The 268,824-nt window shown below is 46.5% G+C and overlaps 1 protein-coding gene across 2 annotated transcripts; it reads right to left on the minus strand.

Moving 5' to 3' along the window:
• Positions 1-15,825: 15,825 nt before the first annotated feature.
• Positions 15,826-224,256, minus strand: unc5b (unc-5 netrin receptor B). Of its 2 annotated transcripts, XM_033012685.1 has the most exons (17): positions 223,516-224,256; positions 80,232-80,453; positions 71,340-71,483; positions 66,341-66,444; positions 60,065-60,245; positions 53,735-53,902; positions 52,547-52,711; positions 48,674-48,706; positions 43,895-44,089; positions 41,723-42,109; positions 34,140-34,227; positions 23,397-23,565; positions 20,120-20,353; positions 19,460-19,609; positions 18,865-19,029; positions 16,886-17,064; positions 15,827-16,549 (listed from the first exon to the last, which is right to left on the minus strand). In XM_033012685.1, the coding sequence occupies exons 1-17, from the start codon at positions 223,586-223,588 to the stop codon at positions 16,387-16,389; spliced, it is 2,820 nt and encodes a 939-aa protein (XP_032868576.1). In that variant the 5' UTR covers positions 223,589-224,256; the 3' UTR covers positions 15,827-16,386. The 2 variants fall into 2 exon arrangements, with proteins under 2 accessions (XP_032868577.1, XP_032868576.1); XM_033012686.1 differs by lacking the exon at positions 48,674-48,706 and having other exon boundaries at positions 15,826-16,549.
• Positions 224,257-268,824: the final 44,568 nt, after the last annotated feature.

A 268,824-nucleotide genomic window follows, 5' to 3' on the forward strand; every position in this document is an offset into this window, starting at 1 on the left:
ACACGTGTTATTCAACCTCTTCAGGCTCAATTCTACTTCTTCTCCTCAGCAATCTGAAGTATGTTTTAATGAAAGGTCGATGACCGAAAACAACAGCCACCAGCCGTGCCTTGAAAATATCCAATTCACATTTTGCCAGTGCCACAACTATTTGTAGTCACTGCCCCAATGAAACCGACAACAGTCTGGGGATTTCGAGATGTGCCTTTCAAACCAGAAAATGTCCACGTTTACACCCATTATTTCAGTGCAATTCCCTTGACTGGAAGAAGTTGAACTGACAAGGACTCAAGGTACTTATTAACTAGTTCCGGTGTAAAACACCCTGAAGATCTTATGTTTAGATAGCCCCATCATATTAATTCTGAATGGTGTTTGTTAGTAAATCAAGGAACCATTTATAAAAATTTAAAAAATTTAGTTATCCTTATAACTGTCTGGAGAAGGGTCTCGACAGCAGGTATTTTTGCTTGAGCAGACAAAAATGCTGAGTAGACAAAAATCAGTGGGTGAGGGAGCATCTATGGAGTGAAGGCAGCATGTATTCCTTCGCTCCATAGATGCTGCCTCACCTGCTGAGTTTCTCCAGCATTTTTGTCTACCTTTGATTTTCCAGCATCTGCAGTTCCTTCTTAAACATTGTTGTTTTAGTGTTGACTAGAGATTCTGGGCCTAATTTAGTAGTAAACATCAATCCTAAACAGCAGTAAATGTTTCAGGTCAATGAATTTATCAGCAGCAAATACTTCATTGCCTAGTTAATATTTCCACCATATAGTGTAGACACAAAATGCTGGAGTAACTCAGTGGGTGAGGCAGCATCTCTGGAGAGCAGGAATGGGCAACATTTCGGGTTGAGACCCTTCTTCAGACTGATGCCAGGGGAGAGGGCGGGACAACGATAATATGTAGTCGGAGACAGTAAGACGAGTGGGAGAACTGGGAAAGGGGAGGGGATGGGGAGAGAGGGAAAGCAAGGGCTATCTGAAGTTAGAGAAGTCAATGTTCACAAACTACCCAAGCGAAATATGAGGTGCTGTTCCTCCAATTTGTGCTAGGCCTCACTCTGACAATGGAGGAGGCCCAGGACAGAAAGGCCAGATTGGGAATGGGAGGGGGAGTTGAAATGCTGAGCAACTGGGAGATAAGGTTAGGTTTAGATGGACTGAGCAGAGGAGTTCAACGAAACGATCGCCGAGCCTGTGCTTGGCCTCGCCGATGTAGAAATGTTGACACTTCTCAGGGATATCAGATACAGTAGATGAGGTTGGAGGAGGTGGAAGTGAACCTCTGCCTCATCTAGAAAGACTGTTTGGGTCCTTGAATGGAGTCACGGAGAGACCTTCTCACCTCGTGTGCGCTTCGCCACCTCTCTCTTACCAGCCGTTCCTCTTCGATTCTCGGTCTTCGATTCCTGGTACCTTCAGGAGACGAGCCTCAGACCCACTCCAGCCGGCTCCTCCAGACCCACGGTGAGTAAACCAGACCTGTGGCCCAGGAGAGGCTTCTACCCCACATGACCCATCAGGAGCTTACTGCCAAGTTACTCCAGCATCTTGTGTGTTACTCAAGATTCCAACATCTGAATTGGCAACATCGCACTTTGAAAACATCCTGAATTTGAGAAGGGCGTTATACAAAGGCAAGCCTTCCTTCCACGTTACACAGCCCCCATCATTAAGATTTCATCCATGGCCAAATGTGATCTCTCTCAGCGTTTTTCCTCCTCGATGCCTTTTGAAATGGAGAAGGCTGTCATTTGTACCTTGTGCAAGCGTCTGGCAGTATCCAATGCTCACCATCCACCGCAAAATTAAAATCTTCTCAATTGGCCACTTAGAGAATCAGCCCTGCTGCTTTTGAATCTAATGGTTTCCTGTGCAAATGCATAATTTATCAGCGCTCTTTGATATTCACAACCTGGCGCAAAAACCTATCAGTCTGTAGATGGGACTGATTAACCATGTCAGTCTTCATTTGAACTTCAACTTTACTTTTCGTAACACCAAAAACGTTAATATTTTTGCCTCACATCTACCTATCTCCAGGTAGCAACTATCTACCTCTTTGTTGACGTTCAAACTATCCTTTACGAAAGAACTGCAGATGCTGGAAAAATCGAAGGTAGTCAAAAATGCTGGAGAAACTCAGCGGGTGAGGCAGTGCACAGTGGATATGGAACTGGAGCGGTGCAATATTGCAAACTATATTCTGCACTCAGTATATTCCCCATTGCTCTATCTAGTGCACTCGAGTTTGATGATAACGTATGTCTAATCTGTCGGAATAGCATGCAAAATAAAGCTTTGCATGTACCTTAGTACACATGACAGTAATAGACTTAAACCTTAAAAGGGAGAAAGGGGCAAGAACAGAGAAGAAGGATAGGGCAGATTGGGAAGCAGGATCATACTGGGAGCAGAGATAATGGGTATCTCCAGGGTGGGAACATGACAAGGAACATGGTCGTAAGGTCAGAAGTGATAGGAGCAGAATTAGGCCATTCGGCCCATCAAGTCTACTCCACCATTCAATCAGGGCTGATCGACCTCTCCCTCCTCAAGGGCCTGTCCCACTTTCACAAGGTAATTCACAAATTCTCCCAAGTTTCCTCCTTGATTCAAACTCGCAGAATGTTCGTGACGAGTCCGTAGGAGTTCGTAGATATATCGTAGCAGCTCGTTATGCCAGTCGTAGGTACAGCGTGGCATCGGGTAAGTCGGGGCGTTTTTTCCAGCCTGATAAAAAATGTCCACGAGTAAAAAAATGGTCGGGATGAAAGAATTTTAGTCGTGAAAGTGGGACAGGCCCTTAACCCCATTCTCCAGCCTTCTCCCCATAACCCCCAACACCCGTACTAATCAAGAATCTGTCTATCTCGGCCTTAAAAGTATCCATTGACTTGCCCTCCACAGCCTTCTGTGGCAAAGAATTCCACAGATTCACCACCCTCTGATTAAAGAAATCCTTCCTCAACTCTTCAACAAAAGAACATCCTTTAATTCTGAGGCCATGACCTCTAGTCCTAGACTCTCCCACTACATGGTGAAGTGATGGGCAAATGATCGCACGTCTCCTCAGTTTTAAATAAAAGCTCCGCAGTGGGAACTATGCATTGAGACACTGACAATCACAAATATTGAAAGCCATTCAGAGAACCACTTTGAAAACTTAATGCCCTGATGTCTAAATAGCTACTTGCTAATTGAGGTAGCAACAATTCAAGGCTATGTTAAGCAAGACTGCGTTCCCACATTAGCACTTATGGACCAACCTGCTTTCTAAAGCCTCCTGCATATGTCAAAGGTTCAATTTAATGAGTGGCTACAAATCTCTGGTGTGCAATCACTCCAGCTCTCCTGTCAGTGAATGTCTAAAAAGCTTTAACAGCACTGGGGCAGAAATAGCCCACTGATCCTTTGGCATGCTGCCCGGCAAAGTGTGTTGTCTGCAATCATTTATCAAAGGGACCGTCAGCTTAGCTCCAAGGTAGACACAAAAAAGCTGGAGTATCTCGGCGGGGCAGGCAGCATCTCTGGAGGGAAGGAATGGGTGACGTTTCGGGTCGAGACATTTCTTCAGACTCTGGGTGACGTTTCAGGTCAAGACCCTTCTTCAGACTTAGCTTTGCTGATAGGTCACCAGAGTCTGGACCGGGTGTCTCCAATTCTGATCAAGAGCAGAATCAGGGTGTGAGGGCAGAGAATACACAAGTTCTCTCTAGTCCAGCACACCTCAGGTCGCCATTCCCCTCTCTCCTCTCAGATAACAAGATCGTCCGAAACTCCAGACTTAATCCTGACTTGCACCAAACTGGGGCGGCACAGTGGTAGAGATGCTGCCGTACAGAGCCAGAGACCTGGGTTCCATTCCGACTACGGGTGCTGTCTTTACAGAGTTTGTATGCTCACCCAAAGACCTTATAGAATTAAACCAGCATCCGCAGCTCTCTCCTACACTAAAGAATGTGTGTCTGTCGTAACCATTGGGTTAGGCAGAATATGCCGATGGCAATGCTGAACAAACTAATAACCACATAACGCTCTGCACTCTTTACAACTTTGAGAGCGACTCCACAGAGACGCTATGGTGCGGGGTGATCTTATAGTGGTGCATATACAAGATCATGAAGAGAATAGATGGTGTAAATGCACAGTCTTTTGGCCCGAGTTGGGGAATCAAGAACTTCTTACAATTAAACCGTGCAAATTTTCACTCAGATACTCTGCAACGATGCATGTGCAATTGAATAGTCTTTCTCCCCCAATTAACATGTGAAGCCTGTTCAATATTTTTTGGTATGACTGCATGGCAAACCAAATTCCTCATACGTTTGGAAACATACTTGGCTAATACACTATAATTATGATATTATACCACATCTTGGAACTCATGCACTCTAGAACTTATCAATAAAAAATAAAAAATCACCACATCACTCCCACCGTCAATGTAATGCACCTTCCAAGAAGCAGAACGATTTGCAGATCAATATCTCTGACGGCACAGCATCCTTGCAGATCGCACTTCAGCCTGGACCCTTTGCATTGAGAGCCTTGTGCCCAGAGCTTTAAGCTTGGAGACTGGTTTGCAACCCTTTGGACCATAGCTCCATAAAGGTATTGATTTGCACCTCAAGTGTGCGGCCTGTCTTTGATTTAATGTGGAGCCCCTGTCATGTTTCGATCGAATAGAGAGGCCAGAGAACACAGAACTCAGTGATGTTGCAAGCTGACAGTGTGCAGAGCACAACATGTGAATCCCAGAATAGCTTCACTACACACCAGCTTTCTTTCCATTGTCACAGTTGCTGTTTTACTAGCGAGGGATGAACATAGGAAACAGGAAGGATTTGGAGAGCAAAGCATTTAAATTATCCTGCAACTGACAGATCATAAAACCGTGGAGTCATAGAGGCAGGAAACAGGCCCTTCGGCCCAACTTTCTCACACCAACCAACATGTCCCATCTACACTAGTCCCACCTGCCTGCATTTGGCCAACCTGTCCTATCAATGTACCTGTCCAAATGTTTGTTAACATTGCAATAATACCTGCCTCATCTACCTCCTCTGGCAGCTCAATCCATACACTCACCACCCTTTGTGTAAAATAAATGTCACCCCTCAGGTTCCTATTAAATCTATCCCCCCTCATCTTAAACCTATGTCCTCTGGTTCTCAATTCCCCTACTCTGGGTGAGAGACTCTGTGCATCGACCTGATCTATTCCTCTCATGATTTTGTACACTCTATGAGATCACCCCTCATCTTACTGTGCTCAAATAAATAGTCCTATCCTGCTCAACCTCTCCCTGTAGCTCAGGCTCTTCAGACCTGGCAACATCCGCGCAAGTCTTCTCTGCCCCCGTTCCAGCTCAACAGCATCTTTCCTATAACATGGTGCCTACAACAGGACGCGATACTCTAAATGTATGTCTATATCTCGTCGATGTCTTATACAACTACAACATGACCTCCCAACATCTAGACTCAAATATCTGCATGTCTTCTCTCCTACATTCTCTGTAAAATGGCTGTCAAATAAATATGGCTGATGCTTGTGAAACAGTTTATAATTGACTAGGTGAGGCCTAAAATCCTTTGGGGAGAGAAACTATTTAAAAAAAAAAAAATCAGATTGTTATTACTGTTGTAATGCTACATTTCACATGTATTCTCTGGAGCTCAGAAAAAAAAAATCAGGTGACTGCACTGAAATTAGAGTCATAGAGTCGTATAGCTCAACTCATCCACATCAACCAAGCTCGCCCCATTTATACGTGTTTGGCCTATATCTATCTAAACCTCTCCTTTAGATTTACAGACAGATTGTGTGGAAACAGACCCTTCAGCCCACCGAGTCCACACCAACCAGCGTTCACCTCGTACACTACCCAACACACACTAGGGACAATTTACAATCTTTACTGAAGCCAATTAACCCACAAACCTACATGTCTTAGGGGTACAATTGGGGACTAAAGAGTTGATAGAAAATATGAAGGTAGAAATGTGGAAAGTATTCTTAAGCTGGCCTTGGGAGAGAGGGACAGGGCCAACATTGGAGGAGGCCTGTGGAATATTCAATAGGATAAGCTTAGTAAAGGAGCAGGAATTAAGAAAATTCAATTCACAGATTCACATGAAAAATATCCCAGGCTGTTAACAAGAGTCACAGCACAGAAAACACATATTTTTGCTCAGCATGCCCACTCCTCTCATTGTACTGATCCAAACTAATCCCATTTACCTGCAGTAGGTCTGCAGCTATGTTTTGGAGATTCAATTACTTGTCCAGAGGAAGCAAGGAGAAAATTGGAGAGGCTCTGACCACCATTCTTGCACAGTGTCTGGCAACAGGAGAGGTGCTGGAAGATGTGACAACTGCTGATGCTGCACTGTTATTGAAACAAGAAGGGATGGGCTGAACAATTATAGACCACTAAGTGGTGGCAACGAGTTCCAGATTCTTCATTGATTGTTCTATAACAAGGCATCTGTCACAGGTTGAGCTTAAATAGGAATATAGTGATGGAAAAGGAAATGGATAAGAAAACAAAATCAGGAATTTGTAGGGCAGTATTTTAGTGAAATCATAGTATTTAATTAAATAAAATGGATTCATTGTCTGGTTTTCGAGAACCAGATATGAGTTTAAAGTGAGGGGGGAAAGAATTAATAGGAACCTGAGGGGGAACATTTTTACACATAGGGTGGTAGGAATATAGAACGGGTTGCTGGAGGAGGTAGTTGACGAAAGTACTATCACAATGTTTAAGAACCATTTGGACAGATACATGGATAGGAAAGGTTTTGAGGGGATGTGGGCCAAATGCAGGCAGGTTGGACTAGTGTAGGTGGGGCATGTTGGTTGACGTGGGCAAGTTGGGCTGAGGGGGCCTGTAATTACCTATAACCCTCTACGTCTTTGGAGTATTGAAAGAAACTAAAGATCATGATGAAAACCCACGTGGTCACAGGGAGAACATACAAACTCCATACAGACAGCGCCCGTAGTCGGGATCAAACCCGGGTCTGCGCTGCAAGGCAGCAACTCTACCGCTGCACCACCACGCGCATCAATTCTTTATGGAGTGCAATGTAATTGTGACCATTTCCAAGTCATATCCAGGCATATAATTGTGCTTCTCCAATGTCAGGCAAAACTCTATTGGAAAGAAAGCAAACTTTTGAGTCTGAAGAAAGTTCGCAACCCAGAATGTTGTCTGTCCATCCCCTCCACAGATGCTGTCTGACTCGCTGAGTTCCTGCAGCACTTTGTGCTGTGCTCACGGATCGGGCAACTGTGGAAGGAAGCAACATTCAATGATTTGGATCGGTTCCTTGTGTCTCGATATGAGGAGGAGTTAGGTCTGGTATCAGAATCCCTAGCTTTGGGTCTGATTTGTGTTAGCCGCAGATAGACACAAAGTGCTGAAGTAACTCAGCGGGTCAGGCAACATCTCTGGAGAAAATAATAGGTGAGGTTTCTTGTTTCCTTTGACCTGAAACGTCACCTATTGGAGTCTGAAGAAGGGTCACAGTTTAAAATGTCACCTATCCCTTTTCTCCAGAGATGCTGCCTGACCCACTGAGTTTTGTCCTGCGATTTGTGTTTATCTTTGGTATAAACCAGCATCTACAGTCCACATTGTGCGGGCACAGTTAGGTCAGAATCCAGGTGGTTTTGAAGTTTTATACCTGAGCATATTTCTACTAACAACGTAAGCTACAAGAATCAGCTAGTTATCAATGCATTGTCAGATAAGTTTTCTGTTCAATTCTTCTTCCACAAGTGTCCAAGAATACACAGTCGCTGGTGACTTTTGCTGTAATCTGTTTTTGTGTGAAAATGGGACACGCTGTCACGAGGCAAGATTAACCATCCTTCAGTACACATTCTCATCTTCCATACTTCATTTGTCATGTCAAAAAAGCACAAATATATTTAATTTCCTCAGGGCAATATTTTGGGTCTGCTGTTCCATTCGTTGATGTAAACTTCCGTTTGTGCTATATTAAAGCTGCCATTAACCTATTTAAAACTGGAGGCTTCAGCTTTCGGGTGCAACTCGGACTTTTTTTTATGCAGGAAGATATCATTTGAGGATTGAGGCTGGGGATGAGGTGGGGAGAAAGGGCGAAGGGTGAGAGATCCTAGTGTGGCCTTAGAGGGTTGTTGTGGGCGGGGAGCTGGGCCAATGTGGTCATTGGAGGACCAAGGCACGGTAGGGTGATCTGGTTGACCGGTGTGTGACTGGGTCCATCAGGGAACAGATCTTCTGGGAGACCTAGACCCTCAGGGTTCGCAGAGTGGGGGCTTGGTTGGAATCTCAGGGTTTCGGGTGTGCAATGGTATCGGCTGGGCTGTAGCAAGGTGGAGTGGAGTTCAAAGTACAGAAGGAATTATCTTTAATGGTCTTCCCCCTTTGGGATGGTATGAAGACTAGAATACAGAAACAGGGATGTTATGCTGAGGCTCGATAGAGCGCTGGTCAGGCCACAATTTGGAGTGTTGCGAGGAGTTTTGGGCCCCATATCTGAGGAAGGATGTGCTGGCTCTGGAGAGGGCCCAGAGGAGGTTTACATGAATGATCCCAGGAATGAGCTGATGAGCGTTTGGGCCTCTACTCGCTGGAGTTTAAAAGGATGAGGGGGACCTAATTGAAACTTACTGAATAATGAATGGCCTAGATAGGGTGGACGTGGCGGATGTTTCCACTAGTGAGAGAGTCTGGAACCAGAGTTCACAGCCTCAGAATTAAAGGACGTTTCGTTAGGAAGATAAGGAGGAATTTCTTTAGTCAGAGGCTGGTGAATCTGTGGAATTAATTGCCACAGAAGGCTGTGGAGGTTGTCAACAGATATTTTTAAGATAGAGATAAATAGATTCTTGATTAGTACGGGTGTCAGGGATTATAGGGAGAAGGCAGGAGAATGGGGTTAGGAGGCAGAGAGATAGATCAGCCATGGATTAATGGCGGAGTAAATGGTCTAATTCTGCTCCCATCACTTATGAACTTATGAATAAGGCTGGCGTGGAGTATCGACCAATGATCACTCCTGCAACAGTGGTGAAGGGGGAAATATTTAATAGGAACCAGTGGGGTAACTTTTTCACACAAGGAGTGGTGGGTGTATGGAACAAGCTGCCAGAGGAAGTGGTTGAGGCAGGGACTATCGCAAAACTTCATAAACAATTAGACAGGTACATGGATAGGACAGGTTTAGAGGGATATGGACCAAACGCAGGCAGGTGGGACTAGTATAGATGGGGCATGTTGCTCAGCGGGGGCAAGTTGGGCCGAGGGATCCGTTTCCAATGCTGTATGACTCCATTGCTCTCGGCCCAAGGGAATAACTTCAATTGATACGAGTCTGTTACTAATTGATGCATGGGAAATGATCAGTCGAATTTCAGAATTATATGAACTGATTTTAGTTTAGTTTAGAGATACAGCGGGGAAACAGACCCTTCGGCCCACCGAGTCCGCACCGACCAGCGATCCCCGCACACTAACACTATCCTACGCACACCAGGGCCAATTTTTACATTCACTGCCAATTCACCTACATACCTGTATGTCTTTGGAGTGTGGGAGGAAACCAAAGACTTCGGAGAAAACCCACGCGGTCACGGGGAGAACGTTCAAACTCCGTATGGACGGCACCCGTAGTGGGGATCGAACCCATGTCTCCGATGCTGTGAGCACTGTAAGGCAGCAACTCTACCACAGCGCCACCTTGACCGCCCATGTTGACATGTGTTACTCCAGCTAAAGTCCAATGTCATTGCATGTTCACTGGAGTAACTAATGCTGCACGACCAAATTACATGGTCTCCAAAAGTCATATAGGTCTTCTACAAAACATTGGATGCCTTTTTAAATGTCCACAGATATAAACGATTTTTCGCCATTGTCGGAGATGCAGGCTGTTGTTCTCCCACCATCTGTTTAACAAAGAAGCATGGAGTGTTTGATGAGAAAATGCCATGGAAATAACAATTTGGGAGTTGAGGAGATGTGGACAAGAGGAGGGTACCCCACTGTGTTTAGGCACTGCACGTTGGTGCAGATAGTGCACATCAGGCCTCAGGGAGAAGACAGCAATACGTTCAGAGCTGGTGAGCTTTTTAAATCTATATTAATGCATTGCATCTAGATGACTATCAAAACCTCCACATCCAGTCACATAAACAGTTGCCTCTCACGAGCGGTAGCTCTATTTAACAGCCGCACCAAACCACTACATTCTGGTCTGTAAGCCAAACAATTATGTACTCCCCAAATGCACTTTAGATATCCACATGTGCAACATATAACAAATCTGCCCCTTTTTACTCTTGCACTTTATTTTTACATTTTTTAATTATATTTTTTTAATTGTCCACTGCATATTTGTTTTTACCATGTACGAGCAAGGCACCAAGTATAATGGGGTGAAGGAAAGAGGGTTCACGTCGCGGCCCTGTTTCCAACAATCTTTCCACCACCACGCACAAGAAGCACTAGAAGTGACAAGACAGACACCATTCTATGCAGATGCTGTAAAGTGTGTGCTCAGCTCTGGCTGAACAACCTCTAATCTTGTGTGTGGACTCGTTAAGAAGAAGAACCAAGTAAAATTCCTTGCATGTGTACATACTTGGCCAATGAATTGATTCTGAATTCTGAATAATAACAATTCGAAAGGTAATCTCCCAATCTCTGTACACAAGATACAAAATAGATTTTTTTTTCCTTTGCAAATAGATAAGCAGAAGTAAAATTGGAGATTATTGGATTCTAAGCGCTTTTCAATAAAGGCCAGACCGTAACTATTAATTTGCCGTTGAATGCGTGTTTGGCTGCAGATAAGTTGATGAGACAATTCTGTAGAATTCTTCGAGTCAACTCATAGGCTCGATGCGGAGATAGAGCAGAGGAACCTCCAGTTTCCTCCCCTCCACTTTCATCCTGAAGAAAGGCTTCCGACCCGAAACGTCACCCATTCTTTTTCTCCAGAAATGCTGCCTGACCCGCTGAGTTACTCCAGCACTTTGTCTCTATCTTTGGTGTAAACCCACATCTGCGGTACTTTTTTTTTTTTCACACAGAGTAGAGGCTTATTTTGCAAGGGGCTGGTTATTGCACCAGTACGTCCAAGAGCAAGAAAATCCAAAGCAAAAAAAAAGAGAAAATGCTGGATGCACCAACTGGGTCAAATAGAAAATAGGGGGAAGAAAAGCCCTTCACCAGTACTGGAAACTGTGAGAAAGCAAATGTTTTTTATGTTGCAAAGAAGGCAGGGTGGATCAAACTGTGAGAATGTGGAAAAGGGATGGGACTCTTCCCTAGACACCATAGTGTATCATTGACAATGGTTACATTTCATGTTTAAGAAAACTGCAGATGCTGTAAAAATCGAAGGTGGACAAAAATGCTGGAGAAACTCAGCGGGTGAGGCAGCATCTATGGAGCGAAGGAATAGGTGACGTTTCGGGTCTCGACCTATTCCTTCGCTCCATAGATGCTGCCTCACCCGCTGAGTTTCTTCAGCATTTTTGTCTACCTATGGCATAATTTAAAGCAGGTTTGTAATTGAGAAGGTGGAGTGTTTTATTCATGGATTGCAGTTTGCGCGGTGAAGTAGCGGTCACAGCTTGTGAAGGCTGGGATAGAATCGAATGTTTTGCCGGACAATTTCAGAGCCAACCTCATTGTTGAGGATCTGCAGTTGGCCAGATATGGATAGCAGATTTTATCCCCTAAACAGATCACTGGGTTTTTATAACAATCCATTACTACTGGCAGCTGTTTAATTCATTTCATTTAAGTTCCTCATCTTGTGCAAATTAAAATTACACCTCCATTAGTCAAGCTCTCTGGATTATTAGCTTAGTTATTATCAAGGAATGATTGCATGATGCAGAAGGAGGTCATGCAGTCCAAATCATCTCTGAGCTGATGCAGCAACACTCTGGTTTCATAGCCTTTCACCGCTATATATTTATCCAATGCCCTACTGAAGGCAACAATGGAATTTACCTCCAACAACATCTGTATAAATGTCTCCCTAATTCCAACTGGACTGGACTTTGGACATTAATATTTTTATTCCCTTTATCACGTATCTGTACACTGTGGATGGCTGGTTTTATCATCATGTGTTGTCTTTCCACTGACTGGATAGTAAGCAACAAAAGCTTTATGCCCCACTTAGGAAACCTGAACGGAAACCCCTGGAGACTTTGTGCCCCACCCAAGGTTTCCGTGCGGTTCCCGGAGGTTTTTGTCAGTCTCCCTACCCGCTTCCACTACCTGCAACCTCCGGCAACCACCTGCAACCTCCGGGAACCGCACGGAAACCTTGGGTGGGGCGCAAAGTCTCCAGAGGTTTCCATTCAGGTTTCCTAAGTGGGACAGGGGCATTACACTGTACCTCTCTACACGTGACAATAAACTAAATTTAAACTCAAACCCAAATGCTTAAACCAAACCCAAACCCAAACTCAAATCCAAACCAAAAGGTTTTTCCTCCAGTCATTCTTTGTCTTCTTCATCCTGATTTCACACCTGGGCAGCACGTGGCACAGCGGTAGAGTTGCTGCCTCACAGCGCCAGAGACCCGGGTTCGATCCTAACTACGGGTGCTGTCTGTACGGAGTTTGTACGTTCTCTCCATGACCTGCGTGGGTTTTCTCCGAGATCTTCAGTTTCCTCCCACACTCCAAAGACGTACAGGTTTGTAGGCCAATTGGCTTAGTATAAATGTAAATTGTCAATAGTGTGTGCAGAGTCGTGTTCCTGTTTGGGGATCGCTGGTCGGCACGGACTCAGTGGGCTGAAGGGTCTGTTTCCGCGCTGTATCTCTAAACTAAACTCAACTAACAACTAAACCTAGCCCTTGAGCTGTCTGCCAAAGAGCTTTCTGCTATCCAGTTTGCCCAAACCTTTATCTACATCTACCAAATCTCCCTCAGACTTCTCCTCCCTTTAGATTACTGGGACATGAGTTGAGATAGCATCGAGAAGATGCAGAACATGTTCATGTGACATGAGGAATTACAATTCAGTTTCCAAAAAAGTGCAATGTTTGATTCATTAAACTAGGAAATATAATTTATTGCATAAAAATTAATTTTGTTACAATAGGAATGCTAAACTTATTTACAATCGATAGTTTACAGAATGAACAAATAAATGAAAAGGGACAGAGCAATAGATTCCAGCAATTTCTATACATATAAATATGAAAGATTGCATATGTATGAAGCATTGTGATATGTCTGCAAATGAATTAATTCTATAAACTTGCATAGCACTTGGAGTGAACGAAAGATATGAAAGCACTATTTCACTAACCGGTTGGTATAATGGTACCCCTTATATGGGAAAATAGAGAGGATAACTTCGCGAAAACACCTTCAGCCGTTCTTAATCATTGAATACTGAAAAGAAATATTGCTGGCCACAGCATTCTGAAAGTTAGTGCCAACCTTCTCCATCAGAGGTAAGTGGATTTACATCAATCCAAGTCTACGTTACACCTCTGCGTACATGGACTGCAGGATTTGTCGCAAGTGGCTCAAGAATAATTTTGTAAAAACTATATGGAGTCATCTAAAACAACCCTTGCCTATTTTCTTTTCAAAGATCACCCCAGAGTACTGATATCAAGTAGCTGAAGCATCAAAAGGAGTGTGTGATTTTGCTGGTTTTTGGGTCACATTTTTGATGTTGGGTGGAGGCCAAGTCTTTCCAAGGTTCTTCTGAATGTAAGCTGCCAACTCTTGCTGGGCCTGTCCTTGGAGTTTTCATGACCTTCCATCTGTCCTGCATTGCCAACAGCTTTTCCCACCACCCCCCACCTCTGATATATTTTTCATCAGTAGAAAAGATATTCAAGGAAGATTAAAAAAAACATACTTCAGATATAAATTCATCCTCCATCGCTTGAATGAGCAATGTGGTGTCAGTTCCATCTTGTACGCTGCTTCTGAACTTTGCTTCCACTGAAGTCAGTAGACCAGTTTATTTTGGAGGCTGAGTGTTTCGGGCAAGCAACCAAGTGTGACATTGAACAATGATTTAAAATGCCCCAGTGATTTTTCTCAGGGGACTGCTTGCAGCAACGTTCAGGAGTCCAGTCACCAACTCTTCAAGATGCAAGCATATTTCCTGATGATCTTGCCTTCCAATCTGCTCAGACATCGAGCAGGAAGATCACTGCCACAGAAACGTTGACCGTTTGTGCCCGATAACTAACTTCCTGAAGTAATCATTTAAAAACAACATCACACAATGATGTATTTAAAATGCATTTGTCTAAAACATCTTGGAAATAAATAGGTCAATATGCAGATTCTACAAATAGCCTAATTTTTATAGATGCACCCTTGGAGAATTCACAATCTCGTTGACACCAATACAGCACCAAGAATGCATCACACACTCCCTTGTTCATCTGATATATCTTTTGGTTGGCTCAATATTTTAGTCAACTGAAGATGTTTCAAAACCATATTGGAAATGACAATGCTACAAGTCTCTGTGAATGTCTTTCATGACATGACATCAAACGTGACCATAAGTATTTTGTTAAAGGCATGTTTGGAGTAAGACATCATTGGATAGTGGCCCTAACCGGGTGGTTGACTTGGGAAAGAAATCGTGGAGACTTTGTCATCTGGCGATTTCTGGAAAGGTAAGTCGAACTTGGGCAATCGGTGTCGTACCACCAGCAACTTATTTCCTTCGGACTGTGCACACAAAGAACGACGAACTTCTAACCAAGTCGGTCCAACGCTAGCTCGAGATGCAGATCTCAGCTACCCTAAAATGGCTTGAAGGATTCTTCCAATGTTCAGTGTTCATGTTCGCTACAATTCATGTTCCACAAACTCCAGGCTCTCCCTGGTTTCATCTGTGAGATTGGTTTGGTTTTGAGGCAATCTATGGTTCAGTAAAATGGTCGGAGATGGATCGGAGATGGATTGGAGAAATTAGGACATCACCTACTATAAATTCCCTCATTAAAAGATCTAGGAAGTGACCCGTGGTGACAGTGTCTGGGTTAGAGCAGAAAGGCTTCAAATTCCACACTGGCCTGGGATAACATTCATTATGCAGATTAAAATTAAAATTAAAAGCTGATTTGCAGAGAGAAAAAGTTATGTTGACTGTGCCTTAAGATGATCAAAAACATGATACGATGTTAAGAATATGAAGCCCATATTCATTCAAACTAAGGTCCTGAATCACACTGAGTTAGAGTCCAGTTGCTATACGTGCGTTGGGCAATTTACTTTATCAGTACATTGCAACTTTTGTATGGGAAGCAATTCTGGTGATGGCGGGCTGCTTCAATGAATGGCTATTGCTTGGCTTCAGTCTTCAGCATCTCTTAATGCATGGGCTTGCATGAAGACTGTCTTATGATCTACTCGTTCAATGGAGAGGAGGCTGGAAGGGTAGGCACACCTGCACTGAACCCATCAAAATCTTCACCTTAATCAGAAGTGATGGGCTTTAGCACAGAGGTGACTGCTTTTAACTTTAGCAGATACTGTACCTCCACATGTCCTCCTACCATGTTCATTATCCTACATTTTGTCAGGCAGGCAATGCAGTACAAAGTGGCCATTGTTGCCATGACTTCCGTCAGTGGGAATGTCTGAGTTCTTTTATTAGGGAGATAGGAGGAGGAGAGGAGGAGAGGGGGGGGGGGGGGAGAAGGGGGGAGAGGGGGGAGATAGAGATGGAGAGATAGAGATGGAGAGATAGAGATGGAGAGGGAGAGAGGGAGGGAGGGAGGGAGGGAGGGGGAGAAAGAGAGAGGGAGAGGAGGGGGGGAGATAGAGAGGGAGAGAGAAGGGGAGAGGGAGAGGGAGAGAGAGAGTTAGAGAGTTAGAGAGAGATAGAGGGAGAGGGAGAGGGAGAGGGAGAGAGGGAGAAAAGCTTTGAGCAATGAATTGAGCGCAGATGAGATGGCCCTGCGTGATCTTACTACTTACTGCCTGCATCTGACTCATTCTCTTCCTGTGATAGTCCAGCTGGGTTTCTCTTCAACAGCATTTGAGTGACGTCTACAACTGCCATGTATGTAAACAACTCCTTGGGTTCTCACAAAGTTTCAATATAGGAGCGAACGAAAAAGCATCCAAAGATATGGATAATAAATTAAATGCGTTTCCTAAGAAACTGTTAACCTTTTACAAACTGCCCAAAGCTTTGGATCAGAGAGAGGCTTCATCTAGATTGAACGTGACAATACCACTCTCTTCTGTAAAAATACTACTTTCCTAATTTGCCGGATGCTCAGTTGAGCAGCAAACTGATTTCTATAACATGTTGCCATAGATGCTCGGGTTTCATCACTCAGTTGCCAAGGTTATTCGTGTTTCAGCATTCTTCTGTTGTAATGACTACCATCACGTCACTCTTGCCCATCTCCTCCAGGGCACTGGCAAGGGAATTGATGTCCCCATCGTCTTGGTGCTGCGCTTCCCACAAGTCCAAGATGACCCCGGTCGGGCTAGGTTTGGTCGCAAAGTAGGTGAGAAATCTAAGCAAGGGAGAGGAGAAAGGGGGAAAAAAAACACAGGAATAACAGGAGTTACAAGGACGCTCAGGAACTTTCGTCAGCTGTGCAACATACTATTGCTTCAAACTCAAAAAATAACTTATTTGTTCGTAGGTTAGAGCAGCAGAATTAGGCCATTCGGCCCATCAAGTCTACTCTTCCATTCACTCATGGCTGATCCAAATTTCTCTCAACCCTATTCTCTTGCCTTCTCCCCATAACCCTTGGCCTCCGCAGCCTTCTGTGGCAAAGAGTTCCACAGATTCACCACCCTCTGACTAAAGAATGAATGATGTTTTAAGGTGAATCTTGTCTTACCTGTCCACTCCAAGCTTCTGAGCCAGCAACCTCCAGTCATTGCCCCGAGTATTTGGTGCGTCCAGGTTTGTGCAGATCTTCTGCCTGATGGAGTATGGAATCTTAAAGGCGTAAGGGCCTACCTGGGTGGTCACATTGGCACTGACATGTGTGTGGAGTGGGCTGACACATTTGGCATTCTGTCAAGAGAGATTAGGTTTTAGTTTAGTCACTTATTGTCACGTGGGCCGAGGTACAGTAAAACGCTTTTGTTGGTGCGCTGTCCAAAGAAAACACTACACATGATTACAATCACACCGTCGACGGTGTAGAATTAAAGGATAAGGATGCTTGTGTGTGACTTTATTTAACGTGGGGAGACTGGTACACAGACAGCCACCCCACGGTCCCTGATAGATGTGGGTCAGGATCCAGTGGCATGGAGTCCAACACGACTGGAGAAAAAGGATAAAGTGTACAATTTTTAGTTCAAGATAAAATCTGATTCAAAGATAGTTCAGAATCAGAATCTTTTATTATCATTTTAACATAAGTTCGAACAAAATTATGTTTCTGCAGTTATAACACACAAAAAAAAACGAAAGCACACAATTACACACAAACATCCATCACAGTGAGGATGTGTTTGGGGATTCACTGTGATGGATGTTAGTGTGGAATTGTGGAATTGTGTGTTTTAGTTTTTTTTGTTTGTGTTATAACTGCAGAAACATAATTTCGTAAAATCTGTAAAATCTGATATAAAGATAGTACAGATGTCTCCAATGTGGTAGCTGGGAGGTCAAGACCACACTCTAGCTGATGTGAGGACCATTCGGTTGCCTGATAACAGCTGGTATTGTGTTGATGTTACGTGTTACACATTCAGAGTTCAACATCACAACGCAAACTAAATGAAAATGCAAATGATTACAAGTGAACGTCTTTTATTAAAACAATGGAGAGAAGGAATAGGTGACGTTTGGGGTTAAGACCATTCTTCAGACTGATTGGGTCTATCTTCGGCCTTCTTAAAAGTTTCTGTTGCAAGGTTACAAACGTGAAATGTTAACTATTTCTCTATCTACAGATGCTGCCTGACCTGTTGAATATTTTCTGTATTTTTTGGGGGTTTTACAGATTTCCAGTATTTGGTATTTTTTGGTTTTCTTCAATCTGTAGAATTTCATGCTTCAGACTGAGGCTCCGAGGTGTGCAGGATGGATGGGGAAGTAGTAGAACATAGAACTGGTGTGAACGGGTGTTCAATGGTCGCTGTGGGCCCAGTTGGCCAAAACGGCTTGTTTCCAAGCAGTAACTCTAAACTAAGCTCTAAATTTATTCAGAGTTTAGGCTCCACATCAGATTTACATTTTAACAGTGGTTTCTATGGGGTCACTCTGCAAGCCCTGTCTTGGTGGAATGAGAGGAATAGGTCACAGGGAGAACATACAAGCTGAATACAGACTGCCCCTGACGTCAGGATCAAACCCATTCTCTGGCGCTGTAAGGCAGCAACTCTATCGCTGCGCCATCGTGCCCCCCCCCCTTCCTCTACTCTTTGCCTGAGTCACTTCCGGGCAGAGCACCAAGGCAAATTCCTTGTATGTGAATACTTGGCCAATAAACTTATTCATTAATTCATTCATTCATTCATTGGGGTGGGAGATTGCAACCTTCATGTGGTCCGCCCTGTTTCAAGGAATGCAATCAACCTGGCGTGCACAATCAAATAAGATCCAACTTTGGGCTGTGCATGCCATACACAAGAAGAGGAGATTCATTCATTCATTCATTCATTCATTCATTCATTCATTCATTCATTCAATCATTCATTCATTCATTCATTCATTCATTCATTCATTCATTCATTCATTCATTCAGAACACCTCATATTCCCAGCCACCATTTCAATTGATGCTTCCTGGACAATTGCATGCGGAGTGTTGGAAGTTTGTGACTGTACCTGCCTGCCAGACTTCCCAGCCGTTTGCTCTTACCTCTTCGATGACAATGTGCAACTGGAATATTTGTCCTTCTCCTTCCACTTGTCGGACACAGATTTTGCATGAGAATTCAGTGGATGCCACGCTGTACCTCTCCAGGGAGAAGGTGCAATGCAACGCTCTCTGAGTTCCACTCCAGATGTGGTAAAATGGAATCTCCTGAAAAGGCGCAAGAAAGAGGGAGGGCTGATTATTTCTGACCACATGGTTTAGATATACAGCGTGGAAACAGGCCCTTCGGCCCACTGAGTCCGCGCCGACCAGCGACCCCCGCACACTAACACTACCCTACACACACTAGGGATAATTTATAATTACACCAAGTGAATTAACCAACAAACCCGTACATCTTTGTGGTGGGGGAGGAAACCCACGCAGGTCACGGGGAGAACGTACAAACTCCGCGCAGACAGCACCCGTAGTCGGGATCGAACCCGGGTCTCTGGCGCTGTAAGGCAGTAGCTCTGCCGTTGCGCTGCCGTGCTGAGTTTAACATGGACGGTCGTTGGGAAACTCCGTCAACCAGAAGCAACACAAATTAAAACATTCCCCAGGCCACGCTGCCGATGGTGCGCCAATCATCTCTCACCTGGTACTTGGCAAGTAGTTTGCTTCTCCAGAGGGAGTGGGGAATGTCATGGATGGAAAGCCGGAGGTTGTGGTAACTATCTTTGAACAGCAGACTCTTGGGTTCCTCCAGTAAATAGCTGCCCAACGTCCTCTCCAGTTCCAGCACCTCCTGCAGTGAGACATAAACATTAGTAATGAATCACCTCCTCAGCCACCAGGAATACTCAGACAACAAACTCACCCCACTACAGATTCTAGTTTAATTTAGTCTAGTTATACAGCGCAGAAACAGGCCCTTGGGCTCACCCAGTCCGCGCCAACCAGCGATCCACGCACACAAACACTATCCTACACACTGCACTGCTCTCTAGTTGTGGTAGGATGGCTCAGTTGCCCGATAACAGCTGGAAAGAAACAGTCCCTGAATCTGGAGGTGTGCGTTTTCACGCTTCAATACCCGTTGCCTGATGGGAGAGGGGAGATGAGGGAGTGGCCAGGGTGCGACTCGCCTTTGATTATGCTGCCCGCCTTGCCGAGGCAGTGTGAGGTGCAAATGGAGTCAATGGGAGGGACGGTCTGGGCTGCGTCCACAATTCGCTCCTCTCTCCCATCAGGCAAAGGGGATGGAAGTTTCTTGTGGTTTTGGACGGAGCTGTTCTCGAACCAAGCTGTACCGTACCTTGAGAGCATCCGGAGTATCCTCCACACAGTATACTTTAAGGCAGTACTCGAGGGATGTACATGACGTGGGTGCAAAGATGGCCAGCTGGAGTCTTTTAATGGCCGCGCGGGAGTTGGATTCCCCAACGAGTGCATAGGTTCCAAGTTGGTCCAGGAGGACATGGCAGGATTGGGAGTCCAGCTGACAGTAGCATGGTGTGTTTAAATTCTCCTCCTCCAACGTCACCACCTCCTGCAGGCACAGAGAAACATTCATGGTAAGAGGCCCTTCGCCCCACTGAGTCTGCACCGACCACACAGCGCCCATTTACACTAATCCTACGTTAATCCCATTTTAATACTCCCAACAGTCCCATCAACCAGAGATAGACACAAAGTGCTGGAGTAACTCGGCAGGTCAGGCAGCATCTCTGGAGTAAAAAGGATGGCTGGTATGACCCACTCACCAATCCCTACACTCATTTACCAACAAACCATCCTTTACCCAAATCCAAATGCCATTCACACCACAGGGACTTTGGGAGCTTTGTTTTTCAATGGAATTAATGAATGGAATTCATTGTCATGGAAGTCTGTGGAGTCAATGGATATTTTTAAGGCAGAGATGAACAGATTCTTGATTAGTACGGGTGTCAGGGGTTATGGGGAGAAGGCAGGAGAATGGGGTGGAGAGGAAAGGATAGATCAGCCATGATTAAATGGCGGAGTAGACTCGATGGGCCAAATGGCCTAATTCTGCTCCTATCACTTACGAACTTCCGAGAGAGAGCAATACAGGCTGTTCAGCCCATCACCCCCATTGTGAGCTTTGTCTTTTCTATGCAACATAACACAGCACCTGATTTATGGAGATTGTTTGGAAACAGTTTGAAGTATTTTGTAACAGAAACATAGAAAAATAGGTGCAGGAGTCGGCCATTCGGTCCTTCGAGTCAGCACCGCCATTCAATATAATCATGGCTGATCATTCAAAATCAGGTCCCCGTTCCTGCCTTCTCCCCATATCCCTTGATTCCATTAGCAGCAAGAGCTCTATCTGACTCTGTCTTTAATACGTTTGCCTCTATTTGCAGGGGAAGGGCGACGCCATCACTTTTACTTCAGGAAACGCGAGCTGAAACACTGTCAGCTCAGCGCGACCTCTCTTCACCCATCCTTCCCCAGCTTGCTGCCTCGAAACACTCTCTCTCTCTCGACACCCTACCAATTCCACTGCCTGACTTGCCATCAGATTTGTGCTTCTGCTTCTAGCGAAGCATATCTTACCATTAACGATGATCTGCAAATGGCAGAAGCAATCAACACTGCATCATCTAAAGCAATCAATCAGAGAGCAATCACATCTCTGCATAAGTAATAACTCTGAGATGATTACCTGATGCCTATAATCTGGTGTCAGGCTGATGATGACAGAATGTAAAACATCTTCAACGGCTAGATTGCATTTCACTTTGATATTGGCCTAATTTGAAGATTCTGCTATGTGACCAAACTAAATCATTCTTCCTGCATAAGCCTCAATATTAGTTTAGTTAAGCTTATTATTGTCATGTGTCCGGAGGTACAGTGAATAGATTTTGTTTGCATGCAGGTCCAGTCAAAATAAAAGACTGTATGTGAATACCATCAAACCATCCACAGTGCAAAGATAAGGGGGAAAGGTCACAACATTAGTTTAGTTTAGAGATACAGCGTGGAAACAGGCCTTTCGGCCCACCGAGTCCGTGCCGACCATCGATAGCTGCACGCTAGCACAGTCCTACACACACACTAGGGGCAATTTACATTTACACTAAGCCAATTAACCTACTAACCTGAACGTCTTTGGAGTGGGGGGGGGGAAACCGGAGATCCCGGAGAAAACCCTCGCAGGTCACTTGGGAGAAGGTACAAACAGCGTTCGTACAGACAGCACCCGTAGTCGGGATCGAACCCGGGTCTCTGGCACTGTAAGCGCCTCAAGGCAGCAACTCTGACGTGCAGCCCATTTAATGCAAAGATATAACATTGAAGTCTGATTGAAGATAGATCATAGGTCGCCAATGAGGTAGATGGGAGGTTATTTACGAGTTGATTGTCAATGTTGAGTTCTGACTGCCAAGAAAGGGGAGATTCCTGCTTGCCAGGCCTTATTGTCCAAAGCATGGTTCCAGATACATGACCTTTTGCTACACAAGGATAGAATGGGAATGAAACATAGAAACATAGAAACATAGAAATTAGGTGCAGGAGTAGGCCATTTGGCCCTTCGAGCCTGCACCGCCATTCAATATGATCATGGCTGATCATCCAACTCAGTATCCCATACCTGCCTTCTCTCCATACCCTCTGATCCCCTTAGCCACAAGGGCCACATCTAACTCCCTCTTAAATATAGCCAATGAACTGGCCTCGACTACCCTCTGTGGCAGGGAGTTCCAGAGATTCACCACTCTCTGTGTGAAAAAAGTTGTTCTCATCTCGGTTTTAAAGGATTTCCCCCTTATCCTTAAGCTGTGACCCCTTGTCCTGGACTTCCCCAACATCGGGAGCAATCTTCCTGCATCTAGCCTGTCCAACCCCTTAAGAATTTTGTAAGTTTCTATAAGATCCCCTCTCAATCTTCTAAATTATAGAGAGTATAAACCAAGTCTATCCAGTCTTTCTTCATAAGACAGTCCTGACATCCCAGGAATCAGTCTGGTGAACCTACTCTGCACTCCCTCTATGGCAATAATGTCCTTCCTCAGATTTGGAGACCAAAACTGTACGCAATACTCCAGGTGTGGTCTCACCAAGACCCTGTACAACTGCAGTAGAACCTCCCTGCTCCTATACTCAAATCCTTTTGCTATGAAAGCTAACATACCATTCGCTTTCTTCACTGCCTGCTGCACCTGCATGCCCACTTTCAATGACTGGTGTACCATGACACCCAGGTCTCGCTGCATCTCCCCTTTTCCTAGTCGGCCACCATTTAGATAATAGGGGATAATAGGGAAATTCCAGGGGTATCCATGCTGGACTAGTGGCCTGATGGTGAGACCACACTCACGGATCTTTAAGAGCCCTATCCAGCTCTCTCTTGAAAGCATCCAGTGAACCTGCCTCCACCGCCCTCTGAGGCAGAGATTTCCACCCACTCCCAATTCTCTGTGAGAAAAATTATTAAATCTTCCCCCTCTCACCTTAAACCTACGTCCTCTGGTTCTTGATTCACCTACTCTGGTGGTGGTAGGGGGGGGGGAAACCCCCGTGCATTCACCCAACCCATTCTCCTCGTGATATGTCCTTACCTCCCAGGCAGCCTGGTGAGTTTGTGTCTTGAGCTTAATGGTCCAGTCTGGTCCACAGACGTCAGCACAGTGGGGGATGCTGAGTACAACGGGCCGACACAACAGCATCCCCGTGGGTCCGCAGGTCACCATGGGGCTCAGCACCGTCTGGGAGCCTTCCGACGGCGGTCTGCAGAGAAGAACAACACCACACTAGCATTTGTTTCAAGAGGACCAGAATATAAAAACAGGGATGTAACGCTGAGGCTTTATAAGGCGCCAGTCAGAACACATTTGGAGTATTGTGAGCAGCTTTGGGCCCCATCTCTGAGGAAATATGTGCTGGTGCTGGAGAGAGTCCAGAGGAGGTTCACAAGAATGATCCCAAGGATGATTGGGTTAACGTATGATCAGCGTTTGATGGCACTGGGCCTATACTCGCTGGAGTTTAGAAGAATGAGCGGGGGCGTTATTAAAACTTACCAAATAGTGCAAGGCCTGTATCGCGTGGATGTGGAGAGGATGTTTCCACTAGTGGGAGAGTCTAGAACCAGAGGTCATAGCCTCCGAATTAAAGGACGTTCCTTTAGAAAGGAGATGAGGAGAAATTTCTTTAGTCAGAGGCTGGTGAATCTGTGGGATTCATTGCCACAGAAGGCAGTGGAGGTCAAGTCAATGGATATTTTCAAGGCAAAGGTAGATAGATTCTTGATAAGAATGGGTGTCAGGGGTTATGGGGAAAAGGCAGGAGAATGGGGATAGGAGGTAGATTGGGAGGTAAGCCATGATTGAATGGTGAAGTAGACTTGAAGGGCTGAATGGCCAAATTCTGCCCCCATCTCTTATGAACTTAGCAGGCCTGGCAACATCTGTGGAGGGAAATGAACAATGTTTTGGGTTGGGACCCTACTTCACACCAAATGTTGTCTGTCCATTTCCCCTCCGTAGAAGCTGCCTGGTCCACTGAGTTCCACCAGCCGTTTGTTTCTCGATCAAGATTCCAGCATTTGCAATCTGGTGTTCCTCTTCTAACCAGAAACTGGGCCCTGTGTTTTGTCATCGATGCCACCAGGAGGGGGCAGCAATGATCTTCCCCAGAATATCAACCTTTACAACATTTATGACAAAATCTATCAAATCCTTCCTCAGGTCCCTATCCAAATGAAACACGTATGCCGAGCCTCTGCTTGAAGCAGGCGCAATTCACCATGGTATTGAGCAGTTCAATGAGGGACTGAGTGTGTGTTTTAACAATCTTTAAAACGCACACACATAGATTTTTCTCACACAAACACACAGGCATTACAATCTGGCGTACACACACATGTAAATGATCCACACACATTATAATTAGGCATACTCACGCACATGGATGTTTCTGATACACACCCACACAGCTATTACAGTGTCACACGCACATAAGGATGTTACACACACCCGTTATAATCTGGCATACATATGTACATGGATGCTACAATCTGGAAGGCATCATTGTCGTGAAACTTGCAAAACAAAATTGGTTTTGTAAGCAAAAAGTGTTCAATTGTAAGATTCTGGCTTGGAGTGCAGAACTTGGGAGAAAACTGGACAACTCTTTCATGGGAGAGTGATGCAACTAATGGAGTTGCTACCTCACACCGCCCGTGGCTAGGTTCAATCCTGACCGCTGTTGTGCCAGATTGCAAGTCCTCTCTGTGCCCTGCCGTTCTGTAGTCTTCCCACATCCCAATTTTAGATGAGCTTAGAGATACAGGATAGAAACGGGCCCATTGGTCGAGTCCACGCCGCTGAGATGTGTCGGAAGGAACTGCAGATGCTGGTTTAACCCGAATATAGACGCACAATGCTGGAGTAACTTAGTGGGAAAGGCAGCATCTCTGGAGAGAAGAAATGGGAGACGTTTCGAGTTGAGGCCATTTTGCAGACTGGAGAAGGATCTCGACCCAAGATGTCTCCCATTCCTTCTCTCCAGAGATGCTGCCTGAACAGATCGCTGAGATATCCCAGCATTGTGTGTCTATCTTCGAGTCCACACTGACCTAAGATCACCTGTTCTATGTTAACCCACTTTCTCAATGACGTGCAAGTTGGTGGGTTAATTGATCACTGTACACCTGTGTAGGTGAGGAGTAGAATTGATGGGATTGCAAGGAACATCAAATGCCATTTGTGTCGGATTAATGGGTGATTATGGTCCAAGGTGGACTATGTGGGCTGGGGTTTCACCTGTGCTCTTTCACTCAATGAATGAAATATTACTTTCTACAATAGTTTGCAGAAGACCTGTCAACTTAGTTTAGTTAAAGGGCCTGTTCCACTGCAGCGACCTAATTGGCGAGTTTAGAAGAGTTTGCCCTCGACTCATACTCGTAGCATGGTCAACACGAGGTCCTAGGAGGTCTTTGTAACTCTCCTTCACGCTCGAGAGTAGTCTCCGCATACTCGAGGCCTCAGCTAGGTCGCGGTGTATTTTTTCAACATGCTGAAAAATACCCCTGAGTAAAAAAAGGTCGCCATGGAAAAAAATCGATATTTTTTTTTTACTCGTAGGTTTAGTCGAGGTAGGTCGTAATGCTATCGTAGGTAATCGAAGGCAATCAAAGCTACTCGAAGGTAGTCGAAGGTCAAGCTCGTTGAGAAAAAAAACCGACCAGTAATGTTAAATGCCCGCTAAACTTTATTAAAAGTTCAGTCTGAAGAAGGGTTTCGGCCCGAAACGTTGCCTATTTCCTTCGCTCCATAGATGCTGCTGCACCCGCTGAGTTTCTCCAGCTTTTTTGTGTACCTTTTATTAAAAGTTGTCTGGCTTCTTAAAAGTGTCTCCACTCCTTCTCCCCCCTTCTCTCCACCTCCTCCCCGCCTCCGCGCTCGTTATAGGACTTACCGTAACTGTGCCAGCCGTCTTTTACCTTCCTGTTCATCGCGGGTGTGAATTTCAGACAGCGTTCCCCCGCTTTCCCTGGCCCCTGCCTTTGCGATGTGTGTGTGTGTGTGCGTGTGAGTGTGCGTGCGTGTGTGTGTGCAAACGGTCGATCCGGCTCGCGGTTTCATCGCTGACTGTCGATCCAGCTTGAAAAAGGGAAGTCGCCTTTTTCAGTCGTGTGCCCGCGAGCTTGAAGGTCGAAGACAGTCACTGAAAAGCCACGTTAGAGGAACAGACCGTTTGGTTTTGTGCAGTTTAGTTTATTGTCACGTGCAGCGTGGTGCAGTGAAAAGCTTTTGCCGTGTGCTATCCAGTCAGCTGAAAGATGATACACGATTACACTAGAGCCATTTACAGTGTTTAGATACATGATAAGGGAATAACGTTTAGTGCAAGGAAAAGCCAGCAGAATCCAATCCTGCCAGGCAGATACAGTCACAAAAATATTTCCCATATCAGATTTTTTTTCACGTATCAGATTCCAATGATGATGACTGGGGAGGTTAAAACCAGAGCCACAGAATATTTGCTTTGGCCACAAGGTCATGCAACAAAGATCACGGGTCACTCAATTCAAATACAATCATCTTCCCTGGACCTCTTTTTATGTGTGTGTGTGTGTGTGACTGACAGCTCTGCTTTAATTTACCAGTGTTATCCACAGCACTGTTGCACTTCAGGGAGTTTGTCTCAGTGTGTTTTCTTCCAATTGAGTTACTGCAGAGATGCAGGCTGGAGATTGCACAGTGAATCACAGCCCCCTGCAAGTGAGTGAGGCCCAGCGCAGGTTGGAGGCGCAGGACCTCATATTTCGCTTGGGCAGCTTGCACCCCAGCGGTATGAACATTGACTTCTCTAACTTCAAGTAACCCCTGCTTTCCCTCTCTCACCCTCCATCTCTCCGCCTTTCCCGACCAGTCTCTCTCCCTGATTACATTTTATCTCTGTTTGCTTCGTTGTCACCTTCTCCTAGCTAACAAGGATCTATTCTACGGTTTCCTTGAGCCTCGTCTCTTTTGATGTCTCATTTTCACACCTTACCCTTCCTTATCTCTGTGTCTCCCTCTGCCCTGACTCAGTCTGAAGAAGGGCCTCAACCCAAAATGTTACCCATTCCTTCTCTCCTGAGATGCTGCCTGTCCCGCTGTTACTCCAGCATTTTGTGTCGAATTGTGTTGAATTTTCCAAATTTAGTTAACCCTCCCCTCTGGTGTGTTCTCCCCTTCTCCTTCCAATCCTCCCTTTCTTTGTCCACTTTCCCATACCCCCCCCCCCCACCCCTGCCATCACCCCCCAAATCCCCATTTTATCTCTCCCTCCTAACTCTTCCCATCCATTCACTTTACAGGTCTCCCATGGGATAGATGAGAGGTCAGGACCGCACTCAAGCTAATCAGAGAATGGTTCAGACGCCTGATGACAGCTGGGAAGTAGCATCTGAAGAAGGGTCTCGACCCGAAACGTCACCCATTCCTTCTCTCCAGAGATGCTGCCCGTCCCGCTGAGTTACTCCAGCATTATTGTGTCTATCTATGTGATGAAACTGTCCCTGAATCTGGAGGTTGTGCGTTTTCAAACTTCTGTACCTCTTGGCTGATGTAGGGTAGAAGAGGGGGTAGAAGAGGGTGTGACGGGGGGGTGAGACTGGTCCATGATTATGCTGCCGGCCTTGCCGAGGCAGCATGAAGTGCAGATGGAGTCAATGGAAGGGAGGACGGTTTACGTGAATGCCTGGGCTACACCCACAACATAAAAGACATTACAGCAAGTTTTATTTTCTGATATGCTGGGAGGGTGAGAGAGTTCTTGCCTGGCTCTGAAGGAGCCGTAGAACAAGTTCCACGGGTGATAGTTAAAGCTTCTGATTCATCCTTGTCTCAAAATTAAAGGTTACTTATATGAAACCACATACCTTAAATACCAGGGCTGCCACAACTGGAGAAAGTGATGTGCTAATAAAGGCCTAATTCAGTGCTCGGTGCGTTAACCCTGAGAGAAGTCCGGTCACAATATGTTCATTCTCTTGGTGATAGGCAGCCGAGGACAGCTTAGGAATTATTTGCGGGCATTAATAAATTTGCCGTCCTATTTCTGCCAGACAGGAATTCAGAATAATTCCTCTCCGATGTCTTCCTATCAGCCCTCTCACTACCCTGCACTTAACGCGATGGAGGCTGCCTGTCTGTTGTTGCAGGCAAGTTAAAACAACTCCAGGCACTGTGCCATTTTCCACTGTGAGGTGCAATCAAGTCAGACTTCGAAATTGCTCAGCTTTCCGGTTTCTCGGAAAATCGGAGCTGAGAGCAGCACAGCGCCTTGGCCAGTGGAGCCGCTGCTACAGTGCACTCAGTTACATTGTGACCTCCGCTGCTGCCTGTGTGGAGTTTGCACCTTGTCCCTGTGACTGTGTGGGTTTCGTCCAGGTGCTCCGGTTTCCTCCCACGATCTAGAGATGTGCGGATTGGTAGGTTAATTGGCAACTGTAAGTTGTCCCACGTTGGTACCCAGGTGCTGAACTACCATCCACCTCTTTGGTGACCCTTGGACTTTCCCTGATCGGACTTTGCTGGCTTGACCTTGCACTAAACGTTATTCCCATGTACTGTAAAGGTATTGTCATACACTGAAAGTACACTATGTGGCTCAATGTTTCAGAAAGAACTGCAGATGCTGGAAAAGTCGAAGGACTTTGGAGTGTGGGGGGGAAACCGGAGCTTCCCGGAGAAAACCCACGCAGGTCACGGGGAGAATGTACAAACTCTGTACAGACAGCACCCGTAGTCAGGATCGAACCCGGGTCTCTGGCGCTATAAGTCAGCAACTCTACCGCTGCGCCACCGTGCCACTATTGGTCAGGACAACAGCAACACGATGAACCAAATAGATTCCCAGAGCAGTTTGAGGATGATGGACGATGCGTACGTCCAGATTAGATCCCCCTGACACATCTATCAGAACGCTCCTTGTGGCTCTGCGTGCTGCTGCTGCTGAAGATACTGTATGTTGAGTGAGCATCAAGGCAGCAAATTAATTGGCTCTGCTTCATTGATTCTCAGTAATTCTTTGGCACCAGCAGGGGATCTGACGGAAAGCGTCTACCTTGGATAGGAAGTCGGGATCCACCATCCTGTCTATAAACTCGAAAGAAGCTAATAATAATCAACACCAATAAAAGTTACAATGATTGGCCATTTCCTTTGAGGACTGTAGATAAGGGAACCCTCAACTTGTTTACAGCGCTGGTTGTGACTCAATGGACAGACCGCTCTCATCTCAGAATACAAGACTTTGTTGGTTTGAGTACTGTATCAAGTCTTGAGTAGGAAGGAACTGCAGCTGCTGGTTTATACCGAATATAGACACAAAATGCTGGAGTAACTCAGCGGGTGAGGCGGCATCTATGGAGAGAAGGAAACGGTAATGATTTTGGGTCAGACTGAAAATTCAGTCCAAGACGACCGGAGACCCAGATCTGTCAAGGACCGAAGGTAGACAAAAATGCTGGAGAAACTCAGCGGGTGAGGCAGCATCTATGGAGCGAAGGAAATAGGCAACGTTTCGTGTTGAAACCTTTCTTCAGACTGATGTGAGGTTGGGGGGGAAGAAGAAAGGAAGAGATGGATCCAGTGGGCTGAGGGAGAGCTGGGAAGGGGAGGAGAAAGTAGGGACTACCAGAAATTAGAGAAGTCAATGTTCATACTGCTGGGGTATAGACTGCCCAAGCGAAATACGAGGTGCTGCTCCTCCAATTTACGGTGGTCCTCACTCTGGCCGTGGAGGAGGCCCAGGACAGAAAGGTCGGATTCGGAATGGGAGGGGGAGTTGAAGTGCTGAGCCCAGTTATCTGTGCACCAGTCTCCCCACGTCACGCACAGGCGTCCTCCATATAGGGAATAGCACACTGAAGACACCCGTGGTCAGCCATTACCGAAGGGGGCCTAAGAACTCTGGAATAGTCTCTGTGCCTCTACTCATCTCATAACCTCCATAAGATCAGCGTTCATCCTCCTGCGCTCCACGGAATAAGGTCCTAGCTGCTCAACCTCTCCCTATGTCATGCCCTTAAGTCCTGGCAATATCCTCGCAAATCTTCTCTGCGCCCGTTCCATCTTGAAAACATCTTTCCCATAACATGGTGCCCAGAACCGAACACAATACTCTGAATGCGGCCTCACCAACATCTTCTATCACTGCGACACGCTGCTCACAGACTACAAGTGCTTTAGTCACCATCAGCTGGTTAACAACATATAACACTGCATGAAGAAGTGTCTATGCACGGGTACACAGGTTTACATGACAGATTGCTACCGGCAAACTCAATCTTTTCACTGTCAAACAAGTAGCGCAGTGTTCAGTGAGCCTGCTTTGTGGCTATTTGCGTACGGGAATTGCATGGCCCACATAGAGAAGATTTAGATAGCTGTGCGAATGGATCACAGTACTAGGGTAATTTTTCAAACCTCTCAGGCTGTCAGGATCACGAGCTGGAACACCTCAAACCTGTTGCGTACAGTTTCTGTGCATTAATTTTAACCGATGGCGACGATTCATGACTAACTATCTGCATGCTCCCAAGAGCAAGTCAACCTCAGGAAGCAACTCTTCTGGAGGCACAAGGAACTACAGATGCCAAAATCTTGAGCAAAACACAAAGTGCTGGAAGAACTCGGCAGGTCAGGCAGCATCTCTGGGCGGTGAATGGAATCTTTGTTTTGAGAAAAATCTGGTTTTGTGATCCAAAATATGGAATTGCCACATAAACTATGGGCGAAGATATGGAATCACTAATTAGCCGAGCCCAGCACATTCAGCTATCATGTACAATGCAGGGATACAAAACGTGCAACACTCGTAATCCCCTGGCACCCAAAACAGATCCTTACTGTAAAATATCGCGTAAGCTACAGGAACCTGAAAACATACATTGATTCCATGTGGACAAAGGACATCAAGAACACATAACCTTCCTAAAAGACTGAAAAAAAGCTCCAGAGTGGCGCATTGGTGCAGCACCAGAGAACAGGTTCATTCCTGACTACGGGAGCTGTTTGTATGGAATCCATACGTTCTCTCTGTCACCCGTTTGGAGGTGCAGGTTTGGAGGTTAATTGGCTTCTGCACAATTGTAAGTTCTCCCTACTGTGTTGCCAGTGCTCCTAGTGTACGGGGTGATCACTGATTGGTATGGACTCGGTGGGCCGAAAGGCCTGTATGCATGCTGCAAGTCTAAAGTCTGTCTGAGTTCATTCGGTAAAGTCAAAGTTCTGTTGTGTAGTGGTAGAACTCTGAAGGTTACAGTGACATTATCAACTTTGACTTGTTTAAAAGATGAACTCAACTTAACGTTGGCATCTAGCATGAGTTGTGCAGGAAGGTGAGTGTAAAGATGCATGAATGAACACTGGTGCTAATCAGTTTATTCTTTTGTGGTTTAAGTAATTAAATAATGTAAAGGGCCTGTCCCACTTTCACAACCTAATTCACGACCTCTGCCAAGTTTGCCCTTGACTCATACTCGCAGCATGGTCGTCACGAGGTTGTAGGAGGTCGTGGGAGGCCGTGATGCTAGTTGTAGGTACTCGTGGCATCAAGTAGGCCGGGGCGTTTTTCTAGCCTGATGAAAAATGTCCACGAGTAAAAAACGTCATGAATTAGGTCGTGAAAGTGGGACAGGCCCTTAACCCAGCTAAATAACTGTGTTCTCTCAAGGACTGAGTAAGGAGCACAGGCCAGTTCCCACACCGATTTGTCACCATGAGGAGACATTTTTAGAATTATATTTTTTGTCTCCCTGCCCTTCAAGAACCAGAGGACATAGGTTAAAGGTGAGGTGAGGGGAGATTTAATAGGAACCTGAGGGGCAACTTTTTTACACCAAGGTTGATAGGTACTGTATATGGAATGAGCTGCCGGAGGAGGTAGTTGAAGCAGGGACTATCACAATGCTCAAGAAATATTTGGTTAGGTAAATGGATGTTAAAAGGGATATGGGCCAAATGCAGGCAGGTGGGACTGGTGTCGATGGCGCATGTTGGTCAGCATAGGCAAGTCGGGCCGAAGGGCCTGTTTCAGCGCTGTTTTTTTTGGCAACATTTAAACCTAAAGCCCATTCTTGCAAGCTTGTGATACAGAAGGGTCAGAAGGTGGGATGAACGTCAACAACTGCATTACAACAAGAGTGTATTTTGAGAAATCCCTCCTCAGATACAAGGGCGTTCGAATCTCTTAGATAGACACAAAATGCTGGAGCAACTCAGCAGGACAGGCAGTATCTCTGGAGGGAAGGAATTAGTAACGTTTCGGGTCGAGATCCTTCTTCAGACCTTCAGTATGGTGGTGCAGCGGTAGAGTTGCTCCCTTACAGTGAATTCAGCGCCGGAGACCCGGGTTCGATCCTGATTATGGGTGCTGTCTGTACGGAGTTTGCACGTTCTCCCCGTGGCCTGCGTGGGTTTTCTCCGAGATCTTCGGTTTCCTCCCACACTCCAATGACGTACAGGTTTGTAGGTTAATTGGCTTGGCAAATGTAAAAATTGTCCCTAGTGTGTGTAGGATAGTGTTGGTGTGCGGGGATCACTGGTCGGTGCGGACCTGGTGGGCCGAAGGGCCTGTTTCCGCACTGTATCTCTAAACTAAACCTCTTACCGGTGACTAAACAGCAAGGACCGAGGTTGACAGGATGCAGTTGAGAGGGAGATACTGTCAGAGTTGCAGTATTTTAGGTGCGATGGAGGCCACATCTCCTTTCTCAGCTGTATTAGAGAGTCCAGGGCACAACTTTGAAACAGAGCAGGGGAGACGTCTGCCGGGGGAAACACAAGGAACTGCAGATGCAGGAATCTTGAACAAAACACAAAATGCTGGGGAAACTCAAAGGGTCAGGCAACATCTGTGGAGGGAATGGACAGGAGCTGTTTCGGGTCGGGATCCTTCTTCAGATCTCTGGCGTGTTCTGAACCCAATGTATCCCCACATTTAACACCACAAAAATAACATGATCTTGTCATCATCACACTGCAGTTCATAAGAACCTGTTGGAGGCAAATCAGCCGCTGAGTTCCGTACGTCATAACATTGACTGTCTTACGGAGGTTATGAATTGCTTCGGGATATGGTGACAAGCTGCATATAAATCTACGTCTTCCTCGTGAAGTATAAATAATTCTTTTCGCCTAAGAATCATCCAAAGTTCATCTTTAATACAACTGAATTAGAAGGTCAGCATTTCTGTCTCGAATGCAATTTAGTCTAAAGAGCATTGTTGGAATGAGAAGGAAAATTTCAAATTACTTTGAAATATTTGGCAAGATTCAGTCCGAATATTCTTACCAGCAACTTCATGTTTTTTAAATTGTGTATAAAATTGTATCGACCCTGTCCCACTTAGGAGACCTAAACTGCAACCTCCGCCCGCCACCCAAAAAAAAAATCAAGGTCGAGGTGACCTGCAACCTCCTACCACCTCCCACGCATATGTTGAAAACCTTCCTCGACTATGAAGAAAACCGGCTTCAACTAGACCTGCGACTAAAAAATGATCGATTTTTAAAACGGCAACCTAGTTTAGTCGAGGTTTCAATCATGATGAAAAAATAGCAGCAACCCAGATGAAGCCTCGACCACGCAGAAACCACTTTCGACCATTAGGGAGAGTGACCAAAACCTCCGGTGACCTCATGGAAACCTTGGGTGGCGGGCAAGGTCACCAGAGGTTGCTGTTTAGGTCTCCTAAGTGGGACAGGGGCTTTATATGATTCAATGATATCGGCAGAAAAGCTAAGTCCAGAGCCACACTGGGTACAAGTAGTCGCAATGCTTTTGTAAAATTTGCCACTTACAGTGTATTTTCTCTCTTGTTGATGATGAGGTACATCTCGTAAAACTTGCCCTGCGGAATTGCACCTTGAGGCACCAGAAGGCAGACTCCTGTTTGGAATAAGAAGAGAAAAATGTAGCTGAAGTGAAGTTGAAATAGCTGTCTAGAACATTATGTCTGCCTCTTGGGGTGGGGTGTCAGACCTGTAGGTTTAAGTCTTCACCACCTCTTTAAAAATATTTCAGAGGAACATCAATTGCTGAGGCAAAGGTTGGACTGCAAATGTTGGAATCTGAATCAAATGAAACACGGAAAATCTCAGTGAGTCAAGCAGCATCTGAGGTGGCAGACGGTGCTTGTTGATGCCGTCCAGAGTCATGAGTGTTTTATTGTCATGTATCTCACTTGCAGCAGCACAACAGAATATGTACACAGGTAGACAAAAATGCTGGAGAAACTCAGTGGGTGAGGCAGCGACTGTGGAGCGAAGGAAATAGGCAACGTTTTGGGTCGAGACCCTTCTTCAGACTCTACAGTATATGTACACATATAACTCTGTAAACAATATAATAAATGAGAAAAAATAGTTTATACACATACATATATGTGAACACATGTACACACATACACACACATATATATATACATATACACACATAGACTGGCAGACACACACGCATATGTATACATATATGTATGTATATGTCCGAAGAAGGGACTCAACCCAAAACATCACCCATTCCTCTCCAGAGATGCTGCCTGGTTTACTCTGGCATTTTGTATCTACATATATGTATACATATATAAACACATATACACTACATACATATATACATACACACATATATGTTGCGAGCGAGGCTGGACACAGACTGGGCCCGGAGCCGCGCTCCCCCCACCCCCTCCCGCTGGGCTCCCGCGGCTCCAGTTGGGGGAACAAGGCCCAACGGGTCCCACTTGGGGTAGGGAGGGGAGAGGGGTTATGGAGGGAGGAAGGGAGGGAGTGACTGAGGGTAGGGGAAAGGAGAGGGAGGGAGAGGTGATGGAGGGAGTGGGGGAGGGGAGGAGGAGAGGGGAAAGAAGAGGGAGGGTGAAGAGGGGGAGGGAGTGCTGGGGAATGAGTCACGCCTGCACAGTTGGGAGCTATGGGTGAGTGTTGGAATATTGAGTTGTGGGGATGCGTTGCATTGGGGGAACCGGTGAGTGGTGGAATATTGCGTTGGGGGAACAGGTTGTGTTGGAGGACTAGGTCTTCTGTGTGACAGGGACCCAACGGGTCCCACTCGGTCTAGTATACATATATAGAGAGAGACAAAGACAAAACCAATGCCTCCAAGTCTACTTAGTTCAGAGCTTATTTGGAGGTTGTAGTGGTTAATAAACTGATGGCTGTTGGGTCGAGACCCTGCATCAGGACGGAGAGAGATGAGGAATGAATGCTAGTGTAAGGGGTGGGACATAAAATAAATTACTCAGGTCTAAATCAACCAAGACATGGGTGGCATTGTGAGAATAAACTGGGTTAGGATAAGACTAATGCAAACAATACAGGGCAGATGGTTGGTGTGAACTTTGCGGGCCAAAGGGCCTGTCTCCATGACTTTGAACAAGTCCCAGGTTAGGCTGACACACCAGAGCAGTAATGGGGGATGCTACGCTGTCAGAGATGCTATTGTTTAAGAAATGATGTTTCAAATGAGGTTGCGTCTGCATTCCAAGTGTTTGGAAAAGAACGCAGATCAGTGTTCTGGCCAACACTGTTCCCTCAGTCAATGTCACTGTCTCTGTAACACTGGCTCTGCCGTTTCCTACACTACAACAGGAACTGTAATATGGTTTTGTTTAGTTTAGAGATACAGCTCTGAAACAGGCCCTTCAGCCCACCGAGTCCGTGCCTACCAGCCATGATCAGCCATGATCATATTGAATGGCGGTGCAGGCTTGAAGGGCCGAATGGACTACTCCTGCACCTATTTTCTATGTTTCTATGACCAGTGATCCCCGTACACGATCACTATCCTACACACACTATGGACAATTTACAATTTTACCAAGCCAATTAGCCTATAAACCAGTACGTCTTTGGAGTGTGGGAGGAAACTGGAGCACCCGGGGAAAGCCCACGCAGGTCACGGGGAGATCGTACAAACTCTGTACAGACAGCGCTCGTAGTCAGGATCGAACCAGGGTGTCTCTGGTACCGTCAGGCAGCGCCAACGTGCTTCCCTGATGCAGCGTGTATCCAATTGGCTGCAAAACCCCGATGGATGTTCTCAAAGACACAACAGAAATGAAAGTTCTTTCTCAAAACGAGCTTCAACTATTCTTGCTGAGTGTATCTTTATCTGCCAGTGTCAGACTTTTGAGTTGCAGCTGGAACTTGCGATTCAAAGACTGGGAGATAAAGAAAAAATTGGACGGTGCAATTATTTTCAATGGATAGTTTGCAATAACTTAAATGGATATTTTCATTTCTCAGTGATATCCAGTGACAAGGTCAACCAAGTCTTTAAGAATACTTTCTCGCTAATAAATTCGAGTGGCTTACTGCAGAATTATATATGAATGTGCTTCAAACAGTGGAGGGCATTTGTAATCTTTCGTAATCTTGACATTAAGGGATTGCTGGTGCCAAGAGTAATGAGGCTTGTTTGACAGTGAGACTGCAATGGGAGGCTGATTTCCTGTTAATGTGGATGGCAGATGACATTTATCATATATATAACTTTTGCAGGATTTTCTCCGCTGAGATTTTTCAAAAGTTTTTTTTTTTCAGATTACGTTAATTATACATCCTCCTCTTCTTCTGCTCAGGCAACCTCTCGGGACTGAGGATGACTTGGTTCCCCTGTGGTTATGTGGGTTCTGAGGTGATTGATGAGGACAAGGCGGGAACCGTGGATGAGGCAGTGGGGAGGCTCTGAGATGGTGCGCTCACACCTTTTACTCACAGTAATGCCCCTGTCCCACTTGGGAAGCCTGAACGGAAACCTCTGGAGACTTTGCGCCCCACCCAAGGTTTCCGTGCGGTTCCCGGAGGTTTTTGTCAGTCTCCCTACCTGCTTCCACTACCTGCAACCTCCGACAACCACCTGCAACCTCCGGGAACCGCACGGAAACCTTGGGTGGGGCGCAAAGTCTCGAGAGGTTTCCGTTCAGGTTTCCTAAGTGGGACAGGGGCATAACTGTGCACTTCCAGTCTGGAACAAGGTCCTTTTAGTTCTATACCTAATCCTGAATGTCCCTTCAACACCTTGTGTGATCACTGGCCAGGGCATTCCCAGGAGATGGTGGGGATATTGCATTTTATTTCAAGAATTGAGCCCATCCTTGAACTTTTCCTTCCATCTTTTCCCATGACAGATATTGGAATAAAGTGCTTGCCTCAGGATTCTGGTGTTGGTCATGCATACGGAGTCAACGAGAGATGTGGGATCAGACCAGACAGGTCCTCAATGGGTGGGTTGGACAAAATAAGTCAACTGGCCACTTTGATTTGCTTATGAATAGATGGGCAACACACTCTGCCCTGTCAACAGGAAATGGTAGCAAACCGGAAAAAATGTAACGTTGAAGCCAAGAGTTGGCCTTGGACCACAGCCAACTGGTTACTGGTCCGACTACAGACAGGGCTGCTTACAAAGTGAATTCCCATTTACAAAACAATAGAGAGACTTGTTAAAGAGCCTGCCCCACTATATGAGTTTACCCAAGAGCTCTCCCGAAAATCAAACGCGTAGAATGTAAGTAGCGGGTACGTCGGAGCTCGGGACGTCTCTTTGCGGCTCGTAACGCTAACGGCAGGTACTCGGGAAACGCGCTAAGCTCGTGAAGTTTTGTCAACATCTTGAAAAATGTCCACGAGAGCCCCGAGTACCTACGAGAGGCTCTTACCGTAATTCTCCGAGTTCGAATCAGGGGAAACTCGGGAGAACTCTTGAATTAGCTCATACAGTGGGACAGGCCCTTAACTTGAAATTAGCAAGACTGGGGAGTTTCTGTCATTACCAAGCCATCCCATTGTTATCCGCACCTCACTGCACGAACAAATATTTGGGTGACATGTCTAACGTGAGCGCATCATGTTACTAATGAACACTTTTTTGTTGCTAAGCTTTGAGTCACATTTTTAAATCTACCCCCTCGAGTCGAAGGAAAGTCATGTATTTCTATAGCACCTTTAACATCTCTTTGAGGATGTTAAAGGGAGTTGTGGTCGAGGTAGTTATAATAGTGACTTTTAGATAGGCACATAGATATACAGGGAATGGACAGTTATGGATCACAGAGATTAGTTTAATTTGGCATCAGGGTCAGCACGGATATTGTGGGCTGAAGGGCCTCTCCCTTTGCTGCACTGTTCTATGTTTCAGTACGTCTGACAATATAGTAACGGTAATAAACTAGGGTACCCCAAAAAGTATTTTAATAATCCAGTTGACTTCTTTTAGCAATATGGGTTGATGGATATATATATATATATACATCAGTGCATTAAAGACATCCTCCCTTCTCACCATCAAAATAATGTTTAGAGTTACAGCACGGAAACAGGCCCTTCGGCTGCTGAGTCCACGCTGACCATCGATCACCTGTTCACATTAGTTTGATCTTATTCCACTTTCACTTTAGGGGCAATTTTACAAAGGTGGATTGATTACAAACCCGTACATCATTGAGATGTGGGAGGAAACCGGAGCACCCAGTGTTATCTCACGCGGTCACATGCAAACTCCACACAAAGAGCACCCGAGTTCGGGATCGAACCCGGGCCCGGGTCTCTGGTGGTGTGGTTCTTCTAGTGGTGCTAGGCAGGGACAGGCAGGTAGCTTCAAGGTGACCCCACAATTGAAAAGCACAACCTGTGGAACACCAGCCGATATTTGTTGCACCAGTGCCCAGAGCAAGACTTGAACTGACAACCTTCTGAATCAAAGACAAGGCTGCTATCCATTGAGCCATGGCAGTCAGAGATGATCAGGGCTAGATTTGCACCTGCTAGGCATGGCCTGCAGCTGAAAGGGATTCGCAGGAACAAGGCTAGTCAGCATTTACAGAGGACATCATTTCCCACATGCTTGCTCACACTGGCTTTATCTTACACAGTGGAGTTTGGAGCTGCAGGATAGCTGACTGTGTGGCACACAATCCAGCAATGCGGAGGCTGATGCTCAGATTATAGAATTATCATTCAGCCTCTAAATTGGTCTCAGTTTTAAGCCTGTCGAATTTCAGTTGAGGGGGCGCGTCAGTGGGTATGAGAGATGGGCAGTACGGATTCTAAAGCTTAACAGGGGACATAAAATTATTTAGTGTCAGTTTATCTCCCGTTGTGAAGTCAAATAAATAGAAATTTGCAGGAACAAAAAACCGCAGATGCTGGTTTATACCAAAGATAGACACAGTTGCTGCCTTACAGCGCTGGACTCCCGGGTTTGATCCTGACTACGGGTGCTGTCCCTACGGAGTTTGCACGTGCTCCCCATGACCTGAGTGGGTTTTTTTCCGGGATCTCCGGTTTCCTCCCACACTCCAAAGACGTGCAGGTTTGTAGGTTAATTGGCTTGGCATGATTGTAAATTGTCCCTAGTGTGTAGGATAGTGTTAGTGTGCGGGGATCGCTGGTCGGCGTGGACTCGAGGGACCTGCTTCTCTAAGCTAAACCAAACAAAGTGCAATTCAAGGGGTCACGCAGCATCTCTGGAGTAAACGGATAGGTGACGTTTCGGGTCAGGTCCCTTTGTCTGATTTGTCCCTGTCTTATAGCAAGATGCGCACTGTATATCCGGCCGGGTTTTGTTCTCTGAAGCCAATGGAGTGAAGGTTTCATGCACATTGCGCTGGCAATAACATCACGTGTTCAGCCCCAATGATGAACCTTCGAGGCAAGTAAGTCCCTCCAACTTCTCCACCCACCGCCCCCTGATTTATACGGATGGATATTAATAATTGCATATCTGGAAAAATATGAGTGCCTCGCCACCAGCAATTACTCATTCTTAAACCGATTAACGGCGAACCGTCCCATTCCGATGGCTTATTTTTCAACAGAACCACTGCGGGCGACAGCTCCCAGCAGAGCTGGAAGAGGCAGAACAATGGCACAGGTTATTGTTGGGGATCGCAGTGGATTCAGTTACTAACTCCATAATGGGACTGACTGTTCTTATCAGTGGCATTCACAAACACAGTGGGCTGTAAATCCATCTGAGTCTCAATGAAAGCTGAGGTGGAATTTGGCAACGCCCAGTGATGGGGATTTATCTGCGCTATGCTTTGCCAAGCATTCCTCTGTACAACATTTTTTAAGAGCAGACAACAGCCTACTGGCTTTAAGTGCAGGAAGACATTTAGATCAGCCACACAAAACAATTTTATGCTATTTCGGTGATAAGGAATGTTCCGGAATAGAAATATGCCCCTAGATCGGTAGCACGGTGGTGCAGTGGTAATGTCGCTGCCTCACAGCGCCAGAGCATCAGGTTCCATCCTGACCACGGGTGCTGACTGTACGGAGTTTGTACATTCTCCCCGTGACCTGTGTTGGTTTTTGCACCGGGATCTCCGGTTTCCTCCCACACTACAAGGCCTTACAATTTGCAGGCTAATTGGCTTGGTATAAGTGCAAATCATCCGTCAGGGGCTGTCCCACTTGGGCGACCTAATCTGCAAGTTTAGAAGGGTGCATTCGACCTTCAAACTCACCGCATGGTCGACACGTGGTCCTATGAGGTCGCTGGAACTCTCCTTCATGCTCGAGGGAAGTTCCCGAATACTCATGGCCTCTGCTAGGTCATGGAAAAAATTTTCACGAGTAAAATTTGGTCGGCATGGCTCTTTTTAACTCGTAGTGTAGTGGAGTGGGGTCGCTATTTAGTTACAGGCAGTCGAGGGCAGCCGTAGGCAATTTCCTTCGCTGACTTGATTTGCTCATTGGAGTTTTCAGGACCAAGGAAGACCGACCGGTAGGTAAAATGCCCGCTAAATTTTATTATACTTCTTAAAAGTGTCTCCACTTCTTCTCTCCCCCCCCCCCCCCCCCCCCCCCCCCCTCCGCGCTCTCTAAAGGACCTACCGTTACTGTGGCAGCTGTTTACCTTTCACTTAATCGCGGGTGTGAATTTCAGACAGCGCTCCCCGCATTCCCTGGCCCCTGCCTTCGCGATGTGTGCGTGTGTGTGTGCGTGTGTGTGTGCGCGTGTGTGTGTGCGTGTGCGTGTTTGCGTGTGTGTGTATTCGGTCGATGCAGCCTGCGGTTTCAGCTTGAGGCTTTCCAGGCGAGTGCCGTCGAGTTTGAATGTCAAAGACACTCTTCTTAACTCGCGGATTAGGTCGCCCAAGTGGGATAGCCCCTTTATTGCATGTAGATAGCCTTAATGTACGGGGATCGCTGGTCGGCGCGGACATGGTGTGCCGAAGGGCCTGTTTCCGTGCTGTATCTCTAAACTAAACTAATCCAGTCTGACGTGTATATGACTCCAAATCCCAACAGATGTGGTTGACTTAACGGATCGAGTTACTGAGTTCATAGATATCAGAAATGAGGAATAAACACTGCTTTGCCAGCAATATCCAATCATTGAATGTAATCAACACGTCACAAACCTGAATTAGGCACCGTTAGTCGTCCACCCAGGCAGCCGAAGGTCCCACTGGCACCGTACCCTGGATCTCGGGGCATGGTGCCAACATGCTGTGAGCTGAGAACCTTGTTCCTCATGTTCATGACCACATTGTTGTCCCTGCTGTTGCTCCCTAGATATATCCCCGGCGCTGCGCCCCCTGCTGGCTCCATCCCACCCACCAGCATGGAGGAGGCCAGGGAAGAATTGTACACCTTGATCTTCAAGCTGGGCAGGGCGTCCAGGAGCGGCGAGTTGGTCATGGGTATCTTGTCAGCCGTGTCCTGCAGAGTGTACATCGGCCCTCGGTATGAGCCAGCGTTGGCTGTCAGGTCGGGTTGGATCGATGAGCCCAGCAGCTGGGAATTGTCTGGAACAGGAGGGAAAAACAAATGTGGTGAGATTCCCAAGGCCCAAGATTCAACCTTCTCCTGCTCGTGCATCTCATTCCATTAGTACATCCCCAACTTCATGTGATCATTCTGCTTCACCTTGGTCAGAAATTCTCCTCAACACACCCCAAGGCTTTCTGCTGTACAGACAATAGACAATAGGTGCAGGAGTTGGCCATTCGGCCCTTCGAGCCAGCACCGCCATTCAACGTGATCATGGCTGATCATCCACAATCAGTACCCCGTTCCTGCCTTCTCCCCATATCCCCTGACTCCGCTATCTTTAAGAGCCCTATCTAGCTCTCTCTTGAAAGTATCCAGAGAACCAGCCTCCACCGCCCTCTGAGGCAGAGAATTCCATAGACTCACAACTCTCTGTGTGAAAAAGTGTTTCCTCATCTCTGTTCTAAAAAATGTGTTTCCTCATCTCAGTTCACTGATTCTAGAAATATTGGGTGAAGACCCACCTGAGGTATTGGAATATTCAAGGGTGGTGCTGTTTTATAGCGCCAGAAACCCGGGTTCGATCCTGACTACGGGTGCTGTCTGTACGGGGTTTGCATGATCTCATGGGTTTTTTTCCCGGGTGCTCTGGTTTCGTCCCACACACCAAAGACGTGTAGGTGTGTAGGTTTGTTGGTCAACAGGCTTCTGTAAATTGCCCTGAGTGTGTGGGACAGAACAAAAATGGACTCGGTGTGCCGAAGGGCCTGTCTCCACGCTGTATCTCCAAGCTAAACTAAACTAAACAAATCTTTGACCTAACCAAAGTCTTACAGTCAACAGAGCCGTCATGGAAAATATCAAACGATTTTCATCTCCTGCTTCTACACTCGATGAAACTGAAAATCAATCCGTTTAACAAACAGTTGCGGCTCCAACCATTGTACGGCATTGCATTTCTATTGGCATCTAATCAACACAGCTAAATAGACCAGCCACGCAGTCAATGCCGCCAATGTCAGTGTCAGCTGTCACACAGATAAGCCTTTGCAATGACTGTCGCTTTCATTAAAACAGGGTGATAGCAATGACGTGGCCATGGATCGTGTGTCTTGCTTTAATCATTGAGCAAAGAAAGGGTTTGTGCCAGCAGTGACAGTGGGCGGTGCACTCACCTCTATATCCAAGAGCTCTGGGCTTCCATCCCTAATGCAGAGACTGGAGCACAAAGTCCCTGCTAGTTCACCAAGGGCAGCAGTGAGGACATCTTCACTAAGGTGGGTCTTCACCCAATATATCTAGAATCAGGAACTGTACAGCAAAAGATCCCAGAAAGATGAGAGAAGTTTTCGTCCCCCCCTCCACACCCCCCCTTCTTGATTAGCAAAGGGGGGGGGGGGTCAAAGATTACGGGGAAAGGGCTGGAGAATGGGGTTGAGAGGGAAAGATAGACCAGCCATGATTGAATGGCAGAGTAGACTCGATGGGCTCAATGGCCTAATTCTGCACCTTGAACTTTTGAACTGATGAAGAACAGACTCGATGGGCTGAATGGCCTAATTCTGCTCCTGTCTTATCTAAGATGCTGAGGTTGTGAAAGGCTCCTTCAGGAACACAGATCTTTCCTTCCTCCCAGCTGGGAAGAACCATGGTATATCTGGCAGCTGAATAAGTGTGAAGAAGGGTCTCGACCCGAAACGTCAGCCATTCATTCTCTTCAGAGATGCTGCCTGTCCTGCTGAGTTACGCCAGCATTCTGTGTCTACGGGGGTTGAACATAACAGTAGCCGTGGGCAAGGCGCTCGCTGCCTTTCACTTACCCTGCCGGGCCGTCTTGAAGTTGACGGGCTGGAAGCCCCCGGTGAGAGCAGCCGAGGAGTCGGTGATGTCGGTGTCGAAGTCTCGGCAGCTCCGCTTGTACACGATGATGCCGAGCACCAGCATGATGACCACGAAGATGAAGACGGCAACAATCAGACCCGCGTACAGAGCCACGTCGCCGGCCGAGTCCGCGGCTATTGAGATCAAGGGAAGAGTCAAGAACGTTCAATCATCTGATGTACCAGGAGCGCAACAATGAAACAAGACCATTAACCCAATCACAATACGCAAACATGCAATAAATTCATCATCTTCCCAGCCGTTATCAGGCAACTGAACCATCCTATCGCATCCAGAGAGTGGCCCTGAACTACCATCTATCTCATCGGGGACCCTCGGACTATTTTTGATCGGACTTTGCTGGCTTTAACTTGCATTAGTCAAGTCAAGTCAATTTTATTTCTATAGCACATTTAAAAACAACTCTAGTTGACCAAAGTGCTTCACATTGGTGCAGGTACTAACATGCTACATACAGTGGTACATAGATCAACAATACATACATAGATACATACATACAGTGCTCCCTCAGAGGACCTCAAGAAAGGCTTGAGAGTAAAGATGAGTTTTCAGTCTAGACTTAAAAGAGTCGATGGAGGGGGCAGTTCTGATAAAGAGGGATGCTGTTCCATAGTCTAGGAGCTGCAACCGCAAAAGCGTGGTCGCCCCTGAGCCTATGCCTAGACCGCGGGATGGTCAGTAACCCCAGGTCGGCCGATCTGAGGGACCTGGAGGTGGTGTGGTGGGTAAGCAGATTTTTGATGTAGGTGGGGGCAAGCCCGTTAAGGGCTTTGTAAACATAAAGAAGGATCTTGAAATTGATTCGGAAACCCCACAGGGAGCGAGTGAGGAGAGGCCAGAATTGGGGTGATGAGGGTATTAAACGTAATTCCCTCATCATGTATCTGTACACTGTGAATGGCTCGATTGTAATCATGTCTTGTCTCTCGCTGGCTGGTTTAGCGTGCAACGAAAGCCTTTCACTGTACCTCGGTACGCGTGACAATAAACTAAACTGAGTCATACTAGGTGACCAGACCATCATAGTGCAAAACCAATGCACTCTGTGCAACGAATAACAAAGTAGACCGTTGTGGCAGCAGGGTTGTGGTTTTGGTTGTTCAGGAGCCCAATGGTGGAAGGTGAAGAAGCTATTCTTGAACCTGCTGGTCGCAGTTCTTAACCTCCAAAATCATCTTCCCCAAGGTAGCAGCGAGATGAGAGCATGGCCAGTGAGGTGCGGGGTGACTTGATGATATTAGCTGCCTATTTGAGGCACGGCATCCTGTAGATTCTTTCAGGATGAAGAGGTGACGGATGTTTTAATTGTCATTGAACGAGAAGTGCAGCTTGATGAGGAGCCACTCAAAGAGACCTTTAGCTGATCTTTAGCTGAAGAAAGAACTGCAGATGCTGGAAAAATCGAAGGTGGACAAAAATGCTGGAGAAACTCAGCGGGTGAGGCAGCATCTATGGAGCGAAGGAATAGGTGACGTTTCGGGTCGAGACCTATTCCTTCGCTCCATAGATGCTGCCTCACCCGCTGAGTTTCTCCAGCATTTTTGTCCACCTGATCTTTAGCTTAGTGCCCTTTCACTAAATGTACTTGACAAGGCTTCTTCTGCACAACCTTCCCAATATGCGACTCGCTCTAGCTATAATGATGAGGGCAGTCAGTTCACAGATGCTTGGACAGTAAGCATTCAATCCGGAGAGACTGCTGCAGCATGTCAAAATGGGAGCTTCAGATTCAAGGACATGCAGTAAACAAGAGTCTAAAAATTATTGCAACCACTATTTGCTCGAAATTCACACCCCGGTTTTAGTGGACTCCCTTTGGCAACGGCCATGCATCAAGATTCAGCGACATTTCTTTTATTTCCTGAATCTTTCAAAAGTCCCCAAGCATTGGACCAGAACACAGAATGCTGACGGCACAAAATCAAATCATTCATCCAGTCACAAGGACACAAAATGCTGGAGTGACTCAGCGGGTCAGGCGGCATGTCTGGAGAACATGGACAAGCAAACATTTCAGGTCAGGACCCTTCTGAAATGTCACCTTTCCAGGTTCTCCAGAGACGCTGCCCAACCTGCTGAGTTACTCCAGTACTTAGTGTCCTTTTATGTCAACCAGCATCTGCAGTTCCTTATTACTGCGTTCATCCCAGCAGGTCCATTCTGATGCTTTTGCTCCAAACAGGTCCCCTCTCATCACACTGCAACGAAAACCCATTAATATATCCCTTTGTCTCTTTCCTCTTCACAGGGACTGACTGACCTTCCCACTCTCGAAGGGATCTACCTGCAGGTGGCACTGCCTCAAGAAGTCAGTACTAGGCAGTCCTTCCTACTCAAGTAGGCAGCTAAAGTCTTCAATGACCGGGGGTGGGAGATTGCAACCTTCACGTGGTCTGCCCTGTTTAGACGAATGCAATCAACCTGGCGTGCACATTCAAGTAAGATCAAATAGAACAAGTTGTCCTACAACTTTAGGCTGTGCATGCCATACGCAAGAAGAAGAAGAAGTCTTCAAAGACCCACATCACCAGTGCTCTTCTCACTGCCACCATCAAGAAGGTGGTACCGAAGCCTGAGAACTGCAACCTCCAGGTACCAGAACAGCTGCCTCCCATCCATCCTGACTCTGGGTGCTGTCTGTACGGAGTTTGTACGTTCCCCCCGTGACCTGCATGGGTTTTCTCCGGGAGCCCGTTTCCTACCATGCTCCAAAGACATACAGTTTTGTGGGTTAATTGGCTTGCTAGAATAATAAGTTGTCCCAGGTGTGTATTGGATAGTTTTCGAGTGTGGGGATCGCTGGTCGGCGCAGACTCGGTGGGCCGAAGGGCCTGTTTCCACGCTGTATCTCTACATTAAACAAAGCCACAACCCACAACCCTATCAGCACCAAACCACTCCATATTTTGCACCATCACGGTCTAAGTTCCCTGGTAAAACTCGACATTTATTGTACATTTATTTGTAGTTATTGATGTCCCAGTGAAGCTGCAGTGAAGCTTTCGTTGTTCCTGTTCATACACAGCGCATTTGATAAACACGCTTGCAAAGCCATAACATCCAAGGCTGCAGACCAAGAACTAGAAAGTGCAACCAGTTGGGGAGCTGTTCCACAACAGGGACAGGCAATGTGGGCTGAATGGTCAACTGTGGGGCATAAATATCCAATGCCAATAAAGAATATGTGATGTGCATAATTTGGTGTAGATCAAGGGATCCACAGCAATTGGAATTCAGCCCTGAAATTCTAGCCCAAGTAGAGCAGTACGTCGATATGTAGGAAGGAACAGCAGATGCTGGTTTACACTGTAGATCGACACAAAAAGCTGGAGAGAAGGGCCTGTCCCACTTTCACGACCTAATTCACGACCTCTGCTGAGTTTGCCCTTGATTCATACTCGCAGCATGGTCGTCACAAGGCCGTAGGAGGTCGTGGGTAGGTCGTAACAGGCCGTGACGCTAGTCCTAGATACTCGTGACATCAAGTAGGTCGGGGCGTTTTTCTAGCCCGATGAAAAATCTCCACGAGTAAAAAAGGTCGTGAATTAGGTCGTGAAAGTGGGACAGGCCCTTAACTCAACGGGTCAGACAGCATCTCAGGAGAAAAGGATCCCAGTCAGGAGAAGGGTCTCAACCTGAAACGTCACCTATTCCTTTTCTCCAGGGATGTTGTCTGACCTGCTGAGTTACTCCAGCCTTTTGTGCCTAACACCAATAAAAGATTGTTTCAATTTGTTTGCTCCTTTAACGTATTAGATCTGCAAGGTTGCATGAAAGAAAAGTAATTTGTTAATGTCTTTGCTTTAGCATGTATCGCTAATTTCATGTACATCGGTCCTTGGGGAGTTCGACTAACATGGCAATCAGTGTTACACACGTTTTAGCATTGATTGGTCACCAACAGGCAGGGATCAAAGAGGCTTAGATTTAATTTAGTTCAGTTCAGAGATGCAGCACAGAAACAGTCTCTTCGGCCCATCGAGTCTGTGCCGACCAGCGATCCCCGCACACTAACACCATCTTACACACACTAGGGACAATTTACCCATACACTAAGCCAATTAACCTACAAACCTGTACGTCTTTGGAGTGTGGGGGAAACCGAAGATCTTGGAGAAAACCCACGGGAGAACGTACAAACTCTGTACAGACAGCGCCCAAGTATGTATAGGATAGTGTTAGCGTGCGGGGATCGCTGGTCAGCGCAGATCGCTGGTCGGGATCGAACCCGGGTCTCCGGCGCTGCAAGCGCTGTAAGGTGACAAATCTACCGCTGCGCCACCGTGCCGAACCTTGCGTTCGTTACAACAAGGCGCTTAGCTCTCTCACTCCCTCGCCTTCCTTCCCTCCCTCAGTCACTCTCTCTCTCTATTTCCCCTCTCTTCTGCTCATTCACACCATTTGCCCACATTCACGCTCTCGCCCCTTCACTTCCCCCCCCTCTCGTTTACCTTCATATCTCAGGGGTGGGTTAACAAACAGGAGGCAAATCTTGCGCCAGTCCCAATCTCTCTCTCTCTCTCTCACACACACACACACACACACACACACACACACACACACACACACACACACACACACACACACACACACACACACACACACACACACACACACACACACGCACACACACCGCTATCATAAATGGCCAAAAGAAACAGAAATAATGACTTTGAAATAATGAAATGGAAACTTACTAGAGTTTCTGGGTTCATTTAATAGCTTTTTATCTGTTAAAAAGAAAACGAAAATAAAATCAACGTGGGGAAAAAAAAATGAAACTGAATAAATTGACAAAAAATGAAATACCTGTAAATTAAACAAAAAACACAGTTCTGTAAGTATCCAGGGAAAAGCTGACAAGACATGCAAGAACCAATTTGGGGATTCGATTCGGAAAATTAAACGGAAAATTTGATGGTGAAGTCTGTGAATTTTACTCCTGTAAACTGACCCCCAAGACGTGTCTTAACAGTCACAAATAAAGGGCCTGTCCCACTTACGTGTCCTTGGCACGCAAATTACGCGACCTCGTGGTCGCGTAATTTGCGTGCCAAGGACACGTAAGTGGGACAGGCCCTTAACTCTCTTCACCGATGCAACTAAGGAGTGCCAACCTCTATGCAGGGAAAACAGACACACCTTTGTGTAAAAAGACTCAAAGCAGAGAAGGAAAGATATGCTCCTTTGCCTTCCTACAAGGCGATATCTATTTTTTTTCTGCTATATTAATTGAAAGTTTTCACGGCGCTCTGGAGAAACAGAACAGCAAGAGGGGTCACGGATCTGGGTCTCAATGAACCACTAGTGTAAAACCACTTGATTCAGATTCAGATTCAAACTTTATTGTCATTGTGCAGTGTACAGTACAGAGACAACGAAATGCAGTTAGCATCTCCCTAGAAGAGCGAACATAGAATATGAGCAATAAATATATATACGTACATACAGTCATCGTAGTGCAATTTTTTTTGGAGGGAAGGAGTGTCCGGGGGGGTGACTGGCAGTCACCGCGGTACAGAGTTAAGTAATGTAACAGCCGCAGTGAAGAAGCTGTTCCTGGACCTGCTGGTCCGGCAACGGAGAGACCTGTAGCGCCTCCCGGATGGTAGGAGGGTAAACAGTCCGTGGTTGGGGTGAGAGCAGTCCTTGACGATGCTGAGAGCCCTTCGCAGACATCGCTTGCTTTGGACAGACTCAATGGAGGGGAGCGAGGAACCGGTGATGCGTTGGGCAATTTTCACCACCCTCTGCAGTGCTTTCCGGTCGGAGACAGAGCAGTTGCCATACCATACTGTGATACAGTTGGTAAGGATGCTCTCGATGGTGCAGCGGTAGACGTTCACCAGAATCCAATAATCCAAACATGCTGCCCATTAATCACTGCGGGCGCCTGGCTGTGGAACAACGGACTCTCAAGTGAAGAAAACCATAGCAGAGTCTCTGAACTGCGAGTTCGGGAAATTTGAACGAATCATTATCAATGGATTGGGGGAAGGAAACGCAAATGCTGGTTTACACCGTAGACACAAAATACTGGAGTAACTCAGCGGGACAGGCAGCGTCTATGGAGAGAAGGAATGGGTGACGTTTCGGGTCGAGACCCGACTTCAGACTCGAGTCAGGGGAAAGGCAAACTAGAGGTGGATGGATCATTGGCATGTACGCCAAATGGGAAGTCGGGAAACCAGATCGTCCACTGATCCGGTCAAGAATTCCCACTTAGTTCTGAGTCATGATTCTTGATCCAAACAATCATTGGGAATACACCTGGAGGGGCTCTCACTGTCTGGCGGGCGATAGCAAGAGATGATTTGTTCTAACAAGCACATAGTGATGGACAGTCTCTTATTCACAGATGTGGAGAGGATGTTTCCACTGGTGGGAGAGTCTAGCACTAGAGGCCATAGCCGCAGAATTAAAGGACGTTCTTTTCGGAAGGAGACGAGGAGACATTTCTTTAGTCAGAGGGTGGTGAATCTGTGGAATTCTTTGCCACAGAAGGCTGTGGAGGGAGAGAGGGAGAGAGGGGAGGGGGGGGGGAGAGGGAGAGAGAGGGAGAAAGAGAAGGAGAGGGAGAGGGAGAGGGAGAGGGAGACAGATGTTGGAAGCTGAGTACACACAGATCCACCATGGGTGTGTGGCCTACACCTGTGTTGGGGGAACAGGTTCACTGGGTCCTTCGCCGCGTGAGCTTCCGTCCACGTATCCCCGAGTTTCATATCGAGCTGACACAAGGCTGTGTTTTATTTCTGGAAGCAGCGCTGGTTAAGAAGGTCCTGGGCCATATATATATGTGTGCGTGTGTGTGTGTGTGTGTGCAGGCAAGGTGGGGATTGCCTGTTTAATCAGCAGGCAGTCCGAGCTGCGAGAATGTCAAATAACTCTGAATCCATACATGAGTGTAAGTTGTTTATTAAGAAAGCACACAGAGTTCAAATACATAGGTGTTGTAAGCTCAAGCTCTACCACGAATCTCCCTAGAGGCTGGACAAGTGGGCTAGATAATATATGAGTCTCTAAACCAGGTAGCTATTTGTGTGTGCAGTGGTATGCAGTAAAGCATGACATGGATCAGGTCAACTAGTACGGACTGATCTACATCCTCCTTCTTAAGTATAATAAATCATACAACTAAATAAGCGTACAACTAAAACTTCCAATGTACAATAGGAAGATATAAATCGCGACTCAACCGTGAAGGATATGAATAAGGAGGAATACAATGTGGCCTTGGTAATGGGAACCTGTAATCAGTATTTAATACAGTCTTTGTGTTTAGGGTTAGGCTGCCAAACCCGTCCTATAGACGTGCGGTACAGTCCCTCTGTTAGAGGGGCGGGTGACATCATATCAGGTGGTGGTTCAACAGTCTTTGTAGGAGACTTCACGGATGACATCAGCAGCGGTCTCTTGACCTCGTGCATCCAGTATTGCAGGGGGCGTACACGGACAGTTTTGCCCGACGCACAGCATCATGTCCCGCCAGATTGAGAAATATAGACGCTTGGGGGTGGACAGACTTGCCTCGGTGCCCCGCCGCCATGTGGATATCGTAGTCCTCCTCGAAAACTCCCCATCGCTCGTCGATATATCCCCATCAAAGACGAGTGGTTCTGGCTCGCGGCAGTCATGGCAAAGACTGTGAAAGGTCGGCAAAATCAGTGAAGACGTTGATCCGAGGCGTTCCCATAACTTCTGACACCATGTGAGAATGTCGAATAACTCACAATCCATACATGAGTATAAGTTGTTTATTAGGAAAGCACACAGAGATCAAATACATAGGTGTTGTAAGCTCAAGCTCTACCACGAATCTCCCTAGAGGCTGGACTAGCGGCTAGATAATGTGTGAGACTCTCAACCAGGTAGGTGTTTGAGTGTGCAGTGGTATGCAGTAAAACGTGACATGGATCAGGTCAACTAGTACTGACTGATCTGCACAAGCGCACACATTGCAAGCTCAGCATCTGTCTGATGTGCCCAGCTCTCACCTGCTGCTTGTACCCATACCCCTGCAGAGAAATCCATCTAATTGCAAGCTGTGTGTGTGTGCGTGTGTGTGTGTGTGTGGGTGTGTGTGTGTGTGTATGCGTATGTGTGTATGTGTGTGTGTGTGTATGCGTATGCGTGTGTGTGTGCGCGCGCGTATGTGTGTGTGTATGTGTGTGTGCGTGTGTGTGTACGCGCGCGTGTGTGTGTGTGTACGCGTGCGTGTGTGTGCGTGTGTGTGCGTGTGTGTACGCGCGTGTGTGTGTGTGCGCGCGTGTGTGTGTGCGTGTGTGTGTGTGTATGTACGCGTGTGTGTGTGTGTGTGCGTGTGTGTGTGTGTGTGTGTGTGTGCGTGTGTGTGTGTACGTGTGTGTGCGTGTGTGTGTGTGCGCGCGTGTGTGTGTGCGTGTGTGTGTGTGTATGTACGCGTGTGTGTGTGTGTGTGTGTGCGTGTGTGTGTGTACGTGTGTGTGTGTGTGTGCGTGTGTGTGTGCGTGTGTGTGTGTGTGTGTGTGCGTGTGTGTGTACGCGTGTGTGTGTGTGCGTGCGTGCGTGTGTGTGTTTTTCTTTCTACTTACTCCGCAAGCAGCGCCCATCTGTGCAGTTTTTAGACTCCAGGACCAGCCCGATGCAGTCCTTGCCCCCGTTTTTGGGTGACGGGTCCGTGCACTCGCGGCTCCTCCAGTGCGTGCAATCGGTATTGCAGGCGGACCACTTGCTCCAACCCGTCCAACCCCCATCAACTGCGGGACAAAACAGGAGTTAAAACCGCGGGGCCGCAGATACAACTGGACCCGGCGTGAACCGCAGGCCAGCAAGTCTGAAGAAGGGTCCCGACCCGAATCATCACCCACTCCTTCTCTCCAGAGATGTTGCCTGTCCCACTGAGTCACCGCAGCTTATTGGGTCCATCTTCTGCGTGAAGCACTGTTTAGTTTAGTTTAGAGATACAGGTGCAGAAACAGGCCCTTCGGCCCACCGAGTCCACACCGACCAACAATCTAGCACAATCCTACACACACTAGGGACAATTTAAATTTATACCAAAGCCAATTACCTACAAACCTGTACGTCTTTGGTTTATGGGAGGAAACCAGAGTTCCCGGAGAAAACCCACGCAGTTCCCGGTGTACAGACAACACCCATAGTCATAGCGGCGAGGCAGCAACTCTACCGCTGCCCAACCGTGCCACCCTCACAGTTACGCATGTGGAATGAGCCAGACCAAGTTCACATCAACTAACCATCAATCAGCCGTTCATCCCAGTTCCATGGCACCCCATTTTCTCATCCACTCCCCAGGGACAATTTACAGAGGCTAATTGGTCTGCAAACCTGAGGGGTACCTTTTTCACACAAAGGGCGGTGGGTGTATGGAACAAGCTGCCAGAGGAGGTGGTTGAGGCTGGGACGTTTAAGAAACGGTTAGACAGGTACATGGATAGGACAGGTTTGGAGGGATATGGACCAAACGTGGGCAGGTGGGACTAGTGTAGCTGGGATATGTTGGCCGGTGTGGGCAAGTTGGGCCGAAGGGCCTGTTTCCACGCTGGATCACTCTATGACTCTATGAAAGGGAATATATAAAGCCATCTTCATCATCCTTGCACCCCTGTGATTCATGTCCATTCATTGACTAACGAAGGTGGATTAGAATTGCAAATGTTGAATTGCAAATGGTGCTGATGAGCTAATACTACCACAGGGATGGTTAGAGTGTGGACTGTTGGTCCGGACATGAAGCACCGCTGCTTCCGACACCTCACCTGGGCACATGGTGGTGCATCCGATCTTTTGAAAGGTCTGCCCATCGCAGAAGGTCCCGCCGTTGAGAGGCGCTGGGTTGGTGCAGGACCTGGTCCGCTTCTGCCAGCCTCGCCCACAGCGATTGTTACACGATGACCACTCTGTCCAGGTCGACCAGCCTCCGTTCACTGTTGCCAGGGCAAGGGAGGACGGGAAGAGGGAAAATAAACAATCAGAGATATGAGTAGGAAGAAACTGCGGATGCTGGTTTACTCCCGACAATTGGTTTAAACCGAAGATAGAAACAAAATGCTGGAGTAACTCAGCGGGACAGGCGGCATCTCTGGAGAGAAGGAATCGGTGACGTTTCAGCTCGAGACCCTTCTACATACTGGTATGAATCAGAGATTCATATCAGAGATATGATATCCAATCAAAGGATATTGGGTAAAAACAAGGAACTGCAGATGCTGGTTTGCATAAAAAGACACAAAGTGCTGGAGTAATGCATGGATCAGCCAGCATCCTGTTTAGTAGGTTTACTTGATTCATATGGGGGTGTCAGGGGTTATAGGCCAAAGGCAGGAGAATGGGGTTGAGAGAGAAAGATAGATCAGCCATGATTGAATGGCGGAGTAGACTCGATGGGCTGAATGGCCTAATCCTGCTCCTAGAACCTATGTACTATCCCTAGAGAACATGGATAGGTGATGTTTCAGGTCGGGACCCTTCGTCACTCCAGGACTTTGTGTCTTTTTATTGGGTAGGAAGGTTGTCCACCTGCAGAAAAGCACAAATATATACGCACTAGTGGTCTCCCACCTTGTATGTTAAAACCAGTCAAGAGCAAATTATCAATGTCAGGATCCTGTGGAAGATGCGGATTCAGCCATTTCCGACATTTATTGCAAATTTTACTTTAGTTTAGAGATACAGCGCAGCCCACCGAGCCCGCACCGACCAGCGATCCACACACATGTACACTACCCTGCACACACTAGGGACAATTTGCATTTACAATACAATACAATACAATACAATACAATACAATACAATACAATTTATTGTCATTTGAGCCTCAGTGAGGCTCAAACAAAATTCTGTTTCCACAGCCATACAAAGACAATTCCTAGACGTACACACAATTTAATTCACACAAACATCCATCACAGTGGACCCACTGTGATGGAAGGCAAAGTATTTTCTCTCCCCTGTTCTCCATGTCTCTCCCGATGTCCAAGCCCCAGGCGGGCGATGCTAAGTCCCACGGCCATTTTAGGCCGTGCCGGGCGATTTACGGCCCCACTCCCAGTCTAAAAGTCTCGAAGTTGGAGCCCCCGGCGGGCGCTGTAATGTCCCACGGCCATGAAGCCGCACCGGGCGATGTACGTCCCCGCTCCGGGTCGTTGCAACCCCGCGACACGGGCTGGAGAAGTCGCGTTGCGGGAGCTCCGGGAAGCGGTCTCTCTCTCCCCCCGGACCAGCAAGCTCCCGATGTCCCGACAGTCCACCGGACCTGCGGCTGCGTTGCTGGAGCCCCCGAGCACCAGGAGTCGAGTCGCAGCAGCGAGTCACCACCGCTCCCCACGCTCCGAGGCCGGCCAGCCCCATGATGGTGAGTAGTCCGCAGCTCCGCAGTCTCCCGAGCCCCCGGGTCGTTCAGGCTGGAGGCCGCTCCACGGTGCTAGGCCCCAACGACAACGGAGACCCGACAGGGAAAAGGTCGGGTCTCCCAGACAGGGAAGAGATTTCAAACAGTTTCCCCCTGCCCCGCCCCCCACATATACACATTTAAAACCAGTATTAAAAAACACCAATACTACATTTAACTAGACAAAAAATAAAAAAAAAGACAGACAGGCTGTAGGGGCCCTAATTTACACCAAGCCAATTAACCTACAAACCTGTACATCTTTGCAGTGTGGGAGGAAACCGAAGATCACGGGGAGAAGGTAAAACTCCGTTTGACACAGACAGCACCCATAGTCGGGATCAAACCTGCATCACTGGTGCCGAAAGCACTGTGAGGCAGCACCTCTACCTCTGTGCCTCCATGCACCCCTAATAGGAACCCTCATTAGGGTGCCCTAATAAGATATCCAACACCTGCAGGTTTTGCCTGTTGTTCCAGAGAAAATGGATTCAACTGATACCTGGAACAATGGGAACAGCAAGAAGCAATTCAATCCTCAAGCCTGTCCTGCACTCGCGTATATCACAGCTGTGGTATTGCCTTCATTGGTTGTGGTGTTGAGTATGAGTCAGGATGTCTTGATGAAGCTTTATCGGGCTTTGGTTCGCCAGCATTTGGAGTTTTGCTTGCCGTTCCAGCTAGCCACCCCATTACAGGAAGGAGAATGGTGGGGATCTTACAGAGGTGTATAAAATCACGAGGGGGAATAGCTAAGGTGAATGCGTGGAGTATTTTACCCAGGGTAGGGGAATCAAAAACTAGAGGACGTAAGTTTAAGATGAAAGGCTTGAAGACATAGTTTTAATATGCCCCTGAGCGGCAACTCTTTCACTCAGTGTATTGAACGTTGCCAGAGGAGGCAGAGACTTGTAATGCCCCTGTCCCACTTAGGAAAACTGAACGGAAACCACTGGAGACTGTGCGCCCCACCCAAGGTTTCCGTGCGGTTCCCGGAGGTTTTTGTCAGTCTCCCTACCTGCTTCCACTACCTGCAACCTCCGGCAACCACCTGCAACCTCCGGGAACCGCACGGAAACCTTGGGTGGGGCGCAAAGTCTCCAGAGGTTTCCGTTCAGGTTTCCTAAGTGGGACACAGGGGCTTAACAGTATAAAGACACTTGGACAGGTATATCGATAGGAATAGGATAGGGACCAAACATGGGCTAATGGGACTAACTTTGATGGGGCATCTTCAACAGCATGGACGGGTGGGGCCGAAGGGCCTGTGTCGGGGAAGTACGACTGTGACTAAATATTTCATACCCATTCTATCATAAATAGGAGCAGTATCTGCCCAAGAAGACTAATCAAAGCTAGTTGGCTTTTACAAGGGAAGGTAGGAACCAGCATTGGTGAGAGCAGTGGATGGCTGGGGATGTAGTGAGAGGCTGAGTGCAGTGTTAATATTAACATCGCTTGCTGTGATCAATTATCAATGACCCATCTGCCGACATCTGTTAGTCTTCCTCAGACAATTAATCACGCATCACTCTCGACATGCTGTGTGTAACCACAAGGTAGACTTGGGATGCTGGATGGTAGGAAATGTGCCTGGATCAATCAATCCAGCAATCACATTAAAATTGTATCAGATCCTTTTGGCAATTCCTTTTACAAAAGGCACGAGGCCTCCATGAATTATTCCATACTATTTATTTCCGACTGTGTATATTTAAAGGATCTGCTGCAGGAGCTGGTGCATTCTCTCCTGCATCCTGCACGGGTAACAGGAAGGTGAGTTAGGGGAGAAACAGGGCACAAGGTACATTTGCCCACCTTACCCAGCTGGCAGTGTAGGAAGGAACTGCAGGTGCTGCTTTAAATCGAAGATAGACACAAAGTGCTGGAGTAACCAGCGCTGGGTCAGACAGCATCTCAGTCTGAAGAAATGTCCCGACCCGAAACGTCACCTATTCCTTTTCTCCAGAGATGCTGCCTGACCCATAGAGTTACTCCAGCTTTTTGTGTCTATCTTAGCCAGCTGGGTGTGCTTCTTGGAGCTGTGATATGAACCCGAACAGTGGCAGAACAGGTCCGCTGGGCAAGGGAGAGCTCGAACCCAGCTCCCTGGCCACGAGGGAAGGGGAGAGATTACAACATTGCTTGGTAACATTCGGTAAGATCTCTCCCCGAGTTTTATTCCACTGAAATGGAATCAGTGACATGTTACACAGAATTACCAAGGAAGTTAATTGATACATCCTATGGGGCGCTCCTTGAATTAAAAAGTGTGTACAGTAAAATAAGAGTAACATCCAAATAGTCAGAGGGTGGTGAATCTGTGGAGGTCTTTGCCACAGAAGGCTGTGGAGGCCAAGTCAGTGGATATTTTAAAAGCAGAAATAGATAGGTTCTTGATTAGTGCGGGAGTCAGAGGTTATGGGGAGAAGGCAGGAGAATGGGGTTTGGAGGGAGAGAATGATCAGCCATGATTGAATGGTGGAGGAGACTCGATGGGCCGAATGGGCTAATTCTACTCCGATTCCTTGTGACCTTTAACCAAGTTACACATTCAATGTCCTCACTTCCTTGGTCCTCTCTGTAACTGCTACGTAGTCTTGTTGATGGCAGGCTCGGTCAGCTGTGGTCGGTTTAGCCACCCCTTCAGCAGAAGCATCGACTACCCATTTCCTCTGTGGCACCTAACCGCAAAATGAGCCCAACCTCTGTGCTGCATTGTATCATCTCGCCCCCCCTCTCCGTCACCCCTTGCCCTCGACTTAAACTGCACTATTCCCTGGACCGACTCCTAACGCAGGCTTAAATTTAGCAGAGTCATGAGAAAATGCAGATAAAAACCTTTAAACTAAAAGCAAATCGCAGGTTAAGCACTTGGGCATTTAAGGAACATAGCACAACTGTAATGGACTCATTAAATTTATAAGCCTGGAAATTGCCGTGTATAAAATTATAGTAACAACGTTTTAATGCAATGATGGTGCCCAATCTTCGGGGAGATGTTATTCCGTTTTATGTGGGGAAGACAGGCCAAGCAAAGGTTCAGAACGGGAGGGGGTGGGGATGAGAGGTGAAGGGAAGGGCAGACAAAATGGAGGCAGCCCAACTAATGGACTGTGCTAACAAAGGTCAATCTTAAGGTCATAAATGATAGGAGCAGAATAGAAACATAGAAACATAGAAATTAGGTGCAGGAGTAGGCCATTCGGCCCTTCGAGCCTGCACCGCCATTCAATATGATCATGGCTGATCATCCAACTTAGTATCCTGTACCTGCCTTCTCTCCATACCCCCTGATCCCTTTAGCCACAAGGGCCACATCTAACTCCCTCTTAAATATAGCCAATGAACTGGCCTCAACTACCCTCTGTGGCAGAGAATTCCAGAGATTCACCACTCTCTGTGTGAAAAATGTTTTCCTCATCTCGGTCCTAAAAGATTTCCCCTTTATCCTTAAACTGTGACCCCTTGTTCTGGACTTCCCCAACATCGGGAACAATCTTCCTGCATCTAGCCTGTCCAACCCCTTAAGAATTTTGTACGTTTCTATAAGATCCCCCCTCAATCTTCTAAATTCTAGCGAGTACAAACCGAGTCTATCCAGTCTTTCTTCATATGAAAGTCCTGGCATCCCAGGAATCAGTCTGGTGAACCTTCTCTGTACTCCCTCTATGGCAACAATGTCTTTCCTCTGTAGCACCTAACCGCAAAATGAGGCCATTCAGCCCTTCAAGTCTATTCTACCATTCAATCATGGCTGATCTATCTTCTAATCCCATTCTCCTGCCTTCTCCCCGACACCCATACTCATCAAGAATCTATCTATCCCTGCCTTAAAAATATCCATTGACGGCCTCCACAGCCTTCTGTGGCAAAGAATTACGTATCCGCATGCATCTCGACTCGAGAAAGATAATCATTGAAGATGATTGGGCCTAGAGTAGGGTTGCCAACTGTCCCGCATTAGCCAGGACATCCCGCATTTTGGGCCAAATTGGTTTGTCCTGTACGGGACTGCCATTGTCCATATTTGACTGCTACTTCTCTGGTCAAGGGGACTGTCGGGTCGGAGTGCCGCGTCCGGCCCCAACTCACCCGTCCCCACGTAGTGCAGCAGCAGCGCCTCGCCCATGGCCCCGTCAACCCTCCTTCTCATTGCCGATCCTCAGCTCCTCAGCTGGCCAACTCCTCAGCTGGCCCACCGGCCGGGCTTTGTGTGCAGTCCAGCACCCGGGCCAACTCATCATTCACCCAGCCCCGGCTGAGTCGGTCAACGAATTGCCGTTGGGAATTTGTCCTGTATTTTGACCCTTATTTGGGAGCGAGAAAGTTGGCAACTCTACCTAGGAGGATCCTGCCCAGAGCAAGTCCTGCAGTTATACCCTAAAGGGCCTGTCCCACTTTGGTGTTATTTGCGTGTCATTTACGCGACATCATTTATGGCACGCATAACGCGCGTGGTGAGACATGGTGGCGTAGGCAGTGATGCACGGTAGCGCGCGGCGCCCCAGGATTTGGGGATTCTGAAAATCCTCGCACGCCACCTACGTGACGCGCAAATGACGCCCAAGTGGGACAGACCCTTAAGGACGTCACCACTCCGAGTCTGGTGATATCTCCCTCATTGATGCCGTATTCACGCAGGACATGCTGAAAAGAGGCAAATATACTGAGACAATTAACAAACATCAAGACTTACCATATACAACCACTGTAGCAGTGGTACTGCGTCGCTTGGCAACAATGTTCTTGGCCACACAGGTATAGTTGGCTGTGTCGGACAGGCGGGCTTGTTTGATGATCAGGTTGTGGTCAATGGTGATGAGGAAGTTGGTGTCTTGGATCGGATTGATAATGTCATCATTCTTCAGCCATTCCACCTGGGTCAGATCAATGGACAGCAGGTTAGTGGCAGTGTTCCTTCAGAATCAACATGATGGCCAAACGATTACATTGGTCGCCCAGTTTACAAACACTTCTGTCTTTGAGTCAGTAGATGGTGCGTTCAGGTTCCACAACGGTGCAGAGGGGACTTAGCCAGGACTCGAGGGGCTGAGCTACAGTGAGAGGATGAGCAGGCTCGGACTTTATTCCTTGGATTGCAGCAGCATAAGGGGTGATCTTATAGGGTGTATAAAATCATGAGGGGACTTGATAAGGCAAATGCACAGTATTTTACCCAGAATAGGGGAATCAAGAACCAAGGGACAGAGGCTTAAGGTGAGTGGGAAAAGTTTTATGGAACGTTAAACATAATGAGTTTATGGAACGAGCTGACGGAGAAGGTAGTTGAGGCAGTGTTCTCTGGAAAGAACACTTCCACCTGACCCTAATGCCCCTGTCCCACTTAGGAAACCTGAACGGAAACCTCTGGAGACTTTGCGCCCCACCCAAGGTTTCCGTGCGGTTCCCGGAGGTTGCAGGTGGTTGCCGGAGGTTGCAGGTAGTGGAAGCAGGTAGGGAGACTGACAAATACCTCCGGGAACCGCACGGAAACCTTGGGTGGGGCGCAAAGTATCCAGAGGTTTCCGTTCAGGTTTCCTAAGTGGGACAGGGGCATAGCTCTGTTTTCGTCTCCATGCCACAGCCTGTCGCAAAAGTCGAGTACAACACACAAGTGCTAGTAATTATGTTTTTAGTTCTGGAGATACAGCGCGGAACCTGGCCCTTCGGCCCACCGAGCCCATGCCGTCCATCGATCCCTGCGTATTAACACTATCCTACACCCACTAGAGACAATTTACATTTACACCAAGCCAATTAACCTACAAACCTGTACGTCTTTGGAGTTTGAGAGGAAGCCAAAGATGTCGGACAAAACCCACACAGGTCACGGGGAGAACGTCCAAACCCCGTACAGACAGCACCCGTAGTCTCTGGCGCTGCAAGGCAGCAACTCTGCCACTGCACCACCATGCCGCCCCTTTATGTACACTCTATGCACGCAGGGGATACATTTCCACTGCGCTTATTCAGTGACCACTTATTTGTTATCTCATGTCAAGCTCGATCCAAATCAATGCCAATGCCTCGAGGTCACATTCCTCCCAGATACCATTAAGATGTAACAAATGGCCAGCACCGTCGACTAGATTTATCTCAATTGCCCTTTGTCTCATCTCCACTCTTCCATCGCCCGTTATTTAATCGATAGAATTAAAGATATCAATTCTTTTATCAAATGATGATAGTTGCAGGTTGCCTGGCCTTCAGCTCCCAGAGAAACTCACTCGAGCGTGCAATTTAATCTGTTCTGGGGAAAGAATCATTTGATCCCGAAATGGAGCTCAGTAAGCAAGATTCTATTTTCATTAGGTTTTAATGCATTTCTAATTAATTTGTTTCCATTCACACAGTTACAAGTGTTCACTGATTAATTGGCCTGACCACAATGTTTTTTAGCCCTTTAATCTTCCCTCACTACATTGACTTATTAAAATGAGTGGCAGTAAATTGGGAGCCATTCAATATACTCCCTTGCATGTTCCTAGTGAGCGTATCTGCGAGATGATGCAGTGCCTTGATATTTTGAGTCCTGCAGTGCCCACTGTGATGGCCTTTGAGAAACTCTTGCAGCAGCAGTTTATGCAGTCCCTGCATTAGAGATGGGGCCTCGATCAATGCAATATCAGAACAGAACTAAGGAGGGCCTACGATGAAGTATAAAGGCAATTTTATTTTAAGTGCGTGCATCTTTCAGAAACCTGTAAATGTCAGCAGTCTTTGTTCTAAGTTGCAATTAAAATTTGTATTTACATAGCATCTTTCACATCTCTTATGCACGCGGATCAGTGCACCTCCAAGAACTATCGAGATGTTCGATACAATCAAGGACACGTCGGATAGCTTGACTGAAACCTTCACTATTACCCAGAGCATTCAATTTCTCCCGCACCAGTGTACATGGGACCATCCACGAAAAGCCAACGCAACCAAAGACTTGTCCCAACCCCGGTCATTCCTTCTTCTCCCCACTCCTGTCGGGATGAAGATAGAGAATGTGGAATCATGCATGACGATCCCGAACTTCAGCTGACTTACACACTTCATGGAAGATCTTCCTGGTGGAAAGATCATCCCAGGTACATTGTTAGCTAGTCGTGTTAACACGGCAGAGATATCCCATGTAGATGCTGAGGTTGCAGTGACAATCTCTTCAGGTCTGACATGTGGCACATTTATCAGCGCACTTATGCTTCTGCTGAGGCTGGCTAATTTGTCCCGATCATCCAGTAAATTAATCAGATGGACACGCTGCTCCTTCAAATGCCATTTCACACACTATTTGGCATCTTCGAATTGTGATGGCAGAATAATCCTAGCGTTGCAGGATGCCAAAGCAGATGAACGAACAGTCACACAGAGTGCCCTACCTTGCCGGCGTTTTAACATTCACAACGGCTGATGGAAATATTTACAAAACACCCCTGGAGCTGTGGAGACAGGGGACTGGAACGCACTCAAGGTGTTTAGTCTCTTTGCTGAAGCTGGTGACTGCTTTCTCAGTTTTAACACCATTGACATTTGTCAGGGTGACATCCTAAGTGTGATAGGTGTAAACTAGACACAAGGGGGGGGGGGGGGGGAGAGAATTCCCCTCCATCTAGATGCTCCATAAAAAGCATTTTATTACGATGCATCCCAGCACGGTTTGGGAACAGCTCCATGCAAGACCGCAAGAAATTGCAGCGAATTGTGGACGCAGCCCAGACCATCACACAAACCAACCTCCCTTCCATTGACTCCATTTATCCTCGGCAAGGCCAGCAGCATAATCAAGGATAAGTTGCACCCTGGCCACTCCCTCTTCTCCCCTCTCCTATCAGGCAAAAGTTACAAAAGTGTGAAAACGCACACCTCCAGATTCAGGGACAGTTTCTTCCCAGCTGTTATCAGGCAACTGAATCATCCTACCACAACCAGAGAGCAGCCCTGAACTACGATCTACCTCAATGGTGACCCTCAGACTATCCATGATCGGACTTTGCTGGCTTTACCTTGCACTAAACGTTATTCCCTTTATTATGTATCTGTACACTGTAAATGACTTAATTATAATCATTAATTGTCGTTCCGCTGACTGGTCGGCACGCGACAAAAGCTTTTCACACCACCTTGGTGCACATGGCAATAAACTAAACAAATACACATTGCAGCAGCTACACATTTGATGCAACTCACAAAATTCAGCTCAGTTGTAACATGGCCCAATTTTTGAGGCACCGGGTGGGACCACGTTGAGGTACCTCTACTTTGAATGTTTCACTCCAGTGGCTGACACCATCTTCTATCCCTGACTTTCTTACATTGGATACAATAGTGACTTTGATTGTGGCAAGTTGGTGACCCATTCATAAAGAATCTTAAATATATAAGGTAGCAACTTGCATTAGTAGGAACAGCACCTCATATTTCGCTTGGGCAGCTTACAACCCAGCGGTATTAATATTGAAGGTACACAAAATTGCTGGAGAAACTCAGCGGGTGCAGCAGCATCTATGGAGCGAAGGAAATAGGCGACGTTTCGGGCCGAAACCCTTCTTCAGACAATTAATGATTAATATTGATCTCTCTAACTTCAAGTAATCCCTGCATTCCCTCTCAATCCACCCCTCCCCCACCCTAGTCATCCTGCCAGTTTCACTGTTCGCATCCATGTTATCACCTCTTCCAAGGCCAACAATGGACCATTGTGGGCTCCACCTTGGTTATCGGTGCCAGCTCTGATTTGTTTTGAACCTTTTTATACCTCTAGTTTCCCACCCACCCCCCCCCCCCAACCCAAAACATCACCTATTCCTTTTGCTGCCTGACCCGCTGAGTTGCTCCAGCATTTTGTGTCTATATTCGGTGTGAGGCAGCATCTGCAGTTCCTTCCTACACAACCTGCATTGCTTACTCAGTTTACTTTAAACGACCTTTCCTCATTAAACTTAACAGGAGGGACAGGGAGTAATAAGTCTACAATGACTGGTGATAAATCTTGCAAGGGTTTTGGCCACTGATTGTACTCCAGTCTGAACTTCCATCATAGAGTTACAGAGACATACGACATGGACACAGGCCCTTCAGACCTTTAACCATCAAGCGCCCATTTACACTAATTCTAATCAATCCCTTTTTAAAAAAAAATTCTTCCTCACATTCTCATCAACTTCACCCAGATTCTACCCTCACCTTTTGAGGCAGACAAATTCTTGATTAGAACAGGAGTCAAGGGTTATGGGGAGAAGGCAGGAAAATTGGATTAGGCAGAGATCAGCCATGATTGAATGGTGGAGTAGGCTCGAAGGGCCGAATGGCCTAATTCTACTCCTATAAATTGTGAACTCACCCACCCACCATTGGCAATTTACAGCCACCGATTAACCTACCAACCCACACGTCTTTGAGGTGCGAGAGGAAGCAGAGCACCCACCACCACAGTGGGACCGGGTATAGGGGGCTGAGCATATCCAACAACAACCAAAAGTGAATAACTTTCAAAATGTCTTCCTTCTCGTTTATGTCCATTTATTATCGTAAAAAAGGAGCTTAAATGTCCTGAATTCATTTTTCAACCAGACCATGACCTCCCCTCATTTTGTGGCAACCTGCTCCCTGATGGTGGACACTGGAGCTCAAGACAATAACCTTTCACCATCTCATGTAAGTCAACTGTCTAGTTTGATATTTGCAAGATGCACAACAGTGGTTTTATTGGGCATCTTGGAACCTCTGTGCTTCAATCATCTTTTTCCTGGCTTAACTTAAGTGACTCATTGTTATGTTCTTGTCGGGGACCCTAATAAATGTCTGGCTTCAGTGTCTATGACTGCACATAACTTAGTTGCAACTCAATGAGCAAGGCATTTATTTATTCACAGTGGCTCTCAATGGGTATTATGTTCGATAAAAGTGTGCAAGTCTCCAACTATTCTTCTCTCTAGCCATCCTCCGACCTATTTCTTTCTCCCTCACATGTTTATCCCTTTTCCACTTGAATTATTATATTATAATTTGTATTTGTATTATTATATGTGTGTGTGTGTGTGTGTGTGTGTGTGTGTGTGTGTGCATTGTTTGCTGTGTGTGTGTGTGTGTGTGTGTGTGTGTGTGTGTGTGTGTGTGTGCGCATTGTTTGTCTGTGTGTGTGTGTGTGTGTGTGTGTGTGTGTGTGTGTGCGCATTGTGTGTCTGTGTGTGTGTGTGTGTGTGTGTGTGTGTGTGTGTGTGTGTGTGTGTGTGTGTGTGTGTGTGTGTGTGTGTGTGTGTGTGTGTGTGTGTGTGTGTGTGTGTGTGTGCGCATTGTTTGTCTGTGTGTGTGTGTGTGTGTGTGTGTGTGTGTGTGTGTGTGTGTGTGTGTGTGTGTGCGTGTGTAAGTAAACCATTTTTGGTTACTTATTATGGTGTTTACAGTGTACTATGTTTACACATCTGCCGTGCTGCGGCAAGTAAGAATTTCCTAGTTGCCTTTTGGGACATATAACAATAAAACCCTCTTGACTCTCTTGAATCTTGACCGGACTCTTGAATACATATTTATAGTCATTCATCTCAACCCACTCCCTATGCGAGCAAGTAAACATTCTTAGTACTGAGTAAAGAAATTTCTCCCAAATTCAACACTTGATTTTTTGAGGATCATTTTATAGAAGACTAGAGAAGAGATTTTCACTCGAGAGAGACTTCAGGCTAAAAAACCTGACCTGAAAGACTAACTTAAAATCTCCCTCAAGTGGATATGTCTTCTCCACTGGCACTGAACAACACTTTTCATTATTTTTGAGAATTAAAAAAAAAAAATTTATGAGAAGGGATCTTTAGCTTGTGCATTCTTTCCCGATAAACTATCTCCCCTGCCTTATATTATTTATTTTTTATGAATCTTTTCTCGCAGCTAATACAAGCTCGGACCAAAATTAGGATTACAAATACAAGTCTAACCAAACCGGACTGCTCATGGGACAAAATGAACTCCAAAGTGTGGTGTGTACCTCTGCTGGTGGGATGCCCTCTGGTGGACGACACTGCAGGAGGACCTCGTGTTCTAGCGTCACGTCCGTTCCCAATGGCTCTTGATCGAAGTTCTTCCTCAGGTCTGCAGAGAACGGGGCAAAGTCAAGTTGAAATTGTGCTGCATTGGATCTTCCCACAAATCTCTCAACTTCACCATATGAAAAAGATTATGCTTTAGCTCCTTGTTACCCAATGTCTACCACATAGGATTCTGCACCACCAACTGTGTGGGCGGGGGGGCTACAACTCAGCCGCATATTGGGGAAGACAAAGATTCGGGGGAAAACTGAGTTACAAATTACCCTTGAGCTTCATGGCAAGAAACTCTGATCATCTTTTGACCCGTACCACTCATTATCCTGCTCAGCTAATACCCTTGATCTGCTTTAATGGTATTTAGTTGAGTTTAGTTTAGAGATACAGCGAGGAAACAGGCCCTTCGGCCCATCGAGTCCACACTGACCAGTGATCCCCGCACACTAACGCCATCCTACACACACTAGGGACAATATACATCTATACCAAACCGATTAACCTACAAACGCATATGGCGCGCAAAGATTTTGTACATCACAAAATCCTGGGACACTGCGAGCGTCACTGCCTATGTCATCACGCATCATGCGTGCGTAATGTGCACCATGCGCGCATAATGCGCACATCACGCGCGCGACATGTGTCGTGACGCATAAATTATGGCACGTAAATTAGGCGCAAATAACGGCCAAGTGGGACAGGCCCTTAACTCTGTTATGTAGCACCTTATCAAATGCCTTCAGGCAAACCAAAAACAAGCACATCCATCTGTTCTCTTTCATCCACCCTGCTTGTTACATCCTTAAAGAAACATTAATAGAGCTATCAAACACAATTTACCTTGCATGAAACCACATTAGTAATAACACACTTCGGTAGAACCACTGTTTACTGAATAATCGACCAGTATTTTTTCTAATGAAGGATGTTCGGCAAACTGGCCTCTCTCACTTTCTCTCCCTCTCCACTATATAGTAGTGCTCCACTGTCTGAAGAAGGGTCTCGACCCGAAACATCACCCATTCCTTCTCTCCTGAGATGCTGCCTGTCCCGCTGAGTTACTCCAGCATTTTGTGTCTCTCTGTCGTGCTGCATTTGTGGCTTTCAATCAGATTATAATTTTGAATGGGACCAACTAATGTGTGCATTATCTCGGCAATGAATTATTTTAGGCTTAGTCATCGGCAACGGAATCAGGGGATTGATCAGTTATTAACGTCATCGGTTCAGTTTAGTTTATTGTCACGTGTACCGAGGTACAGTGAAAAGCTTTTGTTGCGTGCCGACCAATTAGCTTGCCCGTCACGTTTTTTTCCTCAAAGTGGGATAACGAGTTTTGACAATCTTGCAGGGACTGAATGGGACAGTGGCAAAGTGAAGGCAGAAATGGGGGTGAGTGGATTTGCACTGGGATCTGCTAAAAGGATGAGGTTGAGAAGAAGCGAAATGGTGGAACATAGTCTTTGAGAACTGCGGGAGAGAAGAGGGGATGAGCAGTAAAAGAAGTAAGATGCTTGTGTCTGTGAACAAGTATACAATGGGAGATATTCCAAACAAATCTTTCATCCAGATACTCATCAGAGAAGGCATGTGCTGTCTCAAACCACAATATAATCAATGACTTTGTTATAAATCCCTTCCAGGCTAATCAATCTAACTCCCCAGGGCAGAGAAACGGAGTTAATGTTTCATCTCGATGACCTTTGTCAGTTCCGATGAAAGGTCATTGACATGGAAGATCATTGATGTGAAATGTTAACTCTTTCTTCAGCTCCAGGTGCTACCTGGCCCGCTGAGTTGGCCCAGCAATTTATTGAGCATCAGCAGTATGTTGCTCATCAAAATCTTCCAAAGAGCAGGAGCTATTTATTTCAGGAGAGGGATTAGTGGAGCATAAAATGTTGGAGTAACTCAGCGGGCCAGGCAGCATCTCCGGAGGACGTAGATAGTGAAATCACAGAGGGGGCGCAGTGAGAGGGGGTGCAGTGAGAAGGGGTCTCACAGAACTCCTGTTGGAGAGAGGAGGAGAACGTCTTCTTGAGGAGATTTCGCAGGAGTTCCATACTGTAAACACAAATAACTCTAGATGCAGAAATCATGTGCAGAAGACCAAGTGCCGACGTAACTCAGCAGATCAGGCACCTGACTCGTTGAGTTACTCCAGCACTTTGCGTTCTACACCAGATTCCAGCATCAGTAGTTCCTTGTGTTATAGAGTCATAGAGTATGGAAACAGGCCCAACTTGCTCTGTCCCACCTGCCTGCGTTTGGCCCATATCCCTCTAAACCTAACCTATCCATATCCATAGATGCTGCTGCACCCGCTGAGTTTGTCCAGTGTACCTACTATCCATGTACCTGTCTGAATGTCTCTTCAATGTTGTGATGGTACCTGCCTCAACAACCTCCTCCGGCAGCTCGTTCCAAACACCCGTTACCCTTTGTGTAAAAAAGTTAACCCTCAGGTCCCCCCCCCCCCCCCCCCCCCCCTCACCTTGAACTATGTCCCCTGGTTCTCGATTCGTCTACTCTGGGCAAGAGACTCGGTGCATTTACCCAATCTATTCCACTCATGATGTTGTACACTTCTGTAAGACCACCCCTCATCCTCCTGCCTCCTACCTGCCAAGGAATACAGTCCTAGCCTGCTCAACCTTTCCCTGTGGCTCAGGCTCTCGAATCCAGGCAACATTCTCGTAAATCTTCTCCGCGCCCTTTCCGGTTTGGCAACAAATTGCCTATAACATGGTGCCCAGAACTGATCACAATACTCTAAATTGTGCCTCTATTAACAGATCTTGATGGATATTCAGGGCTATTGGACAAAGTGCGATGTTGCACCCATTTTCAATAGGGGGCAGCAGCATGGGGGTGGCACAGCTGGTAGAGTAGCCAAGACCCCAGGTTCGATCCTGACCTCGGGTGCTGTCTGTGTGGAGTTTACACGTTCTCCTCCAGGTGCTCCGCTTTCATTGCACACCGCCAAGACGTGCAGGTTTGTAGGTAAATTGGCCCTCTGTGGATTGCCCATAGTGAGTGGATGCAAAAGTGGGATAACATAGAACCAGTATGAATGGGTTATCGATGGTTGACGTGGACTCGATGGGCCAAAGGGCCTGTTTCCATGCTGTCAAAACTGTTGAATCCACTATGGAATGCATTTATAGAACAACACTGGTTTGGTGGGAACAGGAAACACCTCAGGCAATGCTTCAGGCTGACATAACTCCAGTTGCAATCACAACCCTCTGCTTGAGAAACCTTTCCAATAGACAGACTGCAACTATGTAAGTTACACTGGCGTCTACGAAAAACATAATCATCACGACTTCACTCCAAAGCCCTACATCCCTCCCATAAGTTCTCATAGGCTTACCCTCAGTCCGCCTTGGCCTAGGCCATCTCCTGGTTGTCAAACACTTAAATGCCCCGCCCCCTCCCATTCCCACACTGACCTTTCTGTCCTGCACCTCCTCCATTGTCAGAGTGAGGCCACATGTAAATTGGAGGAGTAACACATCATATTTCACTTGGGCAGCTTACAACCCAGTGGTATGAATGTTGATTTCTCATATTCCAAGTAACTTCCGCATTCTCCCCCCCGTCTCTCCACCACAACCCCACCCTGGCCATCCTACTAGTTCCACTGTTTGTATCCTTGTATCCCTTTGTTCACACATCTACCTCAGCTAACAGCAGGCCATTATGGACTTCACCCTTCCTGAGGTCATCTATTATAGAGTCATGCAGTGTGGAAACATGCCCTTCGGCCCAACTTGCCCACATCGACCAACATGTCTTCTTCTTCTTGCATGTGGCGTGCGTGATTGCATTCGTCGAAACAGGGCGGACCACATGAAGGTTGCAATCTCCCACCCCCGACCAACATGTCCTGTCTATACTAGTCCCACCTGCCTGCATTTGGCCTGTCCCCCTCTAAACTTGTCCTATCCATGTACCTCACTATTTGCTTCTTAATCTGTTGTTGGCCCTATTTTGTTCTGGCCTTCTCTATCTTTCAGTCTGAAAATGAGTTCTGACCAAAAAGGTCACCTATTCCTTTTCTCCAGAGATGCTGCCTGACCCGCTGAGTTACTCCAGCACTATGTGCCTATCTGGGTTTACTAGTCACGGGCTTATTTCAGTGATGGCAGTGGAGGTCCGCTCACCTATCCTAGTGTTGTGCAGACCATTTAATTCCCACCAGACGGTGCAAATACAAGTAGAACATGAAGCAAGGGCGACGGCAGGCGTAGAATGAGAGTTCCCATTGCTCTCTCACCCTGATTGGGAATGAATGGTTGCAATGTAACCAAACCACTACCTGAAGACCAGCCATATTGAAACATCACCTATGATCATATTCTCCTTTGCATAAACCACTGAGGTTTACCTTGCACTAAACGTTATTCCCTTATAGACAATAGACAAAGACAATAGATGCAGGAGTAGGCCATTTTGCCCTTTGAGCCAGCAGCGCCATTCAATGTGACCATGATCAGTGCCCCGTTCCTGCCTTCTCCCCATATCTCCCGACTCTGCTATCTTTAAGAGTCCTATCAAGCTCTCTCTTGAAAGTATCAAGAGAACCTGCCTCCACCGCCCTCCATTCTCCACAGAGAATTCCACAGCCTCATAACTCTCTGAAAGTGTTTCCTCATCTCCATTCTAAATGGCTTACCCTTATTCTTATCATGTACCTGCACACTGTAAATGGCTCAATTGTAATCATGAGTTGTCTTTCAGCTGGTTGGGTAGCACGCAACAAAAAGATTTTCACTCTACCTCAGTACACATGACAATAAACTAAACTGAAACGGGGGCACTAACATTAGCACGAAATAACGTCAAAAGGGACATTGAATGAAAATGTTCTAGACATGTTTGTAGATCAAGATGAGTGCCCGGACCACGAGGTGTAGAGGACAGGCGTATACGTACAGGCAATACGGACGTAAGCTCTTCTGCTCTTGGTCGTACCCGAGGCGCTCCAGGCAACGCACTGGCACCAGAAGTCTTCCAGACCGAACAGCTCCTCCACCTGTTGCCGGGACACCTCAATGTGAACCTCCCGAACGACCAGCCCTGTGCAACAGAAGAGATCAGTTAGTTAGTAAGTGGAGTAGTCTAGGAAGGAACCGCAGGTGCTGGATTATACCGAAGGTAGACACAAAGTGCTGGAGTAACCCGGCAGGTCAGGCGGGAGAAAATGGATGGGTGACGTTTCGGGTCGGTACCCTTCTTCCCACCCGAAACATCACGCATCTTTTCTCTCCGGAGATGCTGCTTGACTCGCACTTACTCTGTTACTCTGATACTTTGGGTATGCCTCTCCCTTGAGGAAGTGGAGACATGCACGGCACAACGGTGGCTTTTCTGCGCAGGCTGCAGCAATTATTATTAACATTATACTTTTGGACGCCTACCAAAGACTCTCAAGGACGCCTTACAAAATGTAACAAGCAGATGACAAAACATATAAGCAGAATAAAACAAAAAACAAAAAAAATAGTAGGGACATCAACAACACACGATTCAAAGAGAGAGCAGCGGCACCTTAGCGCGCCAGCGTTCACTCTCCCTTCCGGAAGCCATCTTGGAGACAAAATAATCAAAACACCTTTTAACATTGAACATCCACCACAGTGACTCCTACACACTCCTCACTGTGGTGGAAGGTTCAAGTCTTTCCCCTTGCTCTTCCGCGATCGTGGGCTCCAATAGATCGAGGCTCTCGCTATGGTGCGGGGCTGAGACAGTGCCACACTGTCAGAGGTCCCACTCTCTGGTGGATGCAACTCTTCATGTGTTCCTGCTTTGAAGAAGAGCACAAGAGCTACCCCGTCCGTGATCTGGTCAATATTTATCCCCCTCAGCAATGCATCACCAACACATTGCTGTCATGGAAGCTTCCAGTGAACATGTTGACCACCATTTTCACACAATAGAGCAGTGACTGGATTTCAAATGGTCCTTGGCTCTAAAACACTGGAACCACATAAAGTAGTGACACAGAAACACAATACTTTTTTTCCTTTTCCTTCCTGAAGAATGGTCTCATCCTGAAATGTTATCCATCCCCTCCTCTCCAGAGATGCTGCCTGCCCTGCAGAGTTAACCCCAACCATTTACTGTCTAAATTCATTTTTTTTCCCTTTTACTGTTTTCCAAACTACCTTTACTTTGCAAAGCCATGTTTAACGTTTGGGACCTGATCCTTGAACTCTGATTCTCTTTCCCTACCTGCCGATCACTTCCAGCATTCACGTTTTGAATTTGAGATTTCCAGCATCTGTTGTATTGTTATTTTCACCCCATAGTCGGTTTCGATAGCAAACCACCACCAGTCTCTGGTACGACTGCAATCCTGCCCACCATTTCTTGTCTGCCTCCATTAAGAATCCTTGACGTATTACCTAAAAATGCTTTAGAGTCGTTTGTGAAATTTCTTTGTGGGTAAAATGCTGCATCCATTCTCTGTACTACATCATCCTTCAATGAGAAGAAAAACTGATGGCTTTATCTTTGTTAGCAGCTACCTGGAGGAATAATAAACGACGGCTAAAACAATGAGTAAATACTTTCCCTTGGCTGAAATTACGCTCACTCCCATGGGAATGTCATAAAGAATCCTTGTTATAAATGTGTTTACATTCATATTAATGCAGATCTTCTCCTCAGTAAATCGGATGGTGCCTTAAGGACATCTGCACTACACCCTCAACCACCAAACGGATGTGCTCAAATGGAGCCAAGTCCATTCAGGCCCAATGTTTGCTCACAGTTTAACTGGTGCAGGATCAAGGAACACACAGGAATACATCATGGACATGCTGGGCCGAAGGACCTGGTTCCAAGCTCCTTGACTTGAATTGATAGACTGGTAGCCAGTTGCCACTTTAAAATTGTTTGTTATCTGTAATAACATCAGATATGTGGAGGATTGTGTCTGCAGTTAAGTTTAATTCATGCTGTTCACTGAGTTATGAGGAATATTGATGCCAATCTGTTACAAGGGAAGAAATATTGCAGAATCATATCAACTGAATGCGATGTGATACCTGACATGAATCCCGCGGATTTCAACAGCAATCATTACTCAACATGTTCTTCAGAGACAGGGTTTGGATGGTCAGATTGTGGAACAATAACCATGCTGCATCTTTGCAATTCGAATAGATAGCCTGCCTTTGGTTGAGCCAGGGTGGCACGGTGGCGCTGCGGTAGAGTTGCTGCCTCACAGCGCCAGAGACGCGGGTTCGATCCTGACTACGGGTGCGGTCTGTACGGAGTTTGTGCATTCCCCTTGTGACCGCGTGGGTTTTCTCTCGGTGCTCCGGTTTCCTCCCACATTCCGAAGGCATGCAGGTTTGTAAATTGCCCCTTGGGTGTAGGATGTGGATGAGAAAATGGGATAACATAGAACTAGGGTGATCGATGGTCGAACTGACGGGGTCAATGGGCCTGTTTCATGCTGTGTCTATCAATTCAATTCAAGTTTCTGATTAATTCTATTTTAATTGATGGCCTTGACCCTACTTCACCAAATCCGGCATATACAGTATATGGCTTCACAGGCAGTGACGTGGTTTGAATACAGCCACTCTTATAAAGGAGGAAACACTATGTCACCACTGGTAAATGGGGATTAGGGTAGATGGATATCTGATGGTCAACATGGGCATCACGGGCCTTAGGACCTATTTCCACCTTACGAGATACTATGGGTTGAAAGCTACTGGAGAAACACAACATCACTGTGATGCACACACACACATACGCCAACACACACACACACACACACGCCAACACACACACACACACACACACACACACACACACACACACACACACACACACACACACACACACACACACACACACTAACACACACACACGCCAACACACACACACACACACATCAATACACATGCCAGCACACAACACACACAAACACACACACACACACATGCCAACACATACACTGCAACTCACACATACCAATACAGACAAACACACACTAACACACACATACACCGACGCACACACACAAGCACACACACACACACACACATGCCAACACACACATGCCAACACACACACACCAACTCACACACATACCAATACACACACACACACACACACACCAACATGCACATACACACCGAAAACACTCAAACACACACACACACACACACACACACACACACACACACACACACACACACACACACACACACACACACACACACACACACACACACACACACACACAGGATTTATACAGTGCTTATGGTGAAACATCTACAGGTGCATGAGCCAGTCAAAATCTGGCTCAGTTGGTCAAAGAGATGGGCTTCAACGAGAGTCTCTGAGGGCAACGAGGAGAACTGCAGCACTGGTGGTTAAACCAGCCACAGACACACATACAATAGATTGCTGCTCACTGCTATTCTAACAAAATCATTAAATGCTGGGAGAATTTGTGAGGCCTTTGCCGAATGTTTGTACCAATGAGGCAATTTCTGAACCTTAATTGAAAGTAGATCTGCTTGAGGGAAGGGCTTCAATGGCAGAAACAAAGCTGGTTATTTATGCTGGTACTGACCTATTGAGACCGGATACATTAGAGTAAATCTAAAGTACATTAGAGACGGTTAGCTTTGGGAAATGTTTCTGGGTCGCTGCTCTGAGTAAATAAAGAGCTGGTTATTTGATATGTCTGACATTTTCCATTGAAACTGTACACCAGAGAACTGCTGCACTTTACTGGTCCCTCACCAGCCTGCCCACCTCTGCCGCTAGTTAACTTATCTTGCAATTACATTGTCGTCACGCACGGATTTTGCAGATTGCGTTCAGTGGAAAGGAATAGACTGGGGACAAATTCTGCTCCTATCAGTTATTGGGGTTTAGTCAATTCTTACTTGGCCCAAGAGTTCAAGTAATTAAACCTTTTAGTTCAGTCTCAGTTTAGTTTATTGTCACGTGCATCGAGATACAATGAAAAGCTTTTTGTTGCGCGCTAACCAGTCAGCGGAAACGCAATACATGATTACAATCAGTCCATTTACAGTGTATAGATACACGATAAGGGAATGACGTTTAGTGCAAGGTAAAGCCAGCAAAGCCCAATTTCGGCCCGAAACGTCGCCTATTTCCTTCGCTCCATAGATGCTGCTGCACCCGCTGAGTTTCCCCAGCAATTTTGTGTACCTTTAAAGCCCAATCAAGGATAGTCCGAGGGTCATCTAATTGGTAGATAGTAGTTCAGCACTGCTCCCTGGTTGAGGTAGGATGATTCAGTTGCCTGATAACAGCTGGGAAGAAACTGTCCCCGAATCTGGAGGTGTGCGTGTTCACACTTCTATACCTTTTGCTCGATGGGAGAGGGGAGAAGAGAGAGTGGCCAGGGTGCGACCTATATTCTCTTTCGCTTGGAAAAATAGGTATTGATCTTTTTGAACCATACGAGTTACAGAACAGCATAGAGGGGTGGGGTGGGGAAGCTCGGCAGGGTAGAAACAGATCTGTTTCCGCGCTGTATCTCTAAAATAAAACAGCGAGAGGTGAATCTCCTGAATTCTCTACCAAATGTCTTGTGCAGGCTGTATCATGAGAGGTATTTAAAGTGGAGATAGATTTTTGTTGTTGTTGAAAGATCAGGTAATTGATGGCTATGGGGAATTGGCACAGAAGAGGCATTGAGGCGAGCGTAGATCAGTCGTGATCATATGGAATGGGGAGACAAACCTGAAAGGCCAGGTGGCCTCACCCCTGCTCCCTATTTGTTGTGTTCTTGCGTTACATAACCTAAGGAGCAGTTCGAATTGTTGTTCACCATTTCAAAGAATGATCCAACCCCACAGAGGGGTTCACTTGATCCGTGCCGTGTGCCGATAGATTCTGGATAGAGCAGCTTTGATTGCCTGTTGCATTCAGTCCATGGATGGCACATTCTTTTAGTTTAGTTGAGTTCAGTTAAAAAGATACAGCATGGAAACAGGCCCTTCGGCCCACCGAGTCCGTGCTGACCAGCGATCCCCCTTACAGCGTACACTAGTTCTATCATACATACCGGGGGGGGCAATTTACAGGGGGCCTATTAACCGACAAACCGCACGTCTTTGGCATGTGGGAGGAAACCGGAGCGCCTGGAGGAAACCCACGTGGTCACAAGGTAATCCCCGCAGACAGCGCCCGAGGTCGGGATCGAACCCGGGACTCTGGCACTACGAGGCAGTGGCTCGACCAGCTGAGCCTCCGTGGAAATGGTATTGACAGGAATGCTGTCCTTGGAGCTGGCATAGACTTGATGGGTGAAAAGCCTCCTCCTGCACCGTTGAAATCTGTGCAAGAAGCCGGGAAAGGGGATCTGGCAACTCCAACTCAGAAGCTGGAACATGAAGGGTTAAGGGCCTGTCCCACTTGCCGATTTTTTCGGTGACAGCCGGCATCATTGACTGACATATCAGGTCACCGAAAATTCGCGCCGTGAAGCGGCAGGATGACATAACACGTGCGGTGTTTTTTCAAGTGTCGCAACGGAGGGTCGAGGTCCCGACCACAGGGGAAAATGGAGGAGGACTGGCCAAATGTTGTGCCTTCCACCACAGCATTCATCACTGTTTGTATTAACTTTGAATTGTGTTTTAGTGTGTTCTTTCTCATTGTACCGCTGCTGGCAAATTCATTTTGAAATGTTCACACACTTTTGGCGAAACACTGATATGACGCCAGCAGTCGCTGAAAAAAATCACTAAGTGGGACAGGCCCTTTAGGTGACCTCCTGTGCTTTAGTCCCTGCTGTTAAATACAGGGAGGCAGTTTTCGGTATCTGTTATGGTTGGAAAGAAGAAAGTTAATTAGCAACGGGGAGATAAGTGCTTCTTATAAAGACTACATTTTTCTGTCTTGTTAAGCAAACAGGAAGCAGAGATTAAATGAAAACATATGTACTTAATATGTGCAAGGGAAGAAATATTGCATCTCAGCAGAATCACGCTAGCAGCTCCATTCAAGAACAGACATTGTGGAGACAGCATGCTGAATGCATAATTATAGACCTGTTCAAAGGCTGCCGAGCTCTGCAAGTAACATAAACACACATAAGCATTTAGCTTTGGTTTAAGCAGTCGCCCATTTGTTCTCTGCCCACCGATTAGCTCCGTCTGCAAACTAGGGTGTGTAAAATTAAATGTGGTCTGAGCAAAATATCCACTGTGACGCCCGAGGGCTGGGGGGTGAAAAAACAGCCGGTTCCCTCCACTCGCCCGAGAGGGGCGTGAGTTCGCTGCACCCGGCCAGTGCAGGAATGTTGGGTGTCGAGGCGAGGAGGCTGACCGGCGCACGGATAATGTGGAGGAAAGAACCGCAGATGCTGGTTTGCACTGAAAATAAACACAAAATGCTGGAGTAACTCAGCAGGACAGGTAGCACGTCTGGAGATAATGAATGGGTGACGTTTCGGGTCGAGACCCTTCTTCAGACTGATGTTTCGAAGAAGGGTGTCAACCCGAAACGTCACCCATTCCTTCTCTCCAGAGATGCTGCCTGTCCCGCTGAGTTACTCCAGCTTTTTATAGCTATCTTTGCACAGAGTTAGTCCTGGCGGAGTTCAAGGTTAGACTCAAGGTTAGGAGGCTCTGGTTAATATCCCCACTGCCCCTAGCGACGAGGAGATGGAACCAAATGATGGACATAGTTCAGTTTAGTTTGGAGATGGTGCATGGAAACAAACAGGCCATTTGGCCCATCGACTCTATGCCAAACATCAATCACCTGTTCACACTACTTCAGTGTTATCCCACTCTCTCATCCACTCCCTACACAAAAGGGGCAATTTCCAATTTACAATGACTTGAAGTTAAATTCCCAGTTGCCGTAATGAAACATGAACTCATGTCTTTGAATCAATGACTCAGAACCACGGCGTCTTGGGCAATTACTCAACCACTGTGAGTACTTGCCTCATCGAGTCTTCCACAGGAAGAACATTAAAGGGCCTGTCCCCACTTGCCGATTTTTGCCGCGACTGCCGGCATCATATCGGTATCGCCAAAAGACACCGGTGACAAAAAAAGTTGCGACGCTTGGAACAAACACCGGGTGTCATACGCCTTCACGCCCTGATACGTCAGTCAATGATGCCGGCAATCGCTGAAAAAATCGCCTTGGGACAGGCCCTTAAATCACCAAAGATAGACACAAAGTGCTGGAGTAACTCTGAATTGCTCTTCTGTTTAAACCAGCATCTGCAGGTCTTTGTAACTCTCCTTCGTGCTGGAGAGTGGTCCCCGCATATCCGGGGCCTCAGCTGGTCGCGGCGTATTTTTCAACATGTTGAAAAATGCCCGGGAGTAAAAAAGGTCGCCATGGAAAAAAATCGATACTTTTTTTACACGTAGGTTTAGGCGAAGTAGGTTGTAGTAGGTCGGCATGTTAGTCGTAGGTAATCGAGGGTAGTCGAAGGTAATCAAAGGTAGTCGTAGATAGTATTCAACTTAGTCGAAGGGAGGTCGAAGGTGATCGAAGGAGGTCGTCTTCGCTCTCAACTATTCGGTCCAATTTTCCCGAAGCTAGTTGAAGCTAGTCTTCAACATAGTCGAAGGAGGTCTTCAACATGACATTTTTTCAAACTCTCCTGAACTCTTCTAAACTCACCAATTAGGTTGCCGCAGTGGGACAGCCCCTTAATTTTTCACACAAAGTGGTGGGTGTATGGAACAAGCTGTCAGAGGAGGTAGTTGAGGCAGGGACTATCCCAACATTTAAGAAACAGTTATAGACGCCCATGGATAGGACAGGTTTGGAGGGATATGGACCAAATGCGCGCAGGTGGGGCTGGTGTAGGTGGGACATGTTGGCTGGTGTGGGCAAGTAATGCCAAAGGGCCTGTATCACTGTATGAATCTAAGACTCTAACTGCAACACGGCACGGTGATGCAGTGGTAGAGCTGCTGCCTGACAGCGCTTTTAGCGCCAGAAACCCGGGTTCGATCATGACTACTGGTGCTGTCTGTACAGAGTTTGTACCTTCTCCACTGCCTTCTGTGGCACACAGAGAATTACACAGATTTACAACTCTCCGGGTGAAAATGTTTTTCCTCATCTCAGTCCTAAATGGCCTATCCCTTATTCTTAAACTGTGCGACCCCTGGTTCTGGACTCCCCCAACATCAGGAACATTTTTCCTGCATCTCGCCTGTCCAATTCCTTAATATTTTTATTAGTTTCTATGAGATCCCATCTCATCCTACGAAATTCCAGTGGATGTAATCCCAGTCGATCCATTCTTTCATCATATGTCGCTCTCCCCGCTCCATCTTCGGAGCGGGGAGAGCTGTGGTGGCGCGCGGCTGCAGCCCGACTTCGGAGCTTCGGAGGCTCCAGCCACAGGAACATCGGGAGCTCCAGATCCCTGTTGGGAGACCACTTTTCGGAGCTGTCGCAACGGCAACTTCTCTCGCTGGAATCGCGGGGTTTAAAGGACTCGGAGTCCGGCGCGGCTTAAACAACCAACGGGACTTCCCATCGTCCGCCGGGGGCTTTAACATCGGATCCCCAGTTCACCTCGATGCTACAGTTGGACTGCTGGACCGCGGGAGAAGAACAAAGAGAAGAGACAAGATGCCTTCCAGCACAGTGAGGAGGTGTTGGAGACTCACTGTGATGGATGTTTATGAAAACTGTGTTAAGTGTGTGTCTTGTTTTTTTTTGTAATGTTAAGACTGTAGAAAATGCATTTCGTTCAAACCAAGTTGTTTGAATGACAATAAAAGGCATTCCATTCCCGCCATCCCGCCAACCTGCGTTGCACTCCCAAAACCTTACCTGTGACTTCATCCACGTTCTCCTCAGTGACATGGTCCTTCTGATGCACCCAGTCGCCGTTGCACTTGAAGTAGATCTGTGTGGCTGGGGTGGCCGTACATGCCATCACCACCGGTTTGTTCTTTACGATGTAGGCATCGCTTGGCTCGACCAGGAACCGCGGCAGAGGCTCGGCAGCTGATGATGGAAAGGACTCGGGCAGCATATCTCCATAGTCTGTCCCTGTGGGGTTACAAGGAGAGGGATGGAGATTACCAGAGAGTATCTCACCATAGTTTAACTGAGCGGCATTTAATATACATTACAGGAGATGAGTCACAAGGGCCATCCATTATTCTGAGATAGAGGTAGAAGTTACAGAGAGTTCCAGCATTTAATCAATCAAGTCTGGTGTCATAACAAGTGCACAGCATATTTTCTCCAGCCTAATGTGTTTACAGTGTCTTTCAGTTCCGATAATGGAAAAAAATGGTTTCGTTTAGCTCTCTGCCAACGAGGGCCAAATGCCCTTTCCTACTCCCGGTATTCGCAGTCAGTCATCCCCCACCTCAGCTGACACAGGCTTCAAGATGGATTATTTCTGCACCTTGGAGGCTGCCAAACTGAGGAAAATTAACCATCCCGAGAGTTGTCACGTCAACCATATGCGCTGCCCTCCCGGCCTGCTCTCATGTTTCCTCTCACTCCCTCCTTCCACCCCAAAGGCGGTCACAGTGTGTCATTACCTGCACCGTCGACAGTAGCTGCACGCCTGTCAGCTAAAGCGTGCTTGCTTGTCAACAGCGCTGTTTGTCTTTCCACTACAGCTCGGCCCGTGTGAAACACTGTCTCCTATCATTCTTTCCCGAGATTCAGATAGAGCTGTGGCAGCAATGAGAGCAGATTAACTGCAGGTCTCTCTCTCTCTCTCTCTCTCTCCGCACAGCTTTCAAATTGCACAAATAAGATGCCTTTTCAATCCTCTCAGTAATGTTCCTTACCCCTGTTTCTCTGAAGTGGGCACATCTTCATGGTATGAGAAATGCACACACACACGTGGATACATGCACACACACACACGTGGATACATGCACACACACACACGTGGATGCACACCTACGCACACACACACATGTGGATGCACACATACACACTGCATACACCCACATGCATATGCATACACACACACTGCAAACACACACATATGCATACACACACTGCATACACACACATGTGCACACACACACACTGCACACACACATGTGCACACACACACACTGCATACACGCACATGTGCGTGCACACAGCATACACACACATAGCATACACACACATGTGCACACACACTGCGTACATACACGTGCATATGCATACACACACATGTGCACACACACACACTGCATAAACACACATGTGCACACCACACACACACACACACACACACACACACACACACACACACACACACACACACACACACACACACAGCCACTCACCAACTGAAAAGAATGATGGAATAAAAAAGAACTGCAGATGCTGGTTTACACCGAAGATGGAAACAAAATGCTGGAATAACTCAGCGGGTCAGGCAGCATCTCTGGTGAAAATGGATCCGTGACGTCTCGGGTCGGGACTCTTCTTCAGACTGAAAAGTCTAACGAAGGTTCTCAATCCGAAACGTCACACTTGGTAGTAAAAGTTCATCGTATGCAAAGCATACTTAATCAATATCCCTCTCATAACTAAAATGAAAAAATGATTGGGATAGGGGTGGGAGGCAGAAACAGTACTCCAGCATTTAGTGTCTCTATCTGAGAAGACCATCTAGCTAACATTGAAGTTCAAATCGAGAGAACACTGCTCCGTCGTATGACCCCATTGGTGCAGGGGGGAGGCCATGAATCAGTCATTTAGTCTTTTTTCCACTTTATTTGCCCTCTTCACCATGGAGTTTGGTTGCCTTGATGTGTTGGTTTTAGCCGGCGTGGACCCGGTGGGCTAAAGGGCCAGTTTCTGAGCTGTATCTCTAACCTAATGTCCACTTAGTGCTTGCCTCTGTTCCACCATTCAACAAGATCACGAAACCCCTCAATGTACCGAAAAGCCACCCATCACTGTTTATCTGCAAAGTGCTCTCGAAAGAGCATTGATGTCAAGAATGAAATCAGGACTATCCAATTCCTTGTCGGCCTCCCGCCCCTACTGTGATCAGTTTTTCATTTTAGTTATGAGAGGGACATTGATTAATCATGTTTTCGACATGATGATCTTTTACTACAAAGAGCAGCCAACTCCAAATGCCAAGACAATGGCCTAACATTAAATGTAATTATTCAGAACCTGATTTTCATTGAAAGAAATTATTATGAGGGTCATACTATTTTCATACCATGTTACTGCATTCATCATTTCACTGGTGGACCCAATGGTGGGAAATCTTCTCTGTGTGATGGACTGGGCTATATCTACAACTCTGCAATTTCTTACAATCTTGGGCAGTGGATTCCCAAAGCAAGCTGTAGGAGTTTGTTAGAGTCATTGGAGACATGCCAAATTTCCTCAGTCTCCTCAGGAAGGAGAGGCATCGGTGTGTTTTCTTGTCTGTCCCATCTAAACGAATGGTCCTCAAAAGATCACTGCTAAGATTAACGCCAAGAACTCAAAGCTTTGCGCTAATCTAACCAGCAATCTGACAGCCAATTCAGGTGCAACTTAATCCGAAGAAGCTTCCCAATCTGAAATGTCCACTTGCTTCCACAGATGCTACTGGACTCGCCGAGTTCTTCCAGCACTTTGTTCCTTTAACTCAAGATTCCTGCATCTGCAGTCTCTTGTGGATACAGAACTCAGCTCTGAATACTACTGTAATACCTAAGGTGCTGGACCATGCATCTGGCAAACACTGGCCTGCAAGGAAAACCAAGGTTTCAAACATAAACACGAAGCAGTAATTCTCTCCTACAGCCAGATGCCTTGGATATTGGTAAAGAAATGTTGCTCCAACTGTTTGAAAGCTTGGCTCCTTACCAAGGTGAACAAAGATAAATAAAGAGGTTGTGTTGGTCTGTGGAATAAAACACACGCATACAAACTAAAGTTAATTTTCCATAGCTAGAGCTGAACAGAAATTGACTAGTTGGCTATGAACAATAAAACAAAAAATGACTGTGGCATTATATGCCCTTTAACTTTTGTTCTGCTTGCGTTTAGTGTGTGATTCATCTCATCGAGAGGTTTCACAGTACAGGTTGAACATTGATTCTCACTGTACCTCGGTACACATGAAAAGAATAAACACAAATATGAACCATAACCAAAACCATTTCCAATGATGGCAGGTTTCAGTGTCCAGCGAGGAAACTGGAGCACCCGGAGAAAACCCACGCGGTCCCGGGGAGAACGTACAAACCCGCAGTCAGGATCGAATCTGGATCTGTGGTGAGGGGGAGGGAGAGGGGAGAGGGGTTGAGGGGGGTGGGTGTGAGGGAGGGAATGTGGAGGGTGAAATGATAGGGAGGGAGGGAGGGGGAGTGAGTGAATGAGGGAGGTAGAGGAGGGAGAGAGAGGTGCAAATGTAGGGGGGAGTGCGGAGGTGAGTGAGAGAGGGAGAAAAGGAGAGATAAAGAAGCTGAGGGAAGGAGGGGGGGAGTGAGTGAATGAGGGAGGTAGAGGAGGGAGAGAGAGGTGCAAATGTAGGGGGGAGTGCGGAGGTGAGTGAGAGAGGGAGAAAAGGAGAGATAAAGAAGCTGAGGGAAGGAGGGGGAGAGGGAGTGAATGAAGGGAGGGGGAAAATAGAGGGGGTTGAAACCAGGGGTGTAAATATGAGGGGGGGGTGAATGAGGAAGGTGGAGGGGGTTGGTGTGAGGGAGGGGGAAGGGAGAGAGAGAGTGGCAGTAACTCTACCGATGTGCCACAGTGCCGCACAGATCTGTAATTAGATCTGTAGGTGACCTTGACCTTCTGGCCTTGGGATCTCTGTGATCGATCTACAGGGAGGATGAAGGAACAGGGAGTTGTCCAACTACATACTGGAACACAGTTGAACAGCTTCACTGGGGCAGCAGTTGCCCAGCTTTGACTTGGCACAAGCAGAAAAAGCCTCAACGTGTTCACAGGAACACAACAACGTGCCAGGACAATCTGCATGTGTAAGAAAGGGAGCATTTATTACATGGCGCGGGGCCTTCGTAATAAACATCTACCACGTTCCCAACTCGTAAATCAGGAACGGAAAGATGTCAGGGCATTCCCCAGAGCTCTGACACAGAAGAGGCAGTGTAACGCTGCGCGGAGAAATCGCACTCTTGCTGGGAGGGAGTCCACGTGCGAGATGTGTGGTGCGTTCGGCAGGACGTTTCACACAGGCACTTGTGTACGGGTGGTCCGTGGAGCCTGGATTTTTCGCAGGGAGGAAAGGCTCGACAAGCAGGCTTAGGGGTGGTTGGGAGCGGAAGTTATAAAAGTGCATCTGTCTTGAAGGAAGGCGAGTAAGTCCTTGCAGACAAGAACAAGCTACCGAGTGAAACCCAATAGGTTGCTGCAGTCGGATTATGACGACAGAGGGGCAGTTTGGAAAAACGAAACCTCGTTCATTACTAGGCAAAAATGCTGGAGAAACTCAGCGGGTGAGGCAACATCTTTGGGGCGAAGGAACGCCTCGTTCAATACTGATCACTTCCCAACACACACATACCACACGTACACACGCGACACCCATACAGACATTCATATGTACCCAATGAACACTCACATACATGCACATACACACAACGCACTCACACACACTGTTAAACACACACACACCCAAGATAGACACTAAAAGCTGGAGTAAACGGCCTGTCCCATTTGGGTGTCATTTGCAAGTCACGCAGGTGGCGCAGAGATTGTGTGAATCCCAAAATCCTGGGGCGCCGTGCATGACCGCACGTCACTGCTTACGTCACCACGCACCATGCGCACGTAATGCACGCCATGCGCGTGTCATGCGTCATGACGCTTTAATGATGTCGTGTAAATGGCGCGTAAATGACGCCCAAGTGGGATAGGCCCTTAACTCAGCGGGACAGGCAGCATCTCTGGAGAGAAGGAATGGATGACGTTCCGGGTTGAGGCCCTTCTTCCGACGTGAAACGCCACCTATTCTTTCTCCCCAGAGATGCTGCCCGTCCCGCTGAGTTACTCCAGCTTTTAGTGTCTATCTTCGGTTTAAACCAGCATCTGCAGTTCCTTCTTGTACACACACGCGCACTCACCTACAGACCCATTACATACCAGAATGCCCACACTCAATACACACACACACCGAACACTCACCCACATATCAACACACACCTACCAACTCCACACGATTACACATGCTCATAGACAAACTATCCAGCACCCACCCACATACAAACACACATACATATGCTACTTCCCAACAGACACAACCGGTCAGATTTATAAAGATACAACTGAAGACAATTGAACACAATTCAGTCGCTGGTACCTGTCGCTGGTTCACGTTGGTTGTCGCCAATGGAATTTACCGAAGTCAGCGCCCGGCGACAACCAACGTCACCTGGCGTATTCCTGGCGACAACCTACGACAACATACGATAACCCACGTCGGGAGAAGACAGGCAACGTCAAGCCCACTGTCGCCGAAAGGTTTTGAACATTTCAAAATCCAGCAGCAACAAGAAAAATGTCCCGGCACTTGAGGAGACAACAAACGGCAATACAGGTGTCACCCCGCGACCATGTGGCCACAGCCTCATTTCCGCCTGTCGCCGAAAAAAATCGCCTAAGTGGGACAGGCCCTTTAAGATGACAGAATCAGGCAGGAGAGAAGGACAAATGTTGTTACATAGTCAGTTATCACGAGTTGAAATACACTGTGGCAAACCTAGATTCGATAAAAGAGGAAGGAAACAGATTCAACAACTTTCAAATGGGAATTGGATAAGAATTTTTTTAAATATATTTTCATAATACATTTTATGTACAACTTCTTTTTTTTTTTGTTACATTGAAAAAAGATTAGAATAAGAAAAAGAAGTTAGATAGTAAAGGATAGAAAGGATAAGAATTTTAAGGGGAAAAAAAGTTGTATGGGAAATAAACAACGATCGTGAATCCAATTGGATATCTCCTTGCTAGATGGGCTAATCGGCCTGTTTTCCTCTCTCATTTCATGTGATAGGAGCAGAATTAGGCCATTCGGCCCATCGTCCACTCCCCCCGTTCAATCATGGCTGATCTAACTCTCCCCCTCAACCCCATTCTCCTGCCTTCCCCCCATAACCCCTGACACTCACTCTAATCACAAATCTAATCTATCTCTGCATTAAAAATATCCACTGACTTGGCCTCCGCAGCCTTCAGTGGCAAAGAATTCCACAAATTCACCACCCTCTGACTGAAGGAATCCCTCCTCATCTCCTTCCTGAAGGAACATCCTTTTATTCTCCTTCTATTGCAATGCACATAGAACCCATGGTTAATGTCACAGGCCCCACCAGTGAATGGAGAGTCTAATGAGCCAGATGCCATTTCAATGTGTTCAAGAAGGAACTGCAGATGCTGGAAGATCGAAGGTACACAAAAATGCTGGAGAAACTCAGCGGGTGCAGCAGCATCTATGGAGAGAAGGAAATAGGCGACGTTTCGGGCCGAACCCCTTCTTCAGACTGATGGGGGGTGGGGGGGAGAAGGAAGGAAAAGGGGAGGAGGAGGAGGAGCCCGAGGGCGGGCAGATGGGAGGGTGGGAGGAGACAGATAGAGGGTTAAGGAAGGGGAGGAGACAGCAAGGGCTAGCAAAATTGGGAGAATTCAATGTTAATGCCATCCGGACGCAAGGTCCCCAGACGGAATATGAGGTGCTGTTCCTCCAATTTCCGCTGTTGCTCACTCTGGCAATGGAGGAGACCCAGGACAGAGAGGTCGGATTGGGAATGGGAGGGGGAGTTGAAGTGCTGAGCCACCAGGAGTTCAGGTAGGTTATTGCGGACTGAGCGGAGGTGTTCGGCGAAACGATCGCCCAACCTCCGTTTAGTCTCACCGACATAGATCAGCTGACATCTAGAGCAGCGGATGCAGTAGATGAGGTTGGAGGAGATACAGGTGAACCTTTGTCGCACCTGGAGCGACTGCTTGGGTCCTTGAATGGAGTCGAGAGGGGAGGTGAAGGGACAGGTGTTGCATTTCTTGCGGTTGCAACGGAAAGTGCCCGGGGAGGGGGTGGTGCGGGAGGGAAGGGAAGAATTGACGAGGGAGTTGCGGAGGGAGCGGTCTTTGCGGAAGGCAGACATGGGGGGAGATGGGAAGATGTGGCGAGTGGTGGGGTCACGTTGGAGGTGGCGGAAATGGCGGAGGATTATGTGTGGGTGAAAGGTGAGGACCAGAGGGACTCTGCCCTTGTTGCGAGTGCGGGGATGGGGAGAGAGAGCAGTGTTACGGGGTATGGATGAGACCCTGGTGTGAGCTTCATCTATGGTGGCGGAGGGGAATCCCCGTTCCCTGAAGAACGAGGACATTTCCGATGCCCTGGTATGGAATGTCTCATCCTGGATGAACACATTGAAATGTCATCTGGCTCATTAGAATCTCCAGCAATTTTGTGTACCTTCGATCTTCCAGCACTTCAACTCCCCCTCCCATTCCCAATCCGACCTCTCTGTCCTGGGTCTCCTCCATTGCCAGAGTGAGCAACAGCGGAAATTGGAGGAACAGCACCTCATATTCCGTCTGGGGACCTTGCGTCCGGATGGCATTAACATTGAATTCTCCCAATTTTGCTAGCCCTTGCTGTCTCCTCCCCTTCCTTAACCCTCTAGCTGTCTCCTCCCACCCTCCCATCCGCCCGCCCTCGGGCTCCTCCTCCTCCTCCCCTTTTCCTTCCTTCTCCCCCCCACTCCCCATCAGTCTGAAGAAGGGTTTCGGCCCGAAACGTCGCCTATTTCCTTCGCTCCATAGATGCTGCTGCACCCGCTGAGTTTCTGCAGCAATTTTGTGTACCTGCCATTTCAATGTGACTTGTTACTGGGCCTTGGTTACAGGAAGTCAATTAATTGCCAGGTTCTTTGTCAATTGGATTAGAGCTCATGAATAAATGAAGGAACGATCGATCATCCATCCTATTTAAGTGGCAGGAGAGGTTCTGCTAACAAGTCTCAGAATATTGACAGGTGATGAGGTTCAGGACATCAGAATTGTGTCCTGGAGCAGACAACCTCTCGAGTAACACCTCTCCTCATTCACTTGCTCATTAGGAGATGCTGGAAATGCTCCTCAGTGGGAAGAGAAACAGGGCTAACGTTCTCTAACTCTTTCCATTCACTCATACATTCATAAGTGATAGGAGCAGAATTGGGCTGGGTGGGAGATTGCAACCTTCATGTGGTCCGCCCTGTTTCGACGAATGCAATCAACCTGGCGTGCACAATCAAACGAGATCAAATAGGACAAGTTGTTCCACAACTTTAGACTGTGCACGCCATACGCAAGAAGAAGGAGCAGAATTAGGCCATTCGGCCCATCAAGTCTACTCTGCCATTCAATCATGGATGATCTATCTTTCCCTCTTAACCCCATTCTCCAGCCTTCTCCTCATAACCCCTGACACCCGTACTAATTAAGAATCTATCTATCCTTGCCTTAAAAATATCCACTGATTTGTCCTCCACAGCCTTCTGTGGCAAAGAATTCCACAGATTCGCCACATGACTAAATCAATTCCTCCTTATCTCCTTCCGAAAGGGACATCTTCATTCTGAGGCTAATGGGCTCTGGCCCTCGACTCTCCCACTAGTGGAAACATCCTCTCCACATCCACTCTATCCAGACCTTTCGATATTCGGGAAGTTTCAATGACCAGATAACCTGGTTTGCAGCTTGTCCTCATGGTCACCCTGGTTTCAGCCCATCTGTATAATCCCCCTCACCTCCTCCCCCTCACCTCCACCCCACCCCTCACTGCCTCCCCCACCCTCCCTGCAGCTTTTCAACCCTTTGTTCTCTCTTGATGTTGATGAAGGGTCTCCAGCCTGAAACATTGATTCTGATTCTTTTCCCACATTTTTGCTGACCTGTTGTGTATTTCCAGCATGTGCTGTATTTTTGCTTCAGATTCCCAGCATGTGCAGTTCTTTTGATTTTCCCAGGCTTCACACTGGTGTTATTTCATACAGCGTCTGGTGATCACATTAAGTTACAATTCCTCTGTTGCTTTATACTAACAACCTGTTTTCATCCAACTAGCTTTCGCTGTTTTCTTAGGAATGCCAGTCGTTGAGGGGAGACGAGAGAATTATCAGAGGCATAGATAGGGTAGACAGTCTGAACCTAGTTCCCAGGATGGATATGCCAAAGATTGGAGGGCAGAGTTTAGAGGTGAGTGGGACTAAGTTTAAAGGAGATATACGCTACACATTTTGTTTTAAACATAGATGAAGTTGTGTGGCCAGAACGAGCTGCCAATGGTAGTGGTGGAGGCAGATACACTGCCTCTATCCTGCTCTTGCATACAGGGTGGCACGGTGGCGCAGCAGTAGAGTTGCTGCTTTATAGCCCCAGAGACGCAGGTTCGATCCCGACTACGGGTGCTGTCTGTACGGAGTTTGAACGTTCTCCCTGTGACCTGCGTGGGTTTTCACCGGGTGCTCCAGTTCCCTCCCACACTCCAAAGACATACAGGTTTGTCGGTTAACTGGTTTGGTAAAATTGTAAATTGTCCCTTGTGCATGTGGGATAGTGTTAGTGTGCGGTGATCGCTGATTGGCGCGGATGTGGACCGAAGGGCCTGTTACTGCACTGTATCTCCAAATTAAACTAAACAATGGTGGTGATTAAGAGGCTTTTAGGCAGGCACATAGTTCTGCAGAGAATTGAGGATGCACATGCAGGATTAGTTCATCTTGGCATCATGTTCGGCACCGACATTGAGGGCCAAACGGCCTGTTCCTGTGTTGTGCTGTTCGATGTCTATGTTTATGTCTACTGTATCTACCCAGTTTCCATGTAACATTTCCAGAGTGCATCTCAGTCAGAAACTGATTCCAAGTTGACCTTGTCGGGGCAGAACCAATTCAGGCTGGTTTACAGTAATCTTTCCTGACTGTGATAATATCAAGGTTATTGTTCGGTCAATGTCAGAATCAATTCAAATCTATCACAACCTGAACATGGAAAAGGAACTAACATCCAAGTAAAGAGGAATGCATTACTTATTCACACACCCCTGAACTACTGCATCTCTCTATTTCAATGAACCTTGGACTGAGCACGGAAATGGACAGCCGCTCTGTTTAAATGGTTTATGCCGGTGTTTACATCCTACTTTAATTCACCCTATCAGCTCAACCATTCCCATGAGAGCGGTCGACATTATCTGAATAACAATGTTGCTCCTGAAATGCTTTTCAAATTTAGCAGTGGCTATTTTATGGAGACTTAAGGGGCTGTCCCACTTGGGCGACCTAATTGGCAAGTTTAGAAGAGTTTGAAAAAATGACATGTAGAAGACATCCTTCGACTATGTAGAAGACTAGCTATGATTAGCTACGATTAACTTCGCAAAAATTGGACACCGAATAGTGGAGAGTGAAGCCGATCTCCTTCGACCTCCCTTCGACTATGATGAAGACTGTCTACGACTACCTTCGACTACCCTCGATTAGCTACGACTAACATGCCAACCTACTACAACTAAACCTACGAGTAAAAAAAGTATCTATTTTTTCCATAGCAACCTTTTTTTACTCGCAGGCATATTTTAAAGATATTGAAAAAAACGCCGCGACCTAGCTGAGGCCTCAAGTACGCGGAGACCACTCTCAAGCATGAAGGAGAGTTTCGAAGACCTCCTGTGTCTTTTCTTGTAGACCAGCATCTGCAGTTCCTTGTATTCACAATACCCAGGAATAGCTCCCTTTGTCCCTTCATCTGCAATCACTGAATTAATGCATCATATCCTCAGTGAAATGACATCTTCCAATCACATTCCCCCTCTATCTTCACTTAGTTTTGCCTTGTTCATTCATCCTTTGCTCATTGGCTTCAGAATGGAGTGAGGGACTGAAAGGTAGACACAAAATACTGGAGTAGCTCAGCGGGACAGGCACCATCGCTGGAGAGAAGCAATGGATGACGTTTCGGGTCGAGACCCTTCTTCAAACTGCAAGGTTGGTTGGAACATTGTATTCAAGAAACTACATTACCTAATGTTTCCTGAGAGGCTCAGACTGAAATTGAAAAGGTTTGAAGAAGCGACCAACAGCATTGAATTTTTCCCTTCTGATCTGTGAAGAACCTTCTGTGCTGAAGTGATTTGAATAATTGACACTTACACGAGCTTGCTTTCTTCTCCTCCCCTTGTTCTGTCAAAAGAAACCCCAAATTGCAGAACTTGTTTGCTCTTGTGCAGATAGCAATTACTGATCTGGAACACAGAGGCTAAACACCAAGATTTAAACACCCTACCACACCCTGAACCTGATTTAAACACACTACCACACCCTGAGCCTGAATCACCATGAGACAACAGGGTTTAAGTGTTATATGCTGCACCAAGTCTTGTTGAGTCTCATTGTCGGGAACTCGTTTTCACCTAATCTGTTTCCTGTTGTCTTTATCAATGTTACTTTTTTTGCATATCTTTCAATCATTTGTGCTACATCACCATCTATATCTCTCGTTTCCCTTTCCCCTGTCTCTCGGTCTGAAGAAGGGTCTTCACCCGAAACGTCACCTATTCCTTTTCTCCAGAGATGCTGTCTGACCCGCTGACTTAAGGGTCTGTCCAAGTTGGGCGTCATTTTCGCGCTACGCAATCTCAATGTCCTGGGGCGCCGCGCGACCACACGTCACTGCCTATGTCACCACGCACCATGCGCGCGTAATGAACGCCATGCGCGCATCACGTGCGCGTCGCGACACGTGCATCATGACGCTTAAATTATGTTGCGTAAATGACGCCCAAGTGGAACAGGCCCTTGTTTTCCAGCTTTCGGTGTCTATCTATGGATAGGTGAAGTTTTGGGTCGAGACCCTTCTTCAGAAAAGTAAGGCATTGCCCGCTTGTCTTGGTGGGTTCAAGTGGATTCGTGGAAGAGTTGAGCAATTGAGCTTCTATGTCCTGGATAAGAACGATCACAATCAGAGCATATCTGTTGCTATCACTACTATTTATATTGTCACGCTGTGTGCAACTTGGCTGCAGTATTTCACTTCAGCAAAGTCCCCTGGAATGCACAGAGATCCTGACTAACGTGATATTAATACAATATTTTCTTTCAGAAGAACCCCCACAAAAAATGTCCTACTTCGCTGAAATGCTACACCACAGAATCTATTCAAAGTGGAACATGGCCAAAAACTGTGGCTACAGATACCAGCAGTGATATATATCCAACATTATATTGAGAAGTGTCCAACTTGCTTGCTGTAAATTATTCCTATTTATCTTAGATTTCCATGGCTTCCTGTGTATTCTCAGGGCTGTCGTTGTTAAGTTAGACCCTTGTTTACATTGCAAGTTGAACAAAATTAGACTGGATGGTGGAACCAGGCTGTCTGGCTCTGGCGTGTTTATGTCCATATCACATTTATAACATAACTCAATGTCCTTCAGTACACGGTGCAATGTGAGGCCAGTATCACATCAATGAACAGTTTATGCAGGGTGCTCCAGCTCATAAATATTTGATTCCCTCACTGCCAAAGCATGTGCCAAGCTTGAGAACCATTCAGAGGACATGTCAGCTTGGAGCTTGAGAGAACTGGAGTGACCAGGAGTATCTCAGACCCCACGCCCCCCTCCCTGCTGTTCCCTTCACCCCACAAGCAATGGTGGGAGGTGTAGAAAGAAAACCGGGCGACAACAAGCTTTTAGTTTAGTTCAGAGATACAAATGCGGAAACAGGCCCTTCGGCCCACCGAGTCCGCACCGACCAGCGCACTAACACTGCCCTACACACAATTAGGGGAAATTGGCATTGATACCAAGACAATTAACCTACAAACCTGCAGGTCTTTGGAGTCTGGGAGGAAACCGCAGATCTTGGGGAAAAACCCCACGCAGGTCACGGGGAGAGCGTACAAACTCTGTACGGACAGCACCCCGTAGTCAGGATCGAACCCGGGACTCTGGCGCTGTTAGGCAGCAACTTCATCGCTGAGCTTCAGAGAATTTAAAGTAAATATTCAGGGAATGTGCCAGCGCTAAGTATCTATTCCTGGTTACCTCCAGATTGAGCAGATATTAGAGTCAATGACATTAAGACTCTGGAGGTCATTTGGTTTTGTCAGCAGTCAGTGAAGCTGAATGAATTTTAACACAATCTAGTTGTTTCATAGCTGACATTACCAGCTCGAGTTTTCTATTTTAAATTCCAAATGTTGTTAATCACTTGAATTTAAATTCCATAGTTGTAATGGTAGGATTGGAACTTGTGTCTCTTGGTCAATGATCCAGAACTCTGTTGCTAGTCTAGTTAGTAAACCACATCGCACACCACAGCAGGGGCCAATATAGGATCATGAATTAAAAAAAGACACAGAGTGCTGGAATAACTCAGTGGGGCGAGCAGCATCTCTGGAAAGCATGGATAGCTGCCATCTTGGGTTGGGACCCTTGTTACGACTGATTGTGCGGGGGGGGGCAGGTAAAGGGAGGGTGGAGGGAGCCCTGGTGTTGACCTTCAGTCTTCAACCTGTACTTCACAAGGTGAACTGACCTTGGAGTGCTTAGGCTGCAGTGATTTTTGCAAATATGATGGCTATCTTGGGCCAGCCGTGTCCCTACAAGGCTTACAATGCAGACTGAAGCCTCACCAACATGGCTTGGTTTAAACGCATCTGCCTTTTGGGTGAGATGTCAGACAGTGGGGGGGGGGGGGTCTAGAAGAGAGGATAGTGCGAGTGTATGGAGATCGCTGGTCGGCACGGACTCGATGGGATGAAAGGTCTGTTTCCACGCTGTATCTCTAAACTAAACTAAATTGAGAATACTAGTTGGAGAGGGCCCTTATTCCATTATTCTGAAGGGGGTGAGAATGGGTTGGAGCCACCAATCACACTTGATATTGATCTGCACACCAAGTTTCTGAATTATTAAACTTATATGTAGATATTCATCTATTGCCAAAGGGCCTGTTTCTGTGCTGTATGAATCGATGACTCTAAGACTAGTTTATTTTTCTCGTACTTTCTCACGACATAAAAGGAAACTATTCAGCCTACCCTGTCTATACCAGCTCTCAGAGTAGACCCATTCAAGAGATGTGGGCTTTGCAGGCTGATTGCCCATTCCTAGTTATCCTTGAGAAGGGGAGGGGGAAGGAGAGAAGGAGAGAAAGCGAAATAAACAGAGAGAGAGAGGGAGAGAAAGTGAGCGCTATGTGTATATGTGTCTATATGTGTTTTTGTTTCATGTTTAAAGATGCAGCATTGAAACATTAACCATCCATTCACACTGGTTCTTTGTTACGCCACTTTCTCATCCACGCTCTACATACTAGGGACATTTTTCAGAGGGCAGTTGATCTACAAACCTGTACGTCTTTGTGGTGTTGGAGGAGACCGGAACACCTGGAGTAAACCCACACAGTCACAGGGAGAATGTGCAAACTTCACACAAACTGCTCCCGAGGTCAGGATTGAACCTGGGTCTCCGGTGCTGTGAGGCAGCATGTTCTACCAGCTGCGCCACTGTGCTTCCCTGTGGTGTGTGGGTCTCACGGTACGCATCGTGAATACGTAACCAGAGGCATCGGTGTGATTTAGTTTTGTTTACTTTAGTTTCCAGGTACAGGTCGGAAACAGGCCCTTTTAGCCAAACCGAGCCCGTGCCGACCAGCGATCCCCGCACACTAACACTATCCTACACACACCAGTGCCAATTTACAATTATACTCAGCCAATTAACCTACATACCTGCATGTCTTTGGAGTGTGGGAGGGAACCGGAGCACCCGGGGAAAACCCACGCAGGTCACGGGGAGAATGTGCAAACTCCGTACAGACAGCGCCCGTAGTCAGGATCGAACCTGGGTCTCTGGCACTATAAGGCAGCAACTCTACTGCTGCGCCATCATGCTGCCAAGTGTACCCTCAAGTGTATATGCATTTGAGGTGAGTGTGTGTGTGTGTGTAAATGAGATAAAGTATCTAAAACTGTTTAAAAAAAGAACTGCAAATGCTGGAAAAATCGAAGGTAGACAAAAATGCTGGAGAAACTCAACAGGTGAGGCAGCATCTATGGAGCGATGGAATAGGTGACGTGACGTCACCTATTCCTTCGCTCCATAGATGCTGCCTCACCCGCTGAGTTTCTCCGGCATTTTTGTCTACCTAAGACTATTTAAATCTGCTTCTTCCTCAGATCCAGGCTCCGCCATGCATCATCTTCAGAATATATTTTTATTTTTTGTATTATTCAAGATGATCAGATTTACACCAACGTCTGGAGATGGCATTATGCAAATTCATCGATGATACTGTCAAACCCAACAACACGGGGCCATGTGTATGATTTGTTCCAGAAGGTGCTGGAGGCTGGAATCTTTCACCATTGTCTAGACCAGGGGTGGGGAACCTTTTCATGGTGCAAGGCCGCATTAAGTTAGCTGTAATCTAATAAGGCTTCATCCAAGAGACTTCAATCAGATATGCTTCAAAATGTGCATTATTTGGTTAAAATAGCCCTCATGACTTACTAAAGTTTTAATTGTGGCCGTCAGCGGGGAGGATTATTTCGTTGAATCTTCTTTTACTCTTTGGTATTTTAAATACGTTCATTTTAAGATTAAAATAAAAATAATAAGACGAACAAAAACATATTAATAAAAATAAAAGGATTTGTTCTACAAAATTTGGATTCATGCAAAAGGCCGCACTTAAGGGCCTAGAAGGCCGCGTGAGGCCTTAAGGCCACAGGTTCCCCACCCCTGGTCTAGGTGGATAATATCGTCACAGCCACAATTCTCATCCGACTTGCATCTCTGCAGCTGGGAGCAGCTTTGGGCTTGCCGAGCGTGGGCAAGGTGCTGCAGAAATGATACATTTCCGCTCAGCACGTGAGGCCTGGAAGCGAGTCACCAAGACCCTCTTATTCCATTCACATTCATCGCATCAAGTCACATATTTATGTCGTGTGATTTAATAGCGCAATTTGAAACCTCAGAGATGAAGATGTTGCTGATCCTGGAATACAATCGATTAAAGGTGGAAAGTATTGACCTTGTTTTGTATTTTTCTACTAACGCACGGCCTCTGTGCCCTTCTATCACAGATGTGTCTTTGTGTTTGTGTGTGTGTGTGTATGAGAGAGAGAGGCAGAGAGGCAGAGAGAGAGAGAGACAAGAGGGAGAGAGACAGAGAGAGACAGGCAGAGGCAGAGAGGGACAGAGAGAGACAGAGAGAGACAGAGAGAGGCAGAGAGAGTCAGAAAAAGAGAGAGAGAGAGACAGAGAGAGACAGAGAGAGACATAGAGAGACACAGAGAGAGGCAGAGAGAGACACAGAGAGACAGAGAGAGAGACAGAGAGCGGCAGATACGCAGAGGGAGACAGAGAGAGGCAGAGAGAGAAACGGAGAGAGACAGAGGGACAGAGAGAGACAGAGGGAGACAGAGAGAGAGAGAGAGGGAGATTATGAGTGTGAGAGAGTTTGTGTGAGATTATGTTTGCAAGAGATAGTGTGTGTGTGTGTGTGTGTGTGTGTGTGTGTGTGTGTGTGTGTGTGTGTGTGTGTGTGTGTGTGTGTGTGTGTGTGTGTGTGTGTGTGTGTGTGTGTGTGTGTGTGTGTGTGTGTGTGTGTGTGGTGTGTGTGTGTGTGTGTGTGTGTTGGAGAGTGAGAGTGTGTGTGTGTCCGTGAGGCTATCCCCGTGAGTGTATAGGGAGACACATACTGCATGTGTGTGAATGGGAGAGAACATGCAAGTCAGAGTTGAATGCAATGGGTGCAGGAGTGGTGCACTTTCCTGAGAGTGACTGCACGGTAGAGTGGTCACTTGTGGCCAGCCCACCAAGTCCACACACAGCATCAATCACCTGTTTACACCAGTTCTACGTTATCCCACTTTCTCATCTACTCCCTACACTCCCTGGGACATTTATAGAGGCCAGTTAACCTATAAACCCGCACGGTTTGGGACAAGGGAGGAGGCCGGAACGCCTGGAGGAAACTCACGCAGGGAGAACGTGCAAACTCCTCACAGACAGCAATCGATGTCAGGATCAAACCCGGGTCTCTGGCGCTGTGAGGCAGCAGCTCTACCAGCTGCGGCACTATCCTGCACTGAGTGTGACTGTCTGTAAAAGCTCTTAAGTGATAGGAGCAGAATTAGGCCATTGGGCCCATCAAGTCTACTCCACCATTCAATCATGGCTGATCTATCTCTCCCTCCTAACCCCATTCTCCTTCCTTCTCCCCATTACCCCTGACACCTGTACTAATCAAAAACCTATCTACCTCTGTCTTCAATATATCCACTGACTTGGCCTCCACAGCCTTCTTTGGCAATGCATTCGACAGATTCACCACCCACTGACTAAAACAGCACTTCAGTTTGCATGTAAGGTGTGCTTGCGTGCGTGCGTGCGTGCGTGCGTGCCAAATAATGCTATCACTGCAGAAAACAAGTGCATTGCTACTCAGCAAGGAATATTTTATGAGTCAGCATCCACTGAATTCTCCAGACACCACGGTCCATTTACTCAGCCTGTGATGCACAGCGATATGATGAGCCCACTGGTCCCTTGAGCAACCCCCCCCCCCCCCCCCCCCCACCCCACCAGTATAACCATGAACTCAAGTTCAGAACGAAGCATGCTAAAAATGAAATTTAAACTTAAGAACAGCAGTCTGTTTTTGGTGAATGTATTCTGCACAGGAAGGTAGGATTTTTACTTTAGTTTAGAGATACAGCGCGGAAACAGGCCCCTTCGGCCCACCGAGCCCGCACCGACCAGCCATCCCCGCACACTAACACTACCCGACACACACTAGGGACAATTTTACATTTACAACAAGTCAATTAACCTACAAGCCCTGTATGTCTTTGGAATGTTTTGTAAGTGGGGGAAAAGGAGAATGCGCTACATCTCTCTAGGAGTGAGTAGCGTTCTCAAGGGGTATGGCCAAGCAACCCAAGGGGAACAACACATGACTGTGTGATAGCAAAGTGGCTCGGATAGTCAATGCCCCTGATCTGCACAGTCCTGGCTCCTTATGGATCTGCCAAGTCTGTTATTTGTCCAGTTGAAGAGGAGGGAAGGTTTGTTTTCAATGCCCCTGGTTGGTGATGCATTGGGGGGGCGGGGGGTAGAAAAGCACCAGATCTCCCAGCACCTGCAGGGAATGAGTTTTATTCAGTGCAGCCTCCCTTCAGCTCACTGAACAACCATGAGCAGAAACGATGAGGAGTATTAGTAAACGATTCCAGCTGTTCCCCTTCCAAAGTTGCGGAGGCCTTGTTTCGCTGGAGGCCTCAAATTCAATTTGCGTTCACTCTATTATGAAGTACTTTTCCTCCCCCCTCCCGCCCCCCCCCACCCACTGCCACAAAAAGGTCACTGTGCATTGGGGGATGGGGAGAGGACTGCTCCGACCATGAGTCTGTGTATTTACACAATGAGCTTTGAGTGTGGGTGGTGTATGAGCACAGAAATGTGATGTGTAAATTGTATGCCTGCATGCATGTGGCATTGTATGCAGTGATTGTACATACGTACAGTGTACATTGGTGTGCAAGTCCATATGTGATCATGTGTGTACCTTGTGTTACATGCTGAACTGCAGTTCTGCCCTGCAAGCATGTATGTATGTATGTATGTATGTATGTATGTATGTATGTATGTATGTATGTATGTATGTATGTACTGTGCAGTATGTTCTGTGCCTATACACAAGCATATTACATGAGCACAGACACAGAATGCTGGAGTAACTCAGCAGGTCAGGCGGCATCTCTGAAGAAAAGGAATAGGTGACGTTTTGGGTCAAGACCCTTCTTCAGACTGAGGCTCCACTCGAAACATCACCTGTTCCTTTTCTCCAGAGATGCTGCCTGACCCGCTGATCTACTACGACTTTCTGTGTCTGTTTTCGGTTTAAGCCAGCATCTGCAGTTCCTCCGAATGCATATAAAGTGAGCATGCGTGTATGTTCAGCATGTGTGTGTAAATGCATGCACAAGTGAGTAACGTTTGTGTGCACATACCTATCACGTGCAAGTTTGGAGTAAGTGTATGCATGTGGCATATGAGTACACATTAAATGGTAGTATGGTTCTTGAGCAGTTGTGTGGTGCAGGTGTGTGTGTGTGTAATGTACATGAGGTTGGAAACGTGTCTGTGTTTGAAAGGTCAAGTTTATATTGGATGTAATTCAGAGGTTTACTAGACAGTGAGCTGAAATGGACAGTTATGTTACGAAGATGGGATAGACAGATTAGGTTTGTATCTGCTGGTGTTCAGAGGAGTGAGAAGGGATTTGATTGAAACATGTAAGATTCCAAAGGCGTGGACTGAATGGATGTGGAGAAGAAGTTTTCTCTTGAAGGAGAATCTAGAACTAGGGGTCAAAATAAGGATTTTCCAATTTAATTCCAAAATGAAATGAAATATATTTCTCGCTGAGCTGAGAGTCTTTAGTTAGACACAAAGTGCTGGAGCAACTCAGCGATCAGGCTGTATTTCTGGAGGAAATGGATGGGTGACGTTTCATGTTGGGACCCTTCTTCAGACTTTTGGAATGTGGGGGGGAAAACCGGAGCACCCAGCGAAAACCCGCTCGGTCACAGGGAGAACGTGCAAACTCCGCACCGACAGCACCCAAGGTCAGGATTGAACCTGGTCCCTGGTGCCGTGAGGCAGCAGCACTACTGCTGTGCCTCCTTGCCACATTGCCATAATGCAGGGGAGTTTTAGTGACGGAGACATGCAGATGATGGAATGATGAGTTAAACCCGAAGTGCTGGAGTAACTCAGTGGGTCAGACCGCATCCGCGGAAGGAATGGATAGACAACGTTTTGGGCTGGGACCCTCTTTTGGAGATACAAGGCCCACCCACTCTATGCCGACCATCGATCATAATAGTTCCATGTTATTCCAGTTTCACATCCACTGCCGACACAGGAGGGACAATTAGCCTATAAACCTGCATGTCTTTGGGATGTGGGAAGAAACCGGAGCACCCGGAGGAACCCCTCACTGCCATCGGAGGATACATGCAAACTCCACAAAGACAGCACCCATTTTTAGTGACGTTGAATGAGTGGTGAGAAGACCCTTTCCCCCAACATTTTCTGGGGTTCAAGAGAGACTACCACTGGTGCCTTGGTGTTGTTGAGGTGCCACAGGGTGTCCTGATCATTGCAGACCACTTTAGTATTGCAGATTCCGTACAGTATTTCTGAAACGTACATCCATCAGGCCACACTAAGAAGCCCAACACCCTCCAAAAACAATTACTCGTTGGTGTGGGGACAATTTATAGCCCTTTCGTGATGTCAGATAAACAATATCTCCAACACTACAAGCTGTGTTTATGAGCATTATAAATGGCCTCAATACCTCACACACACACGCACATGAAAGCACGTTACAGCACTCCAGAGCTCAGACCTCTCGGATGGTCTATATTTTAAATGAGCTGACCTTCAGTTCAAGTCAGGTGGGCCTTAAAGACAGGGAGCATCTCTCTGATTTTATTGATGGTCTTCCTTTAGTTGCTGGGTCGCTGAGAGATTGATTTGCTCCCTCCGTGGGCGGCACGTTGGTAGAGTTGCTGCCTCACAGCGCCAGAGACCCGGGTTCAATCCTGACTACGGGTGCTGTCTGTACGGAGTTTGCACATTCTCCCCGTGACCTGCATGGGTTGTCTCCGGGATCCCCTGTTTCCTCCCACACTCCAAAGACATACAGGTCTGTAGGCTAATTGGCTTGGTAAAAATTGCAAGTTGTCTTTCGTGTGTGCAGGATAGTGTTAGTGAGCAGGGGTTGCTATTCAGTGTGAGCTCGATGGGCCGAAGAGCCTGTTTCTAAAACCGTATCTAAACTAAACTAAACTATGTCCAATTGTTCTATTTTGAAGTTAGAGTGTTGGCACAATTCCCGTGCGATTTCGGAGTCCATTCAGCCTCTCATCCCTTTCCCATAATTCAAATAGATTTAGGTTCATTATTGTCTCATGATCCGAGGTACAACAAAATGCTTTGTTTAGACACAAAGTATTGGATTAACTCAGCGGGTCAGGCAGCATCTCTGGAGAAAATGGATTGGTGATGTTTCGGGTTGGGACCCTTCTGAAGATGAATCTCATATTCAGTTTCTCCAGAGATGGTGTTGGACACGCTGAGTTACTTCAGTACTTTGTGTCTATCTTTGATATAACCAAGCATCTGCAGTTCCTTCTTATTACATAAAAGCTTTGCTTTGCATGCTAGAGAATAAGGGGTAAGCCACTTAGAACGGAGACGAGAAAACACTTCTTCACACAGAGAGTTGTGAGTCTGTGGAATTCTCTGCCTCAGAGGGTGGTGGAGGCCGGTTCTCTGGATACTTTCAAGAGAGAGTTCTTAAAGATAGGGCTCTTAAAGACAGCGGAGTCAGGGGATATGGGGAGAAAGCAGGAACGGGGTACTGAATAGGGATTGAATGGCGGTGCTGGCTCGAAGGGCCGCATGGCCTACTCCTGCACCTATTGTCTATTGTCTATCCAAACAGACCTGATAATACTATACAATCAAGTCCAAACTAACATCTAATTGGTATATTATGGTGGACCTGCATCTTAATCCAACCCCCCACCTTTATTATCTGGTTATATTATGACAGTTTAGTGGTCTGAGAAACGACTACTGGAGTTTTCAACAGATCTTTATTCAAAAGTTCAAGTTGCAGCATACAGGTTTATCAGACACGTCTGGCCACAACAGTGGTCAGCGCTGAACTAATGCTCGCAAGGGTAAAACCGCGCGAAAACACGTGACCGCGGGTTCGGTATCTGCGTGCGCTCGCAGGCGCCTCTACAACAGCACCTTTTACATCCCTTCAGTGGCTCTCAATACCAATAATGTACAGGCACGATTGTACAGCAAGAAAGCCAGCAAGCAATTTGTGTTCAGGGAGCATTGACAAAGGATGTGATCATAACTAAATGATCAGTGATAATCTCACAATTAAACAGGAACACATCAACTGTGCAGCATTTGGCAGCAAACCTTGCTTTGCCTCAGCTTTTGTGGGTCTGTATTCAGATTAAATGACAAAGCTGCCACATTTTGAGAAGACCTTGCATCTACACACTGCTTCCACACAGGCTCGTGTTATAATTGGGAAACCAGAAACTAGGCACAGTGGCGCAGCGGTAGAGTTGCTGCCTCACAGCGCCAGAGATCACAGGTGCAGTCTCTGCACGGAGTTTGTACGTTCTCCCCGCGACCTGCATGGGTTTTCTCCAGATGCTGCGGTTTCCTCCCACACTCCAAAGATGTACAAGTTTGTAGGTTAATTGGCTTGGTATAAATGTAAATTGTCCCCAGTGTGTGTAGGATAGTGTTAGTGTGCAGGGATCGCTGGTTGGTGCGGACTCGGTGGGCCGAAGGGCCTGTTTCCATGCTGTATTTCTAAACTAAACTACAGTGCACAGTAAATGACTGTACTTATACCCAGGTTGGAGAATGAGGGAAAATGTCAGGACCATGGGCATCCCCTTCAATAATACAAAGCGCAAAGGTGCCCGTGTGAAAATGTCAAGAACTAGAGGGCACAGCTTTAAGGTAAGAGAGGCAACGTTTAAAGGTGAAGTTTAAAGGCAATTTTTATTTACCAAGAGGATAATGAATGTCTAGAATGCGCTGCTCAGGGTGGTGGAGACAGATATGATAGTGGTGTTTAAGTGGTTTTAGGATAGGCAGAGCGAGAATTCCACAGATTTACCACCAACTGACTGAAGAAATTCCTCCTCATCTCTATTCTAAAGGGCCTGTCCCAATTGGGCATCATTTGCACGTCATTTACGCGACATCCTAAAAATTGGTTGACACGTCGTGACACGCGCATGGCGTGGTAGTGTATGCTGTGATGCGCGATAACGCGCCCCAGGATTTTGCAGTACTCAAAATCCTCGCGCACCACTTGCGTGACGTATCCCTTGCACACGCTGACGTACTGATGGCGCACGCTGAAGAACTGACGGCACACGTGTAGTGCGTGGTGATGCATGGTTACGCACGAACATTGCCTATGCTGTTATTATGCGTCACCCTGCGTCAACGTCCGTAACCATGCGCCGCCCATACGCTGTCGGCGCGCCATTTGCGCGCCATACCACGTGACCATCCGGGTATAATGCTCAAATAATTTTGATACATTTTCACCATAGTATCTTTGATTTTCACTGGGAAAATCCTTGCCACGGAGATCGGACTAAGTACGAACAACAACTCAAATGGCTCCCAAAAGAAGCAGGGCCCTCAAGAGCATTTGGCGCACGACTGTCGTACTGCTAGACGATTTTCGCGCTACAGTCTCTACTGGCCTGTCGCGCAAATGACGCCCGTGGGACAGGCCCTGAAAGGTACACCCTTTTATTCTGAAGCTGTGCCCTCTGGTTCTGGATTATCCCATTTCTGGGAGATGACTCTCCCAATACATATATTGGTTCCCTTTTGAACACATATATATATATTGTTTTAATTTTTTTTTGTTAGAAGTACAATAATGTGGTCCCACAGTACCTAATACTTGTTGACATATTACATTTCATTTACAACTTCTTATTATATATATATATATATATATATATATATATATATATATATTTTAAACTACTGGAAGCACCTGTTCCATGATCACTTTGTTTGGGCCTTTTATTATTCGGTAGGTTTGAATGAGATCCCATCCTTCGAAACCCCAGTGAGTACAGGCCCAGAGCCATCAAATGCTCCTCAAACGTTAACCCAATCAGTCTGCAGATCATTCTCATAAATCTCCCTTGGACCCTGTCCAAAGTCAGCACATCCTCAGATACAGGGCCCAAAATGGCTCACAATATTCCAAATGAGGCCTCACTAGTGCCTTATAAAGCTTCAGCTTTATATGTTGCAAAGAAAATAATTGAGACTTAATTTTGTTGACGTGGACCAAGAGGAAGTCCTAATCAGACAAGTACATCAGCAAGGCTTTATTGTGGAATGGATATTAACATTGGCTCCATTTCAACTTGCTTGATTCATAACCCTCCTCTTCGAAATTAAATTTAGCAGGCTAGTCAATAGCCCTTAGTGCATCTTCTGAAACAATCAATAAAAGAGTTGAACTGGTAATGCAAATAAGATCAATTTGAATCACCTTCACACAGTAACTTTGAGGATTGAGTTACCAAAAATATTTATATATAGGTCGACACTCAGGCAGAGGTGGATTAAGAGATGGCAGCATAAATCCAGCCCATTGAACGAACATTATACACAGTTAAAAACAGGCAACAGATCCGGAAATAAACCAAGCAGGTTTTGATGAAAGTCCAGGGCAGCACGATGGCACAGCGGTAGAGTTGCTGCCTTGTTGTACAGCACCAGAGACCCTGGTTCGATACGTGGAGTTCCACAGAGATGTGTGGGAGGGAACTGCAGATGCTGGTTTACACTGAAGATAGACACAAATTCTGCAGTAACTCAGCGAGTCTGGCAGCATCTCTGGAGAAAGGGAATCGGTGTTGTTCTGGGTCTGGAGAAGGGTTCCGAGCTAAAATTCCTTTTCCCCTGAGATGCTGCCAGACCAGCTGAATTACTCTGGTTCCTTGTGTATATCTTCAGTTGTACAGAGATAGTCACAGTAACATGCCCCAGCAAACAGATGTTAAATTGAGCATGTATGAGATTATTTGACTACAAAGCCATCGGAGTCTGATCCTGTCCATACGTATGTGGGGAGTGTGGTTACTGATCAGTAACGGACCCATCCCTGTCCTTATATTCCAGCCCTGATCCAGAACCCAACTAGACCAGGCTAAAATTCCTTTTCTAAAGATGTCTGCTCTTTGCGCCTCGTACAGAAACCTCCTAAAGCAGGTCTTGCTTTACATTCATTATCAAAATCCTTCAAGCTCTGAGAAAGCTGCATTGACCTGTCAGCCGGGACTTAGGAGAAGCCATCAAAAGAAAATGTCAAAGGGTGGGGTAAAGAAAGAAGAATGTCATTTGCAAATGGCAGAGAATGATTGCTTTTGCTAATTAATAAAACCTGCATTAAAACAATAATAAGCGTGGATTACGATCCTTGGTAATTAAGAGCTTTTCCTTCCCGCCCGTCCCTCTCCCAGAAGATCACGGCTCAATCAATACTCTTTGCTCAAAATTAAGTTATTAACTCTTTGTATGAGTCCGTGGCAGACTGCATCCACACATCTCCTGCCTGGTGCAGCAAGGAGCAGCTTTCTACAGGTTAACACGAGGGGGCTGCCTGCCGGCCTGCTTTAATTAAATGAACATTCATAATAACTTCAATCTCTTCATAACCTTTCGCAGCACTGCTTGTACTCTGCATATTCTAGCTGAATCTCCAGGGCAGCGATGGCCACTGAAGCAGCTTCACAGAAACCTGCTTTATGTATTTCCCAGAAACTTCTTCGTAGACGGCACAGAGGTAGAGTTGCTGCCTTGCAGCACCAGAGAGCCTGGTCGCGGGTGCTGTCTGAGGCAGTTTGTACATTCTTCCCGCCACTGCATGGGTTTCCTCCGGGCGCTCCGCTTCCCCCCCACCCCCACTCCCCTTTCCACATGTCGAAGGCATGAGCGGGTTTGCAGGTTAATTGTCCTCTGTAACTTTGCCCCTTGTGTGCAGAGAGTTGAAGCAAAAAGTAAGTAAGTAAGTTTATTGGCCAAGTATTCACATACAAGGAATTTGCCTTGGTGCTCCGCCCACAAGTAACAACATGACATACAGTGACAGTTACGAATGACTCAGAAAACACTAAACCTTAATAATAATAAAACATTAATGACAAAACACCATTGATCGAGCCAACAAAATACCAGATCAAGGGAGGCTACAGATTTTTGGGTGTTGAGTAGAGCAGCTACTACTGTTTTTATGTCTGGCTGTGGCAGCTTTGACCGTCCGGAGTCGCCTTCCAGAGGGAAGTGATTCAAAGAGTTTGTGGCCGGCGTGAGAGGGGTCAGAGATGATCTTGCCCGCTCGCTTCCTGGCCCTTGCAGTGTACAGTTCGTCAATGGTGGGAAGGTTGCAGCCAACAACCTTCTCTGCTGGGATAACATGGAACCAGTGAGAGCAGGTGATCAATGCTTGGTGTGGTCTCAGTAGGCCAAATGGGCCCGTTTCCACGCTGTATCTTTCACTCAATCAATTTAAGAAATCGATTCACCAAGGTCTCTCTGAAGGCCAGAGGGACTGAGCAACTTGTTCCAAAATTGCTATGTGTCTGTAATGCTGGGGGGGATGTATCGCAAATAAAGATCGCCTCTCCGTTTCCCAGTCAACCGTGTGAGCACAGCATTGATCACACCTCGCTCTGTTGACTCCTCATCTCACGAGTGTTCCCGCTGGCATGGCGAGCCCCTCACTTGAGGCAAAGACAATACTCCAACTGAGCCACCATTGCAGAGAACACATCGCCACCCCTCCCCGACACTGTATGTAAAAATCCACCAAACATTCCCTCTAAGCACAAGTTGGTGAAACAGGGTTGGAGAAAACAAATATTATGGATTCTTTATGCAGTAATAATGAGGGGAAGAAAACCAGGGAGATGTTAAAATTAGAGGCTGCCAGATTTGATAACATCTGGAACATCTGATGCTCTTGTGGGCAAAACATTGAGATCTTAATTAAAAGGCTCTTTTAACTTTAATTGGATGTTGAAAGCACACACATGAATAGCTTGAAGATAAAGACTCGAGATTTATTCAGTCACACCCTGCTTTAGTACTGAACGGATCGACAATCCTACTTCTTAATGTTTAATCGAGGAGACTCCACTTTCAGGGAGCGATGGCCTGGTGGGTTTATAACAAAAGGCAGCAGAATAACACAGATCTGCTGCTGCCTCACCGCTCCAGCAACCCGGGTTCGATCCTGACCTCGGGTGCTGTCTGTGTGGAGTTTGCTCGTTCTCCGGCCAGATGCTGGCAGACGTGCAGGTGATAAGTGATGACAAAGGGAGGTAAAGGGCAATGAAGACACAAGGAACTGCAGATACGGGAATCTTGCGTAGATCTCAAAGTGCTGGAGTAACTCAGCGGGTCAGTCCTTGTGGGACATGGACAGGTGACGTTTCGGGTCTGAAGAAAGGTCAGGACCTGAAATGTCGCCCCTCCATGTCCTCCAGAGATGTGGCTTGACCCTGGGAGTTACTCCAGCATTCGGTGTTCGTGGTAAAGGACTACATGGCTCAACTTGGGGAGAGAGAGAGAAGGCAGTGGGTGGAAGAGTTAATGAACAGGCAAGCCCAGTGCAGGCTCTGCTAATCCACCATTCACCGCATCCATCCTTTTAAGAGTGCGTTTGAACCCAATAACTGGTGCTAAATGGTGGGGGAGTGAGATCTGATTCTGGCTGCAATACCACAGTGGCGCAGCAGCAGAGTTGCTGCCTTACAACGCGTGCAGCGCCGGAGACACAGGTTCGATCCCGACCACGGGCGCTAAATGTACGGGGTTTGTACATTCTCCTCGTGACCGCGTGGGTTTTCTCCGAGACCTTCGGCTTCCTCCCACACCCCAAAGACGTACAGGATTGCAGGTTAATTGGCTTGGTGTCAATGTAAATTGGCCCTCGGTAGACAAAAGTGCTGGAGAAACTCAGCGGGTGCAGCAGCATCTATGGAGCGAAGGTAAAGGTGACGTTTCAGGTCTATAGATGCTGCTGCACCCGCTGAGTTTCTCCAGCACTTTTGTCTACCTTCGATTTTCCAGCATCTGCAGTTCCTTCTTAAATAAATTGTCCCTAGTGTGTTGGATAGTGTTAGTGTGGGGGGATCGCTGGTCGGGGAGGTCTCGGTTGCCCAAAGGGCTCGTTTCCGCGCTGTGTCTCTAAACTAAACTAAACTGAACTACATTGTTCCTCCTTCCAGACAGTTCCGAGCAAAAGCTAAGGGGAGAGGAGTGGGTTTTGAACGCGATGGGGGAAGTAACACAGAGCCGGCCCCCTCGGCAACGCCTCCATGTGCTTTCGCGGGCGGCCTCAGGCAAAGGGAACCGGTGTCATCACCCAAGCTGCAGATTAAATCTCGGACCTGGAACCAGGGTAACAGGATCCTGGTCGGTAATCAAACCCAGTGGAGGGAAGAATGGGGCCCTTGTTGGCTTGCTCCGTGCTCTTTCACTGTGATGTCTGAGACGCCGCTTGCAAAACGAGGCGCGCAGAAGCCACGCGGGGTTTAATTTACATCCCGCAGACCTCCTTTGTACCCAACATCTGAAACTAATAAAGTTTGCAGAAAATGCTACAATGCTGTTACTTCTCTAACCAGAACTGCAGGGAGTTTGGGGAGGGGGGGGGGGGGGGGGGGGGGGGGGGGGGGGAATGCGTGGGCCAAGAGTGGATGTTTAAGCTTTATTCAAAGCATTTCAACAAAGCTAATAGTTGTATTCATGGACAGGTCCCTGGGGGACAATCAGATTCACAGTAAATCTGCTTCCAGGGTGAGGATTAGGAGCACAGGAGCATCAACATTGAATGATATCTCCTAGACTTCCACGATACCCCTTGAAATATATCTTTTGTTTGAGTTTGAATTTACCGAAGCAGTCATTCGGCCCAAGATAGACACAAAATGCTGGAGTAACTCAGCGGGACGGGCAGCATCTCTGGAGAGAAGGAATGGGTGGCGTTTCGGGTCGAGAGCCTTCCTCAGTCATTCGGCCCATCCAATCCCCCCATTACTACTGGCTATCCTATCCAGATTTACCCTGATGTAAATCAAGGTTTTACTCCACATTCTGGTGCAGTATTCGTAGAACATCGAACAGTACAGCACGAGAACAGGCCCTTTGGCCCGCAATGCCCATACACCCCAATCATCTCTTATCTACCTGCGCATCACCCAGATCCTTGCAGACCCTGCATATCCATGTACCTATCCACAAGCCTCTTAAATGCCACTATCATACCTGCCTCAACCAGGAACCCTGGCAGCGCGTTCCAGGCACTGTGTAAAAAAAACCTGCCCTAAGTCCTCTTGTTCTGTGGGCATGTTTAACAGCCGAGAGAAAAGGTGAGTGGCCGTTATCTCATCTGAACTAGTATAAAGCTCATTTAATACTTTAGTTTGTTGAGGGAAAACTTTGGTAGACTGAAGTTTTGTGATGCCGTCATAACGAGCGATTCTCTGCTGCTGTGGGTAGTGGAACCTCGATCATTAGAAGTATTTAGAGGTGAATAACAAATATTTGATAGATTGGGAGCTGGAGGTGTAAGGTTACACTCATATAGTACGATGAGCGCTTGTTTGACAGCACTGGGCCTCTACTCGCTGGAGTTTAGAAGGTTGAGGGGAGACCTCATTGAAACTTACAGAATAATGAAATGCACAGAATGGATGTGGAAAGGATGTTTCCACTGGTGGGAGAGTCTAGGACCAGAGGCCATAGCCTCAGAAATAAAGGGTGCTCTTTTAGAAAGGTGAGGAGGAATTTCTTTAGTCAGAGGGTAGTTAATCTGTGGGACTCAAGTCACAGAGGGCTGTGGAGGCCAAGTCAGTGGATATTTTTTAAGGCAGAGACAGACACATTCTTGATTAGAACGGGTGTCAAGGGTTATGGGGGGTAGGCAGGAGAATGGGTGTAGGAGGCAGAGATCAGCCATGATTGAATGGCGGAATAGACTCGATGGCCTAATTCTACTCCTGTAACTTGTGAACGTGAGAAATAGGACGAAAGAGGAGTCGATCGGCTGTGATCATATTAAAGGGTGGGGCAGGCTTGAAGGCACAGTGACACGCTCCTGCTCCCATCTTGTCCTTAGGTGTAGAAAAGGCCATTCTACCATCAGAAAAGGGCCATGTAAACGGAGAGTACTGTCAAGATCAAGTCCTTTGAGGAAGTAGAATCTCACCCAAGTACAATAGCACAAAATTGTATAAAAGGCATTTCAACAACAATAGGTCCCCTCACCTCCTTTTCTGTAAATTCCATTATGAACACTAGTTTCTTCTACTGAAGGCAAAATTATGCAACTTGATACATTGCTCTCCCACAATCTTAATGTGAAATCTTAAAAGCACCTGAACACTGGGTCAGAATAACCTCTTTAACTGTATCTTTCTTGTGGAAGATTATTTTATATGGTGAGAGTGAAATGCATACAATGCAGTCCCCAGCAAGGTCATCCAACTGGTAGATAGGCAGGGAGGATTATACATTGTTGTGGAGCGTCAGTAATACTGGTCTCAGAGAAGGTTTGATTACACCTTTGCCAGTCTGTACTGGGTCTGGCCTGTCTTCTGGCTGTGCTGAATCTGCTCACTGCCCCCGAGGCAACCGCCCTTTGTTAACAAGCTTAAACGAGAGTTCCTGTGGAAATATCTTTAATAAATAAATGATCACATCAAAGAGGCTTAGTGCTGACAACTGTACATCTAGAATGACAGGTACCCAGGGGGGAGGTTTATGAGGCTGTAATTCAACCGAGGGGGCTCTGGAGCCTAAGTGGTTCGAGCTTGCTGAGCTGCAGATGTCCTATAATCCCCTTCCATTTAGCTGTGCTTCTGTGAACCGTATACCTTTCACATGTCTCGTGACGGGGTATGGGATGGCGGGACTGTCATGTGTGGATAGAATGGAACGACTGGGCATGTATATTCTGGAATTTAGAAGGATGAGAGGGTCTCTTATTGAAACGTATAATATTATTACCATCCCTTGGAGCAGATGCATTAAGACACTGTGTGACGAGGGTGGCCAACTTTCTCACTCCCAAATAAGGGACAAAAGGTCAAAATAAGGGACAAATTCCCGACGGCAATTCGTTGACCGACTCGGCCGTGGCTGGGTGAATGATGAGTTGGCCCAGGTGCTGGACTGCACACAAAGCCCAGCCGGCGGGCCAGCCGAGGAGTTTTTGCCCCGGGCGTGACATCGCGCGCAAAGTCCGGCGCCCGGGCCAAAACTCCTCAGCTGGCCCGCCGGCTGGCTTTGTGTTCTGCTGCACGCAAAGTCCAGCACCCCATCCAACTCATGAACCGATGATCGGCCATGGGAAGGAGGGGTGGTGGTGTCGGCGGTAAGCTAAGGTCCAAAGGTCGGGCAGCTGCTGACCACAGGCGAGGTGCTGCTGCTGCACTCCATGGGCTGCACTACGTCGGAAAGAGTGAGGCAGGGCCGGATGAGGCGCTCTGACCCGACAGTCCCCTCGACCCGAGTAGTAGCAGTCAAATATGGGACAAGGGCAGTCCCATATTGGACAAATCAATTTAGCCCAATATACGGGATGTCCCGGCTAATACGGGACACTTGGCAACCCTAACTGTGACCCACAAACAACACAGAGGGACGGTGAGATTGAGAAGTGAGATGAAAATTGCAGGTAATAATACAATGTGTAGGAAGGAACTGCAGATGCTGGTTCAAACTGACGATGGACACAAAGAGCTGGAGAAACTCTGCGGGGCAGGCAACATCTCAGGAGAGAGGGAATGGGTGATGTTTCCGGTCTGACGAAGGGTCTCGACCCAAAACGTCACCCATTCCTTCTCTCCAGAGATGCTGCCTGCCCCGCTGAGTTACTCCAGCTTGTTGTTTCTATCTTCAGTAATAATACAATGCTTTGTGGACTGCTAATGGATCAAACACAGAGCTGGGAGATACTACATTGTGCAGTGATAGACCAATAAGGGAAGTGCCACTTTAAAGAGAGAGGACTATAAAAAAGGAGAATTGTCGATAGTAAATTCTTTACAGAAGAAGAATCTGCTAGTTAATCTAATACAACAGCACAGACCTAATAAAGGAAAGTTAAACAAACCTAATTGTCATTGCATAGAACATAGAAAATGGAGCAGAGAACTGTACAGCACATAACAGGGTTAGTGTTCTTTCCAAACATAATGGCAAGTTTTACTAATCTCCTCATCTCAGCACATGAAAGACTTGGATAGAGTGGATGTGGAGTGGATGTGGAGAGGATGGCAGTCTCGCACCAGAGGTCATCTTTGCCACAGAAGGCAGTGGAGGCCAAGTCAGTGGATATTTTTAAGGCAGGGATAGATAGATTCTTGATTAGTACGGGTGTCAGGGGTTGTGGGGAGAAGGCAGGAGAATGGTGTTGGGAGGGAGAGATAGATCAGCCATGATTGAATGGCGGAGCAGACTTGATGGGCCAAATGGCCTAATTCTGCTCCTATCACTTAAGAACTTAAGATCCATATTGTTCTATTCCCTGTACATGCTTATCCAAAGCCTCAAATGCCGTATCGTATCTGCCTCCGCCACCTCTGTCGCCCGTGGCAGTGGGACCCAGGCTTCCTCCACCCTGTGTAATCATTGCCGGCTTGGATTCTTCCAAACCTTTTCATACCTCTAGTGTCCCTCTCCCCTGACTCTCAGTCTGAAGAAGGGTCTCGACCCAAAACCCTCACCAGTTCCTCTCTTCCAGAGATGCTACCTGACCCATTGAGTTGCTGCAGTATTTTGTGCCTATGCTCTGTTTAAAAATCTTGCCCCGCACATCTCCTTTAAACCTTGCCCCTCTCACCTTCAAGCCATGCCCTCTCGTCCTTGACATTTGACTGCATTTTTTTGACTCTTTCCCTCCATTATATTTATTCCTCTCATTCCCATCTCTGCCTGAGGTGCCGTGTCATCTGATGGAGACTACATACAAGTGTACGCGCATCCTGCAGGCCATAGGGACACAGGCAGCCATCTAATCCCTCTCACTGCAGAATTATTTATGGATGTCTGATTTAGCCCAGTGAGTTAAAATCAAGGGCAGATGTCCCTGGCAATGCTGAGTAATGGCACACAGGCCAGGGTCAAAGGATAGGGATGGGTTGTCTCTCTGACATCTGTAAGCCCTCTCCCTCTTCCTCCATTGCTATGCATATATTGATTGATTGACTTTAGTGTGAGTTACCAGCATGGAAACAGATCGTTCAGCCCACTGAGTCTACACTGCCCAACGCTCACCGTTCACACTAGATCTACCATATTTTGGTGGTCGCAAGAACGGCAACTAAGTTTTGTAACTTATTTTATTCTCAAAATAGCTTCTTAGCTCACAGGTTCTTACAACATCTGGCCACAACGGTGGCCAGCACTCAACTGCCGCGCAAAAGCGAAACCGCGCGAAAACTAGCAGCCCCTCCCGAGTCATGTGACCGCGGCTTCCGAACGCCGGGTTCGATACCTGCGTGTACCAGCAGGCGCCGCTACAATATACCACTTTCACATCCACTCCCTGCACACAGCTAAGGGCAGTTTACAGAGGCTATTCAATCTGTAAACCCGCATGTCTTTGGGATGTGGAGCAGCAGTGGAGTTGCTGCCTCACAGTGCCAGAGGCTACGGGTGCTGTTTGTACAGAGTTTGTACGTTCTCCGTGTGACCGCGTGGGTTTTCTCTGGGTGCTCCACTTTCCACCCACACTCCAAAGACATGCAGGTTTGTAGGTTAATTGGCTTTGGTAAAATTATAAACCATCCCTAGTGTGCAGGATAGTGTTAGAGTACGGGGTGACCAGTGGTCGGTGCGGACCTGGTGAGCCGAAGGGCCTGTTCCCATGCTGTATCTCTAACGTCTAAAGTTCAACAGCAGTATAATAAGCACAGGCAAGTTTTTGAACTACTTCTCCTGGGCAATCCAATAACTTTGTCCCTTCATGTTGAAAGCACACATCAAATTCCTTTGTGGTACTTGTATATTTAATATATTACTGCAAAGAAGTGACGCTTGTTGAGTTATTAAGCAAATCCAATGGATGTTCAGAAGGGAATTGATTAAACATTTAAAAAGAAATAAGCATTTAAAAATAAATAACTTGGGGATGTCTGGGGAGAATATTGGAAGTAACTAGATTGCTCTTGCATTGAGCCAGCATACACTCAAGGGACTAATAGGCCTCAGAGTCATATAGCACAGAATCAGGAACCTTTTGGTCTACCATGTTCAAATCCATCATTATCCCCAAGATAGACACAAAATGCTGGAGTAACTCAGTGGGACAGGCAGCATCTCTGGAGAGAAGGGACGGGTGACATTTCGGGTTGAGACCCTTCTTCATTTGATCATTATACCTATCAATAACCATCGGCACCAGACTGTTCCCATCTACGCCAATCATTGACCCTGGCTCCTCCCATGCTGCAACCTTTGTGTGATCCTGTGAACACATGGAGTTGGGCCAGTCCCCCGAGCAGTGTTTTACAAATGATTTAATGGGGCTTCCAGTTAGTCAGGGCTTTTTTTAGTTTAGAGATACAGCACGGGAACAGGCCCTTCGACCCACCGAGTCCGCACCGACCACCAATCCACGCACACTAACACGCTAGGGACAATTTACAATTTTACCGAAGCCAATTAACCTACAAACCTGTATGTCTTTGTAAAAAAATGTCAGACAAGGAACCGAAGGCTTTCACTAGGAGGAAAGATAGCCAAATTTGTATTGTTTTTTCTCTCACTGCAGGGAAGGTAATTGTGGGGCTAATAATAGGATTTTCAAAAGACAAATAGGTTTTGAGGGGATAAATTGTTAGTAATATTTCAACGGCCTAGTGAATTAACAACAGGTAATAAAATCGGACATTCTGAATTATTGTGTACAAAGATTTCTTCCCTACACAGAGAATCATTAGTACAAAGACTGTTTCACCACAAGTGACTCATATGCAGAGACCAGCCTGTCGTTTAAAGGGATAAAGGAATAAAACAGAATTAGTATTGGAAATTTCAGAATTGATACATCTAAGAAGAGTTTAGATGACTACAATTAATCTTTCAATTTTGCTTGCTCTGAAAGTATGAGTGTCTCCAGCAAAGCTAAAATCATTTCCCCATCTATTGTTACTTAGAAAAGATAGTCTTCCTCACCGCCTCATAATAGTTTGGAACAACCATTAAGAGTCAACCACAAGGGTTGGAAGTCACATAGAAGATGGATCAGATAAGGATGATAGATTTCCTTTACCAAAGAATAGCAGCAAAATCGATGAAAAATAGTACTTGCGAGGCCACCATTAGTGCGAGTAGCTTTTTAATTCCAAGTTTACTTAACTGCCTGGATTTTAATACCTTTGGAGGATTTTTAATCCCTATCTCCAGGTCATTAGTTCAGGTTACTGGATTACTAAACCAGCAAACATATCCACAACACTAACTCTCACTTCATTAATGAGCTCGAATTGGAGATGATGCGGAAATTCTGAAGATTTGTAAATAAATATGCGTTTGCGCCAAGTTTTCAAATGTCTCAGTCATAGAATTATACACATGGAAACAGGCCCTTCAGCCCAACTTACCAACATGTCCCATCTACGCCAGTTCCCACCTGCCTGGGTTTGGTCCACATCCTCTCCATGTACCTGTCTAAATGTCTAAACATGAGTTGGATGATCAGCCATGATCATATTGAATGGCGAATGGTGCAGGCTCGAAGGGCCGAATGGCCTACTCCTGCACCTATTTTCTATGTTTCTATATTAAACGATCTCCATCGCCAGGAAGCCAAGGAAGATCTAAAGTTCCACAGGGAACATCCTGGAAACATGGTGCCTGCTGTAATCACCACACACTTCCAAACACTGACACACCCCCAAGAAACCACAGGTGAAGAATGACTCAATCCCAGCGATCCACTGTAAATAATGACAATTTCAGGAATTGTTCGACTGGTGAGAAACTCATCAAGAAATGGCATTGAACTTAGAACATGGTACAGCCAGGAACAGGCCCTTCATCCCAAAATGTCCATGCTGAACATAATGTGAAGAAAAATTCTTATCTGCCCGTGCATAATCCATATACCTCCTTTCCCTGAATATCCATCATTGCTAAAGTTTATTGATTATTATTTGTACCAGCACTTTGTGTCCTTTTGTGCACAAACCAGCATCTGCAGTTCCTCGTTTCTACATGATGGTTTGCTTTCGTGTTTTATTTAAGAGATCAGGGTCAGTGCAGGAAGATGGTTCTGAGGTGGAAGATGAGCCAGGATCTCAATCAATGGTGGAGCAGGCTGGAAGGTCACACAGGCCCCCTCCTGCTCCAATCTGTACTTGGGAGACCAAGCGTAGGTTGGGCGATCATTTCGCCGAACACCTCCGCTCAGTCCGCAATAACCTACCTGAACTCCCGGTGGCTCAGCACTTCAACTCCCCCTCCCATTCCCAATCCGACCTCTCTGTCCTGGGTCTCCTCCATTGCCAGAGTGAGCAACAGCAGAAATTGGAGGAACAACACCTCATATTCCGTCTGGGGACCTTGCGTCCTTATGGCATTAACATTGAATTCTCCCAATTTTGCTAGCCCTTGCTGTCTCCTCCCCTTCCTTAACCCTCTAGCTGTCTCCTCCCACCCTCCCATCCGCCCGCCCTCGGGCTCCTCCTCCTCCTCCCCTTTTCCTTCTTTCTTCCCCCCCCCCACCCCCCATCAGTCTGAAGAAGGGTTTCGGCCCGAAACGTCGCCTATTTCCTTCATTCCATAGATGCTGCTGCACCCGCTGAGTTTCCCCAGCAATTTTGTGTACCTTTGTACTTGGAAGCTGTTGCATTGCCTCACCTGACACAGGTTTGGGTGTGTTTTCACAAAGATTTTCGGGATGCTAAATGGCGAGTTGGGAAATGTATTGAATGTCCGTGATGGTGAAGTTTGGGATCTTGATCGTGTGAATAATCTCTGAACAGAGCTTTATCACGACAAACATGTGAATGCGTAATATTGGCCAGCACCTGCTATCATTGCATTGGTGTGCGTTTCAGGATGGAGAATTGCATTGGAATGTACATAAAAATGCGGGTTTTGCCAGCCTTTGAGAACAGAATATCCTCCAAAGCAACGCAGGAGGGGTTCCTTCTTGTTTTACAAGTGGAAGATTAATGGTTAAAAATATCAAAGTTGCCAGTCAAGATCTCAGCTCAATGTTGACTGTCGAAGCGGGTGAGCTATTTCGCAGCAGGCAGCTTGATTTAGTGGGACAGCTGTCACAATAGCTACCCTTACAGTCCTCATTACACTCTGCCAACATGTTGCTGTGTATCTTTGTCAACAAGACAACATCCCACAGCAAAATGCTGCACCTCCTCTACTTGGCTACAAATGGAGCCAAGGGGGAAGCCAGCAGGAAGGTATGCAACAAAAAACTCACTAGAAAGTACCCGGGAGCTCCTGAATTAAAGTTCATAGCACAGAAACAGGCCCTTCGGCCCACTGAGTGTATGCTGATCACCAGCCATCTATTGTGATATTGTATATCCTTGATGAAAATGATGGAAGGGAAGTCATCCAGCATTGTCTTAATAAAATGTCAGAGAAGCACCAGTTTGCACTGATTAGTTTAGTTTAGTTCAGAGATACAGCGCGGAAACAGGCCCTTCGGCCCACTGAGACCATGCCGACCATCGATCACCCCGCACATTAACACTACCCTACACACACACACACACACAAGGGAACATTTACACATACACCAAGCCAATTAACCTACAAACCTGTAGGTCTTTGGAGTGTGGGAGGAAACCGAAGATCTCGGAGAAAACCCACACAGTCACGGTAAGAACATACAAACCCCGTACAGACAGCGCCCGTAGTCGGGATCGAAGCCGGGTCTCTGGCGCTGCAAGCGCTGTGAAGGCAGCAACTCTACCGCTGCACCATCGTGCCGCCCTTAATACAGTGGGTTATTGCCTAAGAGTGACTTAAATAAGGAGGATATGTGAAGCTTCAGGGTGAATAATAGGATGAGGAATCTAGGGCAAGTTTGTAGAGAAAGAACAAAGTGGGGAGGTATCTTTACTTTGAAAGATTCACCATACTCAACTTTAAAAAAATTTTTTTTTTAAGAGTCCAAAAGAAAAATTATTTAATCCAAAAATATCAGATCATTAACACATGGTGATTTTGAGACATTGTTCTCTGTATGGATTGTCCAATTATTGTGACCAGGGAGTTATAAAAACTGTCCTTTAAGGGCCGGTCCCACAGGCAATTCTTTAGGCGACTGCCAGAGACTAGTTTTAATGGAATTCAACTATGACACCTGGTGACAACCTACGACAGCACCTACGACAGAACCTACGTCAACCTACGACAGAACCTACGTCAACCTACGACAGCAGAAATTGTCGCCACTGTCGCCAAAGAATTTTCAACATGTTGAAAATTTTGCGGCAGTCGCCTGTAGTGGCCCAAAAAATCGCCCAAGTGGAACAGGCCCTTAAGTTTCCCAGCTGACTGCCAAAGCATGACAAATACCACAACACTGCAACCAATGTATATGTTCACAGACACACACATGAACAGGTATATTGTAGCGGCGCCTGCTGGCGCACGCAGATATCGAACCCGGCGTTCGGAAGCCGCGGTCACGTGACGCGGGAGGGGCTGCTGTTTTGCGCGGTTTTGCTTTCGCGCCACAGTTGTTGTGCTGAACACCATTGTGATCAGACGCGTTTTGCAGAGGCCCGTTTGCCAAGGAGCGATTGTGCAAATAAAAGGTTCAGAAAACTTGGTTGTCGTTTCCGCATCCGCTAAAATATAAAGCACTTACCTTCAGAGAGGATGCCTGGGTCTTAAACACTGCGACATTGACGGAGGAAATCGTTTGTTGACAAACTTCACAATTGCTGCCTAGAATTGTTCAAATAGGTATATACACATATTGCAGATCAGATGATCGATAAGAGATCGCAGATCAGGTTATTATTCTGGCAAAGTGGTCATCTATTTCACTGTGTGGATGTTTGCTGTCAAATTTGCGCAGTATTCTGTGCTTAGTCATAATGTTCTTTTGGAATTAATATTTAATAATGCAGAATTTCCTTCAGCAGGATTTCCTTATGGAAATTATATTGCCATGGCTTTTGTCGATTTGTCTTTATTTTTATAAAGGTATTGACTCTACCCATAACATTCCCATTACCTAGAAGGCCAAATACAGCAGGTGAATGAATGAATGAATGAATGGGGCAGCACCAATGTTGCCTCCATCTTGCACATGTAAATCAAAGCAGGAACCTCCTCGGGCTGTAACCAAGAGGGTGCTACACTATCGGACATTTTGCAGAGATCTCCTCTACCCTCGCTGCTCAGTACAAATGATTGGACAGCATTGCAATGAAGAGCAGTGGGGGAGTTAGTCCGAACAATATTTATGGCTCAATGAGCATAACCAAAGCATAAGCCATCGTCACATTGCTGTTTACACTGTGCCCAGTGTCAACATTGTCAACATTTCCTCCCGTGCAAATGCCACCACATTACATGTCACGGATTATGCCAAGCTCGGGCCGGTCCAAAAAAGACTGTCAGCAAATCAGAGAGAGATACAGCACGGAAACAGGGACCTTTGGCCCATCGTTCACACCAACTATCAACCACCCAATTACAGCAATCTACATTAATGCCAGAGATAGACACAAACGAGCTGCAGTAGCTCAGAAGGACAGGCAGCATCTCTGGAGAGATGGAATAGGAGACGTTTTCGGGTCGAGACCCTTCTTCAGGGTGTCCCACTGAGTTACTCCAGTTTTTTGTGTCTATCTTTGGTTTAAACCCGCATCTGCTGGTTCCTTCCTACACATTAATGCCAAGTTTTATTCTACCCACATCCTCACAAACTGCACCTACCTACACGTCTCCCCCCCTTTCAAGGATAGGGCGTACACGTCGCGGCCCTGTTTCCACCAATCTTTCCACCACCACGCACAAGAAGCGCAAGAAACGACACCATCGTATGCAGATGCCGAGTAGCTCTGGCTGAACTATTTCTAATCTTTTGTGTGCGTGGATTCGATACGAAGAAAACCCTGTGGAAACATAACACTTGCGCCCAATTAAGAATTTAGAAAGCATTAACTAACTTTCCTGCTTGGGTCAGGGCTTGCTTTGGCCCCTGGACATTGCTGCAGCTATTTCTCTCTACTCCAGTTACACCTGGAGGGTCAGAGAGCGGTCTCTGCTCAGCTTCAGCTCCTCAGTGAATGGTTTGCCTGTCAGACAATAACCAGATGCCGGGAGGTTTTCCTCCGTATCACATTGATCCCGGGTCACGAGTGGTCCTGAAGCCGGGAGTGGTTGTTTTGATAACTGCGACAGAACGCAGCCCTGCTCCAGGTGATCCCACATGCCAATGCCGACAGACACCACCGTGATTTCCCAACACAGGGGTCTGGAAAGCAACAACCGATCCCAGAACATCGAATCCATCACAGACTGACAGGTTTGATTAGCCAAAATATAATCCATCTTCCACAGGCTCAATTCCCTTCCTGTGGAAACAAAAGCCCGTGGGCTAGTGGAATCAGCCTGGAGCATGCCCACTCAAACCGACTCCTGCCTCTCTCCATTTTAATCCTGATATTCCCACCCATTGGCATCGTGGCAGTACCTTCACCAGAGGTGTTGCAGTGGCTTAAAGCACATCACCCTCCCCTCTCATGCCACCCGTCAGGCTGACAAATCACTCATGCTAACCCCCTCACACCCCCCTCACTATGCCCACACCCCCCCTCACTCTGCCCACCCACCCCCCCTCACTCTGCCCACCCCCTCACTCTGCCCACCCACCCCCCCCCCTCACAATGCCCACCCCACCCCCCCCTCACAATGCCCACCCCCTCACTCTGCCCACCCCACCCCCCCTCACAATGCCCCCCCTCACTCTGCCCACCCCACCCCCCCCTCACAATGCCCACCCCCTCACTCTGCCCACCCCCCTCACTCACTTTGCCCAACCCCCCTAACACCACCACCCCCCCCTCACTCTGCCCACCCCCCCCCATTCTGCCCACCCCCCCTCACTATGCCCACCCCCCCCATTCTGCCCACCCCCCACTCACTTTGCCCAACCCCCCACTCACTCTGCCCACCCCCCACCCCACTCACTCCGAGATCTTCAGTTTGCTCCCACACTCCAAAGACGTACAGGTTTGTAGGTTAATTGGCTTGCTATAAAATGTAAAGCTATCCCTAGTGTGTGTAAGGTTGTGTCAATGTGTGGGAATCGCTGGCTGGTGCGGATTCAGTGTATCTCTAAACTAAATTTGCCCCCAGAAAGTGGTAAAATTTGAGGGGAATTAATGGGAATGTGGGGGGAACATATCACAGGGAAAATCAGCGAGGGAGATGGGATTGCTCCACGAGTTAGTATAGACTTGATGGGCCAAATGGTATCCTTCAGCATACACAAGGCAATATGGCAACACTTCTGAGAAGCAGCTTGCATTTTCAGATGGGAGTTGTCACCTGCAGCCGCACCAGCTTCTGACAGCTGGTTTTTATTCTAGAATCGCACTTGCTTCTCTGTGTGCGCGCAATCCGTCTCTCAGGCCATATGCTGCTCTGCAAAATCACCGATTATTAATTACCTCCTTACAGATGCTAAGGTCAGCACATTATCATGAGCAAGGCTGCTGTGGCAGAAGAAACAAAAACACAGTTGAGGGATGACTTGTATGTTTTATTTAAAGTGTGTGCGCGCTCAGCGTTGTGGAGGCGGGTTTGGGGGAGGAGGGTCGGGGGGGGGGGGCTGGTGAAGATACATTGATTGTGTGACTTTAACCTTGAGAGGAAACAGATTGTTGGGGTGGAGAGTGTTGGTAAACCAGCATGCCATTTGAAACTCGCCAAATCGCACCTGCTGACTGCTTGTTCGACCAAAGATAGTTTGTTTAAGTGTTTGAGATACAGCTCAGTAACAGGCCCTTCGGCCCACCGAGCCTGTGCCAACCAGCGATCAACCATTCACTAGTTCTATCCTACACACCAGGGACAAATTTACACAAGCTGCGTCACGGTGGCAGTTGTATTACAAAACTAAACATTTTATTCATTAAAAAAAAAATGCAAGAATGTTATCTCTTTTTTTTTTACACAACTCACGCTCTCCAACATATGCATTCATACTGTGTAGAAATGAACTGCTGGTTTAAACCTCGTTTCTATTATCCCCAACCAGTCTGAAGAAGGGGCTCGACCTGAAACGTCTCCCATTCCTTCTCTTCAGAGATGCTGCCAGTCCCAGTGAGTTACACCAACTTTTTGTGCCTATACATTCGTCGTGATGTCAAGTCAAGACCGTGATTGTGTTATCAAGTTACTTCATTCTGTATACAAAGCACCAACACCGCCCGTGATTATTCTCTATCCAAAATCATCTGCCATTCACAACCCTGACTCAACTTCCATCTACACATCGTATCTCATAAGGTCATAAGCGAGAGGAGTAGAATTAGACCATTCGGCCCATCAAGTCTACTCCGCCATTCGATCATAGCTGATCTATCTCTCCCTCCTAACCCCATTCTCCTGCCTTCTCCCCAATAACCCGACACCCGTACTAATCAAGTAAGTAATGCCCCTGGCCCACTTAGGAAACCTGAATGGAAACCTCTGAAGACTTTGCGCCCCACCCAAGGTTTCCGTGCGGTTCCTGGAGGTTGCAGGTGGTTGCGGGTAGTGGAAGCAGGTCGGGAGTGCACACAGAAGAGATTTGTTGGAATAGTTCCGGGGAGGAGGGATTTTGAATGAGTAATCGGCAAGAATGGAGATGTTGAGAATGTTGATCTTGGAGCAAGGAGGGTTGGAAGAACATTTAACAAGGGTTGAGAGAATACTGAATCGAGGTGTTATGTACAAGATCATGACTAGCTCGGACAGGGTAATAGAAGGGAAGTTGTCCCTGTTAGCAGATTGTTCCATGGCTGGAGGATTAGAGTTTAAGGCAAAGGTTCCAAGGGAAAATGTGTCACTTAAGTCAATACTTATAAACTGGAATTCCCGACCAATAAGGGTGGTGATCTCTAAAGGAAACTGGGTTGACATTTAGAATGAATAGATTGCAAGGCTATGAGAAAATGTTATGATAAATTCAGTCCATGAAAATCTGCAGATTATTTATTGGTGGAGTTTATTCGGAAATTGAAGGAAATAAAACATCTGGGGCCTCTTATTTTAGCTCGTAGCAAGCTATTATCTTTTAAGCCTTATCTATCACTAGACTTGCACCCAAGTACAAAAACCTCCAATGACAATCTTAAATCAGTAAACAAATTTCTTGTAGGAAGGAAACTGCAGATGGGTTTAAAGTCCATAGATGGGAGGAAAGATGAGGGCCTGGAAAACAGAAGTCATTGTTGAGTCTGAAGAAGAGTCTTGACCCAAAACGTCACCCAATCCTTCTCTCCTGAGATGTTGCCTGTCCCGCTGAGTTACTCCAAGTTACTTTTGGGTCCGTCTACCATATTTCTTATCACCCTTGTGAAGCATGTATTAGTTATGGGACTCCTTGCACTGTTTGTAAAGTCTTGCTGAATTGGTGGAAAGTGTTGTGACGGTACTGAATGGAAACGATTCCTGCATCGCTGTGCATAGTGATTAGCACTGCGGTCTTGGTCTCCACATCCAAGGAAAGATAGACTTGCCTTGGAGGAAGTGCTGCATAGACCCACTGGATTGATCGCCGCGATAATGCGTTTTCCAATGAGCAAGGAACGAGTGAAATTGATTTTGAAAGTTTGGAAGAATGAGAAATGATCTCGTTGAAACATGCAAGACTTTGAGATGCTGTTATCAGACTTCCGATAACAGCATCCTTCCAAAACCTAGGCTACGGTCCCAATTCTCCAACCTACCTCATTGCAGACTGTTATGCTGCAATGCTGAGAACTATACTCAGTCTGGTAACTATACGCAGTCTGGTATTTTCCTATATGCTCTACCTTTTCCACTGGTATTTGGCGTGATTGTACTCATGTATTGTATTCTTTGATTTGATTGCATAGTACACAAACAAAAGCTCTCCACTCTACCTCAGTTTACATGACAATAATAAATCTAAACACAGAGCAAAGCTGGAGGCAAAAGAGATGTTGGAATCTTGAGCAAAAAATATGTTTCTCCTTCATCTTCTTGCATATGGTGTGCACAGCCTAAAGTTCCAGGACAATTTGTTATATTTGATCTTATTTGATTGTGCACGCCAGGTTGATTGCATGCGTCGAAACAGGGTGGACCACGTGAAGGTTGCAATCTCCCACCACAAATATGGGTTGGAGGAACTCAACAGGTCAGGCAGTATCTATGGAGGGAATAGTCCAGACCTTCATTCAGACCGAGAGACTTCTTCCCCTGGCTGCAGGGTGAATGGGTCCAAGGTAAAAGGTTAGACATTAACCAAGGGAAGAAGAGAGAGTTCTATATGAAGGGCGCTTGAGATTCTTCAGATGTAGTTTTTTAGAGATACGACATGCAAACAGGCCCTTGGGCCCACACCCACCGAGTCCAGGCCGACTAGTGACCCTCGACTATCCTACACACACTAGGGACAATTTACAATGATACCAAGCCAATTAACCTACAAACCTGCACGTCTTAGGAGTGTGGGAGGATGCCGGAGAAAACCCACGTAGGTCACGGGGAGAACGTACAAACTCCATACAGACAAGCACCCATAGTCAGGATCGAACCCAGGACTCTGGCGCTGTAAGGCAGCAACTCTACCGCTGCGCCACCGTGCCACAGAGCGTATATGAGATTGGTAGAGTTTGAGACACAAAAGATAGCGGGATATGGGGCAGTCATTCAGCCCCCAGCCAAATGTTTAGTTTAGTCTAGTTTAGTTTATTGTTGCCATATGTACTAACATAAAAGCTTGTTCTGCATGTTATCCAGTCAAACCATACTGTTCACGATTACAATAGATCATCTTCTTGAACAGCACGTGGAGAGTTGCCGTGTTCTGGCAACATCTTGCAGCTTCCAAGTCATGGAGTCATACAGCACGGAAGCAGGCCCTTCGGCCCAACTGGTCCAGACTGACCAAGATGCCCCGTCAAAGCCAGTCCCATTTGCCCCCATTTGGCCCTTATCTCTAAACATTTCTGATGCATGTTCCTATCCAAGCGTCTTTTAAATGTTGTTATCGTACCTGCCTCAACTACCTCCTTTGGCAGCTTCTTCCACACACCCACCACCCTTAAAGTGGAAAAGTTGTCCTCTGATTCCCATTAAATCATGCTCCTCTCACCATCAACCTATATCCTCTGATTCTCAATTCCCTTACCCCAGGTAAAATACTGTGCGCTCACCCTATGTATCCCCCTCATCCTCCTGCGCTCCAAAGAATAAAGTCCTCGCCCACTCAACCTCTTTCTGTCGAGTCCTGGCAACATCCTCAAATTTCCTCTGCACTCTTTCCACCTCTCAACGAGTCTCTGAAAAATCCAACCTGGTCCGAAGGAGATATTTAATTTCTTATTTTCTCACTCTAAGGCCTGGTGTCCAAGGGACTGACTTTGATGCCTTCCCTCACAGTGGGAAACTTCTGATTCTGTTGTGTGGGGATGTTTTATGTTGAACTCTATCGTGTTGTGTTCTTTATTTTATTGTTTGGCTGTATAGTGATCACATTTCACCGTGCCAACTGGCACATGTGACAAATAAATATATCTTGTATTTGTAGTGGCAAATGTAACACCAGTGGGACTCCACCCGTGTATGTCAAAGGTCCCCTCACAGCTATAGGTACCAAGCAGTGCAACCGGAGATAGACACAAAATGCTGGAGTAACTCAGCGGGACAGGCAGAGAGAAGGAACGGGTGACATTTCAGGTCGAGACCCTTCTTCAGACCCGAGTCTCGACCTGAAACGTCACCCGTTCCTTCATTCCAGAGATGCTGCCTGTCCCGCTGACTTGCTCCAGCTTGTTGTGTCTATCTTCGGTCTAAACCAGCATCTGCAGTTCTTTTCTACACAAACAGTTCAAGAGTGTGGGTTGTCTTTTGCCAATCAAGTACAACCACCCCAAGTGCAGGGAACATTGCTGCGAGATTGCAGTGTGAGTATAAATAACAATGGACCTTTAATGAGCAGCAACTGACATAAATGGCAGTCGTGAATAGCTGACAAAATGAGATACTTGAGCTTATTAAATTCCCAGTTAATGTACTAATTTTATGACCACCCAATAAATGTCGCTCTTAATGAATGTGCCTGGTCGCTAAGAAAGCACGAGCCGTGAAAATCAATTGTCACGGAGATGCTGAGAACGTCATTGGCTTTTGCCGCTGGTGCATTGCATTCACTTATTTGTTTCCCCTCATGGAACAGGGATCAATTATCGAGGGATGTACCTGCAGCTGCAAGCTGGAAATTAAAGATGATTGAACTCAAAGCAACAAGTGAAACTCAAACCTTCAATGCTGCTTCATCACGCCACAATCAATAAGGCATCTTTCCAGTCAACATAATGCAATAAAAAGATGAGACATCTTCATCGTTACCCTACTCTACGCTGCATTCCAAAGGACTCCTCTGTCCAAGGATGGATAATATGGATGGAGAAAGAAAGAACTGCAGACGCTGGTCAATACACAAAAGGACACAAAGTGTGTTGGAAGGAGCTGCAGATGCTGGGTTTAGAAAACATAGAAATGGAAAACATAGAAAAATAGGTGCAGGAGTAGGCCATTCGGCCCTTTGAGCCAGCACCACCATTCAATACAATCATGGCTGATTATCTAAAATCAGTACCTCTTTCCTGCTTTTTCCCCCATATCCCTTGATTCCTTTAATCTAACTCCCTCTTGACAACATCCAGTGAATTGGCCTCCACTGCCTTCTGTGACAGAGAATTCCACAGATACTCAGATATTAAACCGAAGATAGACATCAAATGCTGGAGTAGCTCAGCAGCATCAGGTCAGGCAGCATCTCTGGTGCGAAGGAGCGGGTGATGTTTTGGGTCGAGACCTTTCTTCACCTCCATCCGAAACGTCAACCATTCTTTCCCTCCAGAGATGCTGCCTGTCCCGCTGAGTAACTCCAGCATTTTGTGTCTATCTCTCGACACTTGTTCATAGGTAGGTTGGGTACTCAGGTCGGGCTTTCATAAACCGGGCTGGACCTGTGTTATGAGAATGCTAAATGGTATCAAAAGCTTAGATTGATACTTCAGCGATGGACAGCAGGAATGCTGCACTTTCAGTTCCCAACTTTCAACGGAGACATTAAATTTTAAACCCTTGCCCCTCAGGAACGATCCCATGATCTTTGACGTTAGTTGGGAACAAAACTTAATTGGTGTAATGCAGGGCGGCACGGTGGAGCAGCGTTAGAGTCGCTGTCTTTCAGCGTTTGCAGCGCCAGAGACTCAGGTTCGATCCCGACTATGGGTGCTGTCTGTACGGAGTTTGTACGTTCTCCCTGTGACCTGCGTGGGTTTTCTCCCAGATCTTCGGTTTCCTCCCACATTCCAAAGACGTACACGTTTGTAGGTTAATTGGCTTGGTATAAATGTAAATTGTCCCTAGTGTGGGTGATAGTGTTAATGTGTTGGTCGGCGTGGGCCGAAGGGCCTTTTTCTGCGCTGTATCTCTAAACTAAACTACACAATAGGAAGGGTGCTGTAGAACGAGAAATCTCTAGTTTCCTTCCCCCACCCACAGAGAGCTTAGCACTATGTACATCTGCTGTGCCTCAGTGGTTTGCACCTTTCTCTCAGAGTCAGAAGGTTGTGGGTTCAATTCCACCCCAGAGTCTTGTACAAAGGAGAGGGTATTACCAGAGGATTGGAAAAAATTCATTGTTTATATACACATGCACACACTCCAAGGTATTATTCCGACACATGACATAACTAAGTAGATGAGCACACGGGAGAATGTTGGATTCCCATAGGGGAGAGAAGGTAAACATCGAAAATATATGCACGAGTAGGCCATTCAGCCCTTTGAGCCAGCACCGCCATTCAATATAATCATGACTGATCATTAAAAATCAGTACCCCGTTCCTGCTGTGCCGGGGTGACCATCGCACTAGAGATGACCATCGCACTGGGTCCAGAGTCACTGGTGGACAAGATTGGTTAAGGGCCTGGGCGGCATTTGCGCGTCACGCAGATAGCGCGCAAAGATTTTGTACATCCCGAAATCCTGTGGCACTGCATGTGACCGTGCGTCACTGCCCACGTCACCACGTACCATGCGCGCTGGATGGGCACCATCCGTGCAAAATGCACGCGTCATGCGTCGCGATGCGTAAATTATGTTGCGTAAATTACGCGCAAATGACGCCCAATTGGGACAGGCCCTTTAATGATTGCAGATTTCCTCCAGAAGGACATTAATACAACAGATGATTTTTCTTTGACAAATGATTCAGTTGCAATTGCAGTCATCACCACTAATGGTTGGTTTGTTTTTCTCAAGAATTCCAGATTAATAATTGAACACTAGCCCAGGCTTGTGCATTACTAGAGCAGCAACGTAACTGCTGCAGGGGTGTGGGATGTTGCATAGATTTGCAAGGGATAGGCTATGAAGCGATGCGCAAACAAGAACGATAATTTTGCATCTTATCAGATGCTTAACATCATGGGCCAGCAAATGGAGTCGAGATGGATAAAAGTGTGGGAATCAGGAATTGATTTAAGGGGGAATGACGGTCTAAAGGTAGTCGAAGTTTGGCAGTTAGGGTTGCCAACGTTCTCACTCCCAAATAGGGACAAATGGTCAAAATCATGGGACAAATTCCCGACGGCAATTCGTTGACCGACTCGGCCGTGGCTGGGTGAATGATGAGTTGGCCCGGGTGCTGGGCTGCACACAAAGCCCAGCCGGTGGGCCAGCTGAGGAGTTTTGGCCCGGGTGACGTCGCTCGCAGAGTCCGGCACCCCGTCCAACTCATGAACCGATGATCGGCCCATGAGAAGGAGGGGTGGTGGTGTCGGCGGTAAGTGAATGTCCAAAGGTCGGACAGCTGGCCGGACTGCCGACCGACGGGGCCACGGGCGAGGCGCTGCTGCTGCACTCCATGGGCTGCACTACGTCGGGAAGGGTGAGGTGGGGCCAGACGGGGCGCTCCAACCCGACAGTCCCCTCGACCCGAGAAGTAGCAGTCAAATATGGGACAAGGGCAGTCCCATATTTAGCCCAATATACGAGATGTCCCGGCTAATACGGGACAGTTGGCAACCCTATTGCAGTAGATGCAGGGATGGAGTGTAGTCAGGAGGGATTATGGATAAACAATTGATTATGTCCATCTGAAGCAGCAGTTCATTGATAAACCTTAACTCTCCAGTTGGAGATTAAGTAGCAGGGGCTACACACAGCAGATCAAGCCACCTTTACAGTCAAAGTCCCAGGAACAACACATTCTGTTCTTACCATCTACCCATGAAAACCCTCCTTGCCCATGCTGACCTATTGCCAGCCACGCTTTGTGCTACCTCTCCCCTTTTCCAGCTTTCATCTCCTCCTCCCTCCCTCCCCCCCCCCTCACAATGAGTCAGAAGAAAGGTATCGACACAAAACGTCACTTATTCATGTTTTCCAGAGAAGCTGCCCAACCCGCTGTGTTGCTCCAGCACTTTGTGTCCTATTGTGTAACTGTAAATGTTGAGTCCATTCCTCTCCCCACGGATGCTGCCTGACTGATGGCGTGTTTTCCTTGGTTTAGATTCCAGTTATTCAGCATCCTGTGTTTTTGATCACCATAAAACAGTGGGTTTCCGCCATAAACAGCCAATTCGAACAAAGGCGACGGGAACTAAAGTCAACAAGTTGTCAATGGGAGATTAACCATATGTACTTCTAACAATGATTACAAGCGAGCGAAGAGTTTATTATCAAAGAACCCACTGATTAGGTTACTGCCTTGTACTTACGCCAAGGTGACTGTCAGACTATACAATAACAACGCGTTTCATCCAAACAAATAATTATACATTTGTCTTCTCAGGAAGGTGCATGTTATTTACAGCCGTCAGAGAATGAATGAACGGAATCATTCCTGTTAAAATGACTTCACCTGGAATGAACGGGGGGGGGGGATGCACCGACTTGCAAGAGTACCTACTGAAGTAACCCAAGTCTGACTAGTTGCTAATTATCTTATGGCAATGTCAGCTCACAGTAGTTAAAGGATCATCTGAAAATCACACACACACTGATGCCAATGGGAAGCATCACACTTTAAGTGCAGGCACGCTAGGCTATAATATTACAGCCAGGATTTTTGTGCTGGTCAGAGCGAATACAATAGTTGTCACTTCTCGGGAGAGAGAGAAAAAAAATCCATGCATGGAATTTTGCACAGGGTGAAGAATTATTTGAAGAACTGGTTGAAAGGAAGCCTCCCAAAGCCTCAGCTCTCTTGACACCGACTGCTCTGACAACATTCAGGATGGAATGCCTGAAGACAAAACACCAAGTACAACCTTGCGTACAGGCTCCGAGATGGGTGACGCCATTTTATGAGCCTATCTATCATCTCCTCGTGCCACAGGGGACACCTTTACTGGGCCTCTATAGCTGCAGCTAACTAATGGCCCCCACACAGGGTCAAGGGCAGCCTTTAATGGCTACTTACCAGTAATTATAGGATTACTACACTCATCGTTATGAGGGAGATTCATTTAATGTTTCGGTTCTGTGCTAGTCCGTCAGGGAACAGTGTTAAAAATTGACTGGGCACCAGCAAATAAAGGATCAGGAACATTCTGGAAACCAATGAAATATGAAACACAAACCAATAAAATACTAAATAAACTAAGTGAGTTGATAATATTTACCAATTTGCATTCCTGGAGAAATCTTTAAATGGATGATCGCTCAATGCTGAAGGGCTGATGTCTACTGGGATTGGAGCAGGAGATAATAAGCAAGATGATTCAGTCTAATACAACCAATACCCTCTATACTTGCAGAATGAACAGCCCATGAAACTAAACTATCTTAAAGGGCCTACCAGATTTTTTCGGAGACTCGTCATAGTCGCAGTAGGTCGCCGAAAATCTTCAACATGTTGAAAATCCAGTAGCGACCAGATAAAGGTACGACTCTTTGGGGGACTACTCACCACCAAACAGGTGTCACCGTACGATATTGTCTACCTTCACCCAGCGATATGTTGCCTGTATGGTCGTGAGTAGTCTGGTTTAGTTTTAGTTGAGAGATAAACCGCAGTAACAGGCACTTTGGCCCATCGAGTCCACACTGACCAGCGATCCCCGCACGCTAACACTATCCTACACACACTCGGGACAATTTTTACATGTACACCAAGCCAATTAACCTACAAACCTGTACATCTTTGGAGTGTGGGAGGAAACCAGAGATCCCAGAGAAAACCCACGCAGGTCACAGGGGGAATATACAAACTCCATAAAGACAGCACCCATAGTCAGGATTGAACCAGAGTCTCCGGCACTGTTAGGCAGTAACTCTACCGCTGAGCTACTGTGATGCCCTTTAGATCTCTGTTCGGAGGTTGAGGTGGCTAATCAACATCAAATGGCCACTAACCACTGGAACAGGCAAATCATGTTTCAGTCCATCTCTTGACTTGAAAACAGAGGCAAATCTGGTGCTGTTGTATGCTGTCTCTGTGTCCTACTGCTATACATCTGTACTGTATCTGAGATGGCTATTTAAAATGTCTATATGGTGTTATTATGTTTGGTGATAGTTGTATCGGGATTATACAATGATTTATTTTTTTATTGTGACAAATGTACCATGTGACAAATAAAGTTGTCCTCAAGCCATAGATACAGAATGAAACAGGCCACATGACCCTCAAAACATTCAGCTGTAATTGAGTGGAATCCCTCGCACACAATCCAGGCCTTCCTCAGTCTGGTTCCAATGAGATCCAAACTGAACCAAGCTAACTAATATACACCAGTCCCGCATTGATCCAGTATATTCCTTCCTCCCAGGTTCCCATTAACTCCCCCCAAATTATACCACTCAACTGGGCACTGGAAACAACGAGTCTATTGCCAATTAACAGTCTAGAATCTCTGGGTGCTCCAGTTTCCACCCACACTCCGAAGACATAGAAACATAGAAAATAGGTGCAGGAGTAGGCCATTCGGCCCTTCGAGCCTGCACCGCCATTCAATATGATCATGGCTGATCATCCAAATCAATATCCCATACCTGCCTTCTCTCCATACCCCCTGATCCCTTTAGCCACAAGGGCCACATCTAACTCCCTCTTAAATCTAGCCAATGAACTGGCCTCAACTACCTTCTGTGGCAGAGAATTCCACAGATTCACCACTCTCTGTGTGAAAAATGATTTTCTCATCTCGGTCCTAAAAGATTTACCCCTTATCATTAATTGGCCTATTGCCAATTAACCTATCAACCCATGTTTGTGGGAGGGAAACCAAAAGGGAGAACGTGCAAACTCCACACAGGCAGCACCAGGGGTCAGGAATGAACCCGGGACACTGTATCTGCCATGAGGCACTCCCACCAGATGGAGCGTTGTTCCACCCACTCTCCCAAAGCCAAGAGGAGTCTCAGACACGAGCTGTCCCATTAAGGTGAAGAGTGAAGTGGACAAAGACGCCGCGAGAAGAACGGGCTCTTGTGATTTTTTCTCTCTCGCCCGCTTGATGGAACTGACTGAAGTTTAATTCTTCCTGACAGCAGCCAAATACAGTTCACACAAGCATCAAGTGGCATCTGAACCACATTTGTGGTGGTAATTTAACAGGTATATTGCAACTGAACAACCCCTGCAGTTTCTCGAAAACGTATTGAGACACTATTACGATAACAGGCCCCTTTCCCAGTTGAAGGAAGACAATTTAAAGAAAAAGAATCAGTCGAATTTCTTAGTCTTTTGATTATGAAATGTGGTTAAAGCTTACACTTAGATTAGATATTGATAAAATGACAGATAAAAACGGCTAACATGCACGTCCTTGTGATCCAATCAATAGACACAGTGAAGGTTTTTCAGTCGAAATGTTCATCAGACATTAACTCGCACCCATTCTCAGCAGCTTTGGAAAAGAAGAACCTGCATTTGTATAGGCCCTTTCTCTGCCTCGGGATGTCCCATTGTTTTACAGGCTTTCTGAAGAGATGCAATGCAGTTCTACTGACTGTACTGACGCTTCTTGAACCAGAGCCAAGTGTCGGTGAATTTAACATTGGCAAGCAGAGTACAATTTCTACCTGTAGGCAGATTGCTGTATGAGTCTGATCCACTGGAAACAAACTGTGTACAGCTAGTCCCTACAAGCAGCTGCGATGACCAGCAGGTTGTCGACTTAATGTTGATTGGTGTGACTTAATGTCCCACCCGCCTGCTTATGGCCCATCTTTCCTCTTCGTTATGTCATTGGAACTGCAGAACCACAACAGAGTTTAAATGGTGGGATTCGAATGCAGATCTGGCCACCTCCATTTGCTGGGTAACCCAGCGCCACTATGTCCACCTCGGAGGGTCTGAGGCTTGGGTGAAGTCAGCACAGCCAATGTAAACCTCGCCCGAATCAAGCACAAGGATGCATAATACACAACGCACCTCAAAACCGGTTTATGGACAACGTGTTGGAAGATATGACTCAATCAGGCTCTGACAAGGATCAGCAGAGGTGAATATAACTGGTGGTACACAAAATTGCTGGAGGAACTCAGCGGGTGCAGCAGCATCTATGGAGCGAAGGAAATAGGCGACGTTTCGGGCCGAAACCCTTCTCCCTTTTGAATATCACTGGTGTTAGGTTAGTGCAACAACAAATGTCTTTTGTTTTTCTCACTTGAACACACATATCGTCCCCATTTTAGTCTGAAGAAGGGTCTCGACCCAAAACGTCACCTACTCCTTTTCTCCATAGATGCTGCCTCACCTGCTGAGTTTCTCCTGCATTTTTTGTCTACTTCCTATTTTAGTCTGCTTCTCACTGGCCTCGTGTGTGTCTGTCTCTTTATTCCGCTGCCTGAGCCTCCGACCTTTTTTTTCGGGAATTCTGCTGCCCATTCCACAATGTTGGAAAGGTGCCATCAATGCAGGAATGTGGCAATGCAAATAATCTCCTGCAGTCTTGACAACCGACTTCACTTTTTCCACATGGAGTCACCTAGGGAGATGCAGCAAAACCTGGCTTTGAGGTTTGCTCTTACGAGTGTTGAACAAGAAGATTATCCTCAAGGACACTGAAACGAGGAGAGTGATGGGACGGGGATCTCTCAGGCAGAAGAAACCTGCAAGATAGTAGCAGTGCGAACGTGGATTAGATCTTTACGCTTTGAGGTCAGGACAGCTCAAGAAAAATGTTCATTCAAAGCCCTGTTACTAATTAAACTGCTTTTTTTTTTCCTTGAGTACCATGTTCAACCACTGATGATTGAAGATGGCAGGGAACCAACGCATGCTGAAGGGGCACAAGATTACGGTTATAACAGGATATCTATCATGAGTTTGACAGGAGGATTGCATATTGGTACCTTTCTTCGTTGCTGCCTGTCCCTCTCTTTGTGTGGACCTATTATTTACCCCATGTGTCTCTCTTCTATTTTACTTTGTACTTATTTTATGTACTGTCTTGTCAGGTCCCCCTGGGTACCATGAAATCCCGTGCTACCTGCTCCATGGTCGGATAGTCCGCGACTAACCCGTCTCCCCCACCAGGTTTGCAAGTTAGTGTGCGGGGATTGCTGGTCGGTGCGGACTCGATGAGCTGGAGAGCCTGTTTCCGTGCTGTATCTCTAAACTAAACTAATCAAATCTTGCTAAATCTCTGACTGGAGCTTTAATTCTATATGTACAGGACAGGTTTGGAGGGATATAGACCAAATGCAGGCAGGTGGGGCTGATGTAGCTGGGACATGTTGGCCAGTGTGGGCAAGTTGGGCCGAAGGGCCTGGTTCCGCACTGTATCACTCCATAACTCGAAAACGTTTGGTAACCTGTCCTTATATATTATTGTGTCATAAAACGACTTGTGAAAAGTGGCACAGGGAGTGAAGCTTCAGTATCACAGCCCTGCAACTTGAGTTTAATGCTGACTTCCGCCACTGTGCGAAGTTTGCCTGCTTTCCCAGTGACCACATGAGTTTTCACCATCTATTCTGATTCGCTCATACATCACAAAGCGCGAGTTGGTAGTTAATAGGCCACTCTAAATTGCCCCATGTGTACATGCGTGACGGACTTGGGGAGAGTAGATTACGGGGGGGAATTGGATTGCCTCGGGGAGCCAGCGTAGACCCGACAGGCCAAATGGCCTCCCATGAGAACATACAAATACAAGTTATTGTCACTATCTAGATAAGCGCAGGAACAGCGAGAGAGGATAAAGTAAATGTCAGAAGGCCAACACTGGAGGAGATTTGGAGATTGCAGATGCAAGATGCACTTAACTCAACAGGGAAGTGTTCTCCAAGGACCAATTAATGGCAGGCAGCCGTTACAGTTGTGACACATTGTGCAACCTAATCAGGCAGCCAAGGAGCGACTGACACGGTCGACGTTTATCCTGAAGGGGTTTGATAATCGCTGAACAGGACGGAATTGCATTCTGACACGTATTCCTTACTGGAGTTGCATCATTCACACCGTGTGGAACATGGATGAAATAAGTGTTGGGCAGCAAGGGTCAATGTACTGTACGTACTCAAGGGAGCTTGGCAATGCATTCATAACACTGGTCTCCACTTTCAGTTTAACTCAAAGCCAAGATTACAACAAGGCTAAGGGGAAGCACCAAGCCCATGGTCCCTGGCAAAGTGGTTCCCTTTGCTTGAGCCTATCCTTGAAACATCTCCAACCCTATTGATAACAAGTGCCCCGCTAAACTGTCAGACCAACTAGTGTTCTATCCAGTACAGCCAGATCACACTTGAGGGATCAGTCCATTATGACTGCAGCATCGTAACTCAATGCTTCCGAACCACACTCCAAGTTCTCTTCACTTCACCGCATCCATTCCAACTCATTCCCCAATAGCCCTTTTGCTCCCCTTTCTCCCCATCTCTATCCTTCTTATGCCTCTCCCCCAAGGAAAGAGAACAAAAATCCCAATGCAAATATAAACCTTTTATTGATGTCGTTTCAGGGCGAATATTTACTGGGACTCTGGAGAGAACTCTTCTGAGCTCTTGGTTGAGGGATAAGTGTGGGGTCTTTTGCTACCCGAGCAGCCAGATGGTGCAGATTTCCAACCAGCCTCCAACTCAAGATTAAGGATGTGTGACCCATTGCCATTATAAGCAACATGCCCACGACATGTGTATCAACAGGGATACCAGCCTGAGAGGTTGTCTGACGAAAAGTTTACTCAAACTGAAGGAAAGTGACTCATCATCAAAAGGTCCTCAGAAACCAAAGATTGCAACAAGACGCGGAATATAAGAACTTTATAGAAGAGGTGGCCATTTAGCTCACTGTGTCCAAAGAAGAGAATTTCTTGCCCAGGTCATGGTCCTGAGTTCCGTGGTTCAAGGTGCCAAGACCTACACCAATGTTCCTGGGTGCACTGGCCTGGATGGCCAACGTGTCTTATGGGATGAAGGTTTCTGTCATCCCGAACCATTCCCTGGGTGATAATATGGTGTCCTTGACTCTACTCTACATGCTTCCACTATATAAGCCTTCTAGACCGCTAAGATCTTCTGAAACCAATCTGCTAGTGATTCCCAGAGTAAATACAAAACATGGGAAAGCAGGATTTAGTTACTATGCAACAAATAGCTGGAATAAACTTCCTGAAGATTTAAGACTTGCCTCAACTTTGACCACTTTTAAAACAAGACTGAAAACTTTTATGTTTACTTTAGCTTTCAGCTAAATCTTAACTACATTGCACTTTTAACTTTTGCACTTTTTACAATGCATTTTTAATTTTGTTTTTCTTTTCTTTTAGTTCTTCTATTTTATTTCATTTTATTATTTCATTTATTGTATGACATGTTTTTATGTGAAGCACTTTGAGTCTGCCTCGTGTATGAAATGTGCTATATAAATAAAGTTGCCTTGCCTTGCCTTGCCTTACTCTAATCCTTCCAATGTAATCCCACACCCAGTTACTAAATTGTGTAGGAAGGAACTGCAGATGCTGCTTTAAACCAAATATAGACACAAAAAGCTAGAGTAAATCAGTGGGATAGGCAGCATTCTGGAGAGAAGGAATGGGTGAGTTTTCGGGTCTGAAGAAGGGTCTCAACCCAAAAGGTCACCCATTCTTTCTCTCCAGAGATGCTGCCTGTCCCATTGAGTTACTCCAGATTTTTGTGTCTAACCCCAGTTACTAACTGTTTAAGAAGGAACTGTAGATGCTGGAAAATCGAAGGTAGACAAAAGTGCTGGAGAAACTCAGCAGGTGCAGCAGCATCTATGGAGCGAAGGAAATACTTCTCAGTTAAGGGAAATAGTTCCTTACTCATTGTATCTAGTCCTATGATAAGGTAATATACATCAACTTCACCATACGCTGCCACAAACTAAACAAGCCCAGACTCTCCAAACTGCATAAAACATACCAGCAATGGGGTAGATCTGAAGCTCTTCCATGTCACCCTCTCTAACATCAACATACCCTCACCAGAAAGTTGCCTTTCATGCCCCCATGTCAAGTTTGGGATTGGCATCTTCAATATACATGTCAACCTTTCAACCACTGGCTCCCATTTCAACCCCAGTGCCAACATTATGAACTCAGTTCTTCCAAAAGCTCCGTTCCTTTGCCTGCAGTCATGATTAATGGAAAAATAACAATGAGATCATCAACTGCAGCATTAAAGCCTGCCGTTCGCAACTACCTTTCTCTGAGTAAATCCTCCTTTGGGTTTGCAACCCTCGACTGGGTTAGCACCTACTTTGACAGACCACCAACTAGCTTCCAACCTTCAACTGACAGCCAGGAGCAATGTGGTTTTGATGGTGCGGCAGAGACCCAGGTTCGATTCCGACCTTCGGTGCTGTCTGTGTGGAATCTCCCTGTCACTCTACGGGGGCTGTCCAGGTTCTCCGATTTCCTTCCGCATCCCAAGGACACGTTGATCGGTTGATTAATTGACTACAACAATTTAGTCAATTTAGGGTAGGAGATTGGCGGATGAATCAGGAGATGTTGCTGGGTATAGAAACATAGAAAATAGGTGCAGGAGGAGGCCATTTGGCCCTTCGAGCCAGCACCGCCATTCATTGTGATCATGCCTGATCGTCCCCTGTCAATAACCCGTGCCTGCCTTCTCCCCAGATCCCTTGACTCCACTAGCCCCTAGAGCTCGATCTAACTCTCTCTTAAATCTATGTGAGAAAGAATGGAGGCACAGCCACATAGCATGGAAACAGGCCCTTCAGCCCAACTCGTTCATGTTGACCAAGATACCCAATCTAACTTGGCCACATTTGACTGCGTTTGGCCCACATCTCACTGAACCATTCCCAAGCATGAACCTACCCAAGTGTCTTTAAAATGTTATTGTATCTGCCTCAAATACTTCCTCTAGCAGCTCGTTCCATCTACGTACCACCTTCCGCATGTAAAAACTGCCCCTCATCTCCGGAGATGTTTCGGGTCGAGACCCTTCTTCAGACCTGGACCCGAAACATCACCCATCCAGAGATGTTGCCTGTCCCGCTGAGTTACTCCAGCTTTTTGTGTCTTTCTTCGCTTTAAACCAGCATCTGCAGTTCCTTCTGACACATTCAGCCGACAAACCTGTACGTCTTTGGGGTGTGTGAGGAAACTGGAGCTCCCGGGGAAAACCCACGCAGGTCACGGGGAGAACGTGAAAACTCTATATAGACAGCAGCCGTAGTCAGAATCGAACCCGGGTCTCTGGCGTTGTCAGGCAGCAACTCTGCCGCTATACCACCTTGGTGCCTATTCTACATTGGTGGAAAGAGCAAATGAATGTGGCAGACAAAAGCCACTGTTGTCTTAATCCCCCATGAAAGAAAGAACGGCAGCCAATTTCTAAAGGAGTGCTTCATTCTGAATAACAGGTGCACAGATGGGCTGCAGAGGTACAAGACCGTCTTGCCCTTCACTCAGGCAAAACAAATAAGCACTTCACTCGAGATCCCCGGAACAAAGAAGCCCTTTTAGCTTGTTTGCATGGCATTCATTAGGCTGTGGCCCTGCGTGAACCCAGGGTCAGGTCTCCACTATCCACCCATTGAAACAGAGGGACACACTCCATTATGAAGTACTGAATGATGATGGGCAATAATAGTGCATGCTTGTGAAAGAGCCTTGCATACATGGCCTGTGTTCAACTGGCATCAATGGCTAGTTTCAGCCATGCTTTTTCCCCCCTCGATTTGGCGAATGTCGCTGGTGCTCTGTTCAATAAAAGCAGCTGCTATTCAGTGAATGAGGGTTGCAGATGATGGCCGGGAGGGACACACGAGGCACTGGACAAAGAGGGCCACTCATCTTTCTCCACCTTCTGCAACACGCTGATAAGCTACAGCACCCAGGAGGGTTTCCATGTATCCCATGGTTTAGAGAAAGACAAGGCTTCATGCAGTATTATGTGTGGAAAGAAACTGCAGATGCTGGTTTAAATCGAAGATAGACACAAAATGCTGGAGTAACTCAGCGGGACAGGCAGCATCTCTGGAGAGAAGGAATGGGTGACGTTTCGGGGTGGAGACCCTTCTTCAGACTGATGTCAGGGGTGACTCCGCATTGTCGTATCCCAGTCATATCCCACATTGTCGTAGTTAAGGGACTACGGCTGCCAAAATATGCTTTGTAATTTCTCTAAGATGTTTAAGAAGGAACTGCAGATGCTGGAAAATCGAAGGCAGACAAAAATGCTGGAGAAACTCAGCGGGTGCAGCAGCATCTATGGAGCGAAGGAAATAGTCAAAGTTTCGGGCCTGAAGAAGGGTTTCGGCCCAAAACGTTGCCCCTTTCCTTCGCTTAAATGTCGGCCTAACAAAGAAGGCCTTGCTCTTTGAAATTACAGTCAGGAGATATTTTTAATCCATCTAAGGGAGTTGGTAGGGCTTTGGATTAATGCTTCAACTGAAAGCGTACCTTTTTTCGCCCCAAACCCTGGGAGTTTAGACACAAAATGCTGGAGTAACTCAGCGGGACCAGCAGCATCTCTGGGGAGAAGGTATGGGTGACGTTTCAGGTCGCGACTCTTCTTCAGACTGGTTTAGTTTAGTTCAGAGATACAGCACGGAAACAGGCCCTGCGGCCCACCGTGTCCGTGCCAACCAGCGGAAACGGAGGGAGGGGGCGCTGCATTGCAGCAGCCTCTACCTACAGCCTGTCTGTCCCTCCAATCTTTTTTTTATTTTTAGTTAAGTCTAAAGTTTGTTTTAGGGGGAAACTTTAACTTTTCTATGTGGGGGAGGGGGGCAGGGTATGGGGGAAACCGTTTCCCAGTCTCTTCCTGGCGGGGACGCGACTATTTCTCCGAGTCGCGTCCTCGCCCCCCCACCTCGCGGCCTACCAGCTGGATCGGAGCGGCCTTTCCTGCCGGGGACCGGGAACCGGACCAGGGCTGCTACAGCGGCGGCGCAGCGCTGGAGTCACCGCGGAGCGGGCGATGCCTACCTGGGTCGCCGTTTGGAGCTCCGGAGCGTTGGGCCGCTGCCCAACATCGTGGAGCTCTGGTGCGGAGAGCTTCCAACGCGGGCGGCGCTGAACAACATCGTGGAGTCCTGGGGCGTCTTGCAGAGGGCCGCCAGCAGCAGTCTCCACCCGGCGCGGCCTACGGACTTTGGAAGCCGCCGACTCCGGTAGGAGGGGGCCGACTCCGGTGTCCACGCTGCTGAGGACGTCCCGCAGCCCCGACGTCGGACTTACAACACCCCGGCGAGCGGCCCTGGACATCGGGCCGCCCGTAGCTGCAACTGCGGAGGGCTTGGGGAGGCCCTGACCACGGGGAACAATGGAGGAAGAGACTGACTTTGGTGCCTTCCCACACAGTGGGAAACTTTGATTCTGCTGTGTGGGGATGTTTTATGTCAAATTCTATAGTGTGTGTTCTTTATACCCTTTCTGGCTTAATCCCTCCCTTCACCACCTCCAGTTTGAATTCCAGTTGGAATATTTTGGAGGACCCAAGAACCAAGAACCCCGCACATTAGCACTACCCTACACACACACACTAGGAAGTGCGGGAGGAAAGTGAAAATCTTGTAGCAAACCCACGCGGGCCATGAGGAGAACATAAAACTCCGTATAGACAAGCACCAGCGGTCAGGATTGAACCTGGGGTCTCTGGCGCTGTAAGGCAGTAGCTCTACCACAACACTGCCGTGCTGCCCAATAACCTGCAAACCTACTGTTTTAAAAGTACGAATACAATCATCTTCCATCACATTCAAGTGGAGCGTCCCTGATGTCCAGAACTGAAGAAAAAGATTTCTGCCGATCTCATCAAGATCTTTAAATAATTAATAGTTGCAATAATACCAGTTGTGCTAGTGTTGTGGGGAGGGGGGAGGGGGGGTGTCAGGGCTGCTTGCATTCCTGGAAAATGGGCCGTGTTGCAATTTTTAAATAACGCAAATCAGTATCATCTGCGTATGCATCGAAGAGTCGCAAGTTTATAAACAAATGTTTTATTTCCCTTTCCAACATGAATTCCAAGAGCTAATTTTATTCCGTATCTCCAATTTTTGACGATGGATTTGCGAATTCCCGTTTCCCAAGCAACCATATTTCAGGGGTCACGTATGTTGGTCCATAGACACAAGGAGGCCATTCAGCCCTTCAAGTTTTGCCTAGATGTTCAATGAGACTATGGGTGATGCGAAGTTGCATGCACCATAAAGCTGGGGAAGAGAGGTTGCTAAAGCTCAGCTGGGAGAGGTTGTCTAGAGTCAGATGATGAGATAAAGTCATAGAGTGATACAGTGGAAACAGTCCCTTCGGCCCAACTTGCCCACAGCTGCAAACATGTCCCAGCTACACTAGTCCCACCTGCCTGCACTTGGTCCATATCCCTCCTAACCTGTCCTATCCATGTACCTTATCTTGACAAATTAATTGATTTAAAGCTAACTATTCTTGGCCTGTGCAAGCTCGTATCTAGATCAAGTACCTGGTTTGCCTTGCTTCCTCTTGCGAACACCTCGTGGTGTGTTCAGCTTGCAGGCCAGTTCCAGTGAACTAGTTCTGTTCTTATCAGAGGCACTGCCCTTGGAATAGGAGTTAAACCAAGGCCACGCGACACTTCCCGCCTCCTCCCAGAGATCCCACAGTCCTATTTCATAGCAAGAATCTCCAGTGACTTCTTCCTTATTAAACATAATTGAAACAGCTTTTTGGTTCATTTGTCTCACTACTGCAGATGGGGCATTTTGGTCGACATAGCTATGTCTCTAAAGTGCTCGATTCCATGCTGTACAACTCTTTACTTTACTTCAGTTGAGAGATACAGCGCAGAAATAGGCCCTTCGGCCCACCAAGTCCGCACCCACCAGTGATCACCCCGTACACACTGGGGCACTTCACAATTTTACCAAAGCCCAAATAACCTACAGACCAACGTCTTTGGAGTGTGGGAGGAAACCGGAGCACCGGGAGAAAACCCACGCGGTCACAGGGAGAACGTGCAAACTCCGTACAGACAGCACCAGTAGTCAGGATCGAACCCGGGGTCTCTGGCGCTGTGAGGCAGCAACTCTACCGCTGTGCCACCATGCCGCGCAAAGTCACTCCATGACTCGAAAATGGTGTGGCACAGAAGGTAGCATTTCTGCCCATTTTTATTTAGCGTAATCTAACGTGTTGTACTCATGCAAGTTAAGATCCGTCTGTGTCGAACACAAAACATGTTCAGTGCATCTTGGTACACCCGACAATAATAAACCAATACCTGTCAGTCCCATTCCCCTTCAGATTATTCCCCACCATGTCCGTATACAAATCGTAGCTAGACTTAAAAAGCTGGAGTAACTCAGCGGGTCAGACAACATCTCTGGAGAAAATGCATAGGTCATGTTTCGGGGGTAGACAAAAATGCTGGAGAAACTAAGCGGGTGAGGCAGCATCTATGGAGCGAAGGAAATAGGCAATGAGAAGGGTTTCAACCCGAAACGTTGCCTATTCCCTTCGCTCCATAGATGCTGCCTCACCCGCTGAGTATCTCCAGCATTTTTGTCTATCTTCGATTTTCCAGCATCTGCAGTTCCTTCTTAAACAGGTGATGTTTTGGGTTGAGATCCTTCACTAGGCTGCTTCAGACCAGTCTGAGGAAGGGTCTCGACCCGAAACGTCACCTATTCCTTTTCTCCAGAGATGCCGACTGACCCGCTGAGTTACTCCAGCTTCTTGCGTCTATCTGGTTTAAACCAGCATCTGCGGTTTCTTCCTATACAACTCATAGCTACTGGTTGCAAAACTATATATCTGCTGCATGTCTTACATCGCTGCATTTCAATGAGCACATCTTGGACTTGTGTTTAAGAAGGAACTGCAGATGCTGGAAAATCGAAGGCACACAAAAATGCTGGAGAAACTCAGCGGGTGCAGCAGCATCTATGGAGCGAAGGAAATAGGCAACGTTTCGGGCCGAAACCCTTCTTCAGACTGATGGGGGGTGGTGGGGAGAAGGTCTTGGACTGGTGGGGAGCACATCTTGGACTGTTGGCTGTTCTGAGGCATCGTGAAGGGAATGTGCAAGTCGGAGTTCTCTTTACCTTTACATTCTACTTTGGAATATGAAAAAATAAAAAATGTCAAAGATTACTAAAGCCAGCTCATCCACTGACGTGGTGGTGGGAGGGGGGGGGGGGGATTACAGATGGGGTTCAGATACCCAAGTTGCAGGGACAAGTAATACACAATTCCTTCAGTGGGTTTTTCACCTCCCTTACTAACAATCTTTCTCTGCTAAATTAGCCTGCGAAACAATACTCCTTTGAACGCACGAACAACCTCGCTGTGCTGTGGGCAGCATATTCTTTCTGTGGGTCCCAGCCGCAAGGATGATTGATGGGCATTTTCGGGGTTAACTGAGCCATTAGCCGGCCCAGCCTTTTAAAAGTCACTTTCCCCTCCCCCAACCCGAGCGCCAGTCAACAAGAAAAGCTTTTAGCCATTCCTGCATCTATGACAACGGCTGCCTTTCTATTGTCTCAAGTTTTGAGAAGATTACCGCTATCAGCAGTCCTTATCTGCAGAGTACAGGGAGTCACCAGGTGAAACACATGGCAGGGTGCCCAATACCCTGATAGCTATTTCACTGTGCAAACAACATCTGGTCTGTGCAACACCTGCCTCACCGACTCTCCTGCAGGTACACAACAACAATGTACCTTTCACTGTGGCACATTATAGACCGAGGGGTTATCTTTAAGTGATTTAGTTTAGAGACACAGCGCGGAAACAGGCCCTTCGGCACACCGGGTCCGTGCCGACCAGCGATCCCCGCACATTAACACTATCCTACACCCACCAGGAACAATTTGTACATTTTCCAAGCCAATTAACCTACAAACATGTACGTCTTTGGAATGTGAGAGGAAACCGAAGATCTCGGAGAAAACCCACGCAGGTCACGGGGAGAACATGCAAACTCCGTACAGACAGCACCTGTAATCAGGATCGAACCCGGGTCTCCTGAGCCGCATTCACTGTAAGGCAGAAACTCGACCGCTGCCTGACCAGTAATGCAGGGAATTACTTTTAGTTTAGTTTAGAGATACAGTACGGAGACAGGCCCTTCGGCCCAGCGAGTACGTGCCGACCCGCGATCCCCGCGCACTCACACTATCCGACATGCACTAGGGTCAATTCCCTAGTCAATAACAATAAATCTCCTACAGTATTCCTTTTCTCCAGAGACACTACTGACCCACTGAGATACTCCAGCTTTTTGTGTCTATCTAGGGACAATTTACAATGACACCAAGCCAATTGCCCTACAAACCTGCACGTCTTTGGAGTGTGGGAGGAAACCGGAGCTCCCGGAGAAAACCCACGCAGGTCACAGGGAGAACGTACAAACTCCGTACAGACAGCACCAGCAGCCCGGATCGAACCCGGGTCTCCGGTGCTGCAAGGCAGCAACTCTACTGCTGCGCCACTGTGCTGCCCCAGACTTGTGCCCTGTTGTTGCATGAACTAAGAATCTCAAGTGCTGTTGGTTTCAGATACATGTCCTGGAAAAGCTTTAGTTTAACCATCATATTAAGACCCCATCACTCCTTCACTTCATTCGCTGCATGGAAACAGGCCCTGCGGCCAAACTTGTCAATGTCAATCAAGTTGCCTAGCCAAGTACAAACCTGTGCCTGGCCCATATCTATCCATGTGGTGTCTAAGTGTCATAAATGTAACTATCTCCACCAATTCCTCTGGCAGTTTGTTCCATATGTACACCGTCCTCTATGAAGATGTTGCTCCTCCGGTCCCTTTTAAGTTTTTCCCCTTTTAACTTATGGGCCTGTCCCACAGGCGATTTATTGGGCGAATGCCGCAGAATTTTCAACACAGTGAAAATTTTTCGCCGACAGTGGTGACAATTTTTGCTGTCGTAGGTTGACGTAGGTGAATTTCATTCAAACTAGTCCCTGGCAGTCTCCTAAAGATCACCTAAGTGGGACAGGCCCATTAGTCTCACATATCCTGGGACAGACAGTGGCTCCTCACTTTAGCCATGTCCCTCATGGTATAAATTTATCTCCACAGCCTCTTACACTCAAGGGGGAAAAAAGACCCAGCCTCTTCTCATGGATCCAGCCATCAGACCCAGTAACATTCTCATAGACCATCTTTGTACCCTTTACCGTTCAATGATAATCAACAGTAGTCTGAATGTGGCCAAGCCAACGTCTTGTAACACGATGTCTCAACTTGTGACAACTGCACACTGACTGATGAAGGCAAGCTTATGAGATTTAAAAGGGGCTGCAAAAATGGAAGTTGTTGCAGTGAACTCAAATGACTGGCAAATCTTTATTCCTGATAGACCATCAACCAGCTTCACCACGTTCAATGCAGTTTGCTTTCCATCAGAGAGTGCAGATGCCATCGCTATTTGCTACATACAAACACTGCATGTGGAAGCTAGGAGATTGCTTCATCTTAAATTTAATTTAAACTCTTTCAGATTATTGGATGTGACTAAATTGGAAAGGTTAATCTTTCTTTGAGCAATGTTCTTGTCACTGCTATCTGGATATTTGTAACGTTACAATCTCACCTGGTTGTTCAGCCAGTCAATTATGAAATCGCTGGAGAATACTGGGGGCCATTCAGCTCGAGTCTGTGCCCGTGTTAACTTTCCACATGAGCAGGTGGTTCCAATCTTAATTAAACCCCAGTATTAGTGAGCTGGAAACTATTTGTATTTTTCCACCCGCTCACATTTTTAAACAACTCTTCCCCAAAGAGCAAGGACTGGGGAGGATGGAGTCAGTGTGATGACGAATGTGGAGCAAGGAGGGGACAGAGGGACCGGGGTCCGGCCTACTGCGCTCTGGAGGCCCCCCAATGGCACAAAGGTGGGCAGGTCGATCCACACGTCTAAATGGCCTGTCCCACTTTCACAACCTAATTCACCAACTCTGCCGAGTTTGCCCTTGACTCATACTCGCAGCATGGACGTCACAAGGTCATAGGTAGGTCGTAGCAGGCCGTGATGCTAGCTGTAGGTACTCGTGGCATCAAGTAGGTCGGGGCGATTTTTCTAGCATGATGAAAAATGTCCACGAGTAAAAAAAGGTTGTGAATTAGGTCGTGAAAGTGGGACAGGCCCTTAAGGAGCCTGGGGCTCGCCTGAATCAGGCACCGCTCATAACAACCAGAGCGTGGACTAGACTTGGAAAATGGCTCCAAAACAGGGCTCCTCTTTCGTGCGGTCTCAGTGGGATATTTCTGTACACTTTGCTAATTGGGGGCTGGACTGTTTGTTAGCGAATTTCACTGTTCATTTGCACATCTGACGAGAACACACCACTAAACCGTCCAAAGATGGAGACTTTGAACCTCAGCGAGAGGTTGTGTACAAGGGGATTTGTGAAGCTCATCGGCACTGAAACAGCAGGAGGAAAGGGACAATATGAAGTGGCATTGAACGATCTCCAAGGCCAGAACAGGCTGCAATGAGATGGGTCCCTTTGGATTTTTAGCTTAATTCTGGAAATTCTTCTCGTTATTAAGTACAAGACGTGGGTGGCACGGTGGCGCAGCGGTAGAGTTGTTGCCGTACAGCCTTTGCAGCGCCAGAGACCCGGCTACGATCCCGACTTCAGGTGCTTGTCTGTACGAAGTTTGTACGTTCTCCCCATGACCGCGTGGGCTTTCTCCGAGGTCTTCGGTTTCCTCCCACACTCCAAAAGACATACAGGTTTGTGGGTTAATAGGCTTGGTGTAAATGTAAATTGTCCCAAGTGTGTGTAGGATAGTGTAAGTGTGTGGGATCGCTGGTCGGCGTGAACCAGGTGGGCCGAAGGGCCTGTTTCCGTGCTATATCTCAACTCCAACCGTGGGGCCTGTGGACTTCAACATCGTGAAGCCTGCAGTCTCTGATGAGAAGAGGCCGACTCGGGAGCTCCATGCCGTGGAAGTTTTGATCACCCCGAAGGGGGCTTCGATCGTCAAATGTGGGGGCTTTGATCGCGGAAGGTTTGACTGCCTCGACCGCGGGAGGAAGAGGAATGAACTTTATTGCCTTCCATCACAGTGAGGAATGTGGAATCCACTGTGGTGGATGTTTATGTTAACTTTTATGTGGTTATGTGTCTTGTCGCTTTTCACTTAGTATGGCTGTATGGTAGCTCAAAATTTCACTGTACCTTAATTGGTACATGTGACAATAAACTGACCTTGAAACATTGAAACCTTGCATTAAACTAAACTATTGGCACTGCTATAAAAACAGAAAACACTGCAGATATTCAGTGGATCAGCTCCCGTTGAATGTGGAGGCTGGTTGTGAGCAAGGAGCCTCTCTAATCTTTTTCTTTGTCCCTAATCTTGTTTGGCAAGGCTCATGATTGCATCTTCTACTCTTCCCCTCTCCTCCCTGCCTGAATGGGATAGAGTTCCCCTTGTCCCCGCCAGCTGCCACATTCAAAGGATCGCCCGCTCTCTTTTCCGCCACCTTTTTGTGCTTCGTGCACTTACTACAATGCGCAGAGTTGGCAGAGTGCCAATGAATATCTCAAATGCAAAACAATTTCTGAAGCAGACTAAAAAATGCATCGGAAAAAAAGGTATTGAGCGAGATTGAAATCAATTTTCTACGATATCTACCTTCACCTGAGGCCCAAACAAGCGTTCCACATTACTGAATCCTGCACTGGTTGTAAGAGGCATGTTCCATCTGTGGCTGTGAGAATGTGTCATATCTCCCCCCAGAATCATCACAGGATCACACAAATACGCTTTGAAATCATGAAGGCAAGATCAACTGGATTCAACACATTCCACAGAGATGATGAGATAAGACTCAAGCAACACATGCTGGAGAGGGGACCAGTTAGGTCTCTCACCGAGGCTCAGTTTGGTTTAGAGATACAGCACAGAAATTAGGCTCTTGGGTCCACCAAGTCCTCACTGACCAGCGATCTCCGCACAGTAACACCATCCCATACGAGGGACAATTATCAAAAACATTTTATACCAAGCCAATCACCTTACAAACCTGTACGTCTTTGGAGTGTGGGAGGAAACTGGAGATCCCAGAGAAAACCCACGCAGGTCACGGGGAGAAGGTACAAACTCCGTACAGACAAGCACCTGTAGCCAGGATCGATCGAAACCAGGTATCTGGCGCTGTAAGTGCAGCGATTCCACCACTGCGCCACCGTGCAGCGCACCACACTTATTTTTAAATTTTAAATATATAATTTTTTAATTATATGTTCAGCTATTGTGCAATTACTTTCCAAAAAGCAATGGAAACCTGGAAAGCTCTCTAAAAATAATTGTTTATGACCATGAGTTATTGGAGATTACAATAATATCGTCAAGACATTTGGACGGGTACATAGACGGGAAAGGTTTAGAGGGATATGGGCCAAACATGAGATGGGGCATTTCAGTCAGCATGGAAGAGTAGGGCCGAAGGGCCTGTGTTGTATGACAATGACTTACAACTTGGGCAAGGGAATGGAAGCAATCAGAGTTTACATATCACCCCACACTGACTGAAGCAACAGGTTCAAAGGGTTGAACAGCCTTCCTCGTCTTGCTCCGTCCGATCAGACCGCGTATAGACTTTAGTCCGTATGTTTTCTTGCAAAGTTGTTGCCTGGAGGGACTGAAGCTTTGAACAGAGCACAGGAAAGTTCGAAAACCACCCTGGGCCTGTTGCAGGGTGGGTTAAATAACACTTTGTTGGACTCAAACATTCAGATTCACTCAAGCCCTGCTTAATTGCTGTGTTTATCAGAGGTAAAGGCAGCAACCATCAAATGCCTTTGTTCAGAGTCTTGGTGGGGCGAGTGGGTGTGGGTGTGAGTGTATTCTTCACAGGCCACATGTTTACTGCGGATTATGCTGTGCCTTTTGCAGCCGGCTCTCCGAAAGAGAATCACAATGTTGTTTAGATCCAGGAATTGTTTGTTGTAGAACATAGAACAGTGCAGTACAGGAACAGGCCCACACAGTCTGCAGTGAAAATGATGTCCAAGTAGAATAATCTCATCTGCCTGCACACAATCCATTCCTTGCATATCCATGTACCGATCAAAAGGCCTCTTAAATGCCATTTATTTCCTGTAAAGACAGTAAAGGGCCTGCCTGTCCCACTGTACAAGGTAATTCAAGAGTTCTCACGAGTTTCCCCCGATTCGAACTCGGAGAATTACAGTAAGAGCCGTTCGTAGGTACTCGGGGCTCTCGTGGACATTTTTCACAGTGCTGAAAAATCTTCACGAGTTACCGCGTTAACCGAGTACCTGCCGTTAACGTTACGAGCTGCCACGAGACGTCCATGAGCTCCGACGTAGCCGCTACATACATTCTACGTACTGACCACGAGTTTGATTTTTTTTTAAACTCGGGAAGCTCTTGAATTGCCTCGTACAGTGGGACTGGGCCCTTTAAACATTGCTTTGCCCCCATCTCCCCTGGCCTTGCCCCCAGTATTCATTTCTAATTTTTATTAATAACCTTATATATTTTATTTTATTTTATAGGTACAGCGTGGAAACAGACTTTTCGACCCGCCAAGTCCACTCTGACCAGTGATCCCCGCACACTAACACTACCCTACACACACACAAGGGATAATTACCAATGACCTGTATTTGTGTGTAACTCGTTTTCTCCTCGTCCACAGCTAACAATGGCCTATTTCCTTGTTTAAGAAAGAACTGCAGATGTTGGAAAAATTGAAGGTCGACAAAAATGCTGGAGAAACTCAGCGGGTGAGGCAGCATGTATGGAGTTGAAGAAGGGTCTCGACCCGAAACATCGCCTATTCCTTCGCTCCATAGATGCTGCCTCACCCGCTGAGTTTCTCCAACATTGTCTACCTATGGCCAATTTCCTTTATCATTGTCACTTTTTTTTTTGCATACCTCCCAATCATTTGTTCTATATCTCTCTGCATCACCATCTGTATCTCTCGTTTCCCTTTCCCCCGACTCTCAGTCTGAAGAAGGGTTTCGACCCAAAATCTCATCTTTTTTTTTCTCCACAGATGCTGTCTGACCCGCTGAGTTACTCCAGCTTTTTTGTGTCGATCTTCAAAGCTAAAGATGCATTCTTTCCACTATCCCTATGTATTTTCCCAGCTGATTCATGGAAGCCTGGCATCTCTAAAATCGGCGGACCATCAGAGACATGACTGAATCTTTGGAGAGGAAACAATCCCTTTGAAAACAAAGGGCAGACTCAAAGCACTACATACTAACAAGTGCAGTGCCGCAGAAACCTGGTGCAAGTCTGTGCGTGCAATTCCCCACATGTGTGTGTGGTCTTATGCCAAGAACAACGCCTTGTATTGATATAGTTCCCTTAACATAGCAAAACAGCCCAAGGCACTTCACAGGAGAATTATCAAGCAAAATTTGGCAGTGTGCTGCAAGATGGTGCCACAGCAGATGATCAAATGCTGGGAAGAAGAGGAAGATTCTAATGAGGAGGTTAGGCAGAGGTTTAAAAGAAGCTATCCCAAAGTTTGGGGCCATGGTAACTAAACATCTGCCAACAGTGAATTTACCAAAGCTGATTAACCCACAAACCCGTACGTCTTTGAAGTGTGGGAGGAAACTGGAGATCCCAGAGAAAAACCACGCAGGTCACGGGAAGAATGTACAAACTCCGTACAGACAAGCATTCGTAGTCAAGGTCTTTGGTTCTGTATGTGCTGTAAGGCAGCAACTCTACCACTGCGCCACCGTGCTCAAAGGTTTATGTTTAAGAATCCATTGTTGGGTCCAACTCCCCACAAAGACGCGTGATAATTAACATCAAAACAGCTCAGACAACTGCATTTCGGTACAAGAAGTTTCTAGGTTATGGGTGCCCCTTTAATGCTTCAAGCAGATGCATTTATACTTCGTTACTTGCAACTCCAATGCAGAGGGCAAGTACAGTTCTTCCAATATCTCCTCCAGCCATAGTCATGCAGCGTACCACACACATATAATGTTTTAATTATACGTTCAGTTATTGTCCAGAAGTACTTTCCAAAAAGCAATAGAAACCTGGAAAGCTCTCTAAAAATAATTGTTTATGACCTGTGTCGACCAGAAGCTTGGAGATTGCAATAATATCGTCAAGACATTTGGACGGGTACATAGACGGGAAAGGTTTAGAGGGATATGGGCCAAACATGAGACGGGGCATTTCAGTCAGCATGGAAGAGTAGGGCCGAAGGGCCTGTGTTGTATGACAATGACTTACAACTTGGGCAAGGGAATGGAAGTAATCAGAGTTTACATATCACCCTACACTGACTGAAGCAACAGGTTCAAAGGGTTGAACAGCCTTCCTCGTCTTGCTCCGTCCGATCAGACCGCGTATAGACTTTAGTCCGTATGTTTTCTTGCAAAGTTGTTCCCTGGAGGGACTGAAGCTTTGAACAGAGCACAGGCAAGTTAGAAAACCACCCTGGGCCTGTTGCAGGGTGGGTTAAATACCACTTTGTTGGACTCAAACATTCAGATTCACTCAAGCCCTGCTTAATTGCTGTGTTTATCAGAGCTAAAGGCAGCAAACATCAAATGCCTTTGTTCACAGTCTTGGTGGGGCGAGTGGGTGTGGGTGTGAGTGTATTCTTCACAGGCCACATGTTTACTGTGGATTATGCTGTGCCTTTTGCAGGTATGAACAGGCCCACAATGATGTCAAGGTAGATCTCATCTGCCAGCACGCGATCCATTCCTTGCATATCCATGTGCCATGTTCATCGAAAAGCCTCTTAAATGCCATTTATTTCCTGTAATGATGGTAAAACATTGCTTTGCCCCCATCTCTCCTGTCCATGCCTCCAGTATTCATTTCCAATTTTTATTAATAACCCTAGATATCTTATTTTATTTTATTTTAGACAATAGTAGGCCATTTGGCCCTTCGAGCCAGCACCGCCATTCACTGTGATCATGGCTGATCATCCACAATCAGTACCTCGTTCCTGCCTTCTCCCCATATCCCTTGACTCTGCTATCTTTAAGAGCTCTACCTAACTCTCTCTTGAAAGCTTCCAGAGAATTGGACTCAACTACCTTCTGAGGCAGAGAATTCCACAGATTCACAACTCTGAGTGAGAGTTTTTCCACCATCCCTATATATTTTCCCAGCTGATTCTCCGCGGAGAAGCCTGGCATCTCTAATCTCTGCGGACCATCCATGACTGAATCTTTGGAGAGGAAACAATCCCTTTGAACACAAGGGGCAGACTCAAAGCACTACACACTAACAAGTGCAGTGCCGCAGAAACCTGGTGCAAGTCTGTGCGTGCAATTCCCCACAAGTGTGTGTGGTCTTATGCCAAGAACAACACCTTGTATTGATATAGTTCCCTTAACATAGCAAAACAGCCCAAGGCACTTCACAGGAGAATTATCAAGCAAAGTTTGGCAGTGTGCTTCAAGATGATGCCAGGACAGATGATCAAATGCTGGGAAGAAGAGGTACGGAGCCCTCCATAATGTTTGTGACAAAGACCCATCATGTATTTATTTGCCTCTGTACTCCACAATTTGAGATTTGTAATAGAAATTTAGAGGGTGGGAGGAAACAGCAGTCACAGGGAGAACGTACAAACTCCGTACAGATGGCACCCGTAGTCAGGATTAAACCCGGGCATCTGGCACTGTAAGGCAGCAACTCTACCACTGTGCCACCCAATACATTGAGGCAACTGCAGTGTGAGAGACGGAACAAGTCCGTGCGAGGGAGAGGGCGAGAACATTTGAAAACACGAGAGAGAATTTTAAAAGATGTGCACTGTTTAACTGGAAGCAAGTGTGGATCAGCGAGCTCAGACGATAAAGGCCGATCTTAACTCTGCTCAAACCTGGGAGGAAATACTCATACGCGCAGTTAAAAAAGTGCAGCCCTGAAATATATCTGCTCGAGCCCTTGGGATGACCATATCCAAGGCAAGGAAAACATAGCAGCGTAATTAACGTTCAAGAACACTCAGGCACAACATAAATGGGTAACGGAGTTATTTTGGCTCTGGGTGAATGAGATTCTGTAGGATGGACATGTTGGACAACCAATGAGGGGAGTTTGGAAGAGATCATAAGTGATAGGAGCAGAATTAGGCCATTCAGCACATCAAGTCAACTCCGCCATTTAATCATGGCTGATCTATCCCTCCCTCCCTCCCTCTGAACCCTATTCCCCTGCTGCTTCAATATAACCCCTGACACCCGTACTAATCAAGAATCAAGTCAAGTCAAGTTTATTCGTCACATACGAGATGTGCAGTGAAATGAAAGTGGCAATGCTCGCGGACTTTGTGCAAAAAAAAATCCAAAAAAATCTATCTATCTCTGCCTTAACAATATCCATTGACTTGGCCTCCACAGCCTTCTATGGCAAAGAATTCCACAGATTCACCACCAGGTCATGTGACATAATCAGCCAGCATACATCCAAGCACAGCAGACACATTTCTTCCCTTATCGTTGCTTTTTTCATATCTTCCATTCGTTTATCCCAAGTGGCGTCTATGTCTCCCATTCCCCTCACCCTCAGTCTGGGGAAGGGGGCTCGACCCAAAACGTCACCTGTTCATTTACTCCAGAGATGCTGCCGAATCTGCTGAGTTACTCCACCCTTTTGCATCTGCCTTCGCTTTAAACCAGCCTCTGCAGTTCCTCCCGACACGTTTTGACTTTACACGTGACGGGCACAAAATGAGGTGCATGTTGTGTCTGTCTGCATGCAAATATATGGATGTCACCAGTCTGTCTGAGGATTGGAATAAAGATCTAACCATTAGAACCATGTCAATATCTATGGCAGCAAGGTTTCTGTATGGCCGAACAAACATTGATCTGTTCAAGATAGCAATTCCATTATCCTACCAACTCACCGTTTAGTCCTCATCATTACAGTGCAGACTTGGTGCTAGTTGCCTGCAATAGTACATGATCAAATATTATTTTCTACGTCAAGGTGCAGAAAATGCAAAAAATATTCAGAATCATTTCAAGCAGGTCCAACAAAATGAAGTGTCGAATCAAGGCTACATTTAACATGGAGGATTTCCACGCTCTGCATTGTGACAGGCACCAAACTGTTCAAACTAGATCGATTTTCTCCCAACGTGATACAGTGTTCAAATGGATAAAGTGACATCAAAATCAATGCCACCTTTCACTGGCCTCCAACACAATTCCTGGCACGTCATACATATGTCCCACGTACACAGATGTACATATTCACACAAATATAGCATTTAAATGACATGGACAGTCAAATAAATAGTTACGGTTTGGAGGGTTACGGACCAAACACAGACAAATGGGACGAGCTTAGATGAGGCATCTTGGTCGGTATGGAACAGTCAGACCCTTGGGGCCTGCTTCCCTGTTTCATGACTCTAAACATGTGCCTACATATTGAAAAGCAACAGAACAGTCAATCTGCTGAAACAGGGGATAATTCAATGGAGGCATTTACCAAGAGCGACCTCTTCTGCTCACTGCCACAGCCCAAGTTACACTCAAACAGACCCAGTATCCCAACCCAACATCTTTGCCCCATGCTGGAAAGGGGAGTTTCACAGATGACTTTGTTTGATGCCCCCTGCTGTTCTCCCATTGTAGAACCAATTGTTTGCCCTTGGGTGGAAGGTAATCACCAAAGCATCAAGATGGATAAAGAGGTTTGTTCCGTGTTACTACGGTGTGTGGTCTGTATTACTGCAGTGCATGGGAAGACCTTCAACAAAGGACATGAATGTTTTTGAGTTGAGGCTGCACAAGTATACGAGGGAGGGTGGAGAGGACACGGGTGAAATGAGAAGAGCGGGAAGAATGGAAATGGGAAGATTTTGAGTGGAGGAAATTACTAGCATGGCCTCTCCAGAGATGCTACCTGTCCCACTGAGTAACTCCAGCATTGTGTCGATCTTCGGTTTAAACCAGCATCTGCAGTTCCTTCCCAGACACAAGCATGGACTGGTTGGGCTGAATGTCCGTATAGGATCTTACCCAAATCCAAAGGGGCCCCATGCACAGTCGCATATCATACTGCATTCACTCTGAATATGACTGCAACTATTTCACCTCTCTAGCCAGGAGGGCAAGGACTGACAAGTGTCACTGACTCTCTGGAACGTAGACTTAATTCAGGAACTCCCTCCCTACACTTGGGTGGAAGCTTGAAACATGTACTGCTCCATGTATTCAAGAGAGAGTTAGATTTAGCTCCTGGGGTTAATGGAATCAAGGGATATGGGGAGGAAGCAGGAATGGGGTACTGATTTTGGATGATCAGCCATGATCATATTGAATGGTGGTGCTGGCTCGAAGGAACGAATGGCACCTATTTTCTATGTTTATTACAAACTCCAATATGCTGACTATAGTTCCACTGAGACCAGGAAGTGTGAGATTGATCTCGCCATGATTAGCATTCAGAAAATTCTCTGCAAGATTAGTGCATTCAATCTTGACTCCTAATAAAGCAGCAACTAAAATAAATGCTTGCAAGGAGCTGTAATTAAGTTCAGTGTATTTTTATGTAATTCTCCAGAGAGTCAGTATTTAAATGAAATAGCTTGATCATGCAGAATATTAAATTCATTCCCATACTTGCTTTAAATTTCTGGATGCTAGGAAATGAAGGGCAATTTTTCTCTTTAAACTCTGTAGGCATGTCAAAAAGTCGAATGCTGATTTTTTTTTTAATGGCCCTATCTTTTCAGGAATAAAGTTTATTCTGGTCAATGCCCCAAAGTCAGACCCAGACTACAGGAGGATCTGGCTCCTGTTCCATAAATTCCCATTCCACTTTTACTCAAATACTCTGCATGTGAAATGGTTAGTAGGAAAACCTGGTGTGGATCTTCACCATGCCAACCGAAGATAGATTGTGTGTAAAATCATGAGAGGAATGGATCAGGTAGATGCACAGAGTTTCATGCCCAGAGTAGGTGAATGGAGGACCAGAGGACACAGGTTCAAGGTGAAGGGGAAAAGATTTAATAGGAATATGAGGGGCAACTTATTCACACAAAGGTTGATGGGTGTATGGAACAAGCTGCCTGAGGAGGTAGTTGAGGCTGGGACTATCCCAACATTTAAGAAACAGTTAGAGAGGTACATGGATAGGACAGGCTTGGGGGGAAATGGACCGAAAGCAGGCAGGTGGGACTAGTGTGGCTGGGATTCAGAGACTCTTTGTAGTGACTGCCATTAGGTGAGAATGAAAAGGTATATATTTAGGGGCTATTAGGATGGCCAGTAAATGCTGACCTCGTCAATGGTGTTTTATCCCCATGAGTGAGTTACAATACAAGTCTGTTTATTCCAATTCCCACCGCAAGGATCCCCAATCAAAGCTGCTCCACTCTGGCTTTATCCCTCGAATTAGATAAATAAATCTCCTGTTTATTCAAATTCCCACTGCAAGGATCCCCAATCAAAGCTGCTCCACTCTGGAGCTTGTTTAAGAAAGAACTGCAGATGCCAGTAAAATCGCAGGTGGACACAAAATGCCGGAGAAACTCAGCAGGTGAGGCAGCATCTATGGAGAGAACAAATTGGCGATGTTTCGGGTCGAGACAACGTCTTCAACTCTGGAGCTTCTTATGCATGTTGGTTCACACGAATGATAACGATGATTGCAATTCAAGATAATAGAGTCAAAACATCTCTGTACTAATGCATCGTTCTTCTCCGTGGATTGTCACCTTGTCGTGGTGGAGAAGCTTGTGTGATCCCGAGATCAATGCCGTCTGGAGCTATGCTCCTGGTTAGGTCACCCATGGTGGTAAGGTCGAGGGAAAGGTCTCTGACAAAGAGCAATCCAACCAAGACCTCAACGGTGGAACAAGCAGAGGACGATGGCTGACTTTAGTGGAGCGTCACAACGGCTGGGAAGGCGGATGAAGGCTGCAGCAGAAAAGGGTCTCCGGTCGCCTTGGGCTCCATGCCACTGGATCCTGACCCAGATCTGTCAAGGACCGTGTGGTGGCTGTCTGTGCACCAGTCTCCCCATGTTAACCAAAGTCACGCACAGGCGTCCTCCATGAGAGGATAGTCATACTCGTTTCGAATCTCCGCTGATGATGAATGTGCTGCATCTGAGCCATTCATCGCTACCCACTGGCACCAGTTGAAGACCAAGCAACTTGTTCTACTCCATGCCCCGCCACTCGCTGGCTACATTCATGGAGGATTGAAAACCACTACATTGACTGTCCCTCCACTTACAGTCGGTGGATCAAAGTCTCAAACTGTGGACACTTCATAGAAACATAGAAAATCGGTGCAGGAGGAGGCCATTCGGCTCTTCGAGCCAGCACCGCCATTCATTGTGATCATGGCTGATCATACCCTATCAATAACCCGTGCCTGCCTTCTCCCCATATCCCTTGACTCCACTAGACCCTAGAGCTCTATCTAACTCCCTCTTAAATCCATCCAGTGACTTGGCCTCCACTGCCCTCAGTGGCAGGGAATTCCATAAATTCACAACTCTCTGGGTGAAATTTTTTTTTCTCGCCTCAGCCTTAAATGGCCTCCCGTTTATTCACCAGGCAGAGCACTTGGATAACATAGGATAGTGTTAGTATGCGGGATCGCTGGTCGGCGTGGACTCAGTGGGCCGAAGGGCCTGTTTCCACGCTGTATCTCTAAACCAAACAAAACTTCCTGTTATTCGATGTTATTTGTCAGCCACATGGGACTCCTGGCCCAAACATCCTCAGGCTCAGCCAATGTCCCGACACACTATTGTCGTTTGCATTCCACACAACACTTTCTGTTTAATATCATCAAGTCCATCCTCACTACAACCGTACAATGCCAATGGGCTTCGGGGAGTAAGTGTAACTGGTAGCTGCTTTCATTACACAATGTTTCAGTCATTTATCATACATGCCAGTCATAAACTGATGTGATGTTTCACAAGCAAATACACATGTTTGTTATTTCTAATACAGCCAGCTCCCTGCAACATTCTTGTGTACGTTTGACAGTCACTGACAATTTTTTTATATTTTGCAATGTTGATGACAGTTTGGTACATTTATATCTAAATGCCTTGCTCAAACCCAGCAATCATTGCCAACGCCTGTCAAAATATTGGAATAGAAAAGGCAGTACTCTTGTTAATGCTGTTGATATCAGTGTAGGTTGTGTAGGTTGTGTCAACTGTAGCTCACACAAGTTATAGGAGTAGAATTAGGCCATTCACCCCATTGAGCCAACTCCGCCATTCAATAATGGCAGATCTCTGCCTCCTAATCCTATTTTCCTGCCTTCGCCCCATAACCTTTGACACCTGTTCTAATCAAGAATTTGTCTATCTCTGCCTTAATAATATCCACTGACCTGGCCTCCGCAGCCATCTGTGGCAATGAGTTCCACACCCTCTGACTAAAGAAGTTCCTCCTCACCTCCTTTCTAAAAGAGCGTCCTTTAATTCTGAGGCTATTATCTCTGGTCTTGGAATAAAGGGGAGGTGATTTAAGACTGAGGTGAGAAATAACGTTTTCACCCAGAGAGTTGTGAATTTATGGAATTCCCTGCCACAGAGGGCAGTGGAGGCCAAATCACTGGATGGATTTAAGAGAGTTAGAGCTCTAGGGGCTAGTGGAGTCAAGGGATATAGGGAGAAGGCAGGCACGGGTTATCAGCCATGATCACAATGAATGGCGGTGCTGGCTCGAAGGACCGAATGGCCTCCTCCTGCACCTATTTTCTATGTTTCTATGGTCCTAGGATCTCCCACCAGTGGAAACATCCTTTACACATCCACCCTATCTATGCCTTTCATTATTCTGTAAGTTTCAATGAGGTCTCCCCTCAATCTTCTAAACTCCAGCGAGTAGAGGCCCAGTGCTGTCAAATACTCAGCGTACACTAACCCACTCAATCGTGGCTTAGAGTCAGTGTGGGAGCGGGAAGGTTATGGGTGCAAATTTCCTTCTGGAGATGAAAGATGGCAATTCCGGCCGAGATTCCATGACTGGGCTGAGAGAGTGTTGCAGTGTTGGAGGGGCTGTCTTTTGTGTCAATGTTATGTTAAGTATGTGTTAAGTGTCAAGTCAAAGCTCATGTCGAGCTAAAAAAAAAATCCCGCAATGCTATTTTGTAATGTCTCCATCTTAGTTTATTATATACAGCGTGGAAACAGGCCCTTCGGCCCGAGTCTGCACCGACCGATGATACCCGCACATTAACACTACCCTACACACCAGGGCCAATTTTACAGTTTTATCCAAGCCAATTAACCTACAAACCTGTACATCTTCAGAGTGTCGGAGGCCACCGAAGATCTCAGAGAAATCCCAAGCAGGTCACGGGGAAAACGTACAAATTCCATACAGACAAGTCCCCATAGTCAGGATCGAACCCGCGTCGCTGGCGCTGTAAGACAGTTGCTCTACCGCTAGGCCACCGCCCATCCCGTCCCCGACCATTGCCCTGAGAGTTCTCAGAACATCACAAACACGCACAAAAAACTAGCTTTGTGCCAAGGACACAGCATGCAAAGGGGAAGTCTCTTGATGCCAACACAAGTAAATGGCAGCACATTCTGTCCTTTATAAGACACCTGGGATCTTCATGCAGGAAGGAACTGCAGATGCTGGTTTAAACCGAAGATAGACACAACATGTTGGAGTAACCCAGGCCACGCAGCATCTCTGGAGAGAAGACATTTCGGGTCAAGACCCTCCTTCAGACTGCTGTCCTGCTGAGTTACTCCCAATCTGGGATCTTTGGTCAGAGATGCATCCCTCAAAATAAATCACTACTTACATTATAGTGCTGTCAAGGAGCTCCTATTAAACTACAAACATGAACTGATTTCAATAAATATTTGCAGATCAAGCAAAATTCAATTGCTTGAGAATGGACAGGCATGCTTGCAAATTTATTTTAAGGTATACAATATTAAGTGATTGGCTTTCTTTCAATGTTTCAAGATTATTGCAAGGATTGCACATTCAACTTCCATTTGAGAGATTGGAGTACAAAATCTGAGTTGACAGTCGCTGGCACTGCCAAGAGAGTGGAGCACTGTCAGAGGAGTTGCCTCTCAATGAGTTAAGGCCGGTTTATTCCATCCTGTGGACCAGACATTGTCAGGGCAAACTTTGGAAGAGAAAGGGGTTTATTCCTGCTGCCCTACCCAATATTTATCCCCTATAACATAATCTAGACATCATCAGCCTGAAGAAGGGTCTCGACCCAAAACGTCACAAATTCCTTCTATCCAGAGATGCTGCCTGTCCCGCTGAGTTACTCCAGCATTTTGTGTATACCCTCGATTTAAACCAGCATCTGCAGTTCTTTCCATCACATTGAAACTTGGGGGAGTTGCTCTGGGCAAATTGATCGGGGCGGCATGGTTGTGCAGCGGTAGAGTTGCTGCGTTACAACGGCAGATACCCAGGTTCGATCCTGACTACGGGTGCTGTCTATATGGAGTTTGTACGTTCTCCCCGTGACCTGTGTAAGTTTTCTCCGGGTGCTCCATTTTCCTCCCACACTCCAAAGAAGCACACATTTGCAGGCTAATTGGCTTCGGTAAAACTTGTAACTGTTCCTAGTGTGTAGGATAAAGTTTGTGTGTGTGGGGATCACTGGTCTGCACACACTGTGTGGGCCGAAGGACCCGTTCTGTGCTGTATCTCTAAACTAAACCACTCCACCATCATGTTAGAAATGCTTCACTGGCTGTAAGGTGCTTTGGGACACATTGAGGCAGGGTAGCAGCTCCAACAGTGTGGAACAATGGCATAGCCAAGAGCTGCAGCTTCATAGCTCCAGAAACACGTGATCAATCCTGACCTCTGGTGCTGTCCGTGTGGAGTTTGCACTTTCTCCCTGTGATCACAGATGATGCAGGGGCGGCACGATGGCACAGCAGTAGAGTTGCTGCCTTAAAGCGCTTGCAGCACCGAAGACCCAGGTTCGATCCCGACTACGGGCTCCGTTTGCAGGTACATCCTCCCCGTGAGTTTTCTCCGAGATCTTCGGTTTCCTCCCACACTCCAAAGACGGACAGGCATGGAGGTAAATTGGCTTGGTAAATGTAAAAATTGTCCCTTGTGGGTGTCGGATAGTGTTAATGTGCGGGAATCGCTGGTCGGCACGGATCCAGTGGGCCAAAGGTCCTGTTTTCGCGCTGTATCTCTGATCTAAATTAAATTCCAGCATTGCTTTTTTTTTTCTTTTCCGATAAGAATCCATAGCAATGTTGAGAACGCCCGTATCTACACCACTGACGTTTGTCTCTTTAATCCTGTCCTGTGGGGTGGGATACTAATAACACTGGGTGATAGACAGCAATGCTGTAGGACAGTAAATCAACCCTGCTTTGTGCTTTCCCTGGGGGATTTGGCAGATCAGCGGAGGAACAGGAGAAAAAGAATAAGGACTGCCCTCTTATCAATAATAAGTTAATCCATTAGAGTAAATCAGGGAGCACAAAACAAATCATTTCAATGATGTGAAATGTCAACTTTAAAGCCCTGTCCCACGGTACGAGTTCATTCCAAGAGCTCTCCTGAGTTTAAAAAAAAATCAAACTCGTGGTAAGCACGGAGAATGAACCTAGCGGGTACGTTGGAGCTCGGGGATGTCTCTTAGCGGCTCATAACGCTAACGGCAGGTACTCGGGAAGACTCGCTAACTGCAGGTAAGCACGGGTAGACTCGTGAAGATTTTTCAACATGTTGAAAAATGTCCACGAGATCCCAGAGTACCGACGAGTGGCCATTACCGTAAATCTCCGAGTTCGAATCAGGGCAAACTCGGGAGAACTCTTGGAATGAACTCGTACCGTGGGACAGGGCTTTTAAGTATCAAATGTACGAACAGATAACAGGATGAGATGTGGCCATTTGAGTAATTGCAATTCCACTCACAATTCCGGCTCCACTGACCCCACCCCAATGGAGATATGCAATTGCATGGAAAAGGGGCCAGACAAAATAATGGCGGAGTCATAGTGTGATACAGCATAGAAACAGACCTGTTTGGTCTAACTTGCCCACAAGATGTCCCAGCTACACTAGTCCCACCTACCCACGTTTGGTCCATATCCCACCGAACCTGTCCTATCCATACACCTGTCTAACCATTTCTTAAATGTTGGGATAGTCCCTGCCTCAACCACCTCTTCTGGTAGCTCGTTCCATACACCCACCATCCTTTGTGTGAAAAAGTTATCCCTCAGATTCCAATTAAATCTATGGAACTATGATTCACATTCATATCATTCTCGTGTGAAGGAATTTCTTTCACACTAAACTACCTTCAGGATGTTTGATGGATATTCTATAGTTAAGGCCCCTCGTCTTAAAAAATGATTTTACTTAAAAAAAAAAATCAAGTCGTTGCTTGGCATTCTCCTGCCTGGAGCTCCAGCCTGATCAATGTTGTATTGTCCTGAAAATTAACCCGATTAAGTTGGTGGGGTTGGGATTCTCATATTTTCTTTGGACATGTTTGGCCTTCAGGCCTTAATATGATAGGTACCTCTTTCAATTAGCCTCTTTGCCACACGTTACACAGTGGTCTCTTTGGAGGCTGACATTTTACAAAGTGCTTGCAGGTCCCTTCAACATTATATGTCATCTTATCCTGTCAGTGATCAAATTACAGTTTGTTAATTCACTTTGGGTATCGTTTATTCTGCTTCTAACTCACTACCAGGCACCTGTTGTACCTGTTCGGTGCACTTTATCTGGCCTAAAATCTTACCGTACATCTTTTGCTTCTCATCCTCTCGACCTGCCTTAATCTATCTCGCTCCTGTACTCCTAGACCGCAGGTTCTCTGCTGAACAATGTGCGTCATTGCCAGTGAACCAGGGTGGCTATGAAAGTGGTGCTGAGGAAACACTTCAAAAAGCCTAGGTAGACAAAAGTGCTGGAGAAACTCAGCGGGCGCAGCAGCATCTATGGAGCGAAGGAAATAGGCAACGTTTCGGGCCGACATTCTCTTTCCTTTATTACAAATTTTGTTCACACATAGGGTGGTGGGTATATAGAATGGGTTGCCAAAGGAGTTAATTGAGGCACGTACTATAATAATTTGGACAAGTACATGGATTGGAAAGGTTTCGAATGATATGGTCCAAACAGGGGCAGGTGGGAGTAGTGTAGATGAGGCATCTTGGTCTCATGGGCAAGGAGGACTGAAGGGCCTGTTTCCGTGCTGAATGACTCAGAGATAGCACATTCTATAACACTCAGAACACTCTATAACATTCTATAATAGTCACAGAACATGTAGAAGGGTTGGCAAACGTCATTCATCTCAACTCTCAGTTGCCATGAGATTGTCTGATCAACCAAGTCAGCTATACAATATAGATATCCTATGTTTAAGAAGGAACTGCAGATGCTGGAAAATCGAAGGTAGACAAAAATGCTGGAGAAGCTCGGCGGGTGAGGCAGCATCTATGGAGCGAAGGAAATAGATATCCTATCCAGTTTACACCCCTTTAAATTTTACAGTCATGAGTTGGAGATGTGAGCATGGGTACAAAGTAGCACGATAAAGGACCAGCATGGTAGGCTCTGCTCGTGAAGCAGTTAATGTGTGTATTTGATCAATTAATCAACACCTACCTCAGCCTCTATTAAAGCAACTTCTCTGCCAAAGGAGGGAATTCAAGTCTCCAGATCAAGCTTCCCTCTCCCACTATTCACTCCTGTCACCATTCAAATACAACATTACTGCATTGAGAGCTGTTCAGCAGCATTTTTACTTTATGGCCTCAAGGTCTCCTGGTGGTGATAGAACTATCTTAAAGACACGAAGCTAAATAAAAACCCAGCTTTGTAACAAATCTGGAAAATGTCTGTATTTTGTTGCGAGAGAGCTCCACACTTCCAACAACTTGGGAGTTTTCTTTTCCAATCTGCAGTCGAAGACACGGAATTTATTTCCATCATTTCATCCTTGTCATAAAGAAAATCTGTTCTATGACATGATGGCAATCTCAAGCTGCTCTTAGCCCAGGACTCAGATCCCAGGAACTGTTGAAGGGCCTGCTGATGCTCTCATGCTGGGAAACGGTTTCCACTTCCCGCCGACATGGGGCTGGGATCTGGGATCTGGGATCTGGGTCAGGGCAGGAGCACTAACTCGCAAGATAGTCCACTCGACGAAAAAGTCGTCGTACGGTCATGGGCTGATTCATGGGTAATTTTCGGCCCCATTTCCGTAACCGGCTTCCGTCTCCGCACCCAAGATCCCATAGCGGAGCAAAGATACTAGTGCGGAGACGGAAGCCGGTTACGGAAACATCCTCGTAAAAATAAAAGTTCTTTGGTAAAAATCTTCTCCTCATTTTCAGAATTATAATTTATTAACATAAAAACAGAGAAACATAGAAATTAGGTGCAGGAGTAGGCCATTCGGCCCTTCGAGCCTGCACCGCCATTCAATATGATCATGGCTGATCATCCAACTCAGTATCCCATACCTGCCTTCTCTCCATACCCTCTGATCCCCTTAGCCACAAGGGCCACATCTAACTCCCTCTTAAATATAGCCAATGAACTGGCCTCGACTACCCTCTGTGGCAGAGAGTTCCAGAGATTCACCACTCTCTGTGTGAAAAAAGTTCTTCTCATCTCGGTTTTAAAGGATTTCCCCCTTATCCTTAAGCTGTGACCCCTTGTCCTGGACTTCCCCAACATTGGGAGCAATCTTCCTGCATCTAGCCTGTCTAACCCCTTAAGAATTTTGTAAGTTTCTATAAGATCCCCTCTCAATCTCTTAAATTCTAGAGAGTATAAACCAAGTCTATCCAGTCTTTCTTCATAAGACAGTCCTGACATCACACTGCGAGTCGGGTGGGGTTACTGAAATGGATGAAAAAACGGCCCACGTTCCGCTCCGTTGTGTACTACATGTCAGCCCATTGCATTTAGCAGGAGTGGTCCATCTATAGGATCTTTGGTCAAAACCCTTCTTCAGACTTCAGCTTTGTGTGTCCATCTTCGGTTTAATCCAGCATCTGCAGTTCCTTCCGAGAGGCTCCAAGTTTGTTAATAATTTCTTGTCACTTGTCAGCCAATAAATAAAAACTGAAGCATAAATGCAACTGTTCCAGTCCGTAAATTATTCAGAACCCGAGCGCTGCTAACTCCACAAGGCAACTAAAAATTATTCGCAAATCAACAGGGAACTTACGCAACCAAGTAGAATAAAAAACGCATTCAATCCGAAACAATAAATGAAGTGAACAGAATAGTGGCAGAAATAAGTTGGAGAGAAACTTGATACAAGCTGATCAGAGACCTCGTTTGTTATTTAAAATTCACTTGGGAGTGGAAGACCTATCAGATTTGGAGTCCCACACCCTCTGCTGTGTACAAGACATGGCCACATTCAAGGGTAATCATGTCAAACATGCCTTGTGCATCAAATATGATCAGACAGCAGCAGTGAATGAGCTTTGTTTGCAAGGTCCTTTCCTGCTCCTTTCTCAAACCTGACATTTAAAGACTGATGCCTATCAGGCAAATCCCTAGCTTTCATTTCACAATGCCCTTCCCTATCCTCCAGCCTTCCGTCACCAGAAACCCAGACCAGCCCTGATTTAGACACCGTTCACCCCAAGGCTGCAGCATTAGACAGCTTTTGATTTTTCTCACCGAGATACAAGAAACTGGAGATGCTGGTTTACAATAAACTCACAAAAGTGCTGGAGTAACTCAGCGAGTCAGGCAATATCTCTGGAGAGCATTAATAGGGGACATTGAGTTGGGACAATTCTCTTTTCCTCTGGCTTCACAATTGACACCTCTTCTATTCTTGTCTCACACCTTTGGTCTTCTTATCCCTGGCTTTTGTCAAACTCCGTGCCAATCAACACCCCCCCCCCTCCCCCTTCCCTCCCACATCTGTATCCACCTAAAAGGATACAAAGCACTGGAGTAACTCAGTGGGTCAGGCAACATCCCTAGGGAACATGGATAAGAGAGGCTTCGGGTCAGGACCCTGCTTTAGACTCTTCGGAACGGTGGCGCAACGGTAGAGTGCTCCATTACAGAGTTGGAGACCCAGGTTCAATCCCGACTACGGGTGCTGCCTGTATGGAGTTTGTTACGTTCTCCCCGTGACCTGCGTGGGTTTTCTCCGAGATCTTCGGTTTCCTTCCACACTCCAAAGACGTACAGGTTTGTAGGTTAATTGGCTTGGGAAATGTAAAAAAAAAAAATTTGGCCCCAGTGCGTGTAGGATAGTGTTAAGATGCGGGGATCACTGGTCGGCGCGGACTCGGTGGGCCGAAGGGCCTGTTTCCGCGCTGTATCTCTAAAAGCGTCCCAACCCAAAACCTCACCTATCCATGTTCTCCAGAGTTACTGCTTGACCCATTGAGTTACTCCAGTACTTTGTGTCCCTTTTTGTAAACCTGTATTAGCAGTTCCATGTTTACACCCATCACTTGCCAGGCTTTATGCTGTCTGAACATGTCACCTACTCATATTCTGGTTAACTTGCTGGGTTACTCCAGCAATGTCTGTTTTGATTTTCTAGCTCAGGGTATAAGTGTCCAATTCCATCTAAATCCTGAACCAACTGCACCTCCCCCTCATGGCCGCTATCCCACCTCCCGACAGGCAGTAACCCAATTCCAACCTCCGAGATCCTATCTCCCTCACCCACCCCACTACTTTGCAGCAGACAGCAGTCTCTGCTTCTCTCGGTTTTTTTTGTCCCTGCTTCTGCAAGCCATGGAAATCAAGCCTTAAAAGTCGTGGTCATTGTTCAGTGAGAGCTGGAGCGAAAACAATCCTGATCAGATAAAGTTTTTTGCAACTGGCAATTAAGCTAGTCTGTGCCTGCTGGTGGCAAATCCTTATCTTGTCACTGCAAGAATATGTGGACACTTTGCAGCCTTACTGCTCAGAAATCAGATGATCGGACACTCAGCTATTGTTGTCCCCGCTGATGTAGTCCCACAATTACGGGTGTCAGGGGTTATGGCGAGAAGGCAGAAGAATGGGGTAAGGAGGGAGAGATGGATCAGCCATGATTGAATGGCGGAGTAGACGGGTTGAATGGCCTAATTCTGCTCCTATCACTTATGACAATGATCTGGTTGGCAAAAATACTCCAACCACCCCAGCTGTTGTTTAGCATGAAGCCATCTTATCTTCAAAGAGAAAGATTATGGGTTTCACTCAACGCATGGAATTTAGCACAAATCCAGCCTAGTGCCCCAGAGGAGTACTGCTGAGAGTCCTCTACAGCAGAAGGTGCTGCCTTCCAGAGATGTTAGGATGCAAAAGATCCCATAGTACCATTTTCTAGTGGAGGTTTGCAGACAACATTTAATCTTTAACCACTCTAATTGAAATAAATAAAATTGAACAGACTGCAAGTTCTGAGAGTCTAAAATAAGAACAGAATGCTCAATGTGTCAGACAGCATCTATGGGAAGAGAACCCATTAATGTTTTAGATTGAAGAGCCTGCCGACATGCTTAAATGACAACTGATTCTCTTTCAGAGAGAAAGAGGAACAAGGAACTGCTGCTGCTGGTTTACAAAAAAAGACAAAAGTACTGGAGTGACTCTGTGGGTCAGGCAGCATCTCTAGAGAACTTGGATGGGTAATATTTTGTGGTGGGACCCTTCTTCAGATCCCAACCCAAAAGGTCAACATTCCATGGGTGACCCCTTCCTTCTATCCAGAGATGCTGCCTGTCCCTCTGAGTTACTCCAGAATTTTGTCTCTATCTTCGGTTTAAACCAGCATCTGCAGTTCCTTCCTGTACAGGTCACCTATCCATGTTATTCGTAGATGCTGCTTGACCTGCTGAGTCACCCCAGTACTTTGTGTCTCCCGTTCAACAGATACTGGTGGACCTATTGAGCCTTTTTTTGGTTTTTAATCCAATTGGAACAAATGTAATTTGGCAATGCTATTTGTGGGAGATTGCTGTGTGCAAATAGACCTCTGGCTCTTCAAAAGATAAGTATTGAACTATTAGTGTGGTGGTGAAATGCACAGTACAAATGCAAGTCTTTTGCACAGAAGCACTCCACCTTTTTGCTCTGAGCACATCCAACATCTACTTAGCCCGCAGTGATCATAAATCTTCCATAATCTTATTTGAAAAGCATAATGAGGAAGAAAATGCTTCTTTTCACCAAGGACTCGTGAAGTGTCTATTCCTTAATCCTGGGCTCCCTCACCCAACCTTTGATGGTTTACAGATGCTACTGTATTAAACCCATTGTGTCAAACACTAAGGCAGGGGACTCAGCTGCAGAAGATTTCAAATTGGGGTCCTTTGAAACAGGGGAGCCCACCCAGACAGTGCAGGGTCAATACATTTCTAACAGACCAACACGAGATTCTGCAATTATTTTTATACATTTTCTCATTACAAACAGCTCTGCTATATTTCATAATATTCTTCCCCAAAGTACTACTGCTCAGCTTTGGAACAAAGGACCTGGTACGAGATACTTTGAAACTGTCATCGCCCTTTATGTGGCCACTCTTTGCATACCCCGAGTATGTAAAACAAAGAATTTCACCGTGACTCGTGACATGTGACAATAAAATATTTATTCGTTCCCTCATGCAGCAGTAACTATACTTCCAAAGTGATTTGGGTCATTTAGTGATCGTGAAACCAGTGATATAGATGCCAGCCCTGGTCAACCAAATCACAGAGTAAGGTCCTCTATTAAGTTACCCTGAAACAACACTTTTCTAATAGTCTCTATCTATCTAGTTGGGGGCTGGAGACGTGCTGGGAAGGAAAACAATGAGGACGGCACAGTGGCGCAGCGGTTGAGTTGCTGCCTTACAGCGCCAGAGACCCAGGTTCGATCCTGACTACAGTTGCTGTCTGTAGAGAGTTTGTGTATATATATCAGGCTATTAAACTCAACTCAAACAAAACTCTGATCATTAATAGTATATATATATACACTATATATATACTATAATAGTATATATATTAATGATCAGAGTTTTGTTTGAGTTGAGTTTAATGGTTGTGGGGAAGCAGCTATTCCTGAACCTGGATGTTTCAGGTTTCAGGCTCCTGTACCTTCGACCTGAGGGCAGCGGGGAGATGAGTGAGTGGCCAGGATGGTGTGGGTCATTGATGATGCTGGCAGCCTTTGAGGCAGCGACTGTGGTAGATACCCTCGATGGTAGGGAGGTCAGAGCCGATGATGGACTGGGCAGTGTTTACAACTTTTTGCAGTCTTTTCCGCTCCTGGGCACTCAAGGAGGGGCTTGGCAAGACCAGACTTAATATGCCAAAGCCAGAGACACAAGTTAGAGGGGAAGAGTTTTACTGCATGCTTGTAATTGCATCAATTAAAGTCATTCATCAGGAATCATTTCTGATTTATGTACTGTAATTGCCACTCTAAAAATTGACCATGTAGTTGTAGGTTGTAAATAGTTCCTTGTTGCTTATTCTGTATTCCATCTTCCTTCCTGACTGCAGAAGCAGATTTAAGGGCCTGTCCCACTGTACGAGCTAATTCAAGAGCTCTCCAGAGTTAAAAAAAGAACTCATGGTAAGCACGTAGAATGTACGTATCAGGCACATCGGAGCTCAGGACGTCTCTTAGCGGCTAATAAGCTAACGGTAGGTACTTGGGAAACGCGGTAAGCTTGAGAAGATTTTTTAACATGTTGAAAAATGTCCACGAGAGCCCCGAGTTCCTACAAGCGGCTATTACCATAATTCTCCGAATTTGAATCAGGGGAAACTCGGGAGAAATCTTGAATTAGCTCGTACAGTGGGACAGGCAGGTCCTTTAGCCAGTTAGACGCAGCAGACACAGACAGCCACCAGAATCTAATGTTGATCAGAATTTGCCCATTTTCACTAATCCCACCCTTTTATTCGCCCCACATTCCCATCAACATCACTCTTCCCCTCGCCCATCTCCATGTTACTAATCATCTGCACACTAGCATTAAATTGCAGCGCCAAATTAATTTAATAACCCACACTTTTTTCTGATGGGGGAAGGGGTCTGGTGCACCCAGAGAAGACCGATGCAATCACAGGGAGAATGTCCAAACACCACACAGACAAACCAGTGGGGCAAGGACTGAACCTGGGTCACTGAAACTGTGCATTCGTCAATTCCAAATAAGAATTTTCTCCCCTCCCCTTTACTGACTACCATAGAGGCTTCATCTGTGCCAATATTATGGATTTATGAATGCCATTTAGTAATAAATAACACCAAGGTTAAATCCACTTCCCTCCCCACTGCATACTGCCTTCTTTTGTACCAAAAGTATTGGTCAGTCTTTCTATCTTCCTCTCCTGGAGTCAAACACTGATAGAGCCACAGAGTCAGGCAACAGGCCTTTCACCTCACGCAACCAAATGCCCCATCAAATCTAGTCCAATTTGCCTGGAGTTGACCCACATACCTCAAACGTTCCTATTCATCTGCTTGTCCAAGTGTCTATTAAATGCTCCTGTAGTCCCTGCCTCTACCACTTTCACTGTATAACTAGTTCCACAAACATACCACCCTCGGAATGAAGAAGTTGCCCCTCAGGTTCCTATTAAGACTCTCTCCTTAAATCTATGCCCTCTGGTTCTTGATTCCCAACCATGGGTAAAAGGCTCTGAGCATTGCCCCGTGGATTCATTGCTACCTGAAGGAGCTATTTCATTTCTATCAAGGCAGCAGTGTTAAGGAATTCTTATGAAAATACTTTATCACCTTGTCAGCTCTCCCGAGGTTGCTGTTGCAGTGCTCTGATAAACTGGCTCGCACCCTGGGCTGTGTAGCTTAAAGTAATCATTCTGGGAGGGAGGATTGTCTGTAGACCCTGTGGCCAATATCTTGGTTGAGACAAGTGACTGAAGTGCCAAGACGTCAGATACCGGCATTGCCCGGGAGGCACAGTACCAAGGAAGACACAAAATGCTGGAGTAACTCAGCGGGTCAGGGAGCATCTCTGGAGCAATGGAATAGGTGACGTCTCTCAACCCGAAACGTCACCTACTCCTTTGCTCCAGAGATGCTGCCGGACCCGCTGAGTTGCAATGACCAGCATTTTGTGTCTATCTTTGGTGTAAACCTGCGCCTGCACATAGTACCGAGAAAGCTTGGGAGTGCTTCACACCAACAGATGAGCCAAACATCACAAAGGAAATAAGCCAACGTTACCGAGCAGTCGTCAAGATCCTTATCCTCTCCGCAATCCTGCAGGAACGCGGCTCAGTGTGCAGACTGCCGTCCACCAGATAATCCCTCGTTATTTCATTACCACAGCACATAGCAAGCACTAGGAAGATAAAGCACGTTGCACTTACCTGAAAAACAAAGAAAGAATTGGTTATTCATCCAGAGCAATTCAATATAAAGCACCAGCCTCCATACAAGAACATTTCAAACATTCATTCATACACCACCTGTGGGGAGCCAATGTGCATTTCATTTGCAAAATCTGGGGTATTTGGCAGCAGGCGGTGTAGCGTCAATGTATTTTTTGGGTTCAGTCATAGGATGCGGAGGTCATCAGCAAGGCTAGCATTTCATCAGTCTGAAGAAGGGTTTCAGCCCGAAACGTCGCCTATTTCCTTCGCTCCATAGATGCTGCTGCACCCGCTGAGTTTCTCCAGCATTTTTGTGTACCTGGCATTTCATTGTCCATCACAAGCAGGCACAGAGTTGCTGCCTTACAGCACCAGAGACCCGGGTTTGATCCTGACTACGGGTGCCGTCTATACGGTATTTGTATGTTCTCCCCCTGACCGCTTGGATTTACCCCCGGGTGCTCTGGTTTCCTCCCACATTCTAAAGACGTACATGTTTGTAGGTTACTTGCCTTCGGTAGAGATCGTCCCTAGTGTGTGTAGGATAGTGTTAGTGTACGGGAATCACTGGTCAGCATGGACTCGGTGAGCCTAAGGGCCTGTTTCTCAAAACTACACTAATTGCCTACCAAATAGCTTGTTCGGCCATTTTAGAATCAACCACATTGGTTGGTATGGAGTCACATATAATCCAAGGGATGAATATTGGCCAAGATGAGGACAACTTGGTTGGATGAATATCTTTACATGGATAGGACAGGTTTGGAGAGATATGGACAAAGCACAGGCAGGTGAGACTAGTGTGGCTGGGACATGTTGGCCGGTGTGGGCAAGTTGGGCTGAAGGGCCTGTTTCCGCACAGTATCACTCTATAACTTTGCTTCTCATCAGATTAGACAGATGAGATCGTAAACTTCCATACCATTGTGTGAACTGGGACAGCACAAGCTGGTGTACTGACCCAGATACATCTGTAACCTTGAAGAAGTCTGCACTTGTTATGCTGTCATTATCCACACTCTCTTTCCTCCCCATTTGAGGAAATCCCAAATCCCATGAAAACTAGACGCAACTACTTCCAAGTATTTCCCTTCCTACATAAATTGGAAGATGGCACATTGGAGGCAAAGGTTTCTCCCTTCATTCCCTTTGATAAAAGGTCTCCCCTATAGTGTGTTGTGATAATTGTGCTGGACTATACATAAAAGTGGTTCACCGTACCTCGGTACATGTGACAAATAGAGTCCCATATCATCAACAATCACACAAGTTACCGAAAACTTGGACCTCTCCAAGTGCAGGGAAGCAGCCAATACGCCCCTGGCCAAGTTGACTTGATATTGCTCCTTGCTGCTGTAAAGACTGATGGCTGGGAAGGAGGGGGTTGTTTTACTGTCTCTGAAATAGATGAAAGCTAAACTCTGCTCCCATTCCAATTAGTCTTAGATTAGGTTAGTTTATTGCCATATGCACCAGAGTGCAATGAAATTCCTAGTCCGCATGAAGCGCCTAGTAAATAATAAATGCAATATGTACGATAAATGCAATGAACAATGCAAATTAGCAGAAAGGTACGAAGGTTAGCAGGGCAATCTGAAATATTAAGAAAATTAAAGTGCAATAATGGTGCAATAAAATGAAGGCAGAGCGAGCCTTATTTGGTAGCACCTCAGGAAAAGAAGTTAGCAAGCGATGATCGCTCAACAGATGGGGGAAGAAGCTGTTCTTTACGTCTGGAGGTCTGTTTTTCAAACTCCTGTATCTATTCCCAGAAGGTAGAAGAGAGAAGAGGGAATGTCCTTGCCGATACTTCCGACCTTCCTGATGGTGAAGATGGACTGGATGGAAGGAAGTGACTTTTCGATCCTAGGAAAATGATTCTGAAGGTCCATCCTAGCTAGACCAGACCTCATAATTGTATACACTTCTACCAGGTCTCCCCGCTACCTCTGGGGTTCAGAGAAAACAATCCAACTTCTCCATGTAGCAAATACCTCCTAACCCAGGCATCAACCTCAATACCAAGGATGAGAGCAGTGATGGGAGAAAGGGTTCAATGGCTTCCTCCTATACTGCAGAAATCTCCATAACCACATTGCCTTGAAGATTGTTCCAATCGAATTATAAAAGCACTTCAGTTTCGGTTCATATGCTCTTCAGGTGGCTGAAACACAGGCCTGAGATGATTTTTACGTTAAGTGCCAAATGGCCATTTTGCATCATTTAAGAACAAGTAACGACTGGAGGTCTGTGCACAAACCACAGAGGCCATGAATCACAGCTCAAGTTATCACTGGCTCCAATTGATCAGGCTGTTGAATATTTACATCAGTGATTTGTGTCAACAGCTGGTATGGGCCTAGTTTAGGTAATTACATCCATTATAGTCCAGCTCGTCACTCCGCTCAGCACAAGGGGAAAAATCATTTCAACGTTGGCAAAGCCCAGGTAGATTTAGACACTGCTGCTCAATAATACGCAAGCTTCACATTCTCACTTCTTGCAGACAGAGCTGGGGACATACGGCCAAGAGCACGGGCACAAAGGTGTCCGCACCCCATACGCCCACATTGCAAGGCTTTCAGTGGGCGAGTAAACCTCCAATAAACCACCAGCATCCAATTGTCCAGGAAACCTGGGGTCACCAGGAACTGCAGGTGCTAGTTTACAACAACAAAAAAGTGCTGGAGTAACTCAACAGATCAGACAGCATTTCTGGAGAACGTGGGCAGGTGATGTCCTCAGAAGAAAGTTCCATTTTATTTTGTTTGCTCAAGACAGGAACAATACGAGTCTGTTACTCAAAGGCTATTTCAGCGAGGTCTTGTATTGGATGGGCAAAGAGGTTCACTGCATTGAACCTTAAAGAAGGGTCCAGACTTGAAATGTTACCTCTCCATGCTCTCCAGAGATGCTGCCTGACTCACTGAATTATTCCAGCACTTGGTGTCTTTTTTCACTCTATTGTATTGATGGTATACAAGGGGGGGGGGGGGAGGGGTCACACTCAAGGGACAGGCAATGGTTTAATATAAAGAGCTCCCCTGAGAAATAAGCAAATTCCTTCTACATGAGGTGTGCTTAGTTTCCTATTCCCCCACTTCGAGAAATGTTCCCAAAGAAGGACACAAAATGCTGGTGCAACTCAGCGGGTCAGGCAGCATCTCTGGAGGAAAGCTGATGTTTCGGGTCGAGATCCTTCTTCAGTCTGAGAGCTTGGCGAGAGGGAAACTAGAGGTATGAAAATGTTCTGCACAAAATGAGAGTCGGCACTGACGACCAAGGCAAGGTGGAGCATTCCCTGTGAGAATAGCCCCACAGAACATGTATTCTTCTCCAAGAAGCTAGACATTATCTGGGCATCTTACAAAAAGCACGCTGCATTTTCTCCTCGTCCTCAACCAATCTCTGCCCAATGGGACAACTCAATAACTGGCAGCCTTCAAACAACTGACATCCTCTTGAAAATCTGCCTGCGTTGAGATTTTGTTCCGTACCTCAACTAACGGCGAAGCATTAAAACAAAAGGACTGCTCAAAACTGAAAAGAAGTATCAACATGTCTGGCTTTCAGACTGAAATATGAAGCAGGAACTCATTCCGCACATCGGAGGGGTCACAGGCAGAGGTCACTGTGGTGACAGATGTTTCTGCCCAGTACGTGCAGGGGCTTCTCCATAACTGCTGGCTTGTGGATTGCCCATCCATTCCTTCCATGGATGCTATCAGGCCTGTTACGTTTCTCCAGCAATGTATTTTGCTCAAGATTCCAGCCTCTACACAGTCTCTTGTCTATGCTTTAAGGCTCCACCTTGAAATCTCCCCAGAGAATGTAGGGAGGAAAGGTTTACACCAAAGATAGATACAAAATGCTGGAGTAACTCAGCAGGACTGGCAGCATCTGTGGAGAGAATGTGTTCCTATGTGTGTAAGCACAAATGACAAATAAAGTTTTTGACCTTTTTTTTTTGACCTTGACTGGGTAACGTTTCAGGTCTGAACAAGGGTCTCGACCCGAAACGTCACCCATTCCTCTCCATGCCTACTTTGACGAATTTCTCCTCTTTTCAACAATGGGGCTGAAGAAAGGTCCCGGCCAAAGATGTTGTCTACCCATTCCCTCCACAGACAACCTACTGATTCCCTCCAAAACTGTGTTTTATCCAATTATATGTTTGCCCAATCGGATATGAATCACCTCTTATGGAATTTTTTGCACTGATGTTTTTTTTTTTAAATAATATTTTTTTCTTCTTATTGTCTTGAAGAATTTATTCATGAATAACATATAAAATTGATGTTTTTGTTTGTTGATTCAGTCTGTCTGCCTGTTGTGCTGTTCCAATAGCCAGACCAACCTCTCCCTATAGTTCAGCTCCTCAAGTCCTGGCAACATCCTGGTTTGCTGGCTCTTTGCGGGTAGCCAAAGATCAACCACATTGATCGGGTATAGATTCAGACAACAAACTAGCTTCTTGATAATACAGTTCTGATAACAGAGCTGCATTTTTTTTTACAAACGAAATTTCACAATTCAGAGCTACTAAATTCAAATTCACCAAGAAGCTTGCATTCACGTAGCACCTTTCCCCTCCTCTGGGCATCACACAGGGCAAAGTGATATACTCACTCTTTTTAAAGTGGGATAGACATTGGCTTGAGTTCAATAGTTTCCAGTTTAGTCTATTGTCACGTGTACTGAGGTACGGAGAAAAGCCTTTGTTGCATGCTAACCAGTCAGCGGAAAGACAATACAATCGAGCCATTCACCATGTACAGATATATGATAAGGGAATAACGTTTAGTGCAAGGTAGAGCCCAATCAAAATGAGTCTGTTAGTAGTTCAGGACCGCCCTCTGGTTGCTGTAGGATGATTCAGTTGCCTGATAACAGGTGGGAAGAAACTGTCCCTGAATCTGGAGGTGTGCGTTTTCACATTTCTATACCTTTTGCCCGATGGGAGAAGGGAGGAGAGGGGTCGGCCACGGTGCGACTCGTCCTTGATTATACTGCTGGCCTTGCCGAGGCAGCGTGAGGAGCTCCCTTAAAACAATGGTGGGGAAGTCTCCAGAGAAGGTAGGTTAAGAGTCTGATATGAAGTCCCACTTTGAAGATAGACACAAAAAGCTGGAGTAACTCAGCGTGACAGGCAGCACCTCTGGAGAGAAGGAATGGGCGACGTTTCGGGTCGAGACGCTTCTTCAGACTCAGTGTGAAGGTTTACAGTATTTATGTGATTGCAGCAAAGTGCTCTGTCCTCAACAGGGGTCTACATTTCTGAAGGGGACAAATCTTCTATCGTTTATATCTATTGAACATTTTCCTGCATTATTTACAAAGCTTAATTCAATTCACAAGGCTGTTGGATCTTCTTTTAAGGCACAAAACTTCTTACCAAGTCACTGGGGATATTCAGCAGTCAATAAAAAACAACCCTGTTATAAACGATAAAGGCTTTGATCACAGCTGTCAATGTTCCTCCGAGTTCAATAAGTTACTACTGAACTGAGGCAGAGGTTATTTAAGAACACTTGCAACTTTTTTGCAGATGAAATATGATAGAGGATAAGGATTTTTTTTTAAAAAGCACCTCAGTGTTATCAAAAATGCTCGACGCCAAATCACATATAGAACCATGTTCATACATCACTTCCTCGACAGCCATCAATTGCAGGCTAATTGGCTTGGTAAAATCAGAAGATCATAAGTGTCAGAGCAGAATTAGGCCACAGGGTTCATCAAGTCTACTCCGCCATCCAATCGTGGCTGATCTATCACTCTCACCCCCCCAACACCATCCTCCTGCCTTCTCCCCATAATCTCTGACACCCGTACTAATCAAGAATCTACCTATCGCTGCCTTAAATATATCCACTGAATATGATGACATTGAATGGCGGTGCTGGCTCAAAGGGTCGAATGGCCTACTCCTGCACCTCTTGTCTATTGGCTTTGCCTCCACAGTCTTCTGTGGCGAAGAATTCCACAGATTCACCACCCTCTGACTAAAGAATTATAAAAATTATAAATTGTCCCTAGTGGGTGCGGGATAGTGTTAGTGTGCAGTGATCACTGATCAGCATAGACTCGGCGGGCCAAAGGGCCTGTTTCTGCGCTGTATGTCTAAACTAAACTACCCGTCTACAATAATCCCACATACTCGCACTTGTCCACCTTGGGGTTTGTCTTAGACATAGACATAGAAAATAGGTGCAGGAGGAGACCATTCGGCCCTTCGAGCTAGCACCGCCATTCATTGTGATCATGGCTGATCGTCCCAAATCAATAACCCATGCCTGCCTTCTCCCCATATCCCTTGATTCCACCTTCTGCTAGAGCTCTATCTAACTCTCTCTTAAATCCATCCAGTGATTTGGCCTCCACTGCCCTCTGTGGCTGGGAATTCCCCGAAATGAGTCTTGATCTCAAAGAGTCGAGAGGACCTGGACTCAGCCCGCCCCACCATCAAAAGGGAGCATACGAGATATATTCAAGAGAGAGTTAGATTTCGCTGTTAAGGTTAACGGAATCAAGGGATTTGGGGAGAGAGCAGGAACGGGGTACTGATTTTGGATGATCAGCCATGATCATAGTGAATGTCGGTGCTGGCTTGACGGGCTGAATGGCCTACACCTGACGCTACCTCAAGAAGGCAGCGTCTATCACCAACCAGGCTACGTCCTCTATTGCCGTTACCATTGGGGAAAGAGGTACACAGGCCTGAAGTCGCACACCATCAGATTTAGAGTAATCATCTCATTTTCTAGAACTACCAGGTTCTTGAACCTACCCACAACTTGGTCAAAGAGGGAAAAGTGGAAGTTGAGGACGAGACTGGAATTTCCACAACCGACAACTTAGTGATTAATGTCAAGAATGGGCAAGAATCAGAGTTTAGTTTAGTTTAGAGATACAGCTCGGAAACAGGCCCTTCCAACCAGCGAACACCGAACACTAACACTATGCTACACACACTAGGGACAATTTTACAATTATACCATGCCAATTAATCTACAAACCTGTATGGCTTTGGAGTGTAGGAAGAAACCTGGAGAAAACCCACACATGTCACGGGGAGATCGTACAAACTCTGTACAAACAGCACCCGCAATCAGGATTGAACCCGGGTCTCTGGTGCTGTTAGGCAGCAACTCTACCGCTGCGCCACCGTGCCGCCCAAGTGGAAGGAGGCCAGAATGTAGGGGTTGCATGACTGGAGGAGGACTTCAGTGCTGGATGAGGGACTTGAAATCAAGGATAAAGACTTTTACTTCAAGGCGTTGGCAAGCCAGTGGCAATGCCTGCATGCTACCTAAAGCTTCCACCCAACCCCTTGGAAATAATGATGGCAATGTGCTGAAAAATAAAGCAGCAATGGGCATAGTTGGCCTTCACAATCTGGCCCGTCTCCCCACGCAGCCCAATCGAGATCCATTAGCAATTGGATTTTTGCTTTAATTTAAATATACATAAACCAAGCCAGCAGACTTTCCCGTAACTGAAGGCTATAAAGCTGCTGAGAGACGGCATGCTGGAGTGCAGCAAGCAGGGGAGAACATCAGTAATGCTGAGCACAAGGAGCCTAATGTACTCTGAGCTGAAGGAGATGAATGGCTCATTCAAGAGGCAGCAATAAAATCTCACCACGCAAGAGTTAAAAGCCTCCAGCTTACCTATTTGATAACACACTGTGCAACTGCTTGTTACACTTCTCCACAGAGAAAGGCCTTTCTCATTCCCAAAAATACAAGGAGCATTCATGCTAAAACCACAGTAAAAGTTGTCCGTATATGACAAGGGCCAGCGTCTCTAGTCTGTGCAGGTTGTGCCTCAAGGTGGAAAATTTTACATTCAGTCAAATTTCTTGCTCGTTACATGAGCGGGCACTGGCTTTTCTGTACGGTAGACAATACTAGATGACTATGACCTTGGGTGGCATTTCACACAGAATCAGAGTCACACTTTATTTGGCAACTATGTTTTGCAACATTCGAGGAATTTCATTTGCCAAGTCAGTCATACAAATAAAAAGCAACAGAACATCCAAAACACATTGTAACACGAACATCCACCACAGTGACTCCTCCACATTCCTCACTGTGATGGGATACGAAATAAAGTTCAAGTCCCTTCCCTTTATTTTCCCATGGTCGGGGGCCTTGAGCTCTCCGTTGATGGGACGATCTTGACTCCCGTAGCCGGCGGCGTTCGGGCCCTCTGCGTCGAGGCAATCCGCTCCCGCATCGGGCGATCGAACCTCGCGTTAGGGCTGGTCGAACCGTCTCCGTCGTTGGAGCTCCCGACTCGGCCTCTCCCGTGTCTGCGAGCTCTTAATGGTAAGTCCGCAGGCCGCGGTGGGAGCGATCCCAGGCAAAGGGTCAGCTCCGATGTTAAGTCCACGCCCCTCACGACAGTCCGAGGAGGCCTCCAGCTCCAGCGATGCAAGGCCGCAGAGTGCCCAGAGAATGCGATCCGAAAATTAATCACATCTCCAGCAAGGTAAGAACCTGAAGAAAAAGTTCTCCCTGATCCCCTCCCCCCCACATAAGACAAACCGGAGAACATTAAAACAAACTTTTAACAAACACTAAAAATTAAAAAAAAGATGAAAAAAACGAACAGATAGTCACTATGACTACTCACAGATCCATATATTTCCTCTGGATTACAAATTCCGCACCAATCTCAATGAATTAAAATAAAATTACAGACAAGGGTTAGTGCTATTGCATTGTAGCTCCAGTAAGCTGGGCTCGATGCTGTATTAAGGGGCTAAGTAAAAAAAGGTCGCCGTGGGGAAAAAAACACAAAAAAAAACTATACTATTTCTACTCGTATGTTTAGTCGTAGTAGGTCGGCATGTTAGTTGTAGGTAATCGAGGGTAGTCGAAGGTAGTCGTAGATAGTCTTCATCATAGTCGAAGGGAGGTCTTCTACATAGTCAAAGGAGGTCTTGTACATGACATTTTTTCACACTCTCCTAAACTCGGCAATTAGGTCTCCCAAGTGGGACAGCCCCTTTAGGTTGTGTGTGGAGTTTGCAGTTTCTTTCTGAGACCTTATAATTCCCCACAAGTGCTCCACCATCTTCTTTCCACACCTCAAAGACAAGCTGATTATGGGATAATGGGCAACGATAAATAGTGTCTGAATCTGAATTACTGAATTGTCAGAGTCCGAGGACCCAAAACATCATCTATCCATTTTCTCCAACTCTCCAAGGATGCTGTCTGATCCGCCGAGTTACTCCAGCATTTTGTATCCTTCTTTGGTATAGACCAGCATCTAGAGTTCATTTGTTATAGTCTAACATGGTGGGAAGCAAGACAATCAGAGGGAAGGAGTTGGGGGGGGGGGGGGGGGAAAGAGTTACTCCAGCATTTTCTGTCTATCTCTGAGCTGAATGCAGGTGGATGTTTATAGGGACTGGAGGGACCTTTGGTGCTAGCCTCCGACAGCAGGCTGCTCTGGCTATAAACAAGAGCTCAGATGGAGCGACTTAATGCTTTGTAATAAACATGCACACTGCAACATCTTCAGCAGTCAGCTGCAGGATACGTCCCATAAAAGCTGCAGCAATGGTGTCGCAGCCAATAATCCCATTGTGAGCCCGTCATCACACATCAAGTTTACGACCCTTGCAGACAGCTGTTGCGGCCTCGCTTGCCGACCAACTTGCGCATTTAACACACCCACAGTAAAATTAAATGAGAGTGCAGCCACAAATCATTGCGTAGCCATCATCTGGACTCGGGGCTCGCAGTTTACCTCAAGGTGCATTGTGGCATTTGGGAGAAATAACATCCAATAGTCAGTACAGTGGCGCAAGAGTAGAGTTGCTGCCTCACAGCACCAGAGACACGGGTTCAATCCCAACCACGGGTGCTGTCTGCATGGAGTTTGTGCGTTCTCCCCGTGACCTGCATGGGTTTTCTCCGAGTTCTTCAGTTACCTCACACACCCCAAAGACGTACAGGTTTGCAGGTAAATTGACGGCAAACGTAAGAAAAAAATTGCCCCAAGCGTTTGTAGGATGTTGTTAATATGTGGGGATCGCTGGTTGTGACGGACCCTGTGGGCCAAAGGATCTGTTTCCACGCTGTATCTCTAAACTAAAGTCTGAAAAATCTTAAGAGTGTTGAACTGAAGCAGTCAAACGGGAGTAGTATAGATGGGCATCTCAGTCAGCAAGGATGAGTTGGGCAGAAGGGCCTGTGTCCTTGCTGTATGAATTAAGTCCCAAGTTGTTGGATTAATAGAGGTTTACTCTAAAAGCTAATAAAATAAAAATGGAAGGCAGGTCCTGGTTTGTATCAAAGATCGAAACGAAATGCTGGAGTACCTCAGCAGGTCAGGCAGCATCTTGAGAAAATTGATAGGTGACATTTTGGGTTGGGACCCATTTTTAGACCTTACTGTAAAAGCTGCCTGGGGTACCAGAACACAAGCATACTTGGCTCATGCACTTGGGCAATATATTTCCTTGTGGAAATATATGAATGGCATGGGATGCATTGAGAAAGGTGCTGAATGAATAGATGAGATCTTGTGTACAGAAAGATACAGATGGTACAGTACCTGTTCAATACAAATGGCTTAATGTGCTCGAATGTGCAAGAGATGAATGGCTCCTTCAATGAAAATGGCAGAGTCTGGGCGCTGAGTTTACCCAAAGCATTTGACAGTGAGTTGCTCTGTGCTTGCAAATATTTATTAAACCCCAGCACAGGGGAAGCACTATCTATAGCAGAGTGATATTGCAGTCATATCTCAATAGAGCTGAAGGCTGGAGTTTAATTCAGTGAAAGACACAAGAAACTGCAGACTGTGGAATTTCGAGCAAAACAGAAATTGATGAAGGCAGAATCGGTGGCGGGAATGGACAGACAATTCTTCAGGTCGGGTCTGAAGGAGGTCCAGCCCCAACTCGAAACGTTGCATGTCCGTTCCCTCAGCGGATGCTGCCCGACCCGCTGACATGCTCCAGCGCTTTGTGTTTCCCCTTTTTAATTCTGTGAACCGTTTTATACTATGAGCGTGTAAAATCTGACTTGAAGCTCATCCCTCAATGTGTGGGCCATGGCAAGTTGCTGCTTAATCGAGTACTAGCCCTCTGGTGTTCAATTCCCCATCACTCATCGGAATCATTAAATCCATCACTTACCAGTTTGCAGGACCTTTAGTTTAGAGATACAGCTGGGAAACAGGCCCTTCGGCCCACCAAGTCGGCACAGACCAGTGATCCCCGCTCACCAACACAATCCAGGCCCCATAGCAGAAGCATCCACGTCGCGGGACTGGAAACTGGAAGTATCCCGAGCTAATTCTGCTACCACCATCATCTAATGTAACAAGCGATGGCTTCCACTGATTGTCGCCGGAAGCTTGCGTTCTCTTCAGGACAGACGATGACAGCGATGTCAACATTTGTAACAAGAAGGACACGAAAGATGAAGAACACTATCCAACACACTCTAGGGACAATGTTTCTATATTTACATCAAGCCAATTAACCTACAAACCTGTATGACTTGAGTGTGGGAGGGAACCAAAGGTCGAGGAGAAAATCCACGCGGTCATGGGGAGAACGTACAAACTCCATACAGACAGCACCCATAGTCAGGATCAAACCCGGGGCTCTTGGGTTGTGAGGCAGCAACTCTATCTCTATCCCACCAAGCCGTCACCTTGCTAGAAGCAAATTGACAACTGCTTAACCCCACCTGACACTTCAACAGTATTCACTGGTTCCAAAGAGCCCAGAGATCTCAGTATTATGACATGAAAGCTTTTAGTTTCCTTTCGTGCGTTTCTTAAACCCCACGAAGAGAACAAAACGACTTTCTTTCCAAAGGCTGCGAGCAACATTGTGGCTTCGACAGGAAAGAGTATTAACTATAATTGCATCATTAAAGGATTTGCTCCGTGCCAACATGCAGGGATGGTCCTCGTCATGCTGCTGCAGACCTTTTATAAGAACAGAATTCATTCTGCTTTCCTGCCTGCAGTGAGAAGATATCTTTCAAGAAAAGTTTCCCTCCAACGAGTTCTGTGATCTCGGTTTTGAAGCAGAGGAAAGATTGTGCCTTTACGAAGGACAAAGGAGCCACCAAATGTTTGAGCAGAGTACACCGGCCATTCATGGAAGTGCTGTAAATGGTTGCTGACAGGGTCAAGCTTAGGGTTATCGGAAGGGCAAGGGTCAAGGGTCGCAAGTCAAAACTTCTTTGAAATCCAGCCAAGAGCTTTGGCAATAGGTGGCACCTTATGCAACTGTTGAATGAGATAAACAATGAGTTTCATTTATATGTTTAAGAAGGAACTGCAGATGCTGGAAAATCGAAGGTAGACAAAAGTGCTGGAGAAACTCAGCGGGCGCTGCAGCCTCTATGGAGCGAAGGAAATAGGCAACGTTTCGGGCCGAAACCCTTCGTCAGAGGATATGGGGAGAAGCAGGAACGGGGTACTGATTGGGGATGATCAGCCATGATCACATTAAATGGCGGTGCTGGTTCGAAGGGCCAAATGGCCTACTCCTGCACCTATTGTCTATTGTTGTAGTGAGTGAAGCAAGTACGTCAGTTCCCCAGTCTGTGCCCCAACACTGATCCATTTCACAGTCATGCTATTTCACTGAGATAATAATTTAAGCAGTAGGTAATAAATTAAGCATTAGGTAAGTATGTTACATAACACTTAAAATGCTGCATGGCTCACTCAACGTAGCTTTGGGTGATACATTACAGGAGGCAGACCAGTCGGAGCAAAGGTCGATAGAAAAGTTCACTTATTGCAGCTAATAATAACCCCCCCCCCCCTAAAAAAGTTGCCCTGTTCAAAATGCAAACCTCGGCTCAGCTGACTACAGAAATTGACACCGAACATCGACACAAAATGCTGGAGTAACTCGGTCCGACAGGCAGTATGTCTGGAGAGAAGGAATGCAGTTTAGCTTTTTTTAAGTTTAGTTTTAGAAATGTGGAAACAGGCCCTTCGGCCCACTGAGTCCGTGCCGACCAATGATCCCCATACACTAGCACTACCCTACACACTAGGAACAATTTGTAATTTTTTACCAAAGCCAAATTAAGCTGCAGTTCCTTCCTAAATAAAGCATAGACAAGTCTGAAGAAGGGTTTCAGCCCGAAACGTTGCCTATTTCCTTCGCTCCATATATGCTGCCTCACCCGCTGAGTTTCTTCAGCATTTTTGTCTACCTTCGACTTTCCAGCATCTGCAGTTCCTTCTTAAACATTTAGCATAGACAAGTACTTGGTTCGCATTGATATGGTGGCTTGCTCTCTGCTGTAAGACCATGACCAACTCCAATCTTTGCACCACTAGAGACTCTTCTCCAGCATTGACCATGAAGCATCTCTTTGCCACGAATGTTTCTCTACCCTATGATCCCAAGACAAAGGGAGTGATGCTGGATATTTCTGCCCAGGGCATCAAACCTCAATGGTAAGAGCAGGTCAACTGGAAGTCCATCTTGACCTTTGCAAATGCGTAATCATTTGGCAATGGTAACCCGGGCTCCAGAGAAGACAATGCTCACTGGACTGCTTTTTGAAGCTTGCTGTATTTAGACCGAGGATTGTTTGCTGCCTATTGATCTTGTGCAGATTTGACGGGTCGGGATGGAAAATGTGAGGTGTTATTTCAGCAATGCAGCAGCACTAATACTGGACCAGCTCCCCATTTCACAGCTGTGTAGACTTAACACTAAGATCATTCAACAGTAGCAGCTATTCAACATCAAGGAGCGTGGCTTGCTAAATTTGAGTAAAACCCACATCTCATTTGCAGGCAATTAATTGTGTTGGCTGTGGAGTCATCTCCAGGAGCAGCTTAATGATGTGATTTGCCAGTGAATTATGACTACCTTGTGTTAGCCAAATGCTGACTTTGGTTCTGCTGTTGACAGTTGCCTGATTTGGCTACAGTGCATTCTCCTCTGGAAACCAATGCTGATGTTAGAGATACTTCATGTTTGTCATGAAGAAATATGATTCATGTTCAGGTTAGGGATCATGCCCTATTTATTTTTCCCCCAGATGCTTGTCTAGCTTAGTTTAAAATAAAGTGCGGAAACAGGCCCTTCGGCCCACCGATTCAAGTTCAAGTGAGCTTATTGTCATGTGTCCCTGTATAGGACAATGAAATTCTTGCTTTGCTTCAGCACACAGAACATAGTAGGCATTTACTACAAAACAGATAAGTGTCCATATACCATAATAATAATAATAATAAATTTTATTTATGGGCGCCTTACAAGAGTCTCAAGGACACCTTACAAAAATTGAGCATGTAGAGGAAAAACATGTAAGGGGAATGAAATAAATAGTAGAGACATGACTAGTACACAAAGTAAAGACAGAATTCAATACAAAACACAGTATGAGGCAATTAATGCACAGATGAAAAGGGGCGGGGACCATGATATAAATATATACACACATGAATAAATAAACTTCCGCGCAGATCAGCGATCCACGTGCACCAGCATTATCCTGCACAATTCTCTTGACAATTTACTATTTTTAATCAAAGCCAATCTGCACCTCTTTGGAGCATGGGAGGAAACAGGAACACCTTGGGGAAATCCACGCAGTCACAGGGAGAACGTACAAACTCCGGACAGACAGCACTCGTAGTCAGGATCAAACCAAGGTCTCTGGCACTGTCAGGAAGCAACTCTGCTGCTGTGCCACCCAGTCCCATTAAAATATCATCCAACACTCTGCTGAAGCACAAGAGATATTTCCCAGTGGTCAACATTTATCCAGGAGACATCTCCAAGAATTGCACTTGGCAACAAGGTGCCAGTATGGACATCAATGAAAAAATAAGCTACAGTCAATTTTTTCCATCAATATAACCCCCCTCATCCATTTTTGATTTTGTGACAAATCAACTTCTAATTAAATAAACAACTGAAAAGTATGATATCAACTTTTTGGTTAACTAAAAAGTAAAGCTCAGGAACATTTTGTTTTAAAACTTTGTCGGAGTGCCAGGACACCGCACATAAAGACAATTGACCAAGACTAACATTGCCATGCATGCAACTGTTTATGAGAGAGTGCAGCGGGTAAATTAGCTGCTGCATTTACCAATGCAATGGACTACGTTTCAAAAATAAACTTTTATTGCTTATAAAGTGTTTTGGAACAGAGGCTCTTTTGAGGGGAGAGGAATGTTGACCGTTAATGAAGTGCAGTTTGCCACAAACTGTTATACCTTGAGCTGTGGTACCTCTCAGAGAGTGGCACTTAATATTCAAGGAACCACGGCAGCAATACTAATGTCAGCTTCCAATCAGTACCAGGTTTTGATTTGATGCTTATCACAGCACAATAATCCTTTGGACTATTCGCAAGGGCATGTCACAACTCTGCTGTGATGGGTCACAGAGCTATCCCTCCACACCCCCAGCTTTTGACATGAAGCCACCATTGCAAGTTCCAAACACGTGGCACAGGCATATTCGAGTCTCTCTGAAAATTGCTTCAATGGATCAAGCAGTGAAATTCATTCTTGCTTATGAAGAAGGGTCTCGACCCGAAACATCACCCATTCCTTCTATCCAGAGATGCTGCCTGTCCCGCTGAGTTACTCCAGCATTTTGTGTCTATCTTCAATGTAAACCAGTATCTGCAGTTCCTTCCTACACGTTTGGTAGGAATGACAACAGGTCAACATTTGTCTTTTCCTAGTTTGTTAACGTTTCTTGAATTTCTACACAGCTCATAATTCCCACACTGCTTGTGCATCAGGCATTCACAATTCCTCAACAGCAACTTATTCCTTGTTAAATTCACCACTTTTTAAAAACTAATGCAAGATTTGACTAGACATTATGGGCATGCTAAGATAATTAAACAAACTTCTGCATTTCATAGATGTATTAGTGGCAAAATGTACTTCAAAGGAGGACACGGCAGTAGATAATTCCGTTTAAATTAAGGACCCACACTAATGTAGAAAAGTTATCTTTGTCAACAATCAGGGGAAAGCAGAAAAAAAAATATTGACGATGCTTCGATTTTATTAAATCAGTGGAATTAATACAGGACCGACTCTGAAAGTTCTCAGGCAAGGCAAGACACTTCCAAGAGACCTGGTTACGATTAAATTGCCACAGTTTTGCAATCCCATAAAAAAAAAACAGACTAAATGCAACCCACCCATGCAACGAGTGACACTCCTGCCAATTGCCGTGCCCATACTTGCAAAGGGCAGTGCCAGCTATGTCAGCGGGAACAGCAATGATTACACAAGATTTTTATCTAACATATGGCACACCTTACAGGCTTGGCAAATTACATGTCAAATTTTGCAAGGCATTGTTTGGTCCATCAGTTAGAATGCAGAAGTTGACATCCCAATAGTATCAAAACATTGATGTTTCCAATTTCAAGTCACCCCTGCATTTCCTCTCTCTCCCCATCCCCTTATCCTGATCGTACTACCAGTTCCACTGTTCGCATCGCTGCATCCCATCATTATCACCTCTTCCCCAGCCAACAACAGACCATTATGGGCACACACACCCCCCACCACACTCCAGTAACGAGTTACACCTTGTGAAAAGTCAACAGCATTCAAAGGGCCTGGCTCCTCAGAGGGTTTGAAGCATCCTGGAATCCTTAAAATAGAAAAGAGGGAACCATGCACAGTCGGAGAAGGCTGTGGAGGCCAAGTCCATGGATATTTTTGAAGCAGACAGAGCTAGATTCTAAATTAGTGCGGGTGTCAGCGGTTTTGAGGAGAAGGCAGGAGAATGGATTTGAGGTAGAGATGGACTATCCATGATTGAATGGCAGAGTAGACTTGATGGGCTGAACGGCCTAATTCTGCTCCTATAACCATTTGAGAGTGTGGAGTCAGTTATGCCACCAGACCATTAATGAATACACTGATACGCACACGCATTAAGCTGCACTCACCAGATGAGCTTTATATCTAGCGACTAACAAGAGGGTCTAGAATAATCCCACGTCTTTTTCTCTCTCTCCTTTCCCCCTCTGGGCTCCAGGGTTTATAAGGGGTAGGTCAGTTGCTTCAGGTTAATCAGCACAATCAACCTTAATTGGACTTGGCTGTGGCTTGTTTACCTGTGGCCAGGAGAGGAACACACCTGAAAGGGTACATTGTCATCACAAGAGTAATACTCTGTACTGAACAAGTGGCAGAGTAAGTGGACTGCTAAATCTTCCCCAACATTTTGCTACATTTTAGCTACCACATTCAGCTCAACATCCGGTCTTATCCCTTCCACTCCAACCATTTCTTCCAGCCACTAATCGGTCAATCACACACAAGCTGGGCTGCAGAGAACAGTGTCTACCCCCCTCATATGCAATCCCCTCTATAGACAAATCTGCCAACTTGAAAGTCCCCCGTGCCACAGCATATGACCAGTTTATACATTCACCATATGGCCATTTTGCCTGTCCACACTGGACACTGTTCTCACCCACAGACGTGCAAAGAAACCTGATGGACAAGTGCGAGGGATAAGGCTCTCAAAGCCAGCTGTAGATCCCGATACATCCCACCCTTCTTCCTTCCCCCCCCACACCACCACCCACCCAAACGATTCAACACTTAAGGGCCTGTCCCACTGTACGAGGTAATTCAATAGTTCTCCCGAGTTCTCCCCTGATTCGAGCTCGTGTAATCTACATAGCGGGTACGTAGGGGCTCGTACGAGTAAAAAGTAACCATTTTTTTCGTCACGAGTATCTTTTAACTCGTGGGGATTTTTCACAGTGTTGAAAAAACGTCACGAGTTTACCGGATTTCCCCGAGTGCCTACCGTTACTCGTACGAGCCGCTACGTGACATCCACAAGCTCCTACGTACCCACTACGTACATTACACAAGCTCGAATCAGGGGAGAACTCGGGAGAATTAACTCTTGAATTACCTCTTACAGTGGGACAGGCCCTTACATCCAAGAGCACTCACTGCCTCCTGGAACACCATCTCCAAGTAGCTTTAAGGTAGACACAAAATGCTGGAGTAACTCAGCGGGACAGGCAGCATCTCTGGAGAGAAGGAATGGGTGACGTTTCTTCAGATCCAATCCCTCCCTATGTCCAAACCTCACACACCCTTCGTCTCTTCAACAACTTCAGTTTTCCAAGCCCCCACTCTCTCATCTTTACCATGGATTTCCCCCTTACCTCCATGTAACGTTACTTCATTCTGCTTTATGCATTAGTGTCCAACTTTCTCTCAAATGGCAGACACTTACTGCAAGAGTCAAGATAGTTTTATTGCCATATGTTCCAAAGCAGGACAATGAAATTCTTACTTGGTTGCCATGGATCCCAGTAACTTTATCACCTCCTACGTGCGACACTTGTTATAATAATAATAATAATACATTTTATTTGTTGGGCGCCTTTCAGACATCTCAAGGACACCTTACATAGATTAACAGGCATATAATCAGAGTAAAATAAATAATAAAGACATCACAGAGACACAAACTAAAAACAGAATTCAGTCCAAAAGCAGAAAATCAAAAACACAATGTGAAGAGAGAGCAGCGGCAGCCAAAGCGCGCCAGCGTCCACTCTCCCTTCACGGCAGCCATCTTGGACAAAGCCTAACAGGATTACATTACAGACAAAAAAAATCATCCCCCCACAGTGGTATCCACTGTGGGGGAAGGCACAATGTCCAGTCCCCACCCCAGGTTCACCCCAAAGTCAGGCCTATTGAGGCCACCGCAATTGCCTCTACGGAGGCCCGATGTTCCTGTCTAGCTCGGAGCATTTATCAAACCAATTTCATTAAATCCATCACCTTTACCTCAACAATATCTATATTGTGCATAAGTGTTTTAACTGGGGCCCTCAAATTTATATTACCCGGTCTAAGCACCTTTTGTGTTCCTGACTTTAATTCACCACCTCAGGCTCGTTATCCAATTATGAGAAAGACTTAATTGTTTATCAATAATTGCAATTTCAAATTGTACAAGTTAAGAGAATTTAACTGCGTTAAAAATTAAACCAAAACACATTTTTAAATGAAAATCTATTCTATGGTTCTTTGGGAGCGATGCACCGTTTGTGATGCCTAACGAACACTGTGACGATTGAATTAAACATAAAACTGTGCCCCTTGTACCCCTAAAGGCTGCTGGAACTATACCCTATGAATACACAACAGAATATCTTTGTGCCTCAGAGCGCCCATTTCGATCCTGACTACGGATGCTGTCTGTGTGGAGTTTGTACGTTCTTCCCGTGACCAGCGTGAGTTTTCTCCAGGAGCTCAGGTTTCCTCCCACAGTCCAAAGGCGTACAGGTTTGTTGGTTAATTAGCTTGGTATAAATTGGTGTCCCTAGAATGTGTTAGTGTGCAGGAATGGCTGTAGTCGCCGGGGACTCGGTGGGCCGAAGGGCCTGTTTCAAAGGCGTTTCTCTAAACTAAACTAAACATTGCTGGAAATCGAGCAAAGGTTCCTCCAATATTCTGCCGTGACTTTGCTGGGAGGTGAATGGAAACCATTGCTGCTGGGTCTGCGCTGACCTTCTGTCAATGGAATGAGGGGGTTTCTGTGGGAGACCATGCCCCATGCACCACTAAAGAGTGCTGGGACCTAACGCTATGAATACATAACAGAATCTCTTTGTTTGTCACTTCATCGCCATGTCAACTCACTTATTTATTTCATGTGAAGTTTGGCACAAGTTCATTATATTAATAGCAGAGTTCACCACCTAAGCATGCAGTGAGGAGACGTAACTGGTCACACATGCCTCATTGAGAAGTGTAAAAAGTCTGGATTAAATCACCTTTTTTTATTAGTTTGAGTCATTCAGGCAAAACTAACAGTGAGCTAATGCAATTTAAATAGCCTGCATCGTGTAAGGTGGAGAAACGAGGAACTGCAGATGCTGAAGATTCAGGAGGCTCCTGACATGAAACGTCGCCTGTCAATATTTTCCTATGATGCTGCCTGACTCGCTATTTAAATGACTCTACAACTTTGTGTCAGTGTAGGATAATAATAATAATAATAATGGATGGGATTTATATAGCGCCTTTCTAATACTCAAGGCGCTTTACATCGCATTATTCATTCACTCCTCAGTCACACTCGGTGGGGGTAAGCTACTTCTGTAGCCACAGCTGCCCTGGGGCAGACTGACGGAAGCGTGGCTGCCAATCTGCGCCTATGGCCCCTCCGACCACCACCAATCACTCACACACATTCACACACAGGCAAAGGTGGGTGAAGTGTCTTGCCCAAGGACACAACGACAGTATGCACTCCAAGCGGGATTCGAACCGGGTAAAACTTTGGTGCTGTTCTGCAAATTAATCCCATGGGATTTCATCCAAACATGTGGGGGCGCAGTCTTGGTTCTTGGTTTCAGATTTCATCCATGTGATGACATTGGTGCTGCTTTGGGGATGTTTGTGCGGTGGACTATTGTGTTGTGTGGTTTTTTTTTAAATTTTATTTTTTGTATGACTGTAAGAGAAAGAGGGACTAAAGATGGACATTAGCTACTATGCTATAATCTTGCATATTTACATGCAAATGTTCATTAATATGCACTGTCCCTGTTTAAAAAATAACCAAACATGCCAATTGGTGTTTCACTCCTGCCGTGCCACACAGTGGTTCATCCTCTGCAGTGGGACCCGAATATGCGACCTCCTGAATTAACAGTGAGTACATGATTCACTCCTTTAGAGATACAATGGGGAAACAGGCCCTTCGGCCCACCGAGTCGGTGCCAACCCACGACCACCCGCACTCTTGTTCTATATCCTACAGACTAGGGACAATTTACTTACAATCCTGCGCAACTTTGGAATGTGGGAGGAAACCGGAGCACCCGGAGAAAACCAACGCGGTCACGGGGAGAACGTACGTCCAAACTCCGTACAGACAGCACCCATAGGCAGGATCGAACCTGGGTCTCTGGAGCTGCAAGACAGCAACTTTACCACTATGCCTCCCTATTGGCACTGCTAGAATGCCAACATTCAAATGCACTGACACTTTGTCAATCCTTCAGTGGATGTCTCTAAGGTAACTGGTAACACCTTATGAAAAGTTAATAACATTCGCAGGGCCTGTCTCCTCCGAGGTTTGGTAGCATCCTTGAATCCTGAAACTAATAGGCAAGAGGGAAGGCACACAGGCAGAACGGTGTACACGTTGAGATCAATACTACATGAGTATTGTACTGAGCAAGTGGCAGAACAAACATAAATGAGTCTGAAGAAGAGTCCCGTCCTGAAACGTCATCTGTCCATGTTCTCCAGAGAGGCTGCCTGACCTGCTGAGTTAATCCTGCACTCTGTGTCCTTTTGTATCTGCTGTTCCTTGTTTCTCCAGAGTAAATCGACTGACTGACTGAGACCACATCATCTTTCTTTTCTTAGATCAGCAAACACATCCAAGATTCATCTAGATCTCACACTGGTGAGACTCAGTGTCTCCCTGGTCAGGGGGAATGATCCTGCCGCAACTGGTAGACCTGATTTAGCTTCAGTGGGAAATGCATTTAAACAGCGTTTAGGAAACACACCCAGAGAAAAGGTAAGAGTAAGCGTGGGGTGGCACAGCGTTAGAGTTGCTGCCCTACAGCGTCAGAGACCCAGGTTCGATCCTGACTACGGGTGCTGTCTGTGTGGTGTTTGCACGCAATCCCCAATACCGTGTGGGTTTCCCCCAGGTGCTCTGGTTTCCTCCCACACTCCAAAGACGTACAGGTTTGTAGGATAATTGGCTTTGGTAAAAATTGTAAATTGTCCCCAGTGTGTGTAGGACGTTGTCAGTGTATGGGGTGATCGCTAGTCGGCACGGGCTCGGTGGGCCGAAGGGCCTGTTTCTGCGCTGAATCTCCAAACTAAACTGAAGAAAAAACGATGGTAAGAGATGGAGAATCTCAACATTTCATTGATTTCTGTGTTTGAACTTCTCCTGCTGATCAAACGGAACCATGCCACGCAGCTTGGAGTCTTCTGGGTTCGCCAGCAATCTGCGGAATGCAACCATCCATCCTCACATCATCTGACCACTCCTCAGCCTTCAAAATACGGCTGCTATTTATCTTCAACCGCAAGAACAATAGGCTCCTGTTCACAAACAAAATAAGCTGATCTTTGTTTTATTCATTAAGTTATAGTTTCCTCATGGGGGGCCTTGTCTTGGCAAAGCTCACATCCAGTTATCAAGTCAGCAGATTTCTGGGATTTGATATTATTATTACTTCCTGTATTTGTGCTACTTAACCGCGACGTGACTGACAGCACGGCAAACAGAGTGCCGGAGGAACTCTGTGGGTCAGGCAGCATCTGTGAAGGGAATTGGACAGACAGACCATGTTTAGGGTCTGTTCCATGTTGAGTCTGAAGAAGGGTCTCGACCCGAAACGTCACCTATTCCTTCTATCCAGAGATGCTGCCTGAGCCGCTGAGTTTGTGTGGACTCGGTGGGCTGAAGGGCCTGTTTCCGCGCTGTATCTCTAAACTAAACTAAACTAAAATTAGCCAAAGTTCTTATGCTCCAGCCTCTTAAGTCGGATTATCTCACAACTGCAGCTCATGAGCAAGAGGGATATCAACTGAGAAACAGCTGACACTTATTCTAGGGTGGAGTGAAAAGCATCTGACCAGAGTTGGGATCTGAGAGGTGGTCATCTTCATCTTGCCCAATGGTCCTATTGTATGGGAAGGAACTGCAGATGCTGGTTTAAACTGAAGATAGACACAAAAAGCTGGAGTAACTCAGCGGGACAGGCCGCATCTTTGGAGAGATGGAATAGGTGATGTTTTGGGTCGAGACCTTTCTTCAGTATCCTGACTGGAAAGCTGTTTAACATCTAAAGGGCCTGTCCCACTGTACGAGCTAATTCAAGAGCTCTCCCAAGTTTAATAAAAAATCAAACTCATGATAAGCAGGTAGAATGTACGTAGCGGGTATGCCGGAGCTCGGGGACTTCTCTTAGCGGCTCGTAATGCTAACGGCAGGTACTCGGGAAACGCGGTAAGCTCAGGAAGATTTTTCAACATGTTGAAAAATGTCCACGAGAGCCATGAGTGCCTATGAGCGGCCATTACCGTAATTCTCCAAGTTCGAATCAGGGGAAACTTGGGAGAACTCTTGAATTTGCTCGTATAGTGGGCCCTTCAAGCCCCTCGCAGAAACAATGCTTTGCTTACAGAAGTGTGGAACGCCGGGCTGATATATATTAAAGCTACAGAGCACGCGGGTACCTCCCTGACAGCCCATTGCCATATGTTAAACTTTGAGAGCTATCTGAATCTATTCCGCATTAGCAAAACTGCTATAGTGATGATGTTGACAAACCAATTCTTGTGCCTTCAGGGAGCACTTATGTTAATGGCCATCAAGATTACGCAGCTCATATACCACTTTGAATACTCATTCCCACGTTCTTCAGATTCATTAGCTTCTTCCCGATGCTTTTGTTGAAAGGTTGGTGGGGGTGCACAGCAGACAGGTGCAGGTGTAGGGTGGTGATAAGAAATGCCATGTTAATGCCATCTGCACCAATCCATGTGTCCACTTGTGGGGAAGGTGCCATCAGTGACCATGCTGTCCGCTCCTAACCAAGTGCACCCGGTTTGAACTGTGCCAGATACAGGTGGACAGACTGCGGGATGGTGCAATCCCAGGATCACCCCAAGGTAAGACTAGAGACTGGAGGCTTTAAAGACACAGCGATGAAACAGGCCCTTCGGCCCACTGAGTCTGTGCCATCCAGCGATCAGCTCGTACACTAGCGCCATCCTACACGCTAGGGGCAATTCACAATTTACGGAGGCCAATTAACCTTCAAACCTCGATGTCTTTGGAGTGTGGGTGGAAACTGAAGCACCCGGTGAAAACCCACCTGGTCACAGGGAGAACGTACAAACTCCGTACAGGCAGCACCCGTAGTCAGGATTGAACCCAGGTCTCTGGTGCTGCAAGGCAGCAACTTTACCGCTGCACTACTGTGCCATTGAGATAAGGTTACAGGATTGCACAACTTGTAGAGCTGCTGCCTCACAGCTGCAGTGACCTTGGTTCAACCTGAACTCCAGTGCTATCTGTGCGGAGTTTGCACGTTCTCATAGTGATCGTGTGAGCTTCCTCGGTGCATCAGTTTCCTCCCACATCCTCTAGACGCGCAGGCTAATTAACCATTGTAAATCGCCATTATTGTGTAGACGGGGAAGGAATCTGAGGAGATCTGAGGGGAATGAGGGGACAATTAGAATGCAGTTCATGAAGGTTTAGTGTCATTGATGGCATGTGGTCTGTGCAGACTCAGTTTGGCCTGTTTCTGTGATATGTGTCTATGACTCTAAAAGGCTGGTACACCAGTGCAAGATCGAGACACAAGAGACTGCAGATGCTAGAATCTTGAGCAGAACAGCAGGAAAAATGTTCTCGATGTTGGGGGAGTCGAGAACCAGGGGTCTCAGCTTAAGAATAAGCGGAGGGCCATTTAAGACTGAGATGAGGAAAACCAGTTTCACCCAGAGAGTTGTGAATCTGTGGAATTCTCTGCAGTGGAGGCCAATTCACTGGATGCTTTCGAGAGAGAGTTAGATCCTCTCTATTGGATTCAAATCTCAGTCATTACTCCAGTTCTGTGTACCAAGTGGGAAAGCTCCAAGGCATATTGATTTTTCACTTTGGGTGATGGCTGCAAAACGTTCCCTTCCTTCAACAGGGTCAACAACTGCAAACCTGTGTCCTTCCTCCCAATGCAAGTGAACTATAGACTCAAGGAACTGCAGATGCTGGTTTACAAAACAAAGAACAAGCAAAGTGCTGGAGGAACTCAACGAGTCAGGCAACATTTCTGGAGAACATGGCTAGGTGATGTTTCGGGTCAGGATTGTTTACAAGTGGTCATGCAGATGGCGCGCAAAGATTTTGTACATCCCAAAATCCTGGTGCGCCACGTGCAACTGCGTGTCACTGCCTACGTCACCACGTACTATGTGCGCGTAATGCGCACCATGCGTGACGCATAAATTATGTCGCGTAAATTACGTGCAAATGGCGTCCAAGTCCTTTAGGGAATTTTACATTTGCCCAAATATGCAAAGTCTAGAATTTGCCGTCTCAAAAAGGCATTGAGACAAAAACTCTTTGCACATTGAAGGCCTGCTCGATGAGCTTTGATGTTCTAATGTAAAGTTTGTTTTGGAAATTAAAAAAAATATCTACAGGGTCATAGAGAGCTTGAAAGTTGGATGAGTCTGAAAGGCTACACTGAGCAGTGGAATATGACGGGATGAATAGGTTCTTTTCTGCTGCAAATTGCTTATACTCCACGAGTCCCTTGGAATGTACTGCCGTGGGGGAACATAGCAGAACTTTCTCACTCTCCCAAAGGTGAATGAAGTTATGCACAAACATAAAAGCTCTTTTATTCCATCTTCCTGGAAAAGTTGCATCTTAAGTCACAAAGCGAGTTAAGAAAACAAAAAGCAGGAGGTAGTTGTTTAGTTTAGTTCAGAGATACAGGAAACAGGCATCGTGGCGCGTACATGAGGCGCGCATGGCGTGCATTACGTGCGCATGGTGCGTGGTGACGTAGGCAGTGATGCACCGTCGCGTGCGGAAAACCAGGATTTTGGGATTCACAAAACCTTCGCGCGCCACCTGTGTGACGTGCAAATGACGCCCAAGTGGGAGAGGCCCTTTACTCCACCACATTGTGCCTATCTCATTGTTTACCAGCACCGGCAAACCCAACAAAGCCCTCGCGGTAAATGAAATGCCTTGCATGTCAATGGATTATCAGGCATTAGCTCTCAATGCCCACCCACCTCCCACTCCAGGCTTGGAAGAAGGCCTGATACTGTCCCGTGACCGTCAGCTGTGTGTGGGTCACTCCTCCTGCAACAGGCAGGTCCAGGAATGCTTTGTGTTTTAACAGCGTGTTGGGCACAGGAGGCAGAGTCTGGCAGGAGCGCCAGAGAACAATCAAACCCCCTGCAGAGTGTTTTTTTTTCCCACCCCGTCCCTCTTCCAGATGCCTGCTGAAACAAAAGGCCAAAAGAATCTTTCACAAGGGGGGGGACTTCACTGCACAAAGCGACCTCATGGGGTCGGAGGACAAAACTGAGTCGCGCCTCCAGACGACTCAAACGGCCAGGAAATCACAAACACTTGCTGAATGCTGGATGGAAAAGCAAAACACGAAAGGTTGACTTTTCAAATTAGCAGCTGATAGAGCGAGAGAGAGAGCGAGAGAGTGAGAGAGAGAGGCGGTAAGATCTCCGTAAAGCGCTGAAATGTGATATGTGCCTTTTCATGCCGAGATTCTGTGTAGCTGAGGTTTACTGAGACAAACACCTCATGAACATTGGATGTCGGAAGAAAACTACCAGAACAGGATTTACTTTCTCTGAATTCCATGAGGCACATTCGCTGGGAATGCAATTTTCCTTTTAGCACAAGAAAACAGACTTTTAACAACCTCTGGGCTTCCGAAAGACTTTACTTTAGATGAAAGTTGTACTGGAGGAACCCTGTTGAAACAGGCCCTTCGACATGAGACTGTGCCAACCCTGTACACTAGCACTATCCTACACACTAGGGAGCAATTTACAATTTTATACCGAAGCCAAATAACCTACAACCCTGTACGTCTTTGAAGTGTGGATGGAAACCAGTGGATGCAGAGAAAACCCACACGGTCGCAGGGAGAACGTGCAAACTCCATACAGACAGCATCCGCAGTCAGCATCGAACCAGGGTCTCTGGTAGTGTAAGGCATACCTATTAATGTATTGTACTTTAGAACTGCAGTCATTGTATTAACAGATTCCACGAAATGTTGGAGTAACTCAGCTGCCTGTTCCGCTGAGATACTCCAGCATCTTGTGTCTATCTTTGGTGTAAACCAGTATCTGCAGTTCTTTCCTAAACAGATCCGCTGACATCAGCTCATACATGGGTTGCTGCCTAAAAGAACAGCTTGCATCAGGTCTCCTTCACAGACCAGCTCGTTCCCAGTTAAGCAACGTGTTAATTATCAGTTCTGGAATTACCATCCCGATTCAGATTCAGATGAGTTTATTGTCATATACACCAGGGGGCAATGAATTGCTTGTTCACATGAAGCTCACAAAGTCAATAGCACACAGTGGTGATAGACTGCGAAACAGAGGCAAAACAGCAGAATGATGCAAAGATATTGTGCAATAGATAGTTTAGAGTTTAGATACAGCGCGGAAACAGGCCCTTCGGCCCATCAAGCCCGCACCGACCAGTAATCCCCGCACATTAACACTATCCTACACATTTACATTTATACCAAGCCAATTGATGTACAAACCTGTACGTCTTTGGAGTGTGGGAGGAAACCGAAGATCTCGGAGAAAACCCACGCAGGCCACGGGGAGAACGTGCAAACTCCGTGCAGACAGCACCCGTAGTTGGGATTGAACCCGGGTCTCCGTCGCTGTAAGGCAGCAACTCTACCGCTGCGCCACCGTGCTGAACGAAGTAGGGTGAAGGCAGGGAGTCTTTTACCCCGGGTATGATACCATGGCAGGCTTGAAGGGCTGAATGGCCTACTCCTGCACCTATTGTCTGTTGTCTATTGAGGAGCCAGAGGTCACAGGTTTAAAGTGAGAGGAGCAAGATTTAATAGGAACCAGATGGGCACCATTTTCCCACAGAGGGCGGTAGATATATGGAATGAGTTGCCAAAGGACAGCACAGTGCCAAAGGCGCAGCGGTAGAGTTTTGGTGCGCCAGAGATCCAGGTTCGATCCTGACTATGGGCGCTGTCTGTATGGAGTTTCCACGTTCTCCCATTGACTGCATGGGTTTTCTCCGGGTGCTCTGGTTTCCTCCCACATTCCAAAGACGTACAGGTTTGTAGGTTAATTAGCCTCTGTAACATTGTCAATTGTCCCCACTGTGTAGGATGATGCTAGTACTGCACATGGGATGATCGCTGGTTGTCATGGACTATGTGGGCAGAAAGGCTTGTTTCCACGCTGTATCTCTAACGTCTAAAATCTAAAGGAGATAGTTAAAGGAGGCGGGGATATGGAACGAGCTGCCAGAGGAGGTAGTTGAGGCAGATACTATAACGGCCTTTACACGACACTTGTACAAGTACATGGATAGGAACCGTTTAGAGGAATGTGGTTCAAATGCAGGCAAATGGAACTAGCTTATTTGGGGTGACTTGGTTGGGCTGGACAAGTTGGGCTGAAGGGCCTGTTTCCGTACTGTACGACTCTATGCAAATCTGAAGTGGTGGAAAAAACAAATACTGAAGCAATAACAGAATAACTGAATGAGGTTATAGTTGCCTGAGTTTATAGTGAAAATAGACTCCAAATGCTGGAGTAACTCAGCGGGACAGGCAGCATCTCTGGAGAGAAAGAATGGGTGATGTTTCGGGTCGAGACCCTTCTTCAGACTGAGCCTGAGTTTATAGTGAATAGTTTGTGGTCAGTTTTGTATAGGATGGCTCCCCTGCAAAGCTTTCTGGTGCCTATTGCTATTTTAGAGGAATTATACAAATGGAAGCTGTTGTTACAGACTGCAAATGTGGAGCAATGGGAAACACTGAGTGATTTATCTTCTGCAAGGTTTACCATTGTGGCTTACCAGAAGAATTAGGTTGTACTGCAGTTGCTAATCTTAAAGTTACCATAGGTTGTAAATTCAGATCCTCTACACAAGACAGGAGTCAATGCTCTGGAATTGACCTGAGCACCAGAGCTCTGCCCTACACAGTCCATTATAAACTAGAAGATAGACACAGTGCTGGAGTAAAGGGGCTTTCCCACTGTACGAGCTAATTCAAGAGCTCTCCCGTGTTTAAACAAAAATCAAACTCGTGGTAAGCACGTAGAATGTACGTAGCGGGTACGTCGGAGCTCAGGACGTCTCTTAGCGGCTCCTAACGCTAACGGCAGGTACTCGGGAAACACAGTAATCTAGTGAAGATTTTTCAACACGTTGAAAAATGTCCATGAGAGCCCCGAGTACCTACGAGCGGCTATTACCGTAATTCTCCGAGTTCGAATCAGGGGAAACTCGGGAGAACTCTTGAATTAGCTCGTACAGTGGGACAGCCCCATAACTCAATGGGTCAGGCAGCATCTCTGGAGAAAAAGGATAGGTGACGTTTCGGGTCGAGACCCTTCTTCAGACCCGACCCGAATCGTCAGCCATCCTTTTTCTCCAGAGATGCTGCCTGACCCGCTGAGTTACTTACTCCTGTACTTTGTGTCTATCTTCAGTATAATCTGTAGTTCCTTTCTGCACCCATTATAACATAGGGTGGGGTATTAGCAATCTCCAAATATAATCGCATTACAGCCCTGAGCAACCACATACAGGACTGTAGTTACACCCTCTGTGATGCTGTATCAGATAGCCCATGTTAAATTTAATGGGTAATAGGCATGTCCTACAGCCAGAAGATGTGGTGTCTAGTTTCACTCCAGAGATTTAAACACAATGTCTAGGCTGGCACTTCCTTTAGGTATTGCAGCACTGTTACACTGTCAACTGCACCATTCAATGGGCGTATTATCATTCTTTGGGACAACAGCACCATTCTCATGAAGTTATTTCAAAAGGTGAAATAGAATCTGGGCTAATATTTATCCCACAACTGAGATCAGGAATCAAAATGGGCAGATTTTCAGCTACTGTCGACAAAGAGACCCAGCCATGAACTGCCAAAGAAATATGTCAGTATTCAAAGCAAGCAACTCATTGTACAAGAAGGAATGTGCGGCAAGGTGGCACAGCGGTAGAGTTGCTGCCTTAGAGACCCGGGTTCGATCCTGGCTATGGGTACTGAGTTTGTACGTTCTCCCCGTGACCGCGTGGGTTTTCTCCGGGGATCCTCCGGTTTCCTCCCACTTTCCAATGGCGTACAGGTTTGTATGTTGTGTGTAAGAAAGAACTGCAGATGCTGGTTTATACCGAAGATAGACACAAAAAGCCGGAGAAACTCAACAGGTCAGACAGCATCTATGAGAAAAGGAATAGGTGACATTTCAGGTCGAGAACCTTCTTCAAACACGTTATTTGGCTTCTGTAAATTGTAAATTGTTAGTGTATGGGGTGAAGTGTGTTGTCGCAAACTTGGTTCACACGGACAACTCCCGAGGTCAGGGTTGAACCCGGATCACTGGCGCTGTGAGGCAGCAGCTCCACCCGCTGCACCACCGTGCAGGCCTAGATAGATAACCAGAAACAAAGTATCCCACATCCACATTAACGGGACGGAGGTGGAACGTGTTTCCACCTTCAGGTTTCTGGGGGTCAACATCTCCGATGACCTCTCTTGGACCTACAATACCTCAACTCTGGTCAAGAAGGCTCACCAGCGTCTCTTCTTCCTGAGGAGACTAAAGAAGGTTCACCTGTCTCCTCAGATTCTGGTGAACGTCTACCGCTGCACCATCGAGAGCATCCTTACCAACTGTATCACAGTATGGTATGGCAACTGGTCTGTCTCCGACCGGAAAGCACTGCAGAGGGTGGTGAAAATTGCCCAACGCATCACCGGTTCCTCACTCCCCTCCATTGAGTCTGTCCAAAGCAAGCGATGTCTGCTCAGCATCGCCAAGGACTGCTCTCACCCCAACCACAGACTGTTTACCCTCCTACCATTCAGGAACAGCTTCTTCCCGGCGGCTGTTACACAACTTAACTCTGCACCTTGGTGATTGCCAGTCACCCCCCCCCCCCCCCCCGGACGTTCCTTCCCCCAGAAAAATTGCACTACTATGACTGTATATACGTATATATATTTTACTGCTCATTATTCTACGTTGGCTCTTCTGGGTGAGATGCTATCTGCATTTCATTGTCTCTGTACTGCACACTGCACAATGACAATAAAGATTGAATCTGGATCTGAATCTGAATCTGATACTCCCTGATTAGAGGAGCAAAGATGATGGCAAGAGTTGCAAATTGGAATGGAGTGAGAGGGTGGTGGCAAATGCAAGATGCAGGGGAGGAATCAACATGAGATGGAAATCTTCGCAACATCTCTCATTGCGCAATTCTCCGTAATGATGCACTGAAGTCAGTGCAAAGCTGTAAACATGATGCTTTGGCATTACAGAATACCCCAGGCCCATCTAGGTTTCAAAGCCAAGAGAAAATATAAGCTTCAATGCAATCCTATACAAGAGACGTTGCTTCACGTAGCTTTGGGCTTCGGTTCAGTTGCTACATCTTTCCTTTACCTCTGTTAATCTAATCAGAACAATCTGTTATGGGCACCTGAATCAGAAATTAAGTTTCAGGTCAAATTTCAGGTCAAGAACCCTGCAATTACAACAACTGGGACGTGAAATTGGTGCCAAATCTGGCGACTCTATACTGTCTCATTATTCTACCACTATAGACTTGTATTGCATCAGAGTTGCTTATCTAACGTGTATCTAACTGCTTATGTATAGTGTAGTGAAGGAACTGTAGAAGGTAAACAAAAATGCTGGAGAAACTCAGCGGGTGCGGCAGCATCTATGGAGTGAAGGAAATAGGCAACGTTTCGGGCCGAAACCCTTCTTAAGGAACTGTCGATGCGGGTTTACACCGAAGATAGACATAAAATGCCTGAGTAACTGAGCGGGTCAGGCAGCATCTCTGGAGAAAAGGAATAGGTGACGTTTCGGCTCAAGTAGAAGTGTCTGGGCCTGAAACGTCACCTATTCAATTCCTCGAGAAATGCTGCCCAACCCGCTGAGTTAATCCAGCAATTTGTGTCTATCTTCTGTTTATGTATAGCGATATTTATATAGAACTGTAATCAAAAATAAATGTCACTGTTCCCCGCTACTTGGGCAGTAAACTACCATTGGGCCATTGAAGAGGAATGGACAATTCTTAACATTCCCACCCAGGTCCAGCAAGTGATTGGAAAATCTTTAAACGAGTTCCTTCCTGTGTCAATTTAATTAAATGTCCCTTTACAGCTGTGCAGAAATCTATGTTGTGGTTCTGTTTCCCATTGGTAGCATCACTCGAAAACACTTGTAAAAGACCAGGAAACTTTCATCAAATTGATCACTGGTTTAAACAGCCTAGAAGAACAAATGCCAGCACAACACAGTTCATTCCTCTACACACTGGTACAGATCCGCAGGCATGAACATGCAGTGGTGGACACTTAGAAAATCCTTGTACCCCCTCAACCCAGACAAGATAATAAAGGATCTTCCCATCACTTCACTGATACTTGAAAAACAGCTATACATTGTCTGAACTTTAAAGAGTCTGAAGAAAGGTCTTGACCCAAAACGTCACCTATTCCTTCTCTCCAGAGATGCTGCAAGTGCCACTGAGTTACTCCAGCTTTTTGTGTCTATCTTCGGTTTAAACCAGCATCTGCAGTTCCTTCCTTTAAATTGCAATCTCCTACATCCTATCTGAAAACCTGCTGTCCCACTGTGCAAGATACTCATGAGTTTAGTTTAGTTTAGTTTACAGATACAATGCAGAAACAGGCCCTTCGGCCCATCGAGTCCGCACCGACCAGCCATTTATACCAAGCCAATGATCCTACAAACCTACACATCTTTGGAGTGTGGGAGGAAACCGGAGATCTCAGAGAAAACCCTCGCAGGTCACGGGGAGAATGTACAAACTCTGTACAGACAGTACACATAGTCATGATCGAACCCGGGTCCCTGGCACTGTAAGGCAGCAACTCTACCGCTATGCCACCGTGCTGCTTGTTGTATCTGAAAACCTATTGTCCCACTTTGCAAGATGCTCATGAGTTGTAAATGGCCGTGGTTGTAAATACATAGCAAACTCCCTTCAAGAGTCAATAGTCAAGGGTGTGTCGGAAGGAACTGCAAATGCTGGTTTAAACCGAAGATAGACACAAAATGCTGGAGTAACTCAGCGGGACAGGCAGCATTTAGTGACTATCTTCAATAGTTAAGAGTGAAGGGTCTCGACCTAAAATGTCAGCCTATTCTTTCTCTCCAGAGATGCTGCCTGTCCCCCTGAGTTACTCCAGCATTTTGTGTCCAGTGAAAGAAAACTGTACATGATTCCAATCAAGCCATCCACAGTATACAGATAAAGGATAAACCATATAGTGCAAGATAACGCCCAATAAAAGATAGTTAGAAGGTCTCCAATGAGATAGATGGGAGGTCAGAACATCACTCGAGCTGATGAGAGGACTGTTCCATTGCCTGATAACAGCTGGAAACTGTTTAGTTGGAGTTTGGCATTTTCAACAGTGGCATTTACATCAGGAAATAACCCACAAGAATGTTACACAAAAAAGGTGGAAAGCATACAAATACAATCCTTCGTTCTCTGAAGAGCTTGAGGCTGTTACACAATTGCATTTACAAATGAATTTCCATAACCACACTGGCCACTTAAAAATATCTTTGGATGTTTGAAAAAAAAAAACTCCCGATTCCAAACAAAAGTGGGGATGGAATTAGTCTTCAGTTTCTTTGATTGTTGCCACTTCCCGATGGTGGGAGAGAAATGAGAGTGTGGTCAGGGTGGTGTGGGACCTTGATGATACTGGCTGCCTTTTAGAAGCAGCACCTCCTATTGATGACAGGGAGGCAATTAATGTGTTGGATCGGGCAGTGTCCTCCACCTTTTGTAATCTCCTTTGTTTAGTTTAATTTAGTTTAGAGATACAGACCCTTCGGCCCGCTGAGTCTGCACCGACCAGCGATCCCCGCACATTAACACTATCCTACACACACTAGGGACAATTTCCCCCCCCCCCCCATATATACCAAGCCAATTAACCTACAAACCTGTACGTCTTTGGAGTGTGGGAGGAAACCCATGATCTCGGAGAAAAGCCACACAGGTCACGGGAGAGCGCACAAACTCCATGCAGGCAAGCAGCCGTAGTCGGGATCGAACCCGGCTCTCGGGCGTTCCACGGCTACGCCACTGTGCCGCCCATTCCTGGGTATTTGAGTTGCCGAACCAGACTGTGATGCGACCACTGAACCAGGTAGTGTATCTCAATCACCGGTGTGTTCCTATTCTCCACATTTACGGTTCTCCCTTAGAAAAGACTCCCGCCAATAAAAGCAAGGTGATTTCCACTGACTGAAATGCAGTCAATTGAGGGCACGAGTCATCAAATTCTGTGCACAAAGTCAGAAATGTTGCCGCTGCCTTTGACTGCGCGAGGAATGATCAAATCATCTCAGTGGGAGATCTTCCCTCAGTTGTGGCCTCCATAATCCATAAGAGGAACGTGCAAAGATTCGCAGAGAAGAAACTAAATTTAATGTATTCCACCTGGAGCCTAAACACATTATGGCTCGGTTTTTTTTAACAAAGAAAAAACAAGACAGACAAAAGTTATAAATAGGGTTGGCATATTAAATGCTAAATTGCTACCAGGGATGGGAGAGTACGAATACAGCCATAACTGTAATACATTTAGTGATTTAAGTAGGAAATTCTGGAGTTTTATTTCACCCAGAACTTGCTCACACAACGGCCATTCAGGCGGATGGCAGAGGTGATCGGAGAGTAAGCTGGAAGGAGAAAGGAATGGAGGAACATGATGAAGCGGGGGGTGGGGGTGGGGGTTGGGGGGGGGGGGGGGGGGGGGGGAAGAGAGTAGGAGGTTTGAACAAAGTTCTACACACTGCCACCACACCACTGACTTGCCAATATTGCCCTTTCCTGGTCTTTTGCAAACCAAAATCAGACTTTTCAGCGACTTGAGAGGTTTAAGATAGGGTCGGAGTTTAGATTCATAGATATAGAGTATGGAAACAGGCCCTTCGGCCCCCCTTGTCCATGCTGAGCAAGATGTCCCATCTAATCTAGTCTTGGCAACTCTCTATGAGCTGTTGCAGAAGACCTACTCTTATTCACTTCAATTCTGTATGATTGTACTCATAGCTCGATTTGACTGGATAGCATGTAAAACAATGCTTCTCACTGTATATCTGTACATGTTACAACGATAAACTAAACTAGGGCGGCACGGTTACACAGCGGTAGAGTTGCTGCCTTACAGCGCTTGCAGCACCGGAGACCCAGGTTCGATTCCGACTGCGGGTGCTGTCTGCACGGAGTTTGTACGTTCTCCCTGAGTGACCTGCGTGGATTTTCTCCGTAATCTTCTGTTTCCTCCCACAAACCAAAGACCTATAGGTATTCAGGTATGTAGGTTAATTGGCTTGGTAAATGTGAAAATTGTCCCTAGTGGGTGTAGGATAGTGCAGGGATCGCAGGTCGGCGCGGACCCGGTGGGCCGAATGGCCTGTTTCAACACTGTATCTCTAAACTAAACTAAACTAAAGTAAACTTGAAGCACTGGCCTGCATTTACATCCGTTTAGTTTAGTTTAGAAATACTGTGTGGAAACAGGCCCTTCGGCCCATCGGGCCCACACCGTCCAGTGATCCCTGCACATTAACACTATCCTACACCCACTAGGGACAATTTTTACATATACCAAGCCAATTAACCTACAAACCTGTATTCATTGGTAAATGAAGGTACACAAAATTGCTGGGGAAACTCAGCGGGTGCAGCAGCATCTATGGAGCGAAGGAAATAGGCGACGTTTCGGGCAGAAACCCTTCTTCAGACTGATGGGAATTCATTGGTAAATGATGTAGTTATTAGTTACCAATCTCTATATCTGAAGAGCACCCTTTTCTCTCAATCTAGATGTTTGCCTTGTCTCAGTGGATGCTACTAATATCAAAGACCTGAGATCATGCCCCACCCAGTGTGTTGTCCATTCTGTACTAACCGGGAGATTGCAATTCTGCATGGTGATAGTCTTGCTGAGCTATTTGAAAAAAAAAAATGTATTTCATTGTACACGTGGTAATAAACCGATGAACCACTGTGCTTCTTGATATTCCTGCACTCAGATCCCACACCTCCATTTCACCCCCGAGATTCCACCAATTCCCGAGTGGAACTCCCAGTGGAAGCTGATCCACATTTGGGGAATACAAATTTGTAAAAAAAAATGCCTTGGGAATTCCGGGACCCTCCCCACCACGAACCCCCCTCCCCACCACGACCCCCTGCTGTTCTCAGCCATGCGGAGTAATCATTGAATGCTGGCCAGCATTTGCAATGTACCAATCATTAGACCTCTCGAACTGTTTCATGAGTCAGAGCTTCCTGGAGGCTTTTTATGGTCCTGGACAGAAACAAACCCTCATCGAGCTTGTTTTAAAAAAAATTCTTACTGCAATTTGCTGCTTTAAGTTGGGTTTTTTTTAACGATCTTGTTGGCATTACGCTCAGAAGAACAAAATAACATGTAATTATAATGGGTTGCAAACTCTGTGCTTGCCAACAAATTAAATTAGAACATTAAAATGGAGCAGAGAGGATGTGACACAACGTGCAGCTTTTAACATGTGCACTCTGTGAAACGGGCAGCTAGTTATAGTTCCACTCAGGCCATTAGATCAATTATCCATTCCCTGTGTCCAACGACCCCTCCCTGACAATTACCACCACGTCTCAATGATAAATCTGCCCGCCCCGCTCTCACAATGGGCCTGATGAGCACAAAGCAATCTCCGTTTGTTCAAGAGAGGGATGACAGAAGGAATGCAAAGGGGAGTGAGAACAGCACAAGGAGACGCCAAGGACAAAAAGTAACCGAGAGTGCAGGAGAAAACCAAACCATCCCTGACCACAAAGAACCATGAAGTGAGTTGGATGAAGGGCGTGCGTGGAAATCGGCTGCAAAGTTGGCGAATGTGCATTTGTATAACTTGTAGAATGTACAAGAAGAAACTGCAGATGCTGGAAAATCGAAGGTAGACAAAAATGCTGGAGGAACTCAGCGGGTGAGGCAGCATCTATGGAGCGAAGGAAATAGGCGATGTTTCGGGCCAAAACCCTTCTTCAGACTTGTAGAATGTAAATGTATGGGTGGTACTTCCTACTTCCTGCAAATGTGACTTGGGATACATTGTTAGGGTGGCACGGTGGCACAGCGGTAGAGTTGCTGCCTTGCAGCGCCAGAGACCCGGGTTCAATCCCGACTACGGGTGCTGTCTGTACGGAGTTTGCACGTTCTCCCCGTGACTGCGTGGGTTTTCTCCCGAGATCTACGATTTCCTCCCACACTCCAAAGACGTACAGGTTTTGTTTTTTCGGTTAATTGACTTGATATGAGCGTAAGTTGTCCCTGGTGTGTTTGTCGGGTAGTGTCGATGTGCGGGGATCGCTGGTCGGTGCGGACTCAGTGCTTCCGCGCTGTATCTCTAAACTAAACTAAACTAAAACATCCACTGGGTATCTGGTTCATTTTGTTTCATGTTCGCCGATTATTCAGTGAATCAGAGATAAAACGGAAGCTTGCATTCTTTCATGTCACCCAGCACTCCCACCTCCCCACCCATTCCATCACAATGCACTGGTTTAAGGTCAATTAAGCACTCTCTGACGTGTGCTCAACTGTTGTAGGAAGTAAGGCAACGTATGTACGACAAACAGCAAGTGCGGAAACAAAGAACTCCAGATGCTGTTTAATACACAAAAGGACCTTTGTGATTTAAACAGCAAATGTGATTGTGACCAGATAATCTGCTTTGGTGATGTTGCTTAGTTTTAGTCTTTGTGATACAGTGCGGAAACAGACCCTTCAGCTGACCCGAGCCCACACCGACCAGCGATCCCCGCACTATCCTACACACGCTAAGGGGCGATTTTACAGTTGTACCAAACCAATTAACCTACAAACGGTCCTGTACGTCTTTGGAGTGTGGGAGGAAACCGAAGATCTCGGTGAAAACACACGCAGGACGTACCAACTCCGTACCGACATGCACCCGTAGTCAGGATCGAACCTGGGCCTCTAGCGCTGTAAGGCAGCAAATCTACCGCTGTGCCACCGTGGCGCTGTATTGAATTTGTGTTTGAAATTATTTCCAGCAAATGTTATACTTTTCCTCCGAGCGTTGACTTTCTCCACTGGTGAAGCTTTATCTCTGCATCTATCAAAGAATTCTGACAATTTAAAGGCATTTAATCAATCAACTTTGTTCTGTTTTTCACTGGGGAAGTAAGTCCAGGCTGGTTTATGTTTTCCTGCTCGTTATAACCTCTCCGTTCTGGAATCATCATTGTAAATCTTCCCCTTATTTTCTCCAGTGCTTCGGTATCATTTTACATTGATGCACTGAACCACTTATCCTGCTGCGTTTTATAGATCCTGCAGTTGGGATCACAGGGAATCTGGGCAGTAGGTAGGGAGCACACACACTCATACTCACTAAGTGAATAAAGGGCCTGTCCCACTTTCATGACCTAATTCACGACCTCTGCCGAGTTTGCCCTTGACTCATACTCGCAGCATGGTCGTCACGAGGTCGTAGGTAGGACGTAGCAGGCCGTGATGCTAGTCGTAGGTGCTCGTGGCATCAAGTAGGTCGGGGCGTTTTTTCTAGCCTGATGAAAAATGTCCACGAGTAAAAAAGGTTGTGAATTAGGTCGTGAAAGTGGGACGGGCCCTTAAAGGTCTCGACCCGAAACGTCACCTATTCCTTCGCACCACAGATGCTGCCTGACCCGCTGAGTTTCTCCAGCATTTTTGTCTACGCACTCACTAACGCACACTTCCGTTCTCGGCTCAACGCTTCAACGCAGGGTTTGCACGTTCTCCTAGTGACTGCGTGGGCTTCCACCAAGTGGACGCAAAATCCTGGAGTAACTCGGTGGGACAGGCAGACATATCACTAGAAGGAAGGAATGGGTGACATTTTGGGTCGAGACCCTACATCTATCTTTGTCTCATCCCCATCTGTGATGTTTATATACTGGCTATATAGTACGGGTGATTCGTAAAGGTGTCAGGGGTTATGGGGAGAAGGCAGGAGAATGGGGTTGAGAGGGAAAGATAGATCAGCCATGGTTGAATGGCGAATTGGACACGATGGGCCAAATGGCCCAATTCTGCTCTGAGAGATGATGAACTGAGAGGACAGACGGGGCTTCATTTGAACACCCATAGATATAACACCGCCTTGTACGCTGCTGTAACCCCCTCAGTAGTGCCAGCCATTCACCCTGGATTCCACGACGATGTCTCGGCAGAGGGGTCTGACCCATTGGGACAAAGCTAACACATGGGCTGAGCAAAAGGGGAGGGCACTTGCACCAAATGAAATGTCCAGGGGAACACTGAAGAAGGGTTTCGGCCTGAAACGTTGCCTATTTTCTTCGCTCCATAGATGCTGCTGCACCCGCTGAGTTTCTCCAGCACTTTTGTCTACTGTAAATGGCTCGATTGCAATCACGTATTGTCTTTCCGATGACTGGACATCACACAACAAAATCATCTCACTGTACCTCGGTACACGTGACAATAACCTCAACTGAACCATGGACTGTGGGGGGGGGGGGGGGGTGAACAGGAGTAGGAAAGAAAATTCATGGGTTGTTTGGGTGAGCAGAGGTCCCACTAACAAGTTGAACAAATGGTTGCAAACACTGTAGCGACACACTTGGGATCACTGGCTTCCCTTCATACACAGGCCACCGAGTCACGACACACACTATAGTCAAAGCAACCCTTTGTGCTCAGTCCACCACAGTCCAGGGTCCACTGGTGGATGGATTTTCAACGGGAAAACACATTTGCAGATAATAGATGGTGGAATATGACTCAATAAATGGGCATCTTGCACATGATATAGAAGCTGGTCCATTTTCATTTAGATTTATGGTCATTCTACCGAAGGCAGTGGAGACTAATTCACTGAATGACCTGATTTTGTACCATACATGTATTCAAGAGAGAGTTAGATATACAGTAGCTCTAAGGGCCAACAGAATCAAGGAGAAAGCAGGAACCGGGTACTGATTCTGGATGATCAGCCCTGATCATATTGAATGGTGGTGCAGGCTGGAAGGGCCGAATGGCCTACTCCTGCACCCTATTTTCTACGTTTTCTGTGTTTCTATTCCTCCAATCTCCTGTTTTCCCACGCAACCCTTCGGCACTTTGACGCTATCAATATGTCTACTACCCTCAAATAAAGGGCAGAGTGCCAGAGACCAGCGCTGGTATAATCACCAACGCTGCTCCGTGGGTTCCTGGAGCCACGGACAGCACTGCTAATGCAGACACGTTTCACTCTCTATTTCAACCACAATGAAATGTAGCCTGAGATTCCCGCACACTTGCAGGGTGGGACTCCCTCCACCACTCCTTTCCTTTCAGACTCCTCGACATGCAGACTTTTAAAGGCCTGTCCCACGAGCATGCGAATGCATGCGGCAAGCGCGACCAAACCAGAAGCGGGGACCGCGCGGAGGTCGAGTGAGTGACATGAAGTTCGAGCGAATTCGGCGGGAAGTTCGCGCGTGACGTACGGCGTCGAGGCGGCTGCGGGCCGGCAGGCCGTTGCCGCGCGGAACTTTTGAACACGATCAGTTTTTCGGAGCCCCGCGCGATGTCGGGACCAGCTCCGCACAACTCCATACGGCTCCGGCGATCGAAGTGGGACCGGCCCCGCGAGGCCGTACGGCTCAAGCGACCACGTTAGGTCGTGCTTGCCGCATGGAGTCGCATGCTCGTGGGACAGGCCCTTTAGGTCGTGCTTGCCACATGGAGTCGCATGCTCGTGGGACAGGCCCTTTACTCTCCACTTTTCACCTCCTAGTCTCCATCACCATCTCCTCCCGTCCCTTCCCGACCTGACACTTATCTACCAATCAACCCCCCTTTACCTATCAAGCGCAGTTTAGTTTATTGTCACGTGTTCCGAGGTACAGTGATAAGCTTTTTTTTAGCGGGCCCAGAGGCAACTCTCTCTACCCACCGCTGACTCGAGTGAAACCCCTTTATCTCTCAACACCAACCAGCACAAGAGGAATTGTCAGGGAGACCAAGTCTGGGGCCAAAAGTATAAGAGTCTCACTAATTAATCCAATTGGGAATTTGGAAGAAATCTTTCCACAAAGCATGGTGAGAATGTGAAGTGTGAAGACACCACCAGATGGATCAGTGGAGATAATTAACTGGATAGATGCACAAGGGACAGAGGGATGAGCGCAAAGGGTGAAGTGAAGGCAGGTGGGAGAGGGCTTGTGTGAATACTAGTTGGGCTGAATGGCCTGATTTTGTACCAGCGCCAGACACCCGGGTTCGATCCTGACAATGGATGCTGTCTGTACGGAGTTTGCACGTTCTACCTGTAAACTGCGTGCGTTTTCTCCAAGAACTTCGGTTTCCTCACGCACTCTAAAGACGTACAGGTTTGTAGGTTAATTGGCTTGGTATAAATTTAAATTGTCCCCAGTGTGTGTAGGGTAGTGTTAGTGTGTGGGGGTCGCTGGTCGGTGCGGGCTCGGTGGGCCGAAGGGCCTGTTTCCGTGCTGCATCTCTAAACTAAAGTAAACTAAACTAAATTAAATTATCTGCGTCTTTCATAAAGAAACCATTGTTTTGAAAGAGAACACACACGCACGCACACAAATCCCGAATAGCTGTGGGTTATGAGATTTGGATCACTGCCATTTTCTGTACAGTATTAACATAAAGGCACTATGAATAAACTGATATATATTATGTGAAATATACATCAACTTTCTTTTTCAAATGTAGGAGTCTGCCCCTTTTCTGATATACTCTCTACAACATCAGTATCAAATACCACTTGATACATTGTACAACTCTGAAGTTTAATAAAGTCAACTCTAAAATGTTCACTCCTTTTAAATTAAAGACAGCATGGAGCGTAGTTCTACTATTTTGGAACTATCACCAGAAAGTTGGAAGCATACTCGCACAATACAGCTAGGCATGAGCAAACCAATGCTGTTCAAAAGGGAACTGCAGATGCTGGAATATCGAAGGTACACAAAATTGCTGGGGAAACTCAGCGGGTGCAGCAGCATCTATGGAGCGAAGGAAATAGGCGACGTTTCGGGCCGAAATCCTACTTCAGACGCAGCAAACCAATGCTGTTCTCTGCTGTGTTTTAATCCTCTGCAATTCTCAGGGTTACTTTTACCAAGCTCCTACGCTTCTTGCTATGTACTATTCACGGTTCTGGACTCAAATCCTACAGTGGAGACTTGAGCACACATGGTGAATCTCAGGAGATCCTGAGAGATACGGCATGGTAGCACAGCGGTAGAGTTGCTGCCTTGCAGCGTCAGGGTCCCAGGTTCGATCCTCACTTCGGGTGTTGGCTCTATGGCGTTTGTACGTTTTCCTCGTGACCCTCGTGGGTTTTCTCCAGGTGCTCTGGTTTCCTTCCACACTCAAAAGACATACAGGTTTGCAGGCTAATTGGCTTGGTAAAATTGTAAATTGTCCCTAGTGCGTGTAAGATAGCGTTAGTGTGCGGGGATTGATGGTCAGAGCACACTCAGTGGGCTGAATGGCCAATGTATCTCTAAACTAAACTAAACTAGATTAAGGCTGAATCTCCAGTGCAGTAATTCTCAGAGTAGTGTACCTATGAAGAGCCATGATTGAGCAGGGTGTTGCACCTTAGTCCCTTCCCTGTCTGTTTGGGTGGAAGCAAAAGATTCTCAGCCATTACTTAGATAGCGAGTTAGGGATTTCTTGCAGTTTTCCTGGCAATCGTAATGCCTCAATCAGTTTTTCGAAAACATAATAATAATAATAATAATAATAATAATAATAATAATAATGGATGGGATTTATATAGCGCCTTTCTAATACTCAAGGCGCTTTACATCGCAGTATTCATTTACTCCTCAGTCACACTCGGTGGTGGTAAGCTACTTCTGTAGCCACAGCTGCCCTGGGGCAGACTGACGGAAGCGTGGCTGCCAATCTGCGCCTACGGCCCCTCCGACCACCACCAATTACTCACACACATTCACACACAGGCAAAGGTGGGTGAAGTGTTGAAGTTTTGGGGTCAGGATCCTTCTTTAGAATCAGTCTGAAGAAGGGACCCACCTGAAATGGATCTGTCAATTTCCCTCCACAAATCCTGCCTGACCAGTCGAGTTCCTCCAGCACTCGGTGTTTCCCTGAAGACGGTAACATCTGTAGTTCTTCTTGAATCCATATTAACTCATCATTTCTATTTGTGTGACCTTGCTCCACACCCATTGGCTCTTGCAGTCCATAGAATGCAACAGTGACTACTCGTTGTATAGGAAGGAACTGCAGATGCTAGTTTATATCGGAGATAAACACAAAATGCTGGAGTATGAGGTGAGAATTCGAGTCGGAACCCTTCTTTAGGGTTTTCTCTGAGTCTGATGTAGGGTTCCAACCCGGAATGTCACCTACTCCTTTTCTCCAGACATGCTACCTAACCCGCTGAGTTACTCCAGCGTTTTGTGTCCATCATCAGTGACTACTCATTGGTTGCCAATGAGGGTGGTGGAGGCAGGTTCTCTGGATGCTTTCAAGAGAGAGCTAGATAGGGCTTTTAAAAATAGCAGTCAGGGGATACGGGGAGAAGGCAGGAACGGGGTACTGATTGGGGATGATCAGCCATTGAATGGCGGTGCTGGCTCGAAGGGCCGAATGGCCTACTCCTGCACCTATTGTTTATTGTCTATTGTTTGTGATGTTTTGAAAGTGATTTGAAAGTTGCTATAGAAATGTAGGTCCTTTTTTCCATTAATTTGCTTGTTTAAAGGCTGCATTTTATTCCACCAGTGGAAGTAAATTTTGAAGTGAGGCGCAAAGTGCTGGAATAACTCACAACGGGTCAGGTAGCATCTCTAGAGAGAAAGGACAGGTGATGTTTTGGAATGTGTAGGAACGAACTGCAGATGCTGGTTTAAACCGAAGATAGAAACAAAAAGCTGGAGTGACTCAGCGGGACGGGCAGCAGCTCTGGAGAGAAGGAATGGGTGACGTTTCAGGTCGAGACCCTTCTTCAGAATGAAAATGGGGGGGTGGGGTTGAATTTTGAAAGGTTTTCTCCTGCCTCTAGATGTCACTATGGCGCACTCTGTAGAAAGGTTGACAGGAAGACATGAAATGCCACCTAGTGGTAGATGCTCAGCAGTCCCAATGCCTCTGATCTCCTCAGGGAATTAACCTTAAAGAATCTGTTCACTTCCAAACCGAGCCGATGATAATAGAAACATAGAAACATATAAAATAGGTACAGGAGTAGGCCATTCGGCCCATCGAGCCAGCCCCGACCCCCATACAATATGATCAAGACTGTTCATCCAAAATCAGTACACCGTTAGGGCTTTTTCCCCATATCCCTTGATTCCCTTAGCCCCAAGAGCTAAACCTAACTCTCTCTTGAAAATGTCATCATAGTGCATTAAAACAACAATTATAACTAGGAGTGCAGGAAGGAACTGCAGATGTCGGTTTACACGGAAGATAAGACACAAAATGCTGGAGTAACTCAGTGGGCTGGGCAGTATCTCTGAGGAGAAGGACTGGGTGATATTTCGAGTCGAGACCCTTCTAATTATAACTAGGCGCAGTCCCATATCACAAATGCAAAAACTGCCCAGCAACGGCACAGAGGTTCCCAGTAAACTGGTTGTGCAGTCTCAAGCAATAGTGGGCTATCGGATCTTTGGTCTCAAAGCACCAAGTCTACCGTTTATTAAATCCGCTACCAATACTTCAAGATCAACTAATCAGAGAATGTCTGCTCCCGTTTACCTTGCTGGTGTAGTGGTACATCATTACACAGTTCAGTGGCCTGGGGACAATGCCACTAGTTCATCCCATTAACCATTGTGTAACACTGTGCTGAATAATCACCCTGAGACTCGAGTTAGAGTGACTGAGTGAAGAACACAATGAAATTTCAACCCACACAAAAATCACTGATGCACCTCCCCGAGCGGCATTAAAGAAATAAATAGACGGTTATAAAAAAACAGGTACAAACACATTAATTCCAACCCAAGTATTTCATCAATAAATCAACCATTATCCAAATAAAGTTTAGATTAAATTCTTGGAGTCATCGTTTATCATGATGGGATTTAAAGTGCGGGCTGGTTGCTTGTCTGTTCAAGAGGTTGCACAGAATTTGCACCATGCACATGCTGTTTGAGCCAAGCAGCCAACTCATAGCCATGTCACACCCAACTCATCTTCACCAACCTCTACATCCATCAGCATAGCTCTCTGTCCCTTTCTCCCACAAGTTTTCCATTGAATGCCACAAATCACCGGGGACATTTAATACTAAAAACTGTCCGTTGGCGCAGGACGCCAAGACGGGGCCATGAATGATGGACCGGGTTAGGAGACAAATTCTAGATAAAAGCCAAATACTTCAAGTTCTTTGAATGCACACACACATATACACACACACACACACACACACACACACACACATACACACATACACACACACACACACACTATATACATATAGTATTTGAAGTGTGTGTATATACATACACACACACACACATCTATATTACTAAAACTCTGTTCTTGAACGGTTTTGGCGATCTGTGCTGCGATTTCCGAGAGAACGCCGCCACTTACGGCCGTCATTTTTGGCCACCTCGCTCAGAGCCCCCCTCCGCCGCATGTGTGCTGAGGATTTTTCCCGTCGATGAAATATGACAGAGATATTAATGATTTTACAAAATTCCCCATTCTCTCTGCTGCCCCTGCTGGTGGGATGGGGGAGGGACTATAAAACCAGGAAGTGGTGTGCCCCAATCAGTCTCTACAACATGGAGGTCCGAGCTCTGAATGACTGAACAAATGTCTATACAGCTGTGAGTAAGTACCCTTAATTTGGTTTGAAAATGAAAATATGGTTATGGTTAGTTTGAAGGAAAATAGCACTGCCTGCAAATGGTTGTTTGAGGGGGTTTGGGTTCTCTCTCTCCCCCCCCCCTCTCTCCTCTCCCCCCCCCCCTCCTCCTCTCCCCCTCTCCTCTCTCCCCCATCTCTCCTCTCACCCCTCTCCTCTCTCCCCCCCTCTCCTCTCCCCTCCCTCTCCTCTCCTCTCCACTCTCCCCACCCCCCTCTCCTCTTCCCCCTTCTCCTCTCCCCCCCTCTCCTCTCCCCCCCTTTCCTCTCGCCCCCCTCTCCCTCCCCTCCCCTCCACACCGCCTTCCCTCCACCCTCCCCCCATGCTCCCCACCTCTCCCCCTCACCCCCCTCTCTCTCCCCCTCACTCTCTCCTCCCCTCTCTCTGTCTCTGCCCCTTCTCTCTCTGCCCTCACTCTCTACCCCCGCCTCCCCCCCCCACCCCTCTCTAGATGTGACTGCAAGTTGGGGGCTATAGTCAGTAGATAGGGTGGTTATGGGGTAAAAGGAGCAAATTAATAATATTAATATAATATCAAGGGGGTTAATTAGCGTGAGTGCGGGGGGGGGGGGGATAGTTAGTGTGTGTGACGCTGCATGCCGCCTCCCCCCCCACAACCGCACGTTGGGGGAACAGACCCAACGGGTCTGCACTTGGTCTAGTATACTATAAAATATGTTTTATAAAAAAAATATATATATATATATATATATATATATATATATATATATATATATATATATATATATATAATTCTGGAGGATATATATATATATACTGGTTAAAAAAATAAAACAGATGGATTTTAGTTTTCCACGATTGTTTGATCTCTGAGCACACAGAAAGATGCAGAAACTGCACAATGAGTGTGTATAATCAGCAGCCATCCAAGGGTCCTACAGGATGTATAATGTCCATTAAGAATTGACAGATCTAACGAGCTCCAGGCTGCTTGCTGTCTCCAGGACACAGGCCAGTAACAGAGTGGAGATCTCGAGTATAGCCCCCAATCAACCAGTCCTCCAGAATGAGCAGGGGGGTGAGAGGGGGGGATTTGGGGGAGGGGGGGGAGAAATAGGAGCAGAGAGAGGGAAGAAAGTGGGAAAGAGAAAGGGAGCAGGTAAGGGACAGAGGAAGTGTGGTGGGAGAAGAAAGGAGATGGAAAAGGGGATACAGTTGGGGGTAGGAGATAGGAAAAGAGTGAGGGGAGTGAAGAGAGAGAGGACAGGGGAACGAAATGGGAGGAATGAGAAAGTGACAAGGGAGAATCAGGAAGAGAGCAAGCCTCGAAGGGGGGGGGGGGGGAGGAGGGGCATGTGGGGAAAGAGTGAGATTAGAGTGATAATATATGTAAGTAAGTACGTTTATTGGCCAAGTATTCACATACAAGGAATTTGCCAAGGCGCTCCGCCCACAAGTAACAACATGACATACAGTGACAGTTACGAATGACTCAGAAAACTAACTATTAATAATAATAAAACATTGATGATAAAACACCATTGATCAAGCATGTGAACCAACAAAATATCGGGGAAGGATGGGAGGGAGGCACAAAGATAAGGATACAAAAGGTGCCTAGAGATGTGAAACTAGGAGGATGAAGCTGCCACATGGATTTACAGGAATTATGGGTATCCATCATATTCAACATTGATTGGACGTTTACAAGCTATTTCAAATTTAAAACATGTTAAACCTGACTCATAAAATTCAATAAACTGTTTACGGTGAAGAAAGATAATCAACGTCAAAATAGGTCCAGGGGGAGAGAGAATCTGATCATATTACCAGGCTTATACAACACTATTTATGTCACAACAATTTTACAAATTATTCCCCAGAAATGCCTGCTCCATTTCCAGAACACAGTTTCTAGTCAAACAAGTGGAGGCTGGTGAATCAAGGTTTAACTCGGAGTGTGTATGCATGGAAAAACACTGGAGACTGGATATTTGCTTTCCAGTCACTAAGATCTACTAGATCCTCAGATTTCGAAGACCATCGATCCTTGCAAGACTGGGAGACCCCCCACAAGTAAATGGCATTCATTGTTGGGGCAAGACCCACAGCTTCTGACTAACTTCCAAAAATGCACCATTGTCAACTCATTTCCCTGGCAATGCATTCAAACATTTGTATCCAAAATGCCGCACATCCCTTGAAAGTTGCAAAGGAGCTTTGGTGTCTGAAACCAGCATAAAATACTGAAAACACTCAGGAGACCAGACAGCTGCTGAAGACTGAGAGAGAAACAATTTATCTACCAGTGGTGGGGCTGGTAGAGTTGCTGCCTCACAGTGCCAGAGACCCTGGTTCAATAATGACCTTGGGTGCTGTCTGTGTGGAGTTTGTACGTTTCGCATGTGACTGCATGGGTTTCCTCCCACATCCCAAAGACGTGCATGTTAGTGGATTATTTAGCCACTGTAAATTGCCACTAGCGAGTGAAGGCAAGATTTGAATAGGCGAGCGTTAGTCAGCATGGGCGTGGTGGGCCGAAGGGCCTGTTTCCATGCTGTATGATTCTATATAATACCAGAATGCCCCCTATTCTGCTGAGTGGTTCCAGCATTTCTGCTTTTCGTTATAACTCAAGTTTCTGCATGGTTGTGCCACAGAGCGTGTGCATGCACGTTCATGCATGTGTTTGTTAGCATGTGCATGCATGTGTGTGTGAGTGCATGTGTGATTACATGTGTGTGTGTGTGTGTGTGTGTGTGTGTGTGTGTGTGTGTGTGAGAGAAGGGGTAGGTACAGAATGGAAGGGATAGTGACTTGGGTTGGGTGTGAGTACACACCAGAGTGTGTGTCCATGTGGTTATGTATAAGGGGGTCCTTAGACAAAGGTTAGTGCAGATCCAGGCTCCAGATGTACAGGAGAGTGTCTGTGAGTTTCTGCAACCATTGCCTGCATTTAACATCTTCTATTTTAAGAGTAGATTAGATTAAACTCTCCACATGCCAACCACAGTCACCGCGGGCGGCTCCACACACGGTGTACCAGCACAGTATCGTGCCTTTCATCCATACCAGGGGGCAACCTATATTTAACCTGGTGATGGTAACATCACCATGAACTGCAGCCCTCTCACTTCATTCAGCCTGGGCCTGAGCTGAGCTGAGCTGGGCCAGCCCCGTGTGTGCGTCCCGTTCAGGCAGCTTCACCCTGCCAGTGGTTACAGATATCAACACCAAGAGCTCAGGCCCGCTCGCCCGTTGACACTAGCTTTCTGAGTGATGTTAGTTAGCCAGGGTGAAACGGCAGCGTTTAATCACAGTTTAAATTTTTTTTTTATATTGTTGACAAAGTGGCAATGCGTTGAGGTTATTTCTCCAGTGCGCTGTAGAAGTGTCTCCAAGTCTACACACCCCACCCTCAACTCTCTCCAGTCCTGGACCAACAGCGGGCTGCAGAGAGACAGAAAGAGAGCTAGAGAGAGAGATGGAGAATGGAGAGAGAGAGAGACAGAGAGAGGGAGAGAGGGGGGAGGGAGATAGAGGGAGAGAGAGAGAGAGAGAGAGAGAGAGAGGGGGGGGGGGGGGGAGGGAGAGAGAGAGAGAGAGAGAGAGGGGGAGAGAGAGAGAGAGAGAGAGAGAGGGAGAGAGAGGGAGAGAGAGGGAGAGAGAGAGGGAGAGAGAGGGAGAGAGAGGGGGAGAGAGGGGGAGAGAGGGGGAGAGAGGGGAGAGAGGGGGAGAGAGGGGGAGAGAGGGGGAGAGAGGGGGAGAGAGGGGGAGAGAGGGGGAGAGAGTGGGGGAGAGAGGGAGAGGGGAGAGAGCGAGAGAGTGAGAGAGGGGGATAGAGGGGAGAGAGAGTGGGAGAGAGAGGGAGAGAGGGGGGATGAGAGAGGGGGAGAGAGAGGGAGAGAGAGGGAGAGGGAGGGAGAGAGAGGGAGAGAGAGGAGGAGAGGGGTGGGGAGTGTTGATGGGAAGTTGCAGGAAGGGCCCTGGTGAATGTACTGGTCCAGAGACCAAGAAACACCCACACGGGGACGGGACTGGCGGCCTCGCGAGGGATCCGAGCTCTCAGCCCAATTTTGAGGAATCTCCTCGTTATATTTCTTACCCCCACGCCCTGCCCGCCTCCAAACCTTCTCCCGATAAAACCCACACCCACCCCCCTCCCCGCCTCTGCCGTTCAGATCTTTATTGCTATTGTATGAATACAATGGCAAATATCGGTTCTGTTAGCGGCAGAGTTGTCTCCCGGGCAGTGGGGCTGACAGACCCACTTGGAACATGAGAAGAAAAGGAATGGGTGACTTTTCAGGTCGAGGCCCTTCTTCTGACCCCCATTCCTTCTCTCCAGAGATGCTGCCCTCCCCGCTGGGTTTACTCCAGCATGTTGTGTCTATGTTCGGTTTAAACCAGCATCTGCAGCCAGTTCCTCCCTGCACGACCAGTGACCCTTGTACAGAAAGAAGCCCTTGTTCCACCGTTAGGATGAGGTACAGCGAGGCGGCTGCGTTGGCCGAGCGTTCACCAGCACAACGGCCACCCTCTAACCGGGGAAAAATGTTCCCCCTCTAAAAACCCCGACCATGGGGAGGAGTCCCGGCCTCAACCCTTCCATCTGACACCAGCCAAATCCGGCGGGGATTTCCCCTGGTACTTCCAGACGATGCCAATCCACACTTCGCCATTCCCAACGCCCAAGTTGGGAACTCTAGCCCTGGTCTGGTTGCACGGACCCCAGTAGATCTGAACCCAACACAGTGTAGACCCCCGATCACTAACAACCACCCGCGAGGGGACAGGCAATCTCCCGCACGGCGGGACCAGGTTTGCTGGGGAAAGGATGAAAATTGGGAGAAAGAATGGGAGAGAGGGAGAGAGGGTAGCAGAGAAAATGAGAGGGGAGAAGACAGAAGGGGAGAGGCGAGGGAGAGGAGAGAGGATGGAGGCTGGTGGCTGGAGGGGGCAGGTGGTAGAGGGGCGAAGGGAATGGGGTGGGAAGGGACTTGTACACGCTGGGAGAAAGGAGACGGGGATCGGGGCAAGGAAGGAATGGAGACTAGAAGGGGTGGAAGGTTTGTGTAGGGAGTTGAAGGGAAGTGTGTGTGTGGGGAGGGGGGTGGGATGGGGGTGGGAGGGTGCGGGGGAATTGGGCAAGAGGTGGGGAGCAGTCATTGAAGAGAGACTGTGTGTGTGTGGGGGGGGGGGGGGGTAGAGGGGCGTGAGGGGGAGTGGAGGCAATGGGGAAAAGGGAGCGAGAGGACAGGGGCGGAATGGGGGTGAGGGCGAGGGGAGGCAGAGTGGAGCAAACTTTTTTGTTGGCGAGCAGCGGTCCTGCAACTCTTCAGCGCTCACCTCCCCCCCAGCCCACCCGAACATCTCTGCCCCCTTCCCCGATCTCTCCTCCTCCCAGTGTCCGCTGAGCTCCTCATGAAGGGGAGACAGTGAGTGTCGCCAAACCCCGGGCTGTCTAACTGCATCTCACCTCAACCCCCCACTCCAAAAGCCTAATGATGTCCTTCAATGAGAAGAAATCAGCAGAAACGGGGCAGCTCTAGACTCCGGGGAAAAAAAGTTTCCCCTCCCTCCCTTCAAGGAACCATTGTGGGGTGGGGGTGGATAGAAATAGTTGTTAGTCTCACAGCCGTGGCCCGGAGAGGCTGCGTTGAAGGTCTCAAGCAGCCCGCTCGCGTTTCCCAACCCCGCTCTGCAAGCGAGCGAAGGCGGAGGTTTGACAAGTCCACACACACACACTCCCTCTCTCCTTACCTGCGTGACAGAGGCCGAGGGATAAAACCAGGCTGAGAGCCGCCAGCCCGGGGGGCAACCGGGGCCGAAGCATAGCGGGACTTGCTGGATGGAGGGAACCCTCCTCTCCCGGCCGCGGCGAGTCTTGTCTTGAGAGAGAGCGAGAGACGAACAAGCGAACACACACACACTCCGTTCTCTCTCTCTCTCTCTCTTCTGTCTTCGCTCCTTGCGGTAGCTCACTCCAGGAATATATGTGGGCAAACTTAGAACAGTAAATGTTTTCAGCAGCGCTTCAAAAATACAAGGATTCCTTGATTTTCCTTTTTATCCCAGTCCTTCCCGGGGTGAATGAAGTCGGTGCTAGCAGAGCAGACGGAGCCCGGCTTTCTTCCAGTCACTTTGAAATACCAAGTTGTGCGTGATGTTCATTTCAGCTCCGTGGAATCACTCCCCCATCCAGTGTTGGTGCGTGTGTGTGTGTTTTGAAGACAGACAGACACACACGGCAGTATCCCGCCACTTCACCCTCTAGGTGTAAAGAGTTCCGCCTACCCCCCCCCCCCCCTCAAAAAACAAAAATATATCGACGATATCCAAGCAAGCCCCGGGAAGTGTAGTCGCAAAACCCGGCAGCTTCCAGAACTCCCAACCCTCTCTCTCCCAGTCCGATCCTCCTCGAATCCGGGCGGCGGTGGCTTCAGAACAACTCGACCAACCTATAACAGAGCGAGTAGTTTAATAAACCCACAGCCACAGAAACATCCAAATCTCTCTCTCTCTCTCCCCCCCACCCACCCCAACCTCCTCCCCTCCCCACACAGCTGTCGATGTGCAGCCAGCTCATCCTCAATCTGATTGATGGAAGTCAAAGTCGACCTAAAATAGATTGTAAACTCTATATTATTAATAAACGCGGGTAGCCTGACCTCGGTTCCCCTTTACACAATTAATTTAACGTAACTCGCACATTGGCAATGACGTGGTTTTGTACATTGTTTACTAGTGTAGATACATCCACAATCAATTTATTTCATAAGCTGCGATTTTAGGCGAATTATTGCCGATCTGGGTCCCGGGGGCCAATTGGAAATAAATATTTCATTGAGCATTGAGTTTAATATATTGTTCTGTTTTTATTTGTTCTTAATTGGGATAGAGATTGAAACATACGTTATTTAAACTTCCATCATCATTGAAGCAGATGTCTTTATCCATTAGGTTTATAGTTCTTTATGAAATAAAGATTAACTTGCCCTGAAGTATTAAAACGGCTCCTGCGGGAGATTTGACAGAAAATGGGATCTACTGTGTGTAATATACATGGACCCATGGCAATGCTCGTTCAGTTATTACTTCCCTTAAGTCAGGACAAGAAAACACAAACTTGCCTGTAAATTGGCTTAAAATTCAGAGCATTTAAAAAAAAAAATCACGATTTTGAACGTTGCACAACCCCCTCTTCTCTCTGGACAAAAATATTAATGTTTAAAGTCTGAACAGCAAATAAACAGCGATGAACAGCCGACCGTGTAATCCCGAATGATCCTGTTAGAAAAACAAATTAATGAATCAACTATTTTTTTTAACATGCGCCAGGCTGTGTATTAAGCGCTTGAGTGCAAATACTGGCATGCATAATGGTCAGATAAATACAAGCGGATGGGTTGATCAAGTGCACTGGAATTAAGCGCACAATAGTAACAAAAAAATGATTTAAAATAAAATTAGCCCAATCTGTGCAATCGCCCCCTGATAGCAGTGACTGGCGTTAATCAGTTCAATCTTGTGTTAATTCAGTGAGTACACACACACACCCACCCACACACACAACACAGTCATAGCGTGTGTGCGACCACATTCCTATCTCAATGCCTTTTATTTCAATGTATATGGTTAACTCTCTTAAAGCATACGTTTACAGCTGAAATGTGAAGGGCCTTTTGATGTAACGCGCTGTAAATATACACTGCAGCCAAGAATGTCCTTCTTGAAGGCTCGATTACTCACTTTCAAATGCACTCTTTAACTGTAGTAAAGTTTTAGACAGGAGTTGGGAGATAACAGGGGCCGGAGACGGTCCGACATTACCTGGCATCTGCACTAACTCGATAGTTTTACAAGTACTTTCAGCAGCGACCTTGATGTGAAGATCTGGTACCGTTTATTGTCTAACAGTATGATAAGGCTGACTGGGCTGGCGCCACGCAAAGACTGAATGGCGATACTGTCCGGTGCAGAGAGTTGGGGGTTGGAATCAGTGGGAAATGTTGGCCATCACTTCGTAGCGTCAATGAGCGCCAGTGTGACTAGGGGAAGCCGATACCTTTTCACCCGCCGCTGTGTGTGTGTGTGTGTGTGTGTGTAAAAAGGCATGCTAAAAACAACTTAAAAACTTGATTTAACAGACTCCTCTCTGATGATAAACTCAATGCCAACAAAGAACCACTTATATATACTCCAGCCCCGAGCAACAGTTAAAGAGTTCTGCGTAGGATGGAACTTCAGATGCTGGTTTAAACCGGAGATGGACACAAAAAGCTGGAGTAACTCAGCGGGACAGACAGCTTCTCTGGAGAATAGGGAATAGGCGACGTTTCGGGTCGAGACCCTTCTTCGGAAGTTTTCAAGACTTCTGGCAGTTTCAATATAGTTTCACAAAACAACTCAGCTAGTTTCAAGAGTGCACTTTAACATTTAAAACAAGAAGGGTCTTCATATGCATCATCAAATCCAACAAAGGCAAATTTAAAAGCTCTCATCCATAATGCAAACTGCAAGAACCAATTTAGATAAATGATGAATTACATAAAACATGATATTTTGGACGGAAATGGCCAAATAATCTCCGTTTAAAATAAAAGTTTTGCGGAAGTTTCTTTCCAGAATGGTTTCCACGGTGACAGTAGCCGGGTCTTTTGTTATTTGCCGTTTCTTAACGCTAGCCGGTCTTAAGGTGACCACTGTCCGAGGGCTGGCGATATGAAGCGCAGTCTCGCTCGAAAAAAGCAGCAGCGAGTTCACGTTGAACGAGGCGACACGAGGGGGCGCTCGCAGCCGGGCATCGCAAGCGAAACACCAGAACTGACCCCAAACCCAAGTTAGAAATAGATTATTAATACATTGGTGTGTTTGAGGAAGGGGGAGGGAGGGGGGGTGAGATTGGAGGATTAGAATTATAGCAGCACATGAGATGAACAGATCTGATAGATGCACAGAGTCTCTTGCCAAGAGGAGCAGAGGACAGAGGTTTAAGGTGACGGGGAAAAGATTTAATAGGAATCTGAGGGGTAACATTTTCACACAAAGGGTGGTGGTGGGTGTATGGAACAAGCTGCCAGAGCAGGTAGTTGAGACTGGGATTATCCCAACATATAAGAACCAATTGGACGGGTACATGGATAGGACATGTTTCGAGGGACATGAACCAAATGTGGGCAGGTGGGACTAGTGTAGCTGGGACATGCAGCTGGGCTGAATGAAGAGCCTGTTTCCATACTGTGACTCTATGACTCCTAAAATGATTTCACTTATACCCCCTCCAAAGAGCGTCCCATAAGAATTAATTTATAGATACAAAATGATTATTAAATTAAAACATACTTTAAATGTTGCAAACACTCAGAAGGTCCGTCAGCATCTGTGGACATTTGTGTGGAAATCTGTGGACTTCAGACTGAAGAAGGGCTTCGACCCTAAACGTTGCCTATTTCCTTCGCTCCATAGATGCTGCCTCATCCGCTGAGTTTCTCTAGCATTTTTGTTTACCTTCCGTGGAAAGTTCCAATATTTAACGTTCCACTGGTTAACGTTCCAATATTTACCTCTACAATTGTGTTAGTCAATGAAGGAATAGATATTGTCCCTTATCATAAAAATACATAGATTTGAAATCAGCTGCACCTTATGTATTTGAAAACACCAATACATTCTTTTGGATCCCCTTTTCAACAGCTGCAGGTGAATGGGGCTCATGTGAGTCCACAAACGCTGAGTGAGTGTTTCCTGCATCTGTTTATACATTTCAGATTCCCAGTGCCTACTGTTTACTTTTTGATCAACAATATTTTTTTTGGGTGTATGGAACAAGCTTCCAAAGGAGGCAGTTGAGGCAGGGACTATCCCAACGTTTACGAAAAAGTTAGACAGGTACATGGATAGGACAGGTTTGGAGGGATATGGACCAAATGCAGGCAGGTGGGACTGGCTGGGACATGTGGGCAGGTTGGGATGAAGGGCCTGTTTCCACACTGTATCACTCTATGACTCTAAGATTATGAAATGAGTTTTAGTTGTGATGTAGACTTCGCGTTTGAGTTACATCAGTCTGAAGAAGGGACCCGAGTCTGTCCATCTCCCTCCAGAGATGTCGGCTGTCTCGCTGAGTTACTCCAGCACCCTGTGTTGTGTTCAAGATCCCAGCATCCGCTGTCCCTCGTGTTCCTCGAGTTATATTAGTTGTGACTCCGCATTCTTCTAGACCATTTCTTTCTGTTGACAATTCTGGGACAAGCTGGCGTGCAAGGTTGAGGTCTGTACTGATCCAGTATTAGATGGTGTAGACATCGCCTATTTCCTTCGCTCCATAGATGCTGCCTCACCCCGCTGAGTTTCTCCAGCATATTTGTCTACCTTACAGTATTAGATGGTGATCTCTCCCCCCACCCTGTCCCATTTATGTCTGCTGACAAAACAGTGCAGCGAGCAGGGATCATTGTCTTCAGAGGCTGTGGATTTATCTTAGTGAAAAGGGGGGGAGATAAAGCATGTGTGGTGTCCCGCTATGATCTGTCGTCATGACAAGCCACACAGTGCTGGGAGACCAGGAATAGACACAAAATGCTGGAGTAACTCGGTGGGACGGGCAGCATCTCTGGAGAGAAGGAATGGGTGGCGTTTCGGGTCGAGGCCCTTCTTCAGACCGGGTCCTTGAGAATGTAGCGGGAGGATGTATCAGAGAGGTCGGCTGTGCTGCAGATATATCACCGGTCTCCTATGCGTTAGGAGCGCGATGCTGGATTGCAGAGGCTTCCGTGCCTCTGACTTGCCTGCGTGAGTCAGCAAACGCAGCCCCCTCCTTTCTCCAGCTCTGCAAGGATTCGGTTCCGACTCCCCTCCCTCTCTCCCTCCCTGCTTGAAGCTCGCACGCTGTTCCTTCCCCTGGGTGATCCCCAAACTGTGCAGGCAGCAGACACTTCCCAGCGCGGCCACAAAGCAGAGTTCCTCTTCAACGCTGCCTCCAGAATGAATCTGCCAGAGGTGTAATCATTATCAATAATGCAGGGCCAATAATGTTATACCAGCTCAAGACACCGATCTACCATGGCAATTGCCTTGTTCAGGAATCCCTGCCGTTCCAAGATGCCCAGGCGCAGGCAGTGAGGGGACAGACAGCGTCTCTCGTTCACAACTTCATCTTAAAACACCTACACGCTATCTTCCACCACCCCCCACCCCCTCTAATAAAAACACATTAAAACAAATATTTTTCAACCTTGGTCGTAAGAGAAAATGGGAAGACACAACAAGAGACTACAGATGCCTCAGGACGCCAGAGACCCGGGTTCGATCCCGACCTCGGGTGCTGTCTGTGTGGTGTTTGCACATTCTCCCAGTGACCGCCTGGGTTTAGGGTTTGGGTTTTCCAAACCAGCACCTGCAGTTGGTTGGGTCTCCAGAAATGTGCAAAGTCATGCCCCTGTCCCACTTAGGAAACCTGAACGGAAACCTCTGGAGACTTTGCGCCCCACCCAAGGTTTCCGTGCGGTTCCCGGAGGTTTTTGTCAGTCTCCCTACCTGCTTCCACTACCTGCAACATCCGGCAACCACCTGCAACCTCCGGGACCCGCACGGAAACCTTGGGTGGGGCGCAAAGTCTCCAGAGGTTTCCGTTCAGGTTTCCTAACTGGGACAGGGGCATTAGCAGGTGAAATGGCCAGTGCAATTTTGCTCCTGGTGTGTAGGTGGGTGGTAGAATTGGTGGAGTTGACCTAGAATAGCTGATCCTTTATAATACATTTAGGAGGGCTTTGTTATACAAAAGGAGTCTGAAGAAGAGTCTCGACCCGGAACATCACCCATTCCTTCTTTCCAGAAATGCTGCCTGTCCCGCTGAGTTACTCCAGCTTTTTGTGTCTATCTTTAATGCATTTACTTGTTGTTGTTGACTGATCAAAGCAGATGATTTGTTCACTAACAAGACCATCAGTGTCAATATAATACATGGTAGACAAAAGTGCTGGAGAAACACAGCGGGTGCAGCAGCATCTATGGAGCGAAGGAAATAGGCAACGTTTCGGCTCGAAACGTTGCCTATTTCCTTCGCTCCATAGATGCTGCTGCACTCGCTGAGGTTCTCCAGCACTTTTGTCTACCTTCGAGTTTCCAGCATCTGCAGTTTCTTCTTAAACTCAATATAATACATAGTAAGTAAGTAAGTTTTATTTATATAGCACGGTTTAAGTCAACTCGCATTGACACCAAAGTTTTACATAAAATAGGTAATAGGTTTCCATACAAACCATAGAAAAAGGTTAAAAAATAAAGAAAAGGGACACAACACATTATAGAATTCAACACAAACATCCCCCCTCAGCAGAATCAAAAATGTCCACTGTGGGGAAAGGCACCAGAGAGTTAAGTCCTCTTCCTCTGAAACACCCGAGGTCGGGGCCCATTTGTGGCCTTGCAGCCAGTCCGATGTTTTTCAGGGCCCTCTTCCCGTGAAAGATGGAACTCCGGCGTTGGGTGAAACATTCCTCAAGCGGCTTTGAAAGTCTGGTGCGGCTGCCTCCTCCCCGGAGACCGGGGCACTCGTAGCCCTCAGGCTGCGCCGTTTGGAGCTCCAACCCCGGCAACTCGATCCCAGGCTCCGCGGCGCTCGAAATCCAGCGTCGCCCGCAGCCACAGCTCCGCGATGTTGGGAGTCGGCGGCCACACGGCGACCCTGTAAGGCATCGCCCGCTCCGTGTTGGTATCCCAGCGCTGCGCCACCGCCGCCGAAGCTGTAGTCTCGGCCGGTCCCAACAGGAAACGTCGCTCCATTTTCGATGGTAGGCCACGAGGAAGAGGCGAAGAAACGGCTTGGAGGGATGCTGCCTCTCCGACCAGGTAGGGGACTAAGAATTAAAGTTTTCCCCTCCCCCCACATAAAAGACCTCCAACTAACTAACTAACATTTTTTAACAGGACTTAAAATAAAAAAAGGTGAAGAGATGATGTCGGATGATGCCGCACCCTCTCAATACTGGCTTGTTTGCCAACTGAGAATCTATCACTCATGTATCTGGAAAGGGTCTAGAACAAACAACCTCATGCTAAAAGCCAACTCTTTGTATCAAACTCTAAAACCTCCTGAAAGTTGTTTTGCAACACCCTGTAACTATTCTAACTCTACAGTTTGCTCTGGCATGTTCATTGTCCCCAAGAGATTCTATTCCTGGGTTGCCAGTTTGCATCAAACCCATGTCTTTCCTGCAGAATCTTCCATTGGGTAACGTGCCTCTGCTTGAATAGATGGTGGGAGTGTTGAGTTGTGTGCAAGAGCCTGATGGTTGTTGGGAAGAAGCAGTTCTTGAAACTGGTGGTGTAGGAAAGAACTGGTTTAAACCGAAGATAGATACAAAATGCTGGAGTAACTCAGCGGGTCAGGCAGCATCTCTGGAGAGATTTCAACCTCTCACCTCTGAGGTCTGAGGTTCCCACCTGCTTTAAAAGGGCATTAATTATACCGGTGCCCAAGAAGAGCAAGGTGACGTGCCTCAATAACTATCGACCAGTGGCACTAAGGTCTGTGATGATGAAGTGCTTTGAGAGGCTGATCATGGCGCAAACCAACTCCTACCTCAACAAAAACCTGGACCCACTGCAGTTTGCTTACCGCCACTAAAGATCAACTATGGATGTGATCTCGCTGGCTCTCCACTCCGCTCTGGACCACTTGGACAACAAAAACTCATATGTCAGGCTGTTATTCATTGACTACTATTAAACTCAACTCAAACAAAAATCTGAACTTTAATAGCCTATTAATATCTGGTTATTTTATGTGTGTATATATACATATATTCAATGGTATATGGACACACTGATCTCTTCTGTATTTATTTATGCCTACAATATTCTGTTGTGCTGAAGCACAGCAAGAATTTCATTGTCCTATCTGGGACACATGACAATAAACTCTCTTGAATCTTGAATGGGTGACTTTTCGGGTCGAGACCCTTCTTCAGACTGAAGGGTCTCAACCCGAAACGTCACCCATTCTATCTCTCCAGAGTTGCTGCCTGTCCTGCAGAGTTACTCCAGGTATGTTAGCATTCATAGCAAAAGGATTTGAGTATAGGAGCAGGGAGGTTCTACTGCAGTTGTACAGGGTCTTGGTGAGACCACACCTGGAGTATTGTGTACAGTTTTGGTCTCCAAATCTGAGGAAAGACATTCTTGCCTTAGAGGGAGTACAGAGAAGGTTCACCAGACTGATTCCTGGGATGTCAGGACTTTCATATGAAGAAAGACTGGATAGACTTGGCTTGTACTCGCTAGAATTTAGAAGATTGAGGGGGGATCTTATAGAAACTTACAACATTCTTAGGGGGTTGGACAGGCTAGATGCAGGAAGATTGTTCCCGATGTTGGGGAAGTCCAGGACAAGGGGTCAGTTTAAGGATAAAGGGGAAATCCTTTAGGACCGAGATGATAAAAAAAGATTTTCACGCAGAGAGTGGTGAATCTCTGGAACTCTGCCATAGAAGGTAGTTGTTCATTGGCTATATTTAAGAGGGAGTTAGATGTGGCCCTGGTGGCTATAGGGATCAGGGGGTATGGAGAGAAGGCAGGTACAGGATACTGAGTCGGATGATCAGCCATGATCATATTGAATGGCGGTGCAGGCTCGAAGGGCCGAATGGCCTACTCCTGCACCTATTTTCTACGTTTCTATGTTTGTGTCTACTGAATTTGTTTGAAACTGGTGGTCATGGTTTATGGGCTCCTTTACCTTCTTCCCGATGGTAGGAGTGAAATGAGAGCGTGGACAGGGTGTTGTGGGTCTTTGACGATACTGCCTGCCTTTTTTGCAACAGCGCTACTGTGGACCCCTTTGATGGTGGGGAGGTCTGTACATGTGATGGACCAGGCAGTGTTCACCACTCTCAATAATTCCCCTGGACATTCGAGTTGCCAAACACTCCTTTAACAGACTCCTTAATATCCCCCCTTCAGCTTGGATGCTCTTCCTGCAGGAGCTTTTTGTGCCTAGCTGGCTACTGGGCTTCCTGTATTACAACCACAACTAACCGTACAGAAAAAAAAGGTTTGCTGGCTGTAAAAAACTTGGTTGCACCCATGACTGTGAAGGTGCTCTATAAACACAAGACCTTGATTGTCCGTTTTCCATCATCTCCTGTGCAGCTTGGTCTCAATACCCCTGTGAGGACATTCTATGATGTAAAGGCCTCAATACAAATGCAGTTTGTTGCTGTTCTTGTTGCTGTTCATTTCCTTTCCCTTCGTGAAGTCTTGGAGCAGGCCAAGGCTTGGTTTCAGTGAACCTGTTTTTGTTGGCTTCAAGACGCGGCAAGATAAAAACTCAGACGTTGCTCAGTGGAGAAGTCTGGACTGGTGCTAATTTAGAATGTGTGGCGCTGATCTGAGCGACAGGCAGTCGGCTTCCGTGGACCCGGCTCTGCATGGAAACGCAGGACCTTCCAAGGGACAGACGCCCACACTGCCAACTACTGAAGAAACACTAAACCAAGAGACTGACGCAGCACTTGAAGACAGGACGGAGTCAGGGTGAGACCGACAGGAGTGGGTGAGCGAGTCAAAGAACTGCTTGTGGACCATGGATGAGATATGTAGGAAGGAACTGCAGATGCTGGCTTCAACCGAAGATAGACACAATAAGCTGGGGTAACTCAGTAGGCCAGACAGCATCTCTGGAGAAAAGGAATAGGTGATGTTGTCTCAACCCAAAACATCACCTGCTCTGTCAATGAACATTTTTAGTTCAATCAACCTATTTAAATAAGTCACTGGATAGAATCAGAAGGGAACACATTTAAAGAGCTATGCAGGTGGGGTTGACACAAGTATACAGGTGCAAATATGCACAGACATGTCTCTCTATCTCAGTCCTAGACAAGTGACCCCTTATCCTGGGTACACAAAAATGTTGGAGAAACTCAGCGGGTGCAGCAGCATCTATGGAGCGAAGGAAATAGGCAACGTTTCGGGGCGAAACCCTTCTTCAGACCTGCAGTTCCGTCTTACACCCCTTATCCTGGGACCACCCTGATTTTAGTCTCTCCGACCTGGAGACACAGACTCACCGCATCAACCTTCTCTGCTTCACTCATCTCTCAATTACAGCAAAGTGCATTTATTTGCACCATCTCCGTTCGAAAGCCTTTCATGAACCAGCACTGTCAGGCACCGTAATTGACAATAATCATTCTTTTCCCTTTCCATAAAAGTGTGTTCTTTGATGTGCTACAGAGCCATATTTGGATGCTTTTTGACTTGTAGATCTGAAAAATGGGTTCTACATCAAAAAGTAACCACTTTAAGTCGAGGTATTTACACCCTCACCTCTGATTAACCTGACGTGAAATCACTGAAATGCCAAAGTGAGTAACAATGAACTATTTAATAGTCTTGGTGGTATGTGCTCGCTGGTTTCCTGGTACAAGGAGTACGTTTTGATATGAGAGACGTTTGATCTGCTCTCTGGAAGGAAAGGAAATTCCATTTTGCAGTGTCGACTTGGAGAAGTTGTCAGATTTGTGCGGAGTCCTGGCTTCAGGCAAACATGAATTTTCGATATATTGTAAAGATGCTGTTAAATCTTAAGCTAATTGCTTACGGGCACAACCTACACCTACATTAATCTCCTCAAACCTTTGTGCTGATTAGGCAGATTATGGAACAGTGCAGCCCAGGAATGATGTACTGTGCCGAAACATGATGCTGTTAAACTCATCTCATCTGTCTGTACATGATCCATATCCCTCTATTCCCTGCAATTCCATGTGCCTATCTAACAGCCTTTGAAACACCAGTATTACATCCACCTCCACCACTGGCCCCCACTAATCTCCGAGTAAGAACTTGCCTACACATCCCCATTAAACGTTCCCCCTCCCACCCTATAGCTATGTCCTCTGGTGTGGGACATTTCCATCCTGGGAAAAAGATTCTGAATGTCTACCCTATCCATGCCTCTCATCATTTCATACAATCCCATCAAGTCTCGAAATGAACCTCTGATGTTTCAGAGAAAACAATCCAACCTCTCCCTATCTTAAATCATTCTCTCCAATAGTTTTCCGACCACTGACGTGAGGCTCACTTGCCTACAAGTTCCTGGGATTCTTTCTACTTTCCAGCTTAAACCAAGGAGCAACATTGGACATTTTCCAGTTCGCCAGGACCTCGTCTATGGCTAGAGAAGAAACTAAGATCCTCATCGAGGCCCCCACAATCTCCTTTCTTAGGATAGTCGCTGCCCTGCACTGTGCTGGAATAATTAATTGACCACTGATAAACTTGTCACATTATTCTCATTTACTTTGTTCAATATTGACTGAGTATCCCTTTCCCTTCTGCAACTGCACAGTGGTACAGAGATTAGAGCCACTGCTTCACAGTGCCAGAGTGCCAGGGTCAACCCTAACCCCAGGTACTGTGTGTGCAGAGTTTGCACATTCTTGTGCGAGGACGTTGGACAGAATGAATGAATAAGTTTATTGGCCATGTATATTCACATACAAGGAATTTGCCTTGGTGCTCCGCCCGCAAGTGCCAACATGACATACGGTGACAGTTAAGAATGACACATAAAACATCAAACATTAATAATAAAACATTATCGATTAAACATGGGAATTAAACAAAATATCAGAAGCAAAAGGAGGCTACAGATTTTTCGTTATTGAGTAGAGCTACTACTCGTGGAAAAAAAGCTGTTTTGATGTCTGGCTGTGGCAGCTTTGACAGTCCGGAGTCGCCTTCCAGAGGGAAGGGTTTCAAAGAGTTTGTGGCCAGGGTGAGAGGGGTCAAAGATGATCTTACCCGCTCGCTTCCTGGCCCTTGCAGTGTCCAGTTCGTCAATGGAGAGAAGGTTGCAGCCAACAACCTTCTCAGCTGATCGGACGATTCGCTGCAGCCTCCGGATGTCGTGCTTGGTGGCTGAGCCAAACCAGACCATGATGGTGATGGTGAGGACAGACTCTACGATGTCCGTATTGCTTTTGGCATTTGGGAAGAAATAGGAGCACCCAGATGCACCCAATGTACTCGGGATTGTGCGGAGAAAGTTTATAAGATGTGATTCTGAAAATACTACTTGCCTGGAAGCAGCTCCCCCAAATTGATGCATGTCCCAAAATAGTCCTAAGTAGGATCTGGCAAGGTTGACTATGCATGGAACATCTTTGTGTGCTGAGTGGTCCATTCAGCTTTATTCTTTACAGCTTCTTATATTTTGTTAAATGTTGCGTTAGCCATGTGACATTTCTTCAGAAATACAACACTGCTTCATTTGAGCACAGATCATTAGGCAGTGCTGAACAGCTCTTCCTGACAAATGTCCCAGAAATAAATGCTGAAAATTGTTAATCCTCTAAACTCATTGCCCTAAAACACACAATAATGCATTCTCATTCACAGCCCACGCCATCAGCATTTTACCTTTGATAGAATATGAAGCATATTTGATGTGATATTTTTTAAGACATTGAATGGCTTGGAATGAACCGCTTAGAAATCACTACAATTGCTTTAAGTCTGTGCGATGCTTCAGCAGATCTCCCAGGCAGTACTCCATTGGCATAGTGGCACAATGGTGAAACTGCTACCTTGCAGCGCCCGAGACTTGGGTTTAATCCTTGCCTCAGGTGGTGTCTCTGTGGAGTCTGCACGTTCTCCTTATGACTGACAATAGACAATAGGTGCAGGAGTAGGCCATTCGCCCTTCGAGCCAGCACCGCCATTCAATGTGATTATGGCTGATCATCCCCAATCAGTATCCCGTTCCTGCCTTCTCCCCATATCCCCTGACTCCGCTCAGAGCCAGAGAGAGGGAGGGAGAGACAGAGAGAGAGGGAGAGCCAGAGAGAGGGAGGGAGAGACAGGGAGGGAGGGAGAGAAGGAGAGAGGGAGAGAGATAGAGGGAGAGAGAGAGAGGGAGGGAGAGGGAAAGAGAGGGAGAGAGAGAGGGAGAGAGAGAGAGAGACGGAGAGAGGGAGAGAGGGAGAGAGGGAGAGAGGGAGAGAGGGAGAGAGGGAGAGAGGGAGAGAGGGAGAGAGGGAGAGAGAGAGAGAGAGATGGAGAGAGAGGGAGAGAGGGAGAGGGAGAGAGGGAGAGAGAGAGAGAGCGAGAGAGCGAGAGAGGGAGAGAGAGAGGGAGAGGGAGAGAGGGAGAGAGGGAGACAGAGACAGGTAGTGAGGGAGGGAGAGAGACAGATAGAGAGGGAGGGAGAGAGACAGATAGAGAGGGAGGGAGAGAGACAGGGAGAGAGACAGGGAGAGAGACAGGGAGAGAGACAGGGAGAGAGACAGGGAGAGAGACAGGGAGAGAGACAGGGAGAGAGACAGGGAGAGAGACAGGGAGAGAGACAGGGAGAGAGACAGGGAGAGAGACAGGGAGAGAGACAGGGGGAGAGACAGGGGGAGAGACAGAGGGGGAGGGGGGAGAGACAGAGGGGGAGAGACAGAGGGGGAGAGACAGAGGGGGAGAGACAGAGGGGGAGAGACAGGGGGAGAGACAGGGGGAGAGACAGGGGGAGAGACAGGGGGAGAGACAGGGGGAGAGACAGGAGACAGGGGGAGAGACAGGGGGAGAGACAGGGGGAGAGACAGGGAGAGAGACAAGGAGAGAGACAGGGGGAGAGACAGGGGGAGAGACAGGGGGAGAGACAGGGGGAGAGACAGGGGGAGAGACAGGGGGAGAGAGGGGGAGAGACAAAGAAGTTAGAGGGTGCGAGAGAGGGTTATACACACAGACCTGTCCCCACCGGTACTGTACCCCAGTGTTACACACACAGACCCATCCATAATGACTTCCCCTCACCACTGCATGGGTTTACTCTGGGTGCTCCAGTTTCTTCCCAAATCCCAAAAGCACGCAGGTTGATAGGTTAGCTGGCTCCAGCACCCGTGGTCAGGATTGAACCGTGGTCTCTGGCGACGTGAGGTAGCAACTCTACCACTGCGTCACCATGCTGCCCTCATGACCTGTTTCATTCGATTCATTACTTAATGGCACCACAGTGTAATGTAGATGGAAATGTCACTTGTAATGGGAAGGATGTCTCGTGATACACCATAGTCTGTCACGTTTGGGCAACATGGATACACGATGAATCTTCCCTGACATACACCAAAAAATCGACCGCAGGTTCATCATTTAGCCACCTCCCCCTGCCACCAGAGAAAACTATTAATCAACGGAAAATTAGATGATAAGATGGATCCTGATCCGAATGTTCCTTTGATATATTCCTCTATTGAATACACTGCTGGAATTGTTGAACTGATGTAATGATGTGGGATTACCATGTGATTCATTGTACTGGCTTCCTTGAGAAAAGGACTAACGTATATCGGTTTTGAGGTATGAAATCAGTGGTATCACTGATGGTTCTGTGATCCCACATCTACGGGGAACATCAAGAGCATAATGGAACACTCTCCACTTGCCTGTATGAGTGAGGATATGACAGCATTCATGAAACCCGACACCACCTCTTTACTAAGTGCTGATAAATAGGATTAGTATAGATGGGACCATGGATGATATGGGCATGGTGGGGTAACGATCATGTCTCTCTTCATCGAGTCAGAGTCATACAGAATGGAAAGAGGTCCATCGGCCCAATTTGCCCACGCCGACCAACATGCCCCATTTACACTAGTCCCACCTGCCTGTTTGGCCCATAACCCTCCAAACCTATCCTATCCATGTACATGACAAAATATTTTAAAACATGTTGATAGTACCTGCCTCAACTACTTCCTCTGGCAGCTCGTTCCATATACCTATCACCCTTCGCGTAAAAATGTTGCCGCTCAGGTTCCTATTAAATATTTCCCCCCTCACCTTAAACCTCTGCTCTAAGATTCCTTGAAAATTCGGGGGGGGGAAAAAAGCAGTTTCTTTCATTGTTATCCAATCCACCATTCTTTCCTTTCATCACCAGCCCATGGTGGCTGCAGGGTGTGCTGTCTACAAATTATACTGCGGCTACTCACTTGGGCTGCTATACAATCTGTTCCAGAGCCTCAGCATGTACCACCTGTAACGGGTATAGCTTGGACCCAATAGCAGCACAGAATCAGGCAGGTATAGTTGGTAAGGAACTTTATTACGATACTGTAACACAGAGTAGTAACACAGGAATGGGTACACCGTACTCACACAGAGGCTCAGGATTGAGCGAGGGTTCCGAAGAGGGGCAGGCAGGAGTCGTAGTCGGGGTAGCGGAAGGTCCGGTAACCAGGAGATCCAACACACGATGCAAACAAACCAGCGAGGGACAGACGAAAGGAGAGTCGAAGCCAGTCGGGAAGTCGCTAGAGTCTTGCATGAATGCTGAGAACAATCTGGCACTGTGTGAACGGTGAGGAGAGTCTATATACCGGGTTAATTGGTGATCAGAGGCAACTGAGTGCAACAGGTGAGGAGAGTTGGGCTGATGAGAGGGGCGTGGCAGGCGAGGAGAAGGAAGGACCGGTGGAAAAGTACTGGGAGGTGAAGTGGATGAGAATGAGGAGAGGGCAGACTGTGACACCACCGAAGGTAAAGGCAGCAGATGCATAGGTACATCACCTCTTGAAGATGCCCCTCCAAACTGCACGCCATCCCAGTGAGGAAATATATTCCCCATGTTATCAATGCTGTGGTGAAACCCTGTGGTGACCAGAGGACTGCTGCCATTTCAGGAGGCAAATCCCCATCAGCTTCTAATTCAGGTTCAGGTTTATCGTTGCCACGTGTAGAGTGAAAAAGCTTTTGTTTGCGTGCTATCCAATCATATCAGATAATTGTTTACATGCGTACTTTCAAGCCTAGCGTAAGTACAAAAGGTGGAGTGAAGGGACGTGTACCAGAGTACAGAATATACAGAGCATCGTAGCGGAACAGATCCAGAGAAAAAGCCCAAGGACGGCAATGACATAGGTTGAAGAATCGGGGCGGTATCCTGGATTATGGAAGGACCATTCAGAAGTCCTGAGTCTGATGGTACGTGCTGCATTGTCTGCTAGACAGGAGCGGGGAGAAGAAGGAATGGCTGAGATGGGAAAGGTATTTGATTATGGGCAATCAATATTTCCATTTAACACACGTCGTGAAAAATAAGTGAATATACCATTTGCTGCCTTCCAATACCAGCATTGACACATGCAGTTTGCTCACTCCCAATACCCTGAAGGTATGCTGTGCATGTAATGACTGGACCTTAATTGGATTCGCCCATTATTACACAAAAAAAACATTCTGCTCTCCGAGCCTCTTGAAAAATCAACACTGATTTAGTGTTCCAGAATATGACCAGTCCTGTATCTCTGGCAATGGAGTACCAATTCATTGTGTGCATGCCAACCTTTTGTAAACAATCAGCTTCCAGGCCCAATATTGTTGCGTCAAGTTGGATCAGCTTTACCTTGAAATATCCCAAGGTGTAGACAGTCTGGCGCCATTGCATTAAGAAACTCTGACATCAGCAGGTTAAACTGAATTCTTTCCACTCACAATCTTTCTCGGCCACGCCTGGATAAGATTAAAATGAATAACTGAGTTCGGGAGCAATATGAACTTGGCTTGGAGTTTCACTCCCACATCCCAATCAGACCAAAAACCAAACCAAACCTAAACCAACTGTGCACAATATTCCGTGTTTAAGAAGGAACTGCAGATGCTGGAAAACCGAAGGTAGTGTGGTGCGTAGGTCCCGAAACGAATGAGAGGAGTCAGGTATTTCGAGAGGCACCTTTATTTGTGTCCCTCCCGGCTGTAGGGAAGTCCACACGAGATAAGATGGCACCCAAACCCTTGCCTTTAAGCCCTCTGGTTAAGGGCCGCCTCTGGACTGAACCATTCCCGTGCCGAGGGGTTTGACAGTTAGGATGGCCCGACCCTTGGGAGCCGTCACAGTAGACACAAATGCTGGAGAAACTCAGCGGGTGAGGCAGCATCTATGGAGCGAAGGACCCGAAACGTCGCCTATTTCCTTCGCTCCGTAGATGCTGCCTCACACGCTGAGTTTCTCCAGCACTTTTGTCCACCTGCATAATGGTTGGTTCATTATTGGGATTATCTGTCGTGCGGTATTTTACACCAGTGTTTGATCTTCACGAACTTGGAGAAGAAGACATCCCAGCCTCAGTGAGCCCTGACCCATGACAGATTTACAGATATGTGTGAATTTTGATGGGAGTTAGTGACAAGATGTGTCCCATTCCTTCGCTGTAGATGTTAGGGCTTTACTAATGACCCCAGGCACAATCAGCCAGTTCCACCCTTGATGAGATTTCAACATGAGATTTCAACATCTTGTTTAAATTGCTTAGTTTCTCTATTAACTGACATGAATCATTCTTCACCTGTGGTTCCTTGGGTGTGTGTCAGTGTATTGTGATACAGTGTTTAAGAAGGAACTGCAGATGCTGGAAAATCGAAGGTACACAAAAATGCTGGAGAAACTCAGCGGGTGCAGCAGCATCTATGGAGCGAAGGAAATAGGCAACGTTTTGGGCCGAAACCCTTCTTCAGACTGATACAGTGTCTGGAAGTGTGTTGTGATTACAAGTTGGGTCGAAGGACCTGTTTCCATGCTGTAAGACGCTATGACTCTCGGTTTAACCCAGTCTAATGTTTTTGAAGAACATTAAACCATGGATTTAAGCTGGCTGTCAATGAGAAAGACGAATACCATTCCAGTGTCACAAATGTTTAAATCAGTGGATATGAATAGAATAAAAAGGTGCATAAATCCAGAAAAGGTTGTGCCGCCAGTACCCAATTACAGAATGTGCCTTGCATGGATCATTGATGCATGACTTATTGCAGGGACAAAGCTATTTATTGCAAAAGGATTAGGGTATCGTTCAAAATTTGGTCACAGAAATATCAGAAATAAAGGACGTTCTGTTTGGAAGGAGATGAGGAGAATTTATTTTAGTCAGAGGGTGGTGAATCTGTAGAATTCTTTGCCACAGAAGGCTGTGGAGGCCAAGTCAGTGGATATTTTTAAGGCAGAGTTAGATAGATTCTTGATTAGTACGGGTGTCAGAGGTTATGGGGAGAAGACAGGAGAATGGGGTTGGGAGGGAGAGATAGATCAGCCATGATTGAATGGCGGAGTAGACTTGATGGGCCGAATGGCCTAATTCTACTCCTATTCCTAATCACCTTATGACCTTGTGATGGGGTGGGAGATTGCAACCTTCACGTGGTCTGCCCTGTTTCGACGAATGCAATCAACCCGGCGTGCACAATCAAATAAGATCAAATAGAACAAGTTGTCCCACAACTTTAGGCTGTGCACGCCATACGCAAGACGAAGAAGAAGAAGACCTTGAGATCATGTAAATATTTGCTGATCAATAATCTGTATTGATTGAAACTGAAATTGGAAGGAAAATACCTTGGCCGTGGAACGATTTAATAATGCAGATTTCCTTCAGTGTATAATTAGCTTGGAGTTTAAATGGCATTTCCGATTTAACACGTTTGCTTGTACAAGCATTCCAACCTCTGTGGCCTATACCCTGCTTCCTGGATGCTGAACATGTAGGGAGAGGCCAGGATTTTATATCGATGAGTGAAGCAATTGGCAATAAAAAGAAGCAGAAAGCTGAAAAAACTCAATGGGTCAAGCAGCACCTGTGGAGGCAAAGTTATGTAAGGTGATGTCTCCGGTCAAAATCCAATTATGGGACTGAGCGGGAAGAGAAAGGATCTCCAGTATGTTGCAGTAGAAAGGAAGGGGTGGATGGGATTGGCACGGACCAATCGGCCCAACAGCTCCATGCTAGCCCTTATGCACTTCTCAGCCTTCCTCACCTAACTCCATCACCATGAACAGATGTCACACCTGACCTAGTTAAATACATCAGGATGGTTTGTTTTAAACGGACAACATAACTGAGAATATAGACAGTGATTTAACTTTGATATCCACTCTGGCCTCCATTGGAATGTGTTATCTTCCTGTTATGTCCCTGCATGACAGCTATACATTTCCTCACAGCTCCCCCAGTAGTATTCGAGGTGAGCATTCTCTAGTCCCCAGTCACTGCCTGTTGTCAGTCCCACTCATGCACATTGCTGCCATTCCCTTTGTTCACCCTATCGTCTCCAGAGGCAGCATTCTCTGCAGTGTCTCTCTGGCTCGGAGCAGGTGGATCCATGTGTTGTTGCTGTAGCACACCCTGCCACACAGGTGTAACGTGGGCGGTGCAAGGGAAGGTGTGGAGAGTGACATTTGCATGCAGCTGTGCCCAAGCCTCCTGACACCATCACCCTTTGTCATCACCAGAGTCCCCACTCACTGTTCCATTATCATCATTGCTTTTTTGCATATCTTTCATTCATTTATTCTATATCACCGTCTATATCTCTCATTTCCCTTTCTCCTGACCCTCAGTCTGAAGCAGGGCCTCAACCCGAATCGTCACCTATTCCTTCTCTCCGGAGATGCTGTCTGACCCGCTGAGTTACTCCAGCTTTTTGTGTCTATCTTCGGTTTAAACCAGCATCTGCAGTTCCTTCCGACACATAAACAGACTCCGCCACATCCCACTTCTAGATCTCCACGGGATCGTATACGCAATCGGGAATACTCCAGCGCATGTTACATAAGCGACCATGGTGAACTGTCAGAAATAAAGTTCAACAAGAATTCCTGCTTAACTTGGTCTAATTAAAAGCATTTGGATTTGATTCTCAGACTTGCGATCGAATCGCACTGTCGCCTCACTCTTCCTATCTCTGTAACCTCATCAGAGGCCACCAGCCTCAGGCAATCCATGCCCTAGCTCTGACACACAGCTACATTTAAGTCCTCTCCCATTGGCGGGCCTATGGCCAAAGCCCAGCTAAATTCTGCAATTCCCTCCCTGAACCTCTCTCTCCCGCAAACTGTCCTTCACAATCTACTTCCTTGATCAGATTTTTAGTCATTTCCTCTAATAGGTGGCTTTGTGTCAAATCTGGGGTGTTAGCAAACTGCACAACCTCCCACCCCCCTGGCCATCACCTGCTCCATCTATCCCCCTCCCCTGATTTTCAGTCTGAAGAAGGGTCTCGACCAGAACGTTACCCATTCCTTCTCTCCAGAGATGCTGCCTGACCCGCTGAGTTACTCCAGTGATTTTGTGCCTGTCTTCGGTATAAACCAGCATCTGCTGTTCCTTCCTATGCATTTTGTCTGTTCCACTGCAAAATCTCCTCAAGGTATGCCTACTTCGAAGAAGTTCCCCTCCTGACTCCGACGAGAGTTCGGCAACAATCTCTGCTCCCCCTCTGTCATTCCTCCCACTCTCCGACCATATTTTAGCCCGGACTTTCTACCACAGCCACGTCTGTTTCCATATAATCCCTTCATTATCACCTCTTCCACGGCCAACAATAGACCATTGTGGGCTCCACCTTTCCTCGGTCATCGGTGTCGGCTCTGATGTGTTCTGAACTTTTTCAGGTCTTTGCTTTCCTTCACCCATGACTCTCAGTCTGAAGAAGGGTCTCAACCTGAAACGTTACCCATTCCATCTTTCCAGAGATGCTGCCTGTCCCGCCGACTTACTCCAGGATTACCGGTGTATTGTTTTGTGCAAGTTAAAGTCTGATAAAGTCCAATCAAAGATAGTTCAAAGGACTCCGATGAGCTGGATGGGAGGTAGGGACCACACTAACTGGTGAGAAAATGGTTCAGTTGCCTGGTAACCTTCTAAAGTTGCTTTCTAATGGAACAATACAAATAATAATAATAATAATGGATGGGATTTATATAGCGCCTTTCTAATACTCAAGGCGCTTTACATCGCATTATTCATTCACTCCTCAGTCACACTCGGTGGTGGTAAGCTACTTCTGTAGCCACAGCTGCCCTGGGGCAGACTGACGGAAGCGTGGCTGCCAATCTGCACCTACGGCCCCTCCGACCACCACCAATCACTCACACACATTCACACACAGGCAAGGGTGGGTGAAGTGTCTTGCCCAAGGACACAACGACGGTATGCACTCCAAGCGGGATTCGAACCGGCTACCTTACGGTTGCCAGCCGAACACTTAGCCCATTGTGCCATCTGTCGTCATAGCTGCAGTGTCCTGCTAAGTTACAGCAGGAGATTTTTAAAGGCTCAGGGAGATCTCTCTCCACTTCTTTGGCCAAAGGTTAGCCTGCGAACGCCTGTTAAAAGTTTCATCTCAGGGAATAAATGGTTTTCCACCAGCAGGGCCTGTTCAAGTTCATGGACAGCTCGAATTTCAATGCCCAGGAGCAAAGAAGCCTGTACGAAGTTGTGAACACTGCCCGGTCCATCACAGGTACTGACCTCCCCACCGTCGAAAAGGATGTACAGAAGTCACTCCCTCAAAAAGGCAGCCAGCATCATCACAGACCCACACCAGCCAGCCTGGCCACACACTCATTTCACTGCTGTCATCGGGAAGAGGATAGAGGAGCCTGAAAATGGTAACCTCCAGGTTCAGGAACAGCTTCTTCCCTACAGCTATCAGGCTATTAAACATTACAACCTCCAAATGTGCCCTGAACCACATAGACGTGGGTGGCATTGGTTTCGTCCTTTTGCACTATTATTGTTTGTGTGTTTGTTTTATGTACGTGTGCGTGTGTGCGTGCGTGTGTGTGTGCGTGCGTGTGCACTGCGTGAATATATATATATATATATATATATATATATATCCCTGGACATTAACATCCTTGATGACCAGTTTGGGGCCAAGCACATTGATGGAATCACTAAGAAGGCCCTCCTCTACCTTTCTAGAAGTTGAAAGAAATTTGGCGTGTCACCAAATACTTTAACAAACTTTTACAGATGCACTGTGGAAAGTGTGCGGAGTGGTTGCATTGTCGCTTGGTACATGAATTCTAATATACAAGAACGTAAGAGGATGCAGGGAATGGTGGCCTCAGGAAAGGCAATCACAGGCACCGCCTTCCCCAATATGAGAAACATCTACAAGGTGCTGCCTCAAAGAGCCGGCATCTATCATTAAAGATTCCCCATCATCCGCCCCATGCCCTGTTCTTGCTGCTACTGGCTAGCATGAGAAACAGAAAGCTGAAGTCCCACACCACCAGCTTCATGAATAGCTGCTTCCCTACAACCATTAGTGTAGATTGGCTATAGTATGTTAGCCAATTAGAATGCTCAGTAATTATAACCCCGCCTCATTATAGCATTCATAATGTAAGATCCTACCCACTGTCTGGCAGTATGAGTAGCAGTGTGAATGTGTGATGACCTGCTTAATGACCTGAACAACAAAGATGCTTGTGTTTCAACCTGTGTGTGTTTGACCTCTTTACATGGTGCCAGAAGTGAGATACGAACCCACACCTCCATTGGAGGTCTTTACAATTAGGTTCTTGTACCTAAGATACACACAAAGTACACAGAGTTTGAAGAAGGGTCTGATCCAAAACCCAATCCTTCTCTCCAGAGATGCTGCCTGTCCCGCTGAGTTACTCCAGCACTTTGTGTCTATCTTCAGTTTAAACCAGCATCTGCAGTTCCTTCCTACGCAGGTTCTTGTACCTACCTGCTCAACCCTAATCTCTTGCACTATCAAGGACTTGTTTTCGAATTGTGTTTTAGACTAATGTCTTGCTTTTCTTCACAGTTTTATTACAGTGTTATACAATTTATGTGTAATATTTGTATACTTTAGGTGTTTTAGTTTAGTTTAATTTAGAGATACAGGCCAAGGAATCCATACCGACCAGCGATCCCTGCACACTAACGAACCTGTCCCACTTGGGCCTTATTTGCACGTCACGCAGGTGGCGCACGAAGATTTTGTGAATCCCAAAATCCTGGAGCGCCGCACGCGAACGCGCGTCACTGCCTACGCCACCACGTCTCGTGCGTGATGTGTAAATGATGTCACGTAAATGACGCGCAAATAACACCCCAAGTGGGACAGACCCTTAACACCAGAGACAATTTCCAATGTTACTGAGCCAATTAACCTACAAACCTGTACGTCTTTGGAGTGTAGGTCTCGGTGTCCATGATGATGTAGCAAGGAAGATTATAATATTCCTGTCCCTCACCGTACGTGCATTTGACAATAAACTTGAATTGCCCAAAGCATAGTTTTAGAAAAACGGGCCATCCATTTAAAATCTTGTTGAATGTTGGAGATGGTTTGAAAGACCACATGGGAACTTAAGACCAAAACTCATAATACTTCTCCACACACTTCTCCACAGAGGATAAATGTTTATTTAATGAACAGGCAAGTGAGCAGCTCAACACCACAAACGTCATGGACAATCATGGGAGGACAAGGTTTAAATAATTTCCAATCCTCCTTAGAACATCTGGTTGAGATAAAAAAAATTAGGTCGGGTTTTTGTCAAGTTGTTAGTGAGAATTTGAAAATAATTACAGATGTAAATACATTTATTGGATCAAAGCGTATTTGTCCACAATTATTTGCATTTTAACGCAAGGCAATTGACTGAGTGGAGCAGAATTCAGAAGCAGAATTTAACATGCATCTGTTAGTACATGGCTTGTTGCGCACATTCAACAAATTTCTTCCCCATCAAAATTCTGGTCGGTTTTTGCTGAATATGTTTATTGCCTTTTGTTTGTTTTACTTGGCATTCCATATTGAAGTTATTGAAAAAATGACTTTGGATGTCGTCCAACTTGAGATATAGTCAATCCTTCAAGTCTGGCTCCCTTTCACTTGCGCGCATCGGTTTGCAACTAAGAGTCTCTCATCTATACTGTTTAATTTGTCTTTGGGGATGTCTTGGGGACAGACATTTAATATACAGAATAGATGGAAACTTTGAGCGAGTTCTACTTTCCCAGTGTGTACCGAGTCCTTGTTCGAAGAGTAGTGACACTGAATCACCTTCTAATGGGAGTTGAACTGATTCATGATGAACACAGTCATTGCAATATAGAAACGATGACTTACGCCAGCACTTCCTGCCTTTTTATGTGAAACAGCATATGCAGTTTCTTGTGTATCGTAGAAAAAGTATATGTTTTTACAGAAAACCAAGTATCCATGTAATCCCCAGAGTTCAATTTGATCACCAGAGGGATTTTTCCAAAGATTTTTCCATTCCCTTATTAGTCCAGAGATTTTTCCCATGCTTTTTTTTCCTCTCCCCTGAGAGGGGTTTGCTGGGCAGCGGGGGGGGGGGGGGGGGCGGCCCAGGTGAGTAGCGGTAGAGTTGCTGCCTTACAGCGCCAGAGACCGGGTTTGATCCCGACTACGGGTTCTGTCTGGACGGAGTTTGTACGTTCTTCTGGTGACCACGTGGGTTTTCCCCGGGTGCTCCGGTTTCCGCCCACACTCCAAAGACGTCGAGGTTTGTAGGTTAATTGGCTTTGTTAAAGATTGTAAATTGTTCCTAGTGTGTGGGATAGGGCTGGTGTATGGGGATCGCTGGTCGGCGTGGACTCGGTGGACTGAAGGGCCTGTTTCCACGCTGTTTTCTAAACTAAACCAAACAAGGGGTTGGGAGGGGGTGGGTGGGGCTGATGGGATAGGGAAGAATATCTAACAATCTGAAAAAGGGTCTCGACCCGAAACGTCAACTGTTCCTTTTTACCAGAGACGTGACCTAACCCGCTGAGTTACTACAGCTTTTTGTGTCAAAGTGTAATGCTCCATGTTGTAAGCTGAATAAGCACATAAAGTGACAAAAGAACTTGATGATAGGGTGAAATGAGGAGGGGGGAGAAGAGCTTATTGAGGATAAAACAGCAGCATGCACCAATAGGGTTAAATCATCTATATCTCCATTGTAAACTTGATGTACATCCAGTGTACAACTTTCTTCTCCTATCGGGTAAAAGGTATAGAAGTGTGAAAACGCACACCTCCAGATTCAGGGACAGTTTCTTCTCAGTTGTTCAAGAAGGAACTGCAGATGCTGGAAGATCGAAGGTACACAGTCTGAAGAAGGGTTTCGGCCCGAAACGTTGCCTATTTCCTTCGCTCCATAGATGCTGCTGCACCCGCTGAGTTTCTCCAGCATTTTTGTGTACCTTCTTCTCAGTTGTTATCAGGCGACTGAACCATCCTACTGACAAGTAGACAGCAGTCGTGAACTACCATCCACCTCACTGGAGACATTTGGAATATTCACCGGCTTTATCTTGCACTAAACGTTATTCCCTTATCATGTATCAGTACACTGTGAACGGCTCGATTGTAATCATGTATTGCCTTTCCACCAGACGCCGAAAAGCTGGAGTAACTCAGCGGGTCAGACAGCATCACTGGAGAAAAAGAATAGGTGATGTTCTGGATCGAGACCCTTCTTCAGACTGGTTAGCACGCAGCCAAAGTCTGGCTAGCACGCAACAAAACCTTTCCACTGTACCTCGGTACACGCAACAATAAACTAAACTAAACTCAACTGACAGAGAGTTTGTTATTTCTCGTTCCCTCACACTATTAAACTCTGGCTCTTGGCAAACAGGGCCAAGTATTTCCTTTCGTGCAGTACCCATGGTTGTGAAGGAATGAGCTCGAGCTGAGCCTACATTCCAAACCACAGCAAACACTCAGGCAGTGTGTCGGCCTGAAGGAATCAAATGGTTTAAGTGTCGGTAAGGTAAGTTTTTTTTTTCGCGAAGCAGGACATTCCTGACAACACTTACTGAATTCTTGAAATAGCTGCAGTCGGGAGCACCACACAACTGCCCATTTAATCTAAGCTCGCAGAGATAAAGGAGCCCGGCAAAAAAAAAAAGCAGGTTTGGCCTTTTGAGACCGATTGAATTACAGTGATTAAATCTTCAACGTTTTGTTGCCGCCCATCGTTCCAAATAACACGCTTGTTTTTCAAAACGAGACTCGCCGTGATCCAGTTACATTGCCTGGTTGTGAGTTGAAGGTTATGTTGATGCAAGGGGAGTGAGTTCCAGGAGTCAGTGGGAGGTGAATCTTGGCCATTTTACCACTGGGATCTTAAAGGGGAAAGTATGAGAGGCTTGCATTTCTGCAGCGCCTTTCAGAGGATCTCAACATGCTTTGCACCCACACAAGTAGATTGTTTGGTCAACGTTGCCACCAATTTATACCACTGATGGCAGGGCCTGTGGTTGGCATGGACACGATGGGCCGAAGGGTCTGTTTCGAAGCTTGTGCGACTCCATTATTCATGTAGGACGGAACTGCAGATGCTGGTTTACACCAGATATAGACACAAACTGCTGGAGTAACTCAGCGGGACAGGCAGCGTCTTTGGAGAGGAGGAATGGGTCCTTCTCGACCCGAAACGTCATCCATTCCTTCTCTCCAGAGATTCTGCCTGTCCCGCTGAGTTGCTCCAGCATTTTGTGTCTATCTTCTGACTTTATTATTCCAAAGATAACCTTATGACAATATCCAAAATCCCACGTGCTTGAGGGATATCTATTAGTCAGGATATCGGAGAGATGTTGCCTGCTTTGATTTGTGGATGGGGCTCTGCGTCCCCTTTAAGAGTCTGGATTTCCAACAATGTGTTCCATCAGTACACTCCATTCACATTCAAGGAAATTACAGAGTTGTGGATGCAGCACAGCCTGCCAACACTTTCTAAACTTTGCTCTCAACATCATTCCCTTTATCATGCATCTATCCACTGAGGCCGGCTTGATTGTAATCATGTATAGTCTTTCCGCTGACTGGTTAGCGCACAACAAAAGCTTTTCACTGTGCCGTGACAATAAACAAAACTAAACTGAACTCCATCTCAAACAGCCTTGGGAAAGCAACCACCATAATCGAGGACCCCTCACAGCCTGGTTATTCCCTCTTCTCATGTGATGCACATGATGCCAAGTTAAACTGATCTCATCTGCTTCTACATCATCCATATCCGTCTCTTCCCTGCACTTCCAATGTGCCTGTCCAAAAACCTCCAAGGCACCCTTGATAAGTCAACGACCACCTTTGGCCACCACCACACACTGTGTAAAAAAATCTTGCTCCACACATCTCCATTAAACTTTCACCCTCTCACCTTGTAGCTATCTTCTCTTCCTTGCAGGACATTAGTGAACCAAATGCATGCATATGATATTTGTTTAAGAAGGAACTGCAGATGCTGAAAAATTGAAGGTAGATGAAAGTGTTGGAGAAACTCAGCGGGTGAGGCAGCATCTATGGAGCGAAGGAAATAGGCAACGTTTCGGGCCAAAACTCTTCTTCAGACTCCAGACTCAAATATGATATTTGAGTTGTACAGCGATCACAATTTCTGATTGTAACTTTGTGCTCTATATTTATGTCATTGCTTGAATTTAAAACTCTCACACTGCCATGGGAATTGGCTTCCACCATCCTGCCACTCAACTCCTGCAAACAGCAACAACTTGGACTTATGTAGCATTTTTGAAGAAACAAAAGGCTTCAAGGCAATTTAGCAGGACATGAACAGACACAGTTTCACACTGACACGTATGGTCACCTTAGGAGAGGTGATCATTGCTTGAACAAGGAGATGAGGTTTTGAGGAGAAAACAGCAGCATATTTTAGGGATAGAATTCATAAAATCATAAAAGTGTAATGGAGCAGGAGGCCTTAGAATCCATCGGTTCCTGATATAGCAATCCCTTCAGTCCCATTCGCCTGCTCCTTCATATAACCCTGCCAATTAGTTTCCCTTAACTCCCTGTCCCATTTCCTTTTGCAGACACTGATTGATTCTGTCTTACCACCACTACAGGCTGTGAGTTCCAGATCATAACAACATTCCATGTGAAAAAAAACTCCCTCACATCCTCCTTCAATAATCCATGCCCTTGATCTCTGATCACCAAGGGAAACAGCTTCCTTCCATTCCTCCACTTTGAACCAGTGCAGCTCTATCAAACCTCCTCTCATCCCTTCTGGCTCGATAGAGAATATTCCAGCTTCTCCTGTCTCAACTCCAGATCCCTTTGCTCTCGCTGGCTGAATGCACTGCTGTTAATGATGGATTAACATAGAACATAGAACAGTGCAGCACAGGAACAGGGCCCCTTGGCCCACGATGTCTGGGCTGAACATGAGACCAAGACTAACTCTTACTTGCCTGTACATGATCCACTTTCAAGTTCGCTGACGAAGTGAGATCGACCAACTGAGCACAACAACCTGGCTCTCAATATCAGCAAAACCAAAGAACTGATTGTGGACTTTGGAAGAGGAAGGTTGAGTTCCCACAATCCTGTTTACATCAATGGATCGATGGTGGAAAGAGTCAAAATCTTCAAATTTCTGGGCGTGCATATTTCCGACGATCTTTCCTGGACCCAGCCCACTGATGCAATCATAAAGAAAGCACATCAGCGCCTCTACTTCCTGAGAAGTTTACGGAGATTCGGTATGTCAAAGAGGATTCTCTTGAACTTCTACAGGTGCACAGTAGAGAGCATGCTGACCGGTTGCATTGTGGCCTGGTTCGGCAACTTGAACGTCCAGGAGCGGAAAAGACTACAAAAAGTTGTAAACACTGCCCAGGCCATCACCGGCTCTGACCTCCCCACCATCAAAGGGATCTATCGTAGTTGCTGCCTAAAAATGGCAGCCAGCATCATCAAAGACCCACACCATCCTGGCCACACACTCATCTCACCACTGCCATCGGGAAGAAGGTACAGGAGCCTGAGAACTGGAACATCCAGGTTGAGGAACAGCTTCTTCCCTACAGCCATCAGGCTATTAAACACTACAAAGCTATGAACTACAATAGACTATTATTATTATTGCACTGTTATTGTTTGTTCTTTTTTTCTGAGTTTTTATTATATTATTTATTATGTTTACATATTCTGTTGTGCTGCAGCAAGTAAGAATGTCATTGTTCTATCTGGGACACATGACAATAAAACACTCTTGACATCCCTCCATATCGATGTGCCTATCCAAAAGGCTTTAACATTGATAACAGAGAGACTGAGCACGAGGCAGGAATTGATGAGGAGCTCGTGAGGGCTCGTGAGGTGATGGGCTGGCATTGGGAATAGGCCAGTCAGTGGCAGACTTTGGATGGGATCAGTGAGTGCAGAATAAAAAGTGAACAAGACTGTTGCCTGAGATGGAGTATTATAGTTGTGAAGAGGGACAGCCGAGGCTGGGTTTGTTTTCCTTTGAGCAGAGAAACCAAGAACCAGAAGACAAAGATTTGGAATCACGAACCAGAGAATAGGTTCGGCTTAAGGTGAAGGAGGGGAGATTTAGTAGGAACCTGAGGGGTAACATTTTTAGACAAAGGGTGGTGGGTATACGGAATGATCTGCTGGAGGAGGTAGTTGAGGCAGGTACTATCATAACATTTAAGAAATATTTGGGCAGGTACATGGATAGGCTAGGTTTAGATGGATATGGGACAAGCATGGGCAGGTGGGACTAGTGTAGTTGGGGAATGTTGGTTGGCATGGCATGGGCAAGTTGGGCCGAAGGGTCTGTTTTTACACTGTATATCTCTATGACAGAGGAGGTTGAGGGGGGGGGGGGCACCTGATAGAGGTGTACAAGTTTGGAAAGGTTATATAGATGGACAATTTTCCACACGACAGAAAAGTCAAAAACTGGTGGGCATAGGTTTAGGATAAGAGATAAGAAATGATAAGTGATTTAAAGGTGAACTTTTTCACCTGAGGATGGTCTGAATCTGGACCATACTGCCTGTGCCTGAGTGTGATGGAGTTCTGCACCCTCACGGCATATATAAAGTATTTAAATAAGATTGCTCAATCAACAATGTATAGAAGGCTTCAGACCAAATGCAGGCTAAATAAGTAGACAAAAATGCTGGAGAAACTCAGCGGGTGAGGCAGCATCTATGGAGCCAAGGAAATAGGCAACGTTTCAGACCGAGACCCTTCTTCAGAGGAGGTTAAGGGGGGGAACCTGATAGAGGGTTTGGGCCCGAAACGTTGTCTATTTCCTTCGCTCCATAGATGCTGCCTCGCCCGCTGAGTTTCTCCAGCATTTCTGTCTACCTTCGATTTTCCAGCATCTGCAGTTCCTTCTTAAGCAGGATAAACAGGAACAGTGTTCATGAATATTAGATGTTAGCATCGAGCATAGAGGGCTGAAGGGACTGTTTCTATTCTCAATGCTCTATGATTCTATGATTGTATGAAGTGGAGTGCATGAGGGTACAGAGAGCAGAGCCTTTAATGAGACCAGATCTATTGAGAGAGTTGCGAAGACAGCATCGAGAGAGTTGGATCAGTCAAAGAGAGAAAACCTTCAAATGATTCCACTTGTTTGAAGCCGTTGAGTAATGTCGCAAATTGGTGGAAGGGGGCAGAGAGAGAGAGAGAGAAAGATTTGGTGGAGGAAACATTATATTCATTGACAACATTCAAACTTTGAGGGACTAAATGTCTGCAAGGTAATTGAGGTGAAGTTCATTCATCAACTGTGGAAACTTTTCTTTACAAGTGGAGTAAGTTCTTGATGATCTGCAAAGACGGTGATAATGCACACTGTGATGAGAAGAGATAGGGATGAAAAGCAGCTTCAGGGAAGCGTTGCATTTCCATTACCATGGGAACAACCAGACCCCTGGGATTCCATCGTTAGATTCAAGTCCCTGGAGTAATCGCACAAGGCATCTCCTGATTTGAATGTGCCTTCATGATCTATGAATCTACGATCTTCTTCTTCTTGTGAATGAAACATGAACCAAAGGAATAGTTAGATCTCAAGCTGGGTGTTGGGCAGCCAGGTTGTTGTCTCTGTTGGTGTCAATGTCTGCCAGGCCCTGACACAGCTCCATTTGGTGGGTGGTAGATCGGGCACCCAGAGATGACATGGTTGGCTCTCTGTTGTTCTGCTCCGCATTCACAGGCTGGGCTCTGGCGGAGCCCCCAACTCCACACGCCGGCATTGAAACGCCCAACTCCAGTACCAAGTCTGTTGAGCTTCGCCCACGCTCCTCTGGGGAGGTCAGACCCTGGACAGCTTTTATCTGGTGAAGAGATGTATGTGTAATGGAGATGAGGTTGCCTTCCACTCCTGAACTACGATGGATGCTTGGGATAAAGTAGGTGGCAAAGTGATACATTTGGAGTGTTCAAATGCGACTCAGTCATCTCTCTTTTTGAATGTAAATAAAAAACATTGGCTTTAGTCTCAATTCTGCCTCTTTTCTACTGATCGGTGGTTGTGGAGAGAGTGAAAAAGCGATTCTTTTTTTTAACAGTTCCCAACGTCAACAACTTAATATCAACACAATGTTCAGCTTCAGTTTAGTTTAGAGATGCAGCACGGAAACAGGACCTTCAGCCCACCGAGTCCGCGCCGACCAGCGATCCCCGCACATTAACACTATCCCACTCGGGACAATTATCACTGAAGTAAACTAAACCTATTCGTGGCTGGTCGCTGTTCAAAGCAGGGCCAAAGCTGCAATCCTGGACCTCTCTCTGTGCAAAGGATGACTGAAGGGATCTCACTCACTACATTTCTGCTGGATGCAATTTCCTGTAAGCGATTAGAAAAAAAAAGTGCAGAGTCCTGCGTTTCAGTAGATCAGTAAAAACTTGCAAAGAAAGCCTGCTGTGCCTTTAGAACCCAGCGCCACAGGGGCCGAGAATTTCACTGCTTATTTGTCTGCAACCTCTGTCATGCAAAAGAAAGAGAAACTGCAGATAAGCAGAAGGGAAGATTTTAATAAGTTCTGACACAGCCTATAATGTCAAGAGGCCATTTGGAAACATACAAATCACATAATGCATTGCCAAAGCAACTCTAATGCAAAATAACAATGGAGATAGTAATTTAGCCCATGACATGCAGTACGGTGAATCTCTCATCCCTGTCCTTTTTATTTCTGAGAATCTCTCAGCCTAACAATGGCCTGTTTCCTTTAGCATTACTACTTTTTTTGCTTATCTTTCATTAATTTGTTCTATATCTCTACACCACCATCGATATCTTTAGTTTCCCTTTTCCCTGCCTCTCAGTCTGAAGAAGGGTCTCGACCCGAAACATCACCTATTCCTTTTTTCCAGAGATGCTGTCTGTCCCGCTGAGCCACTACAGCTTTTTGTGCCTGTCTACGGTTTAAACCCAGCCTCTGCAGTTCCTTCCTACACATCTCTCAGCCAACGATCTTATAGCAAGCAAGATCGACCACTCCTAAATGCAATGGGCTGACGTGTAGTACGCAACGGAGCGAAACGTGGGCCTTTTTTCCATCCATTTCAGTAATCCAACCCGACCCGATCCGACCCGCAGTGTAATCAACGTTGCGGGGGAACAGTTTGTGTCAATAAATTATAATTCTGAAAATGAGAAGATTTTTCCCAAATAACTTTTATTTTTACGAGGGTGTTTCCGTAACCACTTCCGTCTCCGTACTAGTATCCTCTGGGATATTTGGTGTGGAGACGGAATCCGGTTATGGAAATGGGGCCGAAAATTACCCATGAATCTGCCCGTGACCGTACTACGTCCTTTTCGTCGAGTGATCTATCTTGCGCGCTATAGGATCTTTGCTCCTAGCTTTCTTGTGCTGTGGTCAGCTGATTTGCTTTGTATTTGAGGGCAGTGATAGCACCTTCCACAACTCTTTGCCTTCCAGCCTCTCGTGTACTGGAGCCATCGCCAAGTGCAAATTGCCTCAACCGAACGGCTGACAACCTCCAGACAGCCATTTACACTTCCAAATACCGCCTGAATATCACCCTCTCTCTGCGGCTCTTTAAGCATTTAATGCAGCTTTAGACAAGAAGGCGGATTGCAAACTGACAGTGAGCGGGAACAGGATGAGGCTGCCCAGAGGAAACCACACATTAACAACGACTTTCATGACCTCATGATGTTTCAATATATCGCCCAACCGAAGTATTGGCTTTCAAAATGCAGCATCTATGGTGTCTATCTAACAGCTACCAATGGCCTGTTTCCTTTATCATTGTAGGTAGACATAAATGCTGGAGAAACTCAGCGGGTGCGGCAGCATCTATGGAGCGAAGGAAATAGGCAAAGTTTTGGGCGGAAACCCTTCTTCAGGCCCGAAACGTTGCCTATTTCCTTCGCTCCATAGATGCTGCCGCACCCGCTAAGTTTCTCCAGCACTTTTGCCTACCTTCGATTTTCCAGCATCTGCAGTTCCTTCTTAAACAATCCTTTAGCATCCTTACTTTTTTTGCATATCTTTCATTCATTGTTCCTTATCTCTCTACATCATCGTCTATACCTCTTGTTTTCCTTATTCCGAACTAGTCTGAAGAAGGGTCTCGACCTGAAACGTCACCTATTCCTTCTCTCCAGAGATGCTGCCTGTCCCGTTGAGTTACTCCAGCTTCTTGTGTCTATCTTTGCATCTATTATATTGCAGGGAATCCAGCAATTAACATCTATGAGGAGATAATCTATTTTCAGGGATGTTAATTGGGTGATAAATGTTTGGTTAGACATAGATTTATTTCTGTTTCTCTTCTTCTCGTCACATAATTGTCACTCTTGGACCCACAAAGACCACACTGACCAACAATCACCCATTTACACTAATCATATATTAATCTCATTTTATTCTTCCTACTTTCATGTAAATTCTTCAGATTCTACAATGTATTTACACACTGGGGCCAATGAATCTACAGGCTTGCAAGTCCTTGGGATGTGGGAGGAATCTGGAGCACCTGGTGCAAAGCATCCAGTCACACAGAGAGCAGGAAAACTCCACACAGACAGCATTGGAAGTCAGGATTGCACTCAGGTCTGGGAAGCTTTAGACTTTAGATATAATGGCATGAAACAGGCCCTTCGGCCCACTGGGTCTACATCAACCAGCGATCAACCCATACACTAGTATTATGCTACACTCTACATTCTCTCCCATAGTCAATAAAGTATCCCATATGCCTACTATCCTACTAGCTTGAGACATGTGATCACAGTGACCACTGTAAAAGCCAGCTGAAAGAACAATGAGATTTTTGGGGAAATCCAGTAAAAATCAGCCTTGAAGCTTTGACCTACACTTTTCTTTATTTTATTTTATGTTAGTGGAGGTCTTCTATGTGGGGGGTGGGGGTGGGGAAGGGGGAAACTTTATTCTTAGTCCCCTACCTGGTCGGAGAGGCAGCATCCCTCCGTGCTGTTTCTTCGCCCCGTCCTCGCGGCCTACCACCGAAAGTGGAGCGGCGCTTTCCTGTCGGGACCGGCTGGGACTACAGCTTCGGCGGCGGTGGCGCAGCGCTGGGATACCAACAAGGAGCGGGCGATGCCTACCGGGTCGCCGTGCGGTAAGCTCCGGAGCGCTTTGGTCGCCGACTTCCAACATCGCGGAGCTGTGGCTGCGGGCGTTCGGCCGCGGGCGGCGCTGGATTTGGATTTGGAGCGCCGCAGAGCCAGAGATCGAGTTCGCCGGGGTCGGAGCTCCAGCCGGCGCGGCCGGAGGACTACGAGTGCCGCGGTCTCCGGTCTCCGGGGAGGGGACAGCCGCTCCAGACTTTTCCAAGCCGCTGAGGAATGTTTCACCCGACGCCGATGTTTCATCTTTACGGCAAGAGGGCCCTGAAAATCATCGGACTGGCTGCACGGCCACAGATGGGCCCTGACCTCGGGATGTTTCACAGAGGAAGAGGACTTAACTTTCTGGTGCCTTTCCCCCGCAGTGGAAATGTTTTGATTCTGCTGTGGGGGGATGTTTGTGTTGAACTCTGTAATATGTTGTGTCCATTTTTATTCTTTTTTTTTTAAAAACCTTTTTCTATGGAACTTATTATTATTTAAATTATGTGAAGCGCTTTGGGGTCAATGCAAATTGTCTTAAAATGCGCTATATAAATAAAGTTTACTTACTTACTTACTTACTACTTAAAGCTTGCCCTAAGCGGCATGGTGGCGCAGCGGTAGAGTTGCTGCCTTACAGGGCTTGCAGCGCCGGAGACCCGGGTTCGATCCCCACTACGAGTGCTGTCTGTACGGAGTTTGCACGTTCTCCCCGTGACCGTGTGGGTTTTCTCCGAGATCTTCGGTTTCCTCCCACACCCCGAAGAGATACAGGTTTGTAGGTTAATTGGCTTGGTAAATGTAAAAATTGTCCCTAGAGTGTGTACTGTACTTTAGAGTTAATATGCACAGGGAACGCTGGTCGGCATGGACCCGGTGGGCCGAAGGGCCTGTTTCCGTACTGTTTCTCTAAACTAAACTAAACTAAACTAAAGAAGGTTCCATGGTCAAGATACAGTGAAGCAGAACATCTCAGATGTCTTTACTGTTACTAAATCAACTATGGGATGACCTTGGCCAAAATGGGCAGAGTAGGGTTTGGGGCAGCGTGGAAGTGGGGAGCCATGAATGTGGAGAAGATGGAGTTTTCCAGGAGTGCCGGAAGTTACAGGAACAGGTAGAAAGGGCTACGGAGTGTGGAGAAAACAAGGCAGCTGTATAAACAATGGGCTAAAAACCTCTGGAAAGATTAATCATCAGTTCTTAAACAGTGTCCATCAAATTGGCATTTCCTCAATTATAATACAATTTTTCATCATGCAGTATGGACAGGCTCACATTAACCACATTGAACACTCTCAGGACACTTGCTGGCAAGGCCAAGCAACACCCCAAAGGATATTTGTCTTTCTGTTAATAAAATAAGATTATTTCTCCTGGGCGTCTGTCAATCAGGCTTCAAATGTCACAATTTTGAAAATTATTTTAAAAGAATGCCAATCTAATGCTTAATTAACCGGGACAGTTGCTAAGAATAATCAGCATCTAACTGACCTGAACAAGGCTAGATTAACGCATTATGTGCTCTTAAAAGAACACTCAGCTGCAGAAATAAGCCCACAACAAGAATGCTTTGAATACAGAGCCACAGCAAATAAGATTGAGCTGTTAAACCGGGCCAAATTTGGAGAGGCTAGGACTTTAAAATGGGGGTAAAAGCTTCAGGGCTGCTGGGAGATTTGGTCAATTTTGAATTGCTCTCTGCAGGGCTGGGACAAGCTGCGGGGTGGTGTGAGTGTGTCTAGAGCCTAGATACAATTTGCAAGGAAAGAATAAGAACATCTGCAGACTCTGTCAATTAGGTGCAAAATGCATAGAATGGATTGGATGGCTGTAAACCAGGCATACACTTTGTAAATAATTGTAAATAATGTTGCAGAGTTTGACTTTGTGGAGTGTTGATTGGATGAGGTATTGAGCCTTGTCTGGGTTTCTGGCAGATCAGGGTAAATGTTTCTAAGTTGGCTTCCTTGTAAAGTCCGGTTTGAATGCAATGTATTTGGCTGCTGTATTATTGGGTTAGGGAAATGTCTGTTATGTATGGGGTTAATCGATATCTGTAATTGGGTTATTAAAAGACCACCCCCATGTGGTTTGCCCCTCGAGGCCCCGGGACATATAAAAGTCCGCTACCACGAGGTCCAGCCTTGATCTTCTGAGAGAGCGCTTGGGACTGCATGAACCTCTGGAGTGTCCCTGTCTGAGCGAGGCCTAGAGGGCTTGAACAGGCAGATACGAGGATCGAACCCGCGGTGGGATAGGTAAAGTAGTTGAACTGTGACGCACTTTTGTTAAAATAAAATGTAGTTGTTTCAAGTGCTTGATTCAGTGTTTTTACTGAAACTAGACTGGGGGGAAACTTAGAAACGAGCAATTTACAGAGCTAGAGACACAAGGAACATCAGATGCTGGAATCTTGAGTAAAACACAAAGTGCTGGAGTAACTTAGCGGGTCAGGCAACATCTCTGGAGGGAATGGTTAGGCAATGTTTCAGGTCAGGTCCCTTCTTCAGACACCATGGATAGACGATGCTTCGGGTCAGGACCAAGGGCGCACTTTTAGGAGGAAGATGAGGAGGAACTTCTTCAGTCAGAGGGTGGTGAATCTGTGGAATTCATTGCCACATCCATTGGCCATGGAGGCCAAGTTAATGGATATTCTTAAGGCAGAGGTTGATAAATTTGTGATTGGGAGGAGCGTCAGGGGTTCTGGGGAAAAGGCAGGATTGTGGGGTTGAGAGGGAAAGATAGATCAGCCATGATTGGATGGCGGAACAGACCTGATGGGCCGAATGGCCAAATTCTGCTCCTATCATTTATGAATGTATGTACCTAGATTCTTCTTCCAAGTTAGTCCTTTGGGATCAAGTTTGATTTGGGGAGGGGGGGGGGGGGGGGAGAGTACCCTTCAACTTTTGCTGATGTTAAAGAGGAGAAGACTGCCTGAAATTGGCATCGGAAGCATCTATCTAGTGTCACAGTTTGACAGAACATATTGTTGTACTTATGTTTTATTCACGTGTAGAATAAAATAGGCTTTGGGCTAGCAAGGTGAAAAGCAGCAGAGACAACTGGTGAATCCCTGCCATCTGTAGCACCAAAGGCTTCTCAATTAAAAAAGGTGTCTTTGCATGCCTTGGTCCCAGGGGAGAGACCTTCACCACGCCTCGCCCTACATTTCAACATGAGTTCTGTTCGGCTCAGCTGCAAAATAGGGTCTTGGTTGCTAAAGGAAGTTTAGTTTAGTTTTTTAATTGAGAGATACAGCGCGGAAACAGGCCCTTCGGCCACAGAGTCCGCTCCGACCAGCGATCCCCGCACCCTAATACCATCCGATGCACACTAGGGATAATTTACAATTTTACCAAGCCAGTTAACTTACAAACCTGTACGCCTTTGGATTATGGGAGGAAACCGGAGTAAACCCACGCAGGGTACGGGGAGGGCGTCCAAACTCCGTACGGGCAAGCGCCCGTAGTCAGGATCAAACCTGGGACTCTACCGCAGTGCCACCATGCTGCCCCTTGAAATCTGTTAGAGATTTCAGAATTTAAACAATAAAGCAGCCCAACCTTCAATAACTTGATAGGAGAATTGTGAAGGAGGCAGTTGAAACTAATACAGTGCTTCCTATTCATTTTTAATGTAAACGTAGCTTGAATTTTCGATTCTAGTGAGTCAAGACACAGGGCTTTGTATTGAGCTTCATTTGATACAGCTCGTCTGGCTGTTTTAGGAGATGTGGTGACCATGATATGAATGATTTATTCTATCTACATCCTGCTTTAATGGTGTTGCAGTGTATAGAATGTCACAGTGAAATGTTTACCGTGACAAAGTCAGTGTGTGAAAACCAAGAAACAGATGATCATTTAGCATCTGTCAGTTTACTACTTGTGGGAGCTTGCGGGTCACAAATTGGCCGCCATGTCTCCGACATCACGGCAAGATCACAAGGAACGTCACGGGCCATGGATGCCTGGATCTGATGGTGGAATTCATTTTGTAGGTGTTGACTATCACTGATGGAAATCGCATTTTATTGAGGCAGAGGATGGGTGGACAGTGTGATCCAATGGGGGAGGGGGAGGGGGAGAGGGAGAGTGTGTGTGTGTGTGGAAATAAAATCAGGAATAGGCCATTCGACGCTTTCCCTCCATTCTATCATAAAGGGAAATCATGGCAAATCATTTACCTCAGAGCAACTTTCCTGCACTACGCCCATAAACCTGGAATCCCATAATATCTAAAAAATTATCAGCCTTCTGAATATTCCCAGCATCCATAGTTCTCTTTGGTCGCAAATTCAAATGATTCACCACTTCCTGGTATCATACAAGTGTATAGCAGTGTTACACTGAGTCTATTCTGAGGAAGGACATTATTGCCATAGAGGGAGTGCAGAGAAGGTTCACCAGACTGATTCCTGGGATGTCAGGACTGTCTTATGAAGAAAGACTGGATAGACTTGGTTTATACTCTCTAGAATTTAGGAGATTGAGAGGGGATCTTATAGAAACTTACAAAATTCTTAAGGGGTTGGACAGGCTAGATGCAGGAAGATTGCTCCCGATGTTGGGGAAGTCCAGGACAAGGGGTCACAGCTTAAGGATAAGGGGGAAATCCTTTAAAACCGAGATGAGAAGAACTTTTTTCACACAGAGAGTGGTGAATCTCTGGAACTCTCTGCCACAGAGGGTAGTCGAGGCCAGTTCATTGGCTATATTTAAGAGGGAGTTAGATGTGGCCCTTGTGGCTAAGGGGATCAGAGGGTATGGAGAGAAGGCAGGTACGGGATACTGAGTTGGATGATCAGCCATGATCATATTGAATGGCGGTGCAGGCTCGAAGGGCCGAATGGCCTACTCCTGCACCTAATTTCTATGTTTCTATTCCAGATGTGCTAACAGACATCTTTAACATCTCCCTTAGTCAAGCCATTGTCCCCACATGACTACCGCCCTGTCGCCCTGACCCCAATAATAATGAAGTGTTTTGAACGCCTGGTGAAACCCCACATTACTGCCAGCCTCCCCTCATCATTAGACCTCCTCCAGTTTGCCTATCGCCCCAACCGTTCTACAGAGGATGCCATCTCTACCACGCTGCACACAGTACTCACACATCTGGAAAACAAAAACACATACGCCAGAATCCTGTACATTGACTTCAGCTCAGTGTTTAACACCATCATCCCACAGAGACTTGTGGAGAAACTAACCCTGCTGGGCCTCAACACCACCCTGTGTCACTGGATCTTGGACTTTCTGACTGAGAGACCGCAGTCAGTCCGTGTTGGCAAGAACACCTCAGGCTCGATCACGCTGAGCACTGGCTCCCCTCAAGGCTGTGTGCTCAGCCCGCTGTTGTTCACATTGCTCACACATGACTGTGCTGCCAGATTCAGGGACAATAAGATCATCAAATTCGCGGATGACACAACAGTGGTGGGACTCATCAGCGGAGATGACGAATCAATGTACAGAGCGGAAGTAAAACAACTAGTGGACTGGTGCGGCAAAAATAATAGTAAGATTAAACGAGAACTTACCAGTTTGAAGTTTGATCTGTATTTTATGAGGAGTTACGATGAGGGATTACGTGAAGAAGCCCGCCAGGACGCATGCGTGTCATTCTTCAAAGCAGCGGTGTGAGATCACAGATAACTGTAATGACTAAACATAGTAAGATTCGAGAACAGGTACCAGTTAAGTATATGATCAGGGTGGGAGCGGAGGGCACGTAATCCCTCATCGTAACTCCTCATAAAATACAGATCAAACTTCAAACTGGTAAGTTCTCGTTTAATCTTACTATTTTACTTCGGAGTCACGTGAGTGACTACGTGAAGATTTTAAAGCTCTGTGATTTCATGCCGTGGAACGAGTCCATGCATCACGTCTGCCTTGACTGTGGGAGGAATTGTGTTAACATAATTTGGACATGAATTCGACATTGAAATCATAAAATGTTTAACACAAGTTTATAACCCCTTAAATAGTAAGATTAAACGAGAACTTACCAGTTTGAAGTTTGATCTGTATTTTATGAGGAGTTATGATGAGGGATTACGTGCCCTCCGCTCCCCTCCAGAGCATACTAACGTATGGCATCTCTGTGTGGTATCTCAGCTGCACGGAGGCGGAGAGGAGAGCTCTTCAGCGCGTCGTCAACAGAGCGCAGAGGATCATCGGGACAGAGCTACCAGCCTTGGAGGGCATCTACCACACGCGATGCCTCAGGAAGGCCCTCAGCATCCATAAGGACTCATCACACCCCTGCCACGGTCTGTTTCAACTACTTCCCTCCGGCAGACGTTACAAGGCCTTCTACGCCCGAACCTCCAGACTCAGGAACAGTTTCATCCCAAGAGCTATAGCGGCTCTGAACCGGCCCTAATGAGTGCCCCCTCACCCACCCCCTTTGGACAGTCTCCCTCAGATGGTCACGTCAATCAATTCAGCTTGTTTATTTATGTATTGTATTTATTTACCTTTCTTGTACATCAGTGGAGCTGCACACTAAATCTCGTTGCACTGACGTGCAATGACAATAAAATATATATTATTATATATTATTATTATTATATTATGGGTTTAATTTAATTTACAGAACTTAAATTGTTTCTGCAAACGTTCCAGGTTTCATTACTGGTTTATTACAAAATAATTGGAATGTTTCCCCTCCAGACCATCCTGCTGCCTTGAGGATTTGGTCCATTGGTACATCCAACTGTATGCTGCCGATGTAGCTGCAGCCCTGGTGGAAAAGATTTTTTTAAATTTTAGTATCCACCCCAGCCTGGGTTAGCAACTGTTTCAGCCATCTTGAGATGGTCTGGACCGTCACTCTTTGTGTGGTTGCTAGTGGCTGACCAAAATGTGCCTTTTCATAGCCTCTTAGGATATTTGTTTTCTTCATGTATAACGACAGATGTCTTATTATATACAGACGGTCATCTGTTGGGTATGACCTAATTGTATATTGAGGCCTGTAAAGAAAAGGTAAGGAGAATTCTCTTACCTGTGCTGGTAATCAGCCTGCCGTTTGGGAGGAACGTCCTTCCTCCCGCAGCCCCACGGACCCCGTAGCGTAGGTCCTTGGGCTGTTGCCAAGATGTCGGGCTGACGGCTCCAGGGTACTCCTGTCGGCGTTCTTTCCCCCCCCCAGCTGAAGTCGCACGAACTCCCGCTAAGAGACTGTCGTGCTAGTGGCCGTTTGCTGGCTACCTGCTGTTGCAGATTCCTCCGTTGCCAGCTTTCAACAGCCTTCCTGTAGGAAAAGGTAAGTAAATAACGACGTTCCCTTACCTTTCTGTTGCAGGTTCGAAACTCTGCCGTTTGGGAGGAACGTCCTTCCTCCCAACAATGACGAGTTGCAATGCGTGTAGCGCAATGACACGCATGCGTCCTGGCGGGCTTCTTCACGTAGTCACTCACGTGACTCCGAAGTAAAATCTAGAATTAAATGTCGACAAAACAAAGGAGATGGTTGTCGACTTCAGGAGGGCGCAGCCAAAGCATACACCCCTCAACATCAGTGGCACCACAGTGGAGAGAGTGGAGAGCATAAAGTTCCTCGGTGTGCAAATTACAGACAGCCTCACCTGGTCCAGGAACACCACTGGGACCGTCAAACGGGCCCATCAGCGACTGCACTTCCTGAGGAAACTAAAACAGGCCTCACTCCCCACCAACATCCTCAGGACTTTCTACAGGGGTACGGTGGAGTCTGTACTCACGTACTGCATAAATACGTGGTACTCCACCTGCAACTGCTCGGACAGGAAGGATCTGCAGAGGGTAGTGAGGGGAGCAGAGAGGATCATTGGCGTCTCCCTACCCTCGGTACAAGAACTGTTCCAGAGCCGCTGTCTGAAAAAAGCTCAGAGAATTGCTAAGGACAAACTGCACCCCCTCCACATACACCTGGATCTCCTGCCATCAGGCAAGAGATATCGAAGCATCAAAGCCCGGACTACAAGACTGCTAAACAGCTTCCTGCCACAGGCTGTGAGGCTGCTAAACAGTCACTCTGTACTCACAGTCACCTGATTCTGAGGCTTGGCACGGACACTTTAATAACTGGCACTGACCACTCAAATCAGCTGCCCCGGACATTTTTATGATTGGTTTTACTGTATTTTAACGTTGTTGTTTTACCTGCTTTTAACTATTTATACTGTTCCATCAGGGACTGGATTGTTTTTAGTATTATGTGTGAAATGTTTTAAATTTCATGTGCGATACTCCGCTATTCCCTGGGAAACGTCTTTTCATTTTGCACTGTACAACTGTTGCTTGCAAGATGACAATAAAGGTTGATTGATTGATTGATTGATTGATTGATTGATTGATTGATTATACAGAATCGCCAGTATGGCACCATTTTCAAGTCCGAGTTGTAAGTGCAGGAATCTTGATCTGACCATGAAGGTCTGTTGTCCTGGCGGCGTTGCAGAATCGGCCTGGCCAAGTGTAGCCGCGGTGTCCTCTGCCGCTGCTCCACCGCTGAAAGCCGTGTCTGGCCCACGGGTTCGGCCTCTGGGAGCAGCGGCAGGTCCAGCCCAGCCCCAGGCTGTTGCAGGGCCTCCAGCGGCCCACTCCCCCGTCATGCGATGCACTCCCTCCCGCATTCTCAATTCACAGCAGCCAGCAAGTCGGGCCCGGGAAAGGTCACACTGAAGAGAAAAGAGACAATTCTTCGGGCCGAGGTCCATGAGAAAACTCAAGACCTAAAGAACAGATGGTGTGTGGGAAGATGCAGCAACCCCCTCACAAACATAACATATGCAAGTTCTTCAGCACTGTCAAGAACTTCAACCGCCCAAAGAGCCAAGGGCTTACTCTGTTGGCAGTCAGGAATTAGAGCTAATCAAGGCTGAGAAGCAATCAGCACTGCCCACAAGGAGAACCAACAAACTACTCAGCTCTGACTGACCTTGTCGTGAATGTCCTTGGCTCCATCCTACAACACAGTCCAGCCCTACTACCCACCTGTCACTGGTTGAAAAGGCCATTTATCACGGGAGAAACAGCAAGACCTCAGCAGCAGACGGCATCCCTCTGAGATTCAAAAGTTTCGCAGAGGGGAAATTCAGACACAAATTCACATCCGCAGTTTTGGGGACAGAGCCTTCTCCAGGGCAGCTCCCAGGCTCTGGAACTCCCTCCCCCAACTGATCCGCAATTCCGTGTCCCTCACCATCTTCCAGTCCCGCCTCAAGACCCATCTCTTCACCTCTGCCTATCCTTAGCCCCACGTCCCCCTCCCTTTTCATCTGTGCATTAATTGCCTCATATTGTGTTTTGAATTGAATTCTGTCTTTACTTTGTGTACTAGTCATGTCTCTACTATTTATTTCATTCCCCTTACATGTTTTCCCTCTACCTGCTAAATTTTTGTAAGGTGTCCTTGAGACTCTTGAAAGGCGCCCATAAATAAAATGTATTATTATTATTATTATCCTTATCTCTTTTTCCCAGGAGGAAGAGGAAGTTGACTAACCCACCCTGGATAAACTAAAGGTTTGGCGCAGCTTTGAGTAGTTGGTCTCTTGAAATAACTTCAAGGGAGAGCTGATATAAAATGCTCATGAACACTTAAACTTCCAGAAACACTTACAGAAGGTGTTTTGCTATATTGTAATGCAGGCTACTTGAAGACAATCCTGACCCAAAACGTCACCTATCCATATTTTCCACGGATGCTGCCTGACCCGCTGAGTTACTCCATCACTTTGTGACTTCTTTGTAAACCGGCAACTGCAGTTCCTTGTTACTACAGATGGCCATTACTTGAACTGACCATTGCCTTGGAAGTTGTTGATTGGAAGGGTCCATGGAGAAATCCTTCTCATTTTTGGCATCACACAGAAATTGTTCTTCATTCTATATATGTTGTACAATGTATTGCTAGCAGTGGGTCCATCACTGAGACAAGCCCTGTGCAGATTGGAGGTCAAACACCCTAACATTAGTTCTCAATCCTTTTAGTCCCATTAATGTAACTCTGACAAGCGTCCCACCAGGATGTGGCTACGGGCTGAGTGAAAGACTTCGGAAACAAGGGCAATCCCACCTCAGTCATTGAGCTGGCATATGTAGACAATGCTTGCAGACATCTTGCATATGCCCGTGCTTGGTGAGTGAGCTCCTCTCTCTCAGCGAAGCCCGTGAGAGAATGACTTTTGCACGAAACATTAGCGAAACAAGTCATCTCCTTTCCTGCAGAAACAAAGAACTGCAGATGCTGGTTTACACCAAAGGTAGACACAAAGGGCTGGAGTAACTCAACGGGTCAGGCAGTATCTCTGGAGAAAAAGGATTTGTGAGGTTTTGGGTTGGGACCCTTCTTCAGAAAGTCTGATCCAAAACGTCATCCATCCTTTTTCTCCAGATGTGGCGATGGCAAGGTGGTTCAGCGATAGAGCTACTGAGTTGGAGCACCAGAGACCAGAATTCGATCCAAACTATGGCTACTGTCTGTACATTCTCTCCATGACCTGTGTGGGTTTTCTCCAAGATTTTTGGTTTCCTTGTCTTTGGCGTGTGGGAGGAAAATACTATGTCACAGAAATAATCTTGCAGGTTAATTGGCTTGGTATGAATGTAAAATTGTCCCTAGTGTGTGTAAGACAATAGACAATAGGTGCAGGAGTAGGCCATTTGGCCCTTCGAGCCAGCACCGCCATTCAATATGTTCATGGCTGATCATCCCCAATCAGTACCCCGTTCCTGCCTTCTCCCCATATACCCTGACTCCGCTATTTTTAAGAGCCCTATCTAGCTCTCTCTTGAAAGCATCCAGAGAACCTGCCTCCACCGCCCTCTGAGGCAGAGAATTCCACAGACTCACCACTCTCTGTGAGAAAA

Source organism: Amblyraja radiata, chromosome 37 (assembly GCF_010909765.2).
Source record: "Amblyraja radiata isolate CabotCenter1 chromosome 37, sAmbRad1.1.pri, whole genome shotgun sequence".
NCBI lineage: Eukaryota > Metazoa > Chordata > Chondrichthyes > Rajiformes > Rajidae > Amblyraja > Amblyraja radiata.

What these genes read in the sequence shown, in the direction of transcription:
- unc5b (XM_033012685.1), bottom strand. Translation starts at nt 223,588, where the DNA reads ATGCTTCGGCCCCGGTTGCCCCCCGGGCTGGCGGCTCTCAGCCTGGTT. An exon ending in GAACGTGGATGAAGTCACAG is followed by an intron (nt 71,484 to 80,231) that starts GTAAGGTTTTGG and finishes TCTGTTGCACAG; the next exon opens with GGCTGGTCGTTCGGGAGGTT. An exon ending in ATACTCCGGATGCTCTCAAG is followed by an intron (nt 19,610 to 20,119) that starts GTACGGTACAGC and finishes GTCTCACTGCAG; the next exon opens with GAGGTGCTGGAACTGGAGAG.